Raw genomic sequence first — 262,983 nt, forward strand, 5'->3', positions numbered from 1 at the left:
CACCGAAGGGAACCAACGGTTACCAGAGTAAGATAAATCTTTTCTCCTAGAGGTTCTGGAAGCTATTTCTCACCTCCTCATTCACTAATAGACCTCGCACAAAATCATCTCGAGTTTGGTAGTCAAAATTGTCTGTGAAGAGTTGAGCTACCTGTGGGGGGAAACAGCATGTGCTAAAGTTAAGCACTTCCTCAGGAAACAAAGATTAAGTCCCAGAGAGCCTTCAACCCCATAATAATTGACTATGGAACAAAACATAGACTTGGTTTCCAATATACCAGGAATGAGGTAATAGTAGCTCTTTACTATACAACAGATAAGAGAAAGAGGGAGAAGACATAATCCCTGGAGCGATAACAGACCCCTGGGAGCTCTACTCTTTGGGTATGTAGCCCTGTTCTGGAGAGTTCACCTGAGGAGAGCAGATGCTGATGTGACAGTCCAGTAAGTCATACCGAATCTCCACTCCATCTCTGCTGCTCTGGAACAGGTTCTGTGGGAGAGGTCACAGAGGCTTTAACCTACCCTTCTAGAAGCTCAGCTCCTCCCACCTGGAGTTCCCCAGATACCCACTTACCAAGGGAAATGAAAATCGCCGGAGGCCTTGGGTCTTCTGGAAATGCAGAATCCGGTTCGTGGTACTATCCACAGCTACCACCACGTTGTCCTCGTGGCAGCGTGTTGGGTGGCTGGGGGATGACTCTTTGAAGATCATTGTCATCACAGACACATTTTTTTCTAGCTTCCGTCTTAACCTATAAAGAACATGAGGCAGAGTAGTCTTAGAGCTCTGCTGGTCCCTAAGTCTTATCCCTGCCATTTTTCCCACCCTGACCTGTGTTCCTCTAGGGCTCTGGTAATATTGATATTTGAGACGACATCTCCATATATCAGAAGAAAGTCAGAGCGCACCAAGGCCTTGGCATCCACGTCACGGAGGACATCTCCTAGTGATCGGTATAGCTCTGATGTAATTATTCGAACAACGTTGAGGGATGTAGGATGGCACCATTTGGATTTCCTACAGGAAAGGTAGTGAGAGGAATGGTAAATTAAGCAACTGATCACAGACCTGACTTTCAACCTCCCTTTAGCATCCACACTTCTCTATGGCTTCTCTGGGTTCCTGCCAGCGTCCTTGGCTTCAAAGAGACTTATAAACTATAATGAGTGGTTTCAGCATCCAGCGTCATTAGTTTCATGTGTTAAGAGAAATTAGGCTATTTCCTTTCTGTTCCTCGACTTCTGTCTTCAAATATGAGTTTGAATTCAAAATCTGGCTGAAATCTAGGGTATGAAAGTATTCCAGGAATATATTTTTTCATGTCATCTTTCTTGTTCTGAAATCCATATCAAATTTAAACATTATATCATGGAAAACCTGCTAATATATTAGCCTTTATTTCTCAAACTCATAAATTCTGAGACTCACTCTCTCAAGATTTTAAGTTTAAAAAGAAATTCCTGTGGACAGCAGGGAGAGAAGGGTTAAGAGCTTGTTCTTGTCCTTGGGGTCAGAACATACAATATTTGGAAACTCAGTGGAAAGATAAAGATGCTCTTCTAGTAACAATGAAGCCATCAAATAAAAAGCAAAACTCCCGGGACCAAACTGTGTGAGACTCAGAAAACCATGTCAGCCTTGACTTTCTGTCACCAGAACCTCAGGGCAGAGGATGCTCAGCAGCCTGCCTCAGGAGAAGCGAGGCAGACACTAAACCTAATGTGAGAGCTGAACAGATGGAAATTTTTTCCCTCCTCACATGCCTTAACTTTGTCATAACCATCCTGAAAATAAACTGGGAAAAGATGTGAAACATGGAAAGGAGAAGATGTGGAGCCTTACAGCAAGTGTTCTTTGATCTGCGCAGCTTTCCAGCAGCAAAAGACAAATGTTTCCTGCACACCCGTGGCAGTCAGGAATTCCAGAGTGTAGTCAATTAGCGCCACATTGGCCAGAGGCAAGAGGACCTACGGGGCAGGATATGAAAAAGTCTGAGGTCTTCAATGGACGATTACACTTTGGGTACCCCACTGCAACGATGCTTCTATGAGCGTTTCTAGACACTACAGTTTGCTTTATCTCTTAATTCTAAAGTAAACAGGTTCCTGCTTGTGCTATTCATGGACTGCTCTGAGGTTCAGTCTAAGGTCCTGGGATTTGGGCTTAGTAGGCATGGTTATCAGACACAGACATCTTATAGTAGACCAGAGCTGGCAAAGGATAAATGTTGGCCCTAAATCATAGCTCCAGAACTCTAAGCACGAAGGCCTTCTCCATATAAAATTTCCTTCTATTACCACTAGGAGTCATAGGTAACCACTCAAACACTTGTCAAAAATGAACAGCCATTAAGCTTCAGAAATTTTTCTTAGGCATATTTGTGTTTGAGTGAACTATGGGTTGCTGAGTGACCCAGCAGTCTGTAACCCCAAGACCAATTTCCTATGTCTAGGTAATTCTGAGGATGACGGTAACCTATCCGGTCCTCCTTTCAGCAGATGGGAGGAAAAAAGCCCGCACCAGCCCGAGATCCAGTCTTTCTCTTTCTCTTTCAGGTGTATTACCATCACCTTTCCCGAAGCTATTTCTTTAACTACCCATCTCTCTCTTGCAAGGTTAAAAGCAGCGGAGGGCCCTCTTGCGCTACCAAGTCCCCTTGGGGAAGGCGTCTGTCAGGCACTGCTCCAACATACAGCTCTCTCCGTTTCTCCCACGGCTGGGTGGACCAGCCCTGCGAGAACGCATGTTTGCAGGCCACTCACCTGTTTGGACAGTCAATCCCTCCACCTCCCTCCAACCAGACAAATCCAACTGTAGGGTGACTTCCAGAGCACGCTGCACTAACTAGCCACAGTGGCACCCTCCTGCAGCCCCGCCACCCTCCAGGCCCGCGGGCTGCTCGCGTGCCGGGCGCTCACCCGAGGCTGGTCCTTGGAGATGGGGAAGAAGCGGCGGTTGAAGCTATCCGCCACTAGAACGGCCTGCAGGGGCGGCGGCGGCTCCTCCTCCGCACCTTGGGTTCCTCCGCCGCCCGCGCCGCCGCCACGTTTGTTCCCTCGGCCGGCCGCAGCCCCAGGGAGCGCCGCAGTGGTTGCCATCTTCTTCCCTCGCAGCCGGGACTTCCGCGGGGAAGCTGACACCGCACGCTGTAGGGGACAAAAAGGACTCGTAGTCGAAACGCGAAGGTGCGACTGAAGGGAGGGGAAGGACTGCGCATGCGTCTACCCAGGAGGCGGCCCCGCCCCCGCGCACGGCTCGAGCCGGGGCGTGGCTAGCTGTACTAGGTCGGTGCGCACTGGGTGGTGCGTGCGCAGCGGAGGGGTGGGGTTGGTGGGGTTCCGTGGAAGTCTGTCTGGGTCAGACAGTGCGTCTGTCGGGGTGGACAAGCTAAGGTGGATTCACGCTGAGGGGATTTGTGGAGGCCGAGAAGGAGCCTGCAGCTTCCCTGTCCGGAGCATATTAAAATTGTAGTGCTCGGGGGTGCGGGCTGGAGAGATCGCTGATCGGTTTTGAGCACATGTTGCTGTTACAGAGGATCCTAACATCCACCCACAACTGCGGCTCCAGGTTATCTGACACTCCTCCGGCCTCCGAGGGCGCTGAATGCATGTGGTATACATACAAACGGGCAAAACACTCATAAACCTAAAAATAAAGTGTAGCTCTCCATTTGATTCTAGTAATCTGAGGGGACCCGGCGCCTTTGGGTGGGAATCCACGATCTGCACAAACACTGACCGTGGCGGCAAGCGGTGAATTTTTATCGAGCATGCTTATGGCTCAGTCGCTCCCCATCCCAAGGGCTGGAAACCTAGAGCAAAGAGCAACAGACATTTCTTAGCGGGAAACTGGTGCTGGAGTTCATCTGACTCCACAGTATCACAAGCATTCTGCCATTTTCATGGGGATAACAACGAATGCTTCACGAGGTCCAGTCCAGCCTATCATAGATGAGGCTGGATCCAAGAACCCCAGTAAGTTGAGTAGGACTGGAGCGTAGTAGCAAGCTTGCCAGGCTGGACGCTGAAGCGGAGCTGCAGGTTTTGGGGGAAAGAAGCTGTGGCCGCAGTTTGTAAATCAAGGTTAAGGCGGAGGAAGCAATGGCTCGCAGCCTGGGTGTAATTCTGTCAAGCCAAGATTTATAGTAACTGCGCCCATTCAGCACCAGAACCTCTGCTAATCCCACAGTTTCCACTGTCGCTTCCTCCCACCTCCCGCAGATGTTCTCCCCCAGAGAGTTGTTACCCGTGTCCACTTAGAATCTTCGTGGAGCTCAGAAGTCTGTCATTTCTTTATTTGCCCCATTAATGAGGGTCCTATGAAAACAGCATTTGCTTTTGAAAACGTTAGCTAGCATAGAGAGGGAAAAGCGGGGCAGCTCAGTAAAAAATTTCAATTAAATCACTGTATTACAGGGCGCATAAGGGCTTATTCTCCTAACACCGACTGAGGCGGGAGGATCCCAAGTGGGAAGCCCGCGTGGGCTCTGGAGTGAAGCTTCACAACAACCTAACAAACAAGTTGGCAAACACGACCAAAATAAGATAACATATGAATGTACGTTCTGGAGGACTGTTTGGTTGCGCTACAGATCTACATGCAAAAGAGAAAGAAAAATGTGCGCCTGTGGGAATCCCTCTTCTTATGCACACACACCCTCGCCCACACACAGCTTCGAGAAACGCTGGCTAGAAAGTGGCTTGTGAAATCCGGTAACATTGCCCTCTAGAGGTCAGTGTGATGCAATGCGCCTTCTTCACCAATTCCGGTAGCGTCTATGACAAAGTCTTCTCCTCCTCCTCCTCCTCCTCCTCCTCCTCCTCCTCCTCCTCCTCCTCCTCCTCTTCCTCCTTCTTTTTTCTTTTTTCTTTTCTTTTCTTTTTTTCTTTTTGAGACAGGGTCTCTCTACATAGCCCTAGCTGCTCTGGTACTCACTATACAGACCAGGCCGGCTTCGAACTCACAGAGACCCACTTGACTCTGCCTCCGGAGTGCTGTGATTAAAGACATGCACCACCATGCTCCGCCTAAGAAGTCATTTTTTTAATGTGGAGGTTCCAGGACTATGGAGTAGGAACCAGCCACATTCGTGATGTATATGGAGGCCAGAGGCCCTGTGGTAAAGGATTTTTTTCCCCCTATTCTGGCATGGAGACTCAAAGAGAAGTTGAGCTTCTTGGAGAGATTAGTGTGCATAGAGACAAGGTTCCAGAGACAACGTTGCCCAGAGAAAGAAATGATGACCCAGTAAGCCAGTCTGAGCATCAGGGTCTCCTGCCCCTCTGGGCAGGAGTTACAGGCATGGTGAGAAGCTGTGCCTAGCTTGCTAGTTCCTTGTGTGCTCCAGGAGGAGAGGAAGGTGGTTAAGGTGAAGGAAGGAAGTAAACTGCCCTTGCTTGTTCAGTACTGTCCCGGCTTTATCTTTGAACATCCTGCGTCCTGAAGTGAGGAAATCCGGAGTTCCTGGTACACTGGAGTGTTTGGTCACCACACAGATGGCCACTAGGCGTAATTTGTTATGGGAGCTCCCTCCTACAGACTTAATTAGTAGAAATGGCCGGCACTTCCCAATGCCTACACAAGATGTGGGTCACAGGAAAGCAACGCTGTGATGCTTACTGGGAAATTTCAGTGACAGAAGAAAAAGGTCTTAAGGTAGCCAGAGAGAAAGAATGTTACCAAAGGGAACAGAACTTAGATGTCCGCAGGACAGCAAAGGCAGAAGCCAGAAGGTAATGGTATGATCACAGTGACAATAAAGGCCAAATGAGGGAAAGCTCCTTAAGGGCAAGAGGACAGAATCCCTCTCCTGGGTGGAGACCTAACATTCCTTTTGGGCCAGTTCAATAACCTGGTCAAAGGACCACCCCTAGGAAATTTGGGCTTATCTTAAGTCATGCTAAAGAGACAGGTAAAATAATTTCCCTCTTAATAAGATACTTTTTTCTCCCCTGATCTTTGGTTCCCACTCAGTCCCTATAAGCCAAACAGTCATTATACTTGTTGGGTCTGAGTTAGGACTCAGAAAGGTACTTTTTATTTTTTCTGTCTCTTTCAGGTACTGGCCAAATCTCCTCCTCCTCCTTCTCTTTCTTCTCTCTCTCTCTCTCTCTCTCTTTCTCTCTCTCTCTCTCTCTCTCTCTCTCTCTCTCTCTCTCTCTCTCTCTCTTTCTCTCTCTCTCTCTCTCCCTCCCCCCTCCCTCTGAACTTTCTTCTCATCCACATGGCTCCTTGTCCACCATGGCTCTAACTTTCCACATGGCTTTTCTCCTCACCTCCATTCTCCTCCTGGAGGCAGCTGCTGAGGTTTACAGTTTGCCTTCCCCAGGGTTTTTATTTTTAAACTCTAATAAAATTGTACCAGAGCTTCTGCTTGAGTCCATTATTATTTTTGTTGTTGTTTTGTTTTTTTCTAGACAGGGCTTCTCTGTGTATCCTCGACTGTCCTGGAACTCACTCTGTAGACCAGACTGGCCTCGAACTCAGAGATGTGTTTGTCTTTGCCTCCCAAATGTTGGGATTAAAGATGTGCACCACTACTGTGAGACCAAAATGAGCCATTTTAGAAATAAGATCAAAATGCTTTCACCCAAAAACTAAGGCCTAAGATTTCTCCTTCTAGGAATAGACCAATAGTTACTGAAACAAATCAGTTCAGATTCCAGAAACCAGGAAGTGTAAAAGTACAGAGTCACGGGGGCTGGAGAGATGGCTCAGTGGTTAAGAGCACTGGCTGTTCTTCCAGAGGTCCTGAGTTCAATTCCCAGCAACCACATGGAGGTTCACAACCATCTGTAATAAGATCTGGTGCCTTCTTCTGGCCTGCAAGCATGCATGTAGGCAGAACACTGTATACATAATAAATAAATAAATAAATAGAAGTACAGGGTCACAAGGTAGTCACGAGGTAATGCCTGCTGGACTATGGAATGTCCTCTTCCTGGTTTCCAGGGTAACTGACCCCTGGAATGCTACCACCTGAGGGCAGCCAATGAGAAATGGTGGTGGGCAACCACTCCCTTAGAAGTAAGATTAAGCCATGATTTCTAGAAAGCCCCTAGAATCGAGCCAATCAGAATTGTACCCATACTAGCACCCCTAAATGATGTAACCTTGTGATTTTTCCCTTTAAAAGCTGAGTTTGCAGATAGGTGGGCACTTCCTCCAGCCTCCACTGCATTGGATGTATTGGACAAAGTCCCTGCCTAGGCTTGTATTGCTTTTGGATATCCAGAATTAAACCTTGCTTTTGCATTCCGGCATGCTCGTCTTTGGTGGTCTCTCTGGGGGTCACGATCTGGGCACAACACTACCTGGCTTTGAGTCCATCCATTCTTTTTTTTTTTTTTTTTTTTTTTTTTCTGAGACAGGGTTTCTCTGTGTAGCTTTGTGCCTTTCCTGGAACTCACTTGGTAGCCCAGGCTGGCCTCGAACTCACAGAGATCCGCCTGCCTCTACCTCCTGAGTGCTAGGATTAAAGGTGTGCGCCGCCAAGTCCATTCTTAAAGTCCTAGTTAACAACACTTAAGAACCTCAAGAGCAGGGGGGTGGTGGTGGTGGTGCATGCCTTTAATCCCAGCACTTGGGAGGCAGATCTCTGTGAGTTCGAGGTCAGCCTGGTCTACAGAGCGAGATCCAGGACAGGCACCAAAACTACACAGAGAAACCCTGTCTCAAAAAACAAAACAAAACAAAACAAAAAACTCAAGAGCCAGGCTGTGGTGGCACACGCCTTTAATACTAGAACATGAGAGGTGGGAGGCAGAGACAGGCCGGATCTCAGTGAGTCCAGCCTGGTCTACAAAGTGAGTTCCAGAACTGCCAGGGCTACACTGAGAAACTCTGTCTAACACCCCCCCCACACACACACACAAAAGTAAAAACATTAAGAGATTAATTGTAGACGATGTTGTGGGGGAAAAAATCCTCAGGAGGGGATGAAGATTTCCCAGGAAGTCGGACAAACATCACTGAGGAGAGGTAACGAGCCACAAGGCAGAACACAGATTAATATAAATGGGTTAATTTAGCCGGGCGGTGGTGGCGCACGCCTTTAATCCCAGCACTCGGGAGGCAGAGGCAGGCGGATCTCTGTGAGTTCGAGGCCAGCCTGGTCTACAGCGCGAGATCCAGGAAAGGCGCAAAGCTACACAGAGAAACCCTGTCTCGAAAAACCAAAAAAAAAAAAAAAATAAAATAAAAAAAAATAAATGGGTTAATTTAAGTTTTTGGGTTTTTTGCTTGTTTGTTTGTTTTTGGTTTTTTTGAGACAGGGTTTCTCTGTGTAGTTTTGGTGCCTCCTGAGTGCTGGGATTAAAGGTGTGCACCACCACCGCCCAGCTAATTTAAGTTTTAAGAGCTAGTTGGGAGCAAGCCTAAGTTAAGGTCAAGCTTTCATAATCAATAAAATGTTTCCGTGTCATTATTCGTGAGCTGGTGGTCCAAAGACAGACTTGATACATTTTTTTTTTTTTGAGACAGGGTTTCTGTGTAGCTCTGGCTGTTCTGGTCTACTCTTTCTGTAGACCAGGTTTGCCTAGAACTCAAGAGATCTGCCTGCCTCTGCCTCCTGAGTTCTGGGGTTAAAGGCATGTGCCTCCATGCCCAGCTTTAAAGTAAAGTTTGTTTGAGATTCCCAAAAATGTGTGGGGAAAGGATGAGTCCCTATCAACATCTTATGTGTCATATATGTACAAGCCTCCTGTGTGGGTCGTTCCTAATTTAACATAAAATATCTGTATATGAAAGAATATTAACTCTGTTGTGGCAGCCTTATCAGCAAATGTTAATTGTGATGGAATTCTTTTTTCCTTAGATGGTGAAAATGGCTTGAACCAGACTCCAGAGTGAGGGGCTCCTTTCCCTTCTCACGGCTCCACAATTTTCTGTGTCTTCTATTCTGCCTCAGTAAGATGGTAGACTAGAGGCTGTCTCTGTGAGAGCTGGGGAAGGAAGAGTCAGAATAAAGAAATAGGCTTTCCCTGGGTGGTGGTGTGGTGGCACATGTCTTTAATCCCAGCACTGGGAGGCAGAGGCAGGCAGATCTCTGAGTTCAAGGCCAGCCTGGTCTACAGAGTGAGTTACAGGACAGCCAGGGCTATAGAGAAATATAGAGGAAAAGCTTCCAAAATCCAAAATCCATTAAGGAAATGAAAAGAGGTTTAAAAAAAAGGAGCAGAAGCAAGGGTGTACAATGTAGAGAAGCAGACCTGACATGACATGGACAAACTCAGAAGCCGCTTCTGGAGGGTAACTCAAGCAGAAGCCCCACCCGGAAGTCCTGTGCGCAGGATAAGCCCACTGTCCCCAGGAACCTCACATTCAGTTGCAGGTTTTGATGGAACAGCTAGTCATCATGTAGATAGGTCATTGTTGAAGAGGAATCCCATTTTTCCACATGGAAATCTATAGATGCCATCTTTAGAGACAAATTATTAAAAATTGAGATATTGGGACCTGTGAGATGGCTCATTGGATAAAGGTGCTTTATTCCCAACCTGATGCCCTGAGATTAATCCCTGGACTGACGTGGTGGAAGGAAAGAACTGTAAGTTGTCCTCTGACATTCATGTGTGCACACATACATTCAATAGATGAATAAATGGACAAATAAATGATGTTATATAGCAGTTTATTCCAAGATAAAAAACCTTCCAATTGGAGGGAAAAATGTTAAAACTTAGGAACTGGCTCACAATTTTCTGTGATTCCAGATGGAGGAGCTCTGACTCTTCCTCTAGCCTCTGTGGGTACTTCACCTCACATGCACATAACTACACACACACACACACACACACACACACACACACACACATGATTAAAAATAATGACAAAATCAGGACATAAACAACTCAATAGCTTCAGGAAGTCCCTAAAGCTTACCAGATTCTCTAGGTCTTTTACTCCCTAAGCTTAGATAAGCAGTGGGGACAGCTGAGAAACACTCTCAGACAAACCAAGCTGCCTAGAAGACTCAGGTAAGCTGAGCTGCCTAGAAGAGGCATTCTCCAATCTGTTGAGTTCTCTAAGAGTTGTGCCATGAGCTCCAGGCTTCCAGTTTTTGTTGGTTTTTGTTGATGTTGCTGTCACACAACAGTGGATCCAGGAATAACAGTACACAGCATTTGAGAGGTAGAGGCAGGCAGATCTTTGTAAGTTTGAGGCCATTCTGGTCTGCATAATGAGTTCCAGGCCAGATGGAGTTACACAAGTTGGAGCTGTGATAAACACTATAGTGTCAAAAACCTATTCCATGAAACCATAGCAGAAAAGTTCCCAAGTGTAGAGAAATAGACATTCAAACACAAGAGACATTAGAACCCCAATGAGAACATAACACACCATATTCAAGATGTCAAGAACAGAAAGCTAAGAAATAATACTCAAAGCTGTAAGGGAAAAATGCCAACTCAGAAGAGCAGAAGCATCAGAGTAACAGAATTGCTTGTCATGAACCCTCAAAGCCAGGAAAGCACAGAATGCAGTATTTCCAGCCCCCAAAGCAGCTAACTGCAAACCAAGAGTGGTATATCCACCAAAGCTACCTTTCTATTTTTACAGAGAAATAAGGACATTTCAAGACAAGTACAGACTAAAGCAGTTCATGCCCATCAAGTCGGCTTTGTAGAAGATATTTAAAGGAGTACTATGTTCATAGGACTAAGAAAGGCAGGCTTAATGATTAGAGCACAGCAAAGACCAGATTTTATAAGAGGAATGGCTGAAGAAAGAACTAGGAAGGAATCCATTGTTTCCAACACAGTGAACCGTCAAATTCCTTATACTGAAGAGAAAGCAAAGAACAAAGAATAATCAAATGAACCAGAAAACCAATAAAATGGTAGGAATTAGCTGTGGGGGTCTGAATGAGAATGGCCCCCATGGGCTCATATGTTTGAATCTTGGTTCCCAGTTGGGAGAACTGTTTGGGAAGGAATAGGAGGTGTGGGTTTGTTGGAGGAGTTGTGTCACTGGGGGCAAGCTTTGAAGTTTCAAGAAGTTGTGTGATTTCCATTAGCTTTCTCTGCCTTGTGCCAGTGGACTAAGATATCAGCTCTGAGCGACGGTTCCAGCATCATGCCTGCCTGCTACCCACCATGGTATTGGTCATGGACTCACCCTCTGAAACTGTTAAGTCCCAATAAACTCTTTCTTCTATAAGTTTCCTTAGTCATGGTGTTTTGTCACTGAAAAATTAGTAAACACATCTCAATAATAACCTTAAATGTAAATGTCCTCAACTCACCAATAAAGAGACATAGACTAGCTAAATGGATTAAAAAAATTAGACACAACTTTCTGCAGTCACCAAGACACTTTACTAGTAAAGAGACAGTGTCAAAAGATGGAAAACAATCTGTTAAGTGAGCAGAAACTGAAAATAAGATGGTGTAGCTCTTCCTATATCTGATAAAGTAGTTTTCAAACCAAAATTAGAGATAAAGAAAATCTGCTACATAGTAATAAAGGGAACAGTGTATCAAAAAGATGTAACAGTTGTAAATATTTTGCACTACATATTGGGGCTTCCAATTTTATAAAAAACAAAACAAAACAAAACACTATTGAACAGAAGAGGTCAAACTCCTGATACAATAATGGTGGGTGATTTCAATACCTGGCTGTCATTTCTGGATAGGTCATCCAAACAAACAAACAAACAAACAAAAGTCAACAAAAAGCTGAGGTTGAGCTCAGTTGGTGGAATGCTTACCTAGGATGTTCAATGCCATGGATTCTGTCTCCAACATTGTACAAAATGGTGCACACACACCTGTAAACCTAGCAGTCACGGTGTCTCAGAAGTTTAAGGTCATATTCAGATACATTGTAAAACCAGCCCAGGACACATGAGTTTCCTGGGTCCACTCCCTCAGGCTGCCACCACACCAGCTCAGCCACCTCCACTCCCACTCGCGCTTGCTCAGCCGGTACCATACACCTGCGCTCTCAAAATCTCCCCTGTGCACGAACAGCGGCTGGTGCCCTCCACCTAGCCTGTGCAACACAGAGGCAACCCATTGCACCACACTAGCCTGACTGCCTGGGCAGCTCCCCTCCTCTCCTCCCCTCCTCCAGTCTCCTACCCCCGCAAACCCACCCCCCCCCCCCCCCCGAGCCCTATGCTGTGACTGTACCTGGCTGCCCCTGCGCGGCTCCACCGTCACCACTCCCGCCACTGTGGACAAACTGAAAAGTCAGTAGATCCAGTGAGACACCTGGGAATTCTTAAGGGGAGAATTAAGCTTTATTTAAAAAAAATCTTTCCCACATTAAGAATGGGGAATATGGAAAGTTGGCTCAGTGGTTAAGAGCACTGATTGCTCTTCCAGGGGACCTGGGTTCAATTCCCAGCACCCACACGGCAGCTAACAACTGTAACTCCAAGATCTGATACCCTCACGTAGACACACATGCAGGCAAAGCACCAACGCAAATAAAATAATAATAAAGGGATTATTAAAAAAAATAAAAGAATGGGGAATGTTGGCAGGGTGGTGGTGGCGCACACCTTTAATCCCAGCACTCGGGAGGCAGAGGCAGGTGAATCTCTGTGAGTTCGAGGTCAGCCTGGTCTACAGAGCGAGTTCCAGGACAGCTAGGGCTACACAGAGAAACAAACGAACAAAAAACCAAAACCAAAACCAAACAAACAAAAAATGAGGACTATTATTACACTGCAGTAAGTTAGAACCATGTATAATTCTACAATAGATGGCTTGAAAATGGAAAAAGTAAGTGAAGGGATAACTGATTTAGCTGGGATTGGCATAATGTCAATTATAATTATTATTAGTTTGGTAATTCATATTTTATCTTTAAAAAAGTGGCTTGATAACTGTGCCAAATATGAAAAATTGATTGGTAAGATACAATCTGTAGAAAGACCTACTAATGAAACTAATAAAAATATTCACACAGACAGAGGAGTTTAGAGCAGAGCCTACCACACCATTGCATGAAGAACAGAAGAAGAGTGGCTCAAAGTTATTAGAAAAACAACCTTAGTTCACCCAGTTACCACATAAAGATGACCGCCAGATGATAGGCACCCCCACGGCCATGCAGAAGCTAACTGGGATCCTGTAGAAATACTAGGTTTGAGGAGATTTAAGGAAGCAGTCATTTCATATGGTATGCGTTCACCCTATGTGAAGCAGATGTTAAATTTGTGGGAATCCTGCTCCCACCTTTTACAGGGTTCCTAGAAACAGAGACCTAGCTGATGAGAGGAAAGACAGAAACACAGAAAACGGGAGGACTTGAGTCAATACCCACTGGCCCAGAACTTTATTCAGAAGGGCTTTTTATAACAATGCCATGGAGTGAGGCAAAAGACCTCCCCCTTGCTAGATACAGCCAAGTGTAGGCTCTTCCAAACACCTGGTACCCAGGTCTGTGGTCCAATCATCCTCTTATGGAGCCTTGCTGGTAAAGCAAGCTCAGATCTCGCTAGGAAACCTCTGTGAGCTCCCACATAAATTCATGGACAACTCAGAACAGAATCATCCCCCAAGACTGGAAAGATTTAGGTCCAGCAATATTGGAAGCTGGGCCTCAGCTACAATGGAGAGAACGGTAGAAAGAAGAAGCTAGGGCCATAGAACGATGAAATAGGACCAGAGTTATTGATATTTCCCAAGACCAGTTTCTCAATGAAGGCCATTGTGCTGATTTGCAAAGACAGTTTGGTTTGATGATTGCATGTTGGCCCCATGTCATTTAGCAGCTTTGGATGCTTGAGACAAGGTTGAAGAATAAGGAAAGAGGACTGAGTTATTTACTAAAATTAAACAAGATCCAAAAGAAGCCTTCACTGATTTTTTGCAAAGACTGACTTCAGCTATAAATAGGAAAGATCCAAAAGTTAGACAAATTCAATATTAATTGAATCTTTGGCTTTTGAAAATGCTAATTCAGAATACAAAAGGGTAATTAGGCCTTTAAAGGCAAGACCAACACCAATAGATGAATGGATTAGAAATATGGCTGATATTGGATCTCACACTTACGATGCTGCTTTGATAGAAGTGATTTCTAAAAATTTTAAGAAGAATCAAATATCAGATGTTTTAATTGTGGTAAGCAAGGTCATCTGAAAAGGGATTGTAGGCAAGGCATTCCTAGAAACAATGTTTTTTTTTTTTTCTAGTGATAATCCAAATAGAAGGCCCCATCCTTCTCAAACATGCAGAAGGTGCGGCAAAGGCCAACATTGGACTAATGAATGCAGATCAACAAGGGACAGGTGAGGTAATCCTTTGTCATTGGCATCTCACAGACCCCAATATCAAATTTGGTTCAATCATTCCCTGTCAGCATAGGAGAAACTCATTCACAGAGCAGTAAAATACTTAATGCCTGTTGTTAAAAACCATACCGCTGGGGTTGGGGATTTAGCTCAGTGGTAGAGCACTTGCCTAGTAAGCACAAGGCCCTGGGTTTGGTCCTCAGCTCTGGGGGGCCGGGGGGCGGGGGAGGGACCAGAAACTATACTGCTCTGGATATGACCAAGGACCAAATAACTTCAGCAGATAAAATTTAGGAAAGACCATAAAACAAGTATTTTGGCAAGCTTCTATAAATGATCAAAGACCAAAGCAAAAGATACAAATAAATGGCATTGTAATTGACAGTTTGGTAGACACAGAAGCAGACATAGTAATAATTGCACCAAAATCTTGGCATACAGATTGGCTTCTTCAGGAGGTAAATATTCAATTTCTCGGGACTGGAACTTTATCTCAGGTTAAAGTATAAAAGTATAAAGGTTAAAGTAAAAAAAGTATAAAGTGGGTCAAGTGTACGGGGCCAGAAGGACAGAGAGGGAAATTAAAGCCATATGTGGCTAACATAGCAATGAATTTATGGGGGCATTATTTGTTACAGCAATTGAAAACACAGATTAACATTCCTCCAACTCAGAAACAAACCATAAAATAAAAAATGCTTCTGAGAGAAGCATTAAAAAGTGTTATCAAAAACAGTAACAGACCATTCAGATTTTACATAAGCAGGGTACAACAGCTATTGAGCTTTCAAAGGTACCAACAGCTCTACCTTTAAAATGGTTAACTGACAAACCTGTGTGGGTGGAACAATGGCCTTTGACATCAGAAAAATTACAGGCCTTAGAGCAGCTGGTACAGGGGCAGCTAAGTGCTCAACACATTGAAGAATTGACCAGTCCTTGGATTTCTCCTGTATTTGTCATTTAAAAATCTGGAAACTGGAGAATGGTAACAGATCTGAGAGCTGTAAATAAGGTGATTCACCAATGTGTTCTTTACAGCCTGAAATTCCCTTGCCTACTCTGTTATCTAAAGGATGGTCTATTATAATGACTGATTTAAAAGACTTTTTTTTTTACTATACATTTACAAGAACAGGATAGAGAAAAATGTGCCTTCACAGTGCCTACTTACAATAATTTCCAGCCTGTTAAAAGGTATTAGGTGAAAATTCTTCTACAAGGAATGTTAAACAACCCCACCTTGCATCAATATTTTGTACAACAGCCATTGGAAATAATTCATAATCACTTTCCTCAATTTATAATTTACTATTATATGGATGATATCTTACTAGCTGATTCAGATGCAGATACCTTAGAAAAAAAGAAAATTTTGCCTTGTTGGGAATTACAAATTGCTCCTGAAAAAATACAAAGAGGAGATTCTATTAATTATCTAGTATATAAGATAGGTTTACATAAAATTCAACCACATAAAGTACAAACCAGGAGAGATCAATTATGACCTTTCTATGATTTTCAGAAATTGCTGGGAGATATTAACTGACTATGACCTACAATTGGATTAATAATTCAAGAACTAAGTAATTTATTTCAAACCTTACAAGGTGATAGGAACTTAAATAGTCCAATGAAATAATTAGCTGATGCTGAGACAGAATTGGCTTTGTTAGAAAAGAAATTACAGGATACAAACATGGATCACTTGGATCCAGGGCTTGATTGCATTTTGGTTATTTTACCTTCCATGCATTCTCCCACAGGAATTCTTAAGCATAGAGAAGATACTATTTTAGAATGGATATTTTTACCACACAAACAGAGTAAAAATGTAAAGACCTATGCAGAAAAGTTTCTGAATTTATTCTGAAAGTAAAATTGAGAATTCATCAACCCAGCAGAAATTGTGAGACCTTTTATTAATGCTGAAATTCTTCATTATGGACAGGAAAATGAGCATTGGCAAGGAGTTTACAGTAATTTTTAGGGAGAGATGAGCAACAGATACCCTAAAAGCAAGAGACTTCAGTTTATAAAAGGAACTAATTGGATCCTCCCTCCCATGGTATGAGGAACACCAGTTTCTGGAGCCCCTACATTCTGTACTGATGCAAATTAACCAGGAAAGGCAAGTTATAAGTCAGGAAAAATAAGTAAAGTGGCTCAAAGTTTTTATGATTCTGTTTAAAAGTCAAAATTATATGCTATTTTCATGATACTATTAGATTTTCCAGAACCTCTTAATATTGTTACTGACTCTCAATATGCAGAAAAAGTTGTTTTACATATTGAAACTGCTGCACTTATTCCAGATGATTCAGAATTAATTTTGTTGTTTATTCAACTTCAGCAAGTAATCAGAAATAGAAATCATCCCTTGTATACAACACATACCAGATCCCATATGGGTCTACCAGGCCCTCTGGTACAAGGTAATGATAAACTTAATCAGCTATTGGTAGGAAATATATTATAAGCCTCAGAATTTCATAAGAGACAACATGTTAATAGCAAAGCTTTGAAGAAATATTTTTATTTCACTTGGGAACAAGCAAAGGATATTATAAGGAAATGTCCTACTTGCTCTTTGTATAACCAAACCCCACTACCTGCAGGACGTAACCCAAAGGTACTCCAAGGAATGAAATCTGGCAGATAGACATGTTTCATTTTGTGGAGTTTGGAAAATTAAAGTATATGCACCATACCATAGATACATATTCAGGATTTCAATGGGCCACTGCTTTAAGTTCTGAAAAGACTGATTCTGTAATTATAGATTTATTAGAAGTTATGGCTATTTGGGGATCTCTGTAAAAAATTAAGACTGACAATGCTCCAGCATATGTCTCTAGTAAAATGAAAGGCTTTTTTTTGCATATTACAACATAAAGCATATTACAGGTATAGCACACAATCCTATGGACAAGCAGTTATAGAAAGATCTAATCAAACTCTAAAAGATATACTTAATAAACAGAAAGGGTTAATAAAGACCCACAGAGATAGACTGCACAATGCTTTATTTTTAATTTTTAAAGTGCTAATGAGAAAGGAACAACAGCTGCGGAGAGACATTGGACAGTAGAAAAAAACTGCTGAATTAAATCAGCCTGTATACTTTAAAGATGTGCTGACCTCAGAATGGAAACCAGGATATGTGTTATGTTGGGGAAAAGGTTTTGCTTTTGTTTCAACAGGAGAAGAACAGATATGGATACCATCAAGATTGATACAGATTAGATTCTAACAGGAGAAACCTCTTGATTCAAAAAGGCAACAGTTCATCAAACAGCATGACCATTCAAACTAAACTAACTTATAAGACTAACAAATGCCTTTCATTTTATCAAATATAATTTGCCAATAAAAAAGGGGAACTCCCCAAAGTTAGGGTGGGGCAGGGTTTTGTTTTTGTCTTTCCAGGAGAATAAGAGCATCCAATTAAGGTATCTGAAGACCACTGGACAAATGAGACATTGGAAAAAGAAGGATGAATCATCAAGAGAAAATGACCCAAGAAAAAGAGTAAATTGGCCTAATGGTATAGCACAATTCCAACAGGATAGAATTTCATAAATCTTCCCAAATGTTGTTTCTGCTGTTCTCTACAGACATATAAGGCAAAGGCAAATGATCTTTTTGTAGTTCCAATTCACTTAAAAATTAAAGCTGGCTTTGGAGTTGGAGCATGACTCTTCTTCTTCTTCTTCTTCTTCTTCTTCTTCTTCTTCTTCTTCTTCTTCTTCTTCTTCTTCTTCTTTGTTTTTAAATGTTTTTATTTTATAATTAACTTAATTTCACATATCAGCCACGAATTCCCCTGTCCCCCCTCCTCCCACCCCCAGCCCTCCACCCAAATCCACCCCCCACCCTCTGGATAAATGAGACAGTTGATTAGCTTGAATTGTTTGGGAGGCCCCCAGGCAGTGGAGCCGGGACCTGTCCTTGGTTCTCTTCCTCTTAAACCCAAGCATGCTTGTTAAAGGATAATCCAAAATCTCTCTGTCATGTCAGAAGAGCCACCATGTATGGGACAAATGAAAACCAAAGTTAAGGGACTATTCTATTGCCACTAATCTCATAATCCTTTGGTTTTATTTTGACTCTTTAAAACTTTTCTTAAGGTATAAATATTCTCAAAACTTATAAGATTATTCTATCTATCTATACAAATACATATATATATATATATATATTTCTGTGGTTATATTAACGATCATATAGAGTACTAACTAATTCTAGAAATAAGCTTCATTTAGCTTCCTGTACATGATTTCAGGCTTAAGTCTGAAGCAGGTAACTAGGAACTAAGTTTATGTACCCAAGATGTATTTAACAGATTGTGGTCCTTTAACCTCTCAGATCTGCTGCATATGACATTTAAAATGTTTAAGTTTTCTACAGTGAACCATGACCATTCCTGGCAGTGACCTTTGAGGTCTCCAAGATGATGGGGCCCAGCAATGATGAATCTACCTGGATTGTGGTAACGCCACTGAGCTGACAAACACCACCCAAAGATCAGATTTGGACTCCAAACTGCTCAGAACAATTTCAAAGCAGGTAGCTAAGATGGTCCAGCCTCATAACTACTCCAGCCAGACTTCAGATAAGCCATGCACTTTCCCATCACATTGAGACTGGACAACAGCTAGATCTCCCAGAGTTGATGATTTTCTCAGGGTCCCCTAAAGATGCTATCACCCCCTGTGGTATTTTGAAATAAAATGGCCCCTAAAGGGAGTGGTGCTATTAGGAGGTGTGGCTTTGTTGGAGAAAGTGCGTCACTGTTGGGATGGGCTTTGAGGTCTTTTTTCTCACTTTGCCATAACCCTCCTACTCAAAGTAAACACCAACATATTGAGAAGTATTTTTAATTTATGTCTTTCTTCGTTCTGTTAACATAAAAACTTTGTGAAATTGTTACCTCATTGGAGGACAGTGTTTGTAGCAACAGAGTTTGTTCCCGGGCCCTGGTTACTCAAATTTGGTTCCTCTGATGTGAAAGTTATGTTTCAAACATCACCACAAGGAAATATTCGTTTGAGAATCTCTCAGGGGATGAAGACTCCCACACAACAGTTGCAACATTAAACTAAAAATGATGGGGTCATTCCTTAAAGACATCAAAGCTTTAAGACAGGAAGAAGAACACAGTGTTACTCCTAGAATACTAGTTCTACTGCGTGAAGTGTCTGCCCTACATGACCAAGCCAGAGATGGCTGCAAAATTATTACAGCAAGTTAGCAGGAAGGAGGCAGAACCGGTTACACTGAAGACGTAACAGGACCTAGAACCACGTGACAGGACTGAGGAAAACTTCATAATGTAGGAACAAGGAAGAAGGGTCTGAGATGGAATGAGACTGAGCAACTGGGCTGGGTTAGGATATGGGAATGCCACAGCCATTTCATAGTATTTGAGGATGTGACAATTAATGCTCCAGAAAGGGTATGAGGTCCCACCTGACCTGTTGAACAGTCCTGAATAGGGGAGTGAGGATTGGGAAAAAACAGATAGGAAAAACAGAGACATAAAGGAAATACAGAGACACAGGATAGGTTCGGGAGGGCTCTCAGTCAATACTGCTGTAGCCCCAAGTTTATTTCTTTTTTTTTTTTTGGTTTTTCGAGACAGGGTTTCTCTGTGTAGCTTTGCGCCTTCCCTGGAACTCACTTGGTAGCCCAGGCTGGCCTCGAACTCACAAAGATCCGCCTGGCTCTGCCTCCCGAGTGCTGGGATTAAAGGCGTGCGCCACCACCGCCCGGCCCAAGTTTATTTCTTATCTTCTTTTTTTCTTTTCATTTTTTTTATTTTTATTTATTTATTTATTTTTCTATTATCAGCTTGATACGGTATAAATTCTTATCTTAATAGTGAAATGTTTCATTGAGGCTTGCCCAGTAATTGAGTAAAACCAAAACTTATTATAAGCCACAGTCATCCTTATGTCCCCCCTGCTATGTAGCCTCCCTGGATCTGTGGGTTGCAGTCTGATTGTTCTTTGCTTTATATCTAGTATCCACTTATGAGTGAGTACATACCATGTTTATCCTTCTGGGTTTGGGTTACCTCACTCAGGATGATATTTTCTAGTTCCATCCATTTGCCTGCAAATTTCATGCTGTCATTGTTTTTCTCTGCTGAGTAGTACTCCATTGTGTATATGTACCATATTTTCTTAATCCATTCTTCAGTTGATGGGCATCTAGGTTGTTTCCAAGTTCTGGCTATTCCGAATAGTGCTGCTATGAACATAGTTGAGCATATATCTTTGTGGTATGATTGAGCATTCCTTGGGTATATGCCCAAGAGTGGTAAGGTTGGGTCTTGAGGTAGATCGATTCCCAATTTTTTGAGAAACCACCATACTGATTTCCACAGTGGTTGTACAAGTTTGCACTCCCACCAACAGTGGAGGAGTGTTCCCTTTGCTCTGCATCCTCTCCAACATAGACTGTCATTAGTGTTTTTGATCTTAGCCATTCTGACAGGTGTAAGGTGGTATCTCAGAGTTGTTTTGATTTGCATTTCTCTGATGATTAAGGATGTTGAGCATTTCTTTAAATGTCTTTCAGCCATTTGTGATTCTTCTTTTGAGAATTCTCTGTTTAGCTCTTTAGCCCATTTTTTAATTGGATTGTTCAGTATTTTGATGTCTAGTTTCTTGAGTTCTTTATATACTTGGAGATCAGTCCTCTGTCAGATGTGGAGTTGGTGAAGGTCTTTTCCCATTCTGTAGACTGACTTTTTGTCTTATTGACCATGTCTTTTGCCCTACAAAAACTTCTCCGTTTCAAGAGGTCCCATTTATTAATTGTTGCTCTCAGTGTCTGTGCTGCTAGTGTTATATTTAGGAAGTGGTCTCCTGTGCTAATGTGTTCAAGAGTACTTCCTACTTTCTCTTCTATCAAGTTTAGTGTAACTGGATTTATGTTGAAGTCTTTGATCCACTTGGACTTGAGTTTTGTGCATGGTGACAGATATGGATCTATTTGCAATATTTTACATATTGACATCCAGTTATTGGCACCATTTGTTGAAGATACTTTATTTTTTCCATTGTATAGTTTTGGCTTCTTTGTCAAAAATCAGGTGTTCATATGTGTGTGGATTAATGTCAGGGTCTTCAATTTGATTCCATTGGTCTGTATGTCAGTTTTTATGCCAGTACCAAGCTGTTTTTATTACTATAACTCTATAGTAGAGCTTGAGGTCAGGGATGGTGATGCCTCCAGAGGTTGCTTTATTCTCATCTCCTTTTTATACAGAAGCAAGGAGGCAAAAAAGACCTCCCCCTCTCAAGAACACCATGGTTCAAAGAACAAACAAGTGTAAACACCTCTATTGGTGAATTTATTAAGGCCACTCCACGTAGTTAAAAGGGAGGTTTATTTAGTGCCATAACATACAAATGAAGGGATAGGTAGGCTGCAGGGTCTAGGAAAGACGTGGCACAGTCCGGTGGTGGTGTTCTCTGGAGAACTCTGCTCAGTCTACCTCCAGCGTCCAGGGTCCAGGAACTAAGAGAGATGGTGCATCCAGATCTCAGGTCTTCAGGGTCCTCTCTTGGCCCCACCTTGTAGGCATGACAGTTACCGAAGCCTCAACGGGGGTTGGAACTTCCAGATCAAGGTTGGAATTGCTACCCACTACACACGTCCTTATTTCTTAAGACATCTGGTAAGCACCCTTAACATCCTGTTATTCAACCTTAAGGAGCAAAGACAAGTTTGAACTCTCTGACCTTGAGTCAAGATGGAAGCAAGTCACAAGCTGGAGTCACCGTGGGCTCCAACAAAAGGGCAAAGATCTGGCTAGCTGGTGGAGGCCAGAAGCTGTTGCAGGATATTTGATCACATTGTAAACCCTGAGTTTACATTAATTAAATAAAATCTTGGGTCAGAAGGTGGAGCCAGCAACTAGCTGACAGGAAGTAGCCATAGAGAGTTAGAGGGAGTCCAGAAATGGGTAGAGAAATGCACAGGAAGTGGTAGGGAGAGACTTCGGGTTTTGTGGTTGTTGGTTTTCAAAAAATATGCGGTGCTGGTTACCGTGCGAGAAAGGTCAGAGGCACAACAAAACCCAGTATCAGAGCTTTATTAGGAGGAGGGGGGCAGGGAGGACAGAAAGAGCACGGCCAGGCCTGGGGCAGAGACATGTGTGGAGGAGGGGGAGAGGAGAGAGCAGAAGAGGAGGGAAGAGTCTGTGTTCAGCTTTTTAAGGATTCCCCTGCACACGTACAGGTGGGCTTTACAGAACTACGTCTCGCATGTGTTGAATGCATGACCACGCTGTATGCATTTGTGCAATCACGCAATGCACCGATGACGTAAGATGTAAGACCCCTTGCTTAGCTACTGAACTGTGCATGCGCAGTCATATAGCTGGAGTGGCAGAATCCTGACAGTGGTCCTTTTGGTTTTGGGACAGAAGGAGAGATCTTCTGGGTTGCCAGCTAAGGAGGAAGGTCAACTGGTTACTTCCCGGTCTCTCTGAGCTAGCAGGTTTTCACCCCAGTGTCTGACTCCTGAGTCTTCATTGGTAAAATAGAAAGATAGAGAGTTAAAAACTCCATTTGGCTGCAGACGCAGAGGCAGTTCCAGCGGGATGCAGAAGTCCTGTTGGGCCCTGACCTGAGCGGCGGAGCCACAGTCAGTGGCTGAAACAGCAGCAGATTCAGGTGCTGCCGCTCTGCTGACAGCAAAACAAGAAGCCGCTATGGGGTGGGCTCAGTTGGAGCAGGCAGACCCTGCCTCTGTGCTCCAGAGGACTATGATGGGGAGGAAAGAGGCGGAGGCCAGGAAGAGCAGTGTCCATCAGGTGGCTGAACCGCACCTGCAGCTCCACTGAGGACCACTTCTGGGCTTGTAGCCCGGGCTGGGCCCATGCTGACTCAGAGCACTCACTGGGCTTTCCTCTCTGGGATCTAGCTGGACCATTCTGCATGAACTCTCCTGGTTGATTCAGGCCTGTGAGGAACACAGAGATGCAGAACTGAGCTGGGAAGGCCACCCAGGGAAGGGAAGGGGGCAGTGCTGACCTTGGTCATCTGGCAGGGGGGTGGGGGTGAGACATGGCCCCATATTTCCCCAGTGGCATGTAGGGAGACAGCATTTCCTTGGGCTGGGGCAGAACATGAGCAGCAAGGAGTGGAGTCACTGAGTCGCAGTTGGGGCTGGGTGGTGGCCTGGCACATCGTGTGGGTGATGAAGATAATCTTCAGCAGACTGGCCACCACCAGGGACAGATACGAGGCAAAGTAGACACCAGTGGACCGAGCAAGTGACGAGTGAACCGGGGCAGACACATGTGCAAACTTTCCCTGAGACCCCAAACTCGGGTTTCCCTTGGAAGAAGCCCTTCACTTCTTCACTTTACTGCAACAGTGGTTGACCGATTTTCCTGGTGTGACCTCCCTATCCCACCACTGGCCCCCTGCTGCCTTTGCTTCTCCAGAAAGTGGGAGTGGCTATACTGATGAGGTGGGGGGGTCACTGATGGAGTAAGTCATTATCATGAACAAGGAGACGTTGTAGTTCAGTAGGGGGTAATTGTTTAAGAGATTTAAGAGCAAAATTCTGCGCGCGCATGTTTGTGGGTCAGAGGACAACTTGCAGGAATTGGCTCTCTCAGGTCCAAACTCAGGTTGTCAGGCTTGGAAGCAGGTACTTTTACCCACTGAACAATCTTGCCGGCCCGAGAATTATCCTTCATGGGGCACAGTTCAGGTATTCAGCTGGGAGGTAGAAATAGTAAGTCACAGGAGGCTTATGGAAGAGACGCTAGGCCTGCATCTGATGGACATCTGCTAAGAGATCAGAGAATGTAGCACATAAGTTGATGCTAGAGCGTTCATCTTGGATATTAAACTGTCTAATCCTGGACCATGTGTCGGGGACAGTCTCTGTAGTCAATCCGTATGTATTAAACGTGCCCGTCCACATCAGTACCTCCAACTTGTTACCTTATTTTTATTTATTTTCAAGGTGCCAATAGATAATGGTTGTATGTCTTTAGAAGAAAATAATGTTCTTACAGCTATTGTGGTGTTGAATGTAGTTAGCCCCCATTAGCTCATGGGGAGTGGCCCTATTAGAAGGTATGGCTTTGTTGGAGTAGTGTGGACTTGTCTGAGGAAGTGTGTCACTGTGGGGGTGGGCTTTGAGATCCCCTATGCCAAAACCTGTGAGCTCCACCTTGGAAGCTGCTTTAGATAATAGCTCAGCTTAATGATTAAAGGAGAACCATTAAATTCCCCAGGAGCCAGGCTGGCCCTAATTCATTATGTTTAATAGCTATAGACATGGGTCTTGGTGTCCTTATACCCATTCCTACCCTCAATTCTCCTGATAAAAGAAACTAGTGATAGATGGGTATACACCCTAAAAATCTAAAGTACAGCCAACTGATGGTCTTTTATGTACAAAAGTTTAGGGTTGTGATTCCTTGTAAGTTTAACTTTCTAGATAGAGTAGAATGATTGATTCTTTCTTTGTAGCCTTGGTGCCAGCAAGGGAGTTGTCTGTGAAAAGATGCTTTCTGTCTGCTCATGCTCTGCTGATCTGCAATAGTGACTTAGATGTAAATGTATATGGGATATTGGGATGACTTTGTTTTTAATCATGTGAGGGAGATAGAAAACATGTTACCTGTACTCTGAAGGAATTTAGCAAAATCACTGTATGGGATAGAGATTAGAATAAACAGACGTTCCTTAGAAGTACTTTGACCATGAAGAATCCATATGGAGAACAATGATTGTTTTACTGAGCGGGGCCTTGTGGCCATCCATGACCTTGGTCACAGGACACCTCAGGCACACCTGGGACTCTTGTATTATTTGTGTATTACACACATGCTTAATGAAGGACTAGAGTCATGGAGGCATGTGACTTACCTTCAGTAAGATGTATAGATTGAGGTTGGGGACCAGGGAACGAGGACATACTTTATGTAACAATTGATAAATATGCTTTGGTACGGCTGTGAACGCACAGCTGGATCCAGGCCAGAGAGTCCGTCAGAAGAGGCTAATGATAAAGAAGGAAATGATCAAGAGAATGTGTGAGCGTCTTTTTCCTGACCCTCTCAATAGGAAAGGTCTTAGCTTTGCCAGTGCCGTAGCTTCCCTCTGAACCCTGAGCTGCCTAGAGGCTGGTTCCCCCACAGGCAGCAATAAGTGGCCACGGTCATGGTGTCTCTTCCCAGCAATAGAAACCCGAACTAAGACAGCCATGAAGTAGTTGGCTGCTCCATTCCATGCAGCAGATCTCACAAAAGCCTTCCTATTGTGGAGCAGAGTGAATGTGGAGGAACCCAGGATATTGACCCAGCCGAGCACGCTGAGAGTGATCAGGTGTTTCCCCATCTCAGGCTTCTGTTTTCTTCCTCAAGAGCCTTAAATCAAGACCACCTGGAATCGGAGGCCAGCCTGGGCTCACATGGTTCATGATGGGGTCATTCAAGTTGCTGCCATGGGGTGACAGTGATAATCAGAAGCTCCACTCTCCTTGGGTCTGAATGCTATTTTGAGACAGGTCTGAGATCCCCCGTACCTTGTCCTTGCCCATATCCAGTTGCATGCTACCCACGGTAGGAGAGGCCTGTCAGTTCTGAATGAAAGTGTCCTCCAACTTCCTGTCCACACAATCCGGTTCCTCCTCTACTGAGCGTCTTCCACGCGGTTTTGTCTTCCTTTGGTTTGCTCAGGAGTGGGCAACAGGACTAGCTCTTCATGCGCATGTGGGCTGTAACACTGATTTTTGGTGTTGAAGACAAAAGAGTGACTCAGAGTCATTGTGGAAACGTTAACTATGACTTAAATACGAATCAAGAGCGTTTGGCGTCATTCCTGTTTTCCTACTCAATCCTGCAGTTGTAGGATATTGCTTTAATGGAACAAAACTTGAATGACTCAACATTTTGATAATAACAGGCACACCTGCTATGATGATTCATTTATCCACATCTGCCATATGACATAGATTGCTGATTCCAATCTAGGACTAAAGACTAAAAGATATGGGCTGAAAACTATAGTTGTGTAACAGATCAGGGCCAAATGGGTCTTCCTTTGATGCAAGGACCATGTGCAATATCTTTTTTCTTTTTTATGTTTTTTTTTTGAGACAGGGTCTCTCTTTATACCCCTGGCTGTCCCAGAACTCACTATGTAGACCAGGCAGGCCTTGAACTCACAGATCCACCTGCCTGTGCTTTTCGAGTGCTGGGATTAAAGGTGTGTGCCACCACCACTGAGCTCCAAAGAGTGCTTCTTAACCTTGCTATCCATTCACATCACTGGAGAGATATGAACAATAATAGCCCAATGCTTGAGCACCACTTGGAACAATTAAATTAGAATCTCTGAGGTGTGCAGTTATTGGTATTTTTGAAAAACTGTAGTAGGCAAAGTTGAGGAACTCAGATTTAAAAATCTTCTCTAACAATATCTACACCAAGTATCTTCCTAAAACATTTAAAAAAATTGTATCTATTTTGTGTGTACATGGAGGAGGGCAGGTGTGCATATGGAGATCAGAGTTCAACTTGTGGGAAATGTGGGTATCAGGGATCGAACTCAGGTCATCAGGTGTGGCAGTCGTTGCCTTTATCTTCTGAACCGTCTTGTTGACTCTTCTTCAGAACCTTAAATAACAAAAGCTATGTCACCCTCACCCATGTACAGCACATAAGTGAAGGTGAAGGCAGTTAGTTCTGTTGTCAAGGGGAAGCAGGAGGTGTTATTGCTGAGCTGACTTACTGTACATTGTTTGACCTGTCGTGGGGTCTCCACCAGAGAAGACCACTCAGACAAGGGTTCAAGCTAACAGAAAGTCTTTGTTAGCCAGCGGACAACTACACTGGGTGTTCGGGACCCAGCTGTAGTTCTGGGCCTTTCTCAGGTGAGCTTTAAAGCACAGAAACCATATCCTGAGCTGACACACCACAGTTAGCAAGAACAGTCAGTAAGAAGCAGAACTACAGAAGCCAAAAAGCAAGGTTAGTACATCTAGGGACTTTCCCAGAACTGTGGACTTGGATGGAGTAGGTCTTTGTTTTCATTTTGGCAGGTTTTGCTGCCTGTTCCAAGTGCTGAATTCCAAGTTCCATCATGGCTTTGCTGGTGCTGAGGTCTAGGAGCCTGTTACATTCCCAATAGTTCTTTGGGCATGAGTCAAATAGTGCACCTATCTGGGGGCAGAGGTTATATTGTCTCCTTAGCACTAGTAGTTTAATGGAAATTATTCTCTGTTTTACAGAGTAGGGAGTTGAGCAAGCAGGGTCCTATAGTGAGGACTAAGAACCAGAGAATTAAAGGTCCAGCCATGGCTGTAAGTGGAGTAGTCAACCAGGGAACCAGGAGAACAGAGATCGGCACCGGTTGTTGGATTCTTGACATCTCCTTTCACTGTCCTGAAGGTTGTTTCTGACCATGGCTAAGCCTTCTCTAATTACCCCTGACTGACTGACTGAGAAGCAATGAGTTTCTCCCAGTGTCCTCCAGAAACCTCCTTGTCTTCTAAAGAGGAGGTCCAGTCCTCTTCGACTCTGAAGAACAACCTCATCTAAAGAGTCTAACTGGGCTTCCAGATGGGAAGCAGAATTTTCCAGATGGCTCAGGTCTATGTCCACTTGAGCACTGAGTTCCTTAGTTTTTATCCCCCATAACTAAGGCTGAAGTCCCAACTGCAGCGGAGCCCACGATGCCCGCCCCACCAGCAGGGGAAAGAGAATGGGATGGTTTACCACGCATGGGGGAGCCCAGAATCTAGATTAGGTGGACCCCGCCCTCTTCTCCATTACAGACGGACACCTGTGGTATAACATGCATGAGGATGCAAAGGAGTGGGTTTCCTCCAGTGCAAACAATTCAGAAGATGCACACTTGGTTAAGCCATAGTAGTCTATGGGGCTTGGAAATACACTTGTCCACCATTTCTGGAATTAACCTGCTATGTGTGGCCACAGGAATCTGCATAGGGGGACCTATTTAGGGGGAATTTTGGTGATATTAAACAAGCACTCTTCCCTCGGAGGTCCCCAGGGTCAACTTGAGTTTGTCCTATTTACAGCTGTTAGGGTTGAAAGTGGAGCTTATTGTTTGATTAGTTCCAATCGCAACATAATACAGGGGCTTGGGGTACAGGCTTCCCATTGAGAATAGTTAAGACTCTAGCATCAAGAATACTGAGGGGCTACCTTCTGCTGCCTCCTGGACCTTTGTTTTTGAGGTTACCAGAGGAATTCCCAGGGAAATTGGAGTTTGGGGGTTTTCCACCTTAGGGGACTCATGGTCACAGGTAGATCACCAGTGGATCCACAGCCCCAGGGGCGTTCTCTTCTCCAGAAGAGATTGAACCATCCCCTAGTAGCCTCTGAATGCAATATTTTACAGAAATCTACCTGGAAGGTGGGTTGGATCTCAGTGAACAGATTGGCTATGAACTCCCAAGTTCTGGTCTTTCTTAGTTCCCATACCCAAGGTCCTGCCTCATGGGGGTTTGGGGACTTTCCCATGGGGAGACAAAATAGGACACCATAATTATAGAGCTTGTGTCTTTCTTATCTTTAAGGGGCTGGAGGACCTGGTGACAACCCATCTGTGTTTTCTGTAGCCTCCTTCAGTTGGGTGTGGTGGGTCCACAGGGTATGGATGGGTCTTTCCATATTGGCTCCAGCCTCAGGGTCAGGATCCTCTTTATTCACACAAGTCCACCAGGATGTAATCTGTGGGCAGGCTCAGACACAGGTAAGGACGCAGCCTCTCAGGCCATCTGAAAAGTAATCCCCAGGGTCTGCTGCAGAGCCCGTAAGGACTTGAGGAGGTTAGTGATTTCTGCCTTATGAATTTCTTGGTGTGGGGTGTGTCTAGTCCTTTGGAGGGCAAAAGGTAAGAGATTGGCTGGATTTTTGTGGGTCTCAATGACATATTTAATTTACCTGTCCTGAGCTTTGTGGCCTTTGGGACCTTTGCCAGATTTAGGGAATCTTTGGCTGTGAAGTCTGGGCTGTTGTCAGCAGAGGTTAGGGAGTCATTTTGGTGGGAGTTCAGAAGACCAGAATGCTGAGAGAAACATGGACAACAAGGCCTGGGTCGTGAGGTTTCAGAGGAGAATTAGGGCTACCCTAGGAACAGGGCGAGAGGTAATTCCTGCTCTACTCTGGCAAAGAATCTGCCTGCTTTCTTCCCCTTGCCCTGAGAATGTGAGTGAGACTGGATTAGAAGGTAAAGGGCTAATTTTTCTGGTGAAGGAATTTCAAAGTAGGATAACATTCTGGCTGTGGCAAGGTCATCCATTGCTGTCTTACTGTTCTGTTGCTGGGAAGAGACACCGTGACCAAGGCAACTTTTATCAAAGCAAGCATTTAATTGAGGAGAATGGTGGCACAGAAGCAGACATAGTGCTGCAGAAGTAGCTGAGAGGTTTGCATCCAGATCCAAGGGAGCAGAGAGAGAGAGAGAGAGAGGGTGGGGGGAGGGACGGAGGGAAGGAGGGAGGGAGGGAGGGAGAGGGAGAGGGAGAGGGAGAGGGAGAGGGAGAGGGAGAGGGAGAGGGAGAGGGAGAGAGAGAGAGAGAGAGAGAGAGAGAGAGAGAGAGAGAGAGAGAGACTGGGCCTGGCATGGGCTTTTGAAACCTCAAAGCCCACTCCCAGTGATGCACTTCCTCCAACAAGGCCACACTTCCCAATCCTTCTAATTCTGTTATAGAGTGACTAGACATTCAAATATAAGACTCTATGAGGCCATTTTTATTCAAACCATCGCAGCTGCCATTCTTAGCCATGTCTGCAGTGAAAAAGAGCAGCAATTAGACATAAATATACAAACAATGTGCAGGTTGGTGGGAAAAGAATATGAGCAAGTTTAATGTTGTAGACAGGGCAGTTTCTGAGAAAGACAGGGTCTCACTATGTAGCCTTGGTTGGCCTGGAGCTTGCCATGTAGACCAGGGTGTAGCTTGAGTTTTCCTGCCTGGCCCACAGTCAGGACAAATCTCTCTCACCTGCCAGTCCCACAGCCGCTCAGACCCGACCAAGTAAACAAACTGTATGGCCGTGGCAGGCTTCTTGCTAACTGTTCTTATATCTTAAATTAATCCATTTCTATTAATCTATACCTTGCCACGTGGCTCGTGGCTTACCGGCATCTTCACATGCTGTTTCTCATCATGGCAGCTGGCAGTGTCTTTCTCTCAGCCTTCCACTTCCCAGCTTTATTCTCCTCCTTGTCCCGCCTACACTTCCTGCCTAGCCAATGGCCAATCAGTGATTTATTTATTGACCAATCAGCAACACACTTGACATACAGACCATCCCACAGCACCAGGGTGGCCTCAAACTCATAGACATCCACCTGCCTCAGCCTCCCAAGTGCTAGGATTAAAGTCATTCACCACCATGCCAAGAAAAAACAGTTATAACTGTTAATTATTTTACTAAAGTAAAACCTTGGGTTTTATGACAATGGAAAAGGTGTTTTTCAAGATGAGACTTTACCCATCCAAGAGTCCAACTTGTGAAAATTCCAGAGTCATGTGACATCCACCGAGGAAAGCTGTAAGCAGAGAGTAGAGCCAGTCCAAGAAATTCAGTGTGTGCTGCAGGCAACAGAGCTGGAAGAGTGGGACTACTCAAGTCTCTCGAAGTCTAGATGATGCCATGAAGTCTCATGAAGTTCCAGATGCCCAACATGATGCTGTATGATTTGGTTCTCTCCCTACTGGGTGTTAGTCCTGCTTTGGTCTCTCTACTCTGTGTGCACTGTTCCTCCCTTTTGGAATGTGAATGCTTACTTTTGAATAGTTAAAGACTATGGGCGCTTTGGAAGTTAGATTTAATACATTTTTCATTGTGAGATGGCCATGGGACAGGGTTGTGTGGTTACGACTTAAAAAGTGGTATGCAAAAGCCGGGCGGTGGTGGCGCACGCCTTTAATCCCAGCACTCGGGAGGCAGAGCCAGGTGGATCTCTGTGAGTTCGAGGCCAGCCTGGTCTCCAATGTGAGTTCCAGGAAAGGGGCAAAGCTACACAGAGAAACCCTGTCTTGAAAAACCAAAAAAAAAAAAAAAAAAAAAAAAAAGTGGTATGTTTGGATGTCAAATTGACAAGGGATGGACTTGAAAGGGCTAATAATTTCAATTAGTAATTTGACAGAATCTAGTATCACCTAGGTCTGATGTTTTGGATAAGAATGGGGCCCCCATACAGGCATATATTTGGGTGTTTAGTCATAGGGAGTGGAACTACTTGAGAAAGATTAGGAGGCATGGCCTTGCTGGAGGAATTGTTTCATGGGGGTGGGCTCTGAGGTTTGAAAAACCCAAGCCAGCCCCAGTGTCACTTACTCCACTTACTCTTCTCCTGCTGTCCTTGGATTCAGACATAGAACTCTCAGCTATTTCTCCAGCACCATGTCTGCCTGTGTGCCGCCACACACCCCACCATGATGATAATGGACTAAATCTCTGAAACTGTAAGCCACCCCAATTAAATGCTTTCTCTTATAAGAGTTGCTCTGGTTAATCTACAGATTCAATGTAAACCCATCAAAATCTCAACACAATTCTTCACAGACTTGGAAAGAACAATACTCAACTTCATGTGGAAAAACAAAAGACCCAGGAGAGCTAAAAGAATCCTGTAAAATAACGCAACCTCTGGAGGCATCACTATCCCTGACCTCAAGCTCTACTATAGAGCTACAGTAATAAAAACAGCTTGGTACTGGCATAAAAACTGACATACAGACCAATGGAATCAAATTGAAGACCCTGACATTAATCCACACACATATGAACACCTGATTTTTGACAAAGAAGCCAAAACTATACAATGGAAAAAATAAAGTATCTTCAACAAATGGTGCTGGCATAACTGGATGTCAACATGAAAAAGATTACAAATAGATCCATATCTGTCACCATGCACAAAACTCAAGTCCAAATAGATCAAAGACCTCAACATAAATCCAGTTACACTAAACTTAATAGAAGAGAAAGTAGGAAGTACTCTTGAATGCATTGGCACAGGAGATCACTTCCTAAATATAACACCAGCAGCACAGACATTGAGAACAACAATTAATAAATGGGACCTCTTGAAACTGAGAAGCTTTTGTAGGGCAAAAGACATTGTCAATAAGACAAAAAGACAGCCTACAGAATGGGAAAAGACCTTTACCAACCCCACATCTGACAGAGGACTGATCTCCACAGTATATAAAGAACTCAAAAAACTAGACATCAAAATACTGAATAATCCAATTAAAAAATGGGCTAAAGAGCTAAACAGAGAATTCTCAAAAGAAGAATCTCAAATGGCTGAAAGACATTTAAAGAAATGCTCAACATCCTTAGTCATCAGAGAAATGCAAATCAAAACAACTCTGAGATACCACCTTACACCTGTCAGAATGGCTAAGATCAAAAACACTAAAGACAGTCTATGTTGGAAAGGATGCAGAGCAAAGGGAACACTCCTCCACTGTTGGTGGGAGTGCAAACTTGTACAACCACTGTGAAAATCAGTATGGCGGTTTCTCAGAAAATTGGGAATCGATCTACCTCAAGACCCAGCCATACCACTCTTGGGCATATACCCAAGGAATGCTCAATCATACCACAAAGATATATGCTCAACTATGTTCAAAGCAGCACTATTCGGAATAGCCAGAACTTGGAAACAACCTAGATGCCCATCAACTGAAGAATGGATTAAGAAAATGTGGTACACATACACAATGGAGTACTATGCAGCAGAAAAAAACAATGAAAGCATGAAATTTGCAGGCAAATGGATGGAACTAGAAAATACCATCTTAAGTAAGGTAATCCAAACCCAGAAGAACAAACATGGTATGTACTCACTCATAAGTGGATACTTGATATAAAGCAAAGAACAATCAGACTGCAACGTACAGATCCAGGGAGGCTACATAGCAGGGGGGACCCTAGGATGACTGTGGCTTATCATAAGTTTTGGTTTTACTCAATCACTGGGCAAGCTTCAGTAAAACATTTCACTATTAGGATAAGAATTTGTACTTTATCAAGCTGATAATAAAAAATAAATATAAAAAAAGAAAAAAGAAATAAAAGAAAAAAAAAAGAGTTGCTTTGGTCATGAATGTCTCTTCATAGCAATGGAACAGTGACCGAGACACTAGGGACAAACCTCTAGGCATTTCTGGATTGGGTTGAGGTGGGAAGATCCATCCTTGATGTAGGTGGTACCATGCTGTCAGAAGGGCAGAAATGGAGGCATAGCATATGCTGTCACTGGCAGCAGGGGTTCTTGGGTCTTGCCACAGAAAAGAATTTCAGCTGGTGTGAAACACAGTTGCAGTTTATTAACAGCACACATTTTAAGTACAGAGATTAACAAACTCAAGGTGGTCAGGACAGACAAGACATTCCCAAGAATGGGCACTGATTTCACAAAGGTGAGTCACTCTTAGGTGGGTTTTTTCTTTTGTTTTGTTTTGTTTTTGAGACAGAGTTTCTCTGTATAGTTTTGGAGCCTGTCCTGGAGCTCACTCTGTAGACCAGGGTATCTTCGAACTCACAGAGATCTGCCTGGCTCTGCCTCCCAAGTGCTGGGATTAAAGGTGTGCGCCACCGCCGCCCAGCACTCTTAGGTGTTTTTAAAGAAAGTTTTTTTTTTTTTTAATTTTATGTGTATATGTGTTTTGCCTGAGTATATGTATGTGAACCACATGAGTGTAGTGTCCCCATAGGCTGGAAGAGGGCATCAGATTCCCTGGAACTGGAGTTACAAATGACTGAGTTGCTTGCACCCTGAACCCGGGTCCTCTTTAAAAACATCACATGCTCTTAAACACTGAGTCCCAACTCTTAGATGATTTTATAATAGGCACATGTATGATTGGGCACCTCTCAAATTTTATCATAAAGAATGGTAAAAATTCTCTCCTGGACATTAGCCTGAGTCCCAACCCTAGCTGAGGAGGTATTTACATTTGATAACTGCTGGGTTACGGAGGGTCAGTTTTCTTTAAGGGGGTTAACCCCTGGTAGGTCAGCCACTCTCCAGGGCTGCCCACACCCAGAGGTATTTAAATAACACAATGGATAAAAAAAGAGAGAGAATTTGAAGTTGAAAGAGTTGGAAGGCAAGAGTGGATGTGAGGGAAGTTGGGGGTATAAATAGGGTCAAAATACATTGCATCAAATTCTCAAGGAAGTATTAAAAATATTATTTTTAATTCCCTTCCCTCCATTTCTTATGTTACTCAAAGGGTGTGCTTTACACAAGATTGACAGGTTACTATGCTGTAGAAACTTAGGGCATAGAGAAATGTCAAAACTCTAGGTTGCAAGGTTTCCTGGGCCTAGGTAGGCACAGATAATTACTTTAGGAATCTGAGAGAAGTGTTAAAACTGGAGGTTCCATATCATTCTAACCCTCAACAAGCAGATGTAGGCAGATACACAGGTTGTCCATTGATTGTTCTAGAATTTTCCTGGCTTTGACCCCGTCAAAGGAAAATGAGTCAGATTTCAGGGTAGAGGCTCCACCAATGGCCTCTAATTTTTTTTTTGTCTTTTTATTTTGCCTCAATTCCATAGGCAAATAAATAAATAAAAAGTAGAAAGGGCACTGAGCAACGGCAGCCATTGCTTTTTGGTTTCTGACTGGAGAGTGTGTGATGATCTTCCCCACTGTGGTAGGATGTACCCTTAGAGTGGGAGACAAAATAACCCCCCACTTCCTTAAGCTGCTTTTGTTAGGCATTTAATTACAGCAATGAGAAAAGTGGTCATACAGTGAGCACCTGCCTCCCCCTCTGCTTCCTCCTGGTCTGGCCCTCCCACTTACGTCCCTAGAGACCCTACCTTACACTCCATCTGTAATTATCAGGATTGGATATTATCAGGATCAGAGTCGGAATGAGAAGGAACAGTGAGAAGGAATGAGGATAGAATGCTACTCATACTTAAGAACACCCACCCCAGGCAAATCTGAAAGATGATCTTACACCACGTGGGGCCAGGAAAGCACCACGCTGGCTTACAACCCCCTGCCCAGTGGGGAGGGCTGTCATTTCTACCTTGCTAAGCTTCCCAGGGAGTTCAGGGTCTGAGCTCAGTGTTAGAGCTCTTACCTTACATGTTCAGGGTCCCAGACTCAATCCCCGGTACTGGTGGAGGAGGAGAATAAAATCCCATCCAGGGTTATTAGTGTAAAAAGATTTGGCATACCCTTACATGGCCACCAGAATTTACTGATTTATGGGCAGTTCCAGATCCTGGATTGTCTTTCTCATTAGTTTTTGTACCTTGGAAATTTACTTGTTGTGTAGACCACATCTTTCTGGGGCATTATAGAAAAGACAGGATTTGAAGGTGAAGAACCAAAGCACCTCCATTTTAAGCAAGCTCCTAACCCCAGTTTGAAACAGGCCTGAGCTTTGAATTCCCAGAACTGCTGACATAAATTCCAGGAACAAGAAACTACAAAATCAGAATGTTAGAAATGGCCATCTGGCCATCTGGTGACAACTGATTAACCACAGAATGTCCCATCCCAGAGACAGCTCAGGAAAAGGGCTTAACAAATGACCAGGGTTAAACTGGACATGAGATAACAGCAGAATTCTGGAAAGTCCCTAGGCATGGGCCAATCAGGATTGTACCCATGCTGAAACCCCCCTGATAAGGTAACCTTGTGGTTTTTGCCATTAAAACCTGTGCATCCTCAGGGAGGGGCATCTCCTCTAGACTCCGCTGTATTGGTGTGTTCGACAAGGTCCCTGCTGTGGCTTGAACTGCTCCAATAAACTTTGCTTTTGCATTTTGGTGTCTCTGGTGTTCTCTTCCCGGGGTCCTGCGCCTTGGGCACAACAGAAGGCAAAGGTTTCCTGAAAAAGAAATCATGCTGGGCGGTGGTGGTGCATGCCTTTGATTCCAGCACTCAGGAGGCAGAGACAGGTGGATCTCTGTGAGTTCAAGGCCAGCCTGGTCTACAGAGTGAGTTCCAGGACAGGCTTCAAAGCTACAGAGAAACCTTGTCTTGAAGAACCAAAAAAAGAAAAAGAAAAAGAAATCATGGCAGCAATTTCTCTCCTCCCCTGGGCCTTCCTTCCCTGCAGGAAAACTGATTTCTACAAAAGCCACTCTGAACCAACGAGATGTATTTATAGGACAGATGATCTGTGTTCCCTTTTAGGAGCTTTGGGAAGAACGGAGACAGCTGTTTCTACCACGTCCAGGGAACAGTCAGGGAGAAGAGGTGTCCACTGGGGATGTTGTCATCAAAGCCAAGATGAAAAGTCTTCTGGTTCTAGGCCTGTCCCTGTGCTGCTCAAGTCTGAGAGCATGACAGAGTGTAACAGGGACTCTAAAAATGGATTACTGTCAGGACTGTGGTCCATATTTTAATTCCAGTACTCAGGAGGCAGAGACAGGTAGATCTCTGAAGTTTGAGGCTAACCTGGTCTATATATCTACTTCCAAGCAAGCCAGAGCTATACAGTAAAACCTTGTCTCTAAGGAAGAAAGAAAGAAAAGAAAGAAAGAAAGAAAGAAAGAAAGAAAGAAAGAAAGAAAGAAAGAAAGAAAGAAAGAGAAAGGAAAAGAAAAGGAAAAGGAAAAGAAAGAAAGGCAGGCCGGCTGAAAAATTCTAGACACTCTAGCAATTAAAATTGCTCCAGGAATCCCATTCCATGAGGGAGTAGAGAATAAACTGAATTCCTGGAGCCACTTGACTCCCAGGAAGAGATTTCACACAGTTCTAATAGCTTCCAGCTAAGTCGACATATGCAGGCCCCAGGCTTTCCTTTAATCTTTTCTACACTGCTACAAGAAAAGTGGAGACAACTAGAATATTCTTTCCCAATTACACCAAGCTATAAATAAACCAGTTTTCCTTTATTCATTTCCATTTCCTCGTTTCTTTTGAAATACAGTGAAAGTAAGGTAGTAAATTTATGGACAGGAAAATGTAATGGAACCCAGCTACTATCACAAAAGCTACTACTTGGAAAAGTCAAGGACTTCTCCAGAGGTCAAGCCATGGCTTAAGAAGTCGTGGTGAGCCGGGCGGTGGTGGCGCACGCCTTTAATCCCAGCACTCGGGAGGCAGAGCCAGGCGGATCTCTGTGAGTTCAAGGCCAGCCTGGGTGAGTTCCAAGTGAGTTCCAGGAAAAGGTGCAAAGCTACACAGAGAAACCCTGTCTCGAAAAAACAAAACAAAACAAAACAAAAAAAAAAAAAGTCTTGGTGATAGTTTAGTTTTTGCATATATATTAGCTGGTTCCTACAGTGATTTTCTTGTAATGCTATGCGTGCTTCCAAAAACTCCTAACAGTATATTTATCTAAAATATCTATCAAGCATCCAAGGTCAAACAAATCAACACCTGTCTCTTAGATCAGGCAGATAGCTTTATTTCTCGTGTTATTTAGGGTGAGACCCTCCATCCTTACAGCCTTACTAAGAGACTCCCAATTTCTTACCTAACCACTTCTCAGAATGTAGATGGAGCACATAAATTCCCTTCTTGATATACTAACTGATCATTAGCTCTCTATTGACCTCCTCCTTTACCACTCCCCTTTGGGGTTGTAAAAGAAAGCCTGGTGGTCACTGTCTGAGGAAAATTCTTACCTGCCTTTATAACCCCGTAAGAATTCAAGCCTGGTGACCTTGCTCTACCAGAGGATTGCTATTGCTTGGGTTTATAACTGGATTCCTGAGAGACTTAGGGAGAGAACAGAGAGAATAAGGAGACGGAGAGGAGGAGAGAGAGAGGAAAAAAAGAGAACAGAAGAACTAGATGGGTAAGAACTGGAGAGGAGCTAACCAGATGGGGAAAAATTAGATTGAAGGGTTAGAAGAGAGGACTAGAGGAACGAGATGGAAGATGAGGAAGAGCCAGATGGGGAAGAACAAGATGAGAGAGAAGAAGATGGGAGAGGAGCTAAGATGGGAAGGAACTAGATGAATGAGAACCTAGATGGGACAGAACTAAGATGAAGGAATTAAGATAGAACTTAGAGGGGACAGCAGATAAAGGTAGAGAGAAATCAGGCAAGAAAGGAGCTAGGCGTGAGAGCAGAATAGAAGCTGTGTAGAGAGAGAACTGACCCAGAATAATAAAGTATATGGACTAAGGAGTTTCGTGTACATAGATTCATTTTATATCTTCAAAGATTTTTTTTAAAGATTTATTTATTTATTATGTATACAGTATTCTGCCTGCATGTGTCCCTGCACACCAGAAGAGGGCACCAGATCTCATTGCAAGGGGTTATGAGCCACCATGTGGTTGTTGGGAATTGAACTCAGGACCTCTGAAAGAGCAGTCGGTGCTCTTAACCTCTGAGCCATCTCTCCAGCCCATCTTCAAAGATTTTTTAAAAAGATTTATTTATTTATTATGTCACAGTGTTTTACCTGCATATGTGCCTGCACACCAGAAGAGGGCACCAGATCTTATTATAGATGGCCGTGAGCCACCATGTGGTTGCTGAGAACTGAACCCAGGTCCTCTGGAAGAGCAGCCAGTGCTCTTAACCTCTGAGCCACCTCTCCAGCCCCTTCAAAGATTAATTATCAGCTGGTAGTAGATTCTTCCGGACCCTGGGAGGGGACTATCGAGGGGCAGGACCCCCGTAGTCCCCATTAGGAAACAAGTAGAAATGCTTGTGAAAAGTCATCTGTTTCCAGGGCTGGAGCCTGCGGACAGAAGAGAACATGAAGCATGCGAGCAGGAGCAGGCAAGCCATCATCTAGGCCAGAACTCCCCAAAGTTAAAGCCCTTCCTGGCGGAGTCAGGGAGGATGAGTAGGGCTGGTAGAGGCTGGTGCAGTTGGCAGTGAGCCCAGTGCGCTGTGCCTTATTCTCTCCATTGTCTCCTTCCAGTGCGAACTTGGCCTTAGGTCAATAGCCACCAAACGAACTTCAGAAAGTCATGTGCTGGGGATGTCTTTCTGTATGCTGTGAATGTGTTGCTCTGATTGATGGATAAATAAAACACTGATTGGCCAGTAGCCAGGCAGGAAGTATAGTATAGGCGGGATAAGCAGAGAGGAGAATCCTGGGAAGTGGAAGGCTGAGTCAGGAGACACTGCCAGCCGCCGCTGCCATGAGAAGTAAGATGTAAAGATACTGGTAAGCCACTGGCCATGTGGCAAGGTATAGATGTATAGAAATGGGTTAATTAAGATATAAGAACTAGATAGCAAGAAGCCTGATATGGCCATACAGTTTATAAGTAACATAAGTCTCTGTGTGTTTACTTGGGTCCAAGTGGCCAGCCGCAGGGCCACAGGAGCCGAGCAGGACCAGGAAAACTTTAGCTACAAAGTCTTATAATGTATCAGCCATAGCCTGCTAGGGTAGTTTGAATGTAATCGGCCCCCATAATCTCATAGGGAGTGGCCTTATTAAGAGGTGTGACTTTGTTAGAGTGGGTATGGCCTTGTTGGAGGAAGTGTGTCACTGTGGGGGCGGGCTTTGAGGTTTCCTATGCTTAGGATACCACCCAGTGTCTCAGTCGACTTCCTGTTGCCTGCAAGATGTAGTACTCTCAACTACCCCTCCAGCACCATGTCTGCCTGCACATCCGCATGCTCCCCGTCATGATGATAATGGACTGAACCAATGAAACTGTAAGCTAGCCATCCCAATTACATGTTTTCATTTATAGGAGTTGCCATGGTCATGGTGTCTCTTCACAGCAACAACAACCCTAAGACACCTGGGGTCCACCTAACAATATCACCACTCAGCACTATCCTCAAACTTCAATCAGAACCCCTTAGAAGTCTGCCTAACGCATTTCTAGTCTTAAATCCTAGAGAATTCTGACTACACAATGCAAGAACTAGACAATTGCATTTATTGTTAGGTCAACCTAGGAAACAAAGAGCAGAGCTCCTGAATGGGCACCAACTTAATGCTCATTGGCTGCTCTTTTCAGATTGGGGGACTCAGATATTGTGTGAGGTGTCTCCAGGGTCAGGGACATCAAGTGACAGAACTGAGTATGCATCCTGGGTCCAACCACGAAGTGAGGGCTATGCAGGCAAGCCCTCTTCTTGTTGCTGGAATAGGATCTTTGCCCCATCGCCATTTCTCTGTGTCTCTCTCTGACTCCTTCTTTAAATACCCATCTCTTTCCACAAGGTTTGTTAACATATGGGGAACAAAAGGTTTCTGCCCTTTGTGCTGTCGTAGCACCCAGAGGCTCATGGGTATTTTTATTTGTTTTTTTGTTGAGATGGAATCTTGCTTGATAGCCCAATCTTGCTGTCGCTTGGGCCCAGCTCACCTGTGGACATTTTTACAGTCTGTGCCTGCCATTTGAATAGATACAAGGTCAAGGCAAAGAGAACTAAGGAGGGAGGCATCAGCAGTCAGTGTAGAGATGGAATTTGGAGAGGTGGTGACACATTACACGGACTCATCATTTAGATCTCTTTCTTACCTTTTTTTTTTTTTTTAAGGTTTTTAATGCATACAGCATTCTGTCCGCATGCACTCCAGGAGAGGGCACCAGATCTCATTACAGATGGTTGTGAGCCACCATGTGGTTTCTGGGAACTGAACTCATGACCTTTGGAAGAGCAGCCAGTGCTCTTAACCACTGAGCCATCTCTCCAGCCCCATGTAGATCTCTTTCTATCTGTCACTAAATGGTAGTGAGAAGGCAGACACAGAAAGACCAGAGCTAGCCCTGGATACCCTGTAGATACCACAGGATTTTCTCAGACCAATTTACTCTCCTTGTCCTTGATTTTTACAAACATCACAGCTGGCAAAGAAACAATCCATGTGAAGTAAGAATGAAACTTGGGTTCAGCTCGACTTAGTTAATCAGTGCTGGTCCAAAACTTCTGGAGTCTGACACCAAGTGATTTATTTTTCATGTAGTTAATCATGGCAAAACTTTAGAAAATTTTTTTTTTTGTTTTTCAAGACAGGGTTTCTCTGTGTAGCCCTGACTGTCCTGGAACTCACTCTGTAGACCAGGATGGCCTCGAACTCAGAGATCCACCTGCCTCTGTCTCTCGAGTGCTAGAGTTAAAGCCAGGTGCCGCCACCGCCCAGCAGAAAAAAGTTTTTACAGAACAATTATCACAGCAAAGCTTTAGGCATGACTACCTTGAAACTCCTGTGCAAAGTGCATCTCTTTAGCTTACACCCATGGGTTCGATTAACTGGGAACATCCTCAGAACAAAGGCCTAGAGAGAAAGGGTTTGTAATAAGCATAAGAATGGGTTCAACTGCCCGAGAAACAATGCCCAGTAGTCCGGGCCTAGGTAGGAAGAGTTTATAATAAACGTAACAGCAAACTCTTTTGCAAAGTACACAGGACATCCCTCATGAGGGTGGGTTCTATTGACTAAGAAACAATGCTCAGGAATTCATGAGGTCTGATTTTACAGAATAGCAAAGATTATAAGGTATTAACACTTCTGTCTTAGTTAGGGTTTCTATTGCTGTGAAGAGACACCATGACCACGGCAATTCTTGTAAGGAAATCATTTAATTGGGTGCTCACTTACAGTTTCAGAGGTTCAGTCCATTATCATCATGGCAGGGAGCATGGCGGCATGCAGGTAGACAAGGTGCTGCCTACATCTTGATCAGAAGGCAACAGCAAGTGGACTATGACACTGGGCAGTATCCTGACCATAGGAAACCTCACAGTCTGCCTCCACAGTGACACACTTCCTTCAAGAAGGCCACACCCTCCAACAAAGCCACACCTCCTAATAGTGCCACTCCTTGTGAATTTATGGGAACCAATTACATTCAAACTACCACAACATCCATTTATAGACTTCTGGATGGAAAACAGGTGTCTATTTCTTCCATTGAAGAAAAAAGCCTGTGTGTTTAACAACTGTGGTTTCTCTAGTGCTATTCTGTAAGCATGTGGACCTCGTGTCCTTCTCCTCCTCCATCTCCTCCTCCTCTTCTTCTCCTTCTTCTTTGGTACATTTTGCCTTTCATTTCTTTCTTTTTTAATTGAAAAAAATTATATGATATTTTTTCATCATGTCTTCCTATAGCACAAATTCTAATTGGTCTTGTAAATAAAAACCCAGAGTCAGATATCAGAGGTAAATGCTGAAAGATCTGAGAAGCAGAGCAAGCCACAGCTACTACCTCTTAACTTGCCAACTCCTCAGCCTGAAAAGAGCCTGAGTTCCTGTCTCCTCCCACCTTATATTCCTTTCTCCACCCAGTCATCTCACTTCCTGTTTCCACCTCCCTCATGCTGAGATTAAAGTTTTGAGATCTCAAGGACTGGGATCAAAGGTGTGTGCCACCACTGCCTGGCTCTGTTTCTCTTTTAGACTGGATCAATTTTGTGTAGCCCAGGCTGGCCTTGAACTCAGAGATCCATCTGCCTCTGCCTCCAGAGTGCTGGGATTAAAGGTATGTGCCACCACTGCCTGGCCTCTATGGCTAACTAGTGGCTTAGCTCCACACTCTGATCTTCAGGCAAGCTTTATTTTCTAAAGCATACACAAAATATCACCACATTTTCTTTTCTCCAATCTACCAGATCCTCCTTACCTCCCTAACCATCCATCCCTTTAATCTCTAAAACTGTTTTACTCTCTAAAACAAACAAACAAAATTAAACACACACACACACACACACACACACACACACACACACACACACACTCCTTCCTCCACAAAAACTCCACAAAAATGAAAATAAAAATAAGTAAGCAAAAGACCATTAAGACAAAAAATGCCCAAACAAAGCAAAATGAGACAAAAAGTCTACAAAAATATCAATGAACTTTTTGTGTGCTGCCCAGCTTCTCCTGCACATGTGGCCTGCCCTGAGGTATGGACAATATACTCAGTGATGCTCCACTGGAGAACACTGGTTCTTCCTTTGCCAGCAGTTGTCAATTGTGAACAGTTTCTTAGTTAGGGGTGGGAGCTCACATCTGCTTCTCCATCACTGTGCTGGCACCCCATCTGCCTTGAGCCTGGCACCCCATCTGGCTTCAACCTGCGCAGGCCCTGAGCATGCTGCCACAGTCTCTGGGAGTTCCTATGTGCGTCAGTCCTGTTGCGTCCGGAAGACACTGCTTCCAGGGTGTCATGCATCCACACTGGCTCTTACATCTTTCCACCTCCTCTTCTACACAGAACCCTGAGACTTTAGGGGGCTTGTTTTATGAAGACATTCCACTTAGGGCTGAGTGCTCCCAAGTTTCTCACTCTCTGCACATTGTCCAGTTGTGGGTTTCTGTGTTAGTTTCCATCTTTTGTAAGAGTAAGCTTCTCTGCTGATGGCCAAGTGAGACACTGGTCTGTGGATACAGTAGTATGTCATAAGGAGTCATTTTATTGATATATTCCTTTAGCACATAATAGCATTAGTTTTCCCCACAGCCTCATGACCTATGTAGTCTCAGGTTCTTGGCCACTTTAGCAGTGTCAGGAATGGGTTCCATCTCGTGAAGTAGGCCTTAAATACAACCAGAAAGTCTGTGGTTACTCCCATGACATTTGTGCCACTATTATAATAGTATATCTTGCAGGTGTGTGTGTGTGTGTGTGTGTGTGTGTGTGTGTGTGTGTGTGTGTTTTCCTCTTTACTCTTTGGGGGGCCTGTCACTCAGCTCCCAAATAATCACACGGAGACTTATCCTTTCTAATGAATGCCTAGCCTTAGCTTGGTTTATTTCTTGCCAGCTTTTCTTAACTTGAAGAAAGTTAAAAGAAATTTAACTGAAAGAAAGCCTCTGGGATTTCACCTCTTTTTTTTTTTTTTTTTTTTTTTTTTTTCAAGACAGGGTTTCTCTGTGTAGCTTTGCGCCTTTCCTGGTACTCGCTTTGGAGACCAGGCTGGCCTTGAACTCACAGAGATCCACCTGCCTCTGCCTCCCGAGTGCTGGGATTAAAGGCGTGCGCCACCACCACCACCACCACCACCACCACCACTGCCCTGCCGATTTCACCTCTTTCTATTTCTGTATATCTATTTCTGGGTGCCACCATCCTCCCTGCCATGATAATGAACTGAACCTCTGAACTGTAATCCAGAATCAATTAAATGTTTTTATATATAAGAGTTGCCATGGTCATGGTTTCTCTTCACAGTAATAAATCTCTGAGACAGCCTAGATGTCTGTCAATGAATGAATGGGTAACAAAAATGTGGCTCATTTACACAATGGCTATTCAACTGTTAAGAAAAAATGAAATAATGAAATTTGCAGGTAAAAGGATGGAACTAAAAAAAAAAATCATTCTAAGTGAGGTAACCCAGACCATAAAAGACAGATGCTGAATGTTTTTTCTTCTATGTGGATATTAGTTTTCAAATCTCCAATTTGTGTGTTACAATTCGAATGATCACAGAGGTTAGGGGCATAGTAAGTGTAGATGTAGTTCTGAACGGTTTTATTAAATAAGAAACACAGAGCTGAATGCAGAGTTAAAAGCCCAGAGATCAGAGAGCAGCAGCCAAAGCTGAGACCACCTTCTTACCACTCACCATCAATGCTGTCCTTCCCCCCTGAGAAAGAGACCTACTTCCTGTGTGTCTGTCTTTTTATTGACTTTCTGTTCTGCCTTCTCATTGGTTGTAAACCCAACCACATGACCTCCTCATCACTGCCTGTCTATACAGACCTCTAGGTCTCTATGGTTGGTACTGAGATTAAAGGCGTGTGTCTCCATGCTGGCTGTATCCTTGAACACACAGAGATGTGCCTGTCATGTGATCAGGATTAAGGGCGTGTGCTACCACTGCCAGACTTCTGCTTAATGGCTTGCTATTAGCTCTGACCCCCAGGCAACTTTATTTATTAACATACAAATAAAATCACATTTCAGCACAAATAAAATATCACCATAAATAAGGAACTGAGAGGGGGGAGGCTCTCCCAAGGAAGGAGAAATAGAATATGTTATGGATAGACAAAGGAAAACTAGGTGTGGGGAATTAAATAGGGAGGGAGATGAAAGAGAAGGATAAGGCGGGAGCATGGGAGGGACAACTAACACTAAAGGCCACTTGAAAAACCATATGGAAGCTTACTACTGTAGAAGTGTCCTAAAACACATACATATATGAAAGAAATCTAACTGGAATCACCAAATAATAGGGGAAAATGCTTCAGCTAGATATTCTGTTGTACCAAGTCAAACCTCCAGTGTCAAGAATGGATTACATCTTGTTGAGTCACTAGGCAGGGGGGCCCCACATAAACCTCCCAACATCACAGGGTATTGCCAAGGCTATTGGTAACTCTCCACAACTTGCTGGTAAGGCCCTGTTATTGAAGACACCACTTATGTCATTAAACATAGATAAATCAAACTGATACCTAACTAGAGTCCGTATTCCTATGACTAGCATTGATGGTACTAGAGGGCACATACTTTGCACAATACCATAGGAGAAATCATCAATATTTCCTAGCCACAATCCCTGTGACCTACAACAGTGACCCCACTGCTGTGGAATATTAGTCAAAGATGTGTTACATTCTTTTATGCTGTGGAATATTTGTTTAATGATGCAAAGATGTGGTGCACTCTTTTTTTTTTAAAGATTTATTTATTTATTATGTATACAGTGTTTTGCCTGCATATATGGCTGCAGGCCAGAAAAGGGCACCAGATCTCATTACAGATTGTTGGGAGCCACCATGTGGTTGCTGGGAATTGAACTCAGGAAGAACAGTCTGTGCTCTTAACCTCTGAGCCATCTCTCTAGCCCATGTGTTGCACTTTTTTTGTTTGTTTGTTTGTTTTGTTTTTCGAGACAGGGTTTCTCTGTGTAGCTTTGCGCCTTTCTTAGAACTCGCTTTGGAGACCAGGCTGGCCTCCAACTCAGAGAGATCCGCCTGCCTCTGCCTCCTGAGTGCTGGGATTAAAGGTGTGTGCCACCACCGCCTCGCTAAGGTGTGTGTCACTCAGCCCGGACTTCACTCTTTTTTTTTTTTTTGAGCTGAGGATCGAACCTAGGGCCTTGTGTTTGCTAAATCCCCAATCCTGTGTTGCACTCTTTTATGCTGCATTTGCTTAACTCTGTGAAGCTTTGTTACTTTGCCTGCCTATACCTGATTGGTCTAATAAAGAGCTGAATAGCCAATAGCTAGCTCAAGAGAGGGCTAGGTGGAACTGCCAGGCAGAGAGAATAAACAGAAGGAGAGAGAAGAGGGAGGAGCAAGAAAAGAAGGAGAAGAGAATTCCAGGGGCCAGCCACACAGCCACACAGTCAGACATGGAATAAGAAGGAAAGAAAGGGGGTTGGAGAGATGGCTCAGTGGTTAAGAACACTGACTGCTCTTTCAGAGGGCCCAGGTTCAATTCCCAGTGCTCACATGGCAGCTCACAACTGTCTGTAACTCCAGTTCAAGAGAATCCGACACCCTCACAGATATGCAGGCAAAACACCAATGCACATAAAATAAAAGAAAAAAATTTTAAAAAAAGGAGAGAAAACATATACAGAAATAGAAAAAGGTAAAAGCCCAGAGGCAAAAGGTAGATGGGATAATTTAAGTTAAGAAAAACTGACAAAAAATAAGCCAAGCTAAGGCTGGGCATTCAGAAGAAAGAATAAGTCTCCATGTGATTATTTGGGAGCTGAGTGATGGGCCCCCCAAAGAGTAAAGAGAAAATACACACACACACACACACACACACACACACACACACACACACACACACGGTGCTGGAGAGATAATTGTGACTGGCTTGAGCTTCTGAAACCTCAAGCCCACCCCCAGTGACACACTTCCTCCATCAAAGTTACATCTACTCCAACAAGGCCACACCTCCAATAATGCCATTCCTTGTGAGTCTATGGGGGCCATTTCTGTAGTGGTATTTGCTCCACCCATGACTTTGAGCTATAGGACCTGAAGGAGGTGGTGCTCCCTGCTGTTGTACATGACCTCTTCAAAAGAGAGGGAGAAGGGTCCCATTCCCCTTCTCCCTGCTCCTGACTGTGAGGTGGATTCAATTCAGTCAGATCAGAGGACAACTTCAGCTGTCTACTCCGTTCTGTATTCATGAGTGTATTTCCTCAATTTACCCTAATAAATTTCCTTAAACAGACTCCTGTGGATTTATCACTTTACATTTCATTCAAACCACCACAAGGCTGAAGAATCAAAGCACCTCCATTTTAAGCAAGCCCCTAACCCCAGTTTGAAACAGGCCTGAGTTTCTAATGCTCAGAACTGCTGATATCAAGTTAACCATCTGGTAGTGACTGTTAAACCATGGAGTGTCCCAACCCAAGGGCAGCTGACTAACAACCACCCACCTAGCAGTAAGATGAAGACAAGGCTTCTGTAAAGTCCCTAGAAGCGAGCCAATCAGAATTGTACCCTACTAGCACCTCTGACTGATGTAACCTTGTGGTTTTTGCCTTTAAAAACTGAGCTTGCAGAGGGGCAGGCACCTCCTCCAGCCTCCATGTTAGATGGCCTGACTTAATTTCTGTTCTTAGTTTGTCTCAACAGATTTCCACTCGGCTGGCAGTCACCTCCAAGCTTCAGTTGCTGACTACACTGCTCCAGACGACTGTGAGCTCTGGACTTGCTAAAAGCTGATGTGGACCAGGCCAGCCAACGTGATTGTTCTTTGTCTCCATGGGGTCAGACAGTCACATGCTTCTGAGAAATGCCCCATTGCCCAGCCTTTGACTAGCCTTTCAGTCTTTGACCAGCCTTTCAGCCTTTGACCAGCCTTTCAGCCTCTGACCAGCCTTTCAGCCTTTGACTAGCCTTTCAGCCTTTTTGGGGCCCTGACAACAGTGCCCCAATGCCAGCTTGAAGCAGTTCCAGAAGAGAATGTGTCATCTCATGTTTCCTGTTCAGAAAAGGCTGAAATGCTGGGTTAAAAAAAAAAAACAAAACCAAAAAACCAAAACAAAACAAAAAACCCTCCCTGGCATAGAGACAAGATTGCCAACTATAATGCTCATTGACATACCAGGAAAGGTAAAGAATAACATGGCCATTATTAGAGAGGGATACTTACAAGCTAACTGCCCAAAACCCATGATTGGGTTCCATTAGGCACATGGGAAGGGGAAAAATGAAGAACCGAAGTACTTCCATTTTAAGCAAGCCCCTAACCCCAGTTTGAAACAGGCTTCAGTTTCAAATGCTCAGAACTGCTGATATCAAGTTAACCATCTGGTAGTGACTGTTAAACCATGGAATGTCCCAACCCGAGGGCAGCCAATGAGAAATGCTGACTAACAACCACACACCTAGCAGTAAGATGAAGATAAGGTTTCTGTAAAGTCCCTAGAAGCGAGCCAATCAGAATTGTACCCTACTAGCACCTCTAACTGATGTAACCTTGTGGTTTTTGCCTTTAAAAACTGAGCTTGCAGAGGGGCGGGCACTCCAGCCTCCACTGTGTTAGATGGCTTGATGGGGTCCCTGCCTAGGCTTGTATTGCTCCCCAATAAAGCCTTGCTTTTGCATTCTGGTATGCTAGTCTTTAGTGGTCTCTCTGGGGGTTGCGATCTGGGCACAACAAGGCTGTTTCCAGTTTCTAGCTATTATGAATAGAGCAGCAATATACATGTTTGAGCAAGTGTCTCTGAATTGGATGTAGAGTTTTTTAGGTATATGCCCTAGAGTAGTATAGCTGGATCTTGAGGTAGATCTATTCTCAGCTTCCTGAGAAATTGCCACACTGATTCCATAGTGGCTGTACAAGTTTGTACTTGGACCACAATGAATAAATGTTCTCCTTTTCCCACATCCTTGCCAGCATGAGCTATCATTTGTTTTATTGATCTTGGCCATTCTGACTGGTATATGATGAAATCTCAAGGTAGTTTTGATTTCCATTTCCCTGATGACTAAAGGGGTTGAATATTTCTCTAAGTGTTTCCCCGCCATTTGTGTTTAATCTGTCAAAAGACAGGGTTTCTCTGTGTAACAGCCCTTGTTGTCCTGGGACTTGCACTGTAGACCAGGCTGGCCTCAAACTCAGAGATTCACTTGCTTCTGCCTCCTCAGTGTTAGTATTAAAGTGTGTACCATCACTGTCTGGCTTTTATAATTTTTTTTAAAGGCAGGTCTCACTGTGTATCCTTGACTGACCTGCAACTCACTATGTAGACCAGACTGGCTTTGAACTCACAGACCTCCTCCTCTTGCGTCTGTCTCCCAAGCACTGGGATTAAAGGTGTGCAACACCTCGCTGGCATGGAAGGTCTTTTTGAAACAGTTGTCTGCCTCATTTTCTTCAAGTATGGACCTAAACGAAAATGAAAACAAAACAAAACAAAAACCAAAAAAGCAAAGCAAAACAAAAACCTTTCTCTTCTATTCATCTCAGTCTCCTTGTTTTGAGAAAGTTTGTAAGTAGCAGAACCTTCTCTCAGTAGCCTTGCCCAGCAAGCCAGGAGCCAGAAACCTAGGACCTCAGAAGGGGTGAGTCTCTCTGTTTTCATATTGCGGGAATCAGAGCTTGCAGGACGCTGTCCGGAGGCTGCCGAGTGGCTCAGCACTGAAGGTCAGTGAGGGAAAACTGAGCATGATGCATGCAATGCTCATTTACAGACGAGGTCTGTAAATACAGTGATTAAGCCAGGGAGAGCTCCGCAGAGAGAAAGGCAAGAAAGCTGAGCATCGTAGCTCAGCGGGAAGCCCTCTCCAAGTGGGCCCTCCTCCTGCCTCCCAAATACAGCTGCCCAGGAGAGCGCTGCAAAAACTGCAAGCAGACTGCTATGCCTGCAGCACCAGACCTGCAGCACCAGAGCAGGCCCCGGTGCAGGGGTCAGAGGGAGCGTCCAGGAAAGGACCCACAACCTCTGCCCTCCCACATACCAAAACCTCCATGAACACGGAGGCTGCAGAAGCCAAGGGTTCCCACCGGCAGCACCCCACGGAGCCTGCCAGAGTCAAAGGAACCTGAGAACATGCCATTCAACTCTGCACAGCTGTGAGCAATTCATTATGAGTGTTCTTTTTCTCTTACATTTTCTATGACTTAATTTCCGCTCTGGCATGTATGTCTCGTGATGGTTTTGCTCTTGTTGGTACATCGGTTGATTAGATTTTAGGACTGTGTTTTACCAGAAGGCATTTTTTTTTAATTGAAAGTAGGTTTTTTTTTTTCAGACAATATATTCTGGTTATGGTTTCCCCTCCCCAACTCCTCAGTCACCCAAATCCACACCCTTTCTTTCTATCTCTTGTTAGAATACAAACAGGTATCTAAAAAACATAAAAACAAACCAACTAGAATAGAACAAACAGAAGAAAAAGAGCAAAAGAGAAATAACAAGAAACACATGGAGCAAAGACACACATGTTCACACACACAGAAATGCCATAAAATACAACACTGGAAACCATCACATATATGTTAAAGACCTGTAAGGGAAAGAAGAAAAATGCCCAAAGCATTGTGAGACAAGGAACCTTCAAGAATACCGTTGAGTTTGTTTTGTGTTGACCATCTACTGCTGGGCCTGGGGCTTTAAGTGTGGTTTCTACACCTGGTGAGACTATTGGAGAAAACCAATTTTTCCTTTGTGAGCAGTTATCAGTTGGAAATAGCTTCTGGGTTAGGAACAGGGGCTAGTGTTCACTTCCCCTCCCAGTACTGGGCTCCCATCTGGCTTAGAACTATTTAGGTCCTGTGCATGCTTGTAGGGGGCCATCCCTCACCCCCACATTTCCCCAGAGTAATTTTGAGTAGGAGCAGCAGGAAATATTAGTTAGAAAGTTAAAGGGGAGAGAAACAGATAGAAAACACAGGATAACCTCAAGAGGACTTGGATCCTAATCCATCAGGCCTCCACTGTCTCTGCCCTGGGTATTTAAAGGAATGCCAAGGGGTGGAGCAAAAGACCTGCCCCCAGCACAGCCAAGTGCAGACCATCTCAGACACCTGGTACTCGGCCGTGGTCCAATCGTCCTCTTTATGCAGACCCGCTGGGTAAAGCCTAAATGAACTCCAACACATGCTGCCAAGAAGGCATTCTTGACTGTTGTCATCTCATATTCTTCCTTCTTTTTTTTTTTTTTTTTTTTTTTTTTTTTTTTTTGGTTTTTCGAGACAGGGTTTCTCTGTGTAGCTTTGCGCCTCTCCTGGAACTCACTCGGTAGTCCAGGCTGGCCTCGAACTCACAGAGATCCGCCTGGCTCTGCCTCCCGAGTGCTGGGATTAAAGGCGTGCGCCACCACCGCCCGGCTATTCTTCCTTCTTATTCCTTCATCTCTTCCTCTTTCTTGCATCCTTATCCTCTCCTCATTTTACTTCTTAATTATAATATTCCACAACTTTAATAATCTCTGACATCTGTGGACCCCAACAGTATCCCAACTTCTCCTCGTTACTTTAACCCCTTCAATCTTCTTTTTAAAAGTTGATGTGGTACTTAATCCTTATCCAACCTACCGCCCTCCCACTCCTAATCTTATTAACTAAAATCTGAGCACACTCTATCCTATCCATTGTTGTTTACCCTCCAACAGTCATGGAAGCCAAAGGGCTCCCGTTTGCTAGCTGGCTAATATGATACTTGCATAGTGATAATATCAAGTACCTGGGGTTGTTCTCATGGGTAAAACCTTACTCAAGAATAAAAGGCACCCGATGCTTCTGGACTGAGGAACTATTCTCTCTCTCTCTCTGTGCTTGCATATGGATTCAGAAACCCATAGAGACCATAGATTTCAGATCCCATGGAGTTAGAGTCACAGGAAGTTGTGAGTCACTTAGCATGGTTGCTGGGGATTGACCTCAAGTCATCTGGAAGAGCAGACTCTCCACTGCTGAGCGATCTCTCCAGGCCCATGAGGAACTATTTTCTGAACTATACATTCAACTTTGCCACATCTAGGTGTCATGTGAACATTGCAAATACGTAAATAATATAGCTGATGAAAAATAAACACAGCAAAGAAATGATGCCAGCTGTGTAAATCCCACTATAATAACATAAGAAAAAAGAAAAAAAAAAAGACAACATAACTCCTCAAAAATCATTAATTCTATAATAATGAGCACCTGGTGATCATGAGATAGATGAAGTCCCAGACAGAGAACTCAAAAAGAATGAAGAAAATAAGATTGGGAACAAAAATGCAAACAGTTGAGTAAAATAAGGAAGGTGATGCAAGATATGAATGCACATTAAACAAAGATAGAAACATTGAAGAGAACCCAGTCTGAGAAAATGAAAAACAATCTGTTGAAACACAAAACCTAAGTCAAAAAGAAACTCCATGGAAAGTCTCACCGACAGAATAGACCAAGGAGAGGACAGAGTAACTGACCTTGAAGAGAAGCCGGAAGGACAGGAACAATGGAACAAGGACAGAGGTGGAGCAGTCAGAAAGCCCTGTATCAGTCAGGGTTCTCTCTGGGAAAGAACAGATAGAATGGCGCACGTTCAGAGCTGCTTTCGGGCTGTGCTCTGGCTCTTCCTGCAGTGGCTGTCTCCCAATAGAGGCCAAGAGTCTCGTACTGTTCAGTCCTTGAGGCTGAATGTCTCAGCTCGATTTCTGTCTATGTTGGAATCCTACAGTGTACTCAATAAGCTCTCCCCCACCTTACACCACATCAGGGAAACCAGCCCTGTGAACTTATCAGACACATCAAAAGTCTATACAACATAAAACCAGCCCTGTGAGCTCATCAGACACACCAGAAATCTATACAACATAAAACCAGCCCTGTGAACTTATCAGACACACCAGAAATCTATACAACATAAAACCAGCCCTGGGAGCTTATCAGACACACCTGAAATCTATACAACATAAAACCAGCCCTGTGAGCTTATCAGACACATCAAAAGTCTATACAACATAAAACCAGCCCTGTGAGCTTATCAGACACATCAAAAGTCTATACAACATAAAACCAGCCCTGTGAGCTTATCAGACACATCAAAAGTCTATACAACATAAAACCAGCCCTGTGAACTTATCAGACACATCAAAAGTCTATACAACATAAAACCAGCCCTGTGAGCTTATCAGACACACCTGAAATCTATACAACATAAAACCAGCCCTGTGAGCTCATCAGACACACCAGACATGTACAGCAAATGCACAACATGGAGTGACTTAGGTCAGGGCACACCCTGATGTCAGCACACACCTGTAAGTGCTGCCAGCATTTGCAAGTGCCCTGCAATGACTAGAAGAACCGGAAAAGGAGAGAGGTGGCACCACATTCCTGGAAAGTCACACATTCCCAGAGCACACTCGAGTATTCAACCTCAGTAGCCTATTTCTCGCCCTCATTTCTTTAACAGTGTATCTACAACCTGAGAGGGCTGGTAGGTTGGTTTGCAAATTTATCTCCTCTTCCTCTTCTTTTTCTCCTTTTCTTCTCCTCCCTCCCTCCCTCCTTCCCTCCCTCCCTCCTTCCCTTCCTTCCTTCCTCTCTCCCTCCCTTCCTCCTTCCTTCCCTTCCTCCCTCTCTCCCTCCCTTCATTCCTTCCTTCTTCCCTCCCTCCCTTTCTTCCTTCCTTTCTTTCGAGGTAGGGTCTCTGGCTAGCCTTGAATTCTCTATGTAGATCAGATGTTGAGACCATGCTGTATCCTGCTCTAAATTATTTGATACCATATAACAGAGGTTTTTCAGACTGTCTTGCCTTGAGAGACTCCGTTCTACAGGCAGGTTTTTATTCTATTTTGAGGACAATACCATCTGTCCTCTCACACAGCACAGACTAATAAATTATTTATTTCTAGGACCAGACAGGATGACATATTATAAATTTTATTGCATTAATTGGGGGCTGTAAGGGCATGTGGCCATATTAAAATTGTGCCAGGAAAACAGGACCTGACAACTTACTGGACACACCAGCCCAAGTGAGGTTTGTAACCCCCTCACCTAAACCCTATAAAGAAGTGCACACCTGGTACCACAATGGCAGCGGCACCCCAAAACCTGTTATCAGAGCACCCAGTGTGTGCGTCAAGGACCAACAGGCAGTGAAGACTCAACTGTCCCAGGAGGTTTCAGCTCAGGGTGGTTCTTGCTGTTGACTCATTCTTGAATTGCCATCTGCACGTCCTCCTGTCTGCCTGTCTAGACTGTGTCCATCGATATGCCTGTTCATCGATCTAGGCTGCGTCCATCGATATGTCTGTTCATCGATCTAGGCTGTGTCCATCGATAGCCTGATCATTGATCTAGGCTGTGTCCATGGATATGCCTGTTCATTGATCTGGGCTGCGTCCATCAATATGGCTGTTTATTGATCTAGGCTGCATCCATCGATATGCCTGTTCATCGATCTAGGCTGCGTCCATTGATATGCCTGTCCATCGATCTAGGCCTGTGCCCATCGATAGCCTGTTCATTGATCTGGGCTGTGTCCATCGATATGCCTGTTCATTGATCTGGACCCAGCTCTGCCTTTGGTTCCCTGATGCTGCACCCCTGCTCCTACCGTCTCCAGCTCAGTCAGGTCTGTTATCAATGGAGAGACTTGTGTACTCCTCTGTTTCCCAACTTTGGCTTCTCAGGCTGCCTTGACTCCTGCCTCCTTAATGAATGAGTCATATTTGTAGTCGTTCTCTCTCTCTCTCTCTCTCTCTCTCTCTCTCTCTCTCTCTCGTGTTTGTGTGTGTGTGTGTGTGTGTGTGTGTGTAGTGTGCAACAGATGGTGTGCAATACATGATCTGAGCTAGTATTCGTAATAATTAAGATTGGAATTAAAAAAAATCTGGCCGGGTAGTAGTGGTAGCTCATGCCTTTAATCCCAGCACTCGGGAGGCAGAGGCAGGAGGATCTCTGTGAGTTCGAGGACAGCCTGGGCTACAGAGTGAGTTCTAGGACAGGTGCCAAAGTTACACAGAGAAACCCTGTCTCGAAAACCCTGTGTTTGGCTGGACCCAAGGTGTGAGAGCAGGAGAACCGGCCCCTCTCCTGCTGTCTGCTGCACTGGGTGAGTTAGACAGTGCTGGAGAGCTCGCCTGGGTGGTGAGGATGAGAGAAAGCTGGCAGGCTGACCAACCCAGCTACCACCCAGGCCCAGAACCAGGACTACGAGGTAGCCCACCCCAACATCCACCTCATCTATGAACTTCTAGAGTATGTGAAGGGGACAAAGCTACAAATCCAGAGCTGCAGGAACTCCATGACCCAGGGCAACAACAGGATATCCAAGAGGAGCCCCAGGGAGGGCCCAGCACAGAGAGGGTAGCAGAAGCCAGAGGCCTGGAATCATCCAATGACTCTGCAATGAACACTTACAAGTAAAGATGGATGGACTAAAGGGTATCAGTGTGACTCACTGGGCCACACTACAGCTTCCAAGCTGAGTTTTCATTTTGTTTGTTTTGGTTTTTGGTTTATTTTTAAATTTTGTTTTGCGGGGAGGTTGCAAGGGCAGAGGGCAGAATTGACGGAATGGAGAGATGAGTGGGATTGGAATGCATGATGTAAAAATCTACAAAGAATCAATAAAAAGTTAAAAAAAAAATCTGTGTTTGAGTTGGTTAGGACTATCAAGGAGTGGAACTCTGGCAAATTGCTGCCACTGAAACCACTGTACCTGATGAATTTGCTCTTTAATACATTTTGACATGGAAAAACACAAACATATTTTCCCGTCTTTCTGACACAGCACACTCATGACCCTAGGCTGGCTTTAAAGTGTAGCTTAAGTCCTATTGCTCTGCCTCCCCAGCATTAGGTTTTACAGGTGGGTGACATCAAAAGTTTGTTTGCTTGTGTGTGTTTGTTTGAGACAGGGTCTCTTTATGTAGCCCTGGTGATCCTGGAACTCACTCTGTAGACCAGGCTGGCCTTGAACTCACAGAGATCCACCTGCTTCTGCTTCCTAAGTGCAGTGACTAAAGGTGTGAGCCACTATGTCCAGCTATTTGGTTTTTTGTTTTTTAAAGACAAAATCTCTTGTAATATGGGCTAGCCTTGAACTCACTAAGAAGCCAAGAATGACCCTGAACTCCTGACCCTCATGCTTCCACCTCCCAGGTGCTGGGATTAGACGCATGCTCAACCACCATTCCTGAACTTCCAGTCTCCTCCTCCTCCTCCTCCTCAAAAAGATTTATCTTATATGAGTGATCTATCTGCATGTACGACTTTATGCCAGAAGAGGCCTTCAGATCCCACTATAGATGGTTGTGAGTCACCATGTGGTTGCTGGGAATTGAACCCAGGTCCTCTGGAAGAGCAGTCAGTGCTCTTAACAGCTGAGCCATCTCTCCAGCCCTATTCTACTCTTCTTGACCAAGAATAAAATCTGCTTCACTTCACTGTTCAGTTGGTGCTCAGTCTTGTTCTTAGTACCACAGTTTCAAGGTGGGATGAAGGACTCAGTCTGGAAGCCAAAACTAGTAACATCATTATGTTCTTTCTAGTGGCCCAGCTTGTAAAAATCTGTGAGTTGAGGAACTGCCAAGATAATAATAGGTGCAGTAATTTATTTAATTGAATTATTAGAACTACCCATCTGAGCCCCATGCTGTGTGTACAGTCAATTTTCAACATGTTCTGGACGTGCCTGGAGAGCCGGGGGTGGTGAGAGGGTACTTAATAAAGTTCTGAACCGAAGAACCAAAGATAAAAGAGGAGTAGAGAAGAGAGCTAGCAGAGAACAATGATTCCAAAAGAAGAATGAAGGGACAGAAATTTAGTCTGCAGACCTGGGGCCAGAGGGAGATGGGTGATTTGGAATCCTGTAGGAATTTGTGACCAGCGCTCCAGATCCCTGAGCAGACTGCTGAACTCCAGCAGGATGCTGCAAGGAAAGAGCAGGTTCCAGCATGTCCTGTTGACTCAGCATCCAGAAGTGTCTGCAGCTTCGGGATCCTGCCCTGCAGCGGCTTTGACTCTGGGCAGATCTCTTACAGCAAGTGTGGTGGATTCTGGTGACCTTTTGGGCATCAACAGTCCCCTGACAAGACCAGAGAAGTTTGAGGAAGGGCATGAAAATTTAGAAAATATTGTTTAGGGAACAATTCTGTGACTCTCATTTCTATCTCAGATATTATGACCTGGATTCTTTCTTATATTTCCTTGTTTTGTTTTGGTTTGGTTTGGTTTGGTTTTTTCGAGACAGTGTTTCTCTGTGTAGCCCTGGCTGTCCTGGAACTTCAACTGTAGACCAGGCTGGCCTTGAACTCAGAGATCTGCCTGCCTCTGCCTCCCGAGTGCTGGGATGAAAGGCGTGCACCACCACCGCCCAGCTGAGCCACTGCTTTGAGACCACTAGAAACAAACCAAAACGAAACAGAAAATAGAAGGATAAATCCAAGGAATACTGGATCATGCTTGAGTTGTAGGTGAGCTGCATTTCTAAATGTGGAGTGTCAACAAATCAGTGATCAGTGAAGCCTCTGCTAGCCCCAGGCAGCTCATGAGAAATGAGCCAGTAGACAAAGATTTTCAGTATAATAAGGCTAGTGCCAGGAGTGGAGATCCCGCTTCACACGGAGCATTTGTGTTTCTCCCTTGTCAAGCAGATGCCGTTTCAAACGTGCTTCCTTCCGTTTTGTGCCCCTTTCTTAGCGTGAACAGGAAGGGCAGATCAGCCCAAGTGGTAACACAGACACCATTAGTGATAACATAGGCTTGTGTTAATGCTGTAAGTGCTTGATGACAGATGAGTCATGTTCCAGGCTGTGACAAAGGGCACAAAGAGGCCTTGTACTGGCACATTATTAATTTCTGAATCTTAAATTAGGGAAGCTGGATTTTGGACACTAATCTGTATTATAATTCTTTCTAATAGGTTTTGGCCCCTTCTCTCCAGCCCCTCTCCCACCCCTCCCCCACCTCACATGCCCGATAAATTATGTAATGAGGAGATGTTGTGCAAGAGGACTCTCAAGTTCAATTTTTCTTTTTGTAGTTGTTGTGATCTTTATTGCTGGTATTGAAGACAGTAGGTCTTCCTAAGCACTCCCCACTTCTTCTGGGGGTCTGGGATAGAAACTGAGGGGATGCTCAGTGTTGGGGGCTGATTTGGGACAGGAACTCCCCAGCAGCTGAGGACCTGTTTTCCTCTCAAGTTTTGCAAGTGTGGCTGGTCATTAGTGGCAACAAATATCCACTTTGTCGTTGAAGGCAGTTGAAGACATCTGTGGTGACTAGTCATCCAGTACAGACAAACCTGTTCACTCCAACAGGAGATGTAGCTGTCTCTGGTATGGAGAGGAGCAGAGACCCCCACACTTTTTAACTGTGGGAAGTTAAAAAGTTAGCCAGGACTTTGTGAAAAGGGGTTTGCTAGGATGAGTCCATCAAGAAAGCACTTTGGGAACAGAATCCTGGGGAGTCAAGGAATCGGGACTCATGGGACAAAGCAAGGAGGTACTCTCATACAGAAGAAAGTACCTTACTTAGAGGTATAGAAACTATTCTTGTCGGGTCTGAAACTGCATAGAAGGCCTGGATTTAAAATGAGGTTGCTTCCAGGCCTTTGAGGTTCAAATTTGGATGGGCATGAGTACTGGGTGGTTTCTGCAAGCATGAGAGAATAGCATTATTGGGGTTCTCAGGTGGACATCTGCCTATGTGCTTCAGGGGACTACAATGACAGAGAAGGTCAGGAATCTCAGGTACAGGTGGAAGAACAGGAGTGGAGATGGTACCTGTGGTGGTTTAAAAGAAAAGGAGCGGCACTGTTAGGAGATGTGGTTTTGTTGGAGTAGGTGTGGTCTTGTTGGAGGAAGTGTGTCACTGTGGAGATGGGCTTTGAGGTCTCATATGTGCTCAAGCCACACCCATTGAGACAGACCACTTCCTCTTGCCTGCAAGTCAAGATTAGGACACTCAACTCCTTCTCCAGCACCATGTCTGCCTGGTTGCCACCATGTTGCACCATGATGACAATGGATTAAATCTCTGAGAATGTAAACCACCACAATGAAATGTTTTTCCTTTATGAGAGTTGCGGTGGTCATGGTGTCTCTTCGCAGCAATAGAAACCATAACTAAGACAGCACTGGACTAAGCTGCCTAGCGAGTCAACTGTGTGACCCTCCCACTGCTGCCTTCCCATACCAGACCACAGGATTTGACTCACCCGTGCTGCCTACGAATAACACTTGTCATCCCTCCCTGCCCAGGTCCCTTCACTTTCTCCACTGAAGCTTTGCTCCCATTCAGCTCTCAGCAAGGCTGGGAGCACGTCCCTAGGAACCACACACATTTCATCCTTTGCTTCTGCTTGCTTATCCTTCTGAGGTCTAATCTCTACTGCCTTTGCAGGTAGACAGTCAAGACATTGGGGAGGGAAAGTAGGCAGTGACACATGTGTTGAATTTTTTGGGATTTGAAAGCAACATGGACCAATCTTGTCAATGATCTATTGCTGTGAAGAGACACCATGGCCACAGCAACTCTTACAAAGGAAAGCATTTAATTGGTGCTCGCTTACAGTTCAGAGGTTTAGACCACTGTCAGCATGGTGGGAAGTATGGAGGCGTACAGGAAGACGTGGTGCCAGAGAAGGTGCTGAGAGTTCTGCAGTCAGATGGGCAGGCAACATGGAGAGAGGGAGAGGGAGAGGGAGAGGGAGAGAGGGAGAGAGGGGGAGAGAGGGGGAGGGAGGGAGGGAGGGAGAGGGGGAGAGAGGGAGGGAGGGAGAGAGAGAGAGAGAGAGAGAGAGAGAGAGAGAGAGAGAGAGAGAGACTGGGCCTGGCTTGGGCTTCTGATACTTCAAAGCCCACTCCAGTGACATACTTCCTCCAATAAGGCCACACCTACTTCAACAAGGCCACACCTCCTAGTAGAACTCACTGGTAACCAAGCATTTAAATCTATGAGCCTATGGGGGCCATTCTTATCCAAACCACCACAGTGCCCAAGGCTTTTTTTTAAAAAAATAACTTTTAGCCGGGCGGTGGTGGCGCACGCCTTGAACCCCAGCACTCGGGAGGCAGAGCCAGGTGATCTCTGTGAGTTCGAGGCCAGCCTGGACTACCAAGTGAGTTCCAGGAAAGGCGCAAAGCTACACAGAGAAACCCTGTCTCGAAAAACCAAAAAAAAAAAAAAAAAAAAAAAAAACTTTTACATCTTTATTTAAAAAAAATAAAAAAAGAACATAAAAATTCCTGCTCTTTAAAAGTCCCAGTAGCTGGGTGGCGCACACCTTTAATCCCAGCACTCAGGAGGCAGGGGCAGGCAGATCTCTTTGAGTTTGAGGCCAGCCTGGTCTACAAGTGAGATCCAGGACAGGCACCAAAACTACACAGAGAAACCCTGTCTCGAAAAAAACCAAAACAAACAAACCAAAAAAAAAAAAAGTCCCAGTGGCACTTGAGGAATGGCGGGCTTTGGAGCTCTTTTTTTCCCCTCCAGAGAAGATTTATTTGATGAGTATTTACTGAGTACTAGGCATTGTTCTAGAATTGGAGGTTTATCAGTAAAAGATGTAACTCCTTTCCCCTGGAGCTTGCAATCCAGTCAAGGTTGCCAGCTTTGAGTCTTCAGAACAGAACGTAGCCATGGCTTCTGAGTGCACCGGAGGTGATTTTCTTCTTCTGGTTGGTGACCAGTTCTGTTCATAGCTGTCTGGAGGGGCCCTGGAAACACTCACTCTCTCTTGTTCCAACAAGCTTGTATTTGAAAGATCACAAAACATTTCTTTTATGCCCAGTTCCATGTTCTCTGTTGCAAAGGAGATGCCAACACCTCTGCCTTCCCAGGCGCTCCTGGGGCCCTTGTTGCGTGCTGGATACTTCAGCATGTGTTTCTGCATCCTTTTCAGAGATTCATTCACTGTTCCTGACATCCTGTCTTCTCACACACAACTGTCTCCCGATTCTATTTTAAGGAGCATCCTGAGTAGGTGAAAGTGCCAGGGAAGCGCACACTTCTGTTCATCAAGGGGAAACGACAAGATCTCCAGGTGGCAGATGCCACCAGAACCAGCTGTCTATACCTCAGGCAGCTCTGGCTGCTGACAGCCAGGAGACCTGCTCATTCCCTGTCAGATCTGGCCTTTCTCAGGTCATCCCATTTTTGGTTTCTGCCTCATCCGATTTCTCTCTTCTACATCTCACCAGTATCTGAAGCATTGTAAACTGATCAATATAGACTCTGCTCTTTTAAAAACATTTCTATTAGATTTATCTCTTTATTACATGTGTGTGCATGTGCACACACCCAAGTTCCACAGTGCTCATGTAGAGACCAGAGAACAACTTGCAAAAGTCAGTTCTCTCCTTCCAGGAAGTAGGTCCTGGTGATTAAACTCAAGTTGATCTTCAGGCTTGGTAGCATGTGCTTTTACCCTCTGTATTAACTACTTTTCTACTGCTGTGATAAAATACTATGACCAAGGAAGCTTATAGAAAAAAGTATTTGCTTTGGGACTTAAGGGTTTATCGGCTTAGAGCTCACAATGGCAGAACAAAGGTATGCCAGCAGGGACAGCTGAGTGCTCACGTCTGATCTGCAAGCAAGAGGCAGAGAAAGGCAGGGGAAAGGTGGAAGTCTTTTGAAACCTAAAAGCCCACCCCCAGTGACAAATCTTCTCCAACAAAGCCACACCTCCCAATCTTTCCCAAACAGTTCCACCAACCGGGGAGCAAGTATTCAAACAGAGGAGCCCATGGGAACCTTTCTCATCCACACCATCACATCCCTAAGCCATCTCATCAGCCTCTAAACTGCTCTTTTCGAAATCAAATCTTTGGTTAGACCCTAATGACTACCCAGTGCTCTTCCTTACAGATTCAGTCTTCTTGACTCTTTTCAGTCTTGATACAGCTCCTGACGAGGAGCTCTCCTGGAGCCACAGCTTCTTGTCGGTCATATTGCTGTAGCCACGTTAATCTGTGTTCCAGCTGGTAATGGATTGTACAAGATCTAGAGAAACCATGGCAGGAAAGAAACACGAGGTGGGGTTTCCTTTTCACCTCATCTGCATCTTTATACCCCGTCTTCGTTAGGGTTTCCATTGCTGCGACAAACACCATGACCGAAAGCAAGTCGGGGAGGAAAGGGTCATTTCGCTTACACTTCCACATCTCTGTTCATCACTGAAGGAAGTCAAGGACAGGGACTCAAGCAGGGCAGGAACCTGGAGGCAGAGGCTGATGCAGAGGCCACGGAGGAGAGCTGCTGACTGGATTGCTCCCCAGGGCTTGCTCAGCTGCTTTCTTATAAAACCCACTGGCCATCAGCCCAGGCATGGCACCACCCACAATGAGCCGTGCCCTCCCCATTGATCACTAAATAGGAAAATGTTCTACAGGCTGGCCCACAGCCTGATCTTATGGAGGCAGTTTTTCAGTTGAGGTTCCCTCCTCTCAGATGACTACAGTTTGTGTCAAGTTGACATAAATAGAGCCAGCACACCCCGCTTCACTCAGGTCAGCCCTTCTGGTCTCCTCTGGTAACATTACTGAAATGTCACTAACCAAGTCTTGGCTCTGCTTCTCCCTCGGGGAGACCTTGAACTTGTGTTTGAGCTCTGCTGCTATGACAAACACGACAACCTGGTTTTATTTGGCTTACACTTCCAGGTCACACCCCACCATAGGGAGACCTCAGGGCAGGAACCACCAGGCAGGCATCTGGGAGGAACACTGCTTGCTGGCTCTCTCATTAACTTCTTCATATGGCTCAAGACCACTCTCCCAGGGATGGTGCCACTCCCAGTCCAGATGGCTGGACTCTACTAAATCAATCAAGAATCAAAACAGTCCCTTACAGACGTGCCCCGACAGACCAACCTGAAAAAGACAATTACTCAGTTAAGGCTTTTTCCCCCATGACCATGCCAAATTGACAGTTACACCCACCTGAGAGACAGAAACGCAAGTATCAGTGTCCACGACCTCGATTTATCCCACCTCCTCCTTGTGTTCCAGCTTTTTCATGTTCAACAGGTAGAATTATCAGAAAGTTTCTCTTTATTGGTCTTACAGGCTGAACTTGTCTAACTTAGGAATGTGTCCTAGTTAGCTTTAGCTGTCAACTTAGCACAGCCTAGAGTCATCTGGGAAAAGAAGCCTCAGCTGAAGAATTCCCTACATCAGATTGGCCTATGGGCATGTTTGTGGGGTATTGTTTTGATTGTTCATGATGTAGGAGGGCCTGGCCCACTGTGGGTGGTGCCAGCCCTAGGCAGAACTATATAAGAAAATTAGAGAAGCCTGAGCTTGCAAATGAGCACCAAGCGGCTCCCCTCCATAACTTCTGCTGTGCTTCCTTGGCTGTGAGTTTCTTAGCTGGAGGGAATTCTGCATCTAAAAGCAGATTGTCTTGCCTTCAGGCTCCTGCCTTGACTTCCCTCAGTGACAGACTGGAAGTATAATCCAGATAAAACTTTCCTCCCCTAAGTGTCTTTTGGGCATGGTGTTTGTCATAGCCACAGAAAAGAAACTAGAAAACGGTGGCACGGCTTTATCCATTGTAACTGGGAGTTGGAGCCAGGGGGAAGCAGAAAAAGAAGTGGGTGCATCCCATCACCATCCATTTATCATAAGATGATATCTCATGCGGGGTCATTAAGTCCAAGAAGACAGGTCCAGTGCTATCTGGTTATTCTGTTTTGTGAGTTGGTCAAAGAAAAGAGGGTCACTCTAAGATGAATTTTAGGCCCTCTGGCAGCAAGGAGAAACAGTTTCTGTGAACTGAACTTTGAATAGTCATGCAAAGACTTATTTAATAATTGTTACACAAAAGTTGTTTTTGGGTAAAACAAGTTCCCCATACCAATGACCCCGATCTAATCTACCTGTTTTCTGAAGGAAAACATCTCACCATTGCAACTTCAATCCTTATTGTGTACTGTTTACAGAACCTAATAATCCAAGATAGCCGGGTGTGTCAGGACAGTCTTGTGACTGAAGCCATGAAATGGCTGTAAAGCTCCTTCAGCAAGACTAAAGGTAACAGAAAACTGTGGTGATATTTTGTTTGTGCTCTAACAAATACAATTTGCCTGAAGATCAGAGGACAGAGCCAGCCACCAGATTAAACACAGAGGTCAGGCAGTGGGTGGAGACCTACAGAGGTTTCCTAGTGAGACCTGAGCTTGCTTCACCCAGCAGGGCTGTATAGGGGAATGATTGATTCCCAGCAAGGGAAAGCTGTTGGTACGTGGGAAAGTTGCTTTGGGTGGAAAAAGCTTAAGGGCAAATAAGGAACCTGAGTTGTGCCTGGGGTGCAAGTGAGGGAAACATTGGGCTAGTAAAAGTCTATCAAGGACAAGGCACCACTGAGAGAGTTCATGGCAGTCTTAACATGCAGCTTCAAAGAATTAAGAAGGGGGAATTGTACCCTCAGTCACCAAATGAAGCTTGATGGCTGCCTGAGCGTTTGGTGCAGTGAGTGGAACAGAGGAATGTCAGCTCTGATGACACCATAGCTGCTGATGAACCAATGTTCCTGACTCCGATGTTCCGTCCTGCAGTCTGGGGAAAGTAGGAAACTAAGGGAATCCCCTAGACTGCTGAAAAGGAGTTTGCGACAAAGGTTTTCGTCATTATTTGGTAAAAGCTGGAATGAAACGGAGCCCAGAGCCACACGGAATCTAAATTGATGACCCCTTTAAGAGGTGGTTCCTGAGTCTCACTAGCTGAGCAGAAGGGCATCTTGTACAGTAATTCCACCTTCACCCTAGGGAAAGCTAATTGAAAGTGCTGCTGTCACTGGGAGTGGAGTTTCAGCAACGTTTGAATTGTTACATTCAGGGAAACTGCAATGAATTTGAGTAAAGGGACCACCCCCTGTCCAGTGACCATATGCCTCTGGGGACATTTCTGCCAGTTCCGGAATGTCTAGCAGGGCCTGGTGGGGAAGGTGGCACAGGGGGAGCAGCAGCATCCCGAGGTTTCCAGCCCTCTAGCAGCAGCACTTACTGAATCCTGGGGTCAAGGAAGCTGGATACAAAGACTCTAGAGCTGTTGATGAATTAGGTTCTGGTTTCAAACTTTCAGGAGAACTTTAAGACTATTATTAGAACTAATTTTTCTGAGTTTTGCAAACTTCAGAAGTGAAACAATTCTGAGTTCACCTACAATGTTAAGTATGGTGACTCATGATTCATGTACTGTCTGTCTTGTTGGAAGAAAATGTAAATGTTAGTTATTTAGCGACGCTCTTACCCTGCGAGGAAATGTCACGAAACCCGACAGAATCCACTAACGAGAGTTTTATTAAGATAAGAGAAAAGGACAGACAAGTGCTCAGGCTTGCGTTAGAGACACGTGTGTGGAGAAGAAGGAGAGAGTGAAGCCGGGATATGGCGTCGGCTTATAAAGGCTGGGTGGCGCATGCGTACACAGGTCGACATAGCTACTCCACGCATGTGCAGATCACATAGTTGCGCTGCGTGCTTACGCAACCATGCAAAGCCACAGGGTCCTGGTCATGCGAGATGCCTTGACCCGGAAATGGCTATTTTGACCTGGAACTGGCTAGGTGGAAGTGTCTAGGTCTGCCAGGCATGCGCAAACATGCCCAACCATGGGGGCGTGTTGTGAATCCATCAGTAAATAGTTCTGTTAAGAGATCTCTTTTAGATATTTGCTAAAATTTGTAAAGTAGTCTATAGAGAGTTTGCTTTTGAATGTAAGAATTCCAAATGTGTGTAGTAATATTCATCCTAGTTGTAAATATGTATAGTAATATTCATAGTAGAATTATGTTAATCTGTTGATATTAATGAACCATGGTTTGTTGAAGCTAAGGGATTCTTTAAGTTTAATGCAGTTACATCAGGAGTTTATTGATTTATTTGATGCATTTGCATCAAGAGTTCATTGATTTGAAAAAGATCTTGGCACAACTAAGGCTGTTATAGACATCTTAGACCCATTCAAAAAGGACATTCCATCTTTATCATCCTCTACTCCTTTACTGGTGGGTGTGGCAGCCCTAGGGATTGCTGTGGTTGTTCCAACTACTTGCAAGCTCTTAGTCGGTACCTGAGTCAGAGCTGAGTTAAGCTCTGTACTTCTACCTGCCAGAGGCTGGCAGTCAGGGATGGGCAATGCTCTTGCTAGCGTCCAACCTAATACGGAGTACACTTGGCAGAAAGTGTATCTCAAATATGGGTAAGGCTTGTCCAGCTGAACTGAATCAATCTCATGTAGTCCAGGGTGGTCTTGAACTCACAGAGATCTCTGCCTCCTGAGTGCTAGGATTAAAGGTGTGTGCCACCACTGCCTAGCCTCTATGTTTAATCTAGTGGTTGGCTCTGTCCTCTGATCCTCAGGCAAATTTTATTTGTTAGAGTACAAAACAACAACAACAACAACAACAAAAAACCACATTTCTCTTTAAGTTTCTGTTGCAGCCTCTCTGCAGCAAACTCCACAGGCTTTCAGGCTCCAAAAGTCACAGGAGTTAGCTGTTTTCACATGTGTGCCACCCCCAGACAACTGGCTCTTTGGCTTCTTCCCTCTCCTGGTGGGTTGTGGCTTTCTCTGGACCCCCCTCCTCGGGCTGCTGCCACACTAGGTAGCTGTCCCATCATCATCTGAATCATCATTGTCAGCAGATTTGGTGAGTCAATTGGGATTTCTTAAAGGGAGGAATTACTGAAAAAAAAAAGACAGAAAGATAGTTTTTTCCCACATTAAAAAAATGGGAAATATTTTTACAATGGAGGGAATTAGGTCTCTGTTTGATAATACACTAGATGGCTTGAAAATGGAACAATTAATGAGAGGATAATTAATGTAGGTGGGATTTATGTAATGTCAATTATAAATATATTTGTTTGATCATTTCTGTTTTATCATTAAAAAAGTTGGTCAATATGAGTGCCAAGATAAAAATTTTAGAAAAATTTGTTAAAACAGATCATAGAGCCGGGCGGTGGTGGCGCACGCCTTTAATCCCAGCACTCGGGAGGCAGAGCCAGGCGGATCTCTGTGAGTTCAAGGCCAGCCTGGACTACCAAGTGAGTTCCAGGAAAGGCGCAAAGCTACACAGAGAAACCCTGTCTCAAAAAACCGGAAAAAAAAAAAGAAAAAAAAACCAGATCATAGAGATATTCAGACCCAGACAGAGGAATTTATTATAATGCATTATAAGGTTTCAGAAAAACAGCTTAAGGCTTTCAAACAGCCAATGTTAATTTATCCAGTAACCTTACAGGAACTGTCAAATGATACATATCCCCCCAGACTGTGTATGACCTGAATGGATTCCTGTGCAAATGTTAAATTTGAGGAGATTCATGAAAGTGATAGTCTCATATGGCATGCACTCACCTTTGGTGAAGCAGATGTTAAACTCATGGTCAACTTGTAATAGAATTATCCCTCAGAACTGGAGAGACTTGGTTACAGCAGTCTTGGAGGCTGGTCTCCAATTACAGTGGAGGACCTGGTGGAAGGATGAGGCTAAGACCATTGAACAATGAAGTAGGGTTAGAGGTATTGAAATTTGCCAAGATTGACTTCTTGGAGAAGGCAATTATGCTGATGTACAAAGACAATCTTTATATGATGACCACACCCTGGCTGCACAGCAGCCTTGAATGCTTGTGACAGAATTGAAGAAGTAGGAAAGAAAATTGAGTCATTTACAAAAGTTATACAGGGTCCCAAAGAAACTTTCACTGATTTCTTACAAAGATTGACTTCAGAAGTAAATAGAATGATACCAAATTCAGAAGCTAGACAAATAATAATTGAATTTGTGGCTTTTGAAAATGCTAGTGTACAATACAAAAGGGTAATTAGGCTGTTAAAGGCAAGATCAGCACCCTTGGAGGAATGAATTCAGGATACAATCAATATTGAATCTCATGACAATGATGATTCTTAGATAGGAGAGGTGATTTCCAGAGGCTTGAAAAATCAAAATGTCAAACATTTCAATTTCACTAAATAAGGTCACCTAAAAGGGATTGTAGACAGGGCATTCCTAGAAACAATGATTTTTTTCTAAGAATAATCCCAAACAGAATGTGTCGTCCCCCCCCGTCCCCCCCCCCCCCCCCCCCCCCCCGTCCCCCCCCTTATGGATTATGTAGAAGGTGTAGCAAAGGTAGACATTAGACTAATGAATGTAGATCAACAAGGGACAGACAAGGAAATCCTTTGCCTTTGCCATCAGGAAATTCCCTGAGGGGTCTCTTGCAGGCCCCCATGACAACTCGGTTCAGTCCTTTCTGTCATCATGGAGGAAACTCCTTCCTAGAGCAATTAAAGAACCTAATGCCTATTGTAAGAAACCATATTGCTCTGGATGATAGAACAGTTATAGAAAATAAAACAAAAATTCAGGAGAAACCGTAAGTCAAAATTGATAAAGATTACATTTGGAACTTCCTCAAAGTTAGGGTAGGGGAAGGGTTTTGTTTTGCTTTTTCAGGATAATGAAAACAACCATCTTGAGGAATTTAAAGACCTTTGGACAAATAAAAATCCAAAGAAGAAGGGAGAACTACCTGGAAAAAATGACCAAGAAAAGAAATAATCTTACTTAATGGGATCTCTGAAGTCTCCAAAAAGATGATGGGATCCCAAAATGATGATTCCACATGGACTATGATAAGACAAACACCACCCAAAGATGGGCTTTGGACTACAAACTGCTCAGGACAATTTCGAGGTGGCTAGCTAAGATGATTCCAGTCTTATAGACTACTCTAGCCAGGACTTGAGACAAGTCCTGCACTTTCCCATTATGCAGAAACTAGACAACAAATGATACAGCTAACTCTCCCAGGACTTGACAATTAACCCAAAATTTTCTTTTCAGGATCCCCTAAAGATGCCTACACCCACAGACAGCAGGAAGTAATTTTTTTTTTTTTTTTTTGGTTTTTCGAGACAGGGTTTCTCTGTGTAGCTTTGCGCCTCTCCTGGAACTCACTTGGTAGCCCAGGCTGGCCTCAAACTCACAGAGATCCGCCTGGCTCTGCCTCCCGAGTGCTGGGATTAAAGGCGTGCGCCACCACCGCACGGCAAGTAATTTTAAGAACACAATGCCCAGCTGGGTGGTGGTGGCACACGCCTTTAATCCCAGCACTCAGGTGGCAGAGGCAGGCGGATCTCTGTGAGTTCGAGGCCAGCCTGGTCTACAAAGCGAGTTCCAGGAAAGGCGCAAAGCTACACAGAGAAACCCTGTCTCGAAAAAACCAAAAAAAAAAAAAAAAAAAAAAAAAAGAACACAATGCCTACATTCCCAAGAGGTAGGGTTGGTGGTTTTTGGTCATTCAATAGGTTATGGGTATTTGTCATTATTTAGGGTAGTTGGTTAAAAGTTGTTATTGGTATATAATCAGGAGAAAAGCTAAACAAAGGAGATTAGATTCAGGATTCTTGTCTGAAAAAAGAGAAGAGATACAGATATGACAGAGGAAAGTGGTAGATTATTGCATCTACTCTGGGAAAAAAGATCTTGAGGGCTGGAGAGCTGGCTCAGTGGTTAAGAGCACTGGTTGCTCTCCCAGAGGACCTGAGTTCCCAGCACCTACATGGAGGCTCAACCCTGTCTGTAATTCTAGTTCCAGGAGTTCCTAGGCTTCTGGCTTCCTAGGGTACTGCGCTCATGCATGAGTGTACTCCCACATACATATGCTCATGTATGCATACTCCTACATAGATAACATACACATACACAAATTTAAAAAAATAATAAAAGTAAATTGCTGTGGGATGGTCTGTATGTCAAATGTGTTGCTGATTGGTCAATAAATAAATCACTGATTGGCCAGTGGCCAGGCAGGAAGTATAGGCAGGACTAACAGAGAGGAGAATTGAGAGAACAGGAAGCTGGGTGAGGGAGACACTGCCAGCCGCCATGATGACAAATAGGATGTGAAGATGCCGGTAAGCCACGAGCCATGTGGCAAGGTATAGATTAATGGAAATGGATTAATTTAAGCTGTAAGAACAGTTAGCAAGAAGCCTGCCACGGCCATACAGTTTGTAACCAATATAAGTCTCTGTGTTTACTTGGTTGGGTCTGACGGCTATGGGACTGGCAGGTGAGAGAGATTTGTCCTGACTGTGGGCCAGGCAGGAAAACTTTAGCTACAGTAAATCTTTAAAAAAAAGATATTGAAATGATAGGATAAAAAGGTAGATTATTGAATCTACTTTTAAAAAGCAACTACTAGTTTTAAATATTTTACATTGGATTAGACTTTTGTATATTGTATACAAAATTTTATATATTGATACAAAGTTGAGATTATTTTTGTTAGAACATACTGTACATATGTTTTTAATCTTGTTCAAGGTATTGTACCTATACAACTCATTTAACATTGTAATGCAAATCGCTAGTCCTTGAAAGTTATTATTAGAAACTATTTAGGATAAGAAAATGCAGGTTAGTAATTAGTCACCTATTACAATCGAACCTGTAGTCATATTAGGTATGTTTTCAAGGTCAAACAGAAATATATTTTAGATAGATAGGTCATCTTTAAACACTTCAGAGATCTACAGAATATGGCATTTAAGATGTTTTAATAACATAGGTTCTTTTTTTTTTTATGACAATGAAACATGTCTGCTCCTGGCAGCACCAATCTACTTCAGAGAAGATGGTGGGCACTGCAGAAACTTCATATGGAGTTTACTTTCTTAGTTGCAAAAGTTAGCCACTATGAAGAAAGTGCCCTTGCATTGACTGCTGACAGTATGCTGTCCAAATGGGACAAGGAGGACACAAAAGAAAGGACTGCTGACCTTTGCCAAGACAAGTTAAGACAGCCCTTCAGAAAATCCTGCTTCACAGATGAGTCTGTCAGGGATGCTAGGCCTGTAGGCTGAAGATGGATTCCCCAATGTTACAGAGGAATCTTGGGTGACTATCCAGGCAGCCAGCTGTTTCTGTCATTTCTCACATTTTTTGGAAGTTGCTTGTTTGCACTTCCTGTTTTATCAGTTAATATTATTTCCCTCTTGGGTTTCTGATGGAGTTGAAAACTAGATAGTTATAGATTTCCTTGTTAACAAATTCTGAAAAGAAACTCAATAAAGAGGTGTAAAGTGTATAAGGTTGAGAGACATTAAAGGATAATTCTGGTGCCAGGCGGTGGTGGCGCACGCCTTTAATCCCAGCACTTGGGAGGCAGAGCCAGGTGGATCTCTGTGAGTTCGAGGCCAGCCTGGTCTACAAAGTGAGTTCCAGGACAGCCAGGACTGTTATACAGAGAAACCTTGTCTGAAAAAACAAAACAAAAAAAAGAGATGGTTTTGGTAATGCAAATTAGGAAAGAAGGTGAATTAGGTACAACATTTTGGACTCACCAAGATAGAATAGATAAGGGAGTATTTTCTCTGAATTTATTAAATGCAAATAGACTAGACATTATTAATGTAATTATTGACTATATATATTGTATATAGTTTTTCTTACATTAGTTATAACCTTTTATTATTTTAGACAAAAAAAGAGAAAATGTGGTGATATTTTGTTTGTGCTCTAACAAATAAAATTTGCCTGAAGATCAGAGGACAGAGCCAGCCACCAGATTAAACATAGAGGCCCGGCAGTGGTGGCACACACCTGTAATCCTAGCACTCAGGAGGCAGAGATCTGTCTGGATCTCTGCGAGTCCAAAGCCACCCTGGGACTAGATGAGATTAATCCAGGTTGAAAGAGAATTGGAGCCAGGCAGTGGTGGCACACACCTTTAATCCCAGCACTTGAGATCTCATGACTTTGCTCCCAGTATCTGGGAAGCACACACACCATTAATCCCAGCACTAGGAGTTTGAGACAGGAAGTGATATGGCTGGGCGGAGAAAGGCATGTAAGCGGGGAGGAGACAGGAACTCAGCCCCCTTTCTGCTGAGGACTCAGAGTTATTCAGTCTGAGGATTCATGGAGACAGGATCTTCCCTTTCAGCTGAAGAACTGGCGAGGTAAGAAGAGACTGTGGCTTGTTTCCTCTGATCTTTCAGCATTTATCCCAATATCTGGCTCTGGGTTTTTATTATAAGACCAATTAGGAATCATACAACAGAAAACAATCACTGTTTTCCACAATTATTTCTTCAAGGTCTAAGTACTTCTAAAAAAACAACTATTTCATTCTAATGTTTACCCTAGAAAGAATGACTCTACTAATTTTTCCTCTACACAATGCCACGATTTCCCCAAACTCACACTCAAGAATATTCCACTAAGCAGTTACTTTTGGAATCATGAGCCACTGGAAAATGCAGATAAGATAATGTAGATGAATTGGAAACAGGTGAAAACCCAGTTGGAAGGCCCATTGGGAAAATTCCTCGTGTAGTGTCTCAAAAGGAATGGGCTTGACCTTCTCTGATTTCATTGCACTGTTTAGTCATGTCTCCTCACCCTGGAAAATTAAGCTCCAACTTAAACAAAACTTGAAAAATAAATTTTCTAATATAAAACTTGATATTCTAGCCATTTTTAGCCTACAATTCAGTAGCATTAAGAACACTCATCTTGCCGGGTGGTGATGGCACATGCCTATAATCCCAGCACTTGGGAGTCAGAGGTAGGTGGATCTCTGTGAGTTCAAGGCTAGCCTGGTCTATGGATCGAGTTCCAGGACAGCCAGAGCTACATAGAGAAACACTGTCTGTGGAAACAAAAACAAAAAACAAACCCCCACTCATTTATTGTTAACTACCACCACCACGCATTGCTAGAACACTATACTTCCAAATTGAAACGCTAACCTGTTAAACAACAATTCCCTAGTCTTCCTCCTGAGTCCTGGACAACCACCTCTGTGATTTTTGACTATTCTAAGTATCTCATATGAGGGAATCATACACTTTTCATTTTTTGTGCTGCCTTATTTCACTCTGCATAATGTCCTTAAGGCTGTTTATGGTGGAACATGTATCCCAATTATCTTCCTTTTAAAGGCTGAATAATGGTCCATTGCATGCATACATATGTGTACATACATATTGTATGGAGAGGTAGATATACACCCACAATTTGTCTATCTAGTTACCTGTCTGTTACCTGCTGAGTTGCTTGCATTTCCCCCCCCCAAAGAGGCATATTATTTAGCCCAGGCTAGCTCCAAATTCAAGTGCTAGGATTACAGATATTTACTTCCAAGCCCACTTGCTGCCATGTTTAACTCTTTTGAGTAATTCTGCTATCAATATCAATGTTCAGCATCTCTTTGACGACCTTATTGAGACAGAGTCTCTATGTAGTCTTGGTTGTCCTTGTTTTTGCTATGTAGACCAGGCTGGCTTCAAACTCACAGAGATTGTCCTGCCTCGGCCTCCCGAGTGCTGAGATTAAAGCTGTGCACTGGCCTGCACAGCCTAAATTATTAATTTATTTATTTTATATGTAGGGGCATTTTGACTGTGTGTAGGTATGGCCTGCTTGTAGGTCTGTGCACCACATGTATGCAGTGTCCCAGAGGTTAGAAGAAGATGTCTGATCCTGAGACTGAGCCTCCATGTGGGTGCTGGGAATTGAACTCAGGTTCTCTTGAAGAACAGTCTTAACTCTTAACTGCTGAACCATCTCTCCAGCCCTTCAGTTCTTTTGGTTATATAACAGTGTTAATGTTGGGAAATGTTGTGAAAAGCTTTGGCGGGTTTGAACCAAGGTGTTCTGTGGTGTGGCACCATGGAAAGTCACTCACACAGCAGACATGACATCCACGTGGAAAGTTTTATTATTAGAGAGAGAGAGAGAGAGAGAGAGAGAGAGAGAGAGAGAGAGAGAGAGAGAGAGAGAGGTGTGGCAGGCTACCTTTGGTGAGGCGGGTGTGTGTGTGTGTGTGTGTGTGTGTGTGTGTCTTTTTCTTTTTTCTTTTTCTTTTATTTCCAGACAGGGTTTCTCTGTGTAGTTTTGGTACCTGTTCTGGATCTCGCTCTGTAGACCAGGATGGCCTCAAACTTGCAGAAATCTGCCTGACTCTGCCTCTCAAGTGCTGGAATTATAGGTGTGCTCCACCACTGCTGCCTAGCAGAAGAGTTTTTTTCTTAAAGGGGACTTTACATAAGATAACATCCAGGGGGCTGGAGAGATGGCTCAGAGGTTAAGAGCACTGGCTCTTCTTCCAGAGGTGCTGAGTTCAATTCCCAGCAACCACATGGTGGCTCACAACCATCTATAATGAGATCTGGTGCCCTCTTCTAGTGTGCAAGCATACACACAGAACACTGTATACATAATAAATAAAATATTGAAAAAAAGAGATGACGTCCAGATACTGGGTGGGTCCCCAAGGGGTGATTCAGAATACTAAAACTAGAAATGAAATTACTGAGATAGATGGCAGTCTTATTTTTAATTTTTTTTGAGACTTTGTCTTGCTATGTAGATTAGAATGGCCTTGAATTTGCAGCAATCTTCTCCATTTCCTGAATGCTGGGATTTTAGGTAGAAGCCATCACACCCAGCTTGTTTTTGGCTTTCTGAAGAACTGCCAAATTCTTTCATACAGTATCTGCAGCCTTTACCTTTCTACCAACAGCACACTTGAGTACCAACTTCTCTTCATCCTCACCAATACTTGTTATTTGTGGACCTTTCTTTTCTCTTTTCGAAGCATGGCCCAGGTTGCTGTCAAGCACACAATCTTCCTGCTTTTGCTGGGGTTGTAGGTGTGCACTGCCATCCCAGCTTTTGTGTCTTGAAATAGTTGCCATCTTTGAAAGGATGATAAATGGCGCTGTTTACGGCACTGGTTACTGCGTGGAAAGGTCATGGTCATGACAGAGCCCAGTGTTAGTTTTCAGAGCTTTATTAGGAGGGAATGGTGGGAGGTGGGGGGGGTGACCCAGGCCTGGAGAGAGAGAAAGAATGTGGGGGGAAGAGTAGAGCAGAGCAGAGAGAGAGGATGGGGTCTGTGCCCGGCTTTTTAAGGTACATACATAGTCACCAGCGTACACTGATGATGCAAGACTCAAGACCCCAAACTGCGTATGTGCAGCTGTGAGGGCAGGATTCTAACATTCCAGACTTTTTGCTTATTATAAAACAGCAAGTCAATAGGAATAGGGGCATCGTTTCTCCCAGAAAAACTGCTTCCAGCTGACTTGGTGGGCCTTGGTTGGCTCTTAGGTGGTGTACTGAAGGGGGCCTTCCAAGGTACATAGGTGTCCTGGGATGCTGAGCTGTTCTGCTGCCCTGGAGCTGTCCATTCCTCCTGGCTTGGCACTCTGGCTGCTTTTGTGTCTGACAGAATGCTGGTGAGACAGAAAAAGCCTGAAGTAGATCCGACCTGCCCAGATGGATTTAAGCTGGTTTCTGGAGCTTGGGAAAAATTTTGAACATGTTAAGAAGCAACCATGAGCAAATTAGTGACCATTGTAGTGTTTAGTACTCTTCTTATATTGGTTAGTGTTAATGAGAGAGACAGAGAGATTGGAACATGTTTTTAAGCTTTATCAGAGACAGATTGTTTAAGGCACCTGTTTCCTTTACTAGTTTAGCATCCAGGAGACACAGGTGATCAATTGTTGAGAGCATTTAACAGTAATGGATGGTTATATTAAAGTCTGTTTTTGTAGAACCCAGACACTTTTGGGTCTGGGGGTGTAAATACCTTTTAGCTGTTACAGTTTCTTACTTGATGAATCCTGGACTCCAGTTCTGTGGTGGACCAAAGCAGCCATTAGCTGAGCAGTTAATTAGAAGAAGGAACTGGGAAGAGAAAAGCTTGTGGTGCATGAGAACTTATTTCTGTGGAATTAGGGACAAGGCAGAGAGCAGGGCCCTGTCTGTGTGCAAGGAGCAGAAGCACTGTGACAGTCTGGAGTGAGGCACGTGGAGGGAGCAATGGAATGAAAGCTTCTACCTTAGCTGGAAAATCTTTTCCCATTAAGTAACCCTGAAAGTGCAATTAAATCTGGGGTGGGGGGTAAGGCTGTCCTCCCTACCCCAACAATGGGGAAATGAGGAGAGGTGAGACCTCAAAACTCCCAGGACTGGGTTAGTGGCTCTGGTGTCCAGAAAGAAAGAAATGGGTCACTTCCATGCTGCATTCTGGGTTCCCTGCAAGCGAGCCTGTGGCCAAGCCTAGAGGTCTGCTGGAGGTCTTTTTCTGTCCCCCTGCCCCTTGGTGCCTGGGTGCACTCAGCTGACTGGTTGTCTTTCTAGGCGGCACTTTGAATAAGGCTCAATTGCTGGCCTGGCAGGGCACGCACTAGCCCACGTGGCCTCCCCCCACCCCCACCCCCCGCACTTAAAACAGGGATCCAGTGGCTTTCGGGAGCCAGTGTGTGGCAGCACTTGGCAATTCTGTTCTTGGGCTTTTTTCATCTCTCCCCTGGTACACCTTAAATGTCACAGCTGAAACTTCTGCCTGTGGGGTCAGGAGCCTTGCTCTCCAGATGCTTATGTTTTAGCCCTATGTCGGAGAGGTCTGGGGGACAAGAGATGGATTTTACTCCATGTCTTGAATTTTTTTTTTTTTTTTTTTTTTTTTTTTTTTTTTTTATGTCTGCTGACTTGGGGACAGCTTTAGGAAGACCCACCAGGAGGCAGGCTGTAAACTGATCTCTGGCTAAAGAGCCATCCTGATTACTGTAAACTTATTTGCATGGATCCTAGCCTGCTTTTAGACCCATCTGTGCCTCTCAGAGCAGCTTGAGAATGAGTGGGAGGAGTTAAGGTGAGAGCCCAATACCAGAGAGTGGAAATCGGAGCACAGAGCAGAGAACAGAAAAGATAAGGTTCTTTGGAGTCAGAGGTTCCTTAGGTTTAGGAATGCATGTGGTCAGGAGAAAGAGAGAGTCAGAAAGGGAGGGGCTTTAGCGCTTTAGAGCTTGGGTAAAAGCATGGGGATAAGGTAACTCTTTTCATTTGCCCATTTGCTGGCAGAAGTTAGATAATTCCCGTGAAATGTCGGGGTTGAAACAGCCAAATTTACTGGTATCCGCCCCTGTGTCCCATGGCTGCAGTGCTGAGAGAGAAAAATAAAAAATTAAAATAATAAATGGGATCCCCAGGCTCCTATTTCAAGTGTCCTTGAGAATAGGCACTCTGTGGACCAGCATTAACGGCACAAATTACCCAAACCATCATCATGATAAGGGTAAGGGCTGGGGTATATGTACTGGAGGACCCCCTGGGGGTCCCAGACAACATCCAATACTTTGTCAAGATTGAATGTGTCGTGGTACACAGCCGAGGACCCCCGGGGGTCTGGCACAAGGAATATAGCCCAGGCTGCAGTCACGGGAAACGGCAGGGGCTGGAAAGGGGAAAAACTCACCAATTTGGTTGGCAGGTATGGTGTGCGGGCAAACGAAAAAGTGGATCGGGCAGTCGCAGGTCCTTGGTGTAGGTTTCCGGCAATGCTCAGCCTCAGACGCTGAGTGAGTGGAATTTCCTATCCGAGTTACGGCACCAATGAAAAGATGATAAATGGCACTGGTTGCGGCACTGGTTACTGCTTGGAAAGGTCACGGTCATGACAGAACCCAGTGTTAGTTTTCAGAGCTTTATTAGGAGGGCAAAAGGGGGGAGAGAGGGGAGCCAGGCATGGAGAGAGAGAAAGATGGTGGCAGGGGGAGGGAGCAGAGCTGAGAGCAGAGAGAGAGGATGGGGTCTGCGCCCAGCTTTTTAAGGCGCGTACATAGTCACCAGCGCACACTGATGACTCAAGACCAGAGCTGCGTATGTGCAGGAGTGAGCGCAGGGTCCTAGCAGTCTTGCTGGGTGTTGTGGTTTTGATCTGCATTTCCTCGATGAGCGGCGTGCCTCACCACTGCGGTGCTGGTTCAGGACTCCTCACTTCCAGGGTACAGGCGGAATGAGGGAGATGTTGGTGTGAACAGGGATGGCATAGTTGCTACTTGTGTGGAAGGTGTTTCTCTAAACTCTGCGTGGCTCTTCTGTCCAGCATACTGGTAACCACTCCCCAGGGGCCTCAGTCTGAAAACTGATGGTGAAAGTGGCACCCTCCCTGTACAGAGCAGGGACCTTACAAAGGGGTGCCAGACCTGGGACCCCGGGGGTGTTACTGCACACAGAGAGAGCCAGGGAGGGGATGTAGTGGGAAAAGCACGGCAGTTTTACATTCCTGGGTCAAGGACAAGGGACCTGCACTGAGGGTGGGGGTGGGGCTGAGGCGGATAGAAAATGGTAGATGACATGAGCTGAGTCAGGGATTTGCCTTCAATTCTTAGTCTGTCCCAGGCCAAACTTTCCCAAGTGTGCCTGCAAACCCAGCCCTGCCTGCTCTGGTCCTGAAACATTTTCAGCCTTACCACAAACCTCTACGCCTACACCAAATGTCCCAGAACTATCTTGGTGATGTCATATTTCTCCTCTTCACAGTATTACTAAGGTGCAGGTAGTTACAAATTATCGATAGGGGAAGTAACCAGGTAGGCATATATGGGACCTTAGGGAAGCAACTCGAGTCTTCAAATTAAAGGCGTGCTTGCTATATGCACATCTGTACTGCTGTTCTCTTCCCACACTGGTGCTTGCATAGGGAATCACGGGGCACTGGTGCTGGCAGAGTGTCCTTCTGTTAGCTTGCAGTATCCTCTGTTGCCTTTTCTATGGTGTAAAAGAAAAATACTCTGGACTGCCTGGGAAGGTTCCCTCTTCTGTGACAGGAGTCCCTACACCCCCACCCCTGCCCTGCCTCTTCTCCCCTAGCATCCTGTGTGGTACATTTTGAGAGCACACAATGATGAATTTCCTTTTCCTTAATGTCAGTCTACGCTCAGAATAACAGGGGTGGATTATTTTCTAGAAAGCAAAGAACACAGGGAAGGAGAAGAAGTCGCCGTGTCGTGGGGATTAGAGAAGTAGCTAGAAGGACCCCTAAGTAGTTGTTAGGGTTCTAGGAAGAGGGGATCCCCTCTTGAAGCAGTGGGTGCAGGATGAAGTAGAGAGCAGAGCGGGCCTCCATGGAACCAGCCTTTTTCCATCTCTCCCCCTTTAGCTCCCCTCCTCTGGGGACTCTTGAGGATGCTTAGCACAGCTTCACTTCTGTTGTGTGATAAACACAAACACCCTTCCCGGAAGCAGCTTAGGAGACGAAAGGGTTTATGTGGCTCACAATTCCAGGATACAGTCCATTATTTCTGGCAAACTGAGGCAGGAGGCGGGAACCAAAAGCACCAGGTCCACAGTCAGGAGCAGAGGGAGACACTGCCGCTGTCTGGCTTCTCAATTAGCTTCCTTTATCACACTTGGCTCAGGGCCCAGCCCAGGAAATGGTTCTGTCCACATTCATGATGGGTCCTTCTATATCAATTACCAGTGAAGACAGTTCTCCACAGATCCGCCCTTAGGCCAACACAATCCTGATCTAGACAATTCCCCAAGTGACACTTTCTTCCCAGGTGACTCTAAATTGTGCCAGGTTGACAGAACTAACCAACACATCAGCCTTAGAAGGCTGCACGCAACACACTGAGCGATACAGATGACAGGCGGCATTAGCTAACCGCCAGCAAGCATGTAGCTAACGTCCCAGTAGCTGGAGACTGTCCCAGCGGAATGATCCGAACTCTGATCTTACTGGGTGGCGATGTCACCTCCAAAAGTAATGGACAAATCAATCTGGAGAGCAGGCAGAACTGGTAGGTGTCTAAAAGGCATGGAGCGGCTGCCATGCTCTCAAGTTAACTTTAACCCCTTTCCACTTTGGAAAATAAAGTGGGGGGATATATTCTCTCATTTATTTACTTAAGCATTTATTAGTGTGTCTGTGATGGGTGGGGGTGTGTACCACAGCGTATGTGGGAAGAACAGAGGACCACTGGGAGGAGTTGGTCCCTTCCTACAGTGTAGGTGCTGGGCATCGAACTCAGGTTGTCAGGTTTGCTAGCAAGTGCCTTTATCCCCTGAGCTGTCTTGTGGGCCCGTGGGGGATTGTTACTGCTGCTTTTCGAGACAGGGTTTCTCTGTGAAACAGCCCTGGCTGTCCTGGAACTCACTCTGTAGCCCAGAGATCCATCTGCCTCTGCCTCCCCAGGGCTGGGATTAAAGGCGTGTGCCACCACTGCCCGGCTGTAGTCACTATTCTTGACCTGTGTGTGTGTTTCTGAGTGTGTATATTCAACCATGTGTGTGTGTGGAGGCCAGAAGTGAAAGATCTCCACAGTGAAAATTTCAAAACACTAAAGGAGGAATTAAAGAAGACACTAGAAGATGAAAAGCTTCCCATGCTCATGAATCAGAAGGATTAATTTTGTGAAAAGGGCTATCTTACTAAAAGCAACCTGTAGCTTCCATACAATCTTCATAAAAATTCCAATGCCATTCATCATAGGAAAAAAAAAGCCAGGCATGGTGATACTCATACTGGGGAATCAGAGGCAGGCAGATCTCTGAGTTCAAGGCCAGCCCAGTCTACAAAGCAAGAGTTCCAGGACAGCCAGAGCTACACAGAGAAACCCTGTCTCAAAAACAACAACAACAACAACAAAACAAAACAAACAAACAAACAAGCAAACAAAAGAAATAGGAAAACCCTAAAAATTCATGTGGAAGCACAAAAGACCTAAACTAGCCAAAGCAATTCTGAGCAAAAGGAATCATTGCTGGAGGTATCACCACACCTGATTTCAACTTATATAACAGGGCCCTAGTAACAGAAACGCAATAATAGGCACAAAAACACACGACCAATCAAACAGAATAGAGGACCCACATATAGTCATGCAACTATAGCCACTTGATTTTTGACAGATTTTTTGTAGTTGCCTCTGTTCCAACTACAGATTGGTGAAAACAGCCTCTTCAAATGGTGTAGGAAAAGCCGCATGCACCAGGGTGAAACTGATCCCGGTTTTCATACTATACTGTTCCCACTATCAGATGAATGATGGTGATAATGAGCTGTTCCCACCATCAGATGAGTGATGTCCATAATCAACTGACTCTTAAAGAAGGGGTTTTGTTTGTTCATCTTGTTTGACTTTTTGAGACACAGTCTTATTGTGTACCCCTGGCTGGCCAGGAAGTCGCTTAGTAGATGAACTGGCCTCAAACCTGAGTGATCCTCTTGCCTCTGCTCCAACCACAAGAGTCTATACCAGCTAAAAATACCCAGCTCAAAATCAACCTCATTCCACAAAGAGGCCTTTCGTTACAAGATTTAGCGGCATAACTTTAGTTCTTGTAGCTGGCAGGAGCATTCAACAGGAGCGCAGAGCAGAGGATGGGGGACTGTAGATGAGGAATTCCAGGGCTCCTCAGGAGAGGGCGCCTGTCAACAAACAGGTCATTGTCACAATGCTCCACATCCATGAGTTAGGGTCATACCACCAGCCTCCTCTTTCTAACCCATCAACAAGTTCCGATGGTTTGAGCTCCAGTCATCTCTGTCACCTTTTCCCTGATCCCAGTCCTCCCAGCTGGATTCTTCTCTTTTATTCGACCTACTCCTCCAGTCTTCCAGACACAGAGAAGTTTTCTAAACTTTAATTTTTCAGTCCTAAATTAACTAATCAAGCTTTATTTTTTATAACTTTAAGAAAGTTTTCAAGAGTTTTATTTTTATGTGTAGGGGTGTTTTGCCTGCATACTTGTATGCCATGTGGATGCAGTGCCCTTGGTGGCCAGAAGAGGGCGTCAGATCTCCACAACTGGAGTTACAGACAGCTGTGAGGGGCCCTGTTGGTTCTGGGAATCAAATTTGGTTCCTCTTGAAGAGAAGGCAGAGCTCTTTAATATTTGTTTGTTTGTTTGTTTGTTTGTTTATTATGTATACAGTGTTCTGGCTGCGTGTTTGCCTGCAGGCCAGAAGAGGGCACCAGATCTCATTACAGATGGTTGTGAGCCACCATGTGGTTGCTGGGAATTGAACTCAGGACCTCTACAGCCAGTGCTCTTAACCGCTGAGCCATCTCTCCAGCCCCAAGGCAGAGCTCTTAACTGAGGAAGCCATCTCCCCGCCCATACTTTATTATCATTTTACGTATACCCGTGTATGGGTGTGCACAGGCCATACTAGACCAGTGGAAGTCAATCTTACAGAGTTGGTTCTCACCTTTACATAGACTTGAGATAGTTACTTCCGGCCCTCGGGCTTATATGACAAGTGCCTTTATCTATTGAGCCATCTTGCCTGCCCCACCGGCCACCTTTGAAATGGTTGTCTTTCGTTATCGCACAGAGTTGTAGTGTGGTCTAATACACCACACGGGCTTTGTTAGTTCTCTGCCTGTCTCCAAAGTCCCTGCCTTGCTAGCTCTCATTGTGTCTTGGAGGGAGCAGATACCTTTGTTCCTTTGTTTTTGAGTTTTTTAATTTATTTTTATGTTACATGTTTGGATGTTTTGCTTGCATGTATGTCTGTGCACCATACATGCATGCGGTGCTCAAGAGTGCCAGAAGAGGGCATCAGATCCCCTGGAAAATGGAGATGCCACGTGGGTCCTTCTACCTCTGGAAGAGCAGTCAGTGCTCTTAATGGCTGAGCCATCTCTCTAGCTCAAACAGGCCCAGATTTTTATGTAGGTACTAAGGACCTGAGCTCAGGTTCTCAAGCATTTTTTTACGGACTGAACAATCTCCATAGTCTCCATGGTTTTTAAATTTTTATTTGATTTTATTTTTTAGAAAGGGTTTCACTAAGTAGCCTTGGATAGCCTGGAACTTGCTCATCTCTATGTAGACGAGACTGGCCTTGAACTCACAGAGATCATCTACCTCTGCCTTTCAAGTGCTCAGGACTAAAGGTGTGCACCACCATGTCTGTCCTCATCCACAGTTTGTAAGAGAAAGGGATAACCAATATATTTGAAGTATTTCAGGGAAATTTTAGGAGCTTTGCATTTCCTATGAAGGTATGGGATTTGCAGCTTTTGAGTTCTACAGTATTTAAGGCATTTGTGGAGCTACTAGCATGCTTTAGTGAGATGAGCTCTCACTGTTATTTTAACCTTTGTTTGATTAGTGAGTCTGGGTGTCTTTTCAAATTTGAGTGACTATTGTCTTTGCTGTGAACTAGTTACGTTATTTTCCTTTTCTTATTTGGTCATAGAAATTTGCACTAAAAATTTCACTCACAAGAACATGGATCGATGGGAGAGTGCTTGCCTATTACGCACTAAGCCCTGGGCTCAGTCCCAGCACTGTGTAAAATGAGTCATAATGGTACAGTCATAAACCACGGGATGTGGCCATCACCTGTAATTCCAGCAAGAGGCAGATAGAGACAGGAGGACCAAAAGGTCCTGGTTACCTTACCTACATAGCAAGTTCAGCCTCTGAGATCCCCGAGACCCTGCCTCAATAAAACAAAAAACAAACAAAAACCAGTTATAATTGTGGCTTACCTTTTCACTTAATGACATCGTGCATATATTTTAATCTTAACATAGTAAAAAATGACCAGCTTTCTGTTATTGTGACAAATACCTGAGAAAGCGTCAACTTAAAGGAGGAAATATTTATTTTGGCTCAGGTTTTAGTCCATGGTGGGCTGGTTTCATTACTGTGGGCTGGCACAAGGCTGATCATCTTGGAGGGATCATTTGAGACAGGAAGTGGACAGGGATAACAGACATCCCTCAAAGGCATGCCTACAGAGATCTGTTCCCTCTAACAAGGCTCCAAGTCCTAACATTTCACCAGTTCCCAACAATGCCATGGAACTGTGGATCCATCAATAAAGTCAGAGTCCTCATGATCCCACTTCCTCAAAGCCCCACCTCTGAACACTACCGAGCATCATGAGCCTTTGGAGGTACTTTCTATCCATACACAATGCCCATCTCTATCTCTCCCTTTTGTTTATTTTAAGGGCTTCTCCCCTCTTCACAAGTTCATAAAGGTATTTCATGTTTTCTCCATAAGTTTTAAAATTTAAAACTAATTTAAGGCTTTCTTCACATTTAGGTATTTGATCTGCCTGAAACCTGGTATTGAGCAGAATTTTTCTTCACTATGGATAATCAGTTGCCCCAGTATTCACCTCCTCAGTGCTGGGATGGCAGAAATTTGCCACTATACCATGCTCTTTCTACGTTACAATTTTATTTGTGTATATATGTGTATATTTGTGTGTGTGGTGTGTATGTGCAAATGTGAGTGCCCATTCACACCCGGAAGTTAGAGGACAGCTTTGGGTGTCCTGTCGGTTCACTCTCTGTCCTGTTCTCTTAAGCCAGGCTCTCTCACTGAATGTGTCACTGGCCTGGTAGTTAGCAAGTCCAAGCAGTCCTCCTGTCTCTGCTCCACACAGTCCTTGGGTTACAGTGGCCGCCCAGTCACACGTGGCTTTTTCCATGGGTGAGGAGGATTTGAACTGACATCTGCAAGCACTCTTACCACTCAGCCATCTCCCCAGCTCCTAGTCTATTAATTCTCTAGAACTGGTCTATTATTCCTTCTGTGTGTCAAGTATACACTGGCAATTACTCCAGCTTTATGACATCATTAGCCTTTTTTTTTTTCTTTCTCTTTTGTTTTTTTCAAGACAGGGTTTCTCTATTTAACAGTCTTGACTGTCCTGGAATTTGCTTTGCTGGCCTCGAACTCACTGAGATCCGCCTTCATTTGCCTCCCACGTGCTGGGATTAAAGGCATGCGCCACCACTAACCGGCTAAGTTTCTTAAATAGATAACCATAAACAAGCCCCAGGTACTTTAAAGGCAGGGAGGGACTCAATAGAGCAGTCCTTACATTTGGATACTGAAATAGATAAAGAAGAAAAATAAAATGACAAATGCCTTGGGGACCTCAATTTCATTTATAAGAACAAATCGATTAGTTAGCATATCATTTTTACAACCCTTGTCACTTTGGAAATTGTGATCCTGGCATTTTATTACTTAGAAGCCAGGCAGCTGTGATGGGCCGGTGAGAGAAAAGATCGAAAGATACCATCCATGTAGAATGCGGTGGACTCATGCACCAGCAAATGTGAAATGATGAGTGACACCATCGCTAATAGTTGGGGCTGGACACAAGCAGGCTACAGTGACCTTCACGATGTTTTTTGGCACGTGGAACGGCCGCGGATATTTGGAAGTGCCTTACTTTGAATTTCCGGCTGCTCGGGACTACATCGCCACCGGCCTTCCCGAACTGCACGCCCAGCCCCCGGTACTCAGGACTTCGGAGAAGATTCCAGACCGGGTATCAGAAGCCGGGGAGGGATGGGGGCAGCACGGGATGCGCACGGGGACGGTGCTAGTCTGCACCCCATCCACGGCACCAGCGGTGCTTCTGGGAAACGTAGTCCTTTGCGGTATGCGGCGCCGGGGGCTGTCGGATAAGGGACTACGATTCCCTTCGGTCTTGCGCAAGCTTTGTGCAGCGCGCTTGCGCGGTGTGGGGGACGATGCCGCTATAGAGGCTTGTTTTGCTCTGGGTCCGATGTTGGCGAGCGTGCCCCGGCGGTCTGCTCTCTCTTGGGGAGGCTGGGGTGCAGGTAGGTGACGGCTCTCGCCTTCCCCATGCAGTGTCCGCGCTGTCACGGCCTCACTCCCTTGGGTTTCCCGGGGCGTGGTGGGCGGTGGGAAGCCACGGGCCGGAGAAGCGGGGCCTGCGTCGCCCCGGTGTCGCGCGGTCCCCGGCTTGGGTGGCGACCTCGCGGGCTGTGCCGGGGCCCCGGGGTTAGGCGGCGGGAGGGGAGGTCTGAGGGGCGGTCGCGGCCGGCTCTGCTCTCGGCGCGGCCACCAGGGGGAGCTGCGTTCGCTCTGGGTGGGTCGTGGCGCCTGTGCTCGCCAGGCCCGGGCTGGCGTGGGAACGCCCTAGGGCCGGGGTGGTGGAGCTGGCCAGAGAGAAGCCCCAACAGCCCCCGGGACTGGAGGCCCGACTGCCAGCCACCTTCGATGTAAGTCATTATCTTCGTTTCTTTCCTTTTTCTTTGTATTTTTGCGAACTGGTATGTGGATGTTCGTGACATCAGCACGCACCGCGGATCCGCGGCAGAGCCGGGATGGGAGCCCGGGTCTCCTGTCATCGGTGCCCTTTCCGCTGCTGGCACGCAGAGCTGTTAGTGGGTTTGTGTGTTGGTCACATCTGGGTCATGTGTTTTCGCACAGATGTGGAAGTCTCGATGCAGAGGGGCGCAGGGAGGATCGGGGAAGTTTTGAGTTCCGAGGGGAGAAATGGGTAGGTTTTACTGAGGTCTCTGGAGTGAGTGAAAGCTGAGGGAGCTGGGAGGCACAGGTGGGTTCTGGGGGGCGTGGTAAGTGTAGCACAGGGCCTGAGGGAGCTTCCTGGGGCGCTGGAAACCTACTGATGGACGTGGCGATAACACCGCTTGGGAACACCAGCCTGGCTGGTTCCAGTTCTCTAGTCCTACGCAACGCCCCTCCCCCCTGCAGAACCGTCGCATCCCTCTGCAGGGCAAATAGCTACCCTTTTATCACTGGGAAGAGAATTTTTAAAAGGCTGGTCAGGTGACCCCAGCCCTGTCAGTTTTGAGTTGGGGCACTGATGTGCGAGTCCCCACTTCATTTATTCTCTTTTATCCCTTTATAAAGCGCTGGCTTAGACTGAAACATACCGGTCGGTTTTCCTAGTCCTCTGATACTTGGGGCCGTAGCTTTGGTTTTGACGTTGCTGAAGACTGAACAGAACCTCTGGCTTATATGCTTTATCACTGAGCTCAAGTTAGCATTAATTTAAAAAAAAAAAAAGACTTCCGGTCAACTGCAAGGGAAAAGTCAGAAAATGCGGAAGTGAGAAGTGTGTTAGGCCGGACAGGGAGCCTGGTGTAGCCATCCTTTCTTAGTTGCTTGCTTCGTGCCCAGGCCTTGTTTCTTTCCCAGACCTGCCAATTACCTTCCTACTGCTCCGCTGGCTCCTGTGCCTCGTGCTTGTCAGATCCCAGACACACGGAAGATGGTGTCCTCCTTGTGTTCATTGTGAAAAAACAGTAACTTTATACTCTCAGAGCGGTGCTCCTTTTTTTTTTTTTTTTTTTTTTAAGGCAATGGGAGTGTTCAAGATAATGGGGCACTGTTCCCCATACCCTTCCTTGTAGAAACTGACTTTGTCTGGAAGGATAGGGGAGTCAGGATAGGTCACTACAAACCCTATTTTATCTCATCAACCACTCGGAAAACTCATTTTTGTCACAACAGGGTCATTGTTCCCACAGTCTTTGTGTACACTCTACAGGTTCTGCTTCATAATCTATGGCGGAGAAATCTGCCTCATATAGGTTCTTAGATGTGGGAGACGCTTTGCCTGTTCTTCTTGGTGTGTTTGGTGTTGTGAATGGGTTCCCTTGGCCTCCTCCCTCTCCACCGCCCCTAACCCCCTCTTGCCTATTTTTAAAGTGTCACTAATCTTCCTCTTCCAGATGCCAGGTCTGTTTATAGCCTTCGTGAGGCCTCTGGAACACCGCCACTGTCTTTGCTTAGTAAACTGGTTTTGTTTATAGTGTATGTCATCATTGACTAGGTGCTGTTCCCTTCCACCCCTAGACAGGGTTTCTCTGTATAGCCCTGGCTGTCCTGAACTCAAGCTATAGACTGGGCTGGCCTCAAACTCACAGAGATTCGCCTGCCTCTGCCTCTCGAGTGCTGGGATTAAAGGCGTGCGCCACTATGCCTGGCTAGGTAATTTTTCTTGATGCCAGAATACTGTCCTTTTTCCTTTAAAAAGCGAAGTGATATTTTGCTGCGGATATCACTCTATAAATAAAACACTGATTGGCCAGTAGCCTGGCAGGAAGTATAGGCGGGACTAGCAGAGAGGAGAGAGGAAAAGGAGAGGAAGGCAGAGGGGAGGAGACACCAGCTGATGTTCAGGGAGCATCATGTAGAGGCAACAGGTAAAGCCACGGAACACGTGGCAACATATAGATTAACAGAAATGGGCTTAGTATAATCGTAAGAGCTAGACAATGGTAGGCCTGAGCTAATGGCCGAGCAGTTTAAATAATATAAGCATCTGTGTGTTTATTTTATAAGTGGGCTCCGAGACTAGCGGGGCTTGGTGCGAGCTGGAGAGAAATTCTCCAGCTACAATATTTAGAGTCATTTATGGCTGTAGTGATAAGAAAGTGTCAATTCTTTGTCCCTTCTTCCTGTTGTAAAGGACTTTGGCATATGCTTAAGCATTAGGAAATCATGTCTGCTTTTGTAAATTTTTAATTTCAGAAATTCTGAAGTGAACGGAAGAGGCTGAGCTCTGGTACCCCACTTGGTGAAGATGAAGGATATTGACATGGGAAAGGAGTACATCATCCCCAGTCCTGGGTACAGAAGTGTCAGGGAGAGAAGCAGTGGGTCTGGGCCACTCAGAGACCGCGAGGAATCCAGGTTCCAGAGATCAAGACCGGTTAGTGCCTCCCTCCCCTTCCTTCCTTCCGTTTCTTACCTGCTTGTTGGACTACACCGTGTCTCCTTTTTTCCTATGATACATATTTTATAATTTTATTTTTCTGTATTAGCTTGAGGCCAATGTTCAGAATTTATGATTCCTTAGACCCGGAGTGTAGCTCAGTGGTAGAGGGTGTGCTTAGCATGCCTGAGGCCCTGGGTTCGGTCCCCAGCATCATAAGAAAGAGCTGGTTCAGTTAATGGAATGAGAAGTTTGTCTTGTGCCACCCATCGGTCTGTTTCTTCTTTAGTGATACTGTGTGTGTGTGTGTGTGTGTGTGTGTGTGTGTGTGTGTGAGAGAGAGAGACAGAGACAGAGACAGAGACAGAGACAGACAGACAGACAGGGTCACACTGTGCAGCCTGGCTAGCCTGGAACTCTCTATGTAGACCCTCTGTAGAGATCTGCCGTCTTCTGTATCACCATGCCTGCCTCCCCTCTTTTTCATTGACTCCATTTTCATACCTGTTGAAAATCCCTTGATTAAGAAGAGGTGTGGGGATGTAGCTAAGTGGTGGAGCTCTTGCCTGTGAGTAGAAAGCCCTGGCTGGGTTCAGCCCCCATTACTGAAAGAAGAAAGAGACACATAGGCTGGTGTAGGGAGGGTAAAGCCGAGGACAGAGGGAATATGAGCCATCCCGTTGCTTTCGTGGGCTTCGTTTTGTTTCTCCTCCTGTTTTTGTGTTTTGTTCTTAAAATAGGGTTGTTTTGCCAGGCATGCCTTCAATCCCAGCACTTGGAGGTAGAAGCCTGAGGCTCTCATAAGTTTGAGACCAGCCTGGTCTACATGACAAGTTTCAGGCTAGCCGGGGCTACAAAGAGAGATCCTGTGTCCTAGTTAGGGTGACTCTTGCTGCGATGAAACACCATGACCAAAGCAAGTTGGGGAGGAAAGTGTGTATTTTCTAGAGTTGCAGAAGCCAGTAGAGCGGAAGGTGTCTAGGTTTAGGAAGATGAGGTTTCTGTTCAGGCCTTTGCCGGGTGAACACTTGGGGCTGTGGCCTTTGGAGCTGACACTGGTGTCTCATTAGTCTGAAGTGGTTTGGCTCTTCTGTGGATGAAGACTGTTGCTTACTCCTCAATGTTTTCTTGCTGAAGGGTCTTCTCTGTTCCCACTGTGGTATAGAATCCCTTATCATTCAGTACCTAGTGTTTCTTGATACCTTTTTTTTTGGTTTTTCGAGACAGGGTTTCTCTGTGTAGCTTTGCGCCTCTCCTGGATCTTGCTCTGTAGACCAGGCCGGCCTCGAACTCACAGAGATCCGCCTGCCTCTGCCTCCCGAGTACTGGGATTAAAGGCGTGCGCCACCACCGCCTGGCCTTTCCTGGCCTTTCCTTGTGTTCTTACCCACATTGGGGGTGGTGGTTGTTTTTGTGGTGGCCAGTCTGATAGACGCTTCTGATACCTCATTGTGGTTTTCATTTGCATTTCCCTAATGGCTACTGGCCTTGAACTAAAACAGAGATTTTAAAGTCTCATTTTGTTTTGACTCTAGCACTGAGAATTGACCCTAGTTTTCTTGTATGCTGGGCTGTTTCTTCAGCCTCCACTTGCTCTGTAGTTCAGGCAGACTTCGAACTTACCTCCCAGGTATCTGGCCAGTGCTACCAGGCCTTACTGTCTTATCTGTCCACCTGACTGCATCCAACTTTTGATCTTCCTGCCTTAGCCTCCCGAAGAATGGAATTAGAGGCGTGTGACACCACCTTGCTCTGATAATTCACTTTTATTTTCCTTTTGGTTTTTGAGAGAGGGTCTCATGTAGCCAAGGCCAGCCTTGAACTCACACTATAGCTGAGGCTGATCTTTAAACTCCTGATACTCCTGCCTCTGTTTCCTTAGTGCTAGGATTTCAGGCATGTGACCAACACACCCAGCCGAAAAGAGATTTGGGCATTTTCTTGCTACAACGTCATGTGCATCAGGTCTGCATCGGTCTTTAGAGAGCAGTTCTGGGTAAGAGCTCTTAGGTGCTGGTCTGCCTGCACTCATCAGAAATGACAAACAGTCTCTCTGTACAGCAAAAGACAGACGGATTTTGTTTTCTTAATTTGAAAAGAAGGTATTATTGGCCACTGCTGACTTTCCCTCTCCAGTTAACAGTGCTAAACATGTGTCAGAGGCAAAGGGACTGGAAATGTCCTTTCTAATATACTTTTACACAGTTCTTGGTATTGTGTGTGATCAGATTTTTTTTTAATAGTCTGGGAAAATTATGTTAATTAGTTCCATTTAAATATCTATAGTTTATTACAAATGCTTGGCGATAATAAGGGTAAAAATACCACATTTGTGTCCTTTAGAACTACAGAGGTAGTACAGAGGTAGTTTACCACCCACAACGTGAGGTTTAACAGTCATCCTCTACTCTCAAGTACCAGCAGTGTCTGCTGTGACTGTTAGCTCCTTGAGTCTAGAATGAGTGTTGTTGGCATTATTTGAGCTTAGCTGCAGACTTCTCTCTGGACCAGTGCTTGAACGTTGTCACCAGGCTGAAGCTCGCTTCTTCCAGCACAACCTTTCTTTTTTCTTTTTTTTTTCCTTCATATATGTACGTGGAGAGTGTGAGTAAGTCCAGGAGCTCTTAAGAGTTTTGGTTTTGGTGGTGTTGGTGTTTGGCCTGTGGCACTGCACACATTAGGCAACCACTCTACACCTCCTTCGTCCCGACTTTTAAATTTTTTTTATTTTATCATGTGATGTTTTATTTATTTATTTGGTGATTTGAATGAGAACGGCCCCCATAGGCTCATATGTTTGAATACTTGGTCTCCAGTTGGTGGAACTGTTTGGGAAGAATTAGAAGGTGTGGCCTTGTTGGAGGAGGTGTGTCCCTGGGGGTGGGCCAGTTAGCGCTTTCTCATTCTGCCTGTGGTTGTTGTTTCAAGGTGTAAGCTCTCAGCAACTGCTTCAGCACCATGAAGTCTGCTGCCATGGAGACAGAAGAGTTAGTTCTAAGAAGCGGTACCCAGGTCCTGGATATCATTGCACATTTGACCTGAGCGAGATGAAGCTTTGCTGAACTTTGGTTGTGTGGTGGCTCTTCTTGTGGTCACAGATTAAAGTTCTGTTGACTTGTTTTTCACAAGCTCGTTGAACTGAGAAAAGATAAGAATGGAATATAACCACAAGTCAGCCAGCTAGCGTCTGTATGCCATTATGATTGCACTGTCTTTTCTCATTGGTGGAACTGTCCGCCAAGCCAGAGTAGTAGTACATTATCTAGGAAGGTAACAAAGTCAGGATTCTGAAAATCCAGGGCTCTTCGTTTAGCACCAAGGCAGATCTTCGCATTGGCTATAGTTTTCATAGTTAGCTGTTCAGGGTAATTTTGGTGAGTTCAAGTTGTATTTTAGGGACTGAGGATATAAATCTAATTTCTTACAGAAATTATTCTGAGACAATATTAGGAAAGAAGTAGGGGCTCATTGTAGACATGTGTGAAGTGTGTAAGATTTTATATATATATATATATATATATATACACACACACACACACACACACACACACACACACACACACACACACACATATATATGTATATATATCCTCTCTACCCAGAGATAATAGAAAAAGTTCATATGACATTGTAGTTGTAGAGAATTTGACCCTGAAAGCTTTTGCAGATGAAAGGCATGTGATGTTGTTTCTGCTTTTGTGTTCTCAGAGTGGAGGACATTACCTGTGAGTCAGCTCAGTTTAGGAAGGACAGCAGGATATATGTCTCTGTGTTCTTTTTCTCTGGGTTGGTCCTCAGGAACTTAGTGCCCTTTATAGAGTGTAAGAACCCGCCCCCACCCTCTTTCCTCCCGGTAAGCTCTGTAAGGCTCAGGGCTTGCTGGGAATGAATGATGCAGTAGCTGGCCTTTGCATCAGAGACTGCTGTCAGTGCTGGCCCCAGCCTCCCCAGGGCAGATGGCCACAGTGCTGCTGCTGCTGCTGGTGAGGGCTGCTGCTGCTGCTGGTGAGGGCTGCTGCTGCTGAGGGCTGCTGCTGGTGAGGGCTGCTGCTGCTGCTGGTGAGGGCTGCTGCTGGTGAGGGCTGCTGCTGCTGGTGAGGGCTGCTGTTGGTGAGGGCTGCTGCTGCTGGTGAGGGCTGCTGCTGGTGAGGGCTGCTGCTGCTGGTGAGGGCTGCTGTTGGTGAGGGCTGCTGCTGCTGGTGAGGGCTGCTGCTGGTGAGGGCTGCTGCTGGTGAGGGCTGCTGTTGGTGAGGGCTGCTGCTGCTGGTGAGGGCTGCTGCTACTGCTGCTGGTGAGGGCTGCTGCTGCTGCTGAGGGCTGCTACTGTTGCTGCTGAGGGCTGCTTGGGAGTTGGTTGTGTCTACAGCCGCAGCTCACTGATTCCCACAGGAAAATAAAACTGTTGGAAGGAGCTTGCTGTAGTTTTTGTTGTTTCTTTTCTTTTCCTTTTTTTAAAAACAGAGTCTCACTATGTAAGCCTAGATGGCCTGGAACTTACTCTGTAGACCAGACTGGTCTCAAACTCAGAGAGATGTGGCCTGTGCCTCCGGAGTGCTGGGAGGGAAAGGTGTGTGCCACCACACTGGCATGGCTTCCATTTTGAAAGTAGTTTTAAGCACCAATGTCTACTAAGGTAACTTGGAAATTGCAAATGGCCAGTGGACTTTTTCAATAAAGTCTTGGTCCTGTGTTAGGTAGCTTCTGCTGATGCAGCCTTCCGTTTGATCACAAATGAACAGATCAGTTGTAAGATAAATGGTGTCTGGAAGTCTCTGCAGTGGCTGATGCTGTGGGTTTTAAACACAGTGGCGTGCAGTTCTTTTGGTACACTGAAGTCCACTGATAGCAGAATTGGCCTTGTCTGACCCTTCCTTCCTCCCTTTTGAAAGATAGAGTTAGCTACTTAGCTGTTACCAGGCTTTCATTATTCAAGACTCTTTTTTGGCTGGGCATGGGCCTCTGATCCTCACACTTGGAAGGTTGAGGTCGAAGGATAATCCCAAATTTGAGGCCACCTGCGCTGTGCAGTGAAAACATGCTTCAAACACCGATTGTTTTCTGCATTTGTCATTCAAAGAATCAACTTGATCTTGGCAGAGATGATAGAAAAACATGATTCCTAAAGCAAGACTGGTTTACAGATGTGTGTACTTTACAAGGTACCCAGTGTAAGGGCCAGACTCCCTCCTGTGGGTGTGGCTCACCAGGATTTTCAGCAGACCTGAGGAGGGTGGGGCGGTCTTCTCCACGTTGTATTTCTGGAGTTGGATGACTCAGACCAGAGCTGCCAGCTTCTCTGACTTTGGTTTCACCCGCCTACTGTTTTGGCCCAGTGTGTGGGTCCTTTGAAGGAGCCTGGAACCGTCAATCAACCCAACAGTATTGACCTTGGCCTTAAGATATGTTTGTTTCTGGAGCAAATACTGCAAAAGGGTTTATATACTGTTCTGTGTCAGAGAAATACTTATATTTGGTGTTGATAAGTAGGTAGGCAATCTGGATGCCGATAAAAGCTGAAGTCATGTGACCATTAAGAACTGGTGGCTGGGGCAATGGTTATTTGGGTAAAGTGCTTGCCTTGCAAGTGTCTCAGAACCCATGTGAAAAGTCAGCTACATCAACAGCAAGGGAGACAGGTTGGGGAATCCCTGGAGCTGATTGTTAAATCCCAGATCCCAGTAAGAGACCCTATCTCAAAAAATAAAATAATGGGTCCTGAGGTACCTGGGATTGACCCCTGGCTTCTACATGAAGGAAGTTCTTTTTTAGTGTTGTTGCTGTTTTCCAAAGCTCAAAACTGAAAACTTAAAGGAGTTTTCATCAAGACCAACATTTACACGTTTTAGTATCTCAGTCAGTAGTTTTCAAGTCAGCTACATATTAAAGTCACTTGCGTGTTAAAGTAATAAGGCCCTATTCTAGATACAGCACCCAGTCTGCAGCATGCGGGTGCTGGTGGAGCTTTAACGCTTCCAGGTGTAGCTGTACCGGGAACTCCCAGACCTCATGGAGTAAATAAAGGCAGTTCTCAACCTTAGGTCAGCAGTTCTCAACCTGTAGGGTGCGACCCCTTTCACAGGGGTCGCATATCAGATACTATGTTATTATGAACATTACAGTTCATAACAGGAGCAAAATTACAGTTGTGAAGTAGCAACGGAAATAATTTTGTGGTTGGTTGGGGGTCACCACAGCACGAGGAACTGTGTTAAAGGGCTGCAGACTTAGGAAGATTGAGAACCACTGCCTTAAGCATTGAGCTCCAAGTAGTTCCTCATCCTGTGATTCATTTTCAGTTTAATCATTTGACACTTAATCATGGCATTAACGAAGTTAAACTCAGACCTCCTAGTGTGATAGGAACTTCGAATGAATTGCTTTGAATCAAGCTTATGCAACAACTTAAGTTCTTCCTCATTATGGGGTAATACTTGGTAACAGCCTGCAGAAAAATACCTATTTTACCACGTGGATCCCATGCTTCATCCTTGGGCTTCACGTATTTGCTCTTACTTATGACTTGCACTGATAGGGGAGCATGGGGGTGTGAGCTGACATGGTTTCGTTTGCCCAGTGTGGCGTGCTGGTCAGGAAAGTATTAGATTGTTCAAGGGGGAATTTCTGGTCATTGCAGGGCAAGCACATTGTTCCTCTGTTGGAAAATTGGCAGCCTAAAGTGAGATGGGCAGCCCAGATAAGCTGTGGCTGTGCACGTGATTGCATGTGATAGGCGCATGGATTATTACAAACGTAAGACGGCATTGATGCCCACAAGGGGGAGACGTCTTTTGTGCCAGCAGCTCTGCGTGCTGTGGATCGACTGCTTCTTGTTCTTTTCCAGTTAAGCACAGGAGTGCAGCTCTCTGACCTTTGGCAGTATTTTGGCAGAATCCAGACTTTGACTCTTGTTCCTTTTTAGCACTACAGTGTCTCTACTCCCTCATCATCATCACCTTAGTAGAAGGATGTTCAGTGCATACAAGTCGTAGAGCAGAAACAACCAGCAGCAGCCTCTCCTGGTCCAGTCTTGGGCACCTCCCCGACAGAGCAGTACCTTGTCCCCTCTGGAGAAGTCACTGCTACATTGCCTGTCCGTGCCGTTGGGCATCTGGCTACTGAGAACCAGGAAAAACTTTAAAAAGTTACTTTAGAAGCTGAAGATGTGTTCAGTTGTTAGACTGCTTATGTACGTGTGAAGTCCTGAGTTCTGTTCTCAGCACTGCATAAACCCAGGTGTGGTGGTCATGCTTTCAATCCTAGCACTGGAGGCAGACACAGGAAGATCAGAGGTTCAAGGTCATACCTGGCTGCATATAGTCAAGGCCATCCTTGGATACCTGCGACCCCATTTAAAAAAATTATGCTGGGTGGTGGAGCACATACCTTTAATCCTAGCACTTAGGAGGCAGAGGCAGGTGGATCTCTGTGAGTTTGAGGTCAGCCTGGTCTACAGAGCAAGTTCCAGGACAGCCAGAGCTATACAATGAAACCCTGTCATGAAAAACAAACACAAAACAAGACAAAACAAAAAATTACTTCTGAGAAGGGTTTAAAGCATTGTTGTAGATGTAACAGTCTTATTAAATAAGAAACACAGAGCCAAATGCAGAGTTAAAAGCCCAAGAGGTCAGAGCAGTAGCTAAGCGCTGAGACTAAAAACCCTTTCTTACCCTTCACTGCCGCTGCTGTCTTCCCCTCAGAAAGAGATCTACTTCCTGTGTATCTGTCTTTTTATTGACTTTCTGTTCTGCCTTCTCATTGGTTGTAAACCCAACCACATGACTTCCTCGTCACTGCCTGTCTATACAGACCTCCAGGTCTTCTATGGTTGGTATTGAGATTAAGGGCGTGTGTCTCCATGCTGGCTGTATCCTTGAACACACAGAGATCTGCCTGTCATGTGATCGGGATTAAAGGCGTGCGCCACCACCGCCCGGCTTCTGCTATGGCTTGCTATTAGCGCTGACCCCCAGGCAACTTTATTTATTAACATACAAATAGAATCACATTTCAGTACAAATAAAATATCACCATACATCGTAACACCTTCCCTTCGATTAGTGTGTACTGTGTACTTGGCTAACTGTGTAGCAATCCAGTTACCTTAGTGCTGCTAGGAGTGTGACCTGAGGAGATTTTACTGTGGGGCTGCCCTGTGCAGTATAGGATGCCCATCAACTTCCCTGGGCCTCTGTCCAGTACAGCTAGCAGCACCCTTTACTGGTGACAGCTACCTATGTCTCCAAAAAAAACAACAAAACAAAACAACAAAACCCAAACAATAAAAACCCCCACAACAAAACACCCTCACTTGAGGACTGTTTTATTGCCCAATGTAGTAGCCACTAGTCACTTGTGGCCTTTGAGCATTTGAAACATTTCCAATCTAAACTGAGCTATGCCCTGTGAATAAATACCAAACTTAACCACAAAACAGGAATACCTCATTTAAAAAATTACTGATAATTTTTATAGTGATCCTATGTTAAAAAGATGATACTGTTTATGTTGTATTAAGTAAAATGTATTAAAATGTTACCGTTATTTTAAAGATGGTGAGAATTTTGAATTGCATGGGCATTTGTACATTGCGGCTTGGGTTGCATCTGACAGCACCAAGCCTCAGTAACTGATGATGTTCTGAAACTTAGCTGTTATTCTTGCATCACGTCCTTTATACTGTTGGGTTAAATGATTTTTCTTCCTGGCCGGATGTGGTGGTAGCATATGCCTTTAATCCCAGCACGCAGGAGGCAGAGGCAGGGGGATTTCTGTGGGTTCAGGGCAAGCCTGGTCTACAGAGTGAGTTCCAGGACAGCCAGGGATACACAGAGAAACTATGTTTGGGCAGGGTGGGCTTTCAGGTAGTGGTGGCTTCCTTTGGAAATGTTTCTCTATACAGTGAAAATTGTGGAGACATCCAGAAGATGCTAACTGTTTTCAATATTCTTCCAAAGGCAGAGAACACTTACTTGTTCTCACAGTGTATTCTTGTTTATATCCCCCCGCCCCCTTTCTGATATTGGATCTCTTTCCTTTTATGAAGGCAGGTAGTAGTATCTTACAGTTCGATTTAATGTTTCTTAATGTGACAGTGTGTCTGTTTCTTCTCTCTTCTATCCCTGACTCCTAGGATGCTACTTGTAGATAGTAGGCCCTCATTAGCCTCCTGAATGAGTAGATTAGAAAGTACTAATTTAGATATTATATTAGTTATCTACTTCTCTCTCTAACTTTAGTTAGTGCTTCCTTCCTTTAGTGCTAATTTTAATTTAATAAGATTTTCTTTTTATATCTAATCCCATCCATCTTACCTTTGATGAGTTTTTGACTTTTGGCGTTAAGTGGAAGCTATTCCCATCCAGCGTAAGCTGCTACTTAATTTTCTCCCATTTATTTAATCATTTAAATGTAACTTTTTGTGCTCAATTCCAAATGGATTAATGTCCTGTGTAAAACCTTTTAATTCATCCTCAGTTGAGTGTTGACTGTCCCTGCAGTACTCACTGACTCACACTTCACTACCCTGCCATGTTGTTTATGCTTTCATAGAGTAGGCACATTGCTTGAATTAGTAAGTCTTTTCTCTTGCTTCATTTCTGTTTCAGTCCATTCAACCTTAGACTGTAGAGAATTCACCACAGCTAAAGAGTCTTCTGCAGTAACAGTAGATACATGTCTAAATCTTTAGTGATGAAGTTGACAGATGTGTGTAGTGGAGAGCTGTTCTGTCTATGACCTTGAAGCACTGCCCCTAGAGGGTGGGTAGCAGGTAACTGCTTCACCTCCCTATAACCTTGAAGTACATGCCCCTGTGGTGTGGTCTCTTGGTAATCCTTAAGACTTGAGATGCTCCGGGTGGTGGTGGCAGTGGCGGCAGTGGCAGCAGTGGCAGCACACATCTTTAATCCCAGTACTCCGGGTGGTGGTGGCAGTGGCGGCAGTGGCAGCAGTGGCAGCACACATCTTTAATCCCAGTACTTTGGAGGCCAAGCCAGGCAGATCTCTGTGAGTTCGAGGCCAGCCTGGTCTACAGAGCGGGATCCAGGACAGGCACCAAAACAACACACAGAAACCCTGTCTCAACTCCCCCCTCCCCCCCCCCCAAAAAGACTTGAGATGTACGTAGGCATCACTCTCTTTGCTCCCTCGTGGAAATTGGAAGCGGGACTGATCCAGGTGGTTGGAACAGCATTCCAGAACCTGTGTTAATTCTGCTCTGTACAGTGAGTTTTTCCCCTTAATAAATTCTTTTGCCCATTAAACTGGCTCCGTGGATTTCTCTTTATAGGTGTGTGATTGTTAGGGCTCCACTCCTTAGTCTGGCAATCCTACTGATGGAGTGTATCCTATGTAATCAAGAAAGAGAAAAATGAATAATTGTTTATTATACTGTCTTCTTGGTTTGGGCTTCTATTGCTATGATTTAAAAAGACCACCGTGACCAAAATCAGCTTGGGGAGGAAAGGCTTTATTTCAGTTTGCCCTTGTAGTTCATCATCCAGGGAAGTCAGGGCAGGATGCAGAGGCCGTGACAGAGTGCTGCTGACAGGCTTGCTCAGCCTGCTTTCTTAGACCATCGAGGACCACCAGCCCAGGGGTGGCACCACCTGCTGTGGGCTGGGTCCACCACATCAGTCATCAGTCAAGAAAATGTTCCACAGGCTTACTCACAGGGCAGTCTGATGGAGGCATTTTTTCATTTGAAATGACTTCCAGAATGACTCTAGTCTGTGTCAAGTTGACATAAAAGCTAGCCTGCACAACCATTGATCATAAGCAACACATTAAGAGGCTCTAAGCAGGTCTTGTTTGTAGATGTAACCAACCGTCTTATTAAATAAGAAACACAGAACCAATGCAAAGAAGAAAGCCAAGAGATCAGAGCTAAGAGCCTTCCCTGCAGCTAGCCTCTTAAACCAAGAGACCTCTCCGAAAAAGAGACCTACTTTCTGTCTGTTTGTCTTTATATGGACTTTCTGTTCTGCCTTCTCATTGGTTGTAAACCCAACCATGTGACTGCCTCGTCATTGCCTGTCTGTACAGACCTCCAGACACACATTGGAGTGTGTGTCTCCAATGCTGGCTGTATCCTTGAACACACAGAGATCTACCTAGCTCTGCCTACCAAGTTCTGGAATTAAAGGCGTGCGCCACGAACGCCCAGCTCTGCTATGGCTTGCTATTAGCTCTGACCCCCGGGCAACTTTATTTATTAACATACAATTAAAATCACATTTCAGTACAAATAAAATATCACCATACTTGTTAGTAAACGTGAGTTTTGCAACTCTGTGGATTCGGTGTCCTGGGTTTCGGCACCAAAAATGTAAGTAAATTGGTTGCAAAACATGAGTTGCAACAACTCTAGGGAAAGGTATCCCGACTACCTAGGGAGTCAGGCAACACCTTGAGCTGCTTAGGACAGCTGTGACAGCTGGAACTGCAAAGAAGCAGTTCAGCCCTGGAGGGCGATGTATCCCAGACACCTCAAGCTGCTCAGAACAACAGCTCTGCCCTCAAGGTGTCCCGGACACCTTATTAGCGCTCTCTCTCTCTCTCTCTCTCTCTCTCTCTCTCTCTCTCTCCCCCCCTCCTGCCCCCACTGAGAAGATCTCAGCAAAGATCTTCTGTTCAGCTTCTCCTTGCTCTGCTGTTTCAGCTCTCCTTATTTTGTCTACTGGGGGACGTCTCAGCAAGGATCTTCTCTATACTAGTGAATGAAGATCGTCACACCCAGAAAACTCTTTTGAGAAAGAGATTTATTTGGGAAGGAGGAGTCCAGGAGAATAGCTGCCTCTACCAGGGTGGAGAGAACAGCCCTTTTTTTCTAACTGACTAGGCAGGGTGGTTTACACAGGAAGTCTTGGGGATAGAGTCAACCCCAGGCCCAGGGTTCTACTATCCTGCTCTGTGATTGGTTGTTTTCACAAGTCAGTTGGCCAGGGGCAGAGATAGCTCTGATCTGACTGAGCCAAACTGTGTTTCTTTCTACCCTGATCTGAGCCATCTTTCCCTAGTTCTGGGCTCCAGGGTCAGGGTGGGTTTCTTTTGCCAGACCCTTTTCCCTCCGTACCCCTCTTTTTTGTTTAGTAATAAGCAGCTGAGGTTTGAAAAGGGTAATAAGCAGCTGGGGGTTGGAAAGGGGGTGAAGTTATTGTTAGACCGCTTCCTGCTGAATTAGGGCGTTGAGGTTCTTGGGACAATCTTGATCTTCTTCCTCAGATTTCCAGCTTTGTCGATAGGGGCTGGTAATCCTGTAATATTAACTGGTTCAGAGTTTGGTTAGAAATATTTTGGATCTGTTGTTGAAGAAATCTAATCAAGTTTATGGGGTAGGGTGCAATTAGTAGGGCTAGGAAAAGGAAGAAAAGAGGGGATAAGAAAAGTAGAATGCAGAGATCCATGACCAAGCCCCAGGTGGAGCTCCAGGAGTCCAATCAGTGAGAGAGAGGAGGGATTATATGAGCAAGAGATATTGAGACCATGATTGGAAAAAGCACAGGGACAAATAGCCAAACTAGTGGAAACACATGAACTGTGTGAACCAATAGCTGAGGAGCCCCCATGGAACTTGACCAGGCCCTCTGGATAAGTGAGACAGTTGATTAACTTAAACTGTTTAGGAGGCCCCCAGGCAGTGGGACCGGGACCTGTCCTTAGTGATGAGCCAGCTTTTTGGAACCTAGGGCCTATGCTGAGACACTTTGCTCAGCCTTGATGTAGGGAGGAGGGGACTGGACCTGCCTCAACTGAATCCACCAGGCTTGCCTGACTCCCCAGGGGAGACCTTGCCTTGGAGGAGGTGAGAATGGGGGGTGGGTTGAGGGGGAAGGCTGGGGGGTGGGAGGAGGGAAGAAGGGAAATCCGTGGCTGATATGTAAAATTAAATTAATTATAAAATAAAAATACTTAAAAAAAAGAAAGGTAGCATCCATTTCCATATCTGATTATTAGGGCTCCACTGTCTGGGAGCATCAAGCAGTTTCTGAGTTTGAAGATCCATTTGGAGTTGTTGGATCTTATCTTTCACTACCCCTGATTGATTGACATAAAAGCATTGTCATGTAGTGTTGGATGCTGATCATGCTGTTTGTGAGGCCTCTTTTGACGTTTCAATAACAGGTGCCAAATTCTATGTGCCAACTCGAATATCCAGGTAGCCTTCCAGGCACTATTCCTAGAAGCACCCTGTGTTACACATAGGGTAGTGTAGGTAGTGTAGATGCAAGGGGCTGAAGGTGATAAGCTAAAGGAAGGAGGAAATAGTTGAGGTGTGTCCTTATCAGAAAGGTAATGATTTGCTAAGTATTTTCATAACCTTAATTGCTTTCAACATTGTGCAATAGGTTCACATACAAGTAAACATGAGTACTGGAGCTCACACTGTAGCCAGTAATGTGCTGAGGGCTGGTGGCATAATCAGCATTCAGTCAATATCTGTCTTCTAAAATGTGTTCAAAGTCTCTGCACTGTACTGTAACTTGAATCTTAAAAGGTCCTATAATAGAAAACCTAGAGCTAGATATTGGGATGAGAGCTGAAAGATCAGAGAAGCAGAACAGCCAGGCATTAACTTACCTCTACAAAATCCTCAGCCTCAAGAGAGCGAGTTCCTGTTTCCTCATGCCTTATATACCTTTCTGTGTCCTGCCATATGACTTCCTGGGATTAAAGGCTGTGTCACCACTGCCTACTTCTGTTTCTCTCATGAAGCCCAGTGTGGACTTGAACTTACAGAGATCCAGATGGATCTCTGCCTCCTGAGAGATTAAAGGTGTGTGCCACCACTGCCTGACCTCTATGTCTAATTTAGTGGCTGGCTCTGTCCTCTGATGCCCAAGTATGCTTCATTGGAATACACAATATATCACCAAACTTTACCCTGGCCTCCAGTTATGGAAAAGTCCTTTAAATCCACAAGGGAAAAATGGTTTTATTATAGTAAGGAAACTCTGTTCTCTGAATGTTTTGTTATTTTTCTTTTCTTTCTTCCTCTCTCTCTCTCTCTCTCTCTCTCTCTCTCTCTCTCTCTCTCTTTCCTTTTTTTTAATGTTAGCATTCCAAAGTTCTTGCTAGAATCTAAACATCTGGTGCTTCTTGTTTGGAAATCTACCTCTGAAATTCCAGGTATCTGATATAGCAGGACCGTGTGTCCTTCAAAAGAGTGGATCTTGTACCACATTCTCAATTCCCAACACAGGCAGTGCGTAATAACACAACAGGGCCGGCCCTTTGGAAACCTATTTATGAAAGAGTAACAAATGGAGTAACAGTGGCAAATTTTGATTTTTAGATAAAAAAAAATCTATTGTATTCCTTTACTATGGGACTCCCTATTCATGTTTTGTTATTACATAGAATATTGAGGATTAGTGTCATCTCAGCCAGTGTATGGGGTCATGCCTTTGTCAGGACAGGGTTGTGTGGTGTGTACATTCTAAAATCCTAGCCATCTTCTCGGGACTCATACCATTATGACACTTAGAAAACCTGCAGGGACAGCCTTGCCTGTCAACTCTCATTTGAATTTTTCTAAGTTCCTTTGAGTTTAGTATCTGCCTGTACAGGAAATAGCATGTTTCTGGAAGAAATGGAACATCATCATTAAATGTGATCCAAGAAGCAAGGCCCATGCAACCAGCATTGCTTTGTAATTGTTGGGTCCTTTGATTTTCTATTAATAGGTTAAGAAAATTTTTTAGGCATTTATACTTAATCTTAATTTTTTTTTAGATGAAGAAAATGAAATTAATGGGTTGAACATATCAGAATTGTCATGTTTTCTTCCCGTCATCTGGAACAATCTCAAACATCAGAGATGCTCAGGAACTTGTAGTTACAAGAATGAGGTAAAAGATGCGATGGCTCCAGTTTTTTCTTAGTACTGCTGGATGATATACTGTGCTAATAGTTTTATGTCAACAAGCTAGAGTCATTTTGGAAGAGGGAGCCTGAACTGAGAAAATGCCTCCACCAGATTGTTCTTTGGGCAAGCCTATGGACCATTTTCTTGATTAATGATGGATGTGGGAGTGCCCAGCTCACAGAGGGCAGTGCCCTGACTGTGCTGGTTGGTTCTGGGTGTTTACAAAAGCAGGCTGAGCAAATCATGAGGAACAAGACCGTAAGCAGCACTCCTTTATGGCCTCTGCCTCAGTTTTTGCCTCCAGATTTCTGTCTTGAGTTCCTGTCATGACTTCCCTAGATGACGGACCACAAGCTTTGTGGTAGTTTGAATGAGGATGGCCCTATAGGCTTATACATTTGAATGTTTGGCTCCCAGTTGGTGGACTGTTTAGGAAAGATTAGAAAGTATGGCCTTATTAGAAGAGGTATGTGGTGGTTTGAAAGAAAATGGTTTTGAGTAGGTGTGGTTTTGTTGGAGGAAGTGTGTCAGTGAGGGTGGGCTTTGAGGTTTCATATGTTCAAACCAGGCCCAGGGGCTCTCTCTTCCTGCTGCCTGCGGATCTGGATATAGAACTCTGAGCTCCTTCTGCAGCACCATGCCTGTCTGCCTGTGTGCTACCATGCTTCACGCCATGTTGATAATGGACTAAACTTCTGAACTGTAAGCCAACCCCAATTAAATACATTCCCTTTTAAGAGTTGCCACTGTGGTCATGGTATCTCTTCACAGCAATAGAAATCCTGACTAAGACAAGCTGTATCACTGTGGATGGACTTTGAGGTTTCAAAAGTCTCTGCAGCCAGTTTCACTCTCTCTCTCTGCCTGCTGTCTGTGGATCAGGTGTGAGTTCTCAGCTACTGCCCCAGCGCTGTGTCTGCCTGCTGTCTGTAGATCAGGTGTGAGTTCTCAGCTACTGCCCCAGCGCTGTGTCTGCCTGCTGTCTGTAGATCAGGTGTGAGTTCTCAGGTACTACCCCCAGCGCCGTGTCTGCCTGCTGTCTGTGGATCAGGGTGTGAGTTCTCAGCTACTACCCCAGCACTGTGTCTGCCTGCTGTCTGTGGATCAGGGTGTGAGTTCTCAGCTACTGCCCCAGCGCTGTGTCTGCCTGCTGTCTGTGGATCAGGGTGTGAGTTCTCAGCTACTACCCCAGCGCCATGTCTGCCTCCTGTCTGTAGATCAGGGTGTGAGTTCTCAGCTACTACCCCAGCGCTGTGTCTGCCTGCTGTCTGTAGATCAGGTGTGAGTTCTCAGCTACTACCCCAGCACTGTGTCTGCCTCCTGTCTGTAGATCAGGTGTGAGTTCTCAGCTACTGCCCCAGCGCTGTGTCTGCCTGCTGTCTGTGGATCAGTGTGTGAGTTCTCAGCTACTACCCCAGCACTGTGTCTGCCTGCTGTCTGTGGATCAGTGTGTGAGTTCTCAGCTACTACCCTAGCACTGTGTCTGCCTGCTGTCTGTAGATCAGGTGTGAGTTCTCAGCTACTACCCCAGTGCTGTGTCTGCCTGCTTGCTGCCTTGTTCTTTGCCATGGTGATAATGGACTCACTCTTTGAACCTCTAAGCAAGCCCACAATTAAATGCTTTCTTTCATAAGCTGCCTTGGTCATGGTGTCTTTTCACAGCAGTAGAACAGTGAATGAGACAAGCTGTAAGCTGAAATAAACCTGTTTCTCTCCAACCTTCTTTTGATCAATATTATAACACAGCAATAGAAACCCTAAGTAAGTCAGAATTTGGTACCAGAAATGGACCATTACTGTGACACACTGACCATATTGTTTTTGAGAAGGATTATGGAAGGACTTTGGATCTTCGGACTGTGAAAGCCATTGAGTGCTCAGAGCTCAGTGGTTGTTCTGTGGGAGTTTGGAAGATAATGTTGAGAGCAATGCAGGCAATGGAGGCCTGACTTGTGAAGCTTTAGAGGAACATTTGAGAATCCCTTAGAGACTCTGTTGAAGCCATAGTATACTTTGAGTTTTCAGAGTCTGTGGTTCTGGTCAGCTGGGGCTAAAGAATCTGCTGTGATTAAACCATTAAAATGAAACCAAAACCATTAAAATGAAATTCTTGCTTTGCTGGGACAGTCAGTTCTGGTCAGCTGGAGCTGAGAAATTAGTGGTGAATAGAAGAGCCCAGCATCATTGAGGTGAGATCTGGATTCTTTCCTCAAGGTCAGTACATAGAAGGTGTGGTTCAGAGGGGCCAAGGCTGCATCTTAGGCTGGAAGCAAAATTTGGTAATATATAGAGTCTCCTGGGTGGTACTGGTTTTGAAGGCATGGAGGGGTCATGGAGAGCAGCTGATGCTTGGCACTGTGTGGCCCTAAAGAGAGTTTGGGAGAGGCAATTGGTGAAGGTATGGCCTCAGTTGAGTAGAAGACCCAGGACTGAAAGGGTCATGGAGACTTGGTACCATGTGACAGAGTCAGAGTCCCAGAGAACAGCCCAGAGTGGCCATTGGTGAAGGTGTTGCCCAGTCACATCAGGAGACCCCAGCAGTTTGGAGATGCCAGTTCTGTGGGATGACCACCAAGGACAGCAGCAGCTGAGGGGTGGAGCCCAGAAGATTGTGAGACCCAGACGTCTGACCCTGAGCTTCTTGGTGCTGGACTTGGATTCTGCTTTGCTGTGGTTGTGACTGTTCCTGTCTCTTCCCTCTTGGAATAAGAAAGTATGTAACTTACTTTTGATTTTAAAGCAGCTCACAGTTGTGAGACTTTAGATATTTTAAAGAGACTGAATTTTTGGAGTGTTTGAATTTGTAAAGATTGTGGGACCTTTAAAGTTTGGAATATGTTTTATATTGTGATATTGATATTTATATGACGTCTTGGACAACAAGAAAAGAGCAGTTATGGTTTGACAGTGATGTGCGTGTCAAGTTGACAGGGGTCAGTTTTCTGGCTAGTTTCATGTAAACTTGACATAAACTAGAGTCATTTGGGAAGAGGGAACCACAACTGAGTATATTCCCTTGTGGGCAGGACTGTGGACAAGCTTATGGGCCACCCTGTGGGGCCTTTTCTTGATTAATGGTTGATGTGAGAGGGCCCATATCACTGTGGGTGGTACCAGGCCTGGGCTGGTGGTCCTGGATGCTATAAGAAAGCAGGCTGAGCAAGCTATGGGGAGCAAGCCAGTGATCAGCACCCTCCATGGCCTCTGCTTCACTTCCTGTCCTGACTTCCCTGGATGATGGTCTACAAGCTGTACGCTGAAATAAACCCTTTTCTCCTCAGTTTGCTTTTGGGCAGTGTTTTATCACAGCAGCAGAAACCCTGACTAAGACATACAAAGTCTCCCTTTCTGATGCTGTACTGTCAAAGGATGTTTATAAAACTTGCTGACTCTGGCACTGAGTTTCCCAGCAAAGGCAAAAACTAGACTAGCTAAAACTATTCTGAAAAAGTGAGAGCTGTTGCATTATCCAAACTGTGTGGGTACATGCTTATGTGTGTCTGTACTTTCGGAGCTGGGTGCACATGTGTACATGTGTAGCACGAATCCTAATTGGTCTTGTAGTAAAAACCTGGAGCCAGATATCAGGGTAAAGGCTGAAAGATTAGAGGAAATAAGCCACAGCCACTTCTCACCTTGACAACTCCTCAACCAAAAGGGGAAAATCCTGTCTCCATGAATCCTTAGACTGAATGCCCCTGAGTCTTCAGCCAAAAGGGGGCCAAACTCCTGTCTCTCCCGCCTTATATTCTGTTCTCCACCCAGCCATACCACTTCTGCTCTACCTTCCTAGTGCTGGGATTAAAGGCGTGTGACTCCCAAGTACTGGGATTAAAGGCCTGACTCTGTTTCTCTTTCATACTGGATTAATCTCATATAGTCCAAGGTGGCCTTGAACTCACAGAGATCTGCTGTGGGATGGTCTGTATGTCAAATGTGTTGCTGATTGGTCAATAAATAAATCACTGATTGGCCCGTGGCCAGGCAGGAAGTATAGGCGGGACTAACAGAGAGGAGAATTGAGAGAACAGGAAGCTGAGTCAGAGAGACACTGCCAGCCGCCATCAGGACAAGGAAGGTGTAAAGTACCGGTAAGCCACAAGCCACGTGGCAAGGTATAGATTAATAGAAATGGATTAATTTAAGCTGTAAGAACAGTTAGCAAGAAGCCTGCCACGGCCATACAGTTTGTAACCAATATAAGTCTCTGTGTTTACTTGGTTGGGTCTGAAGGCTGTGGGACTGGCGGGTGATAGAGATTAGTCCTGACTGTGGGCCAGGCAGGAAAACTCTAGCTACAGAGCTCTGTCTGCCTCTGCTTCCCAAGTGCTAGGATTACAGGTGTGAGCCACCACTACCTGGCCTCTATGGCTAACTCTGGCTGCCTCTGCCCTCTGATCTTCAGACAAGATTTATTTGTTAGAGTATACACAAAATATCACCATATACCTGTGCGTGTGGAAGCCAGGGATCAAAACTGACTGTCTTCCTTAGTTACCTTTCACTTTATGTCTTGAGACGATCTCTCACTGGGACCTGGGGCTTGCTGATTTGCTGGTTGATTGCCTAGCAAGCTTCCAAGGACCTACCCGTCTTTGCCTCCCCAGCCTGAGAACACAAGCATATGCATCACCAAACCTGAATGTTTATGTAGATGCTGGGGATCAGACTCAGATGTTCCTGCTTTCATGGCTAGCATTTTACCAACTGAACCACAGCCTCAATCTCTAAAATATCCACTTAACAGTTTCCAAATGGAAATGTGACTTAGATGATAAAGGGCAAATGTCAAGAGAAAAATGCAGCAGTTCACCATCTTCTGAGGTAGGAATATGAAAAGGTAAAATCACATACTCATAAATGGGAAGATACTTGAGAAAAAAGCTGTAAAGTCTCTAGCAGTGATAGTGATTTGCGATCAATTGCTATAAAAGAGAAAACCTTTTAAAACTCCAGATAGTGAAATGTGACTTTGCCAGTTTTTCTCATGAGTAGATGTGTGTTGCAAAGAACACGTACCTGGCATGCTTGAGCACTGGGCTCAGTCCCTAGCACCTTGTAAACCAGGCACAGTGGATCACTCCTGTAATCCCAGCACTGGGGAGGTGGAGGCAGGAGGATCCAAAGTTCAATTCATGCTCAGCTATATAGAGGCTTCAAGGCCAACTTGGGATACATTTCAAAAGGAAAGAAAAAAATGCACAAAGCAGCAGAAGGAAAGAATACTGTTATTATAACACAAATTTTACCAGTCAGTATTTTGTAGAAATTTGTTTTCTTTCATAATAGAGATACCTACATAAGTGTCCTTGACTTTTGTCTCTTGGTTCCACAAAGTCTAAACTCTGGTCCTTTGCAGAAAATCAACCCCTACCTTAGAACAAAGTCTTACAGCAGTCCCAAGTCCAGTCCCAAGTCCAGTGTGTGCTCTTTAGCTGTAGCCCATACATTTGGATGTATTGCAAATTCTTATCATTTAGCTCAGAATGTTTTCAGTTTCCAGTTGATAATGTCTCACTTAATTCATTGGAGATGTATCACTTCTGAGTGTGTGGGGATTTTCTTGTAGTCTTTGTTCAAAACTCTAAATTACAATGTGATAAAGATGGATAGGAAAGGAGGTGCCTGGTCTTACTGCAAGTCGATATGCCGTGGCCGGCTGATGTCCATGGGAGGCCTGCCCTTTCCTGAAGAGAAAGGAGGAGGAGTGGATGTGGGGGGAGGGGCTGGGAGGAGAGGAGAGAGGGAAGAGAACTGTGATTGGGCTGGCAAAATTAATTAATTAATTACTCAATAAAAAAAGACTGCACCCACTGTATGATGCCAGACTTTAATAATGTTAAGGTTTGTCTTATGGACCATGTGACAGGTACTCAGTATGCCTGAGAAGTGCTGTTCTAATGCCCTTTGTCTCCTGCTGTGTCTCTGCCTGTGACTTTGTATCCCTCCTGTGCAGAGTCCCAGGCATGCCGGGGTCCTAGGGTAGCTTTCTGCCTTCTGAACCCATTAGCCTTTTGTGTTTTTTTCTTCCCTGTGGTTATATGCAGCTTGAAAGAACCTTTATCACACCTGCCTCCAGCACTCCTCTTTCCATTGTTCCACGTTTTTAGACTCTAACCACTAAATTGTTCATGAAGATTTCATGTAGGATTGAAGTGTTGACTCTTTTGCCCTTGTGTGCTATTATTTTCTTGAAATCTAGTCTACCTTCCCGGAACTGTGAGGCTTCCTGATGCTGGACATTTAACTATCTGAAGTAGATAATTTGTGAATTAAAGCTATTAGATTTGATCAGCTCAGGCTTCCAAGTTACTCCTATGCACAAAACATTTTCGGTTCTAATGTTTGAGCTGCCTCTGTGTTTTTCTGAAAAGAGGCGGCACACAGTTAGAGACTGCTTTGTACGAGGCATGGTGTGCTAGGTTCTATACCACTTTGTCCTGATTGGGGATCTGTTATTTGTCGCTGTCTTAACATAATTGCTGGAGATACTCATGACAGTGTAAGTTTCACCGCTCAGAAAGAAAAAGAAAACAAGCTTCTACAAGGAAAGCGTAAACTCTGCCCAGTGGAGGAATGAGAACAGATATGTCAGCTGATGTTTGTCGGTTTATTGGCTGTGCGTGAATCTACTGATATTCCAAGTATTGTCTGCTGCCCCACGGCCCCTCAGTCAGTGCCCTGTTGGCCACTCAGGCCATGGCCTGGCGAGGCTCCCCGTTCCACGGCCCCAGCTCTGCCACAGCCGCGATATGTAGGTTTAAATTAAGTCACTGTCATTCTATTTGTCAATAAGACTCAGATGTCAAAGGCTGGGGTGAAAACCTGCTAGCTCAGAGAGGCTGAGTAGCAACCAGCTGACCTTGCTTTTTGGCCAGAAGATACCAGAACCAAGAGAGCTCAAACTCTAGTCCCCACCCTTTCCTTCCTGTGCATTTTCTCTGGTCAGCTAATCACTGGCTCCGCCCCCTGATTCAAGGTATAACGTTATTGGGCAGCCTCGGGAGTGTCAGTGCAATCAAAATATCCCACAACATCAGCCTTTTGGTCCATTCTCCTTCCCTGTCACAGTCCCACCTTGAATGAAGCAAGCTTTTGTTAGTGTAATTAGCTAGCACATAGAAGCTGTGTAGTTGGTACGTGTGGCTGTGTCAGTTGAGTTTCTATAAAGGAGCAGAACTGAGAGAGAAAGAGAGAGAGAGAAAGAGAAAGTATGTGTGTTAAAGGGGATTTATTGAGAGTGGCTTATAGCCTGTGGTCTCCCTGGTCCAACAATGTCTGTCTCTCAATGGAAAGACCAAGGATTCAGTAGTTCAGGCCACCAGACTGGAAGACTTAGCTGATTCTCAGTCTACCTTAGGATGCTGAAGAAGTAGATTCTGATATCGGAGAAGGAAGGCCTCAGCAACAGGATGCTGAACTTAACAGTGAGAGTGAGAGCAAGCAGGCAAATAGCAGTCCTTTTATTTGGGCTGCCACCAGAAGGTGTGGCCCCGATTTAGGGTGGGTCTGCCCATCTTAAATGATCCAATCAAGAAAATCCTTCATGATGTGCCCAGATAATTGGGTTCATTTCAAATATAGTCAGGTTGACAATCACATCCTCCCGTGTGCATTAGCCATCACAGTGACTATATATTTAGGACTGAGAATATTGGAATTTCTTGGCTGGGCAACCAGCTGCACACCTATGCCGTGCTCTCCTGTTGCTGATGAGAGAGGGAAACAGGATGTCCTGGCTCTTAGGCTTAATTGGGACTGACTTTGAAATTTTGGAGTAGAAAATTTGCAATACAATTTGCAGTTATTGATAAAAGGATTGACTCTCAGTGTATGTTGGTAAACAGATCAAAGATTGGATTTTTAAAAATCATTTATTTTATGTGTGGTGTTAGGGAATTATTTGGCGCCTTTTGTGTTCTAGCCCCCCATGCCCACCCCATACTAGGGATCAAACCCAGGGTCTCATGTATTCTAGGGAAGCATTCTACCATGAACTACATCCCTAGCCCATGATAAAAGATATGAATGATAAAAATAGAAAGTCTTGAATGTATAAAAGAATGAACCAAATGTAACGTGGATTTCAGTTAATGTGCCAGTGTCTGCTCGTCTTTGGAACAATTGCACCATCTAATGGAAGATGCTGATACAGGAGGGGATGGAGGGGGTGGGGGGATGGGGGGGATGGGAGACACCTGCACTCTATACTTTCTGCTCAGGTCTACGGACCTAAGAATACTCAAAAACTGTGTGTGTGTGTGTGTGTGTGTGTGTGTGTGTGTGTGTGATCGGATGCACTTTAATGAGTTCTTAGCTTGCAGAGTTAGTGTCTAACCCATGTCCTGGGTGTTTCCAGTGCTGATGGAGTGATTGACTACTGGTGTATTCTGAACTGTGGTCGGCTGGATTTGCATCCTTCTGTATATACTAATTTTCATTAACTGTTTTGCCCACCAACAGTTGGAATGCCAGGATGCCCTGGAAACAGCAGCCCGTGTTGAGGGCCTTTCTCTGGACGTCTCTGTGCATTCTCACCTCCGAATTCTGGACGAGGAATATGCCAAGGGAAAATACCACCATGGCTTGAGTGCCCTGAAGCCCTTCCGGACCACTTCCAAGTAAGGCTTTGGTGACAAATGATCCATCCACAGAGCACTAAAAGTGGTTTTGAAATCTGGGGCTAAAGTGAGGACAGCTAGGGAGACCTAATATTTGTCAGGAGCTGTTTACCAAAGAATGTCGTTCACACATGCTCAGCCTCTCAGTATGTGCTGACCCCTTGTGGTCGGATTTTTCTCTCCTTAGGCACCAGCACCCAGTGGACAATGCTGGACTTTTCTCCTATATGACTTTTTCCTGGCTCTCTCCTCTGGCCCGTGTGGTTCACAAGAAGGGGGAGCTGTTAATGGAGGATGTGTGGTCTTTATCCAAGTATGAGTCTTCTGATGTGAACTGCAGAAGGTAGGCGTCTCTGGTCCACCCTGTCTGCTGGATGCTAGGCCTGAGCTAGGTGGGTGGGCCAGCATGTGGAGTCAAGCGCCATGCCCTTTAAGGCACTCTTTAAGGCCACACTTTAAGGCCAAGGGTGGGTAGCCTGTGGACTCCTTTCCCTTTGCCATATCTCTGTTTCCCTCTAATTGTGTTTTAACCAAGGGCTTTCTCTCTCTCTCCGTCCCGCTTCTCCTGAGCCTGCAGGGAGATTTTGTTGCTGCCTTATGACAGAGTACATTTTTGGTGGTAGTCTGATTACAACCTCATTTGTAGCATTGCATTTTATCACAGGATCCTTCAGAAAGGGTTGGGATCCCTTGAAAAAGGAAGTTTTTATCCATGCACTTTATTCAGGGAGAGACCTTTGCGGAGTGGCGGGAAAGGCTCCTGCTCTCCTTGTTTCTCTACTTCAGAGACTCCCTGTTGGGAGTGAATATACACAGACCAGGAGGGAGGTTTTCCTCTACAAGATGGAGGCTATATGCATAACTGTAAAGAAGAGATTTGTGTATGCAACGACTGAGCCTGTGATGGCAGGAGGGGGTCTAGGGTATGTTCTTTCCCCTGGGGAGACGTGTAACACAGGACCTGTGCCCTTGTTAAGACTAGAGAGACTGTGGCAAGAAGAGCTGAATGAAGTTGGGCCGGAAGCCGCCTCCCTGCGCAGGGTTGTGTGGATCTTTTGTCGCACCAGGCTCATCCTGTCCATCATGTGCCTGATGATCACGCAGTTGGCTGGCTTCAGTGGACCAGTAAGTTCTAACTATCCTTTCTGAACATCTCCAGGGGCCCGGCCATGGCCAGCTAACCCTGCTCTGTTGCAGAGGTTATGATTGTCTTTGGGCTAGTTAGCAGCCTTAGAGACACTTCTAGGGCTACTGAAGAGGGTCAGTGGATTTGGGAGTGAATGGTGGGCTGTCAGCTAGGAGGATGAGGACACAGTGCTGCAGGAGAAGAGACCATCGGCTTGTTTTCCTGGGGCTGGGTGAATGTGAGCTGGTCTGGTCCTGCACAGGACCTGCTTGTTGGTTCTGAGCTGACATGAAGCAACAGTCTCGGATAGGACAGAGATGTCTTGTCAGTGCTGTGGGTGAGTGAGTGATCTGAGTGTTCTGTGGCCTGGGCTAGCAAGTCTGTGTTGGTGACATACCAGATGCCTGTGTTTAATGACTAATGAATGATCCTGAAGAAGCTAGGAACCTATCGGGGTTTTCCAAAGTCGGTTCTAGTTTTGTGTAGAGCATTAACTATGGCAAGCACCGGGTGGCAGCTGTGGTTTCCCTGGCCGATGTGGAGGCAGTGTAGTGGCGAAGGGGGCTTTGGACAGGAGTTTTCAGGGCACCGTTCTCGGATCTGCTGTGCTGCCTGACACTTGAGATTCTGACTGAATTCATTCTCTGCATATTTGCCTTGAGGCATCGGAGCAGTAGTACTGTTTAGACTGTGCGTTTTCCGGGTGTGGGTAAGCTGGAGGTGCATGGTGGGGTAAGTATGTGTCTAAGAGGCATGGTGACTAGGTAAAACAAATTTACACTTTTGAGGTATTTTGTTCTTTTGTTGTTGTTGTTGTTGTTCTTTTTTAATGTATGATCCTTTAAAAAATAAAAATTTTGGTATTAGTTTTCTTAATTGACCAACTAACACTTTATGTAAGTTTTAAACCAAAGAGACCATATAACTGAAATGTCATGTTCTTAGTCAGAATGGCAAATGTTTCATAGAACTAGCGCCCCCCAAGAAGAGCTTCTGTCATTGTCTCCCTACAGGGCTGGTGGCTGCTCTGACCCGTCACAGAGTTCTCTCATCTAGGTAGAAGAGTATGCAGCATTTCTCAATAAAAATCATAATGGGCTTTCTTAATTTCCCTTTTCTTGAACAAATGCCATAGATTTCAGGGATTAAATTTTTACTCCAAAAAAAGTGATTACAGAATGCATGGTCACTCCCTCGAGCGTCTGTTAACGTCTTCATCTCTCACTTCTGATGCAGCACATTGGGGTGCTGACCTAGAGAACTTTCTAGAAGGCCATGGAAAGCTGAATGCCTTTCATAATAGGAACACATGGACACCTCACTCGGCCCTTTGGGGAGGAGCCTTTGAAGGTCAATGGGCCTGAGAAAGCTGTGGGCTTGTCCATTGTCTCTTTTTGTGAACATGATGAAAAGGTATAAACAATATAGACTTCATTTTTGGAACCCTAATTTTGATAAGTTTTTTTTTTTGACTGGAAATTGGAGGACCAGACTGGTTTTGAAAAATGGAATTAGCAGCAGTGGTGAGCAAACCTCCTGTAAGTGGACATGGGTCCTTTCGAGGAATAGCCCATGCTAGATTTTTGCACATTTTCTGATTGAGCATGATTTTCAGATTGGCTTGTTCCCTTCTTACCAAAATCTTACCCTAAATTATAGGCTCTAAACATGGAACATCGTCTTAGGTCTCATCGAGCCTTGGTAGTCATATACAGAACAAGTGAAACACAATCAAGTTGTGTTTGTGTGTGTGTGTTTTTAAACCTGATCAGTTGATGCTGACCTCAAAATAGCCCTGAGTAGGGTACCTCAGGATGGTGATAATGTTAGCACACTACCAGACTTTCTAAGGGTACAGGCTTTACTAGAAATGAAGAACCAAGTCGCTACATTTACAGAGATCCTTCAGGGACCTTCTTAGACTAAGATAGTTCTAAAAGGCCAGGCCTGACCTAGGGTTTGTGTCCAACGAGTTAGCACCTGCCATAGACCTCCGAGAGAAGGCCGCCCTGTGCAGTCCATCTCTCAGTGCTAGCTCTGCTCCAGGCCTTGTGGGAGAGGTAAGTTCCCACCCTCCAGCCTCTCCAGCCGCAGCTCGCTCGATGCTGTCAGGGTCTGGCCTTGGGGGGCATGTCTCTGTAGTGGGACCAGTGACAGAAGCTGTTCTTTAGAATTTTCAGGATGGCTGTATTCTGCGGTCAGAATGAGAGAGTCAAGCTGGGCAGAATCTCTCGCCAAGAGCTCAGGTAAGGTAATGTTTATTCACTGGGAATGCTTTCCAGAGCAAGACAGCTATGCTGACAATTTCCAGTTTCCTTCCAGTAAACTTAGACTTAAATGATAAACTTTCGACTGTTTTAAAAACACTGAGTTTGTTTGGATTTCTCATTAGAGGCTGCTCTTCTTTCTCCCATACAAGCTCATTTGAAATGCCATTGCTTTTTAAAGCCTGTGTTGGATGTTTCTTTGCCCTTCTCTCTTCCCCTTGAAAGTTTTGCATAGTGTAAATATGCCTATGTCTTTCCACCTCCCCTTCCTCTCCCTTCTGGGAGGGGCTGACTGCTTATCCAGTGCTGAAAAGGGGCACCTAAAGGTGTAGGAAGGAAGGAGTCCTTCCAGACAACACCTGCTGGCCTTCCTTGGAGACGCTCCACACTGCCGCTGTGTGGGGGAAAGTCCTTCACAGCAGGCATCCTGCTGAGTTGCTTCACCAGAGGAGGAGGAGGGCCTTTGGCCTTGTGACCCAGTTCCACATTTTGGATGCATACTGGAAAAGAAGCCAATCTTCCTGCTATTAAATCTGTGCAGTGAGGGCCAAACATTGAACCTCAGAGTTCTGAGGGAGGTAGAGGTGGATTACAGCAGTTCTCAGAATCTGAAACCCCCTTTTTGATCAGTTTGTTTATTTACTGGGGCTTGACATGAACCTAACTGTGGGGCTCTCCTAGAACCTAGTAGACAATTTGGTATTAAGTTACTTTCAGGAGAACTGAAAGGATGAACTCCCCCAGAATGTGGGCTCTGGAATTCAGTTTTAGGTACTTCAGGATGCTACGTCTGGCTTCTGTCCTGTGTCATTTAGTAGCTTACAGCCCAGCCAGGACTCCTTGCTGTAGGAACCAGGGTAGAGGGGTGCATGGGTTTAATTTCTTTTTTTTTTTTTCCTTTAGGGTGGGCATTGGTTTGGCTTTCTTTTGTTATAGTTTGGTTTGATTTTTGCCAACATCAGTTTTAGCTAGCAGGACTTGGAAAGACTCGGAAGGATGCCAACACCTCTGCCCCAGCCGACCTAGAATTTTGTGCTCCGCCTGGAGCGGTGTGTTGCCTCACAGCTTAGCATGCCAACAGCACCTGCAGTTTTATGCAGGGTACCTCGCTAGGGAATTTTTAGTTGTGGTTTTTTTTTTTTGTTTTCTTAATCTTCTTTCTTTAGCAGCAAGGTCTTTATTGCTAGAGAATCTGCTTGATTGCAGCTTCAGGATTCCCACCTGATGAACGCTGCCAGCCTGATGTACTCCTTCAGACTCTGGATGCACATGTGGCTCTGTTGTGTATTTCTACCGTGTATAGTTACAAGTTGGAGGCCAGCCGGCCCGTGTGACGGCTATCCCTGTATGACTCTGTATGTTCCCACTCTGTTCCTCATGCCCCACTACTGTACAGTGTTTGTGAGATGCTCTTTAAAGATGGTATCTTCATATATATATATTTCATTTTCAATAAAAGTGCGTTGCTTCCCACTTCTGGTATTTAATGCTGTCGCTGAATGTGCCTGTGTGAGTGTGTGCTCCGGCGTTACAGGACCTCAGAGCTGGAGGTGGCACTCGTGGTTCTTGGGGGCTGGCTGTCTTCCCTCCCTGCAGGTGGTGTTAGACATATGCTACCTGAGGTAACATGTTTTTGTTTTTGAGAGGGTGTGGGTGTGGGGAGGGCTGGAGGGAGGGTCCTGGAGTTGGCTTTATTTGCTCTCTTCTGCCCTATTAAACTGCCCGTGTTTGTTTTCAGGGATGTTTTGCACTTCTCACTCTTCCCCGTACAACTGTAGGTACACTGTTCCTTCTTATCAAATAAGCACGTGTGTAAGGAAACAGAAAGGTCTTGATTTCCTTTAAAGAAATGTAGCCATGTGTGAAGACTCTGGAGTAAGGTCAATATATACCTTTGGATGACCATGTGTCTAGAATTAATTTCAGCTCATGAACAGGTTTATGTTACATTAGAAAGAGTAATGGTCACGATGGCGCCTTCAGGAGAAAAGCAAACGGCCCTCTGTCCTGCACCTGTGGGCAGGTTGCCGGTGTCATTCGGTCCAACCGCACAGTTCTTCCTTGGCTCCCGCGCTGACCACTGTGCCGCCGCCGTGCCGCAGCCTGCTCTTTCTAACCTAACATAGCACTGTGGCTTGGTGTGAGGTCACTGTGGGGGACGTTGACAGTGGTGTATGTTTCTCCCTGTAGGCCTTCATGGTGAAACAACTCTTGGAGTACACCCAGGCAACAGAGTCTAACCTACAGTACAGCTTGCTGTTAGTCCTAGGCCTCTTTCTGACAGAAGTTGTACGCTCCTGGTCACTGGCGCTGACTTGGGCGTTGAACTATCGAACTGGTGTCCGATTGCGGGGGGCTATCCTGACCATGGCATTCAAGAAGATCCTGAAGTTAAAGAACATTAAAGAAAAGTCTCTGGGTGAGGTGAGTTCAGAACCTGTGCCTTGTGCCCAGAGCAAGCTCTCAGCTGGAGATCTTTTCCTTGGTCCCCGCTCTGTCCTTGACCTTTCTCCTGGACACAGTGACCTGTGTCCTACAGGGCCCCTCACTGTTGGTCATCTCTTGCAGCTCATCAATATCTGCTCCAATGACGGGCAGAGGATGTTTGAGGCAGCCGCTGTGGGCAGCTTGCTGGCCGGAGGACCTGTTGTTGCCATCTTGGGCATGATTTATAATGTAATCATTCTAGGACCAACAGCCTTCCTGGGATCGGCTGTTTTTATCCTCTTTTACCCGGCGATGGTGAGTGAGCCTCTCTCAGCTGTGACTTGGTCGCTTTTTCACAGGGGACAAAGTACTTGTACTGAGTTACAGAAAGCACATCCTCCGGGACTTTTCTCAAAGAAGGCACCGCGTGGGAAAAGTCCCGTGCTCGATAGCGCTCAGTTCCTCTAGGCAGGATTTTGGCTGAAGAGGAAATAGGTGTCATTTACACAAAAGGCAGGCGTTGTGTGCAAGCAGAGAGAGTTTAGGTGAAGAGGAAGGTTCCAAGGGAACCTGGCCTGTTCTTCAAATCTTAGATGGTCTTTTAATAAAAAGCCCAGAGCCAGATATCAGAGTGAAAGCTGAAAGATCAGAGAAGCAGAGCAGCCAGAGACTAGTTCTTACCTCTACGACATCCTCAGCCTGAAGAGAGTGAGTTCCTATTTCCTCACGCCTTATATACCTTTCTCTGCCCTGCCATATTACTTCCTGGGATTAAAGGCGTGTGTGTTTCCCAAGCAAAGGCATGAGATTTCAAGTGTTAGGATTAAAGATGTGTACCATTATGTCTAATCTAGTGGCTGGCTCTGTCCTCTGATCCTCAGGCAAGTTTATTAGGGTACACAGTATATCACCACACTGGCTCTAGGTAACACAGGAGCGATCAAATTAATTTACTCTGATCCAGCTGATGCTGACGTGACTGTCCTGATTCCACCACCGTGTCACTCAGTATCTGTGAGATCCGATTGTTAATTGCCTTCATCGTCCTACAAGGAGATGAGAATTAAATATTTTGTAAGTCCCTTTAATTAAAAAACAGCACAACTGTGTGAAATCTGGTCTTTCCCAGGAGCAGGATTATCTGCCCGTCAGCTTAGGCTGTGGTGAGGCAGAGCCAACCTCTGTTTCAGGCGGGGCAGGTGCCAACGCCGGTTTGACAGGAACTGCTTTTCCTTCCAGATGTTTGTGTCACGGCTTACGGCGTATTTCAGGAGAAAGTGTGTAGCTGCCACAGACGACCGTGTCCAGAAGATGAATGAAGTTCTCACCTACATTAAATTTATTAAAATGTATGCCTGGGTCAAAGCATTTTCTCAGAGTGTTCAAAGTGAGTGCAAAGATCTCCCTGTGCATATAGTAGAGGGATTTTGGATTCTGTGGGTCTGCTCATTCATGTACTTTGCTCCCTGAGCACATTAGAAACTAGACTTCTGATGTCTAGTATCTTTATATAGAATCTTCTATGTTTAAAGAGATCTTAGGGATTTGAGCCTGGGAAACTGACCTCTGCCCAAGCTGTCGTGGCCAGCTAGGATACTAGGTACCAATCTAGCTGTAATAATCCTCTCTTACGCAGTACTTGATGGTTGGCCTGACTAAGAAGCTGTTGCAGAACCAGTGTCACGACGATTGCCCAGAGCCCTGTTCTTCAGACTCCTCTGTTCTGTGGTGCATAGGTGCCAGAGGTGTGTGACCCCGAGGGGTGACCCGGGCTTTAAGATGCCTGGACTCTGTGCCTACCTCTGTTACTTACTAGGGGCTTGTTTTGTTAGCTTTTAAAATGATTGGTACAGTTACAAGGTTCTCGGTGCCAGCTCCACTCACATGTTTAAGTCCAGGACAGGCATGGCATGTGAAGGATGTGTGTAGTACAAGCCTGTTGAGATCACTAGCATGACACCAGCATTCGAACACGTCTGAACACGAGTGGGAAGGCTGGGCCTTAGAGTGGTATTTAAGAAGAAGAAGCTTAAAGTCATCTCAGACTTAAAAAAAAAAAAAAAGAATATATATACTTTAATTTCAGTAAAAAAAAAAAGGGGGCTATTAATGGTCTTAATGACATAGTAACTGGCTATAAGTGCTGTAACCAGTTAATAGCTTTTTGTTGTTGTTGTTTGTTTGTTTGAGACAGGGTTTCTCTGTGTAGTTTTGGTGCCTGTCCTGGATCTCGCTCTGTAGACCAGGCTGGCCTCGAACTCACAGAGATCTGCCTGGCTCTGCCTCCCAAGTGCTAGGATTAAAGGTGTGAGTTAAAGCCGGGCGGTGGTGGCGCACACCTTTAATCCCAGCACTCGGGAGGCAGAGGCAGGCGGATCTCTGTGAGTTCGAGGCCAGCCTGGACTACCAAGTGAGTTCCAGGAAGAGGCGCAAAGCTACACAGAGAAACCCTGTCTCGAAAAACCAAAAAAAAAAAAAGGTGTGAGTTAACCCAGGCAGTGGTGGCGCACGCTTTTAATCCCAGCACTCGGGAGGCAGAGGCAGGCGGATCTCTGTGAGTTCAAGGACAGCTTGGTCTCCAAAGCGAGTTCCAGGAAAGGCGCAAAGCTACACAGAGAAACCCTGTCTCGAAAAACAACAATAACAACAACAACAACAACAAAGGTGTGCGTTACCGCCACCCAGCTCCAGTTAATAACATTTTAAGTAGAATAAAAAATAGCCTGTTGACACCAAGGCAGCTGCTTTGGTTTCACTGATTAAACTTCCAGGAGCTTTTCTGGACTCTGATTTTGTAAGGTTGTTAAGCATCCCAGAGCAAATAGTAAGCCAAGAAAACTGCCGGTTGTAGATGCAAGTCAAGTGTTTGTTTCATGGAGACCCAGTAGGCTGAGATGACCAGAGGGCAGTGGACCAGTGCGCTAATGGAGCTGCTTTCCTTTAGACCCTTCTGTGACTCAGTCCATTCACACCTCAGCTGTAATGACGGAATGGATAGTCCAGGGTTGGGGCTGTGCGGTGCTCGCCTCACACATGTGGCCCTAGGTGAACCTACAGAGCTGACAAAAGAAGAATCATTATTTTTGCATCATAGGTATTAGAGGGTCACTTAAAAAGCTGCGTGTATCCTAGCATCATGGCCCTTGGGAGGCTGGGGAAGAAAGTCCTCATTTCAGGACAGCCTAGGCTACATAGCAAGACGCTGTCTTTAAAAACAGTTGTAGTTGAAACCTGACTCTTGTTTGCTGGTGGAATAACAGTACCCCCAAGTGTGTTTTGGCTGGCTTTGAAGGTGGATTTCTTTTCCATAGGAATCCGAGAGGAGGAGCGTCGGATATTGGAAAAAGCAGGGTACTTTCAGAGCATCACTGTTGGAGTGGCCCCCATTGTGGTGGTGATTGCCAGCGTGGTGACATTCTCTGTCCACATGAGCCTGGGCTTCCACCTGACAGCGGCACAGGTGAGGAGACATGTGGACGGGTCTTCTGCTCTCTTGCTACTTCAGTTGGGACTGCTACCAAGAATTACACGTTTTTCTTCATTCGTGTATTTAAGTTGAGAAGTGGAAGAATAAGGAGCTACCTCTTATACAGAAATAATTTGGCTTACTTTCAGTTAGCCTGGGTTTGGGTTCAATTTTGGAACTACAGAAAAACCTGTATTTCATGTTTATTAAGAATTTTAGATGGAAGTCTCATTGAAAACAGAACAGAAACCCTACCCTTAAAATAAAATGTGGGCTGGAGAAATGGCTTAGAGGTTAAGAGCATGCACAGAGGGCTCTTGCAGAGGACTGGAGTTCAGTTCCCAGCGCCCACAATGGACTGTTTACAACCCTCTGTAACTCCAGTTCCAGGAGCTCTGACACCTCTGGGCTCTGAAGACACCCTGTTCATGTGCACATACTCATGCACAGATACACATAATCAAAAAATAGAACTTTAAAATATGCAGTTGAGGCTGAGTAGATGGCTCAGTGGGTACAGGCACTTGCCACCAAGCCTAATGATCTGAGTCCAGTCACTGGAACCACTTGGGGGAAGGAGAGAGCCGACTCCTGTGAGTTGTCCTTTGACCTCCACACACTCCACACATGAATGCATCCACACAGAAAACAAATTACCTTAGTGTAACCGATTGCACTAACGTTTGACACTTCCAGCCTTCCTGCCTCCCAGAAGGAGACTGGTACCACCTTGTCTAGTGTCCAGCCTCACGAGGCTCGCTCTCACCTCTTTTTGTATTTTAAGGCCTTCACAGTGGTGACTGTCTTCAATTCCATGACTTTTGCCTTAAAAGTAACACCATTCTCTGTGAAGTCCCTCTCTGAAGCGTCAGTTGCTGTTGACAGATTTAAGGTAAGTGGTTCCTGTCCCTCTCCCATATCAGGAGCTATCCTCAGCACAGTTCACTGCGTCCTGTATTCCAGGAGTCCACATAGGCCAGCTGCACTTGACCCTGGTTTGCCTTAGGAGCTGGTAGAGACAACTGAATTAAGGGATGAGAGTAATACCCTTTAAAATTAATGTACGTTTCTCTCTCTCCTGATTGGCCTAGTTCTGGGCTGTGCTCCCTTTCCAGAGGGAACCCTTCTGCCAGGTCCAACATGGATATATATCGTCATTTACTCAGCCTTTAAGTGGCTTAAACGTCAACCAGCACAGCCAGGTGGCTGTCGGGTTCCCCCAACCCCTTCCTCCTTCCTGCTGCCACTTTGATTGGTTGCTATGCTGAGTCCTTTTGATATTTCTTTTTCCTACCCAGTGATTGCCACTACATGAGGCAGGGAATGCAGTGACATGGAGATAGTCATAAAACTAGATCATGTTGAGAAGTACAGTTAAGTAAGTATCAGCTCTTTTCCTTGCGTGGTTAGTTGATGAGACCTTTTTGTGTTCTTTGTAACTTCCAAATAATGCAACTGTGTAACACCAGAGAATAATGCAACTGTGTAACACCAGAGAATAATGCAACTGTGTAACACTAGAGAATAATGCAACCGTGTGACACCAGAGAATAAAGCAACCTCGTAACCTAAGAGGGAGGGCTGAAGGAAGTAGGTATCGATTTGAAAGTGGTTAACACTTAATTCCTAAAAAAGTAGAAGCAGCCGGGCGGTGGTGGCGCACGCCTTTAATCCCAGCACTCGGGAGGCAGAGCCAGGCGGATCTCTGTGAGTTCGAGGCCAGCCTGGTCTCCAAAGCGAGTTCCAGGAAAGGCGCAAAGCTACACAGAGAAACCCTGTCTCAAAAAAAAAAAAACCAAAAAAAAAAAAAAAAAAAAAAAGTAGAAGCACTGTGTGGCTGGAATTCACTGACAGGACCTCACTCCTGATGATCTTCCTTGGCTAGGGAGATGAATCCCAGAGCGTGGAAGCTCCAGGACTTGAAGAGCTGAGTGTCCTGTAAGAGGCTCAGGGAAAACAGTGGGCATCCCTATAAAGGATGGAGAGTAGTCTGTGGAATTCATTTCAGCTGCTTCCTTTTACAGTTCATCAGGTGACTTGCGTTCGGTCAAGAAAACTGTTCCTCCCAAGTGTCTCCTTTTCTCTGTATTCCTCCTCCCCTGGCTGCTCCAAACAAGAGCCAGAGTCATGTAAGGTTGATCTCTTGACAGTCAGGCTTTGATCCACGGAGGCCACAATGTCCAGTCAGGGAAGACAGCGAATATTCTGACCGTTTGTTTCTGTATCCTTGGTAGGGGATGGATTTTGTTGAGTTCTGGATAAAAAAAATAAGGACAAAAAGTAGTTTCGTGACCCTTTTGTTTTTGAAGTTTTTCCTCTTAAGTGAGAGCATGTCTTATCAGGTGGCGTAGGCATATTTATACTGGAAAAGGGATTTTGTGTGTGTGTAACAGTGTGTTGTCCAGTAGCCGGCAGCTCTGTGAGGGTGTGTTGTCCAGTAGGTGGCAGCTCTGTGAGCACTCCCACCACCCCACCACGACACCTTATGACTTGAGTCTTCTGATGAGCAAAGTGAGTGGCTTTTCCTCCTCGGTTTGTAGAGAGCTTTGTTTGGAGACAGGCTGGCCGCTCACTCACAGTACTCCTGCCTCAGCCTCCCTGACTAGTGTGCCCCTCACTGAGGGGCTAGGAAGTGGCGTCAGTGGTCAGCACCCTCCTGGAGAGTGAGGTGGGTAGTTTCTGTGCTCTGAGACTGCTGTGTACATGTCAGCTGGTCCGCTTTCAGGTGTTGAGGCCCTTGTCTGACTTAGCACGTCAGGGCTGTGGGAAGTGGGATGGAAGGGCAGGGAAGGCTGTGTACACTAACAGGCACCAGCATCTCTCTTAATCGTTTATAGAGGCCTGTCTTTATCCCTGGCTCTTCAGGGAAGGAAATGGTGGACATTCTATCCACATGTAGTTTTGCTCTGTGAAGGTGTCAGAATAGTTGATGTTATTCTCAGCCCAGTTTCTAGGAGGGCTTTGGATAGGCGAATTCCACAGCTGTTCACAGACGGGGTGTCTCCTATGCTCTGGCCACAGTGAAGGTTCTCTGGGAAATGTGGAAAGTTGGCAGTTGGGATGGTTAGGACCCATGGAGGTTTACAGGAAGAGACTGTGATCCCAGCTCTCAAAGGTGGTGGCAGGAGGGTCAGGCTCCGGGTCATTCTCAGGTGCTTAGGGAGCTTGAGGCCAGCTTGGGCTACATGAGACCCTTCCTTTTTTTAAGATTTATTTATTTTTAATTATTTTGTTTTTAGATTATAATTACATAATTTCCCCCATCCCTTCCCTTCTTCCAAACCCTCACATATATCTTTTGTTGCTCACTTTCAAATTTATGGCTTGTTCTTTTCATTAATTGTTGTCATATACATATATGTATATCTGTATGTATGTGTATGCATATATATATATATATGTTGCTACATACATAAATACAACCTGCTGAGCCTGTATAATGTTACTTATGTGTGTTTTCAGAGCTGACCATTTGGTATTGGATAACCAGTTGGGATGCTCTTTCCCTGGGGAGGACTTTACTCAGCTCTCAGAATTCTTAGTTGCCTGTAGTTCGTTGTGTAGGGTTGAGGCCTCATGGGCTCCCCGACCCCTATCCGTGTTAGCCTGTCTAATGCTGTCCTCGTTCAGTTCAGTGGGACCCTTGCTTCACCCTTCTCCTTAAAAGCAGATACTGGGATCAGGAGAAAGGGGAAAATTACATATTCCATTTAACAGTGCTTGCAGTCTTTAAGTTGGGGTATTTAGTGACTAAGCAGAGTCCTCGTCCTGCAGGCCATCTTCTCTCTAAAGATCTTCTAATGTTTTAAATTAATTCTTAAAAACCATTTTGAAAATCCCTCTGTGATGGCATTCTGTAGCAATCCCTGGTTTACGAGGGGTCCAAGTATAACTAAAGTCAGAATTTCAGACCTAACTTCAGACAGGCTTCCTTGTTAATGTTCCGTTTCCTTCCCTTTGAAATAACTTAGTAGGAGCAGCAAGAAGAGTCTTCTCCTCCTCCCACAGAGCGGTTCTCAGGGAGGTGCCTTCTCCTCTGCGCAGGCCCTTAGCCTAGGTCTTCTCGTCTAAGCCTAGAAGTTAAGCTGATGCCAGTCTAAGTTCAGTCTCTCTCAGTCCCAGGCCATGGGTGAGGGCCGGATGCAGGCATGCGCTCCACAGAAGTTGTCTGGAAGGACAATGGTGTTTAAAGGGTCACCGTACCCCTTGGGTTTCCTAGCCATTATTCAGGAACCTACGAGGGATAGTATGAGGGACTCCATATCCCCATCAGTTATTAAATGTCCTTTGGTCTACATTAGGCTAGCAAAAAAAAGCAGGGGTTACCTCAGTGTGTGACTTAGCTTAGAGGGTTGGGTCAGTGGACGAGGCCCTGAGACCCCTTGTCAGTCCTGAGGTGAGGCTACACTAATGAGCTACCTTTTGCTCTTCAGCTTCCTTCCACTGTATAGCCTGATGTGTTTTGCTGCGTGAGTGTACGCCATAAGCTTGTCTCCCTGGTCTTGATCCAGTGTCTCATCTTTGCACCTCTCTCACAACTCCTATCAGAGTTTGTTTCTAATGGAAGAGGTTCACATGATAAAGAACAAACCGGCCAGTCCTCACATCAAGATAGAGATGAGAAATGCCACCTTGGCATGGGACTCCTCCCACTCCAGTATACAGAACTCGCCCGAGCTGACCCCCAAAATGAAAAAAGACAAGAGGGCTACCAGGGGCAAGAAAGAGAAGTCGAGGCAGCTGCAGAACACTGAGCACCAGGCGGTGCTGGCCGAGCAGAAAGGACACCTCCTTCTAGACAGTGACGAGCGGCCCAGTCCAGAAGAGGAAGAAGGCAAGCAAATCCACTCAGGGAGCCCGCGCCTGCAGAGGACACTGTACAGCATTGACTTGGAGATCGAAGAGGTGAGCTACCCGTCCGTACTCACCCCCACTCTGCAGGACCCTCCCTGCCTGTGTGCCCCCCCCATCTCCTGCTTTGCCCCCCTCTGCAGGCTCCTCCCGCTAAGCAGAGTACTCTGACTGTGAATGGTTTTGCATCAAGAGCAGATAATGAGCAACAGAATGGCTGATGGTCTCATGAGATGCTCGTTTTGCTAACGAGGAGCTGTCTGCTCAGGTGGATTTTCCAAGACCCTGCTCTGTGCTGGCTGCTGTATGTGAGCTGTTCCCATAACAGCCACTGCTGTGACCGTGGCTTCCTGTGACCACCAGGTTGTGCATCACAGAGAATTTGGCGTATAAGGGTGTTCTCAGTGCGGCCTTTTTTTTTTTTTTTTTTAAATTTTGCATGTCTGTTTGTAGGTGTTTATACGTGAGCACAGGAGCCAGTGGAGGCCAGAAGACAGTGCCAGTTTCCCTGGAGCTAGAGTTACAGTGGTTGTGAGCCACCTGGTGTGGGTGCTGAGGACTGAACTCAGGTCCTCTGGAAAAGCTGCAGATGCTCTTAACCACTGAGCCACATCTCCAGCCCCCTCAATGTTGCTCTTGACAACTCTATTGTGATTTTTTTTTTAATATAAGTGAAGGATGAAGTATATAATAAAGCTCAGCAAGTACAGACCTGGACTCTCGGGGTATGACTAGAACATTGATTTCCGGTTGAGGGCTTAATGAAGATTAATCAGACTGTGACTGCAAACTAGCCCCCTGTTTAGAGGACTGTATCATCTGGGGGCCCCAGTTGGACGTTCGTACGTTCATTCAATAGCCTTTTTCTTTTTAGTGCCGACCTTACACCAAGTACGGTTGAGGGATGGAGAATGCAGCAGGAAAAGCTGCGCAGTCCCAGCTCCCTCTCTGGAGTTTACCTTCTAGTGGACAGATCAAGGCAGCAAGTGAGGAGGCTGTGATAAGGGACTGTGCAAAGGACGGTAGAGGAGCAGGCACAGGGACTGTGCAAAGGACGGTAGAGGAGCAGGCACAGGGACTGTGCACAGGACGGTAGAGGAGCAGGCACAGGGACTGTGCAAAGGACGGTAGAGGAGCAGGCACAGGGACTGTGCAAAGGACGGTAGAGGAGCAGGCACAGGGACTGTGCACAGGACGGTAGAGGAGCAGGCACAGGGACTGTGCACAGGACGGTAGAGGAGCAGGCACAGGGACTGTGCACAGGACGGTAGAGGAGCAGGCACAGGGACTGTGCACAGGACGGTAGAGGAGCAGGCACAGGGACTGTGCAAAGGACGGTAGAGGAGCAGGCACAGGGACTGTGCAAAGGACGGTAGAGGAGCAGGCACAGGGACTGCTGTGCTTGCATTTCCAACAGCTTTCCTAAGGAGAGACTCTGAAGGATGCTTTAGCTGGGCATGGCAGTACATGCCAGTAGTCCCAGCTTGGGACGCTGAGGTAGAATCACTATGCGTTGAGACCAGCCTGACACATGGTGATGTACCCTGTCTAAAAAGGTGATGGGAGTGGGCATAGCGGAAGCATGGAGGCCCCCCATCTGGAGTGTGCTGGTTGCTGGAGCAGGAGGAGTCTGGAAGATCATAGCAGGCGTGAAGATGGAGAGCGGTGGGGCTGGAGCCTCCCATGACACTCTGACTTCTCCCTCAGAGCATGACGGGAAGGGGGTGGAGGATTTGCAACAGTAGCTGTGACTTACACATGCCCTGCTGGGTTCAGAAGAGTGTGCAAAGAGACAAGGGAGGGAACGGGGAGAGCCCTAAGGGGCTGCTCCTCTGGTGCGGGAGAAAGGTGAGAAAGTCTCTAGCTCGTCTGCACCGCTGGAAGGAGGCTCTGATGCAGTGGATAGCATCATCGGCCGAGACTGGAGGCGCCTCGGGCAGGGCCAGAGGTGGACTAAGGAGACGGCAGAACACTTCCTGCTCTTAGCAGGCATAAGCAAGACAGTCCTTGGTGGTCACCTGAAACTGTCAGTGCAGTTTGTCACCTACAGGTCATTGTCGGTGTCTGTTTCACTCAGCAACAAGCTTCTTATTTGATAACTTACTGATTGCTGGGGCAGTTGCACTGGATCACCAGTCAGCTCCTTTAGGTAATGACTTCTCGCACTCATCTGAAATTTACTCTTCCGTTTTGTAATGTAATTCTCGAGTCAGTGAGTCACTAACCTTCCTCCAGTGCTTAGAGCCCAGCGAGGGACACAGAGACAGTGTTGCTTTGGAACACTGGGACACACATTAACAGTGTGGGTAGAGTTAACATTTTGGTCATATACTGCCCTCCCCTCTCTCCTTCTCTTGGGGACTTGATCACCATCACACAGGACTGCCAAACAAGGAGCTCTCATTAAAAGTCAACTATTACTGGGCGGTGGTGGTGCGTGCTTTAATCCCACACTCCAGAGGCAGAGGCAGGCAGATTTCTGTGAGTTTGAAGCCAGCCTGGTCTACAGAACAGAATGGCAAGGTCTATAGAGATGGGCTCAGTGGTCAAGAGTACCAGCTGCTCTTTCAGAGGACCTAGGTTCAATGCCCTGCAACCACAGGTGGCCCACAACTGACTGTATGTAATTCCAGTTCCAGGGGATCTGACATCCTCTCCTGGTGTCTGCAGACACCAGGCACACAAGTGGTATATAGACATACATGAAGGCAAAACATTTAAAAATCAATTGTCTGAAAATTTACAACATTACTGATTGGGAACTTATCATCTTACCTTCCTATACAGTTGGCTCTCTATCTGTTGATTGCAAATCTATACATTCAAACCATCCACAGTTAGAAATATTTGGGAAACAGTAATATATACTGAGCACATGCAACTTTTTTTTCTCATCATTATTTCTTAAACAATATATAGCAATTGTTTCCATTGTACTATGTGTATCATATGTAATCTGGAGATGATTCGAAGGTGCTAGGAGGGTGTGTGCAAGCCTCATGCATACAGGCACACAAGGGGTATCTAGACATGCAGACCTTGGGCGTCTACAGACTGTGGCATCCCTTGGGTCTTGACACCGGTTGTCTGAGGAAACTACCTAGAAACTCACAGGCTTTCTTCTCTACTTTTCCAGGGAATTGATAGCATACATGTTCCTCATGTTTTTAAAATATATTTTTCAGAAAAGCTTGATGTATAAAAATACTGTATTTTGAGTCAGATGTGGTGGCACACACCTTTAGTCCCAGCACTTAGGAGGCAGAGGCAGGTGAAGCTTTGAGTTTGAGGACAGCCTGGTCTACAGATTAAGTTCTAGGACAGCCGGAGCTACAGAGAAACCCTGCCTTGAAAAAACAAAGCAAAACAAACAAAACAATGAATCAAAATTATATTTTAATGGGATATAATACATGTAGTTCTTACTGATCATAAATTATGGAGAATAATTACAATAAAATAATTTTAAAGAGTCCTGCCTTGGGAAAACAACAATTAAAAAAAAAAAAACTTCGATTACTTAAGGTTGGTGAAAGGCTAAGACTTTCTGAAGGTGAATGGTGTACCATGATGTGTATGGCCGTTAATCTTCCCAAAGGCTTCGCTGTCCTGGGATCGACGGGCTGGTTGGCGGTTGTGGGACAAGTGGCTGGTAGTCTCTTGATGTCCCTCTCTGTGCTTTGTCCAGGGCAAACTGGTTGGAATCTGTGGCAGTGTGGGAAGTGGAAAAACTTCTCTCATTTCAGCCATCTTAGGCCAGGTAAGAGTTTTATTTCCTTGGTATTTTCTACTTCTTTCTCAGGCTCTGCTTAGGAGACATCCCAGGAAAAAGAAACTCAACTGCGGAAGAGTCAGTAGCAGTGGAAATAGAGAGATGGTGGTCTGTGCTGTGCCCCTTAATTTAGCCACCTTTATCAGCCTCATGTCTGGAAGGGTGCAATAGATACCCAATGAGTGGCTAAGAGATGTGGCACCTGGCATCCTTTGGTCCCTGTGCCTTTTCTTATTCAGGAAGTAGCTGTTGGGTGCTGTGGGTGTGCTAGGGATGGAAGCAGCACAGAGGAGAGATGGCTAAGCCCCGCCTGCTGCAGCAGAGTGTTTAAGTGAGCTGCTAGGATTGGATTCAGAAGCCCACTCCCCCTTGATCCTCAGCCTGAACTCTGCAATTGTTCCTCCTTTGGGGATTTATGCCCAGAGAGAGGCTCAGTCATCTAGACACACAAGTACATCATGAGACAGCCAGTGAAAAATGTAGAGAGGCCTGGCAGGTACCCTCAGCACTGAGCGAGGGGGAATGGGTGAGCCTAGGTTCTCTGAGTGTGTGCAACCCAATAATTAGAGAAAACCAGGTACCTGAATGCCTTTAAAGAAGATTTAACCAGCTTACTTCAACGCAGATGAGGATAGGCATGTGGTTGTTACTACCTCCTGACAGGTGAAGTCTTCTGAAACAGTCATCTGTGCTGAAGACAGTGAGACCTCTATATTGGGGATAATTTCCTTGTCTTATGTGGTACCAACCATCATAGTGAGCCGTGGTCCTCCTAGAGCACAGGACTGTGTTCTGCTTTATTAGACACTCTGCTCCTTAGGCCCAGGTATGGGTCTTAGTAAAAAGGAAAAAGCCTGATAGGTGGTTTCTCATAATCAGTCAGGTTTGAGGACCTGTGATGAGGCTGGGGCTCATGGGAGTAGGAAAGGTCATTTTCAAAGTGCTACTTAACACTTGCAAGATGCTGCATTTTTGTGGGGGGACTGGGCAGTGGATAAGCTTAAACCAAGTGGGTTTTGGCTTTTGTGGATCAAATCCTGGCAGCCTGTCTGACATGGAGGCTGGTAGCGCCGGTGAGCCCCTCTGCCTACCCTTTCTTTATACTTTAACACTTAGCTGACAGAGTTGCTGCGAGCAGCTAGGAGAGGTAGATTTCCTAACATTTTTGTGCATAGCAGATTGCTTGTCAGTTTGTAGACAGGTATGCCTGCATACGCACACTACATGCGGTGGTGTTCACCAGGACAAGCTTATTGGTCAGACACTCCATGCATGGATTAATGAGACAGCTTCACAGCTTCAGCATCCTTAACTCAAAACAGAAGTCTACTGCTGGTATCAAAAGGAACCATGATAAAACTGCGGAATCCATTCATATCCAGCTGTGATAGAAAACACATCAAAGCCATGGCTCATCATGTAGCCTCTTCATGTTGGAGGAAGATTCATAATCATTATTTGGATGCTGTTCACATCAGTTGATATTTAACCTGGAATTCTCCTTCCTCTCTGGCCCTCACTTCACAGAAGGAGCTGGTCTAGTTAACATCTTGGATGAATCATATAGATAAGTTGGCCACCTTCACCTTGAGGTGGGCTCTAGCTGTAAATTTTTATGACACCCTCCCCAGGGAACTTCGAAAAAGGGCCTTCTTGCTTGTTGTATTAGTTAGGGTTCTCTAGAGGAACAGAACTGATAGAGTGAATATGTATGTATATATATTCATAATATATATATGTGTATGTATGTATGAATATAAAAGAGATTTGTTAGAATGGCTTACAGGCTGTGTTCCTTCTGACTAGTTCAACAATGGCTGTCTCCCAGTGGAAATGTCAAGAATCTAGGAGTTCTTCATTCCACCAGGCTGGATGTCTCAATGGTCTTCGTGTACATTGGAATCCTGAAGTGGGTTTTAATACCAGCAAAGTAATGCCTCAGCAGCAGGATAAGTGAACTTGCTAATAGTGAGGGCAAGCAGGCAAAATGTAAAAGTTTCCTTATTCCCTATCCTTTTACATGGGCTACCACCAGAAGGTGGAGGCCAGATCTAGGGTGGGTCTCCAGCCCTCAAGTGATCTAGATATAGATTGAGTCTCTCCACATCAAATGATCCAGTCAAGAATCCCTTCCAGCTGCTTGGGTTCTTGTTGATTCCAGTGTGGTCGAGCTGACAACCAAGATTACCCCCTGCAAGTCCACCCGTGTCAGCCCAACATGGGCACACCTCCTCATGTCATGCTTACTTGCCACAGAAAAACCAATAACTAGGTCGTAATTTTGATACCATGCTGTAACTATCCCATGGACAACCTCCAACTATAGATTTTAAAATAGGTGGAAATATCCTTTGAGGAATGCTTGGTCTCTTAGTATCTCATAACATAGTGTGATAACTGCTGATACTGTCTCAGTCAATGTTACATTACATGATGAAGAAATAAAACACAAGTATCCTTTAATGTAGATGTATACATGCACTAATACATTCTTAATAAGATAGAAACACTCATGTCAATTATAGTCTAAGTTTTAGCAACTGGTCATGTGGCCTTACTCTACTACCCGTTCTCTACTTCCTCCACCCCCAGACAGCACCTCAGCAGGTCTTGACTTTTCCTGGAGGCGTAACCCATACCTTCATTTCTGATGAGTCTGTGCCCTTTCTCATCCTGCCTGGATTGGGCTGTGTTTCCCATTGATTTTAAACATGGGACATGGTAACAAGAGATACCCTAAAGGATCTTCTGCACTCTGGACATAATCCTCTTTGCCTCCATTGTGAAGAGGCAATCCAGTTTCCTTCTGGTAATCTGGACCAGTCACTCTTCCTAACACTGTTAATCCTTTGGTGGCCTGCTGGCTTAAGCTTGCCAGAAGTACACAGTGACTGGGGGCAGGGGGAGTCTGAGCATCCAGTCCAGTAGAGTGTTTGTTGTGTCTCCAGGCAGGAACCCCCATCCATCTGGAACCAAAATTTCCAGGCCACCTGAAGTAAAGGTCTCGGAAACGGAATTAGAAATTTGCTTAGTGGGTCACTAGGCATGATAGGTGGAACCACTCCCTTTTCAACCCCTTGCTTCCTGGTCCTGTGAATCCTGGTTGCAGGAAAATCGTACCATATGTTGGATGCTGATTCAAAGCTTAAACCTGCTTCTAGAGAACCTTATCCAGGTCTTCTTCAGCTTCTTGCCACCTAATTGGTGCCGTGTATTCAGAAGGCCGTTTGACCGTTCTGTCAGGCCAGCTGCTTTAGGATGGTAGGGGACATGGTGACACCGGTCGATTCCATGACCTGGGCCCACTGCCCTACTCCCAGCTGTGGGGTGAGTTCCTCCATCAGAAGTGGTGCTGTGTGGAGTACTGTGGTGGTAGATAGGCATCATGTCGTTCATGGATAGTGGTTTTGCCAGAGCATTATGTGCAGGAAAGGCAAATCTACAGCCAGGATAGGTTTCTGTTCTGTTAATGACAAAGTATTGTCCTTTCCTCAAAGGAAGAGGTCCAATGTAGTCAAACTGCTACCAGGTCCCTGGCTGGTCACCCAGGGAATGGTGCCATATTTGGGGGTGCTCAGTGTTGGTCTCTCTTGCTGGCAGATCTGGTACTCACCTGCAGCTGTAGGCAGGTCAGCCTTGCTAGGCGGAAAGCCATGATGTTCAGCCCATGTGTAGTGAGTTCTATTGCTGGGAAGAGACACCATGACAAAGCTAACAACTCTTATAAAAGAAAACATTTAATTGGAGGAGAGACACCTCCTCCAAGAAGGCCACACCTCCTAATCCTTCCCAAACAGTTCCACCAACTAGGGACCAAGTATTCACACATATGAACCTATGGGGGCCATTCTCATTCAAACCACCGCGTATAGCCTCCATTGCTGCTGCTTTGTCCACTTTGTTCATGGACCCATTAGGCAGTGACAGGGATGGCTGGGGGAAAGCTGACAGGACAGGTCATCCTATCACTTAATTATTGAACTCCTCCTCTACTGATGTCATGTTTTGGTTAGCATTTACATGAGACGTAAGTATCGTCTTTTTTTCATTTGGAAAGATCTGTCCACATACTTCTTCCCCAAATATTTTTCTTAACATTTTCCAATTATGCTCTTTCCAAGTCCCTGACCAGTCAGCCAGCCCATTGGACATAGCTCATGAATAGAAAATTAAACTTCTGGCCATTTCTCCTTCAAAGCAAAATGTACAACCATGTGTACTGCCTGAAGTCCTGTCCACAGTAAAGATTTCCCTTCACCAGAGTCTGTTGGGGTTGTTGGAGAAAGAGGTGGTAATGCTGCAGCTGTCCACTTCTGAGTGGTGTTTGCATAATGTGCAGAACCATCAGTACACCATCTTCTCTTCCTATGTCAAGCAATCATAAGGCACAGCCCATGAGGCTCTAGGTGCATGCTTGGGAGCAGACGGCATTGTAACAAGAATAGAAACCAGAGGCAATTGGGTAACTTCTTCATGTAACTCGGTTGTGCTCTTAGGACCCACTCAGGCCCAATCATGTATATTCCCCTTCCATTGGCTAATGGATTGCTGCTGTGCATGTCCTACTTCATACCTCGGTGGGTCCGATAATACCCTGCTCATAATGAAGCATAGTAATGTGGTAGTCCATTGTCAAATGTTCATTTTCCACTAAGGCCTAATAGCAGGCCAACGACTGTCTCTCCAAGGGAAACAGTTACCTACAGGTGATGGTAGAGCCTTACTCCAAAATACCAAGGGGCTCCTCTGTGATTCACCTTCAGGGACCTCCCAAAGGCTCTAAACAGCATCCTTGTCAGTCACTGACACCTCAGGTACCATCTGGTCATCGGATCATATGGTCCATGCAGTAGAGCAGCCTGCACAGTAGCCTGGACCCATTGAAGAACCTTCTCCTGTTCCAGGCCCCACACAAAGCTAGCAGCTTACTGAGTCCTTTGGTATACTGGCCAGAGTAACATCCATGTGAGGAATGTGCTGTCACCAAATCCAAATAGGTCCACTGTCTTGGTTACTTTTCTTTTGCTGTGAAGAGACAGCATGACCCAGACAACTCATAGAAGACAATTTATTGGGGCTCACAACAGAGGATGAGTCCATGGCCATCATGGTAGGGAGCATGGCAGCGGGTGGACAGGTATGGTGGTGGAGCAGCAGCTGAGAGCTTATGTCCTGATCTACAAATATGAGGCAGAGAGAGCTAACTGGGAATGTCCTGGGCCTTTGAAACCCGAAAGCCTGCCTCGAGTGACTCCACCTCCAACAGCCTGCCTCCAGTGACTCCACCTCCAACAAGCCTGCCTCCAGGAACTCCACCTCCAACAAGCCTACCTCCAGTGACATCACCTCCAACAAGCCTGCCTCCAGTGACATCACCTCCAACAAGCCTGCCTCCAGGAACTCCACCTCCAACAAGCCTACCTCCAGTGACATCACCTCCAACAAGCCTGCCTCCAGTGACATCACCTCCAACAAGCCTACCTCCAGTGACATCACCTCCAACAAGCCTGCCTCCAGTGACATCACCTCCAACAAGCCTGCCTCCAGGGACTCCACCTCCAACAAGCCTGCCTCTAGTGACTCCACCTCCAACAAGCCTGCCTCCAGGAACTCCACCTCCAACAAGCCTACCTCCAGTGACATCACCTCCAACAAGCCTGCCTCCAGGGACTCCACCTCCAACAAGCCTGCCTCCAGGGACTCTCCACCTCCAACAAGCCTGCCTCCAGGAACTCCACCTCCAACAAGCCTGCCTCCAGGGACTCCACCTCCAACAAGCCTACCTCCAGGGACTCCACCTCCAACAAGCCTGCCTCTAGTGACTCCACCTCCAACAAGCCTGCCTCCAGGGACTCCACCTCCAACAAGCCTGCCTCCAGGGACTCCACCTCCAACAAGCCTGCCTCCAGGGACTCCACCTCCAACAAGCCTGCCTTCAGGGACACATCACCTCTAACAAGTCCACACCTTCTAACTCTTCCCAAACAGTTTTACTAACTGGAACCAAGTCTTCCAACATGTGGGCCTGTTGGGGTCATTCTCATCCAAAACTCCACACCCACTAAGCATTGTGCTTTTTTCTTAGTGGTGGGAGGAGCCAGGTGCAATACCTTGTCCTTCATCCACATCACTGTACTCCTAGAAGTTTCACTGAGGTAGAAGGCCTTTGAATTTGGTTAGATTTATTTCCCATCTTCTGATGTGCATATGTGTTTCCAATAAGTCCACAGTGTTTGCTCCCTCCTGCTCACTTGGTTCAACCAGCATAATGTCATCAGTACAGTGGACCAATGTGATATTTTCTGGAAGAGACAGATGATCAAAATCCCTTCAAACTAGGTTATGACACCAGACTGGAGAGTTAATCTACCCTTAAGGTAAAACTGTAAAGTATATGGTTGGCTTTGCCAACTGAAAGCAAATTGCTTCTGGTGGTCCTATGGACAGGTACAGAGAAAAGGGTGTTTGCTGGACAAGTAGCTACATACAAGTACCAGGAGATGTGCTGATCTGCTCAGGTAAGGACGCCACATCTGGTCCAGCAGCAGCAATTGGGGTCACTGCTTAAGTTTTCATTGAGTCAGCAGCCATTCCTCACAACCAGCTGTTTGCTGCATAGTGCAGACAGGAACGCTAACGGGAGCTGTGGGAGCCCCTCCCCTGCGCCCTCAGTTCTAACGGTGGCTCTTTTCTGTCATTCCTCCACGGGTGCAGTGTTGGTTTTGGTTCACTGTTCCTGGCTGAGGCAACTCCAATATGTGCTGTTTGACCTTTCCAACCAGAACAACTGTCACGCCATTGGTCATAGAAAATTATGGGGATTCTGCCAATTTCTAATTGTACCTATCCCAACCACACATTGTGGGACTGGGAAATAACTACAAGATGAGTTTGGGGATCCACTAGTCCTACTGTAACCCTGATACTAGCCAAGACTCCATCAGTCCCCAACCTCTAAAACCCTTACTTAAACTGGATGGCCACAATGTTTCTTGTGGTCTTTCAGAATCAGTGTTAGTCAGAACCGATTTCCAATACATCTGCAAAGTCTGACTATCTCTTTTTCCCCCAGTGTATGGTTGGCCTTGGAAAAGGCCACAGGTCCCTCTGGGGAAAGATGGGAGAAAGTCTGACAGCAAAACTCTTGGGTATTTCATCAAGGTCCTTCCTCAAGGATCTTGACCAATTGAAGACCTGACTGTTCTTCATTCTCAGGATCCTGGGTTTGCAAACTGGCTCAAGTTTGGACCATGGAAATTGGTCCATAGACTGAGATTCCCTATTGCTATGATCAAATGTAGGCTTTATTTGGGGATTTTTCTGCTTATGCAGATCAGACAAAAACATAATGATATCTATGTCTTTCTTGGAGATTGAGGAATCCATACAAATAGTGCCACCATAAAAGTCACTTTGCCTGTGCTGCCCATTACAGGTCAGTCTATTGTGCACATTGCTTTGCTTGGGCTGCCATTATGGTAACCACAGTCACCTTACCTCTGGTGATTCAGTGTTGCCAGGTGGCCCCTGTTACTCCTGGCCCAGTCAGCCCATTGCATTCATCTCATCCAGTTGAACTGCAGCCTCTCCAATCCTAAAATGTGCCACAAAGAAACCAGTGATGAGAAAGCTCTTCAAGTGTGCAGATGCCCCTGTAAGCAGGGGCACCGTGAGCCTGCTGACCTAGACCGCTCCGTGGGTAGAAAGAAAGGCTTATTGGGAACCAAACTGCCAAGGCTGTGGGGGTAGGTGACAGAAGGGCAAAATGCCTGAAAAGCAGATTTTCTATGACAGTCAGCAGGGTGGGAGTCTTTTTGCTGATATAGGCTGTCAGATTGACATGACCTTGAGCTAGATGCCCTTGTCTGAGGTAGCTGACCTTGGAGGACAGATTAAGGAAGATCCCTGTTGATTTAAGGGAAATTCCTCTGTTTACCTGGCCAAAGTCTACTGGACATTGTCACCTGTCACCAGCACAGCCGTGGGGGCACTTTGGACCTAACACCCCCCTCAGCATTTTGTATCTATAGCATTAGAGCTGGGCATGCCTTCTGGGCCTTCTCGTTGTGGAGGATTAGGTTTTACACAGCATAGAACTCTAGCATTGCAGTTTCCTGAGTCTTCACATCCCTTCATCAGCAGTAAGTGAAGGGATGTCAGGCATCTCTGCATCTCTAGCTCCTTTTCAACAGGCCATCTTACGACAAATGCTTCAGGCAACCAATTGAATGAACTTTTGGCATCCTTTTTAAACTCCCTTATCAAACCTAGAATCTCCGTCAGTTAGTCCATATTGAAAAACTCTACCTGATCTAGTTTTATGTTCCACCATTATCCCACACCCTTAAAAATCCATTCCCACATGTATTCCCCAGACTTCTGAATGAATGAATTAACAAATTCATCAAACTCTTCAGTAGTGTAGTGCACCTCCTCATGGACTACATTTTCTACCTCCTCTATACTTCCCTGATACCTTCTTCAGGGAAGGTCACTGGGCATTCTGCAGACAATGAAGGATTAATTCCCCAGGCAGAGGTGGGAAGTCCAGTTCTGCAGGAGTAGAGGTGGGGATGCATCCTCTGCTGAGGGTGGAGAGACTGCTTCCTCAGGTGAGACAAATCCTTCAGAACCTGAGGGTTCAAAGTTCTCAGCCTCGGTAGGGTCCCTCTACACATCTCTATCCAAGTTACAGGATCCCATTCCTTACCAGTCAGTGCCCTTTAACTATGGGTAGCCTCCAAGCCTGAGGCTTGGATTTCATTATAATTTAGTCAATCTTATAATAAAGGTTGTGGTTTGATTTCCCACAACTCTGTGGCTTCTGATGCTCTTCCAGGGTACACTTAGAAACCTTTGGACTGTTTGTTCGAATCTGGAGCCAGGCGGTTGTGTGACTGAGTTCATTCTTTTCCTTTGCACCATCTTGAGGTGGTAGAAGTCGGTTAATTCTATCACCGAGGCCATTCTCTTCCTTTGTCAGTTTACCCAGAGATGCTAGAAGCAAACAACCAGCATCATGATTTTCCTAACTTCCCCCACAAATTTTCAAGAGGGTTATATATTGGTTCACTGAATTCCTTGCTCCTCACAGTAGGTGAATCCGGATAACCAGATGTATTTATCTTGATAAGCTCTTCAAGTAGTTCACGGCATAGATCATTAGTGCTTTCTATACTTCTAGGGGAGGCTTCAATAACTGGAGTGGTTGGAAAGCCTACTCCAGGCACTTAAAAATTCATCCTTATAGTTCTGTTTCTCTAGAATCATTCATGGTACCACAGTCTGTATCAGTTTTGGTTCTCTAGAAGAACAGAACTGAGAGAATAAATGTATATACAGCAGACAGTAAAGAAGTATATATACAACAGATGACCAGCTACCATTTAACGATTGATTTATTCATTTGTTCACATAGTGACATTTCTCAGGTATGTATTCCAGTGACATGTACACACACATACACACATGGGATTTATTAGAGTAGCTTACAGACTGAGATCTCATTAGTTCAACAATGATTGTCCCCTAAAGAAAGGCCAAGAATCTGGTGGTTATTCAGTCCAGAAGACTGGATGTCCCAGCTCATTTTCTGTCTGTTTAGAATCTCAGAGAAATAGGTTCTAATACCAGTGAAGGAGTGTCTCAGCAATGGGAGATATGGACTTCCCAACAAGAGTGCAGGCAAAAAGTCAAAGCTGCTTTCTTCATGTCTGTTCATGTGGGCTGCCCAGCTTGAGTGCCCAACAAATGTTCCAATCAAGAAAATCCCTCACAGGTGTGCCCAGCTGCTTGCGTGTTAGTTATTCCAGATGTGGTCAAGTTGACAACCAAGATTAGCCAGCGCAATTGTACTTTCGTAGTGACTAACTTAGTATGAAACAGCCATGGGTTGCTATCTCACGTAAGTAAGGATGATTGTTTCCTTTTTGCTGTAGCTTTCTTTAGAACAGTGTGTGGTCTTGGAGGTAAGTTGAAAGAAATCCTGGAAGTGGCCAAAGCTTTAGAACCTTTAGTCACCATTGAGAGTGTGAAGTACTGTCTGTTGGCTTAGGGCAGTGTTTGGACTCACTACTGGATGCTGTCTGTCTCCCTAGATGACACTTCTGGAGGGCAGCATTGCAATCAGTGGGACCTTTGCTTATGTGGCCCAGCAGGCTTGGATTCTCAATGCCACTCTGAGAGACAACATTCTCTTTGGCAAGGAATTTGATGAAGACAGGTAAGACAGACATGTTTGGTTTCTGTCATCTTTCCTTTGGCTGTATGTAAGAGAAGGCAGTCCCCGTCAGTGGGCTTTGTTTGTAACCAAGTTCCTGATTCTCTGTCACTTTGTGTCCTTCAGATACAACTCAGTGCTGAATAGCTGCTGCCTGCGGCCTGACTTGGCCATTCTCCCCAACAGCGACCTGACCGAGGTACAAGCTTTCTGCCCCTGACAGGCCACTGTAGCAGGGAGGGCTTTGGAAAACTTTACAAGGACATACCAGAATCCCTTCCTAGGAGGGCATCTCCTAGGAAAGAACCACAAAGAGGGTTTTGCTTTCATGAACCTATGTTAGTAAAGTGTTTGTTGATCAGCACAAGAATATCAATACTGCCTGTTTTAGGTATTTACATACCTAAATACTAATGAATATACCTAAATACATGCAAATCTTAAGCATATCCCATTCAGATTCCAAATAGTTTTTTTACTCTGTTTAAATATTTTTTTTATTTTTTTTTTTTTATTTTTTTTTATTTTTTTTTTTCGTTTTTCAAGACAGGGTTTCTCTGTGTAGCTTTGCGCCTTTCCTGGGACTCACTTGGTAGCCCAGGCTGGCCTCGAACTCACAGAGATCCACCTGGCTCTGCCTCCCGAGTGCTGGGATTAAAGGTGTGCGCCACCACTGCCCGGCTGTTTAAATATTTTTTAGCAGGGCATGGTGATACATGCCTTTAATGTTAGAACTTGGGAAGCAGAGGCAGGTAGAAGCCAGCCTGGTCTACATAGCAAGTTCCACGACTGTATTGTGAGTCCCTGTAGATGTAACAGTCTTATTAAATAAGAAACACAGAGCCAAACGCAGAGTTAAAAGCCCAAGAGGTCAGAGCAGTAGCTAAGAGCTGAGACTTAAAACCTCCTTCTTACCCTTGGCTGCCACTGTCGTCCTTCCCCTCAGAAAGAGATCTACTTCCCGTGTGTCTGTCTTTTTATTGACTTTCTGTTCTGCCTTCTCATTGGCTGTAAACCCAACCACATGACCTCTTCGTCACTGCCTGTCTATATAGACTTCTATGGTTGGTATTGAGATTAAAGGCGTGTGTCTCCATGCTGGCTGTGTCCTTGAACACACAGAGATCTGTCTGTTTATGTGATCAGGATTAAGGGCGTGTGCTACCACTGCCAGACTTCTGCTATGGCTTGCCATTAGCTCTGACCCCCAGGTAACTTTATTTATTAACATACAAATAAAATCACATTTCAGTACAAATAAAATATCACCATAAGACCCCTTTGAGAAGCAGGGTGGTGGAAAGACTTGAGTAAATATTTTTTAAACTGCAAGTCAAGCAAGTACATGTTGAGCTTCTTTCCCACGGTCCATCTGCCTTCCACTAGATAAGGAGAGCCTTGGAATAAATCTCTCTCCTCTGTCCTGAGCAGGCTCTGTGTCTGCCTCTTTGGTGAGCTGACTTCAGTTAAACCCTCAAACCAGATTTGGTAATGATTTAATTAATTCCTAAGTTCTCAAATCTTGGTCTCCAGATCAGGGGCATCAGCATCACTTGGGAGCTTGTTAGAAATGCACATTGTTATGTTATATTCCTGAGCAATCTGTTTTAATAAGCTCTACAGATAATTCTGATACATACCAAGTTTGAGAACCTCTGATTGATAGCATGTTTTGCTTTTGTTTTTTTTTCCCCTAAAAATGACATTTAAAAAACAATAGAAAATCAAGTGCCATTTGATGATTGAATTACTCATTTGTTCACATAGCGGCATTTGTCAGGTGTAGATGGACATTTCTGTCCCACCAGCAACTCCCAAATACCTGGCAGCCACTTCCCAAATTACCACATAGAGGCTTATATTAATTATAAATGTTCGGCCAATACCTCAGGCTTATTACTAGCTAACTCTTACACTTAAATTATCCCATAATTCTTATCTATGTTTAGTCACTTTTTCTCAGGAGGGCATTCTCATCTTGTTTCTCTGCGTTTGCCAGCAACTCCTCTGACTCCGCCCTTCCTCATCCCATCATACTCAGTTTGACTTTCCCTCCTAACTGTATCCTGTTCAGCTATGGGCCAGTCAGCTTGTTTATTGAACCAGTCACAGTGACGTATATTCACACAGTGTAAAGGAATATTCCTCAGCATTTTCCTCTTTTTGTCTAAATAAAAAACAGGTGGTTTTAACTTTAACATAGTAAGATTATATACAACAAAAATATTTATCACATAAGAATTATAGTTACTATATCTAGTCTATTTGTGTTTGGCAAAATTAGAGAAAATACTCCATTTTCTATCCTATCCTGGTGAGTCCAAAGTGTTGTACCTAATTCACTTTCTATCCTAACTTGTATTACCAACCCAAAACTATCTTTTTATGTCTCTCAACCTTATATACTTTACACCTCTTTTGTGAGTGTCTTTTCTGAATTTGGCAACAAGGAAAACTTAAACTATCTAGTCTTCAACTCCATCAGAGACCTGAGAAGGATATAATATCTGAGTAATCCTGAGTAAACAGGAAGTGCAGAGCAAACAACTTCCAAAACTAAGAAATGACAGAAACACCTGGCTGCCTGGACAGTCACTCAAAGTTCCTCTGTAACGTTGGGGCATCCATCCCTGGCCTACAGGCCGAGAATATCTGACAGACTTATCTGTGAAGCAGGATTTTTGAAGAACTGCCCTACCCCATCTTGGCAAAATTTGGTAGTCACTTTTTTTGTGTGTCCTACTGGTCCAGTTTGAACAGTAACTGTCAGCAATTGAGGCAAGGGCAGTTTGTTTGCCCACATGGCTAGCTTTTGCCATAAAGAAAGCAAACTCCATATGGAGTTTCTTCAATGCCCATCATCTTTCCTGGAGTGTATTGGTGATACCAGGAGCAGACGTGTCTCACTGTCATGAAAAGACTAAGTTATTAAAACACTTTAAATGCCATATTCTGTAGGTCTTTGAAGTGTTTGAAGATTACCTACCTATCTGAAATATATCTTTGTATATCTATAAAATCTAACATGACTATAAGTTTGACTATTAATCTGTATTTCTTAATTATACATTATATTTTTAAATGAACTGTATAAGCACAATACTCCAAACAAGAGTAGAAACATAGATACAGTCGATTTTAACAAAAATAACCTCAAATTTGTATCAATATACAAAAATATCTTAAACAAGAGTAGAAACATATATACAGTATAGCAAAAATAACCTCAAATTTGTATCAATATACAAAAATTCATACCAATGTAAAATATTTAGACTAGTAGTTGCTTTTTTGGTTTAAGAGTGGATTCAATAATCTACCCTTTTATCCTATCATTTCTATATCATACCCCCCACTCTTTTTAGAAAGAGATTTTTGAATCTAATCTCCTTTGTTCAGGTTTTTTCTGACCATTACCAGCAACAACTTGTAACCAACCCCTCTTAATGATAATAAACATCCATAATCCATCTTTTGGGTATATAAGTTCTGTAGACTACTTCTTGCTGATTGGGGGCGCTGGTGATCTCTGGGGGACCCTGAAAAAGTTTAGAATTATGATCAAATCCTGACTGGAGTATTCTGTGAGGCTGGATCATCTCAGCCAGCAGCCTTGAAGCTGTTGTGGATGCAGAATTCTGAGGAGATTGTAACAGGCACTCTGAGATGCTGGATCACCTAGGCCATCTGTCCTCACTGGTGTCTGGTCCCCTTGCTCTGAAAATACAAACTTTTAAAGGTAACATACATATCTGCATTAATACAAGTATAAACTGTGCATTGTACATAAATCAGCCAAAGATGATTTTTTTGTTTTATGTTTGAGCAGATAAAATATACATCACGTGTCTTGTAGTTCTTTTTGGTTTATATTTTATGCCTGTAGTCAGGATTTCAGGGGGTCTTCCTTGATCAAACCTGATTTTCTTTAACTTTTAACAAATCCACAGCCTTTTATTTTCTATATAAATAAAAGCAGAACCTCTTTTCCAAAGTAACATGTCTTTTGACTTCCATTTTGAAGTCAAGACATTTTCAAAATATATAGGTTGGTTTAATCCAGCAGCATGTATAATCAGATGTCTCTTAGCAGCTATTGCTTCTTCCTCAGCAGTCAAAAAATTCAAAGACAACACAATAAGATACAGTATCCAGATATACAGTATCCAGATACAGTATCCAAAATACACAGTATCTGTGTATTTTCCATCTTTAGATGGCTTTTTTCTTTAATGTTACTTTACTCCCCCTTTAAGGACTTTATTATTTTAAAACTGTAGTTTTAAATCTATAACTGTATATGCTGTTTCTTTTTTTTCTCCCAAGCACACTAAACCATTTAGATTTTTTTTTTTTTGTCTGAATCGGTCTTTACTGCATATCTTTATCTTTTGCTGACCACATGAGTCTTTAAACTGCTAAGTGGCGTGGCTAGGACCAAAGCAGTGGCTTTGGTGGCTGACTCCACCCAGCTCCTTGGTCTGTGAGAGCTTAGCTTTGTGGCAGAGGACTGGCAAGAGCCACACTTGCCACCCTAACTCGAGGAGTTTCTGGGTTCACACTGCCACCGAGTAGTTCGCCACTTGCTATTCATAAGCTCCATTTAAGAATTTGGTAGCAGGACTTCCCAGAGGAGCCATGTGTGCCACCAGCACAAGCCAGGAAGCCGTGTCTTAAAGGAGCCATGCCTCTGTTCACTGCCAGCACATAGAGCCCACTCAAGAAAATGCTACTACCAAGAAGCCATGCTTGACTCTGTTCTTTTGTGTTTAGAATCCCTTTTTTAAGCTTTCTCAGGTTTTATGTGGATTTTTTTTTTTTTTGTCAAACGTTTGGGTGCCATACGTAAATAGATGTTTCTGTCCTGCCAGCAACTTCCAAAGACCCGGCAGCTGCTTCCCCAATTGCCACACAGAGGCTTATATTAATTTTAAATGCTCGGCCAATACCCCAGGCTTATTACTAGCTAACTCTTACACTTAAATTAACCCGTAATTCTTATCTATGTTTAGCTATGTGGGTTAGTATCTTTTGTCAGTATGACATTCTTATCTGTCAGGTGTGTGTGCCAGTGGCGTGTTCAGTAGTTGCCTGGTATTGGGACTAAAAGAATAAGACAGTAGTTTGTATATAGAAGAAGCTTATAGTTAAGGGGGTAAGAGACCCAGATAAATTGGCACAAAATTAAACAAGCCCCCTTCTGTGGGTATGAGTAAGAAGAGGTTAGAGGAGTTTCCCAGAAGAGATGGTACCACAGTCAAGCAGGCACAGTGCAGAAAAGCAAATGATGTCATGTAGGTTCATAATGTGCACGTTGTTTTAAATCTCAGGGTGTGGGGGGTTGTATGTGACTATTTAGATTCTTTCAGGGTTCTTGAAGAGTTTTAGGCAGGGATGAAGAATGATCAACTTCTTGTTTTAGAAAACTCTTTCCGTGGAAGAGAGTGACCTGGGCAGTGTCAAAGCCACATGTAGGTCTGATTGGTACTTAGATGGTTATGGGCTGAGACTCCCCCAGTCCCTAGGAGGATCACACTGGCACTTTATATTGGCAGGGAGTTCAAGCGTCAGTTTGGTTAAGGAAGAGAAAAGATGACTGGGATGACAATTAAGCACTGTTCAAGATTTAAGATAGAGGCTTCCCTTTGCTTTGGGGTTCATAGATTGGAGAGCGAGGAGCCAACCTGAGTGGCGGACAGCGCCAGAGAATCAGCCTTGCTCGCGCCTTGTATAGTGACAGGAGCATCTACATCCTGGATGACCCCCTCAGTGCCTTGGATGCCCACGTGGGCAACCACATCTTCAACAGTGCCATCCGGAAGCACCTCAAGTCTAAGACGGTTCTGTTTGTTACACACCAGTTACAGGTACGGCACATCCTCTCCTAGGCTGCTCACATATGCTTGGTACAGGGTGGGCTTGGGCCAGGTATCTCTGAGACAACTAGCAGTTCCTAGGATTTGCCGTTTTCATCTCCTCAGCAAAGAGCCTTCTGAGCAAGGTACCAGCACTCCAGTTGGCCATCGGACTCGGGGGTCCTTGAAACATGCTGCTTCTGCATGCAGACCAGCAAGTAGAAGGGCTGAGAAGAACATCTAATGTAGAGTCTGGGTCTAGTTAGTCTGGTAGAAAGCATCGTGGTAGCGTCGGTAGGTGACAAGCACAGCCCGCGCTTGACCTCCGTCAGTCTGTAAAGGCAGTCATCGCAGAGATGTGCTCGACACGGTTGCTGTCTGAGTTGTTAAGTTCAGTCTGGGGCCCAGCTTTCCTTTCTGCTTCAGAAAACCCGTAAATTCTGCGTCCTTCTGCATGTAGTGTACACAAGGATTTGAATTAATTGTTAATTTATATGAGACAGAGTCTCACGGTATACCCCTGAGCTGGCTTTCGGTTTGTAGACCAGGCCGGCCTCAGCCATCTCTTCCTCCTGGCACAAAGGCCTGTGCCACCATACTCAGCCAGGATTTGAAATTTAATGAGAAGTTTGTGCAGCTCCATCCTCAGAACACATAAGAAATACTATCTGGCCTGTGTACAGGGTGCAGTAAACTAAAGCAGAGGCTGTCGGCCTTGAGACTGATCACACTGAGGACTGGTGACTCTGTGTGGTGGTGGTGGGTGAGTGGTCTGCTCTGTGTAGTCAGGTCTTGGTCCACTCTATGCCAGTAGTATCTCTCCCCCTTATTTTGACAATCTGAAGTATCCTCATGTTGTCAAGTGGCAGCCAAACCATCTCTGGTTGAGACATAGCAAGTGAAGATTGGGTATTTGAATGTATTTGCATAAATATCAGCAATTCCGTGTTGTCCTGGCCCTTGTTTCCAGTACCTTGTTGATTGTGATGAAGTGATCTTCATGAGAGAGGGCTGTATCACAGAAAGAGGTACCCATGAGGAGCTGATGAACTTGAATGGAGATTATGCTACTATTTTTAATAACCTGTTGCTGGGAGAGACACCCCCTGTTGAGGTAAGGTTTGCTGGGTTTATATGTCTCGTTTCTACACAGGGAGACATGACACCTACTCGGGAAGAGCTCAGTTGAACTCTGTGTGCCGTGGTGTCCTATGACCAGACTTCTGTGCTGTGTTCACCTGTGGGAGAGCAGGAGGGGGGGTGAGAATCAGAGAGACTGTGTGCTAGTGTGTGGTCTCAGCTAGGCTCCTTAAACCTTGACTAGAGCAGTGTGAGACTCTGTCTGCATGTACCAGTGATCAAGGTGTCGGGAAGGGAATTAAGTGCTGCATACTTTTGGATATGACCCATGGTATCTTGGATCCTGATTTGACACTTAGGTGCTCTGCTTACTGGGCTAAGTCCTTTAGATACCATTCCATTAGATGTTTTATTTAAATTGTGTGGCCAGATAGGGTTTTCTCCCCCTTAGAGGAGGAAGCTGAGGCCCAGCTGAGTTGAGCAGCTTACTGATAAGGATGTTTTGATCCCAGGTTCTTTGTATTTGTGCCCACCCACCTCCTGTGCAGCACCCAGAGGCCAGCTTTCCTTGCCTTCACGTAGGCTCCAAGCTGGGGCAAACGGCACGTGTAGAGCAGTGTAGAGCAGTCCCTGAGGCCATGCTTCCTTCCTGACAGTGTCCCTGTTTCTTGGGGTCCTGAGAGTGACTCAGGCTGGGGTTTAAGCTGTCATGCTGCTTGCCAGGTTATTTTGAGACTGACACAGAATGAAAGGATGTTCCTGGGACCCTCTCTCGTGGCTTACCTCAGCATTTTGCTTTTGTGATTTCACATACAGTGCAGTGCAGCCAACTGTCCATAACTGATTTGTTAGGCCGTTTGGTAGACTTGTAGCCATCCTGGGATCACCAGTGACATCTATAGAGACAGTCTGATCCAGATTTAAGTTTTATGATCTGCTATGACTTCCGGGAAGCTTTGGACTCCCCAGATGTTGCCTCATTACTGTAGAGTTGGAGGGGGAAATCAGAAGGAGAGAAACTAATTATCCAAGGAGCAAGAGATAGATACTGGACAGCTAGGATGTTAGCTGGGAAGCATTCTTTCTGAATGTCATTTAAGAGGCAGCAGGATGGCAGTGGATAATGGAACTGGCTTCGTAAGCCTGGTCACCTGAGTTCAGTTCCCAGAATCCACCAAGTTGTCCCCTGAGCTCCACATGTGCACCATGGTATGTGGACCCTGACACACACATCGTATTGGTTGCTTACAGTTGTTGTGTTGATTACTGTGTAATCTGCTTCCCCCAGGAAGTGTTCCACAGATGCTAATATCTTTTTAAACAGTGCATTTTCTCATGCCATGCAGTAAATATATTCAGAACCCTGTCTGCTTATCCAGATACAGCTCTAGCTAGATTTCATATTTTTAAATTTTCACTGTGTTTTTAGAAAGTATAACTGGTAAACCTGAAGATATGACATATCATGTAAAACTGAATTCAATGACGTGTATGGAGGAAATTTTCTGAAGATGCAGCAGGAACTTGGCAAGGGGCATTAAATAGGGTTTTTTGTTGGTGGTGTTTTTCTATTTTGTTTTTTGCCTCAGATTCAGTTTGATGACTGCTGATTTATTAACTCTGTGCCCTGCTCTGGGTAGTTATGGCAGTAGGCGCTGAGTAGAGGGTCACCCTGTGTGGGACTCTCCTTGTCTTGGAAGGACGTCAGTTAGGTACTGTAGGGCAGGCCGGTGCTTTGGTGATCTCACAGGTAATTCTAACCAGATAAGGCAGCATGCTGAAAGAGTACTGAGGGAACTGAGCTTTATTGCAGAGGAATGTGAATTGCCTTCAAAAGGCATAATATTTGAACCCATCTGAATAGGGACACCTGTGACTGAGATTGGAACAAGGAGGGGACTTAGCTTGGACAGAGGTTAAGGAATGGTGTGAGGTCGGTCAAGTGTGGCTGGAGAGTAGGAGCCATGAGAAGTAGTGAAATGAGAGAGGAACTGACAGCCATGGGTTGGGGCCAAACACAGAGATCCCGCACAAGCAAGCAGAGAAGTTTGGGGTTCTTCTGTGGTGGCAGAGGGAAATGGTGGTATCTCTGGATCTGAGTGAGTATGTGGCAGGTCATAGGTAGGAATGGAAGTGACTTCAGTGCTACTTAATCACTGGGGCAAATTGAAGAATAGTATAGTACGCCTGCCTGGGTTTGCAGGCTAGGTCCTGAATGGCTGGCTTAGTGGAGAATAAGTCAGTGGACTAACAAGGTAGGAACCTGAATCCCAAAAGAGTGAAGGGGTTGAGATAGTACAAGAAATTCGTGTAGATTATTGTAGGTGGCTTTCTTGAGAAAGTAGGTGTGCCAGGCATGGTGTCCTGCCTGGGATCCTGAGTAGACCAGGGTCAGTGTGGGCTAGACACAGAAACCTGGTGTCAAAAGTAAATAAGAACTTGGGTGTATCTTTTATTTATATTTCTAGCTCAGTGAATGGTTCTCTAGTATATCTCCTGTAGACATTGATCTGAATGAACGTTTATGACTGGAGTTTTTTTTAATGTTATTAGATTAATTCAAAAAAGGAAGCTAGTGGTTCACAGAAGAAATCACAAGACAAGGGCCCCAAACCAGGCTCAGTGAAGAAGGAGAAGGCAGTGAAGTCAGAGGAAGGTAAGGACATTTGTGAGAGTTCTGTTTGTCATTTATCAGGAATAGTGCTGTGTGGAGATGGATGGTGTTTGATGCCATGGTGTGTCACACTTCTAGAGTAACGAAGTTCCAAGGTAATATTAAGTGAGGGCCCTGGGTGTGCCCCAACAAGGGAAGTCAGATAACCTTTGATCCTTTGCCTTTTCTGCAGACAAAGGGTGGAGTCGGTTGTGGGTAATGAGAGCTGAGTCATTCTGAGTGGGCCTGCCTTCCTTCCAGTCACCTCTGTCCTTGAACTGAAATCCCAGTTAAAGCTGGGGGTCCAGTGTGCCTCCTCCTCAGTCTGCGCCAGGCCGGGAAGCTTGCTGCCTGGTCCTGGGGCTGTTTGCAGAGCTCTAGAGGAGTCACAGGCAACAGTTCTTCTGCTGGGACTTCCTCGCCTGGGTCTTGAGAGTCTCAGAAGCTATTTGCCATGTTTGTGAATTTGAAGCATGTGTCTCCTTTGAGATCAGAAGGACAGGCAGTTTGTCCAGTGATCTCTTTGTTGAGTCACCTCCTACCTAGTAACCGGAATCTTTTAGGTTAAAAGCCTGGGTTCTGGTAGCCCCAGTAAACTATTGAGCCCCCAGTTCCGAGTACACCAAGGCACGATGAAAACAAAGAAAGGACATTTATTCAGCATGGCTACCTTGAGAAGAGGCACTGAGCTGTGGGAGGCCAGCTGGGAGACCAGGGCCCACATTTTACCCCAGGGTGCTCTTGAGGAGAGAGGATAAGAGATTTAGATAGAAAGATAGAGGAAAGGGAAACACAGTGAAACACAGGATAGCCTCGGGAGGGCCTGGATCCACCAGTCCCTCCTGTTGCTTCTAAAGGTCTATTTATAGGAATGCCAAGGGGTGGAGCAAAAGACCTCCTCCCAGCACAGCCAAGTGCAGACCCTTCGAATCACCTGGTAACCAACCACACACGTGGTCGAGCAATCCTCTAATGCAGCCCTGCTGAGTAAGCTCAGATCTCCCCAGGAAACCTTTATGGGCCTCCACACTGAGTGATGCCAAGTCCACCCCCAGGGTCCTGACATGAGCTTTCGGTTAAACAGAGGGAGAATGGAACAAGTGGTCTGCAATTTCAGTCAGTGGTTCTTGCCCATCCTTGTCCTGGTTCTTGAGGGGAGCTGTCTGGTTTTTACAAGATGGTCATTTCTGTTCCGTGGCACAGCCCTGAATGTACGGATAACTACCCTCTTGGGTGGGGAACTGTCTGTCTTGTGAGGTTTTGTTCTTCCTGGACAAAGGTCTAGGGTCATTCAGAGCTTCACCAGTCTGACCAAGAATAATCTTAACAAAGAGGCTTTTTATTTAGATACTAGATGGCTAGGGCTGCTCCTGGGACTCAGAATTCCTGGGATGTAGCATCAAGTCACAAAGAGTCAGGGGTTTATAAGGCAAAGAAACATGAGGTCACATTACATCCATGTGCAGGCATACATCCTGCAATCGGAAGGTTATATTTTGTTTAAGTGCAGTCATAAGCCCTTAGCAAGCATACGTCTTCAGGTGTCCTGGTACTCTTTAACAAGCAGCTTTGTTTACAGAAGCAGAGCAGTGGTTAACATTGTGACTATTTTCTTTCATAAACAGCAGTTCCATTAAAATTGTACAAAACAGGAAGGCCCTTAACATTCCTTAACATTCTTTAACATTCTAGGAAGCATCTGTCCTTGGCCCAGTGTGGCTTTTGTATTAGAGGTAATTTTGTTTTATAGACTTCTTGAGCATAGTAATTTAAACTTAAAACATAATGTTAGCCATCAGTGAAGGTTTAGGCCAGTGGCCTAATCTTTGTGCCTTCAGCCTTGAGGGGTTATGAAATTGGCTCTGCCATTGCATTTAGTACATGTTTCTATGTTTCATCAGCCTGTCCCCCAGACTGTGACACTGTCCTCAGTGAGGTTCTGAAAGGCAGGGACCTCTGTAGCCTCATCTTGTAGATGGTGCTGAAGAAATGTTCAATAAATGGGTGTTAGGATAGAGAGGAGGTAATTATTTTTTTCGAAACAGGGTTTCTCTGTGTGGTCATGACTGTCCTGGAACTTGCTCTGTAGATCAGGCTGTCCTTGAACTCACAGAGATCTGCCTGGCTCTGCCTCCCGAGTGCTAGGATTAAAGGCGTGCGCCACCGCCACCCGACCAGCTGTACTCCCTTCTAAGGTCGTATTTCTTTTCGTCTTTCCCAGGGCAGCTCGTGCAGGTGGAGGAGAAAGGGCAGGGCTCGGTGCCTTGGTCCGTCTATGGCGTCTACATCCAGGCAGCAGGGGGGCCCTTGGCTTTCCTGGTCATCATGGTCCTTTTCATGCTGAACGTGGGCAGCACTGCCTTCAGCACCTGGTGGCTGAGCTACTGGATCAAGCAAGGAAGTGGGGTGAGATGTCCGTTACTGGGAGTTCTGTGTCTGATAATGTGGCCTTGCCTCCCTCGTCCCTGACTGCTCCGAGGGAACTCCTGTGCTTTCCACTCAAAAGAAGCATCAGAAACGTCATGAGATAGCCCAGCAAAGTGCATAGCTTTGTTTTGCATATCAGTTAAGAGATAATTTAAAGGCGAGAAGGCAGTGAGCAGGGATGCTCCCAGATGAGGATGCATAATGTAGTCTGACAGAATGGAAAAGTCCCTGGCCACCCCAGCGCTGTCCGGCTAGTCAGTATGTAGAACCGTGGTGGACAGTAAGTCGGTTCTTTGTGTTCACCCACTAGTAAGAAGAGAAGTGGGTAGCAAGGTTGTCTCGTGTTGGCCGTGACCAGGTCTGAGGTCATTCCCTGAGTTTCTGTCCTGGAGCTGAAAGTGACCTAGGTGTCTCAGGAATCTCACCCTGTGGTACCTTATCTCCAAACAGAACACCACGGTATTTCAAGGGAACAGGAGCTCCGTGAGTGACAGCATGAGGGACAACCCCTTCATGCAGTACTATGCCAGCATCTACGCCCTCTCCATGGCAGTCATGCTGGTCTTGAAAGCTATTCGAGGAGTTGTCTTTGTCAAGGTATACCAGTGGGGGCTGTGGTGTACCCCTCTCCAGATCATGGGAGAGGCTTGGTGTGGTATATGTGTGCAGTGGGTGGGCTGTGGTGTATGTACCCCTCCCCAGATCATGGGAGAGGCTTGGTGTGGCATATGTGTGCAGTGGGTGGCCTGATGAAATGACTTGGATCTCGTTGGTCTCGGGCTTTTCCTGTTAGTTGCCCGTGTCTTCTGACTGTTTGTACTTACCCCAGCACTGGGAATGAATGTCCTGCAGGGTGGTCACCTGCGGGAGTAGGAATTGACCCTTCCTTGAGTAACCAGGTCTCTGTGCCCTGATCATTTTGTCTCTGCTCTCCAGGGCACACTGAGAGCATCCTCCCGGCTCCATGACGAGCTTTTCCGAAGGATCCTTAGGAGCCCCATGAAATTTTTTGACACTACCCCAACAGGAAGGATTCTCAACAGATTTTCCAAAGACATGGATGAAGGTATCTCTCACTGATCCTTTCTTTTATGCTCTGGAGTCCAGCCAGTGCTCACTGCCTCTAGCCTTTCTGGGTACCACCCCACACCCATCCCACTCCCCACCCCCCAAAATAAACGTACAGCTTTGTCTCTCCTGAGACTGAGAACAGAGTCTGGCATTTGCATCAAGAATATTTTGAGCCGGGCGGTGGTGGCGCACGCCTTTAATCCCAGCACTCGGGAGGCAGAGCCAGGTGAATCTCTGTTTCTACACATGCAGGCACACGGTGTACATTTGCACAGACACATGTACACTCTGACATGCACACCTGTACAAACACACACATGAGCACATACATGTACATACATGCACAGATGCACAGACACACACACACAAGCAGACAAAAGAGCTACAGCTCTCAGTTTAGTCCTTGACTGGAGTCTGTGGCAAAAGGGTTTTGAGTTTGAGGCTCTCTTGGCTTTATACTAAGACCCTTTCTCAAAAAGAAGGGAAGGCCGGGCGGCGGTGGTGGGGCACGCCTTTAATCCCAGCAACTCGGGAGGCAGAGCCAGGCGGATCTCTGTGGGTTTGAGGCCAGCCTGGGCTACCAAGTGAGTTCCAGGAGAGGCGCAAAGCTACACAGAGAAACCCTGTCTCAAAAAACCAAAAAAAAAAAAAAAAAAAAAAAAAAAGAAGGGAAGAAAAGCAGCAGTACTCCTGACATAGCTGTGTCCTCACGAAAGTGCCTCTGCCCAAAGAACGGAGTGCAGGGGAGTAGCCAGAAAGACCTGACGCTGTTGTTGTTGAAGGTTCTGCACACGTCTGATGCTTACATATGTTTAAACTTTTCTTGTGTTGGTAAGAACATAGATGACCTGGTTTTCCTCTTGTCATGTTGGTTTCCAAGTATTTTACATACACATATAATCCTTCATAGAGGGAGAGTTTAGCAGGAGTAGGGACAGCTGAGCCAGAACAGGACGATGGAGGAGAAGACCACTCAAACACAAGCGATGGCCACCGAGTTTATTCTTCCTAGCTAAAACTGTTAAAGTTTTCTCACAGACCTCGGGGATTTCATGGAGCCTTATTATCCATTTTTAAAACTATTTAGCTCCGTCTTCTGTGTTTGTGGGTCCCAAGAGTCTGAAACTTGTTCTCTCGCGGTCTCCACAGTGGACGTGCGTCTGCCGTTCCAGGCCGAGATGTTCATCCAGAATGTGATCCTGGTGTTCTTCTGTGTCGGAATGATCGCAGGAATCTTCCCGTGGTTCCTGGTGGCAGTGGGGCCTCTTCTCATCCTCTTTTCAGTCCTCCACATCGTCTCCAGGTAAACAGGACGCGTGCATCGCCAGGGACGAGGCCGTGGCCGCCAGTTTCCTACGGTGACACAGCACCCATTCTCTCACAGGGTCCTGATTCGCGAGCTGAAACGCCTGGACAACATCACACAGTCTCCTTTCCTCTCGCACATCACGTCCAGCATACAGGGCCTTGCCACTATCCACGCCTACAACAAAGGGCAGGAGTTTCTACACAGGTGAGTGTTGGTGGGGGCCTCAGGCTTTGGAGGGGAGCTGGCGTCTCAACTGTTACAGTTGCCATAAGAGGCCATTCCAGGCCAGAGCTTGGGGTCAGAAAACTCATCCCAAAAGGTATTATTGATGCAACCAAACTGTCTCTGATTAAAACTCAGCCACTTGGTAAGAGATTTTCTGAGAAAATGAGACAACAGAAACACAGACCAGAGCAAGTGTGGATCTATGACATGCTGCCCTTTGAGAAAGTGTGTGCACATTTAGATATCTCTGAAAGCATATGGAAGGAATAGGAGGAATTTGGAAGAAGGAACTGGGGACCCAGAGATTGGTAAGAAAAAGACTGACTTTTTTGTAGTGAGCCTTTTAAAACTTGTATAGCACTTGTTATACAAGGGTGAAGACTGGGTTGAGATCCCCTGAACCCTGTAATTGCCAGATGAGCGTGGCATGGCAGCCACCTGGAATGTGAGCCTTAAAAGGCTAAGACAGATCCCAGAGTAAGCTGGTAAGGTAGACTAGCCATGTCTGAACGCTCTAGGTTTGATTGAGAGACCCTGCCTCAGTAAATAAGGTGAAAGAATGATTGAGGAAGATTCCTCAAGCCTCCACAGGCTCACATGTACACACATGCCCTCACACATACCCACTCTGTACACAGACACATGAAAACACTTAAAACTCTCTCTCTCTCTCTCTCTCTCTCTCTCTCTCTCTCTCTCTCTCGTGAGTGTGTGTATGTGTGTGTGTGTGAGCATGCACGCACGCGTGCGCGCGCATGTGTATATTGCCTACTAAAGTAAAAATTAAGTCATTTCTCATGAAAATGGTAGAGGAAAACAGGTTGGAAAAAATTACTCTGAATGACTCACAAAGAGCCTTCCTAACTGAAGATAATGACCTGTACAAGTGTTTTCATGGGGAGGAGCAGTACAGTATTAACATCTGAAATTCTACATTTTCTTCTTTTTTTTTTTTCTTCATTGTATTTTTTCTGAAGATTTTATATTTTACTATAAGGAAGAAAGTTGTTTTTGTTTGTTTGTTTGTTTTGTTTTTTAAGCAATGCACATGTGCCTAGCAGAACTTCCTATGTGGAGCTCTGCTTCCCCGTGGTGCTGGCCCTCCTCGCGATTGCAGTGACCTGTGTCCTTGGCCGACGGTCACTGCCTGCCTCTCTCCTGCTGAACTTCAGTCACTGCTTCTGGCTCTGTAGCCTTGGGAAGCAATTTCCCTCTGCAGGAGTGTGTCTGCACACTCAGCATTGATCCTGCAGTCGCCCTGAGAGTTTCTTTTTCCTGGTCTTGGACTATGTCTGCTGCTCGCCTTTAAAGCCTCCAGCTTTGAGGAAATGACCCCTGACCTGAACTTTCTCTAAAGTTCAGCACAAGCCTTTGGATTCGGCCTCTTTGCCCATGTTTCTCAGTGGTAGATTTTTCTCTCTCAAGTCTTCAGGTTTGTTTTTTTGTTTTTTGGTTTTTTTATGTTATTTACATGTGTGTGTGTGTTGTGTGTGTGTGTGTGTGTGTGTGTGTGTGTATGTGTGTGTGTGTGTGTGTGTGTGTGTGTGTGTGTGTGTGTGTGTGTGTGTTTGAATGAGTTTATGTATACCCTATGCATAGCAGGAATCCCAGGAGACCAGAGAGGGCATCAGGTCCTCTGGAACTGTATGTAGTTACATATTGTTGTGAGCTGCCTTATGGGTATTGAGAACCAAACCCAGTTCCTTGGCAAGAACAGCTGCGGAGCCATCTCTCCAGGCCCTAGTTTTTTACTTTTTTTTTTTTTTTTGGTTTTTCGAGACAGGGTCTCTCTGTGTAGCTTTGCGCCTCTCCTGGAACTCACTTGGTAGCCCAGGCTGGCCTCGAACTCACAGAGATCCGCCTGGCTCTGCCTCTCGAGTGCTGGGATTAAAGGCGTGCGCCACCACCGCCCGGCGTTTTTTACTTTTTTAAGTCACAGTCTTTACTGTGTGTGCTGGTCTGGAACTCCCAATTTAGACCAGGCCGACTGCAAACTCACAGAGATCCACCTGCTTCCACTTTTCTAAGTGCTGGAATTAGAGGCAGCACCGCCACACCGCCCTCCCTAACATCTCTAGTGTGGGTTTCAGTGCTTCTCAAAGGGTAACTCACATCAGAGCACCCGCGCCCTCTTGTGTGAGCCCTGTTTGCCCTGCACTCTGGTCCTCCACAGGTTTGACGTCAGCCCGTGAGTTGGATCGTATGGTCTCCACTCGCCCATTGCCGTTCTCTTCCTCACAGGTATCAGGAGCTGCTGGACGACAACCAGGCTCCTTTTTTTTTGTTCACTTGTGCGATGAGGTGGCTGGCAGTGCGTCTGGACCTCATCAGCATCGCCCTGATCACCACCACTGGGCTGATGATTGTCCTCATGCATGGGCAGATCCCCTCGGCCTACGCGGGCCTGGCCATCTCCTATGCTGTGCAGGTCAGTGTCTGGTCTGGAGGCGTTTAACACTGGGGAAGGGTGTGGGGAGGAGTGCTGTTGATAGACTCCAAGATTAAAACAATCTGCTGTGTATAGTAAAGAAATACATGCATTTGTTGGTTTTGAGGCAGGGTTTCTCGGTATAGTCCTGGCTGTCCTGGAACTCAGTATGCAGACTGAGCAGGCCTCGAACTCAGAGATCAGCCTGCCTCAGTTTCTTGAGTGCTGGGTTAAAGGTGTGTGCCACCATATCTGGCAGAAATATACACCTTCAATCCCAGCAGTTGGTAGGCAGAGACAACTGGATCTCGATTTGAGGCCAGCCTGGTCTACATAGCAAGTTCCAGGACAGCCAAGTAGGACCCTGTTTAAAAGGGGGGGGGGGGGTGGTGGTAGATGTTATCTTCGTAAAGAAACATTTAGAAGTGACTTTGTAATTACCGATGTGTCCACCACCATCTCATCTCTGGCATCTGCTAGTTTTCTGAGTGTTATATCATTCCCCATTTGCTGCTTACATCTACTTTCTGTTTTGGACTTTTGCTTTTCCCAATATTATATGCATAAGCTTTCTCAACCCTAGGGATGATTAAAGCTCAAATAGCTCAAGATAAATTTGAGAATTTGACCACTGACTCTTTAAAGATGTTTTGACGTCAGTCCACACAAGTAATTTCTATTAAAGTTTAAAAGTGGTATTGGAGTTGTTGTTTTTTTTTAATTTTTAATTTTTATGTACGTTGGTATTTTGCCTGCATGTGTTTCTGTATGCAGTGTTGGATCCCCAGGAATAGGAGTTATAGACAGTTGTGAGCTGCCATGTGGGTGCTGGGAATCAAACCCAGGTCCTCTGGAAGAGCAGCCAGCGCTCACTGAGTCATCTCTCCAGCCCTGGAACTGTACCATTTAGTCTATCATGGTAGAATGTTGGGGCTCTGCTTCCTCATACTGTGGGGGATGGAACTGGGAGGAGTGACTGTGCATGAAGCAATGGTGACCATAAATAGATAATTTATTAGGATAGAGTTTCGGCACAGAGGTGTTTATCACACTACGGTACTCTTGTGTGGTTTTGGCTTCTTTTCCATATTGTAAAGATAAAAATAAGGCAGCAGATGAGCTTCAGAGTGCTGGGTCTCCCTGGATGCCCTGGTGTCTGCCTAGACCTGCCAGCTGCCAGTGTGTCATGTAGTCAGCAGTCTGAGGGGCATGGGGCTGTGCATTTTCTTTCTTCATGGTGTTGTCTCTTATGGCACTTTCCAGAAGCATTTTCAGTAGTTGCTCACAGGTTGGAATCTCCATTTGTTCTGGTTGCCACAAACTGACTGAGGTAAAGTAGGTGGTTCAGAAGTTACACAGCTTCAGACCTGTGTTCCTGGAAACAAAGTAGCTGGCTAGAAGGCCTTTGGGTCCAAGAATACAGTGACCCAAGAGTATGGTGCGCCTGTTTGCGCTAAGTGCTGTATTTGATGAGGTGGAGTGTGGTGTTCAGTGGAAGAAAACCCCTGGGCCCTGAAACCTCGTGCTGCATGAGCTCTGGAGGGTTGTATGTCAGCCCTGCGGGGGTAAGGAGTTCCCTCTCGCCGCCTGCCCTGTGCTGATTGATACACAGTCTCTTGGTTTTTGTTTCCCATTTTCAGTTAACAGGACTGTTCCAGTTTACAGTTAGACTGGCCTCTGAGACAGAAGCCCGATTCACTTCCGTGGAAAGAATCAACCACTACATAAAGGTGAGGATGCTGCAGCCTTTCTGGTCATGGATGTCTGTCATGGATGGCGGGTAAGGCAGAGCCTTACCTCCTCCACCTGTCTCATCTCCACTTAAGAGCATCAGCGTCTCAACAGTATGTTTGGAATAGAACAGGGAATACCCTAAAAGTTCCCAAATAGAATGATAAATTCTGTTTAGTTGAAAACTCATGTTCCCTGGCTGATTTCTATAGTTAACAGGGACACATTCAGAAATCTTGTATGGTTTTAAACAGTGTAAGGAAAATGTTATGTTAGCTTAACTGAAAGACAAGATAATAACAACAATAATAATAATAATGATAATAATAATAATAACGGGCAGTGGTGACACACACCTTCAATCCCAGCACTCAGGAGGCAGAGGCAGGTGGATCTCTGAGTTCAAGGCCAGTCTGGTCTACAGAGAGAGTTCTAGGCCAGCCAGGGCTGCACAGAGAAACCCTGTCTCCAAAACTCAAAGGAAAAAGTACACCATTTTTCATATTTATTTTTGAGATTGTATTTTAATTACAACATTTCTCCCTCCCTTTTCTCCCCCCATACACCCCTCCCATTCTCCCTCAAGCTCATGGTATCTTTTTTCATCAGTTGTAATTGCATGCATATATGTATTTGTATGTACATATATATTCCCAAATAGAACCTGTTGGGTTCATATAATGTTAGTTGTGTGTGTTTTTAGGACTGACTGTTGGGCACTGGAAACCCAGTTGGTGTGCTCTTCCCTAGGGAGGGCCACCTCACACTACCAGCTTCCCTCCATGGCCTCTAGTCCTTGGTGGAGGGCTGAGGCCTCCTGGGCTTTCCCTGTGCAGTTAGGCATGTCTTGGTGTTGTCCTTGTTCAGCTCATGTTTGGGGCGTCATATCGGTGGGACTTCATGGGCATAGCTTCTGATGTTTCTGGAGACACAGCCTCACAGCAAAGCCTCCAGTCCTCTCTGGCTCTCAGTTTCTGCCTCTTCCTCCACAGTGTTCCCCGGGGCTTAGGTGTGGGCGTGTTTTGTAGATGTGCCCACTGGGGCTGGTCCTCAGGGAGGGGGCATTCAGGTCAGTTTCAGCTCAGGGGCCTCTGGGCCCTGTTTCTGAAGTGCAAACCAAACATCATTTTACTTAGTCTGGTCTCGTTGTCCTTCACCAAGGTGGAAGGTCCCTCGCCAAGTGTTGGGCAGAGATTAGCATGGGTCTCTCTGGAGGTGAATGTCATTGGTCTGAGGTCGGGGCTAGGCTCTATAGTGTAAAGTTGCATGGAGAATTCTAATCTGTACTCACAGGTTAGAAACTAGGTTTGGCTGTTACTGAGAATGTCGGCTCTTCCCACCCTCCCTCAGGAGTCTCTCAGTTATGCCGTGAGATTGTGTCTTGCTGGTGTCCTCGATGAACTCTAAATGTGATTTTATGTAGAAAGCAGCATTGCAGGTGGTAGTGAGGATTTCCCGGGCTGCTCGTTTATCAAGATCTCCTATTTTTGTAAACCACAGCATTCACACAGTTGTCCACAGTGAAGGAAACATTTCACGTTCTAAATAACTGGTATTCAGGCAGTTTGAAGAACTCTCTTCTACTTGAAAACTTCATGTTCCAACAGAGATGTGTGTCTTCACTGATTTGAAAATGAACTTTGTTAGTTATCAGAAGATATTGTTTACTTGCTATTCTTCTGATACAGGGTCTTTCTGTGTAGCTCAGGCTAGCCCAGAAGTCATGATGCTCCTGCCTTAGCCTCCCCAGTGTGGGCTTTACAGGCTTACACCACCATACCTGACTTACTTAAGAGATTTTTTTTTTAACATTTATTTATTCATTCATTTATCTATTTATTTATTTGTGTTTGTATATGTGTGTGTGGGTACACATGCCACAGTGTACATGTAGAGGTCAGAGGGTAACCTGTGGGAATTGGTTCTCTCTTTCTGCTGTATGGGTTCCAGGGATCCGATCAGATTGTCAAGCTTGGCAGCAAGCACCTTTACCTGCCAAACTGTCTTGCCAGCCACTATCAGACATTTCATCGTTTTCTGTTATTTTCTCTATTTATTTATTGAGACAGGTATTAATTTATTCACATATGTATGTATGTATGTATGTATGTATGTATGTATTTATCGAGACAGAGTTTTTCTCTGTGTAGCCCTGGTTGTCCTGGAACTCTGTAGATGAGGCTTGAACTCATAGATCTGCCTGCCTCTGCCTCCAAGTGCTAAGATTAAAGGTGTGGGCCACCACCGCCCGGCTTTAGCAGATGTTTCTCAAACGTAACAAATGACTGTTCTCATACAGAGTTCAGATAGCTGTGTGCTGTTTCTGTTCTTTATGTTTGGCTGGTGCTTTGACCAGTGCTGTGGTCTACAGAGAGCATCTGTGTATAATGTAGCATTGAGTAAATATTGCTCTTGGTGAGTCCTTTGCTGGAGAGAACAGGATGATAGACAGCGGTGGGCAGTGAACCCTGCTCAAACCAGTGATGGTTTTGGATTGTCTTCCTGATGTCACTCCACAGCACAGCCCAGATGCCTGCCCTAACACAGCAACACTGTCCTTCCGGCTGGAATGTCAGACTCCATAGCCACACCCCCAACTCCCCCCCAAACAAGCACACGCACACACCCCAAATACTGATTTGGTGTTCTTCACCTTAAAGGTATAAAACCAATGAGTACTTGCCAGAGAATTTTTTAAGACGTGAGGGATGACCGCTAGGACACAATTACACAGAAGTTATAACACAGCTTTTGAGTCAGGAATGGCCTTCCAGAGCCAAACCAGTTCTGCACAGTTTGAAAGTGAGGGACAGAGAGGTGAAACGGTCTATGCAGGTCATACTGTGTGGTTGGCATCTCTAGGTCACCCTGCTGTGGGTGGCAAGCTAGAACTGCAGTCTGTATTTCTTGGATTGGCCAGTATATTAAGATGTTCAATAAATGTTAATTACCTTACTTCAGTTTAAGTTCAGGCTAGTGGTAGTCAGTTCATGGAATTCTGTTTCAAGTGGAATATTTTCAACGACTTCCCATGAAAATGTGTCAGAGAGTGGGAAGGCCTCACGCCCCACGCTTAGGTTTTCCCTCGGTCCGTGCAGTGTTGTGCAAGCTGGCACTTGGAGACCACGGCTTAGGAGGCATGTGCTGTGTCTCCCTCTTGGTTGTTGGGCTGTGAGCATTTACTGTCAACATATTCTTTCAGACAGGGGTCTTTTAGACATGGTGGCAGCTGCCTTGGCTGCTCTGCTTGCCCTGTTTTCCTCTCTGCTCAGCTTTGCTGCTCCACAGGAATCTGAAGCGCTCCCTCTTTCCTCAGACCCTGTCTTTGGAAGCACCTGCCAGAATCAAGAACAAGGCTCCTCCCCCTGACTGGCCTCAGGAGGGAGAAGTCACCTTCGAGAACGCAGAGATGAGATACCGGGAAAATCTTCCTCTGGTCCTCAAGAAAGTGTCCTTCACCATCAAGCCCAAGGAGAAGATTGGCATTGTGGGACGGACAGGGTCAGGTAAGGACTGCACTGGTCTCTGAAGAAGTGTTTGAAGTGATCCAGATTTAATCTTCGGTCAGCGCATAGCGGCTTGTCAAAGATCACTTTCATCTTCACAAGCCAAACCCCTGAGACACGAGTCGTTATCGTCTTAGGCCCCTCTGAAACCAAGGTTCGAAGTTTGCTTTTAGCCTTGCTCTTGGGACAGACAGTCCTTTCTCATCACGTTCTCAGAACAGAATACTTGGAGCGCATGGCACAGTACAGTGGAAGAAAGCACCCTGAACCAGTTACCCCAGATAAGCACTGATGACATGTGGTTGTCTCGGGTTAGTGATTTCCTAGTACCACATGTGTAAGTGTGGTCATTTTGTACACGGGTTTTGTGGCTTTTATTTATTTATTTATTTTATTAAGACCCATCAGTGTCTTGCCTTGATACTTAATGGTTGTTATGTAGTATAACACCCCATTCTATTTAATGGATGGACCATAATTTACATTTAACCATCCCAAATTTGTAGCGAATTGAACTATTTCTGATTGTTCTTGAGTAGCACTGAAGTCAGAACATGTGAAGAGTCTTCAGGCCTTTGTAAGACGTCACTGTGGCCCCCATTTGTCAGAAGCATGGAGGGCTTGCGTTCCCTTCAAGGCAGAAATGGTTTTCTCGATTTGGAGCCAAGCCTGGTGGCACATACCTGAAATCTTAGCACTAAGGAACCTGAGGCAGGAGGATCACTGCAAGTTCAAAGCAGGCTTGGGCTGTAAAGACCCTGTCTCAACAGAAGTAAAATAAATTGACTTTCTTGTGTAGCATTTTACATCACTTTTATTCTTAGACATGTGTTACTTTGTGTTATGGCAGCATTTCCTCTTTATACCACGGCCAGGGGAGTGTAAGCACGTCTTCTGGTTGGAGCAGTCATTCGGTTCTAGGAGACCGGTCTTTCCACCTTGGCCAGGTTCTCCAGTCGTTTCAGGAGATAACCGTGAAGAGTACCGCACTAGGTTTCTAGTAGAGACTGAAATAATGCCAGGCCTAAGTGCAGGTCTGTGTTTCCAGATACTAGGGAGATCGAAGAAGAGGCATTTTGAATTCAAGGTCAGCCCAGATAAGGGCTAGCTCAAAGTAAAGCATTTTTCAAAGGGCTGGAACTGCAGTTTAGTAGCAGATGCTTACCCTATAAGTAAGAGTCATAAATTCAGTACCTGGTTCCCCGTCTATCCTACAGACAAGCTGAAGTAATTCTCCATTACCTTTCCTTCCAAATGACACTCAAAGATAGTCTTCTCTAACCTGTTTATTTCCAGGCTCCATGCTTCCTGGCTTCAAACCATGTCTGGGATGATCTTAACTCTGAGAGAAAAGTCAATCTAGAATTACAGTGTTCTGCCTGTTACTCAGCACTGAACTTACCATTTCATCCACCAGCCTGCTGCTCTGTCTTAGTTTCTTTCTTTTTTTATGTTTTATAAAATCTTTATAGACAAATAATTCACATAGTATACAATTTGCCTGTTTGCACAATTTGATAGACTTTAGTCCAGCATCCTCATAGGCCCATGACACCATCACCACTTTCTATTTTGGAACATTGCTGAGACGTGAGCCAAACTTCTGCTAATCACTTCACCTCCATAAACTCCTACTTTAACTGGAGGGCCAAAATATTTCTTGTTGTCTTCTGGAATCCGTGTCAATTTGAACCAGTATCTAATAGACCCCAGAAAGTTTGTTTCCTTTCCCACAATGTACAGTTACCATTGTAGAAGGCTGTAGGTCTCTCTGGGCAAGGATGGGAGAAAGGCTAACAGTCAGCCTCTAGGCCCTTCCTCAGAGGGACCTGGCCGTCCCTTCATTCACTGGGTTCTGGGTCTTCAAACTGGCTCACGTCTGGATTGATTCACAGGCTGAGATTCCTTATTGCTGTGATGCAGTATAGCTTTTCTTCCATTTGTTCAAGACTTTTCTGCCTCTACAGATCAGACAAAAATGCAGTAGATTTCGTATCTATTTCATATTTAGAAACACCATGATTGATCAGCCAAAGGTCCATACAAATCATGCCACCATAAAAATTACTTTGCTTGTGCTGCCCATTACTGGGCCAGGCCATTATGGACTGGCTTTGTCTGTGCTGCCTATTAAGATAACTGCACTGCCCTTGTCTCTGGCAGTCTGTGCTGCTACCTGGCCTCTGTTATTTAGGGGCCCAATTAAACCCATGGGACTTAATTCATCCAGTTCAGTAGCCCCATCTCCAGCCCTAAGGTCTGCTACAGGGAAAGAAGAATGATGAAGTCTTTAGATGTACAGGTGGTTAGATTGGGGTTGATGAGGTGACATGAATGTCTTAGTCAGGGTTTCTATTGCTTCGGTGAAACACCATGACCATAAAGCAAGTTGGGGAAGAAAGGTTTATTTGGTTTACACTTCCACATTATTGTTCAGCACTGAAGGAAGTCAGGACAGGAACTCAAACAGGACAGGATCCTGGACACAGGAGCTGTTGTAGAGGCCATGGGAGGTTGGGGGAGCTGCTTACTGGCTTACTTTCCCTGGCTTGCTCAGTCTGCTTTCTTATAGAACCAAGGACCACTGGCCCAGGGATAGCACCACCCACCATGGACTGGGCCCTCCCCCATTGATCACTAACTGAGAAAATGCCTTACAGCTGGGTCTCATGGAGGCATTTCCTCAACTGAGGCTCCTTTTTCACTGATGACTCTAGCTTGTGTCAAGTTGACACACAAAAGCAGCCAGTGCACATGAAGATAAAAGGAGACTGGCCTCTACAGAAGCACCTTATCATTTGTTAGACGGTCTGTTGGCAGGAGTGGAGATCGTGTGCCCAGATGTGGAGGGCTTGGTGTTCCATAGGCAGAAAAGGGAAATTTGGGGGTGGAAGATTCCCTCTGCAGCTGTTTTCCTTGGTCTCGATGTTGTAAATACCAATGGAAGTATTTGATGATCTCATCAGAAACTTCCTCTATCCTCAACTGCCTGTAGATGTTATCATCTGCACACTGCTTTCTGGAGTCTCTTGGCTCACCTGAGGTTTCTGGGTTATTAGCACTTTATTCCAGGCCCAGAGGGCGTCAAAAGGAAAGGAGGATGCTGTGTTTATTTTCTGTTTCCTGCTGAGTGGGGACAAAGTTGGGTTGTTGGGGTCTGTCTTTAAGATCTGTGGAGGGATAGGTTGGGTAGCAGGAGGAGAGTTTCAGCTTGTTGGCTGTGGTGGCTTATGCAATTGCCCTCATTCCCTCCAGAGAAACCTTTGGAAATAGTCAATTAGACAAGGGGCTGAGATAAGAGAGTAAAATGAGATCAGAGTTACAGGACCCTGTGGGGGACCTAGCCAGGGTAGCCAGCATCCTAATGTAGAACTAGTAATGTCAATGATTTTATCCAGGAGGAACTTCATTAAAAAGTTTAAACAGCAGGGCAAAATGTTATGTATGAGGATAATAAAGAAGGAAGGAGCGATGGAGGAAGGAACCAGAGTGAGAGAGAAGCAAAAGCCCATCCATAGGACGAGGCTCGTACTGAATCTTTTGTCTGGTCCCTAGGTCTTTGGACCTCATCTGGAAGCAGTTTGGATTTGTTGGTACAGAAACATCATTGTTTCTTCCATGACTTCTTTGACCTTCTAAGTATTGAAATCACCTACTATTAATGGACAGTGTTTATCTGTCTCTTTAAATCCAGTAGTAGATTTTTTTTTCCTAATGAAATTGGGTGCTCCATTGTTTGGTGCATGTTTAAGATATTGATGTCATCTTGGTTAAATTTTCCATGGTTAGAATGAAGTGTCTCTTTGTCCTCTTCTGATTAGTTTTAGTTTGAAGTCTATTTTGTCAGATATTAAGATAGCAATGACAGCTGGACAGTGGCGGCACACGCCTTTATTCCCAGCACTGGGGAGGCAGAGCCAGGTGAATCTCTGAGTTCAAGGACAGCCTGGTCTGCAGAGTTAGTTGAGTTCCAGTATAATCAGGACTCCACAAAGAAACCCTGTCTCCAAACACAAACAAACAAAAAAAGATAGGAATGCCTTCTTGCTTCCTGGTCCCATTTGATTGGAGTGCTTTTGTTCATCCTTTTACTGTAAGGCAGTGCCTCTCTTTAAAGCTAAGATGTGTTTCTAATAGGCTGCAGACAGATGGATTTTGTTCCTGCAGGGGTATTTTAGAGTCCTGGAGAAGTCCCACAAAAGACCACCATTCATATATGCAATCAGTTAGAGTGTTTATTTTTCCAGCATGCTGGGACCAATCATTCCTACACAGAGGCAAAATGATGACAATCCTAGGAGAGGCTTGCAGACTCCTTTTAAGAGCAGCTAAGGGGAGCTGCTAGGGCAGTTAGGTCATCTCAGATATGATTGACTTAAGCAAGTGGCAGTCATACTGGTATGTTCTAATTGGCTAGGGCTAGTCAGGGGCTGGTTAAGGCTACAGTTTTTCCATTTGGGGACAGGCCTGGACCAGTCGTAGACTTTGTCCTTATTTGCTTATTACCTTGAGCTGTTGTGGAGGCTGGCTGGCCTAGTATGCACTGACTGTGGAGGCTGGCTCAGGCCTGGTACATGTTATCTCCCTCTCATTAAAGTTTGATTGTCCTTGCCGGGCGGTGGTGGCGCACGCCTTTAATCCCAGCACTCGGGAGGCAGAGCCAGGCGGATCTCTGTGAGTTCGAGGCCAGCCTGGGCTACCAAGTGAGTCCCAGGAAAGGCGCAAAGCTACACAGAGAAACCCTGTCTCGAAAAACCAAAAAAAAAAAAAAAAAAAAAGTTTGATTGTCCTTGGTTTATGGTTTCCTCAGTAACTGCTTGCTCGTCTCAGGAAAGTGAAACTGAGGCCTGATCTCTGACAGAAGATTGAGCAGCCTCTTATGGCATCTTCTTGGTCCTCTCAGGGAACAGATCCATTATTTGGTCTAGATCCTCTATTTTATCTTTGAGATATTCTGATATTCTGTCTTCTGCCTGATTCATTCTATTTGTAAGGGTTTCCTTTGCATTTTCCAGTTGGGCTTTTGGGATTTTCAGTTCCATCCTTGTTGTGGATTGGGTCCTCTTCAGTGTTTCTATTTGCTAATTGAATTCCATTCTCTAGTTTTAAATTGTCTCTATCATTTACAGCAGCCCTGTTTGTGTTTCCTTGGTCTTCACTCGGGCATTTATCAAGCCCTTTCCCTTCAATTCCGTTCTTTCGACAAGGTTATAATGGCTCCTGTGAGTTTGTGTCCTGTAGTTCACTGGGAATTCTCACTGGCAAGCATTTCTGCAGAACTGGTGCATTTTGGAAAGAAGACACAGACTTGATTTTTTCATATCATTGGTGTTCCTGTGATGAGATCTGGCCACATGAACATCCTTTATTATTTTGGTGGTTCTGAATTTGTTGCAGATGACACAGGCTTGGGGAGAAGAGATGATGTGGAGCTGAGTTGGATCTGGAGGTTGGAAATGGCTGGGGTGGGATGAAATCAGGTAGGCAGAGGAGACTGGCATTGACACAGGACATGCTTCCTGTCCCCAGCCAGGAGTGTGGGGTGGATAGGTCTGTGTGGAAAGGTTGAATATGACATGGGAGAGTCCTGTGGTTTGGGGAAGGAGGATCCTAACCCCAGACTAGGCTGCTGCACTGGTGTGGGACCCAGGCTAGATCTGCAGGGTTGCAGAAAAGATGTGGCTGAGTTGGTCAGGGGAGCTCACCAGGCTAGACCCTGGAGGAAGATGTGGGAAGTCTGTGTGTAGAGTTGGGTAGTGGAGGTGGTGTATTTAAATAGTTTACACTGTGGACTTCTAGCTCCATTCCTCTAGGAGAGCCTTCAGTAACTGTAGGTATTGGCAAATTGCATAGTCTATTCAGATACTTAAAAAATACATCCTTGGGGCTGGAGATGGCTCAGTGGTTAAGAGCACCGGCTGCTCTTCCAATGGACCTGGGTTCGATTCCCAGCACCCACATAGCAACTCATGACTCATCTTCACATAGACATACGTGTAGGCAAAACATGAATGCACATGAAATAAAAATAATGAATAAATTATTAGAAGAAGTCCATCCTTAGGATTCTGTTTCTCTAGAGCCACTCCTGATACGACAGCCTGCATTAGCCAGGGTTCTCTAGTGGAATAGAGGTGGTAGAGTGGGCATCTGTGTACACGAGGTTTGTTAAGAGCGGTATTAGCTGTGGTCTGGCTGGTCCAACAATGGCTACAGTGTAGGAAGGCCAAGAATCTGGGAGTTCTTCTGTCTGCAAGGCTCAGATGGCTGTCTGTCTACATGGAACCCCCTAAAAAGTAGGCTCTGACACAGGCGAAGGGGTGTCTTAGCTGCTGGGTAGATGAACTTGCCATCGAGAGGGAAGGCAAGAAGGAAAAGCTTCCTTCTTCCATGTCCTTTTATGTGGGCTGCCACCAGAGGGTGTAGCCCAGATTTAGGGTGGGTCTCTCCTCAAAGGATCCAATCCAGAAAACCCCTCACATAGGTGCCCAGCTGTTTAGGTTCTAGTTGACTCCAGATGTTCTTGACATTAGCCATCACACTAAGCTAGTTCTGTCTTCCAGAAGTTACTCACAGAGCTACTGTTTGCTTGTTTTGACTCACCAGGGAAGTCCTCTCTGGGGATGGCCCTCTTCCGTCTGGTGGAGTTATCCGGAGGCTGCATCAAGATCGATGGAGTGCGAATCAGTGACATCGGCCTGGCCGACCTCCGAAGCAAACTCTCCATCATCCCTCAGGAGCCAGTACTGTTCAGTGGCACTGTCAGGTGAGAACCTGACCTCTCAGAGGACTGGAGGATCCAGAGCCATCACCCGGATGGAAATCCCATTCCTTGGGTCCAGTGCATCTCATGATTCTATGATTTCTATTGCAGTGACGAACCAGCTTCTGCTATACATGCTGCTTAATTAACTGCCACAGCAAGGCTCTGCCCCAGGGGTCCAGAGGTCAGAGAGATTGTGGCTCAGATTTCTGTCCCATGAACTTTTAACAGGTTACCACTCTTAAGCCTGTTTTCTCACCCCTAAAATGGGGATACTTTGAAGACCTGTTGTGGTGTAGATTGGATAAATTCCTAAGCACACTGTGAGTTCCAAGCCTAGTCAGTGATACGAGCTCAAATGGTATGCCGCCATCGTTCTCTGTGTCCCGCTGTCATGCCACCTCTGCTCTGCGGGCCGAGAGCTGCTAGGGTGGTGCCTTCCGGAACTGCTACCACTCATCACCCACCCGCTCTTTCATTTTCAACTAACTTTATTTTTTATTTTTCTGTCTTTCTGGTGCCGGGGAACTGAACCTAACACCAGTGAGAGTGGTAGAGAGGAAATGTCACTCACTGGTGGACCAAGCCAGGACAGCTCCTGAAAGGCTTTGGTCCTGAGTCCAGTTTGCATGCTCATTTTATATGCTATAACCTTAGGGTGAGGCCAGCAGGCTAGCAAACAGAAGCTTGCATGGCAGTTAGCTTCGGGGCTATTGGTTTTCAAAGGCGTCTGTTACAGTTGACAGGTGTAAGCTTTTGTGGTCAGGTACTGAGGGCAGCGACCCATGGTTTCAGCTGTTTCTCCAGGTCATTCTGTTCAGGTAGGAAGTGAAGCCATGCTTGGCAATGGGCAGTACAAGCGGTACTTCAAGTGAATAAGTCAGTGAGCCCGTATCTGAGAGTTGATCTTGTCCACCTCATGCTGCTTAAGCCCAGGACTGTGTAAGGCTGCCACTCCACCCATGAGCAGTGCTTCTCTTCCTCATTCTTCCCTTGGCAGGCACAGAGTTTGATGTATTTGAGATGTTTCCATCTTTGATGCTTAGTCTCAAATTACATTCTTTCTGAAATTAGGAAGAAAATCATCTTTTCTATCTTTATCCTTAAACTGCTGCCTAACATTTAGGGATTCCCATGATTTGTGTCCATTTCTAATCAAATTGCCTTTTTTTGGAAATAAAAACTATATAGAAGAGTTAGGTGGTGCTTCTTATTTTATAATCATCCAAAAGTAATGTTACATTTCCTATTTTTTTTAAAAAAAAGGTATCAACTTAATTTTGGACTTGCCTTTGAAACTAGATGTCTTATTCTTCAGAATAGCATTGAACTCATTCAAGGTGTGCTTTGTACCTTGAATGAAGGTATGCAGGCTACTGTAATAAAATACCATATCCCAGAAAGCTTAATTCACAGAAATTTCTCACAGTTCTGGCATCTGAGAAGTCCGAGATTGGTGTGTCATAAGGGCCATCTTCCTTGTTGTCCTGCCCTGTCTTCCCATGGACTTGATGTGCACATGCAGGAGAGCAGTGTGAGTCTTCCTCTTAAAAGGATGATAATCCTGTCATCAAAGCCCCAGCCTCATGACTGAATCTTCCTCTTCTCTTCTTTCTTTCTTTGTCTTTTCTTTTTTCAAAAGATAGCATCTCACTTTGAAGTGTTGACTGGCCTGGAACTGGTTTTGTAAACCGGGCTATCCTCCGACTCAGAGATAAGGTGCGTGCCACCATGCCTCATACTTAATGAAAATCCTCATCAGTTCCTGTAGGTCACTTCACATTGAAGGTGTGATAGATTAAACAAAGTCTGTAGGCATGCAAACATTTACTGTAGGCGATAAATAAGTTAAGTTCTCAACACTAGTCTAAGGGTGCTTATTTTAGCATTTTATCCTATTGAATTTGGATGTCATGTCCTGGAGCTCTTGATTATACTGAATCAGCTTGGGTACTTGGTAACAAGTTCATATAAGTGACACCAAAGGAGATGAAGGTTGTCTTACTTCACTGCCATGGTTGGAGTTTGGAACTTAGGTCTTTTTCAGGACTAGGTATTTTATTGGGGGCTAGTTTTAGAGGCTTCTGCCCACCACCGTGGAACCATCACAAATGCTTTAACTCAGCTATCACCTATAGGTCTATCACCTATCACCTTTGTCCCTTGAAGAAAATTTCCCTGAAGATTCAGCGGGTTCTCAGCCCAAATGTTAGTAAAGGACCATTGCAACTTGACCCTCCACCCAGTGCAGAGCATCCTTCCTTCGTACCAGAAAGCTGGCCCCACGCCTAGGACAGAATTAAAGGTATCCTTGTGAGATCAGAGGTGGCTTTCCTGCCACAGGAAAGAGGTCTGAACATTACTGTTAGTGCAGAGGGAATGGCAGGCAAAATTGAGATGTATCATAAACAGAAGATACGCCTGGCCAGAGAGAAGACTGGGGTGTGGGTCTTAGGGAGATCGGAGTGGAGCAAGAAGTATGCTACTCAGGTGTCTCTAGGGTTTGTGCACATATCACAGTGGATCCTTCTGAGGATGTAGAACAGGGAATGAGTGCGGCCCTGACACTGGTCTCTGCTGCTGCTGCTGGTTCCCTGCAGCTCTGTGAGATCAAACCATACAGCGTTCATTTTGAATAGTCTGTGAGCATGAGTTCTGTGATGTATGTGGCTTTTAATAAAGTTTTTTTTAATACAACATGTTCTGATCAGTTTCCACTCCCTCATCTCCTGCCAAGTCCTCCCCACCTCCTTACCTTTCCAACTTCACACCTTGTTTTTCTCTCTCTCTAACAAAACAAATGGACAATAAAAAGATAAGAATAAAGCAAAACAAACTAATAAAGAAGGAAAAAAGCAGACACACACACACACACATACACACATGCACAAAACCCATAAAAATACTAAATTGGAAACTGTAGGCAAAAGACCTGTAAGATTAAAAAAAACCCAAAGTACTATGAGACAAAAAAAATCTCCAAAAATAACTTTGAGTTCATTTTGTGTTGGCCATCTGCTGCTGGGCATGGGGCCTGCCTTTGAGTGTGGTTTGTGTGCTGGTTGAGATTCCCTTGGAGAAACTTTGTCAATTGGAGATAGCTTCTTGGTTGGGGATGGGAGTTTATGTCTATTTCCCCATCTCAGCAATAGGACCCCATCTGGCCTGAACCTTTACAGGTCCTGTACATGCTGCCACTGTTTCTGTGAATTCATATGTGCATCAGTCCTGTTGTGTCTGGAAGACAGTTTCCTTGGTGTCTTCCAACCCCACTGGCTCTTACAATCTTTCTGCCTGTTTTTCTGTATAATTCCCTGAACCTTGATGGGAGGAATTTGATGAAGGCATCAGATTTAGGGTTGAATGTTCCAAGATCTCTCACTCTCTGCACATTCATTATCTAGACTATTAGTTCCCATCTACTGCAGGAGGAAGCTTCTCTGATGATGGCTGAGTGAGACATGGATCTATAGATATAGCAGAATGTCTTTAGGAGTCATTTCATTGTAATCTTTTTAGCAGAACATTAGTAATTGGATTCTGCCTAGGTCCATGGTCTTTCTAGTCTCAAGTTCTTGGCCATCTGAGCAGTGTCAGGCATGGGTCCTATCTCATGGAGGGGGCCTTAAATCCAAGCAGAAAGTGGTTGGTTACTCCCACAATGTTTGTGCCACTAGCACAAACTACCACAAGCATATCATGCAAGCAGGTCACCAAAGGGTTTGTAGCTAGGTTGTTGTTTACCTTTCTCCTCTGGTACTGTGCAGAGAATGTTCTAGTACCATGGACACTAGTCAGCGAGGGCAAAGGCTCTGCTTTGCCACCAGCTCGACTCCTGTGTTCAGTGAGATATCTAAGTGTTCTTCCCTCTCTCTCTGATTAGTTTCGGCTTTTAGCCTGTTTTGTCAGATACTAAAGTGGCTACACCTGCTTTCAACTTGGCTCCTTTGGCTTAGAATGTCTTTTGCTGTCTTTTTGCCCTGAGGTGATGTCTGTGATGTTAACATTTGTTTCTTGTTGGCAGCAGAAGGATGGATCCTGTTTTCTAATTCATTCTGTTAGTCTATTTCTTTTTATTAGTGAATTGATGCCATTGATATTGAGGGTTATTAATGATAGTGTTCATTAATTCCTGTTATTTTGTTGTGGTATGGGTCATCGTCCCTGCCCCCCCCCCCCCCCCCCCCCCCCCCCCCCCCCCCCCCACCCCCCCCCCCCCCCCCCCCCGTTTTGATTTGCTGGTCTGGGATTGTCTATTATTTGTGTTTTCTTGGGTGTGGTTAACCTCTTAGGGTTGAAGTTTTCCTTCTAGTGCCTTCTGTAGATCTGGGTTGATAGATACTGCTTGAATCTGGCTTTATTGTGGGATGTTTTTCTTCATTCTTTCTTCATCTTGTGATTAATAGTGTTGCGGCTGGCATCTGTGCTCTTTTAGAGTTTAGAACATCCATTCAGGCACTTCTAGCTTTTAGTGTCTCCATTGAGAAGTTGAGTGTTATTCTAATACGTTTATATGTTATTTGTTTTTTCCCCTTACAGCTTTTAATATTCTTCATTCTCTATGTTTAATGTTTGATTAGTATGTGTCGTGGGGACTTTCTTGTCTGGTCCTGTCTATTTGGTGGTCTGTATGCTCCTTAGACTTTTAGAGGCACCTCCTTCCTTAGGTTAGGGGAATTTTGTTCTATGATTTTGTTGAAAATATTTTTGTTCCTCTGACCTGGGTTTTCTCTCCTTCCTCTATTCCTGTTATTTATAGTTTGGATTATTTCGGTGTCCCAGATTTCGAATTTTCTTGTTCTGTACCTGCATTCAGCGTTATCTTCTATCGTGTCTTCAATGCCTGAGAGTTATCTCTTGTGCTCTGTGGTGAGGCTTGCCTCTGAAGTTTTTGTTTGACTTCCTAAATTTCTAGTTTTATCCCATTGTGGGCTTTCTTTAATTAGTCTATTTCTTTGTTAAATTCTACTTTCATATCTTGAATTGTTTTTATTGTCCCATTCAAGCATTTGTGTCTGCACAGACAATTCATTGAGGGATTTATTCATATCCTCCTTCAGGTCCTTGCGCATATTCACAGTTACTATTTTGAAGACTTTGTCTTAGGCTTCAGCTGTATTGCGTGTCTCAGGACTTAGTGTATTAGGGTCACTGCATTCTGGTGGAGACGTACTGTCCTGGCTGTTAATGACTGAGTTTTGTGCTGGTGTGTAGGCATCTGGGGTTGGGATAATTAAGGTGAAATTAGATGTTGCTATCTGGTCTTGTCTTTGCTGGGTGTTCCTGTTCTTGGTTTCTGCTGCCATCTCTGGATCGTAGGAAAGTGTAATGGCTGTGGGTTGCCTGGTGCAGAGTGTTTCTTCAGGTCAGTGGGTGTCAGAGAGGACTGACTTGAGCTAAGAGGGCCTCGGGAAAGAGCTGGATGGTTCTTTTTCACACCTAGCTGTGTGGTCCTCAGGGAGCTGGAGATGTGGAGAGGGGAGGTGGGCACAAAATTCCCGTTCTCAGCTAAGGAGCCCCTGGGAGACCGCGCTCCAGTGGAGGCTATACTTGTAAGAGTTTGTAGGCAACACCGATTGTACTTGATGGACTTACAGGACACACGTGGCTGGGTTGTAAATGGGGCATGGATCTGGGAGGAGCTGGGGTGAAGAGGTGGATATGATCAAACAAGATACATTATATGAGATTCTCAAAGAACTAATAAAAAGTAAGGGGAAAGAAGGCATTTTTCTACATTTGTACATAAAGACATATCTGAAGGGTGTCATGTTTCTAGGTGTCATTGGAGGTTTTATACCATCATCAGACTGGTGTTTCTTTGTGTTTTCATATCGGTATTTATACATTCTTTTACAGCTAACTTATACTCTTTGCATAGTAAAAATAATAGACTTTAAATTGGATTTATAGAGCAGGGAGCCCAGGTGTTGTCCTGTGACCTGTGGAGTTGGAATCCAGTTTTCTGTGCGCGCTTGTTTAGCCACAGACAGCCGTTGGAGTGAGGTTTGTTAAACCTGCCCTCTGAGCAGTTGCTCTTGCACCTCTCCCTAGATCAAATCTGGACCCCTTCAACCAGTACACGGAAGACCAGATCTGGGATGCTCTGGAGAGGACACACATGAAGGAATGTGTAAGTGGAACTGAGGGAGGGCTGGCTGTGCTGGAGTCTCAGGGCTGGCTGTGGGAGCGCTGTTCGCTCTGTTCTGCTCCCGCTTCTCCAGCAGCCATGCCTCTCCCACTCCAGGAGGTCTGGAGAAGAGTACTTCCAAGCAGGAGTCTGCAGGTGTTCCACGTGCATCCCAAAGTCAGTGTCTTATCCGCAGAGCTGCTCAGCTGGTGGAGGTGCATGCCACCAAACCTAACCCTTGAGTTCAAGGCCAAGGATCCACGGGGAGGAAGAAGAGAACCAACTCCCTCCACACTTGCAGAATGTCACACACACACACACACACACACACACACACACACACACACACACACAATAAAGTTGGTCTCTTAGCCCCACCTCCCACATTGCTCATTGCCATATTGGCCCTGTACTCTCCATTGACTAAGAACATATTAATGATTGCTAGTCAGAACTTAATTTCTATCAATTATAATAGTATAACATCTGCTGGGTGTGGTGGTGCACACCTTTGATCCCAGCACTGGAGAGGCAGAGGCAGGCGGATCTCTGAGTTCAAGGTCAACCTTGGTCTACAGAGTGAGTTCCAGGACAGCCAAGGCTACACAGAGAAACCCTGTCTCAAAAAATGAAAAAATCCAACCAAACAAAAATAGTATAGCATCCACATATACACAAAAGACCTGTAATTTATTGCTGATTCTGTAACCTGCAGTGTACCATAGATCATGGATGTCATGGAGCAACCCAGCAGAGCCTTGCCAGCAGCCAGTCTGCAGATGGGCACCACTGATCTTGAGCGGGGCAGGGCAGCCTGAGTTCAGTGGCCACTGCCCCGATCAGTTAGATGAGCCTTGCTTCCATCCTCCATCAAGTAGCCTCAATTTCATATGAAGAATAGGTTCCATGATGTTTAGAAGAAGAAAAGGCTGCCAGCATGGGCCAGGCTTTGGGTTCAGGAGTGGGACCCCATCTCCTGCAAAACGGTATTTTTAGAACCAAACATAAGGGCCCACCATCCAACGGGATCTTGAATTTCTGGGATAGTTTCATGGAATGAAACTAACAGAATCATATATCGCAAAATGAACTGCCTTAGAAAATACAGGTCCTGGTGCATGTGTGACCACGTGAATCTTTCAGATGACCAAAGTAATTCTTTTTCATCTCCTTCAGAATAAGTTCTTTCCTTGTAAGGGCGGGACCGTTTAAGATAGGGTCTCACCATGTAGTCTATGCTGGCTTGAACTTACACTCTTCCTGCCTTACTCCCAAGTGCTAGGTCATAGATGTGAGCCGCCACCCCTGGCTAGGTACCCTGGATTTCTGCATGGTGTGGTTGGTAGCCTCACACTTCTGACCTCTGTCTCTTTCTAGATTGCCCAGCTACCTCTGAAACTGGAATCTGAAGTGATGGAGAATGGAGACAACTTCTCAGTTGGGGAGCGGCAGCTGTTGTGCATAGCCAGGGCCCTGCTGCGGCACTGTAAGGTGAGGTGCACAGCAGGTGGCATGAGGTGCTGAAGAGCTGGAGCCCTGGGGCGCAGCCCTGCCTCGGGGCCCTGACTCTGAGCCCAGTGGTGCTTCCTAACCCACAGTGTCTCAGTGACTCTTAACACCACTTGGCATACTGGTTTGAGGGATCATCTTCAAGCTTTTGCGTGCGTGCGCGTGTGCGTGTGCGTGTGCGTGTGTGTGTGTGTGTGTGTGTGTGTGTGTGTGGTATGTTGAGCACATTCTCCATCACAGCCCCTTGGTGTATTTTCAACTTCCCCCAAGCCTTTGGAATTGAAGGACAACTTTGTTTCTGCCTAATGAATACATACAGAACTACAGACCCAGCAGAATAAAGGCTGCAGGAGACGTCACCAGGTGGAACCCCTCCTGGACCCTCATTTTACAAATAGGACAGGATGTCTAGAAAAGCTGACCTACACATGAAGGCCACAGAGAAGTGGGAGTGTTTGATCAGACCCTGTCACACGTGTCTGTTCCGTTTGTAGAAACTGAGCAAAACCTGGGTTATGTGAATTCTAAGCAAAGGGCATTTTCACAAATATGTGTGAACCTACTAATTAGTAATAGTACATGGTATCGGATTTAAATACTGAAATGCACTTTAGGAAACTGAGATAAACAACAGTGCTTAAGGAAGTCATTGGATCTGTTTGCCCTCTGCTTCCCTGGCAGATTCTGATTTTAGACGAAGCTACAGCTGCTATGGACACAGAGACGGATTTACTGATTCAAGAGACCATCCGGGAAGCGTTTGCAGACTGCACCATGCTGACCATTGCCCATCGCCTGCACACAGTTCTGGGCTCTGATAGGATTATGGTGCTGGCCCAGGGACAGGTAGTAGGCTCCTCAGGAGCTTCAGCTTGATGTGGGGCCTTGTCTGGGAAGAAAAGAGGCTCCTGTCATGGAGGGGCCACCTGTCATCATCATGTGTCTGGGCATTCAGTTAGCAGCCATAGAACTTCGTTCTGGCTCTTGCTGATCAGACGGGTGCCTCCTGCCTCAGGTGATGCCTTGATGACTTACTGTCCTGTGGCTTGTAAGAGTGAGATAGGCCAGAGAGCACGTGCTCTTCAGTGACTTCGTCACACGCACAAGAATTTCTCAGAGCCACCCAAAACAGCAAACAACCTTGGTTTGCTTTTTGCTACCATGTGGTGGTGCCAAACTTCTCCTCCAGTTCCTCCACTTTCCCGTGGTCTGGTCCTAGCCCAGCCTTCTTCACGTCACACTCGGATGCCATTGCCTGTGGATCCTCTGTGTGGTTTCCTCTTTGTCTTTACACAGACTGTTCATCTGCCAGCTTAAAACCTGCCTGTCCCTAGAGAGGACATGACTTAAATGTCAAAGCTTCCACAACCCCCCCTGGGGCCTTATCTGTCTGTCCATTGTAGACTTTTCACCCCACTTGTATGGTACTCTGCAGAGCCCCTACAAGCTCTCCAAGGAAGGGACTCGGTCTCACTCGTCTTCGGGTCCCCATTAGTGCTCACTGTTGTAGTTCTTTGCACAACAGCTAGTTGCTAAGTACAGTTATGTGGATGAATACCTCTTTTGTGTATGTGTGAAATAAGCCATGTGTGGTGGGAACTTGGCTTCTTACATAATAATATACATATTATAAAATACAGTAATAATAGCACCACAATATCTGCTTTGACTGAGTGTTTAGTCTGTGACATGCTCAGTGCTCAGTGAGTTATGTCTCATCTTCAGTGGTCAGTTCTTCCTCACAATGAGAAGGAGCAGAGAGAATTCTCTCACTGTGTGTTAGAGAGGTCCAAGGCTGCACCAAACTCAGACCAGTGACTCCCTCTATGCCACACCGTCTCGTGGTTTATGGGACATGTCAAGAGAAGCATTGATAGAGCAGGTCCTGCCTAATCTTGAAAGCTGAGTTGAGAAAGTTTAAATTATTTTTTCCTTATATTGAAATCATTTTAACATTAATATTCTGTGATTATTTGTCTTAGTTAAGGTTACTATTGCTGTGATGAAGCACCATGATCAAAAGCAAGTTGGAGAGGAAAGGGTTTATTTGGCTTACACTTCTACATCATAGTTCATCATTGGAGGAAGTCAGGACAGGAACTCACACCGGGCAGGAACCTGAGGCAGGAGCTGATGCCGAGGCCATGGAAGGGTGCTGCTCACTGGCTTGCTGAGGCCATGGAGGGTGCTTGCTCCACATGGCTTGCTCAGCCTGCTTTCTTATAGAACCCAGGACCACCAGCCAGGGATGGCACCACCCACAATGCTGGGCCCATCAATCACTAAGAAAATGCCGTACAGGCTTTCTTACAGACTGATCTTATGGAGGCTTCTTCTCAACTGAGGTTCCCTCCTCCCAGATGACTCTAGCTTATGTCATCAGACTACCCAGGACACTATCCTTGTTTGAATTATTCTTGTACTGAGATTCCCCCATACATTGATATGAAGAGCTATCACTGTGTGTGTAGATATTAAATAGAACACACCTTTTTTAAAAGGTAGACAAGAAAACCTGGGAAATTCCATTTTAAAGGCTCTGATCCAGACTGTTTTGTCTCCAGGAGAAGCTTGTTACTATTTTAGAGTTTGTTTTGTTTTGTTTTTAAGGCCTTAGTTGGCCCTGGAACTCACTCTCTAGACCAGGCTAGTTTGAACTCACAGAGATTCCTGCCTCTGCCTCAAGAGTGCTGGGATTAAAGTGAGTACCACCATGTCTGGTCCTAGAGTGATTGGTTGGTTTTTGGTTTTGGTTTTTCAAGACTGGGTTTCTCTGTGTAACAGCCCTGGCTGTCCTGGAACTCAGTTTGTAGACCAGGCTAGCCTCACCTGCCTCTGCCTCCCAAGTGCTGGGATTAAAGGCCTGCACTACCACCGCCCGGCAAGTGATTGGTTCTTTAAGAGGGACTTGGGCCAGGGAGGCATGGCAGTTGGTAGGTGTTTGCCCAACATTCAGAAGTGTCTGAGTTTGCCGAATAAAGTGGGCATGTTGGCACAGACCCCAGAACTTCAGAGGTAGAAGTTCAGGTTCGGCTACACATTGAATCTGATTCAACTGCCTGGACTAAGAGAGACTCTGTCTCAAAAAATCAAAGGAACTCTGTCCTTCTCTTCCCTGGATTGTTTCCTCTGACCCTACAGAGGTCAAGTTCCTGAGCTTTGGTCTCCTTGCTGGAAAGCAGTCAGCTCTTTTAGTCTTAAGGATGGAGCCCAGACTGAGCAATGAGATGTGGACACTAACCATTGCACCCAGCACAGACATTCAGCAAAAGTTGGTACTGTGTGCCATGCACATAATACGTGGGTTCTTACTTCTGCCAAATGATGCATTTTAAGAGTATACAAGTGTAAAGGCAAAACCAAGATTGCAGGTCGTTGATACACCTTTGCCACCGCGGCCAGCAGCACCCCCGAGAGGAGACCAGCACTGTGACACATTGTCTGTCCCAGCGGTTTTCTCACACATTCACACAGACTCCCAACAGGTGAGATGCTTCTGCCCTAGACGTAGACATACCCAGGCGAGGAGGAGTTCCTCAGCGTCAGGGGCGGTGGGTGCACGGCCAGCCTGCAGCTCAGCCATGCCAGGCTCTGCAGTCGCCCGCAGCCAGTGCTTGTCTTTCGTCTCCAGGAACAGGATGCCATCTCTGGTACCCGGCTCCACACCTCAGCACCATGTCTAAATGATAGACCCCTTCTCCTGATGCTCCTCCCCATTAACATGCTGGCCTCTGCTAGGGGCCCTGGCAGGGATCCCCTGCCACCTCTCAGGCCATGGCTGTGTCCCGTGCCTTCGTTCCAGGCAGAGGAGACGGGCAAAGCTAACGCAGGTTTATCGCTCCCGTAACAAGAGGCGGGCCCTGCTGGTGATGGGCTCGTTCACGTGAAGTAGAACTCTGCTATCCAAAGCCCGCCATAGGAGTGGACACGGGATGCGTTGACCCCTTGCTTGCTTTTTCTCTCTGCCACCCATACATCCTGGGTTCTTCCTCTCGGACTGGGGTCAGATCAGCTTGCCTCAACTTGAGCTGTAGTCCCCGACCCCCGGTACTTTATATTATAGAACCATAGAACCATCCTCATGGATTTCCATTCTCTCCACCCTTCCCCTCACTCCCGGGTACTGCAGGCCGGCTCAGTGCTTCTCTGCTCCGCCCCCAGGACTTTGAGGCCTGCCGCCATTGCTCAGCACCAGTCCATGAGACCCTCCCCCAGCCACACCCTGACTTGTCTCCTCTTTGCAGGTGGTGGAGTTTGACACCCCATCGGTCCTTCTGTCCAACGACAGTTCGAGGTTCTATGCTATGTTCGCGGCCGCGGAGAACAAGGTGGCTGTCAAGGGTTGACTCCTCCCTCGGTGAAGTCTCTTCCTCTGAGCATAGCCATTCTCCTCCTGGTTTGGACCCCTCATCCTGTCCTGCTGAAACTTGGCCTTTCCCAGTTTTATCTCTCACACGACAGTTCAGGATTAGCTGTGTGTTTCACTTTTAGGGAAAATCATATTTTGATTATTGTATTTATTCCCTATTCACGTAAATGAAATTTAGTTTTTGTTCTTAATTGCACTCTTAAGAGGTTCAGGGAACCATTACTATAAATGTATCAGTGGCCTATAATGAAGCTTTATATGTGTAGCTATGTCTATATATAATTCTGTACATAGCCTATATTTACAGGGAAAATGTAAGCGGTTTATTTTCTATTAAAAGCGAGCACTGTCTTACAGCAGTGCACATTCATTTCTACCGTTTTGTACAGCTGACTGCACTAGAGGTCTCGTTTGCTCTTAGCTGTAGGAAAGGCAGCGTTTCCTTCTCTAGCTGGTCGTTTCACGGTGCTGGGCTTTCGAGGTGTCCGGAGGACACATGGCAGCAGCGGTCCCTCCAGGCCTGCTCCTCGGGCTCCGCAGTGGGAACCCAGTGCAGCTGGGCCGTGGGAGGCCTTGCAGAGCACCGTGAATTCTCAGGGCTCCTGCTTTCCTGTCCTGGTGTCTCTTACGTTTCTGTTAGAGCAGTGGGGCAAAGCCCACCCTTCCCCTCTCAGGAATGAGAACCCCGGCATTCCTCGGAGAGGAGAGTTTCTTTCCGCCTTCCTCCTCCTGCTGTTGTTTCTAAACCAGATCCAGATTGCTCCCAGCGTCCCACGCTTCAGGTTCCTAACGCTGGCCACCACAGAGCTCCGGCTCTTTGGCCAGCTGGTTCCCAGCCCTGGGGTCCACTGCTGCTGTTGTAGGTGGCATTTTCTTTTACCTGATCCCACACCTCCAGAGTTCAGTGACAGGGCTCAGGATTGTGGGGTCCGTCCTTCCTCATGTCAGTCTCCTCTGCAGAGTCTGCGGCCCTCAGCAGCTCTTGCTAGCCAGTGGCTTCACTGGTGTAGAAGTCTTTTGTACTGTAAAGAGACCTACCTCAGGTTGCTGATTGCTGTGTGGTTTGGTGTGCTCCTGCAGACCCCCTGTGCTCTGGGGCCGTAGCTCGGGTGGGTGTGGTTGCCTCTGTCATCGTCCACTGGTCAGCGCTGCATGTCGTGACCAACTAGACATTCGGTCGCCTTAGCATGTTTGCTAAACACCTTATGAAAGCAAAGATCTGAAAAAGTGAATAAAATTATTTTGGATTTGTAAAACTCTGGTTGTATAAAATAGTTCTCTGGGAAGGGAGTGAGGTGTTTCTGAATGGCTCTGTAGAACTAGAGCCCTGGATCCCAGCACCTACTGATGAAATTACATCTGCAAAGGGTTGTTTGCAAGGGGCGGTGGGACCCAGATACTCCCAGCTGTGTGTGAAGGGCCTTAAGTCTCTCTCTGTAGCCTGCATTCCTCAGTGTGGCCACCAAGTGAAGCATCACGCTGCTGTCAGAGGCCAGAGTGGGAAGAGTGAGCAGGCGGGGAGGTGTGTGTTTAAAGTCAAGTAACCGTTGAGGGCGTGTGGCAGCTGAAGTGAGGTAACTGCCTTTTCATCCACTTCATTCAGACCAACCCAATGAGAGCTGGTTTCCTTTCAGAAGGATGTATTGAATACAGTAAAAAAAAATTTAAATTGTTAGTTTAATATTGATTCTGCCACCAACCAATAGAAATTATCTCTTAGATCTAGCCCAATTGCTTTTTAAAATAAATTACTATTGAGAAAGTGTGGTGGCACACACCTTTGATCTCAGCACTTGGGAGGCAGAGGCAGGTCGAGCTCTGTGAGTTTGAGACCATGGTCTACATAGCCTGGTCTACATAGTGAATTCCATGCTAGCTAAGGCTACATTGTGATACCCTGTACTGAGTCTTTCTTTGTCCTGCCAGACAGCTCTGAAATAATGCCACAGAGGTTTGTTATTATTTATGAAAGCTCGGCCAATAGCTTAGCTTTGTTTCTAACTAGCTCTTATAACTTAAATTAACCCATTCTATTAATTTATATGCTGTACCGAGGCTCATTTACCTCATCTATGTACTGTCCACCCTGATTTCCTGCTTCTTCCTTGTCTCCCATGACTCTGCCCTTCTTCCCAACATCCTCTGTGCTTGCCTAGCTATTGGCCATTCAGCTTTTTATTAAACCAATCTGAGTGACATATCTTTATACATTGTAATCAAATATCTCACATTTCCCCCTTTATGTCTAAATAAAAAGGAAAGAGTTTTAACTCTAACATAGAAAAACTATATACAATAAGAACAATTATCAAATAAGGATTACATTTACCATATCCAGTCCATTTGTATTTGGCAGATTCAAAGAAAATAGTCCATTATTTATCCTATCTTGGTGAATCCAAAGTTTTGTACCTAATTTACTTATATCATAACTAATGAAAAGTATAACTATAACTATCTAGTCTTCAACCTCATCAAAGACCCCAGAAGGATATAATATTACCTGAGCAAGCCACTTCCATATCTATAGAAACAACAGACATCTGGCTGCCTGGACAGTCACCCAAGGTTCTTTTGCAACATTGGAGCATCCATCTTCTGCCTACAGGCCTAGAATATCTGGCAGACTTTTCTTTTTTTCTTTTTCTTTATTTTTAGGTTTTTTGAGACAGGGTTTCTCTGTGTAGCTTTGGAGTCTGTCCTGGATCTCGCTCTGTAGACCAGGCTGGCCTTGAACTCACAGAGATCCACCTGCCTCTGCCTCCCGAGTGCTGGGATTAAAGGTGTGCGCCACCACCGCCCGGCTGGCAGACTTTTCTATGAAGCAGGAGTTTTGAAGGACTGTCTCGCCTTGTTTTGGCAAAGTTTAGTCTTTTCCCTTTGTGTCTTGCTTGTCTATTTTGTACAGCATACTATCAACAGTCAAGGCAAGAACAGTTTCTTTGTCCAGTGACTAACATTGCCACAATGAAAGCAAACTCCATGTGGAGTTTCTTTGATGCCCATCATCTTCTCTGAAGTAAATTGGTGCTATGAGGAGCAGATGTGTCTCACTGTCATGAAAAGCCTTAGGTTATTAAACATCTTAAATGCCATATTCTATAGGTCTTTGAAGTGTCTGAAGACTATCTATCTATCTAAAATATATCTGTTTAACTTTGAAAGCATACCTAATATGACTACAAATTTGATTATTATAGGTGACTACTAATCTGCATTTCTTAATTATACATTGCACTTTTAAATGAGCTGCATAAGCAGAATACCCCTAATGAGTAGAAACATACACTCAGTATAGCAAAAATTAATTTAAATTTGTATTAATATACCAAAATCCATACCAATGTAAAATATTTGAGGTTAATAGTTGTCTTTTTATCCTATATTATATTTCTGTATCTCCCCTAAACAATGACAAACATCCATAACCCATCAAATAACCAAAACCTATCCACCCCATCTCTTGGGAATGTGGGCATTGTGTTCTCTAGACTGCTTCCTACTGTCCGGGGGCACTGGCATCTTTAGGGGACCCTGAGAAAGTTAGGATAATGGTCAAGTCTTGGCTAGAATAGTCTGTGAGGCTGGACCATCTCAGCCAGCAAGACCCTGTCTTTTAAAAAATTAAGTAAATAAACAAGTATTCTATGGGGGCTCTGCTGAACCTCTCAGCCCACCCAGCTTTGCTCCTTCCTATGAACATGTTCACTCACCACCACTACCCCTTACAGCGCATACCCATCTCAGCTGACACAAGTCAGCTCCAGTACCTGGAGGTACACTCACTACTGGGAACCCCGCTGGCCATACCAGCCTGGAAATGAGGTAGACGGTCTTCACTCCCCTTCCTGTCCTCAGTCTCAACTCCAGCCCTGTAACAGACCGCTTGCTGGGATTTATGCTCCCTCTCTGCCTCCACTCCCTGGGGACTCCACCATACTTCTCAGTGGACCCAGCTTTCCTTCTGTGGACCCTATCAGCACCTCCTTCAAGTCAACTGTCAAAGCTAGACACACTGTCTACCTGGGAACCTACTGGCCACACCAGGATAGACATTGGGTAGGTGATCTTTACTCTCTTTCCTGTTCTCCATTGCAGATTCCCCAGTCTCATCCCTAGCCTTGTAGCAGACCACTCTCAGGGGCCTGCCCTCCCTCTCTGACTTCACTCCCTGGGGACTCCACCAAACCTTGCAATAGACCCACCTTTCCTCCTTCCTGAGAACCTTCTCAGTCCCCCTCATCTAGTCCATCCCCATTCCTTTGTGTCAGCCCCCAATACCTAGAAACACATTCTACCCAGGACCCCAGGTGGCCAGACATGGTGGGGACTCAGAAGCAACCCACAGCCACCATACTTTCCTGAGATCCAAAAAGTGCAGCAGAAACCAAGGAATGGAATACCCACCTGACAAAGACAAGAACAGATATCAACACTTAGAATCACAGTCATCCAAAACCCAGATGCTGAGACACCAGCAGAAAAACATCATCATTAACACCCAAGACAATATAGCTCCACTGACCTAGCAAGTGTATCACAGTAGTCCATGAGAAATTCGATATAACTGAACCACAAGACAAAGATTTCAAAATAGCTATTATAAATATATTCATGGACCTTAAAAAGGATATGAGTAAATACCTTAATGAAGTCTGTGAATGAAATGAAGAGTTCAAGACATGAAAGTAACAATAAAATCACTAAACTGAGATTATCATGAACTTAGATAACATTATTAATGAAAAATCTGGAATGTCAAAAACCTCAGAGGCAAGCCTCACCAACAGAACATAAGAGATGGAAGAGAGAATCTCAGGCATTGAAGACAAGATAGAAGAAATGGATATGGCAATCAAAAAATGTTGAACCTAAAAAAATCCAGGAAATCAGGGACACTGTGAAAGACCAAATCTGTGAATAATAGTAATCGGGAAAAAGTCAGAGTCACAGAAAATATTTTCAACAGAATCATAGAAGAAAATGTCCCTAACCTAAAGAAGGGAGGAAGTGCCTATCAGAGTACAGGAAGCATACAGAACACCAAACAGACAGAACCAGACAAATTCTCCACGACACATAATCATCAAACACTAAACATGCAGAGCAAACAACATTAAAAGCTGCAAGGTGGAAAAACAAATAGCATAAAAAGGCAGACCCCTTAGAATAACACCTGACTCCTCAATGGAGACTAAAAGCCAGAGAGTCCTGGACAGGTGTTCTGCAAACTAATCAGAGACCACGGATGCCAGCCCAGACTACTCTACCAACAAAATTTTCAATCACGGTGGGTAAAGAGGAACGTTCTATGATAAACCCAAATTTAATCAGTATTTATCTACCAGTCCACTCTACGATATGGTGCTAGAAGGAAAAATTCAACCTGAAAAGATTATTCACACCCAAGAAAACACAGCAGTAAAAGTAACTAATCCCAGACCAGGAAATAAAAAGGCGGAAAACCACCACCACAACAGAATAACAGAATCAACAAACTCATTGATGATTCTCAACCTCAGTGGTCTCAATTCCCCAATAAAAAGACACAGACAAACAGACTGGATTAGAAAACAGGATCCATCCTTCTGCTACATACAAGAAATACTAATTTCTATTAAAGATAGGCATCAGGGGAGCAGGATGGGAAAAGATATTCTAAGTAAATGGACCTAAGAAGCAAGCAGGTGTAGCTACTTTAATGTCTGACAAAGTATTCTTCAAAGCAAAACTAATCAGAAGAGCTGGGGAAGGACACTACATACTCATCAAAGGAAAAGTCAACCACTAGGATATTGTAATTCTAACATCTATGCACCAAACACAAGGATGCCCCAGTTCATAAAAGAAACACATTGACCATTATATAGTGATAGTGGGAAATTTCAATACCCCAGTCTTTACAATAGGTAGGTCATCCAGTAAAAACTAAACAGAGAAATGCTGTAGTTAAAATGATGATATAAATCAAATGCACCTAGCAGATATTTACAGAACATTTCACCCAAACATAAAAGAATGTATCTTCTCAGTAGTTTATGGAACTTTTTCCAAAATTGACCACTTTGATTGGACAAAAATCAAGCTTACAAACTCATGGAAACTGAACAACTCACTGCTGAATGAAAAAATAGTCTAAAAAAAAAAGAAAAAATAGTCTAGACAGAAATTAAGAAATTAAAAACTTTTAGAATTGAAAGAAAATGAACACAACATACCCAAACCTGTGGGACACAATAAAATCAGTTCTAAAAGGCAAGTTCATATAGCACTAAGTTCCTACATAAAAGAAATTGGAGCCGGGTGGTGGTGGCACATCCTTTTAATCCCATACAGAGGCAGGTGGATCTCTGAGGTTGAGGTCAGCCTGGTCTACAGAGCAAGTTCCAGGACAGCTCATAAGGACATACTTCAAAAAAATCTGTGGTCCACCAAATTGGAAAACCTGAAAGAAATAGATAAATTTATTGATGCATACCATCTGACAATATTAAATCAATATCAGATAAACAATTTAAATAGACCATTAACCTCTAGTGAAATAGAAACAGTAATTAAAAGTTTCCCGCCGGGCGGTGGTGGCGCACGCCTTTAATCCCAGCACTCGGGAGGCAGAGCCAGGCGGATCTCCGTGAGTTCGAGGCCAGCCTGGACTACCAAGTGAGTTCCAGGAGAGGCGCAAAGCTACACAGAGAAACCCTGTCTCGAAAAACCAAAAAAAAAAAAAAAAAAAAAAAAAAAATTAAAAGTTTCCCAACCACAAAAAGCCCAAGTCCAGATAGATGTAGCACAGAATTCTACCAGACGTTTAAAGGAGTATTCATGCCAACACTACTCAAAATATTCTGCAAAACAGCAACAGAAGCTGGGTGTGGTGGCTCACAATGTTAATTCCAGCACTCGGGAGGCAGAGGCAGGGGGATCTCTGAGTTGGAGGCCAGCCTGGTATAGTTGAACTTTTTGGTTGGGACCATCAGCTCCCCAAAAATGACAAGTAGACTTATTAAATATGAAAGCTTGGCCAATAGCTTAGGTTTGATTCTAACTAGCTCCTATAACTTAAATTATCCCATGTTTTTCATCTACATTCTTTTCTGTGGCTCGGTTACCTTTACTCTGTACTGCTCATGCTGTTTCTTCTGTGTCTCCACCTTCTTCCCAGTGTTCTCTCTGCCTGGAAAGCCTGCCTAGCTATTGGCCGTTCAGCTTTTTATTACACCAGAGTGACACATCTTCAGTGTACAAAAAGATTATTCCACAACAACCTGGTTTACAGAGTGAGTTCCAGGACAGCCATTGCTACACAGAGAAACACTGTCTCAAAAAAAAAAAAAAAGAAAGAAAGAAAGAAAGAAACAGAAGGAGCATTGGCTACCCCATTTTACAAGGCTAGTTACCCTGATACCTACCAAACAAAGACCCAAACCTTCAAAGAAAAAAAAAAAAATGCCGGCCAGTTTCCTTTGTGAACACAGATGAAAAATTTCTCAATAAAATACTTGCAAACTGAATACAAGAACACATGAAAAGCTGGGCGGTGGTGGCACACACCTTTAATCTCAGCACTTGAGAGGCAGAGGCAGGCAGATCTCTTGAGTTCAAGGCTAGCCTGGTCTACAGAGCGAGTTCCAGGACAGCCAGTGCTACACAGAGAAACCCTGTCCTGGCAGGAGGTGTGACATCCACAGTGATCAAATAGGCTTCATTCCAGAGATGCAAGGATGGTTCAACATACATAAATTGATCAATGTAATCCACCATGTAAATAGACTGAAAGACAAAATCCACATGATCATTTCATTAGATGCAGAAAAGGCCTCTGACAAAAATCCAACACCATTTCATGATAAACGTTGTGGAGAGTCTGGGGACCCAAGGGACATACCTCAACATAATAAAAGCAGTATACAGCAAGCCCACAGGCAACATCAACCTAAATGGAGAGAAAATCAAAGCATTTCCCAAAGGATGTACACTCTCTCCATATCTACTCAATATAGTACCTGAAGTCTTAGCTAGAACATACAACTGGAGGCAATCGAGGGATTACACATAGGAAAGGAAGAAGTCAAAGCATCTTTATTTGCAAATGGTAGGATTTTATACATAAGTGACCCAAAAATTCCACCAGGAAACTCCTACAGCTGATAAACACTTGCAGATACAGCAGATAAACACTTTCAGAAAGAATACAAAATTAACTTACAAAAATCAGTAACCTCCTATATACGAATGGCAAACAGATGAGAAAAAATCAGAGAAGCAATACCCTTCACAATAGCCTCAATATGTTGGTGTGTGTGTATGTATGTATGTATGTATGTGTATACACTATATGTGTGTGTATGTATGTGGATACACTATATATGTGTGTGTGTGTGTGTGTGTGAATAACTAACCAAGCAAGTGAAAGATTTGTATAATCAAATCTTTAAGACACTGAAGAAAGAAATTGAAGAGGATAACAGAAGATGGAAAGATCTCCCATGCTCATGGATTGAATTGTAAAAATGACCATCCTACCAAAAGCAATCTACAGATTCAGGGCAATTCCTATCAAAATTACAATTATAATTACAGAAATTCAAAGGACAATTTTCACCTTCATATGGAAACACACACACACACACACACACACACACACACACACACACACACACACTCACAAACAAGATAGCTAAACTATCCTGAACAATAAAATTACTGCTGGAGGCATCACCACCCTCAATCTCAAGTTGTACTAGAGTTCTATAGTAATAAAAACAGCATAGTATTGATATAAAAACATACACATTGATCAATAGAATATAATCAAAGCCCCAGACATAAATGGGCACTTGATTTTTTACAAAGAAGCCAGAAATACACACTAGGAAAAAAACAGCATCTTCAACAAATGGTGCTGGTCAAACTGGATGGCTACATGTAGAAGACAAGTAGATCCATATTTATCACTCTGCACAAACTCAACTTCAGATGGATGAAGGACCTCAGCATAAGGCCAGATACCCAGACTCTGATAGACGAGAAGCTGAGTTGATGCCTACTAGATCCTTCATCCCTACTGACTGTGTTCATGGTCCTGGAAGACACGTTGTACGTTATCAGAGAACAGAGGTAAACACCAACCCAGCTACAAAACCTTTGACCTACAATGGCAACCTTCCTGAATAGTCACCTGATAAACTGGTGAAATACTGGCACAATGTTGTGAGGTTAACCATCCACCATCTGGTTGGATTTAAAGCCCACTCCATGAGATGGAACCTATCCCTGGCACTGTTTGGGTGACCAAGAACCTGAGACTAGATAGCCTAGGGATCTAGGGGGAAGCCAAATGTGTTGCTAAGGGAACGTAGCAGTAAAATGCCTCCTAATGACATTCTGCTAGACTCATAGTTCTGTGTCTCATTTGGCCGTCATCAGAGAACCTTCCTCCTGCAGTAGAAGGGAAAAAATACAGGGGCCAACAACTGGGTATTCCACAGAGTGAGAGACCTTGGAGCAGCCAGTCCTAACTGGGATACCTCCATCAAATCTCTCCTGGGGAATCCTATAGAAGAGGAGGCAGAAAGAGCTAAGAGCCGGTGGGGATGGAAGAAGCCAAGCAAACAGGATAGGTGCACAGATGAACTCGGAGATGTTGGTGTCGTGCACATGGCCTGGACAGGTGTAACCCAGATGGGGTCCCAGTATGGGGAGAGGAATTAAGCACAACCCCCAGCCCCCGTCACTTACCAGAGGCTATCTGTTGACATCTGCTCACAAAGGAATAATTAGCTTTCTCCAACAGAGTATCCCTGGGTACACAAACCACACTTAAAGGCAGGCCCCATGCTCAGCATTAGATGGCCAACACAAAACGAAGTCAGTGGTATTTTTGGAGGGTCTTTATCTGTACAGTACTATGGGACAAAGGTAAACATAATGCTCTGTCTGGGCTTTTCTTTTTCTAGCCTTAGAGATCTTTTGCTTATATATATGATTTCTGATTTTGTGTTTTTATGGGATTTCTATGTGTGAAAGTCTGTGTCTCTCTCTGTTTCTTGTGATTTCTCTTTGGCTCTTTTTCCCCTGTTTGTTTATTTTGTCCTAGTCTGGGTTTGTTGTTATTATTTGTTGTTGCTTGTTTGTTTTCAATTGAGAAAAAGGAAGGGTGTGGAGTTGGGTGGGTGGGGAAGTGGGGAGGGTCTGGGAGGAGTTGGGGGGTGGGAATCCATGATCAGAATATATTGTATGAAAAATCTGTTTTTAATAAAAATTGAAAGTATAAAAAATAAAAATAAATATATAAAAATAAATAAGTTATTGCTGTCTTGAAATTTTGAGGACTTACCTCTATGGCTCAAAAGTTAAAAATTCAGTCCTTCAATGGGTGTGACGGTACCCCTCTCCAGTCCCAGCACTTGGGAGTCTGAGGCAGGAGCATCTCAAGCTCCATGCCAGCTTGGGCTACTTAGGGAGACCCTATTTCAAGAAGGGAAAATCAAAATTGTAACATTTGTTTTCTTTTTTCTTTTCTTCTCTTCTTCTCTTCCCCCCACCCCCGAGGGGCGGTTCTTTGTTTGGGTTAGGTTTGGTTTTTCAAGACAGGGTTTCTCTGTGTGGCCCTAGCTGTCCTAGAACTCATTCTGTAGATCAGGCTGGCCTTGCACTCACAGAAATCCTCCTGCCTCTGCCTTTGCCTCCTGAGTGCCACCACCACCCAGCTAACTGTCACATTTCAAGCGCTCATTTTACAGATGGCCTGTGACTCCGGTGTTCCATGGTGCAGGTGTGGGGCTTCCCTACTACCGCAAAAGCGCTGCCGTGTGGACAGCACTGGTCTAGACCAAAACCACGGTCGCCGTGCACTGTGTTCACCTTCAGGTGTCAGAGGGGCCCCTTCGTGTTCCACTTGCCGCTGCGGCGTACACCAACTTTCTTCTGATTCCTTCTCATCTCTCGGTCCCCCTCCCTCACTCCTCCTGCTTCACGCCACAAAAGAAAGTGCTTTCCTGGCTTCTGTATCTGTACACTTTCCTCCCCAGTACAGGAACAGACCTGTAGATGTGAGTGTGGCTTGCTTGGTACCGCCCCTCACCAGCTGCCGAGGGACCCCACTGCGCATGTCCCACGTACCAGGCGCCTCAACAGTATTTTTTTGCTTTAGTAGTGCCTCGGCTTCCTGACTGGCAGCCCTCAGCTCATTTCCACCTCTCTGGACCCTTCTTCAGAAGGAAGGGTGCATGTGTGGTGGGGGGTGGAGGTATTACTGGGTGTCACGAATGCCAGAAAAATGTTATACTGCTGAGCTAATCCATAACACTCTGCTCCAGATTCAATCACTTCCCGGAGCTGTATGCTCTTACTATCACTCTTTCCTCTGCCCTCTCTCTGCCCTGACTAAGGTCCCCTCCCTTCCCTTTTCATGTTACAGTTACAGCCTCTAAACTGCCTCAGTTTCCTGAACCATCAGATAAACTGCAAGAAAAAAAATGCTGGTTGGTCAAGTATTTCACCCTCACAAAAATGTTATTTACTTGTTTTGGGTTTTGGAGACAGAGTTTCTCTGTGTAAGTAACAGCTTTGGCTATCCTGAAACTCACTCTAGACCAGGCTGGCCCGGAACTCATAGGGATCCACCTGCTTCTGCCTCCCGAGTGCTGGGATTAAAGGTGTGTGCCACCACCGCCTAAAACCTTAAGGGACAGCTGCTTAGTATATTAGGTAATAGAACCCAAGAGGGAGAAAAAAAAAAGCAGAGAAGAGCATTTGGAATGTTGGGACCAGAAAGGAAAATCTTAGACTGGGCAGGAAACACCCACTGACAAAAGAGCTCCTGACTGCTCTTTGTAAGCCCAGTCCAGTTCTGCCTGTTAGTGAGTGGTTCCAGCTTTTCTTTCTTGGATGGCTTTACATTTGAGTTGTTTGGTTTTTGCATGTTTGTTTTGAGACAGTGTCCAGCTGTATAGCCTCGACTGGCCAGGAGCCTGCTCTGTAGACCAGGCTGGCCTTGAACTCATAGAGATCTGCCTGCCTCAGCCCCTGAGTACTGGGATTAAAGGCATACAGCACCATTCCTGGCTAAATTTGATATTTTCAAGGCAATTTCTACTCTGTTTCTGGTGCAGTGGGCTGCCAGTGTGACCGTGGCCCCATGCTCTCAGCAGTTAGCCATGATGGAATGGAGGCTCTGCTCATGTAGCCACCTTCCCAACCTCTAAACTTGAAGTTCTCAGAGGATCCTCTGGACTGGTTTGTAGATCTAGGAAGGGAGTGAAATGTTGAGCAGGACGTGTCTCGGCCAGACCCGGAGATTGTACGCCGGGGCTTCTGCTGGCCAATTTGTGTGAACCCTATGTGGTAAACCCTGTCCTGGGCATTTTGGGGCTGACCGACTGAACTTTCTCAACCGTTTTACAAGTGTGACTTATACGACATAAAACTTAATGAAGACACCGTTTCAGGCCGTACTTCCAACAGACATCGAAGCACATGGAAGCCATGCCGAAGCAGCCAAGCCCAAAGTCCAGCCTGTTCTTTCATCTTGTGATCTCAGCTTCAGTAATCAGGAGCCAGTGCTCGACGAGGTGTCGTCTACAGTTTCGTCCGCCTCTAAGTCTGACTGATGTTAGTATATATGACCTGCAAAGCCTGGATCTTGCTGAGGTCACTTTCAGGTCCCAGGAAGGAGAAAGGGGGACAGATTCCCTTTTTCCATGCAATGTTCTCTGTACCCAGAATCTCCCTCTGGCCTGGGCAGAGCATGACCCTTGGCTCAGGCGAGCTCCCTTCCTCCGCCTCAGGTGGACTCACCTTTGGAGAGCTTGGCTAGCTGCTGCCCAGATTGAGAACAGGGTCCCCACAGCTCTGGTACAGCGTCTTCCTGAAGGGGAGCCCCATTGCCCAGGTGAGACAGGCCCAGTACCATCCAGGTAGGCCTGTGGATACAGAATACTTGGGGTGAATATGCTGACTTTGCATAGAACAATTGGTTTCACGGTTTGGGGACACAGCTCTGGCCCATTTTTATGGCCTCGACAGAACCTAGCAAGCCACTGCCCTGGAGTCATTCTGATCTCTGCTGAGAACAGTGTGCTTTGGGCCCTACCCCTCACCCCATCCCTCTGGGCTTCCCCTCAGTCCTCAGGACCCTCAGCTGCCTGACTTCTCATTCCACCACTTTCTGCTCTCATAGTTTCCCAGTACTTGGACCCCTAGTATATTCTTTCTCCCCCTCCCCCCGAAAAATACTTATTGAGAAATATTTATTGAACATCCGATAAATGTCAGGCACTGTTTAGCACTGGAGACAAAACACCTCTGTGTCCATCCTTCCCACATGAGTGGAGATGCAGGCCTGGGTCAGCCATGTACCATTTATACTGGCATTTGTATTTAGCTAGGCAAAGCAATGTTTGGCTGAAAGAAAGGACACCTTGCCAGGTGGTGGTAGCACATGCCTTTAACCCCAGCACTCGGGAGCAGAGGCAGTTGAATCTGAGTTTGAGGTCAGCCTGGTCTATAGAGTGAGTTACAGGACAGCCAGGGCTACACAGAGAAACCCTGTTTTGAGAGAGAGAGAGAGAGAGAGAGAGAGAGAGAGAGAGAGAGAGAGAGAGGATACCTTGGAAAGATGTACACCATCTCGAATTCCTACATGATCGTATCCTCTGCTGAGACCACCAGACCTAGTCCAATCCATTTTCAGAATCTGATTCCAGACCAGAAGAGAGTTTCAGATCCCCCAGAGCCAGAGTTAGGGGCAGCTGCCCAATATGGGTGCTGGGAATTGAACTCAGATCCACTGGGAAAGTACTGTAACTGCTGAGCCGTCTCTCCAGCCCCCAAGCCCAGGAATTCTTCAACAGCAGAAAGCACTGTGGGTAGGATTGGCTATTGTTAAGGAGGATGCTGGTGACTCCTCTCCATACCTTCAGACATGAATTTTGTTTTGAGCCCTGAGCTCATATACTTTGGAGCATAGCCTAATGGAGAAGCCTTTTGTTGTTTTGGGTCCCTTTTTTCAATAGTGAGTTTGAAATTCCACTGAAACACCCTGTAGAGTCTCAGCACTGAATTCACGACAGACTGGCAGGCTTCATGGCATGTTTCCAAACTCTACAGCTGGACACTCGGTGTTGGTGTGGTAGTGTTTATGAGTGTGTTTGAGAGGCAAAGAAAGCACTGGAAATAAAGTCTATAGACCAGTATTGGTCTGAGTTTGTCCTTTCCTAAGTTAGGAATCCATAGGTCTCCAAACCTTCTCCAGAAATGGCTTCTCTTCTCTGGAGACTTCACGTCATAGCCAGAGGAGTCAGGCCCCTTGGATTTGTTCTCAGAACTCATAAGAAGCACAGGGGTGCATTATACAAATGAAGCTCAAAGGAGGAATAACTCCTCTTTGTGTGTGTGAAGGCCAGTATAGGGATATCTGCCTACCCCTCTGCCTTTGTACCACCTCTGTTGATCCCCTTCCCGCTTGATGGTGGGGGCGACTTGGGGGCCTCTACAGTGAGAGACAGTCTGTAGAGGGAAGAGACTCTGTTGCCATGGTTGAGGCTGTACTTCCATATCCACTGTTATCTAGTGCCATGGAAAGGGCTCTTGGTTGACCGAGTCTGTAGGCAGAGAGGAAGGAGTGGTCATCCCCAGGACCCTGCACCTCCCGGCACTGGACGAGAGATTCTGGATGCAGCTGCTCCTAGGAGGGTTGTCTAGTGGCAGCAGCCTGTGAGAGTCTTCTATGGCTGGATTAGAACCCCACAAGCATGGTAGGCTCTCGGCTCCTCTATGTCATCAGGAGTTCCCTTTACCAGTGCTGGTTCTCTGCCCCAGCTGGAGGCAGCCATGAAGAGAGAACACTGAATTAGAGACAGAAGTTTGAATTACAGCCTTCCCTCCTCTTGCAAGTGGCATCACCTCGCTGAGTTTAAGTAGACGTGAAGCATCCTTCCCAGTCCTTCAGGTAGAAGTAGTTTGGAAATATACGTGGATGCCTCAAAAAGGGCTCTTGTTTTACTGCAAGTTTTTAGAGTAATGGCATAGGAGGAAGTCTGAGTTTTGTCCATTCTTGTTGCAGAATTCTAAAAAGAAAATAGCCCCACGGCCTGGGTAGCAATGACAGCTAAAAGTCCCCCACGAGCTTGGTAGAACTTGCTGGCAGCTGTACCTACGTCAGCCACCTGCTACATGCGGAGTCTTTTAAAAGAGAACCTTGGGGCCACTGCTTAGTCACTGAGGCTGAGTAATAAAGGCTTTTGTTCCTGGGGCCTCCATGTCCCTGTTGCCTGCCATCTCCGGAATATGGAGGCCCAGCGTGCTGGGTGTGTCTCTGTTTTAGAAACTGAGTCCAGCCTTCAGCAGCCAGAACGCTGTGACCTTTGGGCAAGGGAAGGAGGAAGCCTGCCACAGGTCAACACACTTGGGAGGGTTGGGCAGACTTGTTTCCCAGCAGCCAGAACACTGTAACCCTTGGCTAGGGAAGGAGGAAGCCTGCCACAGGTCAACATACTAATTAGGGACGGTTGGCCAGACATGTTTCCCAGCATCCAGAACACTGTATCCCTTGGGTGAGGGAGGGAGGAAGCCTGCCATAGGTTAACACACTTGGGAGGGTTGGGCAGACTTGTTTCCAATGGGCAGAACACTGTAACCCTTGGCTAGGGAGGGAGGAAGCCTGCCACAGGTCAACATACTAGGGAAGGCTGGGGCGACGTTTCCCGGTAGGGTGATAGGTTTCCCACCTTTAAAGAAAAGCCTTTAAATGTTGTATCTGATTTGAGAAGGCTCTGAGAAACATGCCTGCTCCATATAGCTAGAGAGATGGGGCCCAGGTAGAACATGCAGGCGTATGGCAGAGCCATCTTTGTATCTCACCTCTATCCTTAGAGCCAGACATCTCCTCAGCGGCAGCATGGACATCTATGGTGATATTTTATTTGTATTAAAATGTTATTTGTATGTTAATAAATAAAGTTGCCCGGGGGTCAGAGCTATTAGCAAGCCATAGGAAAGCAGGGCAGTGGTGGCGTACGCTTGTAATCCCAGCACTTGGTAGGCAGAACTAGGTAAGTCTCTGTGTGTTCAGGGATACAGCCAGTATTGGATACACATGCCTTTAATCTCAGTACCAATCATGGAAAACCTGGAGGCCTATACAGACAGGCCGTGAGGAGGCAGTCATGTGGTTGGGTTTACAACCAATGAGAAGGCAGAACAGGAACTCTATATAAAGACTTTAACACAGGGGTAGCTCTGGTTCGGAGAGGTAGGACCACTGCAGGAGGAAGGGTAAGGTTTTAGCTCTTAGCTCTGACCTCTTGGCTTTCTTCTTTGCATTGGTTCTGTGTTTCTTATTTAATAAGAAGGTTGGTTTCATCTACAGACATCTTCATTACACTAAAGCTTCTGATGAAACTCTGATGTCCTTCCGCAGGACCCCTCATGACACCCCCAGACTGCCAGCATAAAAGTTCAGTTGAATGCTGGCACTGTGTACTGGGCCATGACAAGATACTACAGTTGAGAACAAGTCTTAGGCTCAAGGAGTTCTCATTGCGGTAGGGACAGGAGGAGGCTGTCACATGAAAGGACTGCCATGTTCTCATGTACAACAGTACACAGAGAGCCAGGGACTCGGACTATCACGTCCTTCTTCAGTAAATGTATCACTCGATGACTTAAAACTAAGCAACCTCTGACACAATCCCAAAGAAAAGGAAACTTGATGCTATCTATCCCTTGAGCTGGCCACGTTGTAAAAAACTGGGGTGGACAGGCAAGGCTGACAGAGCCTGAGATTAACCCTGAGTGAGGCCAGGGACTCCTTGGGAGACATGCAGTGTAAGGAAGTGTTGGCTAACCGTTGGTGAAATCCACCCGGGAAGGCCTCAGAGGGAAGTCTCTTCCTTGTTTTGTTTTTAGAAAGGGGGTTCAGTATGTAGCTCAGGATAGCCTCCAGTTCACAATCTTCCTGCCTCAGCCTCCCAAATGTGCCAGTTTAGCCAGTGAAGACCTGTAGTCTCTCGAGAAACATTTCCTGGAAGGGAAGCAGGACTTGTTAGCGGAAGGCAACTCAGTCCATGAAGTCACAGTGTTAACTGTTTAACAGTGTTTCCACACCTCACTATCTCAGCTCACCTCCCAGTGGACCATCGAGTTGAACATTGTTCTACATCCAGTCGAGAACCTGGAGCCAGAGCCCCCAGAGGTGGAGATGCCAGGGAAGTCCTGGGCACAGAGGCTTGTCTAGGAGTCTACCCATCTATAGGACTCCAGTTTCCTCCCAGTTTGGCCTCCTGACCTTTTGAAAACTGTAATACAAAGCCTGCCATGGCTGCACTGCCTGCAATTCCAGCACTTGGGGAGGTAGAGACAAGCAGATCAGGAGTTCAAGGCCTGCTTCAACTACTTAGAGTTTGAGGGCAGCCTTGGCTACATACATTGTCTCAAAAAAGGAAAAAAAAAAAAACGTAGCAAAAGCTGGACACACACACTTGCAATTCCAGCCCTTGTGTGGTGGAACTAGGAGGCTCATCTTCCATGTAGCAAATGTGAGGGCAGCCCCGGCTACCTGAGATTCCTTCTCAAAACCAAACCAAACCACATTAATCAGAGAAGCTTCTCACCACCCCCACCCCCCACCCCGGGGGCAGCAGCTGATGCAAAGGCTCATGACTGGCCAAAGTGCTAAGAACAAGGGACTGGTGAGTGCCCCACCCTAAACGGGACGTCTGTATCAGCCCCTTAGCCCTCAAGGCCCAGCAAACAGCGTAGAAGAGAAGGTGGAAAGCTTTTAAGAGCCGCGCTGTGAACTTCTAGATATGCGTGACTACTGCAGTCATGACCTCACCACACTGTGGCGACCTGCGCAATCCAGCCATTCCAGCACGAATACGGGCCAGGCTCAGGAAGCCTCACCTCTAGTTGAGGAGTTATTGGCAGTTGATGGCTGCTGGGGGAAGAGAATCGTTTCTTTGGGAGTGTGACCACTGTCAGGTTACCTGTGCACCACAGTCTGTCACACATCCACACACACATGAGCATCACTAACTGGATACAGTAGGTTAATCAAAAAAAATCATTTTTAGAAGGACATGAAGTTGTTTGGAGGTACCAGGAGAAGTTGGAAGGTGAGAGTAGGGGTAGGTATGCTTTTTTAAAAAAAAGTATGTATGTATGACATTCTCAAGAAAAGTGTAAAGTAATACTAGAAATGTAGTAAAACACTATGCATACCATAAATTTTAGCACGCTTAAATGTATGATTCGGCCGAGCAGTGGTGGTGCACACCTTTAATCCCAGCACTTGGGAGTCAGAGGCAGGCAGATCTCTGTGAGTTCAAGGCCAGCCTGGGCTACAGAGTGAGTTCCTGAAGGCACAAAGCTACAGAGAGAAACCCTGTCTCAAAAAAAAAAAAGTGTAAAGGGTAGTAAGTGCTTTCATATCACTGTGTGGCCACCACCACGGTCCATCTCCAGGGCTCTTCCATCTTCTGAGACTGAGGCCTGGAGTGGCAGGGACTCCCACTGTGGCTAACCTTTTATCTGGATGCCCTACCCCATCCATGCTCCATTGCCAATAGTCTCTTGACTAAGAGATCCTCGGTTTTCCCAACTGGAGTGTGGCATTGTTCTGTTGCTGGACTCTGGTGTGACAGTTCTGAGAGGGAGTTAGCTAATGCTAGTGTACATCTCCAGTCCACATGAGAAATTGAGGCAAGGGAACCCCAGAAGTCCATTCCCAGGATAGTCAAAAATAAACAAAAGGCTCTGGACCCTGACTTCTGACAGACGTGGGGATCCCGGACAGGTGAAGGACCATGCTGAGCAGAGGACAGAACAGGTGGAGATAGGCAGGCTGGAGAGATTCAGAAGCTGCTGTGCCCCTGGGTGGAAAGCAGGCATAAGAGCCCAGCTTTAGTCACATCCTGATGGAGCAGCTTCTCCCCAGAGGAGATGCTGCCATTTGTAGTTACTGCTTCCGTCCTTTTGGCTAACAGTTAACAGACCCTTTGGGCAGAGGCTGAGTGGAGGCTCCCCAAGATGGAGCTATGTGGGACATCAGCAAGGCTGGTTGCAACTTGTCCCCTACTAGAGCCCTGCAGCCCTGCTGAGTGACGTGGCTCCTGTGTGAGTAGTGTGACCAAGTGGATTTGCTCACTGGCTTGTCTCCCATCACCAAGCAGCCTGAGAGCATAAAAGCCAGGGGAGACAGCAGTAAGGGGGCCCGATTTGTGACTGGGGAGCAAAGGGAAGGAAAAGAGGCACAGGGCCGCAGACATGTTCTCCCTGTTCAGTGGGTTGGCTTTTCTGGCTGGTTCCTTCCTGCTCCTGAAGCTTGCTGCCTTCTGCTGGAAAAGGAACCACCTTCCTCCTGGCCCTTTCCCTTTCCCCCTCCTTGGGAATTTATGGCAACTAAACTTTCAGCTGCACCCAGAGACACTGTTGCAGGTATGGAGCAGGACCACAAGCATGAGGTCCTAAAGGGATGGACAGAAGAACTTCATCTTCTCAGCCTAGGGACATTGGAGGTAGAAGCAAGATTTAGGGCCAGATGTGGGGATGGGGAGATCCTGGTTTTGTCACTTGTCAGCTCTGAAGCTGTGAGCCTCAGTTTCTTCACCTGCCAAATGCAAGGGCATACAGAGGTTGTAAAATGGAGTCTAAGGACCAGGTGGGAGAATGGGGGGTTCCGGCAGTATAGCTGTTTATATCATGTACAATACTAGAACACACCCATTCCCAGGACTGATAGGGTGTGAGTGCTGAGCCCCAACTCCAGGGAGTCTGTGCCCCTGGGATGGTTCCTGAGGAGTGGGTAAGTGCTCTGAGGAGGTGCACCGGAAGTTGAGGGTTGGGTGCAGGAAGGAAGGGATTCATGCCAAGAGGGTGATCCCAGCAAGTGAGGCCAGGAGGCTTCATGTACAGCTATGAGATGTCTGGTCTCTCCACAGCTGGCTCAGGCTCACGGCAACGTGTTCACTGTGTGGCTGGGTTCCACACCCATTGTGGTGCTCAGCGGCTTCCAGGCCGTGAAGGAGGCACTGGTCTCCAACTCAGAACAGTTCTCAGGGAGGCCCCTCACCCCATTCTTCCGAGACCTGTTTGGAGAAAAAGGTGAGTGCCCTTCCTATGGGAAGGGAAGGGCAGATCTGTGAGGCTATACATCACTGCATTCAAAAGGGCAAGGATCGTTGAGAACTGTACCAGGGAGACATACTCAAACCCCTCCGTGTGAGGGGAGACGTGAAGAAGAATTGCATCCAAGCCAGCTTAGCCCTTTCCTGGCCTCATGGCCTTGAGCGAGTCAGTTTCATGCTCCGACCCTCAATGTGCTCGTCTTTAGTTAGGAAACTGCTCTCACTTCCCCGGGTGTTGGAGAATAAGCCGTCCAGAATACCTGTGAAAACCCATGACTGTGCTGTCTCAGAAAGTGCCCGTCCCTCCTGTCCTCCCCTTAGGCCTCTCTGTTTCTTTCTCCTTCATTTCCTCCTTCACTCCTGTGGGCACTTGGGGCAGAATCAGACTGGAGAGCTGGGGACACACGTATCTGAGCCCACCCTAAGAACCCTAGGCTCACTGGCCTCCACCCCACAATGCCCCTCTTCTCTTGGTCAGAGCAGCAGCCGCGTCTGCTTTCTAGGCCTGGTGGAGTTGCCTGAGGTGGCAGTTGTCGGGGTGGGGGGAGGGTGACCATCCTCTCTCCCTCCTTGGGTCCAGGTGTTATCTGCAGCAATGGGCACACATGGCGGCAGCAGAGACGCTTTTGTCTGACGACTCTTCGAGAGCTGGGCCTTGGCAAGCAGGCGCTGGAACTGCAGCTGCAGCGTGAGGCAGCAGAACTGGTTAAGGTGTTCCACCAGGAGCAGGGTGAGAGGAAGTGGGCCAGGGCAAGCCTGCCCTATCCCTGCGCCCCTCCACACTCATGCATATCCCTGTAGAGGTGTGCGTGTGCGTGTGTGTGTGTGTGTGTGTGCGTGTGCGTGTGTGTGTGTGTGTGTGTGTGTGTGTGTGTGTGTGTGTGTGTGTGTGTGTGTATTGTGTCCCTGAAACCTAAGAATATTACTAGTGGACACAGACCTAAGAATACAGAAGTAAGTGGCTAGCCAGATGTGTTCAGTCAACACCGATGGCCTTTCATCCTTCCAGCCTTGTGCAAATGTTGATTTCCCTTCTGGACTTTCATAGGCCACAACACTTCCTTTTCTGTGGGGAACTGATACCCTTCCAGGCCACAAAAGACTTAAAAAGTTCTCCCTGAAATCTGGGTGGTGGCGGTGGTGGTGCATATCTTTAATCCCGGCACTCAGGAGGCAGAGGCAGGTGGATCTCTTGAGTTTGAGGACAGCCTGGTCTACAGAGTGAGTTCCAGGACAAGCAGGGCCACACAGAGAAACCCTGTCTTGGGGGGAACAAAGTTCTCCCTGAATCCTAGGCACAGCCAGTTCCTATCCCACCCCACCTTCTTCCCAGCCGTGACATGCCTGCAGCATGTGATGTGTCTAATCAGCCTCTCACAGTCTGTCACAGAACATGGCTCACAGAAGGTATTGGGGAGCGGCCGGCAGGCACCTGTGTGAGGTCTGAGAATGGATTAAGTAAAGGAATGGCAGTGTTGGTGGCTGGATGAATGCTGAGGCAGAGATCTTTGTGCCTCCTCCCGCTGAGTCCTGCCCTCTCCTCACAGGCAGACCCTTCGACCCTCAGGCTCCTATTGTTCGATCCACAACGAGAGTGATCGGGGCCCTGGTGTTTGGCCATCACCTCCTCTCGGAGGAGCCCATCTTCCTGGAACTAATTCAGGCCATCAACCTAGGCCTAGCCTTTGCCAGCACTATTTGGCGCCGGGTAATTGGCTTTGAGGGAGGCTGGTATGCAGGCCATGGGAATATCTGGATCCAAGTCAGACTGGAGCCTCAGCCAGGGTCTGGCTGGGAGGGTAAACACAGGCAGGAGGTGTGGCTGGGTCTGAGTCTCCCAGGCTCTCATTTCTGTTTAGACAATTTGGGGCTCTCCACATAAAGGGCAGCCCTGAGTTTTTTTAGGTGTGTTTGTTTGTTTTGTTTATCGAGACATAGTTTCTCTGTGTAATAGAGTCGTGGCTGTCCTAGAACTTGCTTTGTAGACCAGGCTGGCCTTGAACTCACAGAGATCCTCCTGCCTCTGCCTCCCGAGTGCTGGGATTAAAGGCATGGGCTACCACGCTCTGCTCAGCCCTGAGCTTTTTAAGTGAGAGGCCTACCGCATTTTGGAGGCCCTAGTAACAGTGCTCAGCTGTCCTGACTCGGGACTGGTGCCTGAGTAGGCTCTGAGTGGACCATTCTCTCTGTAGCTATACGACATGTTTCCCTGGGCCCTCCGCTACCTCTCAGGGCCCCACCAGAAGATATTTCGGTACCATGAGGCTGTGAAGGGCTTCATCCGCCATGAAATCATCAGGCACAAGCTCAGGGCACCTGAGGCCCCCAAGGATTTCATCAACTGCTACCTGTCACAAATCACCAAGGTTAGCCTGGAGTGCAGGGATTGGGAGTCCGTGCTCCTGGGGTGTACTTCATTTCTCAGCCATGAGCTCTGTTTCTCATGTTTGACTCATTCTGCAAACTTTTGGGCACCTGGACATTTGGGTTAAGAAAGGGTCTTTCCAGGCCAGAGCTGGCTTCTCTACAGACGGTAGGCTGCAAAGCAGAGGGCATAGATGGAGGGGGCGGAACTCCACAGCAGTCCCCCCATGGAAGCCAGTCCCGTCCCTGGACTCGGGCCCTCCCTCCAAGGGGTCTCACCCTCAAGGAGTCCTGGTCCTCTAAGTCTTGGGACAAGTCAGATCTTAGGAAGACACCAGGGCTGTGCACAATGAACCCTTAGAGCCAAGGCTGCTCCTTTCCCCACCCCACCAGGCCCTGGCTGACCCTGTCTCCACATTCAACGAGGAGAACCTGATCCAAGTGGTGATTGACCTGTTTCTGGGCGGTACCGACACCACAGCTACCACACTACACTGGGCACTCATACACCTGGTCCATCACGGAGCCGTCCAGGGTAGGGTGCCCTCAGTTATACCCTGCTCCATGACCCCATCACTCTGTTCTGTGGCCATGGGGGAGGGTCCTGTTCTCATCTGTGTGGCACAGGGACATTGACAGCTTTGAGTCAGACATGAGGGATTTCAGTTGCCAGCCTGTGACTTGCTCCATGACCTTGAGAAATCATTCTGCCTCTCAGAACTGGTGCAGCTGGGGAAGTGTGGCTTCACTCATTTGGTAATGATTCAGCACCTGCCAAGTGCCAGGTTAACGTTAAGATCACAGTTGTGAGGAACAAAGGTAGCTGGAGTTCTCCAGGGAACAAACCAGACTGTAACCAGCTGTGAGGGCAAAAGTCCCTGCCCGGTCGAGGCCTGGTTTCCCCACATGTCAAATGAAGACAACGGTTCCTAGGCGATGAGACTCACATCCGGGGCCTCTCCCATGGAACGGCTGGAGGTGGGGTGGGGGGTATGACCTCGGACTGTGAACTTCAGCAGCTGTCTCTGGGTGGAAAGCTGGATAGAGGTGTCCAGTGGGATGGGGTGGGGCACGGGCATCTCCCCGAGACCCTTACTGAGCCATCCACAGAGAGAGTGCAGCAGGAGCTGGACGAGGTCCTGGGCACTTCGCAGGCCGTCTGCTATGAGGACCGAGAACGGCTGCCCTACACCCGAGCTGTCCTCCACGAGGTGCAGCGTGTTAGCAGCGTGGTGGCTGTGGGTGCTGTGCGTCAGTGTGTGACTTCTACCTGGATGCACGGTTACTACGTGCCCAAGGTAAGTAGTCTGGAACGGGCCCATGCCAGACCCAGCCCCTGCAGAAAGCACTCCTGCCCAGCACAGTCACTTGCCCCAGCTTCTGTCAGCCTGACAGTTAGCCGTCATTCAGTCACCTGTGGCATTGGGGAGGTGACTAGGGCAGGATGTAGTCACTTATAATCTTAGAGTGTCCTGTGGTTCAGGGGTATTTTAAGATACCTCTTTCCAGTGTTTGTCTTCCACACATATTTTACGTAGTTCTACCATGCGCAAGGCCCTAGGTTTAATAGCCAATAATACAAAAATAAACCAACAAATAAAAGTTAGTAGTACATACCTGTAATCCCAGAGCTCAGGAAATAGAGGCAGGAACATCAGGAGTTCCAGGTCATTTTCAGCTACAGAGTCAAGACCAGGCTAGACTACATGAGATCCTGTCTCAAAAATCAAAACTAGGGACTGAAGAGATGGACGTGGTCATCACTGAGGGAAAGTCAAGGCATCGGGAACCTGAGAGAACTGGTACATTATACCCAGTCAGGAGCAGAGAGCAATGAACCAATACCCAGTAGTGCCCAGCTCGCTTTTTCTACCCTTCCACAGCCCAGGGTCCTTTGCCTAGGAAATGGTGCTACCTTACCCACCGTGGTTGGGTCTATTCACCTCAGCTAATGTAATCAAGATCCCCCACAGCCAAGCTGGAGGCCCACCACCCAGGTCATTCCAGATTTTGTTGAGTTGACAGTTAATACTACTCAACACGCCGTTTCAACAACTGAGAGACGGTAAGCGCAGCGGGCCCAGCACACGGATGCTCTTCAAGTTGTCTCTGCTCCGACATGCTAAGTGGTGACGAGCTTCAAACTGCCGTTTCCCAAGGACAGGCTAGCACAGAGGCCCCAGGAGGCTGATGGTTCCGGGGGAAAGGCATGCTGGCCTTCTATGTGTGGATATGGGGTGTTCTGACTGCTGCCCCACGAACCAAGATCTGCCCGTGCTTTGCAAGGCACCAGATGTCATTTGGGATGGGATACATGAGAGATCATAGCCTCTTTGCAAATGTCCCTTCATCTGAAGGTGATTATTAAGAACTGTTGAGTTGGGCAAGAGAGATGACTCAGCTGTCGAACAAGAATTGATGATTTGGCTGAGGTGTGGCTTAGAGGTAAAGTACATGTGAGTGAAGCCTTGGGTTTATTTCCCAATTTCCCAACACCACGCGGGGGTGGGTGTTTGGTGATCACAATACATCTGGCTATTTAATTTCAGGCAGAGACCCAGGGAAATTCCCAGCACTCTAAGGAAAAATGTGCAGCTTACTCAGGCACTAGTGGGAACACGTGCCTCCCCAGCACCTGTGTGTGGAGTCACAGAGTGAGCAGGTCTGGGTGTCTTACTGGTCCCGATGGCCTCAGCCCGGCCTCGTCCCTCAGCCCAGGTAGTGCAGCAAGCTCACAACAGCGCACACCCGCTGGAACCCTTGCAAAGTCAGCCCCCTCTGCACCTCCATCAGTGTTTGCCTGGGATGCAGAGTTCAAATTCTTCAGACCTTTTTGTTTTGGTTTCGTTTTAAACCTAAAGCTCTCCTTGACAAAACCAAGAATCCTGCTGTCTGTCTCCTGGTGCCCATGGGATATCTGGCCTAGTTCTATGGAATTGAGAAATAAGCCATAGGGTAGGAAGCCTTCACCAGAATCCTGAAGCTGCGTATCTGAAGACCCAGGGCCATAACTAATCCCCATTCTTCTTTGCCTGGACCTTTTTATTGCCTCCCTTCTTATTCCCCGCCCCCCTTTCCTTCCCATGCCGGGACTCCAGGGTTAAACACAGGCCCTTGTGCATGCTAGGCAAGGGCCAGACCACTGAGCTGTATCTTAGCTGCAACTGGGGTTTCCCTTTAGCCCAGGGCCCACATGGAACGGACCCTAGGTTATTTGGGCTGAAGCCTTTGGCTCTTGCTGCTCCCCCTTGCTCAGTGTGACTCTCTGTCCAGTCACACATCCATTTCACTTGTGAGACAGAGTGGGCACTGGGGTTAGGGCTGCAGGGTGGGTCAGGGTCACAAGTAGGGCTACGGTGGAGGTGAAGGTGAGGACATATCCATGGTCTCCTCTCCCCAGTACTAACCAGTCAAGTTTCCATCTACGACTCTACATTTTCTGTCTTTCCAATACTTGCTCTTCCCCTCCCCCACACCTTTTCAATCTCCCCATTCTTTTCTTCCCTTCCCGCATGGAGGGCAGCCATGAATCCAGAGGCATGAGACTCATCTCCTTAGTGGGTGTGTGCCTGGAGGGAGGGCCACTCAGGGTCTCCCTGCTACATCTCCCTGAGTCCTGGGCAACCTGGCCACCCCCACCCATATACTGCAGTTCCTTTAGCCCCAAGCCAAAGCTGGGTACTGGGCAGTCTGAGCCTCCATGAGCTACACCAGCTCTTCTCTGCAGGGTACCATCATCTTGCCCAATCTGGCCTCTGTGCTGTATGACCCCGAGTGCTGGGAGACCCCTCAACAGTTCAACCCTGGCCACTTCCTAGACAAGGATGGAAACTTTGTGGCCAATGAGGCCTTCCTGCCCTTCTCTGCAGGTATCAGCCACAGTGCTGGGTCCTGGAGTGGTAGGTGGGAAGGTAATTGGGACAGACACAGTCCCCGGCTACCCTCTGACCTCTCCCTCTGCCTCCAGGGCATCGGGTGTGTCCTGGGGAACAGCTGGCCCGAATGGAGCTCTTCCTGATGTTTGCTACCCTCCTCAGGACCTTTCGGTTTCAATTACCAGAAGGGAGCCAGGGCCTCAGGCTGGAATATGTCTTTGGGGGGACACTACAGCCTCAACCCCAGAAGATTCGTGCCGTGCTTCGCCTGAGCAGCCTCAGCCCTAGAGAGGAGGGCCTGTAGTCACCTAGGAGTAAGCAGACCTGCCACTCCAGCCCTAAAAATCAGAGACTAGGAAGATGTGGGTTTTTACCTAGCTCAGCTGCCCATAGTTCTCACACAAGCTCTGACCTTAACCCCAGAAAACGGACTTAGCAAGGATCCAGCAGTAGTGACTGGGGAGGGTGGTTTGGTTCTTAGAGTAGGGTAATTATGTTTTGGCAGGGGAGGGTTTTATAATATTTGGTAAGGTTTGACATTGAATCAGTTCACATAGATCATTTGGGGGAAGTCCAATGTCACAATGTAATAGCCAAGAAGATTCAAAGGGAAAGGCTTTCCCACAATACTATAAACAGTAGTGCATGCAAATGCTGGGGAGTGGTAACTGGTGGGGTGGGATAGGCTGGGGTAGGGTGTGTGGGGCGGGAAGCGCACATCATTTTCTGTCCTCTTCCTGCTCTCTTTGGACCCAAGGGAAGAAGTAGCTACATATGTTGTCTAGATAACTGTTCCCATCGTATTTTCCATCAGGGACCCCAGATCTACTTTTCTTGAAACAATCCCAATGCTTTGAAATATTGTGTCTCCAAACAAATCTTATTAAAGAGAATTACACGCTTTCAATAGATATTAAAATAAAAATGAGAAACCACTATACATCTGCTGGAATCGCTAAAAACAAAACTCTGGCAATCCTAAGAACTAGAATGCAAAGACCCAAGAGCACTACTGGTCACTGCTAGAGTGCTCACACACCACTGGTGACTGCCAGAGTGTTCACACACCGCTGGTGACTGCTAGAGTGTTCACACACCGCTGGTCACTGCCAGAGTGCTCACACACACTGCTGGTCACTGCTAGAGTGCTCACACACCGCTGGTCACTGCTAGAGTGTTCACACACACCGCTGGTCACTGCCAGAGTGCTCACACACCGCTGGTCACTGCTAGAGTGCTTACACACTGCTGGTGACTGCCAGAGTGCTTACACACTGCTGGTGACTGTCAAATGGTAAAATTGTGGTGGAAAAGAATTTGACTGTTCTTTGAAAAAAACTAAACAAAACAAACATTGAACCACAACCCCGGCCTTCTTGGTCCTTAGCATTTTTATCGAGTGAAGCTGAAAACATACTTGGATGAATGTGCATTTTTGATTCCATTTCTATGCTACTTTTTAAAAAAGTAAAACAGATAAGTAATTTTAAAAAAAAGATAAGTGGTTGCCAAGGTCAGGCATACGGTTGGTTGACCATTAAAAATACATGAGTGGAGGCTGGAGATAAATCAGTGGTTAAGAGTACTTTCTGTGTGACAGAGAGACAGTGCAGAGGTTCTTCCATCTTGTATTCTTGCTGAGGCCATGTCAGCTTTAGCTAGAATTTGATCTCTGTGATGGAGAATGCCCTGGAAAATTACCCAACTCTATTCTGAGACCAGAGGTCAAGATGCTCAAGCTAGCTTATCTTTATTCTGATAAACTGCCTGCGTATGCAGAACCCCCTCCAGCTAACTGCTTATCTTGGCTTCTGTTAAACTGCTTGCTTCTACGTATTCCCCCTCATGTGGTTTTTGCTTCAAACAACCTGTGCTCTGGACACTCAGGACTACACCTGGATCCCTGGATCCCTGAGTGAAGTCCCAGCCAGCTGGAATAAAGACTTTCAATTGTCTATAAACTGTGTCTGAGTGGTCATCGCTGGTGGACTCCTCCTAACAACTGCTCTTCCCAGAGGATCCGGGTTCGATTCCCAGCACCCTCATGGTGGCTCACAACTATCTGTAACTCCAGTTCCAGGGACTCAGATATCCTTTTCTGACCTCTGGCAGCAGACATGCACATGGTGCACAGACAGGCATGTAGGCAAAACATATACATAAAATAAATAAACATAAAAATATTAAATGTTTTTTAAAATGAGGGAACTTTCTAGGATGATGGAAATGTATTGACAAGACACAGACAACTGTATCCTGGGGGTGCTGGAGAAGCACACTGTTTTCTGTCCTCTCCTGCCCCCTTCTGACCAGAGGGCATACATTTTTGTTTGTTTGTTTTTCAAGATGGTTTCTCTATGTAGCTGTGGCTGTCCTGGATCTCACTTTGTAGACTAGGCTGGCCTTGAACTCACAGAGATCCATCTGCCTTTGCCTCCCAAGTGCTGGGACTAAAGGCGTGCACCACCACCCATCCAAAGGGCATATATCTTTAAAAAAAATTGGGGGGGGCAGTATTTTACCTTTCTCTTTCATGTTCTTTAAAAGATGGGAGGGTTGGGTGTAGCTCAGTGGTAAAATGTTGGTCTGGAGTGTGCTAGATTCTCATTTCTATCCTTAGCACTGCCAAACAAATAGATAAAAATATAAAATTTCTCTGCTGTTGTATGGTGCTGCTGTCAGAACCAAAATGCCGGTGTCTGTATGAGATCACCTGTACCTACCTTCCAGAGTCCATCTGAGCACATGGTCAATCAGATCCCAACTTTACATTGTAAGTGACAGAGCAGCAAAAAAAAAAAAAAAATACTGAAATGGCCACTCCATGGTGGTGGGAGCGTTTATTGTGTGTAAGGGAAAGAATACCCAGAGGCCTCTGGAAGAATCCAGAGCAGAGGGGAAAAAAAAAAAAAAAAAAAAAAACAACAAAAACCCCCAGCAGACTGGACATGGCCAGGACTATCTGCGAGAGACTAGCGGGGCAGGAGGAAAACCTTGCCATTACATGGAGAACAAACAGGTGTTTAGTGTTTGGGTGGGAGCTCCACCTCAAGCCCTGGCACCCTGGCATCCCTATATCCAGAGTCTGGAATGTTCTGGTGGAAGAGCCACCTCAACTCCCCTCCCCCATCTTTTTCCCCAAACCCGCCCCTTCAAAGCCCCCCAAACACAGCTCCCCCGCCCCAGAGAGGCTCAAGACCACTCCCACAGGGTATACAAACTGCATCCCCAAAACAGACATTTGGTTCTTCTGGTCTCTCCTCCCAGTCTCCTCTCTGAGGGGCCAGGGAATGCTTTACCCATTAAACCTGGGCTTTTCCAATTCAGTATGATTCAGTTTAATTTGGATTGCTGTGTCGGCAGAGAGGCCTTCAGAGTGAAAAGACATCATCTGGGGGTTCAACCAAGGGGGTGATGATTTTTCCCCACTGGTCCAGGCCTGCAAGGTGGGAAAACACCCCTCTCCCCCACACCTGCTCTCTGCCAGACTGAGATCAGCTCCCAGCTGGGTAAGTTTCCTTTCCAAGTCCTTGCCTAGGAAGGCAAGGGTGTCCGCCAGGCCCCCAACCCATTCTGGAGCAAACAGCTGCCTCTGCTCCACCCGACCCTTTCTGGTGCAGAGGGCTGCCTTTGTTCCATGGGACCCCTTCTCCAGAAAATGTTCTGGTGAAGGGACCCCCCCTCCCTCGTTTTTGACCTAAGACTTAACACAGCAGACGCCTTGTGCTAGACTTCAGGTCCTCGGCATAGACTTGAGAAACAGCACTTGCCATTCAAAAGCCTGATGCCCAAATGCCCCTGTGGGGCCTTTCACAAAATACATTCAAATTGGGGCTGTCTGTGTAATTTGACAGAACTGCCCTACGTTCACAGTTTTTGGGTTCTGCGTTCTCACCCTCTCTACAGGGGCCAATGTCTCACAGCACCGGTCTTGTTGGCTAGGGTCATGGCACCTCCAGATTCCCGCCTATCTGGGAACTGGGATCCTAAAAATTCCACTCTGACCATGCTGCCAGGGACATTGGCCCCTCCCCCACTTCCCCTGAACTCTACCTGCTCAACCCCCTCCTATGGGGCCACATGTTCCATTCACTGGTGGAGACACTGACCTCTCCCCCACCTCCCCCAAACTCTACCTGCCCAACCCTCTCCTCTGCGGCCACAAATCTAAGACCAAATTCCTCCTCCTTCCTATCCTCCCCTCCTCCCACTGTCCCCCCCATCTCCCAATGCCTCAACCTACACACTGGCCTAACGTCCCCAAATCTTCCCCGGTTTCTTCTTAGACTCAGTCTTGCCAGACTCCTGCCTCCCACCCATTTCATTTCTCAGTCAGTGCCAGATATTAGAAAAAAAAAATTGAAAAGGCTGAGGAGTATCCCCAAACTCCTCTACAGGAATTGGCAAAAATAGCTTTTAAAGCTTTTAATGCTCGAGAATGACAGCCGAGTCAATCCGACAGACAAGGCTGCAACAGAATACGCTCCAAGCCCAAGCCTTAGCAGCTGCTCTGGGGCCACAAGGGAAGTCGGCCAGGAGGCTCCATCCCACTGGAGCTGAGCCCAGGTCAACTCTGCCAAAAACTTGCTTCAAATGCAGCAAGCAGAGCCACTGGTCACGGTATTGCCCTGACCCCTAGCCGCCCAGGAGGCCATGCCCTATCTGCCGACAGCCTGGGCACTGGAAATCGGAATGCCCCCGTGCAGGCTTGTCCTCCATGCCACGCCATGGAGGCCCAGCCTCACCAACACTGGCAACTGAGAACTCCTAAGCCTGACAGAGAACTGACATGGCCTAGACCTGCTGACTCCCATTGCCCTCTCCAAGCCTAGGGTGATGCTGCAGGTAATGCGTACGTCCATTGACTTTCTTTTGGACACGAGAGCTACTTATTCTGTTTTGACATCATGATCCCTTCCTTCCCATTTAAGACCCTGACACTTCCCTGCATTCTTGCAGGGCTATTCTTCTCACACTCTTTTTCTGGTCACACCTGCTTGCCCTGCACCTCTGCTTGGTCGCAATGTTTTCAGCCTTTTTGGGACCACACTCACCTTGGCCCCCACACTCTCCTGAGTATCTCACAGGTCCATTTATAGGGACCCTCCAGATATGTCAGTCTCTGCACCAGCTTCGAGGACACCAACCAGGCGAGGATTGGCAGGTGAACTTCACTCAAATGCCCACACCTAAAGAACTCCGTTACCTCCTAACTATGGTTGACACCTTTATCCTCAGGAAAGGTTGAGAAGGCCAAAGGACTCATCAAACAACAGCTCACCAAGCTCTCCATTGAACTCAGGTTATCTTGGCCCTCCCTTCTCCCCATTGCCCTTACCCACCTCTGGGCCACCCCACGCTCTCCTACAGGTTTGAGCCCTTTTGAGCTCCTTTATGGAAGGCCCTTCTTCCTTAATCACCACCTTCCAGCCCAAACTCCCCCACTGGCCGGGTGCTTCCCCTACCTCTCTCTTCTGAGGTCCCTTCTCCGTTCATACTGTGATCCTCACCACCCCCTCGGCTGCCAAGCTACTGGGACATCCATGCTGGTACCATCTCTCCAGGCTCAAGCGGGCACCTATTCAGGATACATGGTTTGTCCAGCAGCTGGGACCCTCCACCCTCCGGTTTTCCAAGATGTCCCAATAAAGGGCCTATCTGCTCTTCTGCTCTGTGCATTCATCTTTACAGTACAACTAGGGCAGATGTTAATGATCTATTTTTTCCTAGAAACTTGCTATCTTTGCTTCCTCAAGAAACAGATGCCTGAGGTCTCCAGGATGATAATTAACCGGATGCTCCTCCATTCATACCTCCTGCCAAATGTGAGCTCACCAATTCCCGACTCCTCTTCCCCACATTGCCCCATGCCCACAGGATGTAGTCAGACTTGAACCGGCATCCCTATACCCAAAGAGTCTGGAATGTTTGGGTGGGAGCTCCACCTCAACCCCTGGCAGGGTGCAAAGACCTGTTTAGAGGAAGGAAGCCTGTGAACTGCCTTTACTTCTAGCACTTAGGAGGCAGAGGCAAACAGATCTCTGTAAGGAGGCCAGCCAGGGCTACACATTGAGAACCTGTCTCCAAAATAACAATACATTAATACAACTGTAATGTCTTCTTGAAGAATTGTTTTCGTCAACAGCATGAAGTTAATTTTTTAAGATCTCTTCTCATTTTGAAGTGTTTTTCTGCTCTCGGGAAAGGCGGCACTTGCTTGTCTCCTACAACCAAGATTTGCAACTTGTCAAGTGGGCCATCCTGTAGAATGGAGCTCAGACAATGGTGAGAGGTGAGGGAACACAAATTCCTTATTGCATACTTCTTGTCTTCTATTTAAGCCTTATCCTAATGTTAGACCTGGAAGATGAGCTGGAGAGTCACTGGACCTCTACGTTCTTCCCAGTGTGGCCCCATTGAATAAATCTTTTCCTGCTTTTTACTATCTGTTTGACTGTTTAATCGGCATATTGAAGACAGGTGGCCAAGCCTCGCTTGCTAGGGTTGCGAGTGTAAAGGCTCAGACCCTAACAATTCCGTTATCAGTGCCTTTGATAAACGACCCATGGCTGGGTATGGCTGCAGCTAAGGCATGGCGGATGCAGTGGCAGGAAACAGAACTGACCTACAGGCTAAAATTTCAGTTCGGGTTAAAGATATGAGCTCTGTTCTCTTACGTATGAGGATATCAGAATAACATGAAGAGGTAAGATGCAGGACAAGTTGACAAGCTCTAGACTCGCAAGCCATTTCATCTCTCGGAGCCTCGGAAGCACTGTAAAACGGTGTCTTGTGATTAAATGTGGTAATCTGAGGGTGTCTGATACACAGCGTTACCCAAATGCTCAAATTTTCCCTAGCCACTCTTCACCAGGGGTTCCCGGGAGGTGCTCTTCGGAGAGGAGGCCGGCCGGAACTGGCTCCGCCTCCAGGTGGCGCTCTAGGCTGCGGCGCCGCGCTCTGTGGTCTTCCTTTGCCCCGGAAGTGGTTCCGGGGCTGGGGTCGGTAAGGTCGGGCCATGGTGGGGCCGAGGTTGGGAAGATGGCGTTGCGAGGTTGGGCACAGCGAGGCTGGAGCTGCGGTCAGGTGTGGGCGCCTCCAGTGGGCGGCGGCTGCCCGGAGCTCTCTGCGGCCCAGGCCCCACGGCTGCTCGGACGCAGGTAATGGCTGCCGCTTCCGGCTCCCCGGTTGTCCCGTGAGCCGGGGTCGCGCGCATCCTCGGGCGGCGGCGGCGGCGGCGGCGGCGGCCCGGGGCTCCGAGGCTCCGGGGCTCCGGGGCTCCGGCTCTCCATTGTTCACGAGGTCTTCCCCAGAGCTGCCTCTTCTCCGCCACGCTTTTCCTTGGTCCTTCGTCCCCTTCTCGCTTCTGAGGGTGTCGCTGGGCCGTGCGCGGTGGCTGGCCGAGCCCAGCCCAGCCCGGGTCTCCGCGGTGTCTTTCCTAGTCTCTGCGAGGGACGTGGTGGCAAGGGGAACTAACTTCTGAGGGTTCGTCGCGCTTGTCCGGTTCATTTTCTTGAGAGGAAAAAAAAATACTGAACTCGCTTTTTAGTGAAGTAGTTGCAGAGCTGGTAGGGTAGCTGAAGTCTGATTTCATTTCCCGTGGCTGGTAAAGCCGGTGTTGCACCACAGCGTGCCTTCTTAGCGCTCAGAAGAATTAAAGAAAGCACGGAGTCGGGAGAATACATATTCGCCCGAGAGGCCTTTTCTTTGAAGAGTTGATGGCTTTGGAAAGAAAGTCATCCTTTTACTGACGTGGGACGCGCATGGCCTTTCAGGTCGGCCGATTTTACATTAAGTGTAATTAAGAGGAATTCTGCAGTTGAAGAACTAAGTTTGACTTTGAAATTTCAACCAAAGATTTCAACTTTGCGATTTCTGCCTAATTTGATGGTACGCCTGAAATCTTATCAATGTGTGGGCCAGCTAGTGGCAAATAATTAAGATTCAGTATGGTGAAGCTACCACTCGATCTTAAAATTCACCTGAGGTGGGCACAGACCTGCACTCTCAGCTCTCACTAGTCTGGAGTAGGAGGATGGTTAAGTTGGAGCCTGGGGAAGACCTGCATTAAAAACAAATAAAAGTCACCCGGACTGTTTGGAGACGCTGTCGTTTCCCAGGTGCCACCCAGACTCAGAATCAGGGAGATGATAAAAGTGAAAGAACCTGGCTTTTTTTTTTTTTCTTTTTCTTTTTTTTTTTTTGGTTTTTCGAGACAGGGTTTCTCTGTGTAGCTTTGCGCCCGCGCTGTAGACCAGGCTGGCCTCGAACTCACAGAGATCCGCCTGGCTCTGCCTCCCGAGTGCTGGGATTAAAGGCGTGTGCCACCACCGCCCGGCTCTTTTTCTTTTGTAAGCTCCCTGGAGTGAAGTTTATCAGCATTTGCGAAAAAGTTGCATACAATGTAGCCTACAGTGAAGTTTCCACGATACAGGGTAACATCCTTCTTCAGGCATTAATCTTAAACAAAACAGCCTGGTGTGGTGGTGTGGTCTGACATGCTTGTAAGGATGATCAGGAGTTTGAGGCCAGCCTGTGCAGCATAAGATCATGTTATTAATAAAAGAAAAAACAAAACAAAAACAGATGGAGCTGGGGCGGTTAATTGGAGGTGACTAAAGATTTCAGTGATCTTGTTGATTGGCTGTAATAGTTTTGGGAAAAGGCGCAAAGAGAGCTTCATTAGTGAGGAGCCTCTAGTAAAGGCCGGGGGATTGGTAGAGTGCTTGTCTAGCATACACAATCTCTAGTAAGGCCACACACACACACATAGACCTCCTCAATATAGTCCACTATGATGGCTCAGGCCTGTAATCCAGCCCCCGGGAGGTGGAGATTGTAGAATCTGAACTGTAAGATTGCTTGAGACCCTACCCTGTCTCAACGCTCCCCCCCTCAATATATGTGGTATTAATGATTTATATGGAAACTTTGAAAATGACATTCTCATCATTGCCTGATTGTGAGTGAGCCTGAAGTCCTGACTTTTCTCCTGTCTCCTGAAGTACAGACTTAGTAAGGAATAGGAGTTCTTTGTGATCATTAGTCTGTTTTGAGTTGCTGTGGTTCTAAAATTAGCATGCAGAATGACCTGAGCCATGTGGCTCTAAAGAGGACCTAGGAATTTGCATTTTACAAACACTGTGTGATGATACAAAGGCCTATAAAAATACAAAGGCCCGTCAGGCGGTGATGGTGCATGCCTTTAATCCCAGCAATGGTGAGGCAGAGGCAGGCGGATCTCTGTGAGTTCGAGGCAAGCCTGGTCTCCAAAGTGAGTTCCAGGAAAGGCGCAAAGCTACACAGAGAAACCCTGTCTCAAGAAAAAAAAAAAAAAAAATACAAAGGCCCAAGGCACCTGCCAAAAATAGTTTCCATATTTATAGGATTGTAAGATTTTATGATATTTTATGACAGAAGATTTCAGTAGTCCATAAGTACTTATTATTTAGTCTTTCTCAGGAAACAAAAAATCATTTAGGCACTTAACAAGTTTGAAAGTAGAAACCTGCATAGTTTTCCAGTTGAATGAAATCTAAAGGAAGCAAATAGTTGATTTTTGCACTTCTGTGGGGGGCTAGTTTTGTTAGGTTTAAATGACAGCCTTTAAAAAAAATTAGGTAAGATACTCAATAAAGTAGTAAGTCAGGCTCATTCTTTTTCACTCTCTGTTAACTCAAGATGTGTTTCAAGAAAATAATCTTGGCGTTTAAGAGTTGACAAAGAGCCAGGCCTGGTGGCTCATGACAGTGTTTCCAGCCCTCAGGAAGAGATCCCTGCAAATTTAAGGCTTGCTATGTCTATATAGCAAGTTCCTCACCAGGCAAAGCTACGTAGCAAGACTCTTGTCTCAAAAACAAAGTACGAAGAATTCCTCCCAACCCTCCAAAACTTGTTTTTAAGTGGAATGATTCTTATCAACCATGTCTAGACTCGTCTCTCCTTTTGAGTACGAGGTTATTGCTCCTCAACTTTGTTAATCATGACAGTACCAACCTGTATGTATGTTTAAGTTGTGTTTATACTCACAGGCTTGAAAACAGTTTATATTAAAATTACTTGTAACCTCATCATTTAGCCAACAATACATGGATATGAGTTTTCTATTTAAAATTATAGCCTTGGGGCTTGACCTTGGGGCTTGAGAGATGGTTTATGTGTAAGAGCACTGGCCGCTCTTCTAGAGGACCCTGGTTCAATTCCTAACATTCACATGGCAGCCCACAACTGTGTATAACTCCAATTCCAGGGGGAATCTGACACCTTCTCTGGGTTCCTCAGGTACCAGACATGTACATGGTACATAGATACACATTTAGGTAAAACACTTATACACATATACAAAAACATTAAAAACAAACAACCTCTTTGTTACCAGTTTAGGTAAATAATTTTCCACCTTTTGTATTCATCTGAATGAATAAAACTAAATGTCTTGGCTTTGACTCTAGAGTTTCAGTGTAATTTTCAAGCTTCAGAATTTTAAATGATTGATGAGATGCAGAAGTTATCTTTTATTTGAATTGGCTGGTTTTTCTGGGCATGGTGGTACAAGTCTGTAATCCAGTACTCGGAGTCTGAGACTCCAGGGTCAAGAATTAAAGGGCCACCACCCTAAGCCACAGTGAGACCCTATCTTAAAAGGAGAAAGAATGGTTGATACATTTGAACTGTTGGATTCATATCCTTTCTAGTTCCTGATCCAGTAAGAGAAATCAATAGTACTTACTGGACTACAACTTTAGGTCTATATAATGAATGCACTCTGATAATGATCCTTTGGTTTGATCCAAAGTGACGTTACTTATCTTAATTACTTATCACTTTATTTATTAGATCTACTTTTGTTCTTTAAAATCATTGGGTTTTAGAGAGATGGCTCAGCAGTCAAGAGCACTCACTGCTCTTGCAGAGGACCTGGGTTTGATTTCCAGTACCTACATGGTGGCTCACAACTGTCTGGAATTCCAGTTCCGGGGGATACAGCACCCTCTTCAGGCCTCTGTTGGCACCAGGCATGCATGTGGTACACAAACATACATACAGGCAAAACTCATACACATAAAAATAAAGCTTTTGGGACTAGAGAGATGGCTCAGTGGTTAAGAGCACTGGACGTTCTTCTAGAGGACCCAGATTCAATTCCCAGCACCCACATGGTGATTCACAAGTTGCCTATAATGCTAGTCCTAGAAATCTGTTACCCTCTTCTGGCTTCCACAGGCACCAGGTACACATGAATTGCACAGACATACATGCAGACAAAACACTCATCCACACAATTAAATTTAAAATAAAAATAAAGTTTTAAAAAATTCACTTAGGGATGCATTTGACTATAAAACTGATGGCAGTTTAGATACATGGTAGGTACTTACCTACGGTGTTTTGAGGGAAGGAAGTAGCTGCTGTCTTGGCTCTGGAGTTCGACAATGTTAAGGTGTAAGTGTAAATCCCTTGACTTTTCTCTTGGCTTTAAAGATAACTACTCTAGTTTTAGGTATTAGATCCGTATTCAAGCCAGAAGGAGAAGGGTGTGTGTGTGTGTCACAGACAGACAGAAACTAGTGATATGTATTTAAGTTTCATTTAGCCAAAATTCCAGATGATATGACACAGCATACTGAAGGCTGGAAAAATGAAGGGAGGGGCTTGGCTGTTCAATGGTGTTTACTTATCAGACTGATAACTGTCACTGAAGAGAGTTCAGATCAGTGAAGGGAGTTCAGAGCTATTTAGGGCAGCCTTAGCATCAGTTGAATAAATGGATAATCTTCTGAAATCAAATTGTTAAATATAATCCAGGCATAAAGAAGGGGACTAGACTAGGAACAAAAAGCTTTGTTTCTTTATTTTGAGACATAGTCTTATATAGCTCAGAGTGACCTCAAACTCTGTATGTAGCAGTCCTGCCTCCCTCCATCTCTTGAGTGCTGGGATTACAGGTGTGTGCTACCATCCCTGGAATGTACTGTTGTGGGTGGGGATTGAGCCCAGGCAGGCATGCATGTAAGTCAAGTGGTGTACTGATTTACATGTTGGTTCCCTCACCTTATTTTCCTTTCTTTCTTTCTTCCTTTTTTTTTTTTTTTTTTTTTTTTTTTTTGCATATTGTAGCACATAGCATGTGGAAAAGGTGACCTTTTTCTTTTTCTTTCTTTCTTTTTTTTTTTTTTTAAAAAAACAAAAAAAAACTAGGACCTTCAGGTGTAGCCTGGGCTAGTCAGGAACTCACTATTCTTCCTTAGCCTCCTGTTTAGGGTGTGATGGGAATGGCAGCAAAAGAAAAATGTCCTTCAGGAACTTGCATGGATTGAGTTTGCGTAGATGAAGGAACTTAGAGCCTGTGAGTGCACGTCTGCTCCTAAGGAGTTCCGGAGTAGAACCATCAGTGTGAAAGGTCAATTTGGAGAGTAGAGCACAGACTCAACAGAAGCTGGGACTGGGGGCTGTGATTGGTAGTGTCAGATGTTTTGAGAAGGCCAAGTTATAAGGACTCAAGAAGATCCTTATTGAATGTGTTTGGTTGGTGTCCCTAAAACAGTGAGTTAAGGGGAGAGGTGGGAGGAGTCCATCACTTCATAATGATCAACACTCATCAAATGAAAAATTGCAAGGATAACACACTTAAATGTTTCTTTTGGAAACTGACCAGAATTCAAACAAAACAAAGTTGTTTTATGCCTATTGAGGCCGGCAGTTTATGGCTCCACTAGGTAGAAAAGACCTCTAACCTTGGGGTGTGGGTATGAGTACACACGCAAAAAACAAAATAGAAACAAAAAGAAACAGTTCACAATGTCTGTAGTTTTTTTCTCAGACAACAGGACTCATAGGAAGACATAACTACATAGGAGTTAGTTTTCTGATTGGTATAAAGTAATAGCCCAGTGGTGTACTTTCTAACCTACAGTTGTTTGTGTTTATTTTTCCTGGGAAGATTAAGGATACCTCCTTGACGTAGCTCTTCACAGTTGATGGCTTCTGGCAGGGGGTTGGGTGGGCAAGGACTCAGTTTTCTTTAAGGTGCTGGGAGTTTGACCATGTTCCAGTGGGTATATGGACAACACAAATTGGACTTGGTGCATTTTCTTTTCTTTCCTTTTCTTTGGGGTAGGTGATAAGGGAGGAATGTGGACATGGGAAAATGGGGAGTGAATGTGATCAGGGTGTATTATGTGAAACTCTCAATAAAATTATTACGTTGGAAAAAAAGATGCCTACTAGAGATTAGGCATCTTGCCTCTTGTTGGATTATTATAAATAAAGTGAGATGAATATAACTCAGGCCAAGGGGAGGTTCCTAGGAATTACGGTTTGTGAGATGCACTGTTTCTAATCAGATACCTACCCACCCTCCACAGGTTTAACTTATTTCTTCAGCAAAAATGTGACTTTAGAAAAGCCCCAAGGAAGGTTGAACCGCGAAGGTCAGACAAAGGGTCGGGTGGTGAAGCCTGCAAGAGAAGTGCCTTGATCCCGCCTCTGGAAGAGACAGTTTTTTATCCTTCCCCCTACCCTATAAGAACTCTAGTGAAGCCCTTCTTCTTCACTGTTGGGGTAAGAGCTCACACCACTGGTGTTTTCCTAGCTTCCTGCTAGCTCTGTGTTCATGTACTACCCTGGGCAGCTTCCTGTAAGAACAGAGGGGTGGGGTTCAGTGGGACTGGGAAGCTGGCCAGGTGAATTCAGATTAAAGAATGAATCCAATAATTGCTTTCAGAATTTGGTCCCATTGTATGAGCTTTAAGGAAGACATTTATGGGCTTCCTATTTCATGTAGCATTTCAAGTGGCGCTAAGTTAGTATTTTTATTTTATCTGGAGAGTTGTTGCTGGAAACAGGCCTCTGGACTCTTGACTATAAGACAACATGTTAGGTTTTACTATGCTAGGTGAAATATTATCTGGGAAATATATTTCATTTTCAGACTATTTAAATATTTTCTCTAGTTCACAGGCTGTGCGTTTGGATCAGCTGCTATTTGGCAATATGAATCACTGAAATCCAGGGTCCAGAGTTATTTTGATGGTGTAAAAGCTGACTGGTTGGATCACATTCGGCCACAAAAGGAAGGAGACTTCAGAAAGCAGGTAAGAGTAAACATTGCTTTCTTTATTCCACCTAACTGCAAATTTAAAAGTCTGACTATTTAGAAAGCAATCTTTTTTATTTATTTTTAACTTTTATTATTGTGTGTGTTGGAGAAAGGTGGGGGGAGTGAGTGCTGTGGTATTCAAATGGAGGTCACAGAATTTTTTTTTTTTTTTTTTTTTTTTTAAAAAATACCGAGTCTCACTCTATAGTCCTGGCTGGCCTGGGAGTCAGAGATCCACCCACCTCTGCTTCCCAAATGCTGTGAATAAAGGCATGTGCTGCCATGCCCAGGTTTTTATAATGGGTTCTGGGCCTCAAACTCAAGTTGTCTGACTTGTACAACAAGTGTCTTCCCTCCTGAGGCCTGACTCTAGCAAGTGTTCTTAGTCAGTGGCAGTGTTCATCCACAGATGTGAAGTTGAAGACATGCCATTCCTCTTCTGTGTCCTTTAAGCACAGTGGGCATTTACTGGTGCATGTCTGGCAGTGTTGCAGTTGACTTCATTACAAGTTTGTCCTTCAAGAGTTACCACAGAGAGTTAAAAAAAGGTTGGGGCGCTTTTCTAACCCTACTATAGCAGCCAGTGTTCACTTTCTTCACCCTGCTAAATTAGTTTGTAACAGGACTACAGGGCTGAAAAAGTATATATGTATGTACACACACACACACACACACACACACACACACACAGAGGCATGTGCCTGTGGGCCATATAGACAGCCATCACGTGGATTGTAAAACACTGCTCTGACATGGTGCTTGTGGACTGGTAAATTCCCATTGCTTTATGTTCTGACCTGCTTCGGGATGGAATACCAGAAGGAGGTGCAAATTCAGAGCTTGTAGAGCTGTGTTTACTTTGTATATGAAACTGATGGTTGTCTTTCTTCTTAACCAAGTTCTTAAAGTTTCTAGATACAGTATTTTACTTGTCAGTACATACTGGGTACTGAGGCCGTGGGTGGCATACTTGATTCCACATCCATTTGTTTTCAAGCACCACTCACACCTCTCACCAGTGTTAGGAGCTGAACTCGGCCTTGTACAGGCTCAGCAAAGCATCTGGTTTTGCTTGTTTGTTTGTTGGCCTCTGTGTCTTGTGGTTTTGGCTGCATGTGTTTCTGTGCAGCATGTGCTTTCAGCGCCCTCAGAGGCCAGAAAAAGGATGGTTCTGGATTCCCATGGAACTGGAGTTGCACATGGTTGTGACCCACCATGTGGGTGCTGGGAATTGAACCGTGGTCCTGAAAGAGCAGTGCTCCTAACTGCTGAGCCAAAGGGTTTATTTTTATTTATGTATGTGCATGCCACATACTTGCAGGTGCCCACGGAGGCTGGAGGAGGCAGTGGATCCTCTGGGGCTGGAGCTACACCTGACAGGAGTTCTGGGAACTGAGCTCAGGTCTAGCAAGTGTGCTCAACTGCTGGCCAGCTCTGTAATGCTTTGAAATGTGGAAAATGACATGGGATGTGTATATAAAGCCTTAATCCAAAAATAGCATTCATTTAATAATAGCTAAGCAAATAGTAGGTTATTGTAACGCGAATCTTAAACGGTCTTATTAATAAAAACAAACCCGGAGCCAGGTATTGGGGTGAATGCTGCAAGATCAGAGAAGCAGAACAAGCCCCAGCTAACCTCACCTCGCCAATTCCTCAGCTGATCTCATTTTCTCAAACTGGAATCCTCTGTGTCCTCATCTGAATGGACCTCAGCTGAACTGCTGCTCAGAAGCCTAAAAGCTTAACCAGCTCTAGTTCCTGGTCCTCACGCCTTATATACCTTCCTGCCATCACTTCCTGGGATTAAAGGCATGTGTCACCATACCTGGCTGTTTCCAGTGTGGCTTTGAACTCACAGAGATCCAGACAGATCTCTGCCTTCGAAATGCTAGGATTTTTTTTTTTAATTTTAATTTTAATTTTAATTTTTTTTTTTTATTTCAGGGCTGAGGACTAAACCCAGGGCTTTGCGCTTGCTAGGCAAGCGCTCTACCACTGAGCTAAATCCCCACCCCTGAAATGCTAGGATTAAAGGTGTGAGTGCCACCATTTTCTGGCCTCTATGTCTATCTAGCAGCTGTTCTGTTCTCTGACCCCAGACAAGTCTATTAAGGTGTACAATATATTGGCGGACACAATATCACCACATTTCCCTTTTTTTGTCTAAATTTAAAAAAGCTTATAACTAATACAAGAAAAACTATATCCAATAAGTATATACAATATATACAGTCAAGAATTGTATTAACATTTGTCTAGTCCATTACCATTTGACAGATTTAGACAAAAAATTTTCGTTACATATCCTATTTAAAACAAGTAGTTCCTTTTTAAAAGTGGATTCAATAATCTCCCTTTTTATCTTATCAGGTTATGGTATTTAAAATCTATGTTCATTAAAGAAAATTGAAACAAATATGAGTACAATATGGAAGAGGAAGTCCTAGCCTGGCATAGTAGCACGGGCCTTTGTCCCTGGTACCTGAAAATTTCTGAGTTGGGGAATTTGAGGAAAGCCTCAACGACAGAGCAAGCTCTTAGTTAGAAAGCAGATTCTTAGAAACCGGTTCACACCACTGTCCATGCAGCTCTGGGGACTCACAGTTAATTACAGAGATGGGATCACACACATCCTAATGTGTCATTCCTTTTTAGTCTTGAGTTTCTTTCCATGTGAAAGTCTGGTTCAGTTTCATAATTAGAATTGTTTTTGAGACAAGATCTCAAATACGAGCTCAGGCTGGCCTTGACTTTGTTATGTGCACAAAGATGACCTTGAATTTCTAATCCATCTGCCTCCACTTCCCAAGAGCTGGGCTGATAGGTGTGAACTAGCACAGTGTTTTCTGTGTGCTGGGATGGAGCCCAGGACTGTGCATGCTAGGCACATCATAGCCCTAGAATAGTTTTTACTTAAACATTTTAATCATGGAAACATTTCAGATTGAGAAGTAGAGAGAATAGCATAAAGAAGCCTGTTATTGTACAAACAGTAGTTCCCAGCACGTGTCCAGTTTCATTTTTCATATCCTTTCCCTTCCCTTACTAGGTTATTGGAAAGAAGCCATCAGCATATTTGGTCCCTAAAAACGTGGCCCCAGGTGCGGTGGCAGAGGCAGGCGATCTCTGAGTGTCAGGGCAGTCAGGCCTCAACAGTGAGAATGACTCTTTCGAAAAAAAGTGGCAATTTTAGTGAAAAATACAGTTCGAATTTCATTTTCTGAAGATTTATCTGTATGAATGCCTTGCCTGCCTGTATGTATGTGCACCATGTGCATGTCTGGTAACCACAGAACTCAGAAGAGGACACTGATCCCCTGGAACCCGAGTTACAGGTGGTTGTGAGCCACCATGTAGGTGCTGGGAATCAAACCCAGGTCCTTTTTAAGAGCAGCTGATGCTCTTAAGCACTGAGCAGTCCTCCAGCCCCTTCTTTCTGTTTTGACATGGTTTTGCCCTGTTGCTCAGGCTTACCACCAACTCCTGGGCTCAAGCATTTCTTTTCCTCAGCCTCTTGAAAAACTAGGACTTCAGGCCCATGATACCTAATGCCTAGTATCTGTTGTAACTTTTTTCTTAGGTTTTTTTGTTTTGTTTTATTTTAAGATATATGTCTTGTGTGTATATAAAAGCACACATGAAGAGAGTATGTGAGTGTATGCTCAAGAGCTCGTGTGTGTGTGTGTGTGTGTGTGTGTGTGTGTGTGTGTGTCTGTCTGTCTGTCTGTCTGTCTGTCTGTCTGTTGTGGAAAGTGGCAGAGGCCAGCAGTGGGTATTGGATCTCTTGGAACTTTTTATAAAAGTGCTGGGAAATGAACTTCAGTCCTCATAATTTTGAAGTAAGTGTTTCTCCAGCTCCCTTAGTTAGAATTTTTTTTTTTTTAATTAAAGTTTGTTTTGTTTTATATAGAGTGTCATTGTGTAGTTCAGGCTGTCCTGAAACTCACTATGTAGACCAGGCTGACCTGAAATTCTCAGAGATCTGCCTGCCTCTGCTTCCCACATGCTAGCATGAAAGCCTTTTGCCAGCACAGCCAAGTCTTAGGTAACAGTTTTAAACTTGATGGGACCTTACCTCCTCCATCTTACGGTGTGACCCTGTTCTTCACTCTCTTGGTCGGCCTCACGCACGACAGCACTGCTAGCTCACCTTTATTAGCTCGTTCTGTTCAGAGAAAACTGTCTGAGCAGTGGTTCTGTGGAGAGAGTCTGAGTAGGGGCTTTCGAGAGGACACAGAGACACCAGTGCAGACGAGCCTTTTCCTCCTGAGCATAACACAGAAGCAGCTGCTGTCTTAAGACGGCAGACGGGAGAAGCTTGATTTGACCTCCAATTCATTTTTTGTAGTCTCATGCCTTGCAACACATTCTATCATTAAATTCTCAGTTTTATGTTTAATAGTATGTTCTCTGTACTGCATACATTATTTCAGGTCTTTTTCAGTATTTAGCTCTTTTTTCCCTGTAATTACTTATTTATATTTATACCTATAATTAGGGAATTGTTAAAAGACTTTTTCAGTAGGAGGAATGTTAAAATGAAAATTGTGTGGGAACAACAAGGGAGATACTGAAATTGGATGAAATTAGTTACTTATCAAGGGCAGTAAACTGTTTCTCTAAAAATTATAAAGGATCATGATACTTAGGAGACATGAAATTAATACTGTTAAAGAAGTTTCTGATCCTCTAAATTAAAATTGAGAAACAGGGTTGTGACCAAAGGCATCATAGCAGTCGATAAATTTGGGTTGATAGGTTTTTTTGGTCACAGCCACAATTACTTTAAAGAATTCTGAAGATTATGTAATATGAGAAAAATGTTTTGTTTGGTAGAGAATTCTTTTTATTAAATAGTTTCAGTCCTGAGAAAAAGCACCCACCTTTCCCCTTAGTCTGAAGTGTTTCACCTAGAGTTATATGCAATTTTCCTTCTGTTTTAGATTAACAAGTGGTGGAATAGCCTAAGTGATGGCCAGCGGACTGTGACAGGTTTGTGTTAGCTTACACGTTTTAGCCATTCAAGGGAAGAGAAATCAGAACAAAAGGTACAGTATGTCACAGGCAATGGCTTTCATACCGTGCTCACTGGTGGCTTAGGAGACAGGGAGTCTCTGTACCTACACGCCTATGTAATAGTATAAAATAGTGTGGAGCTGGGCATGACAGCCCATGTCTGTAATAGAAGGACAAAGAGTTCAAGGCCAGTCTGTGTTATATAGCAAAGTGTTACCAAAAGGTCTTGCCAATACCAACAAAAAAAAGTCTGGCATAAATGTTTTCAAGATGTTCTGGATCACTTTCCTAGTTTGTATATAACATGATATTGACCAAATAAACAATACTGCTTGTAAATAGTTCATGGGTAATTGTTGTTTCCCCCATTAAGGAAGATGAAATGCTGGGATATAGCATAGTTGGTAGAGTGCTTGCCTAGCAAGGCCCTGGGTTCAGCCACAGCACTGCACAGACCCAGAAAAGTGGTCCATGCTTGTAAACCTAACACTTGGGAGGTAGAGGCAGGAGGATCAGAAGTGTAAGGGTGCATAACAAGTGTGAGGCCAGCCTGGAATACAGAAAACAAGCCAAGGGAGACATTGCTCAGGTCACAGGGGTCTCTGTACTTTCCGAGCTGGCTGCAAGGAAATTGTTTCTATTTTGTAGACGGAGGCTGGCTTCTAGAGAAAGAACTTTTCTCTCCCTTTCAATTGTTTGAGAATTTTGTTCATGTATAAAATGTATGAAAAGACCTTTTTGAAGTCAAACTACTAGTAAAGTAGAGGTGAGTTTTAACCCCAGTCCACCTCCCTGCCTACTAAACCATGTTCAGAAGGCTCCCTTAAACGTGAGTGTGTGGTCATGTCGTCCATGCCACCATGGTGATTTATTTTGTGCTGCTTTTCTCCCCCGAGTGGAGGGGTGAAAGACAGAATCTGCAGACCAGGCTGGCCTGGAACCCAGAGATCTGCCTGCCTCTGCCTCCTGAGGACTGGGATTATAGGTGTACACCACCACACACTTGCTTCTTCTCTACATTTCTATGGAAAGACACATCTAATTTTTCAAAGTTAACAGTTTATGGACTTGAAAAACTCAAGGAAATGGATTTGTAAGTTCTGTACAGTTACATACATAGTAAACATGATTTCTGGAGAGTAGCCTGATACTAATTACTCTCAAACAGGGTTATATTTATTGGTACTCTGTTTCCCTTAACTTCTTGGTAGATAGAAGGGTGTTTATATTTCTTAATTTAGACTGTTTCTTCTATGTGAAGGTTAATTTTTCCTCACTTTATTGGAACCTGATGTATTCTTGAAGCTTATGATTGACATGCTTTCTTTAGAAAGCACTTTTATTTTTCTGAATTCATCGACATTTTCTGAGAAATAACACCAGCTACCTTGAAGGTAAATGTCAGCATCCTGAGGCCAACAGTGAGAGTAGCATGGACTGTGTACACAGCAGCAGCAGCTGGTCTGTTGAACAATCAATGGAGGAAGACTTCAAGTTGCCATAGGCAGGGTTGTAGAACTGATTTCAGCAGTATGGTCTTAATAAATAGTTAATTCAAAGAAGCTCTATAGAAAGACATCTGTTTCCACTGAGATTAATGTGTTTTGTTTGCTTGTTTTCAAAAAGCAACGACAATTAACAGCATTTCCTTAGGGTAGCAGACCTGCAATGTTTTCTTTTTTTTCTTCGAAATGACATCTGTTTGTGTGTGTGAGTGCGTATGTGGAGGTCAGAGGACACCTGTCAGGAGTCACTGAACTCTGTGTGACAGGGCTGGAACTCAGGCTGTCCGGTCTCACAGCCCAGAGCCGTCTCACCCGCCCTCCTTCGGCTCTTCACTGCAGTTCACAGGTGCTTGCCATGCTGTGGGTTTGAGCGCCATCAGGTTTGCTCCCATTTAATGTAAGAAAAGGCCCAGGCTCAAATGTTAAAACTTTTCTCAGCTGGGCATGGAGGTCTGCACCTTTACAGGCAGATCTCTGAATTCAAGGTCAGGCTGGTCCATATAGTGAGACTGTCTGGCCCATGAGAAAAATGACTGACAGAGGCAGCCAGTCATTTACAGTCAGTAACCCCATGGCTTCGCCAAGTGGTGCTCCCCATCAGGGAGTCATTCGTCCGGCGGGCCGACCTGTTAAGTACTAGTTGTCACCTGCTGTGCACCCCCACAGCAGCCCTCTGCACTGCTTCACCCAGAAAACACACCTGACATGACTAACAGTTTGATTGCTATAGACGACTAACTCCTGACTTGTCTGTGTTATTCTAAATAGCTTTCAAGAACTAAAACTTGACGTTTTTAAATGCGCTGCATGGGTACAGTGCCTTAAACAAGAATAGAAACGATTACAGTATAACAAAGATAACCTTAAATTTGTATCAATACCAGTGTAAAATATTTGAGACAAGTGGTGGTTTTTTAGTTCAAAAGTAGATTCAATAATTCATCATTTTATACTAAACCCCCTTTTTCCTTCAGAAAGAGATCCCTGCATCTAATCTTTGTTGAGCTTTTTTCCTGACCATGACCAACAATAACTTGAAACCAACCCCCCTAAACTATGATAGACACCCATAATCCATTGAACAACCAAAACCCACCTTCCCCACCGGTTGGGAATGTGGGTGTCATGTTTTCTAGTCTGCTTCCTGTTGTCTGGGGGTGATGGCATCTCCAGAGGACCCTGAGAAAATGAGGATAATGGTCAAGTCCTGGGAGAGATAGCTGTATTATTTTTTTTGTTTAGACTCTGTGATGGGAAGGTGTAGAGCTTATCTGAAGTCCTAGCTGGATAGTCTGTGAGGCCGGACCATCTCAGCTAGCAGCTTTGAAGTTGTTCTGGTTGTAGATTTTTTTGTTGTTGCTTTGTTTTGTTTTTTTGTTTTTCAAGACATGGTCTCTGTGTAGTTTTGGTGCCTGTCCTTGAACTCACAGAGATCTGCCTGGCTTTGCCTCCCGAGTGCTGGGATTAATAGCGTGTGCTGCCACCACCCAGTCTGGTTGTAGAATTTTGAAGAAACTGCAACAGAGGCATTTTGAGGCTGGATCACCTGGGCTACTTGTCTTCATTGGTGTCTGGTCCTTTTGTTCTTTAAACCCACAAACTTTTAAAGGTAACAGATATATCTGTAGTAACATAAGTATGGAATGTGCAGTGTGCACAAGTCAGCTAAAGATGATTTTTGTTTGTTTGTTTTATGTTTGAACGGGGAAAAGGCATCTGTTAACTTTATAAGTTTCTTTGGACTGTATAATCAAACCTCTATCCATGTCATATAAAAGGATGGCTTGCAATAAAAGTCATGAGGACTCTGTAGACGGCAAGATTGATCATGTCTCATCCAGTCTCAGAGCTGTTCCCATGTCAAGGCATCAGCTTATATATCACCTGTTTTGTAGTTTTTCTTGTTTTATTTTTCATGTCTGTAGCCAAGATTTTCAGAAGGTCTCCTGATCAAATCTGGTCTTAATTTTGACGAAATCCATATTTTTTTGTTTCCTGTTGAAACAAAGCAAACCTTTCCCCCAATGCAATGCATTTTCTGACTTGCGTTCTGAAGTTAAGACATTCTCTGTGGTGATATTTTATTTGTGCTGAAATGACATATTTTATTTGTATGTTAATAAAGTTTGCCTGGAGATCAGAGGTCATAGTGAGCCATAAACAGAAGTCAGGTGGTGGTTGCACTCTCTTAATCTGATCACATGGCAGGCAGAGTCTCTGTGTGGTCAAGGACACAGCCAAGCTGGTGACACATGCCTTTAATCCCAGTACCAACCATAGAGACCTTGAGGTCTGTATAGACAAGCAGTGATGAGGAAGTGGTGTGGCTGGGCTTAGAGCCAATGAGAAGGCAGAACAGGAAGGCAATAAAGGCACAGGTTAGACAGGAAGAATCTCTCTTGGGAAGCTACAGCGATGTGGTAAGCTAAGGTTAGTCGGTGGCTATTTGCTATTTCTCTGATCTCTTCAGCTATTCCCCCTTTATTTGGCTCTGTGTTTCTTATTTAATAAGACTGTTTAGAAATTCATCTACAATTCTCAAAAATAGCATTTTGAGCAGTTTCCATAATCCAGTGTTTCTCAGCAGCTATAGTTTTTTTGTTTATCAGCATTTCAAAAATTTAAAGTCAACAAAGCACCATACAGGATCCAGACACCCTGTGTATTTTCCATCGTGTTGTGGCTTTTTCCTTTTATATTACTTTACTGTCTCTCTAAAGACTTTATTATTTTTAAACTATTTATTTTTTTATGACTGTTTATACTCATTTTTTTTCTTTAGCATCTAAGTACATTTATAAGCATACTATATCTGTTCAGAGGTTTTCTCAATCTGCACCTAACTTTTTAAGCACCTGCAGCTGCACACTAGTACAATGTTCTGACCGTGTGAGCCGAACCTTCAAATGCCAGGCGGATGGTCTGCCTCTGCCCACTTTGAGTCTGTGAATAGTGGAGCCTTGTGTCTGTGAGCCCTGGCCTGGAGCTGGTCCATCTGCCCCAGGGCTGGGAAGTTTCTGGGTCCATGCTGTGGTAGGCGTTTCTGCCTAGTCTCCTTCCACCAAGTGGCGACTGTCAGCTACTTATAAACCCCATTCAGATGCTCGGTAGCAGTCTCTTAAAAGAGTCTCTAAGCCACAAGCACTGAGCCTACTCACTGTTTTTTTTCTCAGCCTTTTCAGGCCCTGTGTGGATTTACATGCCCCACATTGTATGCTAATTGTAACAAGCTTTTTAAAATGTCATCAGACTTTCTTTTGTGGGACCTCCAGCTCCCCAATAACAACATGGAGACTTAATATTAATTATGGAAACTTGGCCTTAGCTTATGCTTTTATCCAACTAGTTCTTATAACTTAAATTAACCTGTCTCTATTAATTACATTCTACCACATGACTCAGTTACCTCTGGTTTGTGCCTTTTGTCCAACTTCTTCAGAGTCTCTGATGAAATGCACCCACCTAGGTTCTTCCCCCTCTCCCTCTCTCTCCCTGGAAATCCCGCCTCTCCTCTCCTGCCTAGCCACTGGCCATTCAGCTCTTTATTAAACCAATCAGAAAGCACCTTAGGCAGAGACACATCTTTACATTGTACACAAATATTCTGCATCACAACCCCAAGAAGAGTACTTCTCCTCTCCAGCTTTCAGGGGCGTCTGTTAGGCTTTCACTAGGTGTGGTTTGAGTGTGAAATGTCACTCATGGGTTCATGTGTTTGGTCCCTAGCAGGCGGTGGTGCTAGAGGGAGGTTAGGGAACATTTAAGAGGTGGGGCCTTGCTGGAGGAAGTGGTCCCTTGGGGTGGGCATTGCCTCCCTATTGTGTGTTTGTCCCTAGTAGTTTGTGATCCTCCTGCCTCTGTTTCTGGGTTGGCCGTTATCAAACAATAATTACGGATCTGAGTATTTATTGAGAAGAGTAACTGTTCTGAAGGAAAAAAATATTGATCTGGGTGAAGAAAGTTCCTGGGCTGGGGAAATGACTGTGTAAAGATGATAACCTTAGCTGGGTGTGGTGGTGTACACCTTTAATCCCAGCACTCAGGAGGCAGAGGCAGGAGGATCTCTGTGAGTTGAGGCTAGCTTGGTCTACAGAGTGAGTTCCAGATCAATCAGGGCTATATAGAGAAACCTTGCCTGAGAAAATGGGGGACGCTAACCTCCCAGTTAGCCCCCCTGAGCCTGAAAACCTGAGTCAGTCCTCAGGACCAGGGAAGATCTGTGAGAGGCTGGGTGTGTCAGCACTCCACAGCAAGATGGGGCTGGAGACAGGGGAAGCTCCGGAAGCTGGCAGGTCAACCAGCCTGGATTCACAACACCACAGCAGAAGCGATAGCGATCCTGGGGCGGCAAGGAAGGCAAGAGTGACCCCGAAAGTTGTGTGTGTCAGCCCACCGTAAATAAGACCTTTTCAAAAAGGTAGCCAGTTCTTAGAGCATTTGCAGCTTTCCACAAAACCTCTGATTTACCCTTTTGACACTTTGAAGGCATTGGCATGGTTTGTGTTCCTCAGCCTACTACCCCTTACCAAATACACAGTCCACTCATGCACCTGTGGCAGGGGAACATCAGGTAGACGGGATCGGACTTTCTCGGCTCTTATTTTAATGTCCTTCAATTCTGTGTTGTAGGCATCATAGCTGCAAATGCTCTAGTATTCTGCCTATGGAGGGTGCCATCGCTGCATCGAACCATGATCAGATATTTTACATCCAACCCAGCATCAAGTAAGTCTAACTTGTGTGAATTTATGTTGAGATAGAAGTAATATGGAAAATAGGCTTTATATTAATCAGAATGTTACAAGAGTTATTTGTCAGTAATTATACACAAATACAGAGGTAAAGCCTGTAAGCTCCTTGAGGACAAGAACTTTGTCTCCCCTTTGCCGTAATCCCCAGAGGCCTGAAAGGTACTTCACACATAGTAGGTGCTTTTCTTTTTTTAAGATCTGGACCAGGCGTGGTGGAACAACCTTTAATCTCAGCACTCAGAAAGCAGAGGCAGGAGGATCTCTGAGTTTGAGGCCAGCCTGGTCTACATAGAGAGTTCTGGGACATCCAGGCTACATAGTGAGAAGAAAAAAGTGTCCAAAAAAAAGAAATTAGATCTGGGGCTGGAGAGATGGCCCAGTAGTCGAGAGCACTGGCTGCTTTCCCAGAGGACGCAGGTTTGATTCCCAGCACCCACATGATGTCTCCTAGCTGCCTGTAACCTCAGTTCCAAGGTATCCATTGCCCTCTTGTGGCCACCTTGGGCACCAGGCACACAGACATACATACAGGCAGGCAAGCAAAGTACCCATACAGTTAAATTAAAAAAACAAAATAAAAATAAAAATTTTAAATTAAGATCTAAAATCACTGCAGGCTTATTCTTTGAGGAAAATATTATATGTAATTTTGTGTTTGTAATTGAAATAATTTTCTCATGCTTTAGTGATAATGACAAATTGCTTTGAATGTTCACTGGCTGCTTACTAAGTAGAAACATTTGTTAAGGTAGTTTTTATCCTTTGAAAATGCTCTGTTAAGGGCTAGAGAGATGGCTCAGATTAAGAGCACTGGCTGCCCTTCCAGAGGTCCTGAGTTCAATTCCCAGCAACCATGTGGTGGCTCACAACCATCTATAATAAGATCTGGCTCCCTATTCTGGCCTGCAGGCATACATGCAGACAGAACACTGCATATATAATCAATCAATCTTTTTAAAAATGCTCTGTTAAACAGTCTTATTTAAACTTTTAACCGTTTTGGATTCTTAGGTTTGGCTTAATAACAATAATGAGACAAGCTTAACATGAAAACCTTAGTACCCTAGCTTGCATGTTACCAGATTCTTTGTTCTCTTGCAGAGGTTCTTTGTTCTCCAATGTTGCTGTCAACGTTCAGTCATTTCTCCCTATTCCACATGGCAGCAAACATGTATGTTTTGTGGAGCTTCTCATCCAGCATCGTGAACATTCTGGGTCAAGAGCAGTTTGTGGCAGTGTACCTGTCTGCAGGTAATGACCACTCTGAGAACGTTGGATTATAAGCCTCACTTCTCTGCAGAAGGGACAGAGGAATGATTACAGTGATATTCTGGACACAGCAGATACTCAGGATGGATTTGTTTATCAAGTTGTGTGTAGAGAAGGGCATCACAGACAAATGGAATTGTTCCTTCCCTGCTTCTCATCTGATAGTTCCCAATTATTACTTGGGGATGCTTGGTTTAAATTAGCGAGCAGACATTCAGGAATAGACTACTGCTTAAACATCACATTTTTATCTCCCTGGGCCCTGGTTTTGTAGTTCAGATCAGCCATCTTCTAGATGATGGTTTCCAGACCTCCCAGCTATCTTATCCATCTGTCTCATTTGTTGTAGTGGGAAAATGAGAACTGAGAGGTAAAGTGGACACCATATGTCACTCAGTAAGTTGTGTATGGGGTCTTGGAAAGGACACCGCATTCAGGACATTGCCCTATAAATTAGCTGAAGTGATAGTAGGGTGAGGTTCATACTGACGACCTTAGATTGATCCAGATAGAAACCTTACACTATTGCTGAGCATAGCATGTAAGCCCAACACTCAGGAGGCTGAGGCAGGAGGATAGCAGGTTTGAGGCCACCCTGGACTACAAAGCAATATACCATCTAAAGAAGAGAGGCGAACCAGTCACTAAAACTGTGGAGTGGAGACTACAATACCGACGTGAAGGGCTAGGAGCGGAGTGCCATGGTAGAGGGCTGGCCTGGTGTGCAGAGGGCCGTGGTAGAGGGCTGGCCTGGTGTGCAGAGGGCCGTGGTAGAGGGCTGGCCTGGTGTGCAGAGGGCCGTGGTAGAGGGCTGGCCTGGTGTGCAGAGGGCCGTGGTAGAGGGCTGGCCTGGTGTGCAGAGGGCCGTGGTAGAGGGCTGGCCTGGTGTGCAGAGGGCCGTGGTAGAGGGCTGGCCTGGTGTGCAGAGGGCCGTGGTAGAGGGCTGGCCTGGTGTGCAGAGGGCCGTGGTAGAGGGCTGGCCTGGTGTGCAGAGGGCCGTGGTAGAGGGCTGGCCTGGTGTGCAGAGGGCCCTGGCTCAGTCACCAGTACATCTGAAGGGAAAAAAACAGCACCTTTTGTACTGAAACTGTTGACATGTGCCTTATTTCATAGGTGTTATTTCCAATTTTGTCAGTTATGTGTGTAAAGTTGCCACAGGAAGATATGGACCTTCACTTGGTGCAGTAAGTATTTCTTTTTCTTTCTTTTTTAAAGTATATCTAATATAAATGTTTTCTGATCTAATTTTAAATTTCACTGAGGAATGATTATGTTTATAAGAAAGTTGCAAATGAATACAGCTTCCGTATACTCTCAGCCTGCGTTTGCCTTATGTCTTACAGACTCAGTGTAACAGTAAAAACAAGTAAATTGACATGGAAACAATTCCTTTGACACATCTTTGTCAAAGTTAGAATGCACACATTTGTAAAACTGAAGTTTTCAGACTGCAGATTTTCTACCTTACACTTGTTGGTTGTGTGTGCCGCATGGGTGCCTTGGGACTTGTGTGTGGAGGACAGAGTACAGCTTGGTGGGCTAGTTCTTTCCTTCTTCTTTTGTTTTGTTTGTCTTTTTGAGATGGTCTGACTGTATGTCCCAGGCTGGCCTGGAACTCAAGAGATCTGTCTGCCTCTGTCTCCTGAGTGCTGGGATTAAAGGTGGGTGCTGCCGTACCTGGCCTGTCTCTGTAGCTTTTAACTATTGGTCATTTGCATGTACTTGCTGGAATATAGTACATATTGGGAAGAGTATGTGAGAATAATGAGAGCCCCCTCTAGGATTAGATAATTCTCATTACACATTTAAGTCTGCTACTATGTTAGAGTGTTCATTGGGCAGACACTACCTAGATAGAGTCACTGGGCCAGACATGGTGGCACATGCCTTTAAGACCAGCACTCAGGTTGCAGAGGACGTGGATCTCTGTGGGTTCCAGGCCAACCTGGTCTACATAGAGAGTTCCAGGTCAGCAAGGGCTACATGCTGAGACCCTGTCTCAAGCAACAAAACAAACCAACAGCCCCTTGTGTGGAATGTGCTTTCGTTCTTAGTGTCGAATGACCAGATCATATGGTACAGATGTTACTGTTTAAGAACTACAGACTGTGGCACATTGACCAGCAGTGTTCTGTCCTTTCCTGCCAGCAGAACGTGAGAGTCCCCGTCTCCATGGCTTCACCGCTCACGGTTGTGGCCTGGTTGGGACTTTGTTTTCCCAATAGCTAGTGATGTTGATGATCTCGTGTTTGTTCCTCGTGCATCATCTTTGAATTATCCTTGCTCGCTAACATCTTCATTGAACTTGTCAAATATTCTTGATAGATTTTGGAAGCAGGTGCTTTGTTGGGTTGTTGTTTGAAACAGGTAGCTAAGGCTGACCTTGAGCTCCTCTTCCCACTCCCTGTACTGCCCAAGTGCTGGGATTGTAGGCATGTGCCACCTTGCCTGGCTTTTATCAGAATTTTAACCAGCAAACATTTGTTTATTTGTCATTTCTTAGAACAATTTCTTTCAAAGAGTATGCTTTTAATTTGCACAAAGTTTAATGTACTTATTAGAACTCACTTTTGGTGTTGCAGTGAGGAAAGTTTTGCCTGACCGAATCACAAAGATTTTACCCCTATGATTTGCTTTATTTATTTAATTCTATGTTTCATTTTAAACCATTTTAAATCTTAGTGCAGGACTGGAGAGATAGCTCAGAGGTTAAGAGCACTGGCTGCTCTTCCAGAGGTCCTGAGTTCAATTCCCAGCACCCATGTGGTGGCTCACAACCATCTGTAATGAGATCTGGTGCCCTCTTCTGGCCTGCAGGCAGACATGCAGACAGAACACTGTATGCATAAGAAATAAACATAAATAAATAAATAAATAAATCTTAAAAACAGTATTAGAATTTTAGCACAGATCCACTAACTTTTAACACTTTGCCACATATCATTTCCTCTCTGACTGTACTTATTTTTTCAGAACCATTTAAGCAGGTTTCTTTTGTTTTCTATCTTTTCTTGTGTGTATATACAAAAGAGAGAGACACAGACAGACACAGTGCACAGTGCACACATGTGCTGTGGTGTACATATGCAGGTCAAAGGACGACTTTTGGGCTTTGGGTTCTGGGAACTAGACTCAGGCATCAGGTTTGGTGTCAAATGCTTTCTATGTGTTGAGCTACCACCCTCAAGACCAGCTGTCTTACATTGTGTCTCTTTCTTCGTAGATACTTCAGCATATATTTCCTAGAAACACAAACATCTTTACATACCCCACAGCACCGCTATTAAATAGCTACATTAAACTTTATAATCCATATAAAATCCAGTTATGGAAATTGTTCCAGTAATGTTTCCCTGAAACTCACGTGTTGCATTTAGTTCTGATTTTCTGGGCTTCTAAAAGCTGCCACCTTTCCACAGGTCATTTTTGTGTTTCAGACAGTACAGGGTGGCTGTTGGTGGATTTGTCTTTTTCCTCAAGACTCAGTCAGCTTGTGTGGCTGGGTGGGAGTGTTAGATAGATCAGTGGTGTCCTCAGGTACTAGGACCACAGGGACGTGGTGTCTGTTTGTCCCTTTCTGTGGTGAATGTCTTAGCTGTTGTGTAGTTTCTATACTATAGTTTTCTTTTAAAATTAATGTGTAAGATGTGAGAAGACGTTTTAGACTGTGTAAATACCATGTCCATCAACCTCCCCCGGCATGCGTTCCACTGGGCGTAGACTGTTGTTTTAGCTGGGGTCAGTTTTCACTGTATTCCTATGCAAAGGTAACATGCATATCCTCATAGCTAGTGTCTTCTGTAAGCACATGTCCCTTACCACACTGGGATCAGCACTGACATAGCACATTTGGCCAGAGTTGGTGGTTTCCGTGCAATCCTTTTTGTGTGCTGGGATGTCACACTGAAGATTCCTGAAGTCTGTCACAATGTGTCTTCCTGACCTAGTACTTGAGATGAATGACGGGGAAGCACTTTGTAGAGTTTCCCTCATGGAGATAACTAAGATTTGTTCTCAATAAAGTATTTCTTTCACAAACAGCTTTGTCTCAGCTGTGACCTTTGTTAGAAAAAGACTAGGTTGCCATGCTGTGTTTTCCCCTGTTTTTCCTCTGCACCTCACACTTGGATGCTTTGCAGTCCTCTGCCGGGCTGTGCAGTTCACGTCCAGCCTTGGTTCTGCTGTGCTGCTCTGCAGGATGCTCTTCCTGTGTCCCCTCATTGCCCTGAGCCTGGGTTTCCATGTGCTGCCATGGCACACAGCACCTCCCTTCCCATCTCAGAATTGCGCATTTTTCTTACTTGTCTTTCCTACCATGGGGTAAGGTCCATGAAGGTGTGGCCTGTCTGTTCACCTCTGTGTCTCTAGTATGTAATAGCATGTCTACTGTGTTGGAGTCAGATATTTGAATGAATGTGTGTCATGAGAGTTAATGTAAACAAGGAATTGTGGTCGTGTTCTTGAGATGTTCCACCATTCAGAAGAATTAGGATTGTGATAGCATTCAAAGGTTTGATAAATTGGTGTTTTCCAGAAAAACACCTCACAGCCATTATAAATTTAAACTGTAAGAATGACTTGCCCATAGCTCGTTCCAGCCAGTTAGAGAGCCGTTGGACAGCCTCGCTTAGGTGTGTGGCGTAGGTAATGCTCTCCTTGGAATGCATTCATGTGCTTGTTGTGATACCGTTGAGTTCTCCGTGGTGGTAGTGTAGTCTGGATCCCTTCCCCTGACACTGTGCACATTCACAGTGGATAGTGGTAAGATCCGAGCCCTCCAGATGGGGAGTGCATTGGCCTCTACAGAGCCTATGCAGCCCATGCCCCCTGGTCTGCTGTCCTCACCGCCGTGTGTATTACCTTGCAGTCAGGAGCAATCATGACTGTGCTTGCAGCAGTCTGCACCAAGATCCCAGACGGGAGGCTCGCCATCATCTTCCTCCCGGTCTTCACCTTCACAGCAGGCAATGTAAGTACCCGTGGAAGTCTGGCCGGAGCAGTGTTCAACAGTGGCTGAACTCTTGCCCTTAAATTGGAAATGGGCATCAAAATTGTACCGTTTCTCTCTTCTCTCCCTGGCTTCTAGGCCTTAAAAGCCATCATTGCCATGGATACCGCTGGGATGATCCTGGGATGGAAATTTTTTGATCATGCAGCACATCTTGGGGGAGCTCTCTTTGGAATGTAAGTTTGAGCATAATCAGGTGCTGAGCTGTCTCCCCCCCCCCCCCCCCCCCCCCCCCCCGTGTTCCTGGTGTACAGAGCTGGTGCAGCCATTGCTCTCCCTGCACTGCGCGTGTGGGAGAGCACCGTGTGTCTAGGCAGAGGCTGGTGTGGACTGTGTTCCAGGGACGATGGTACCCGACGCCTGCTGCATGTAAGTACCAAGCTCGTTACCTTGGTTCCTGTTTAATGAAGGAAACCGAGTCTCAGGAGTAACTGATGGCTTTGAATACAGCAGAGACGTAAATCCAAACCCTCAGCCTCTGTTTGCACCACACCGACTGAACACACTGAGTGTGTGCTCACACGCACTGTTGAACTTGAGGAAACTGGGTTTGCCTGAATTTACACAGAATAGAGAGTCTAAGTGAAGCGGTGCTGCCCTAGGTGGAGCTGAGCGCAGCTGTGCCTGCCGTTTATGATGTCCATGGTGGTTAAAGCATGGCATACGCGTGTTTTAGCTCTAATGATCACAGCACATTACAGACAGTCTGAGACACAGAGACTTAGGAAAGTAGCTCTGCTTTGTGAACTCTAAATTCATCTGTACTTTCCGTGTGTTCTCAGAGCATCTCTTCCCCTGGCCGATTTTTATTGTTCTAAACATTACCTTTCTTTTATTCTGAAAATAATTGGTCAAATATACTTTACAATCCGGGATCTGAGAAGCAAAGGCATCCTTTCTCCTCACTGTTCTAATTTCAACTCTCTACACGTACTGGATCTCATTCATGTCCAGGACTCATCTTTTTTGTGTTTAGAAAGGAATCAGAAACTTGGGCTGTCGAGAGGGCTCAGTGAGTAAGGGTGCTTGCTGCCAAGCTTAATGACCCACATGTAATCGCCAGCATGCATGTGGTGGAAGGCGAGAACTGACTCCTGCAAGTTATCCTTTCACCCACACACGTGAATACACATACCCACACACGTGTGCATGCACCCACACACTTGAATATACATACCCACATATGTGTACATACACCCACACAGGTGCATAAACACACATGCACACCCCCCACATGTACACACACACACACACACACCCCCATGCACACACATGTGTATACCCACATGCTTGCACACCCTCACACTGTACTGTGGAATTACAACAGAGCTTCAGAGCCCGGCTGTGTGACAGCTGATTCTCACAGAGCTCTATGATGCAAGGGTTAATTTGACTTCTTAAAACCCTGAGACATTCTGTTCTTCAGACAAGAAAACTGCATAAAGAATGGGTAGTTTGAGGCAGGTGTGGCATTGCACTTTTAATCTCAGACCTCAGGAGACAGATGAGGTGGATCTCTATGCGTTTGAGGCCAAAGAGGGGTTCTTAGAGAGACCCTGTTTCAAACACACATCATACCCCCCTTTACCAAAAAAGAAGGAATGGGTAATTTGGTTAAGGTCTCCCAGCCAGTAACTGCAGGGCACTTGCTTGTTTCCCTGCAGCATCAGGAGAGGGGACACTAACCACTGTGTGGTCGGTGGTGACACAGCTGAATGAATGTGCAGGTTCTGAACTCAACCCCTGAAAGCAAAGCAGTGTCGTCTTCCTAACTTGGGCTGAGCCAGCTCACAGGTTCATTTGTATTCATGAGTATAATGGAGTCGTTGCCTGTCAGACTGAAGTGTTCGGTTCTGCATGAAGTTAGAAGGCTCAAAAGATTTGGAAAGATCCTCGGTTCATGGAGAGTCCTTGGGAAGCGACTCACTTCTAAGGGTTTACATTCGAAGGGGCAATCCCTTTTCTCTTCTGCATTCATGAGAGGATCTTGCTTTAGCTTCAGAGAATTTTGTTACTATGTAGCTCCTGTCTGACCTCTTATTCAGTATCCAGCCCACCCAGGCTGTCCTTGAACTTATGGCAGTTCTCCTCTTAGCTTCCTGGGGGCTAGGATTACAGATGTGTACCCTTGTGTCCAGCTTTCATAAGAAGGAGTTAAAATTCTGGTATAAGTCAAGCCCTTTACAATAAAAATGCATATTCAGGTATTTTTGACATGTTAAAACTTTATGTTGTTGTATTGGTTCCAATGTAAATCAGTTAGAGGAGTATTTATTTTTATGTGTATCAATGTTTTGCCAACATGTATGTCTGTGTACCACATTCATGGCTGGTGCCCACAGTGGAGGGCAGCAGGTCCCCTGGAACTTGAGTTTCACATAGTTGGGAGCCACCATGTTGATGCTGGGAGGTGAACCCAGTTCTTAAAGAGCACCAAATGCTCTTATCCTCTGAGCCCTTAAATATCTCCACCCCTTAAATCTTTTATTCCTTTATTCTTTTTGAAACAGGTTCTCCCTATGTAAACATGGAAGGCCTGGATCTTGATATGTAGACAGGCTGGTAATAAACTCACAGAGATTTACCTGCCTCTGCCTCTACTGTACCTCTGGCCTCTTGCCTCTGTGCCTCTGCCAGGATTAAGAGCATGGCCATCCTGCCCATTCCCTTACATAATAAAATCAGATGTCTAGTAAAAATGAGGTCAATGAAGTTTGGAATCTACCCCTTGGAATTTGAAGTCTGCTCAGAGGAATGAGTATGTAAGTCAGGATTTCGAGGGTAGGTGCTTTTCTAGGCTGCCAGTCTCTATCCGTCCATGTCTCCTGGAGGTTATGTTCTTTCCCAAGAGAGGTGAAGCTGCCCTAAATGAACCCCACAGCCTGTGCTCAGGTGGTTACGGCATGCCAAGCCAGTTGGCAGTGTCACTCAGCACGTGGAGACGTCCTTCATGCTGTTGTGTGCAGTGCTGGAGCCCAGGATCTCAGGTTCTTAGTCAGAGGGTGAGCAAATTAAGGTGTTACACCTTTCTCCTTCACTGCTCATTGCCTTAGGCAGGGTTTGGATTGACAGGCCATCCACTGTATGTAGCTAGTAGAAATGGCAGGAGGCATATTTACCACTATAGTACATATTAGCAAATCCCACACCTGACATTTCTTCTTCTTATTCATAGTAAAAAAGGGTCAGCGTACCTTTGATCAGACCTTAGTTGACACACAAAGCTGTTTGCATGTTGAGCGAATTATTTTCTTGTATACTTGTTCTCCTCTGGTCTGTAATGAGAAAAACCACAGTACATATGGTTGTTTATGCCTCTATTCCTAGCTTTTGGGAGGCAGAACTGTCCTGAGTATCCAGCCAACTTGGACTACATTGTGAGAACTTATCTCAAAAATAAATAAGTAAACAAACAAGGAAACATGATGGTTAACTTGCATTGAATAAAAAAGTTAAGTGCAGGGCCTTAGAGGTGGTTCTGTGGGTAAAGGCATTTCCACAAAGCCTCACAAACCTAGTCCCATCCCTGGGACCTGCATGATGTCCACAGACCTCCACACATACACTGTGGCATTCATGCCTCCTCCGCCAAGACAAATAAAATGTAAAGAAAAATGCTTAAGTAACCGTGTAAAGCTGCCACATAGTTCCAAACAGCCAGTCAAGCCCATCCTGCTTTTATCCTCTATACATCATAAATGTTAAAGCTTTATATCAAATTACCTGTCTTACTCAGTTTTGTGGAGTGGCCTTGGCATTTTATTTAAAGTGTCAACTTGTGGCTGAACACCTGGCTCAGCAGTTAAGAGCACTGACTGTTCTTGCAGAGGACCTGAGTTCCCAGCACCCACATGGCAGCTCACAGCTGTGTGTAACTCCAGTTCCTGAGGATGCAGTGTCCTCATGCAGACAAAACAACAACTCGCCTGAAGCAAATATTCTTTTCAGTGAAAACAAATACAAAAAGGAAAGAAAAACTGGTGTCACTTAGTGCTGTGATGATGGTTGTGTTTGCATGTCACACCATTTGAACATTGGACCATTTATCTTTCTCCAGATGGTACATCACTTATGGTCATGAACTCATTTGGAAGAACAGGGAGCCTCTAGTGAAAATCTGGCATGAAATAAGGACTAATGGTCCCAAGAAAGGAGGCGGCCCTAAGTGAAACAGAGCTGGCCGACGTGGTGCATCTGCTCCTGGCTTCCTCGAAGACTCAGCATCCAGCAGCCCCAGTGTTTCAAATGTCCCCAGTACATGTCTCCTTAGAAAATTATGGGAAAGTTGTGAAATAAATGTTTATATCTCTAGTTTGTAAATGGTGTTTGCTCCTTGGGAGTTCTGGAACTCTCCAGCAGTTTGCTTTTTTGGTTAAATATGGCATTCTTCAAGCCTAGAACCTGGTGAGGAACCCTCAGTGGATCTGATGGGACCTTGGAGGAGCCTTGGTCTTATCCCTGACCTGGTATCTACTTATCATTGGTTCTGACTTCCTTTCCTGGACTGGCCAACAATAGAAAGTTGAGGGCACCTTCTCCCTGAAAAAGTCTGAAATAACAGCCTTAGCACTTCCAAATATTTCCCTAGATGACATTTCTGGCAGTGAGTGCCACATCCAGGAACATTTTTTAGGATTTCTTTTCTAGGTATGAGGAGAAGAGGGGCTGGGCAGGCGGCTCAGTCAGGAGAGCCTGCCACAAGAGCTAGAGCTGAGTTTGGATCCCAGCACCACAGACAGCCTGCTGTGGTGCACACCTGGCGCACCAGTGTCGTGGACCAGACATGGCAGATGGTGGACGTGAGAGCAGCTGCAGAATGTGAGTGAAGTGTGTGCGTGTCCTGACAGAGATGAAGAAGTGTGAAAGAAGTGTGAGGGGTGAGGAGTAAAGAGTGAGTGAATAATGTAGAATAAGTGTGTGTGAGTAAGAGAGCTGTGTGAGAGGGTTGCTGCTACATAGAAGAGCTGTGTCTAGGAGCTGTGTAAAGTGTATGGTGAGAGCTATGTAAATGAGATGTTTAGCTGTGGCTGTGTGGAGATTTGTAACTGTATGGAGGCAAGGAAAATGAAGCTGTATAGAAAAGAGATGTAGAAGAGAAATGTAAAAAAGATGTGTAGCCATATGAAAAGATGTATGTATGTAAAGAATGTAGCTGTGTAAAGATTGTCAAGAGAGATTATTTAAGTTGAAGTAAAAGAGAAGGTTACCATCAGGAAAGCATGTGCTTGTTCTTCTTCAGTTACCAGCAGAAAGTGTGTGTGTTTCCTTATTTTACCCCTCAGATAGAAAAAGTCTAGCCTCTAGATAGAAAAGAATTTTTTCCTAATCCTTCACTACTCTGAGGTCTTCTATTCACAATCCTAGAGCAGTTCAGGGGAGCTGGCCTTCCCATGGACTGTGTTATTCTGGCGCCCAAACAGGGACCTGAAGAATCCACAAATGAGAACTATCTGAGGCCAACTATTAGAGTGTCTCCCTTGAACACTCCCAGAAGGTGCCACCTCTTTTTACTGTGGGAGTCAGGTAAAAAGTTAGCTAGCTGGCTGGAGCAGAGTTAGCACTAGATGGAGTGGCAGGTGGAGGACCAGGGATTTTGTCTCTGACACCATCCAGCCAGAGAAAATGACACACCCTCACCCCCATACCTATGGGGCAAGCTACATAGGATCTCTGGAAGTATGCTTTGGAATCCAGCCAAGCACTCTGATGGCACACACAGGTAGATGTCCAGCAGGAAGGGCCTTTCAGACCCCTTCAGCGCCTGAATCCTACAACACCATCCATAAAGAAATTATCCCTAATTCAATAGTGACAGGACTGTGACTTGCGGAGCAGGTGGGGATGGGGGTGGGTCTGTACTCAGAGCAGAGCATTCTCGTGGGATTCCATCTAGGACACACTGACAGCTTGTCAGAATTCCTGAGTGGTGCTCCGGGTGTGGGGGTATATTATCCTTTTGTTCTAGTTAGTGTTTATATTTCATAAATTTTATGCTTATTAGTTTTGATAGCTCTATACTTTGTTAACTTTGTTTTAATTGTGTCCTGCCAGAAGATCTTTTATGACACTCCTTTTCCTTCTTTGCCTACAAAATATTTCATTACATTTCAACACCTACAATAGTCTTGTGTCCTGGATCTCATATCTCACCCTCCTATATATCCTTTCTTCTTCATACTTTATAAACTTTCTCAATCTTTCCTGATTCCCATACTTATATGTTGATAACAGTAGCTAAAATGATTAACTACATTGTTCCTACTGCTACTGTTGTTTTGTTTCATTAATTTCTGCTTTGATTTTTTTTCTTCTTTTTATATCTCCCCATCTGCTGGCTTTTGGTTTGCTGTGTTCTTGTCTTTCCAAACTCTTGTGTCTTGTGTTATATCATTAAGTCATTTATCGGTGCTTTTTATGTGTGTGCTTAAAGATATATATTTTTTTTCCTTGTAGGCCTTGTGTATTCATTTAATTCCTGATCATTTAAATTTTTTCTTGAGGTCTTTGACCCACGTACTGTTCCATTGTGTGTTGCTAAGTCTGTGTGAGTTCCTGCAGTTACTACATATCACTCTGCTAATATTAAGCTCTGCTGCACTGTGGAAGACAGAACACACAGGTTTATCTCAGTTCTGTATTTGGTGAGATTTGCTTTTTGCAGTATTATGAATAAACTTAAGCTGCTGAGTAGAACACGTACTCCGGTGTTTGTGTGTTGTATATATATCTGTTAGTCTGTTTGATGGGTGATCTCATTTAGTTGTGATGTTTCTCCATTTTTTTGTCCAGATCACCTATCTGTTGGAGAAAATGGGGTGCTGAAATCACGTACTATTAAGGAGTTGGGTTCATCTGGTTCTTTGTTTTTGTCTTTGATTTTGAGACAGGGTTGCTCTGTGTAGTCCTGGCTGTGCTTGAACCCACTCTGGGGACCATGCTTCCTGGAACTCACAGAGATCCACCTGCCGCTGCCTCCTGAGTGCTGAGATTAAAGGTGCGCCACCACCGCCTGGCCCTCATCTGTTTCCTGAAGTCCAGTATTACACTTGTCATGAAAATGAGTGCACCTGTGCTTGGTGACTGTATCTGGGATTATAAAGTGTTCTTGGTTAATTGTTGAACAGACTGGAGTGTCCTTCTTTATCTCTTCTTACTAATTTTCGTTTGAAGTCAGTTTTGTCGGACGTTAAGATAGGTCTGTATGGCAAGAACATAGCAAATATTACACTGTGTTGGGGGAAAGAGGACATTTCCGGTGCCACGAGACAGTGTGCCACTCTCCCTCCACTCCACACTGAGATTTCTCAACTACCACACCTACAGTTCTTCACAACGTCATTTATGTTTTTACTCATGAGACACACACACACACACACACACACACACACACACACACACCCCTCTGAGGGGGTTGCCCTTGTCCATCATAAGCATGCATTAAATTCCCAGGAGCTGAAGTTATAGGCAGTCATGGGTTACCTGGGTGTGGGTGTTGAGACTCATGTGGTCCTCCAGGAAGAGGCGTATTGCTCTTCACCACTGACTGAGCAATCTCTCCAGCTCTGTCCTGCCTACTCTCAGCTTGTGAACATCAAGATATATTTGTTTTTATTTAGTGTGTGAGTGTTTGCCTGCATGGATGAATGTGCAACATAGATATCAATATAATATAATATATATGTATGCATGTAACAACAATTAAAGTATAGAATCCAGAAGACATGGAAATGAGAGGGAAGGGTATACAAGAGGGGTTCCAGGGAGGAACAGGAAAGGGAATTATATTTTAGTTAAAAATAACTCATTTAAATTGTGACCATTACAAATTGGTAACTGTAATATTATGAGCAAAAGCAGTTAATATGATGGGGTTACAACTTGAGCTTGCAGGTAATCTTGATTCCACACCGTAATGCAGTTATGCAGTTAGGTGCCTCGTGACACAAAGGGCAGTGTGGTGGGGACGTCCGAGGACTGGTCAGAAAGCTGCAGTCCCGCAAATCTTGGAGCACTGCCAGTTAGAACGGCTGGTGTCTTGTGTTTATAAACAATTTTAATTATTTTAACAGGAAACATACAAAACATGGGTAATATGTTAAATGCTAACACTCAATGGCAAGGTTACATCGACTCTAATTAATAATGCTTGAAATATTGTGTTTTGTAATGAATGGTTCCAATTTTCCCAGTGCCCACCCCCCTTGCATTCAGCAATGCCATTGGATGTCTTGAGGTAATATTCTGATGCCTTTTAGTGTTTGTACCAGAGAAATTCTATTCCGCAGCCATAGGCTCAGCATGATAACTACTGTTTGGAAGCAGTTTCTAGTGTGTTGGTTCCTTATTTAGAATGCAGGTCTTTAGTTTTATCATTCATACCTTCACTCTCCCTCCTCTTGTCTGAATCCAGTCCCCCAGTTTCATCCCCAGCTCTGTATCAGACCACCTGCTGCGTCCTCCCCTTCCTCTCTGTCAGCAAATCCAAAGAAGGGAAAAGTAACTCACGCCACAAGGACAAAATACTAGGAATCAACAAATAGTGCTCATTGATACTCTCAATATTAATGGTCTCAATTCCCCATTAAAAAGACACAGGTAACAGAATGGTTTTGAAAACAGGATCCATTTGTCAGCTGCATCTATGAAGCACACCATAACATCATGTGTAGACATTATTTCAGGATAAAGGATGGAAAAAAATAGTCTAAGCAAATGGACATAGAAAGCAAGCTGCTGCAATGTAAGATGAATCTTAAAAGGTCTTATTTAAAAAACCCAGAGCCAGATATGGGGTGAAAGCTGAGAGATCAGAGGAATAGAACAAGCCACAGCCAACCTCACCTTACCCACTCCTCAGCCTCCAGAGAGAGCTACTTCTTGTATATTCATGTCTAGATACCTTTCTGTGTCCTGCCATCTTCCTCTCTCTGCCCAGCTACATCACTTCCTCTTCTTACAAGCTCTATCACTTCCTATCTGTACAGACCTCCAGACCTCGATAGTTAACTAGTGCTGGGATTAAAGGCATGTGCCACCACTCTGTTCCCAGTATGGCCTTGAACTCATAGAGATCCAGATAAATCTCTGTCTTCTGAATGCTAGGATTAAAGGCATGTGCTTCCACTCTATGTTTAATATAGTGGCTGGCTTTGTCCTCTGACCCCAGGCAAGCTTTATTTGTTAGAGCACAAATAAAATATCACCACACTACAGCCATATTGATATCTGACAAAATAGAATTCAAACTAAAACTAAGAAGGGATAGTGAAGGACAATATATACTCATGAAAGAAAAAAAAACCCACCAAGAAGATAGTGCAATTCTAAACATCTATACACCAAACACAAGGGCACCCAAGTTCATAAAGGAAACACTACCAGAGCTTAAACCACAGACTGACCTTCACAAACTGATAGTAGCTATGGTGGTTTGAACAAATAGCCCCCAAAGGGAGTGGCACTATTAGGAAGAGTGGCCGTGTAGGAGTAGGTGTGGCCTTCTTGCAGGAAATGTGTCACTGTGGGGGCTGGTTTAAGGTCTCCTATGCTCAACATACAGTGAGATCACTTCCTGTTGCCTGTGGATCAAGAAGTAGGACTTTCAGCACCTTCTCTAGTACATGTCTGTCTGCATGCCTCCATATCCTGTCATGATGAGAATGGACATGGTCGTGGTGTCCCTTCACAGCAATGGAAACCCTAATTACAACTTCACTATCCCACACTCTCAACAAGACATAGGCCATCCAGACAAAAACTAAACAAAGAAATGCTGGAGCTAAATGACATCATAAAGCATCTACAGAACATTTCACCAAAATGAGAAAGAATATACCCATGTCTCTGCACCTCATAGAACTTTCTCCAAAATTGACCACATTCTTGTCACAAAGCAAGTCTCAACAGATAGAAGAAAGTTCAAACAACATTCTGCAGCCTTGCTGACACCATGGATTAAAGCTGCGTATCAAACAGAAACCACAGAGAGCCAACAAACTCATGGAAACAGGTCAATACTGTGAGTAAAAAATGGGTCAAAGCAGATACTAGGAAAGAAATTTAAAACTGTCTGGAGTTGAATGAAAATGAAAACACAACATCCCCAAAATTTATGGGACACAATGAAGGTAGTTCTAAGAGGCAAATAGCTCTAAGTGCCTACGTTAAAAAGAAAAAAAAAAAATGGAGAGATCTCATACTACCAACTTAACTTCACACCTGAAAGCTCTAGAACAAAAAGATTCACACCCAAAAGGAGTAGACAGAAAGAGATCATCAAACTTAGGGCTCAGATCAATAAAATAGAAACAAACAGCAACAACAACAACAAATCTTTTTAAAAAATCAATGAAATAAGGAGTTTTGTTTTTTGTTGTTATTTTTTTTTGAGACAATAAGACTGACAAGCCCTTATCCAAATTAACTAAAAGGCAGAGACAGAAGATCCACATTAGCAAAATTAGAAATGAAAAGGGGGATACAACAACAGACACTGAGGAAACCCAGAGAATCATAAAAATATACTTAAAAACCTGTACTCCACCAAATTGGAAAATCTAAAAGAAATGGATAACTTTCTCAGTACAAACCACTAATAAAAGTTAAGTCAAGATCAGATAAGCAATATAAATAGACCTGAAACTCCTGCTGAAATAGCAGCAGTCATTCAAATTTTCCAAACCAAAAAAGCTCAGGGACAGATAGTTTTAGCATAGAATTCTACCAGACTTTCAAAGAAGGATTAATGCCAATAGTCCCTAAATTATTCCATAAATTTGAAACAGAAGGAACATTGCATAAATCTTTTTATGAGGGCACCGTTACTCTGATACATAAACCACACACAAAGACCCAACAAACAAAGAGAATTACAGGCCAATTTCCATCATCAATATATATGCAAAAATTCTCAATAAAATACTTATAAACCAAATACAAGAACACATCAAAAAAATTATCCACCATAATCAAGCAGACTTCAGCCCACAGTTGAGGGATGATTAAACATATATAAATTGATATGTGGTGATATATTGTGTTCCCCAATATATTATGAACCCTAATATACTTATCTGGGGTCAGAGAACAGAACAGCCACTAGATATAGAGGCCAGAAAATGGTGGCACACACACCTTTAATCCTAGCATTCTGGAGGCAGAGATCCATCTGGATCTGAGTTCAAAGCCACACTGGAAACAGCCAGGCATGGTGACACACACCTTTAATCCCAGGAAGTGATGGCAGGAAGCAGAAAGGTATATAAGGCATGAAAACCAGGAACTAGAGCTGGTTAAGCTTTTAGCCTTTTGAGCAGCAGTTCAGCTGAGACCCATTTGGATGAGGACTCAGAGGCTTCCAGTCTGAGGAAATGAGATCAGCTGAGGAATTGTTGAGGCGAGGTTATCTGTGGCTTATTCTGTCTCTCTGATCTTTCTGCTTTCACCCCAATACTTGGCTCCTCATTTGTTTTTATTAATAAGATTATATTAATATTAATATTATTCGTCCTACATTGATAAATTTAATCCACTATGTAAACAGACAAATATGATCATGTCATTATATGCAGAAAAGCTATTTGATGAAATTTTTATTAAGAAATTTTTTATTCATTTTACATACCAATCACAGATCCCACTCTTCCCTCCTCCCACCCCTCCAGCTCCCCCCCCAGCCCACCCACCTTTCCCTCCTACAAGAAGGTAAGGCCTCCCGTGGGGAGTCAGCAGGGCCTGGTCCATTCAGTAGAGGCAGGCCCAAGCCCCTACCCCGGCATCAAGGCTGTGTGAGGTGTCCCACCATAGGTAGTGGGCTCCAAAAAGCCACCTCATGCACCAGGGATGGATCCTGATCCTACTGCCAGGGGGCCCCTCAAGCTACACAACTGTCTCGTTTATGCAACGGGCCTAGTCCAGTCCCATGAAGGCTCCACAGGTGTTGCTCTAAATTTCATGAGTTCCCACTAGTTTGGTTTGGTTGTCTCTAGATTTTCCCATTATGATCTTGATGCCCCTTGCTCATAGAATCCCTCTTCTCTCTCTCTGAATGGACTCCTGGAACTCAGCCTGGTATTTGGCAGTGGATCTTGGTAGGATCCTACCCTCACTCTGGCACATGCACAGCTCGGGGTCTTGCATCTTACATCATCATTCTGCACTGACGACTAAGTACGCACCTTAAAAGCCAGACGCAGACCCTACCCTCTCTCTCTTCGCTCTGCTCCCCTCTTCTCCCTCTCACCATCTTTCTCTCTCTCCAGACCTGGCTGTCCTCTCTCCTCCCCCCTCCCCCCCTTTTTTCTCCTAATAAAGCTCTGAAAACTAACCCTGGGTTCTGTCGTGATTGTGACCTAACCAGCGCCGCCACCAGCACCATTTATCATCCTTTCAGATCTGTGCATCTGCTTCCATCAGTTACTGGAGAAAGGCTCTATGATGACAGTTAGGGTATTCACTGATCTGATTACTAGGGTAAGCCCAGTTCAGGCACCCTCCCACTATTGCTAGTAGTCTAAGCTGGGATCATCCTTGAGGATTCCTGGCAATTTCCCTAGTACCTGGTTTCTCCCTTACCCCATGATGTCTCCCTCTATCGTGGTATCTCTTTCATTGCTCTCCCACTCCATCCCTGTTCCAGCTTGACCATCCCGTTCCCTTATGTTCTCATCCCCCATCCTCTACTCTCCATTGCCCTCCCCCATCCCCAGTTTACTCATGGAGAGCTCATCTATTTCCCCTTCCCAGGGTGATCCATTTGTCCCTCTTTGGGTCCTCCTTGTTAGCTAGCTTCTTTGGAGCTGTGGGTTGTAGTCTGGTTATCCTTTGCTTTACATCTAGTAATTTGATGAAATTTAATATTCTTTTTTTTTTTTTGGTTTTTCGAGACAGGGTTTCTCTGTGTAGCTTTGCGCCTTTCCTGGAACTCGCTTTGGAGACCAGGCTGGCCTCGAACTCACAGAGATCCGCCTGGCTCTGCCTCCCGAGTGCTGGGATTAAAGGCGTGCGCCACCACCGCCCGGCGAAATTTAATATTCTTTCATGATAAAAGTCTTGGATAGATCAGGATACAAGGGACATACCTCAACATATTAAAAGTAGTCCATAACTACCATCAACTTAAATGGGGAGAAATCCAAAGCCTTTCCACTAAAATCAAGGAGAAAATGAGGATGTATACTCTCTCTGTGTCTGCTCAATATAGTACCTGAAGTCTTAGCTAGAGCGTACGACAACTGGAGGCAATATTACATTACACATAGGAGAGGAAGAAGTCAAAGCATCTTTATTTGCAAATGGTAGGATTTTATACATAAGTGACCCAAAAATTCCACCAGGAAACTCCTACAGCTGATTCACACTTTCAGCAAAGTGATGACACACAAAATTAACTCACAAAAATCAGTAAGTAGTCTCCTATATACAAATGACAGACTGAAAAAGAAATTGGGAAAACAGCACCTTTCACAAAAACCTCAAAAATTTTAATATCTTGAGGGAATGCTAACAAAGCAAGTGAAAAGTTTGTATGATAAAAACTTCAAGTCTTTGAAGAAAGAAACTGAAGAAGATATCAGAAGATTTAAAGATCTCCTATGCTCATGGATCAGTAGGATTAATATAGCCAAAATGAACATCCTACCAAAAAGCAATCTATACATTCAATAAAATCCTCATGAAAATCCCAACACAATTCTTCACAGGACTTGAAAGGACAATTTTCAGCTTCATAAGGAAATACACAACACACACGCAAAACAGGATGGCTACAATTATATTCAATAACACAAGAACTGCGGAGGGTATTGCAATCTCTGATCTCAAACTGCACCACAGAGCTCTAGTTTATAATAAAGATAGCAAGGTATTAGTATAAAACAGACGTGATCAATGGGATAGAATTGAAAACCCAGACATAATTTCATACATCTATGGACAACTGATTATTGATAACAAAGTCAGAAATACACACTGGAATAATGACAACATCTTCCACAACGTTCCTTATCAAACTGGATGGCTGCATGTAGAAGAATGTAAATAGATCCATACTTATCACCTTGCACAAAACAACTCCAAGTGGGTCAAATACCTCAATATAAGGCCAGATACACTTCATCTGATAGAAAAGAAGGCAGAGGGATAGTTTGGAACTTGTTGGTACAGGAAAAAACTTCCTAAACAAATCATCAATAGCACAGGCAATAAGAACAACAATTAATAAACAGGATCTCATGAAACTGACAAAGCAGCAGGGCTACAGAATGGGAAAAGATTTTATCAGCCACACAGCCAATGAAGGGCTGATCCACAGTAGTCACAGTAATAGCCTGAAAGTCAAGGTAGGAGCCAAGTCATTGAACACGTCAGACCAAAATAAAAGCCCACCACCTTTTCTAGTAGCACCAATTTCTTTGGAAACTTATGTTTTCTCCACTGACTGAAATTCTTCAAAGAGAAAAACAAACAAACAACAAACAAACCAACCAACCCTACCTGAACAAATAGGATTGATCATTCAAGCCCGGCGGTGGTGGCACAAGTCTTTAATCCCAGCACTCAAGAGGCAGAGGCACACAGATCTCCGAGTTTGAGGCCAGCCTGGTCTACAGAGCGAGTTCCAGAACAAAAAACAAAACAAAACAAACAAACAAACAAAAAGATTGATCACCCAAAACAGAGCAATCACAATTTTATGAATTTTGTCAAGACACTTAATATTTAATTTTAGTTAATAATTTTAAGAAGTGGTTCACTAATCAATATTATCACCTCACATTGAGAGGATGCTCCCTTATGAAACCTTACTCTACTGTATTATTCTGCCTGTAGGATGTAATGTGCAGGCTTATCAATTCTTACAACTTTAAATTGGAAATGGTTTCTATTGCTCATTCTGAAGTAAAATTTACTCTAATCATAGTTTCTCAATCTTTTACTTAGTGACCTTTTCTTCAAATAGTGGAAAAGGAGAGTTTCACCATAACTGGATACACACACAAGAATGATGCTTTTCTTATTGGTCGAATCTTAGATGATCTTTAAAAAAAAAAAAAAAAAAAAAACCCGAGCCAGATATCAGAGTGAAAGCTGAAAGATCAGAGAAGCAGAACAGACAGCCAGTACTTCTCACCTCTATGAAATCCTCAGCCTAAAGAGAAGGAGTTCCTGTTTCCTCATGCCTTATATACCTTTTTCTCTGCCCTGCCATATTACTTCCTGGGATTAAAGGCATGTATGCTTCCCAAGCAAAGACATGAGATCTCAAGTGTTGGAATTAAGGTGTGTGCCACTACTGCCTGGCTCTGTTTCTCTCCTATACTGGATCAATCTCCTGTAGCCCAGTGTGGCCTTGAACTCACAGAGATCCATATGGATCTCTGCCTCCTGAGTGATAGGATTAAAGGTGTGTGCCACCAGTGCCTGACCTCTGTGTCCAATCTAGTGGCTGGCTCTGTCCTCTGATCTTCAGGCAAGTTTATCAGGGTACACAATATGACACCACACTTTCTTCTTTTGTGTTTTATACATGCATAGCACGTATTTCATGATTTGAGCATTCTCAGATTTCATTATGCATATGTCAGCAAGATCTGCTGTTTCTGCTGATGACCTAATAACAAGATTTATACACAATTCTGTATTTTGATTGTTAAACACAGGAGAGTACAGCACACCAATTTTGTATAAGCTTTTGTTTAGCTTAATCCCCAAGGGTAAGATGCGCCTCAGTTCCTTTGGAATGTATTTCCAATGCATTCATTGAATACCTAAAGCTGAAGAAATGATGTTGTGTTGTAGTGAAGTTACATTGAGTTTGATTTAGCAGTTGGACATGTTGCAAATAAGAGCCTCCCATGACAATAAAGGCCTCATTTCTCATCCCTGGTAGCTGGCCTTCTACTGCCTCTCATGAGCACCATCATGGACTTTGGGCTTAACTCTCTCATCATAGACCTTGTCTAGTGAGATATTAGTAAACTTGACCTTGACCAATGGGATATTAATAAACTTGAAGGGAGCGGTGTCTTGAAAATCAGTGACCTCCTTTGCTGGTTCACTCTTGCTCTGCAACGTAAAGTCTGGACTAAATTGTCATAGACAAAGGGCCAGGTAACAAGCCAGCTCCAGATGACAGAATGTACAGGAACCTCAGTTAAGGTCCCAGATGACTGCAGTCTTCATTAGAACTGAGAACAGACATAAGACCCTTTTGAGCCCCTTCTAAAGAGTTCATGGAAGTCATGAACAAAACATTGTCTAAGCAATCAGATTCTAGAATATTTACTATAACAATAAGGAATATATTTAATACAACAAAAAAATTGAATACAAATGCTAAATAGAATCGATATGATACAATAAACATAGTAATATATAATCAGGGAGATTTCAAGAAAAGTCTTATCTATATGAACAATGAAGGAGGAAAAGGAACAGTCACGTGAAATGAGCTGGTACCCAAGTGGTGCTGATTCAGGTCCAAGAAGTTTAAGAGCATCTTACAGCTGCTTAGTTTTTGGTGTCTATCCATTCTTTTGTTGAAGAATCAGTTATTTCTAGACAGAACAGGATTTAAATCATGTTCTAACAAATCTTGGAAGTGTTGGTAAAAAAATAATTCAGAGTAGAATAATGTAGCACTAAAGAAATAAACAAAGTGTGGTGGAGGAGACTATAGTCTCCAGTGAGGACATCACAGGCAGGTGTCCAGGTGGGCGGATCCAGATGGGGCCACAGATGTCATGCTGCAGTTGTTCCTTCTGTAGAACACTGTGACATTTAATAGTCTAGGATCCAGAGGTTGTTCCATGCTCACTGTTGAATGAAACATAGACATGTCATCTTGGTGTACACATCCTTCCTGATACTAGACTAACCTCCATTCTGATTGTAATGCATTTTGTAAATATTGTCCCAAATCTGACTTTCATCTCCACTCTGGACAGTGAAATGCTGCTAGCCACTTTAAAAGCTGCCCTTGCAGGATGCTAACTGCTGATGCAGGGGAAACTTTGCTGGCCTCCAGACAATAGTGAACAAACTTAATGCAATAAATTTTATTTAATCTTCCTGATAACAGTATTTTTCTGTATTCGAGATGGAATCAAAAGGGCTGAGAGAATAGTGTGACAATTAACAACACAGGTCATAAGGTGCGGCACAGCGCTTTGTTCTCTGGAACGTTTGTTTGGTGTTAACTGAAGTAATTTTTTCCCAAAGATCATGGCCCTTTCAAATTATTTCAAAGAGCACTAGCAATCTATGTGGTCTCATGGACCAGTCGGAAGAGTGAAGATAAGTACAGCATGTGTAAAATGGGCACCCCACATGGGTTTCTTTTGGGCATATCAATCAGGTACAAGTATGAGCTTCCACATACAGTTTTATTTGAGGAATTTGTCAAATCCTGTAATAACAGTATGTCCTGATGTTGCTCGGATTGGATTAGCAACTATCTGAATGTGTGGATATTCTCTTACTCTGCTTTTCCTTCTCAGAGTATAAAAAACCTTCTCTCACCTGGGAAACCTCCCTCGTGAGGAGCAGCAGACAGATGTTGTGGCACAGCGTCACCCTTGGAATGGGTCCTTTCACTAACACAGCTTTTCTCCTCATCCTGGGCAGCACTTAAATCAATGAAGTAATTGAAGGTATCTGAAATCTCCTCCCTGTTATTACTTATCACTGAGCTTTCACCTGAAAGTGTACTGGTATTGTCTTCAAATATCTTTTGAAAATTCTCAATAAAAAACTGCACAAGAGAAATCTGTAACAACAGAGGACAAAAATGACATGTTGTCATTTGATATAGTTATGAATTGCATTTGGCATAGAAGACAGAGCTAGGAAAATTTGAAATACAAACTTCTGATAAAAATTGCTATAAAATATATGAGCTTTTTTTTTTTAAAGAACTGTGAAAGTTACAATTAGTATTCAGGAACAGATCTTAAAGTACAGTCAATGAAGTACAATTGGTTACTGTTCAAGGTCTTCAATATGATGACTAAGGTTCATTACACTTGAATGGCTTTGCAATCACCCAGAAGGCACAGCTCCAGGAATGTCTGTGAGGGTGTGTCTACAGAGGAGTAATTAAGGATAGAAGACGAATCCTGAATGAGGATGTACAACCTTTGAACGTGAAGTCAGAATGAATAGAAGGGGAATGAATGAAGAAGCCAGGTGAGCACTGTTTCCTTTGCTCTCTACTTCCTGACTGCAATTGCACAGATAATTCACGTCCCCGACTCTGTGCTTCACATGTGATGGACTGCGTGCCTCACTTCAAACTGTGAGCTAAAACAATCTCATTCCTGGAGTTGTCTTTGCCAGATGTTTTTATCATTACAGTGAGAAAAGGAACTAATAAACATATATTAAATGGATGGGGTTAAGAGACAGAGTTTGTCATTCAGATTTACAAACCACCAAAATAAAAAATAAAAATAAAAGAACTTCAGGTTTTACACAAAGCATCTAAACTGTGGGCAGATGAGCTTCTCTGGGTCTTCTGTGTAGGAAGAAGGCATCTGGAGAGAGCATGCTTGGGAGTCAAGATCATTGCCTCCGTGCATGATGTCCCACAGCCTGCCTATTCAGTGGAGCTTGTATTGATTTATTAGCCATTTTTTACTTCCATTAGGAAATTCTAGACTTTTTACTTGGCTTCCATGATCAAAGATGAAATGTGCCCTAGTTTAGTGTTTGATATTCCCCAGGAGGCTCATATGTTGAAGACTTGTTCCCCAGGATTAATTTGGAGGTCTGCTTGTAGAGGCAAGGCCTAGTGGTGGATAATATGGTGTTTAAGGTGCCTCTGTGGGAGGTGATAGGCTTCTAGCCTTTCTTTATTCTTTCCCTGATTCCTCACAAAAATAAACAATTTTGTTTTACCAGGCACTCTATTAAAATGTGCTTCTCATAGGTTGAAAAGAAATGGGACCAACCAATGACAAGTTAGAAAGTCCAGGAACGGGTGGAGATGAGTATTTCATCTCTAGACGGAGTAGTTTCTCCATCCATTGTGTTGTGGAATGAGGAAGGTGCCTGAATCCGAAATGGCTACTCAACTATTTCTCCAAATAGAAATAACTGGATGAGAGAAACCTCCTTGCATGACACCTGGGCAGAATGTTGTACCAAACCAAAGCACAGAAACATACATCTCATTACCTGTTTTGAGACTTCATTTCCTAGTCCCAACTTGTGGGAGGTAGGCAGGCTCACAACACTTGGTGCTATACACACGGATAAGTTATAAGATGTCATATAGTTAGTTGATGAATGTCTCTCAATGCTGTGTAAGACCTGAAACAGCTGTCTCAAGAGGACGAGGTTCGGTGTTGGCAGTTGCTCTAAAAGACTGAACAGAGATAAATTCTTTTGAAACAGGAAATTTTACTTATGAAGCTCTAAACATGGAGAAAGGGAAAGAAAAAGTTGTATATCAAATATAGTTAATTGAGGTTAAAAGAAAATAGTGTGTTCTAAAAACATTGCTTTAATTGTTTTACCCAAGGTTCTGCAGTATAATTTGAGCAAAATTTATTAATATATAATTTATGTAAACATATTGAAAACTCACAACACCACAAAACTTACTAAAAGAAACACTAATAAATGAAAGAATGAAAATTTAATAAACCCTTATTTTTAAGGTAACAAGCATTTCTGTGTGGGGATTAGAACTCAGAGCCTACCTGGTATCTGAGAGTTCATTCAAGGAATTCATGGACACAGAAATGTTTCATAGAATTCAACTCATGTCTGGATATGGACTTCTCTGTTAGTTAACCATTTAAGACTGTTGAAACCATCTCACTGATAGACTGGATGACCAAAATGTCCCATAAGGCAGTGAATTTCCTCTATCTATGTCATGTGTTCAGTGTTTATGTATTGCTATACATTCCCTAATAATTGCATTAGGAGAAAAATAATACACCGTAGTAGTAAGATATTGCCTTTGTTTTCTGAGACTGTCTCACACTGTAGCCACAGCTGTCCTAGAATCACTGAGTAACCTGACTGTGGCCCACTACCGACGATGATCTCCACCCTAGCCTGTCACATCCTGAGATTACAGGCTTCGCTACCATGATGTTCTTCGACATAGTTCTCCTTTAAAAAGATGCTCTGTATGTGTGGACTAAGGAATCCTTTGGTGCTTGGCATGATTTTAGTCACATTCATCAGAATATTTTGTCTGCATTTTTGTTGTTCCAGATCAGGTAGTGCATCGTTACCTCTGGATGGTGGAGATTCTGTCCTCCTCATTCTCTTGCTCAGTGACAGCCAGCCATCTATCATAGAGGCTGTATGGGAATACACCTCCTGGGATATTTCGCAGGAAATCCTTACAGAGAATAATAATAAATATTAATCTTGTAGAAAATGTATACTGGAAAATTACTGATAAAATCCTCAGCTGAAGAATTCAGCTTAGACCTCAATCCCTCCAAAGCTCCCCAAGCCTGCACCCCGCACAAAACTTTGTCTGTAACCTGCTGAGTGGCACAGCAGAGGGGGTTTGGATTTACTGGACTGAAACTGGAGCGCTAAGGGCGGAGTCTGGGTGGGGGTGGGGATGAAGATGGAGCTCTTCTCAGGTCAGACTTCCTCTAGGATGTTTACACAGTCAAGTACCAAGTGAGACATGCTGATGTACTAGTTCAAAATCGATTATTTTCAACGAAAGAAACACGTACACTCTGTTTATTCCTTTTGAATGCTGTTTTCACCCCTAGTCAGAAAGGTTCTGGAGCAAGCGCTGTGAACGCTGTCTTGAACACACATGGAGTGAGGGCTGCTTCATTGGTAGAGAGGAAAAGTGTCACTTTGTAAAAGTGATGATTACATCATAAATTAGCAAATCTGTCTCCTAAGATCTATGTAGCTGGGGCAAGCTTGGCAGCATGCACCTGTAATTCCAGAACTCAGGAAGCTGAGGCAGGATGAGCTCAACTTAGAAGTCAGCCTGACTTCCACAGAGAAAAAAAAAAAAAAAGGAAATAATGAGAGAAGCTTTAACCTTAATTTGTATCTTCAATGACAAGATGATTTCCTGGTGGGTTGTTAGCTTTGTTACAGATACCCTGTTTATGCTGGTCCTTCTAAATATTGCCGAAATGCTTAGTACTTAGTAGCTCAAGCAATGCCCCCGTGTTAATTGCCATGATTATGTAATTTAGTAACTGCTCATTCGTAATAGTAATTTTGAGCTGATGGTATGTAAGGATGGAAGGTTAAATGAACAACACCAGACTTCATTTACAATTAATATGACATGGGCACACAAAACCCACTGTGGAAGTTATGGTTGTACCACTTTTTTCCCCATCGGAGGTCCCAGTGTCTGGAGCCAGACTACGCTGTAGCCATGGCACCTTCTGAGAGTTTTGGAGGCATCAGTTGTAATTTTGCATCATGTGACACACATAAATGCTCTGAAATCATAGATCCCTTCTCTGGCTTCTTAGGGCATGACACCAGAGTGCACTGATGAGACAGGAAATGATTCTATAACTTGATCCAAGAAAATTATTCCATGGAATGTACCATTGGGCCACTGCTTATGAACATCTCGGTGGCAAGTTCAGTGTGCTCCTGACTGAATACTCATTTGTAATTTATGCAAATTCTTTAGGATTGGGCATGCTATTATGAAGGCCTTGGTTAGAAAACATGATGGTAGGCAACTGAAGTCTTGTTATAAAATAAATCAAGTTCCTGTGTGTACCTCAGAGAGAGCAGCATCCCACTTCTTTGAATACCTAACATAGGATACTTTTCTGTGACTATCCATTTCTGAACATCCAGTATACATCATGAAGCTAAATGATATGTAACAGAGATCCTTAATTTCATAGATCTTTTTGAAGTCATTACCACATTATCACATATGTTGGAGTTGTTAAAAATCACCAGGATGGGTTGATTCCTTTTCTGCTCTAAAATTTCCCCTTCTCTAATTTTACATAGAAATCTGTGATTTCAGTTTATCTTTTTAAAATTGTTATTTTTTGTTTTGTAGAAATCAATTAAAATATCAGAATTCCTAAAGCTATTGCCTATTTCATGCAGGTTAGAATTTGGACTCATAAAAACAGGTTTGAAAATGAAGATCCTCCTGTGTGTCAGGACCCTGTGGGCGTTTGGAATGTTGGACAGCTGCAAAGGACTCCCGAGGCTGCGAAGGTGACGGGGAACAGGCGGTGCCGAGAAGGAGGGCCAGTTCAAAGTAAAAGTGTTCGAGATGGGATGGAAAGGATGCAAAGCAGGAAACTCCATGTTCCCTCGAGCAGACTTCATTGATTGTAGCTATTTTCTAAATTTAAATTTTATAGTGTTGGAAATTTTGTCTTCATGAGAAAGACAGTGTTGAACTCAAAGTCAGGATGCCTAGTTTGTTAGGAATTCAGCAAAATAAGTCTATACTTTACAAAATACTTACTATTACAAATTTTGGTATGATTATGACTGAGTTGTTCCAGAGTGAAATTGAAAGGGTGCTATGAGGTTGCAAAGTAAAAGAGGTCTGGCATATGGTGCTCTGAGCCTCGGTGGGTGATTCCTATAGTGCCACCACTCAGACAGTTTATGTGCTGTACCTGTGGTGCACTCAGAGGCTTAGACCTTTGAACACTTGGTCCTCGGTGCTGGCACTGTCTGGGAAGGTGGTGTGGCTATTCCTGGAGCAAATATGCCTGGGGTCACTCTGAGGGTCCATGGCATTGCCCCACTCCACGTCCCTGTCTCTGCTTCCTGCTCCTGTCACCAGCCATGTCCCCCTGCCAGGATGGACTCTTATCCTCTGGAACTGAAGCCAGAATAAACTGTACATGATGTTTATCTCATTGACAAAAAGTAACTAACTGGGTAGTAGGTACCAGACAGTGGGATGTTGCTCTCAAACCTGATTATGTTGTTTTTCAGAAGAATATGAGGAGAAGTCTCTGGACCTTAAGCTACAAAAGCTACAGAACGCTAGCTGAACCTAAGGGGTGATTCTGCTAGATGCTTGGAACTACGAGAGGATAAGGATGATGGAGGCCTCACTCAAGGTACCAGTGGGAAAAATAACAGCTACTGGGTTAGAAGACATGCTTGTGACATTCTGTAGAAGAATCTGGCTGCCTTCTGTCCTTGTCCTACTAATTTGCCTGAGGGCAATTAAAAATTAACGTACCCATTTTTTTGGTGGAGGAAATATGACAGACAGAATATTACTGAATCTGTGATGTGGTTTTTGGTAATAATGCTTAAGGGGGTCTGCAATGATGAAGAGAAAGCAGGAGAAGATGGTATGAAACACAGGGCTGGAGAGAAAAGCGGGTGGGGAGCTTACTTGTCATAGCTCCAATGGTCAGGGATATTCCCCTGTTAAGGAGAGGCCTCCTGCTTGGCATGGAACAATAGGGAAGGCTCTGTAACAGCTAGGGCCCCCAACTGTGCCTCCAGCATCCTCCCTTCCAGCATCCCCCTTCCAGGATCTGAAAAAAAAGCTCTGCTGCTGCTGGGCTTCAAGGGCCTTGTTGATTCCATCCCAAACTGGCAGCAGGCCATGGCAATGACCACCAGGTGGCGCTACCTTTAGAGGCATGAAGGATCCAACGGTGAGGACTTGTGTCTGAAATATCATCTTCCCACGATATTTCAGACAGCTGATGCCATTGCGTGTGGCAGAGGAGTTCCTGTGTGAAGGTCCTGAGAGGGCAAGGGGCTGTGAGAGAGAGGAGACGGGAGAGGAGAGAGAGAAAGAGGAGAGAGAGAAAGGGGAGAGAGAGAGGAGAGGGAGAGGGAGAGAGAGACTTGCAGAGGCTGTGGATGTGAAACCTGGGCTGCAGTGGAGCTGGGGATGCTAGAGCCAGGTGAGATCTGCCAAGGAGAGCTACAACAGGGGTCACAGG

The 262,983-nt window shown here is 45.1% G+C and overlaps 4 protein-coding genes and 1 long non-coding RNA gene across 15 annotated transcripts in view; 3 read left to right on the forward strand and 2 right to left on the reverse strand.

Annotated features, from left to right (window-relative positions):
- The window catches only part of Eif2b5 (eukaryotic translation initiation factor 2B subunit epsilon), a 9,367-nt gene extending 6,206 nt beyond the window's left edge, over nt 1-3,161 (reverse strand). Inside the window, exons 1-6 of the mRNA XM_052740174.1 lie at nt 2,923-3,161; nt 1,847-1,971; nt 836-1,021; nt 578-755; nt 413-493; nt 74-151 (exon numbers count right to left, since the gene is read on the reverse strand). Of these exons, the coding sequence (XP_052596134.1) occupies nt 74-151; nt 413-493; nt 578-755; nt 836-1,021; nt 1,847-1,971; nt 2,923-3,102 (828 nt within the window). The 5' untranslated portion in view covers nt 3,103-3,161. The remainder of the gene's footprint in view (nt 1-73; nt 152-412; nt 494-577; nt 756-835; nt 1,022-1,846; nt 1,972-2,922) is intronic.
- Nucleotides 3,162-77,592: 74,431 nt separating this feature from the next.
- Nucleotides 77,593-85,256, reverse strand: LOC128111800 (uncharacterized). The gene is made up of 2 exons (XR_008218702.1): nt 85,119-85,256; nt 77,593-81,338 (listed from the first exon to the last, which is right to left on the reverse strand). It is a non-coding gene; the product is annotated as an uncharacterized LOC128111800 (long non-coding RNA).
- Nucleotides 85,257-85,384: 128 nt separating this feature from the next.
- Nucleotides 85,385-181,432, forward strand: Abcc5 (ATP binding cassette subfamily C member 5). 11 transcript variants are annotated; one of them, XM_052740176.1, is made up of 30 exons: nt 85,385-85,512; nt 88,199-88,379; nt 111,715-111,872; nt 112,060-112,215; nt 112,850-112,997; nt 117,456-117,689; nt 117,834-118,007; nt 118,932-119,079; nt 121,004-121,152; nt 121,943-122,050; nt 125,707-126,063; nt 129,698-129,769; nt 139,879-140,003; nt 140,127-140,199; nt 145,664-145,867; nt 146,826-146,969; nt 149,489-149,591; nt 151,810-151,994; nt 152,466-152,612; nt 152,952-153,081; nt 154,236-154,389; nt 154,471-154,599; nt 156,862-157,048; nt 158,689-158,778; nt 162,096-162,285; nt 168,892-169,051; nt 175,103-175,181; nt 176,556-176,669; nt 177,369-177,533; nt 180,932-181,432. In XM_052740176.1, exons 2-30 carry the CDS (start codon nt 88,251-88,253, stop codon nt 181,031-181,033), a joined length of 4,314 nt encoding a protein of 1,437 aa, XP_052596136.1. In that variant the 5' UTR covers nt 85,385-85,512; nt 88,199-88,250; the 3' UTR covers nt 181,034-181,432. The 11 variants fall into 11 exon arrangements, with proteins under 11 accessions (XP_052596136.1, XP_052596143.1, XP_052596144.1 ...); XM_052740177.1 differs by lacking the exon at nt 85,385-85,512 and adding an exon at nt 85,787-85,917; XM_052740178.1 differs by lacking the exons at nt 85,385-85,512; nt 88,199-88,379; nt 111,715-111,872; ... (5 more) ...; nt 121,004-121,152; nt 121,943-122,050 and adding exons at nt 122,064-122,536; nt 123,044-123,190.
- A 21,951-nt stretch (nt 181,433-203,383) lies between these two features.
- Nucleotides 203,384-207,725, forward strand: LOC128111649 (cytochrome P450 2J5-like). Its single transcript, XM_052739885.1, has 5 exons — nt 203,384-203,548; nt 203,940-204,081; nt 204,657-204,844; nt 207,274-207,415; nt 207,514-207,725. Exons 1-5 carry the CDS (start codon nt 203,384-203,386, stop codon nt 207,723-207,725), a joined length of 849 nt encoding a protein of 282 aa, XP_052595845.1.
- A 6,681-nt stretch (nt 207,726-214,406) lies between these two features.
- Nucleotides 214,407-243,382, forward strand: Parl (presenilin associated rhomboid like). Its single transcript, XM_052740188.1, has 10 exons — nt 214,407-214,581; nt 220,786-220,981; nt 221,374-221,514; nt 226,466-226,514; nt 232,673-232,768; nt 233,896-234,045; nt 235,177-235,247; nt 238,931-239,032; nt 239,150-239,247; nt 243,129-243,382. Exons 1-10 carry the CDS (start codon nt 214,463-214,465, stop codon nt 243,238-243,240), a joined length of 1,134 nt encoding a protein of 377 aa, XP_052596148.1. The 5' UTR covers nt 214,407-214,462; the 3' UTR covers nt 243,241-243,382.
- Nucleotides 243,383-262,983: the final 19,601 nt, after the last annotated feature.

The sequence above is a fragment of the Peromyscus californicus genome, unplaced genomic scaffold (assembly GCF_007827085.1).
Source record: "Peromyscus californicus insignis strain IS unplaced genomic scaffold, ASM782708v3 Scaffold_16__1_contigs__length_79575227, whole genome shotgun sequence".
Lineage (NCBI taxonomy): Eukaryota > Metazoa > Chordata > Mammalia > Rodentia > Cricetidae > Peromyscus > Peromyscus californicus.

What these genes read in the sequence shown, in the direction of transcription:
- Abcc5 (XM_052740176.1), top strand. Translation starts at nt 88,251, where the DNA reads ATGAAGGATATTGACATGGGAAAGGAGTACATCATCCCCAGTCCTGGG. An exon ending in TTCCAAAGACATGGATGAAG is followed by an intron (nt 153,082 to 154,235) that starts GTATCTCTCACT and finishes CGGTCTCCACAG; the next exon opens with TGGACGTGCGTCTGCCGTTC. An exon ending in GGGCAGGAGTTTCTACACAG is followed by an intron (nt 154,600 to 156,861) that starts GTGAGTGTTGGT and finishes TCTTCCTCACAG; the next exon opens with GTATCAGGAGCTGCTGGACG.
- LOC128111649 (XM_052739885.1), top strand. Translation starts at nt 203,384, where the DNA reads ATGTTTCCCTGGGCCCTCCGCTACCTCTCAGGGCCCCACCAGAAGATA. An exon ending in ACCTGTCACAAATCACCAAG is followed by an intron (nt 203,549 to 203,939) that starts GTTAGCCTGGAG and finishes CCACCCCACCAG; the next exon opens with GCCCTGGCTGACCCTGTCTC. An exon ending in CTTCCTGCCCTTCTCTGCAG is followed by an intron (nt 207,416 to 207,513) that starts GTATCAGCCACA and finishes CTCTGCCTCCAG; the next exon opens with GGCATCGGGTGTGTCCTGGG.
- Parl (XM_052740188.1), top strand. Translation starts at nt 214,463, where the DNA reads ATGGCGTTGCGAGGTTGGGCACAGCGAGGCTGGAGCTGCGGTCAGGTG. An exon ending in CCTTCTTCTTCACTGTTGGG is followed by an intron (nt 220,982 to 221,373) that starts GTAAGAGCTCAC and finishes TATTTTCTCTAG; the next exon opens with TTCACAGGCTGTGCGTTTGG. An exon ending in AAGGAGACTTCAGAAAGCAG is followed by an intron (nt 221,515 to 226,465) that starts GTAAGAGTAAAC and finishes CTTCTGTTTTAG; the next exon opens with ATTAACAAGTGGTGGAATAG.